General features: G+C 36.2%; 1 protein-coding gene and 1 pseudogene across 1 annotated transcript; both read left to right on the top strand.

Moving 5' to 3' along the window:
• Nucleotides 1-4,937: 4,937 nt before the first annotated feature.
• Nucleotides 4,938-232,663, top strand: WDR72 (WD repeat domain 72). The gene is made up of 20 exons (XM_025994816.2): nucleotides 4,938-5,176; nucleotides 31,135-31,299; nucleotides 38,490-38,596; nucleotides 44,487-44,565; nucleotides 45,879-46,053; nucleotides 46,704-46,780; nucleotides 48,026-48,145; nucleotides 48,832-48,977; nucleotides 49,360-49,456; nucleotides 53,950-54,091; nucleotides 56,133-56,366; nucleotides 58,880-59,100; nucleotides 61,996-62,191; nucleotides 86,083-86,285; nucleotides 135,530-136,347; nucleotides 139,100-139,191; nucleotides 143,384-143,463; nucleotides 149,253-149,454; nucleotides 225,766-225,870; nucleotides 231,349-232,663. Exons 2-20 carry the CDS (start codon nucleotides 31,147-31,149, stop codon nucleotides 231,402-231,404), a joined length of 3,303 nt encoding a protein of 1,100 aa, XP_025850601.1. The 5' UTR covers nucleotides 4,938-5,176; nucleotides 31,135-31,146; the 3' UTR covers nucleotides 231,405-232,663.
• Nucleotides 174,593-175,108, top strand: LOC112916875 (uracil phosphoribosyltransferase homolog pseudogene; annotated as a pseudogene).
• Nucleotides 232,664-243,793: the final 11,130 nt, after the last annotated feature.

The following is a 243,793-nucleotide window of genomic DNA, read 5'->3' as shown; positions in this document are numbered from 1 at the left end:
CTGAGAGAATATTAAAAATGGGTGAGAATAATTACCTCTTCCTAAGGGCTCAGATGAGGCTGCAAAGTGGAATCATCAGTAAATCTGGGTTTCAAAGTAAGAAGCAAATTGATTGAAATGTGTGGAAAGCAAAGATGGACAGAGAAAATCATTTGTAAGAAGTATCTGTACAGTATCAAGGAAGTTTGGAAGAGCATGGTCATTTTGTAGCAATTACAGGTTCAATGCTATAATGTTAGGTCAGGGTGGAAAGCCAGCTTTTCATCTGGTTTAAAGAAAATCATTTTTTTAAGTATCTAAGCTAAATGCTAAATTTAAATGTTTGCTTAACTCAATCTATACCAATAATTCTGTTTCATTGATTATTTATACAGCTTCTGTATAAACTATCTAGTGACATATCATTTAACAACTCTGGTCCTCAACATTCTCATCTATAAAATAGAGATAGTATCTGTCTGCATCAGTCCGGGTTTTTCATTGTGTGCAAGAAAAATAATAATCGGTAATCCAGGCAGAAAAGGATTTTGTAAAAGGATATTAGATCTCTCTCAGAAAATGAAAAACTAAGTTTAGATATTATGCAGTCATGACAAAATCCAAAATCATACTGCAGCACTTTCCCAGAGAGGCATCACTGCCACCAACAGCGGACACAGATCTTGATACCTCTACTGCTGGTCACTGAATGCTGCTTGGAGAAGCTGCGTTGCTGCCACCTCCTACATCTGGATACATTTTGTCTGGACCTCTGACTCTGACTGGCCCAGCCAACAGCATGTGCCCATGCCTATGTATAATGGAAAACCAAACAGTATGCAATGGCACTGTTTCATAGCTCTTTCAAAGAGACATAGGCTCTGCCTTATAAGAAGCGTGGGATTCTCTAAAACATAGGAAACAGGCAAGTACTGGATAGTTAAAAAGAAAGATAAATGTCCACATAGTTGAGGCTATCAAAAGGGTTTGGAAAGATGTATAAGACATTATAATGCAAAAACCAAAACAAAAACACAACTCTAAAAATGCCTGATCTAAAAATGCCAACTCTAGGGGTACCTGGGTGGCTCAGTGGTGTCTGCCTTTGGCTCAGGTCATGATCCCAGGGTCCTGGGATGGAGTCCTACAACAGGCTCCCTACAGGGAACCTGCTTCTCCCTCTAACTATGTCTCTGCCTCTCTCTGTGTGTCTCTCAGATTAAATAAAATCTTTTAAAAAATAAAAAATAAATAAAAATGCCAACTCTAAAAATGGCTTCAGCTCTTCAGGCTATTCACAGACTTCAGTCCTAATCACATAGACCTTCTACAGAGTTGCCTAACAACATGTCAGATGGCTTCTGTGATTCAAGGGACAGTGAGAATAAGGTGAAGATTATGTCATTTTATGATGTACATTTGATATTTACTCTCCACCGTTCTTATCACATTGTTTTTTGTTAGAAGCCAGTCACTAAATACAGCCAAAACTCAAGGGGAGAGTAATTAGGATTCATCAAAAGGAAGAAGTATCAGAAGTTTCAGACATGCATTAAAGCCATCACAAGATATTTTTTATTATTTCATGCAATTAGCCAAACCAATTTCTTTATATATTCTCTCTGTTCATATTCATATTACAATATGTCAGAGAATCTATTCTGATTTGAAGTCAAATTATCACACACCCACCAGGGAATTTATTTTATCTGGTAGAAACCTTTCAGTGCTTAAAAAAGGAGAGAGTGTTGCACTGGATAGCATCTTATCACCAAAGAAACACATTTCAACTGTAAATGGAATATTTGTCCTTTAATTCAAACACTTGAATTGTACAGTATAAAGATTAACAGACATTGGTGCCTGGCTATCCTTATTGATGTGGTAAGAGGAAAGGGAATTTTGTAATTCTCATTTTGTGAGGACACAGAAATATTCTAGGGACTCAAATTTAAATGTTTTTGGTGGCCAAACGGATAATAAAAATGTGAAGACTATAGGGAGTGGTGAGGATCAGACTTCAAATTCAATTAAAAACAAACAAGCAAACAGCAATAATACCAGGCTAGCCAAAGAAAATACTTGAAGCCTTCAGTTTGACTCCCAGCTCCCAGCTTACTCTTCCTGCTGATTCTATATGGTCTTACTTTTTTTTGGGGGGAGGGGGGGATTCTGCTTCTGAATTCATTAGTTTTGGAGCCCAAAAATGATCTTGGTCTATCTAATCCAACTTTTCCATTTCATAGACACCTGAGGAAGGGCACTTTTAACTTTCAGGACCCCCTTTTCCATAAACAATATTAAAATTATATTTTGCAAGATCAAATAAAAATTTGGAGACTATCCAAAACGATTTTACAAGGGACAAACTGCAATAGGGAGAATGCTTTATTTTTTATTTTAGAAACTTTTTAAGATTTTATTTATTTGAGATCTATCTCAAATAGAGCCGTAGGGGTAGGTACAGAGGGAGAAGCAGCCCACTGATCAGGGAACTGGATGCTGGGCTTAATCTCAGGACCCCAGGATCTTGACCTGAGCCAAAGGCAGATGCTGAACCAACTGAGCCACCAAGGCACCCCGGGAGAGTGATTTAATCCCTAAATTGGCAAGCCTTTCAAAAGTTAGGTGAAAAATGGGACGCCTGGGTGGCTCAGGGGTTTAGCACCTGCCTTCAGCCCAGGGTGTGATCCTGGAGTGCCGGGATTGAGTCCCACATCTGGCTCCCTGCATGGAGCCTGCTTCACTCTCTGCCTGCATCTCTGCCTCTCTGTCTCTTGGGAATAAACAAATAAAATCTTTAGAAAAAAAAGTTAGGTGAAAAAATGTCCTTTCTGTTCTAGGGAGGGATACATAATGCTTGAAAAAACAGAAAGTGAGGAAGTGGAAGTGGGACGAGCTGGAATGGCATGATCTTGCTGTGAAAATGAGAAAGTTTTATCCGAGGTCAGTTTATTTTCAGTTAAGCAGGGTTTTATGCTGGTTCAGGCTGCGAGTAGGTCAAAGTTTAGGGCCTGGGAGAAAAAGAGAAGCCTAACCAAAGCTTGATCAAGTCAAGATAGTAGATAGTTTGTCCAGATTGGTTAGTGAGCACAAACAGTTCAGCAAATCACTTAAACTGCAAAGAATGGGAATGTGGAGGATCTGTGTCCAGCTCTGTCACAGATAAATAAGGTAAGTCTTATCGGTAAGGTAAGTCTTACAAGTCATTCGGGAAAGAAGATTCTTTGCAGTAAACCATTTCCCATTTTCTGGAAAATGGTGCCGGATCCTGGAGACCCAGGATGGAGTCCCATGTCAGACTCCCTGCATGGAGCCTGCTTCTCTCTCTCTCTGCCTCTCATGAATAAATAAATAAAATCTTAAAAAAAAATACATTACAAAATGATCCCCGCCAGTCTGATCACCAACTATACCTAGCACCTGCCTTCGGCCCAGGGTGCTACCACAGTTATTACAATATCATTGACTATATTCTCTACGCTGCACGTGACTCACCCATGACTTATCTATTTCATAACTGGAAGTTTGTACCTCTAAATCTCCTTCATCTATTTCATTCAACACTTAATCCCTCCTTGCTCTGGTAACCAACAGTGTCCCATATCTATGAGTCTGTTTGTTTTGTTTGTTCGTTTGTTTTTTAGATTCCACATGTAAGTGAAAGCATCCAGTATTTGTCTTTGTCTGACTTATTATATACTTATATTTACTATACCACCTTTCCTGTTCCCACCTGTCCCCACCTTTATTGACTTTCAATGAAGCAGGAGAGGCCAATGCAACAAACAACTGCAGTTAGTTGTAACAAGCGTTAAGACAGAGGAATGAGGCGTCTTGGGAAGGCAGAGCAGGAACTCCTAACCAGCATGCAGGAAGTGACATTCTGGATGAACCATGAATGGGACCTAACCAGATGCAGAGGATGATGGAGGGGAGAGAACCATCTAGTCACAGGGGCTTCACACAGGAAGCTCCAGGATATCTGAAGCTTGCCCTCAAGGGAGACCTACAACTTGTGGTCTCAGGAGGCCTGACCCAACAGCCTTAGTTCTTGGGAAGCCAAGTATCAGTGAAAAGAAAGTGTGGTTAGAATCTTTCCCCGCCTGCTTCCTGGAGCCTTAGGATTCAGGACTTAGTTGCCCACAGGATTTTCATAAGTAAAATCAAATGACTGAGAATCCTCAGAAAACACAAATCGTCCCTTTCGTTTAAAACATCCAGTCAGTGGGCTCTGTTTGGCTTTGATTGAGAGTAACAAAGAAGAGAAAATCATGTTACTGGTGAACAGTATTTTGCAAAATTAATTAAAAGGAAAAGCCTGGGTAGCTCAGGGGTTGAACATCTGCCTTCAGCTCAGGTAGTGATCCCAGGGTCCTGGGATGGAATCTCACATCGAATTCCCTGCTTCTCTGTTCTCTTTCTGTGTCTTTCATGAATAAATAGATAAAATGTTATTTAAAAAAAAAAAAAAATCCAGTCAGTTGTGGTACTTGGTCCATTCACTGCAGGTTAGAACACTGGTTTCACGTGTGACTTCTGGTTTTCAATGAAACACTGAATTTTCCACACATTTTCTAGACTGTTCTACTCTCCCCTGCTGGGAGAATGTGGTCTTGAGGGGACTTCCTCTCACCCCTCCTCAAAGATCTCGCGGCTCCCGGCCCTGACGCCTCAGGGGCCCAGGGGCCATGCCCCGTGACCTACCTTGATTTATTTATTTTTTTTCCTCCTCACTTCAACCGAACTCCCTCCAGCCCTGTAAGTACAGGGCACGTCGGAGGCTGCGGGCGGGCCAGTTCCAGCCGCCGCCACCAGCGATGTGGGGAAGGGCGGCGGCACTAGCAGGCAGGAGGGAGCGCTGCGCCGGCGGGGCAGCTGCGGCCGGCGGGAGCCGGAGTGGCCGGGGGCGTGGCCGGGCCGGGGGCGTGGCCGGGCCGGGGGCGTGGCCGGGCCGGGGGCGTGGTCGGAAGCGGGGCTGTCCCTCTTGCGGCCGCAAGGTTACCCGGCGCAGGCTGCCCTGACACCTGTTGCTTCGCCACCCGGCGGCTCGGGGAGGTTGGGCGTCCCCTGGGCTCGGCTCAGGCTCCGCTGTCCTAGGCGGTGGGTCTCTGACTGGTTTGGGCTTGTGCTGCCGTAGGCTTCCCGCCCTGAGCCGCGCGGCCTGAGTCTGGATACCGAGGGGCTGGGAAGAAAGGTGAGCGCGCGTAGCAGTTAGTTAGTTGCTAAAACCTCTTCTTTTGCTCCCGAGTTCTTGCACGTGGAAAATTCTCTGTTCAGACTTTTATCCAGATGGCGCATAAGTAATGACTGAAGCCACGCATCGGTTCAATTGGTCCTTTCGGGTGTGTGTGTGTGTGTGTGTGTGTGTAAGCGTGGAGGGGAGGGGGGGAGGTTGGTGAAGGCTTCAGTATCCCTACAGGTGGTCCTGGGAGGAGGCTGCTCCCACAGACCTGTAGGAGCCCACAATTAACTACTGAGAGAGTTTCTTGGGACTCGGAAGCCGGACTCCTATGGTACAGGAGTTGGTTGGACCAAATTTTTTTTTTTTTTTTTTTTTTTTTTGGTACGTTAGTCCAGTATCTGGGAAAAAGAGCCGGTGGACGCGGGCCACAGCCGGAATGACCGCTTGGAGGCTGTGGGGAGTGGGGCATCTGGAAGAAACTTCCTTGCCAGGCACCTATGGCTGAGCCTATAATAAAAACGACGGGCACAAGTGGCAAAAACACTTGTAAAGTTAGACAAGGGGCAGGGGGAGATGTCTGCACAGACCAAACTCTGGAAAAGTCGAAGTAGTAGGCATGCTCCCTTTGGGGAGGAATGCTTCCTCGTTCCGCCCTCCTCATTCATTTATAGCATTTTTGTGTGCGTTTCTAAACAGTTAAGTAAATGCAAACAGAACGCTGTTGTACAGCAGGGTGGCTTTTTCTTCCTTCCCTTGGCAAGTTTTATTCTAAACGAGTTCAAGGTCATCTTTTGGAGATAAGGGCACCTGTTAGGAATATTTTTACCTGAAGAAGAGGTTAGAAACTTTTCCTCCTTTCATCCTTTCCCCCTCCCCATACCTACCTACAGTTCCCAGCTTCCCCACTGTGCCATCCTGTCTCCCCCAAAACACAATGTACTCACTAACTCTCTACTCTCCTTAATTCTTACCAGTTACAGACCAGGGAAGAAGAAAGCAACCACCTTTGCCATGCAAGTACTTGTGGTTAGTTTGGTCTTGTGACTTCATGTTCCTTTGCCCTCTAGATCCTTCAGTATTAAAATGCGCCAAGTGTTTTCTGTAAAGAATACAAAGGGCTGGAGGAAAAAAGGAACGGTCCCTGAAGTGATCTAGTAAAGTGATTATTATTATTTTTTCAAACCACAAAAAAATTGGGACTCTGTGTTGAGTTCTAGTAATTTTACCTCCTTTTGAGAAAGATATTGTTTAATTGTAATTATTTTATCAATAAAACTCAGCTGCTAAGCCTCTCCCTGTAATGTAGAATCTTAGGTTAAACAATCTCTACCCAATGGTGTGAATACTTTAGAAATCTCAAGTTCCAGTTTATAGAGGCTGACTGAAATAGAAGTGTATTTAGGTTATGAAATAATTTCGTGGAACCTTGAAAATAATACTAATTTACAAATATTTCAAGGTTTTGAGATTGCTGCATTCAGCTCTCTTCATGGCTTGACAGCTCACTTCTTTCGGTTATTTAACGTTACTCACAATATGTGGCATCTCTTATTAGTAATTCCATCAGTGCATTATAAAGGACATGTCTGGAACCCTGTTCTGAATGTATAGTTGTAATTTTCCAGTTGATAAGATTTTTAGATTCAGTTCTGTTCTAGAACTAAATTGGAGGCAGGAAAATGATGAGATGGGGATCAGGAATAAAAGAATCTGTTCCCTGAGTTCTAGTACCAGATCATCTCTGAAGTCCTGCCAGACCCCCCAAATTAACTCTGGGGTCGCAGCCACCTCTTAATTTAAATAAGATCATCTTTGGCCTTAAAGGACATTCAGGTCTCTGAACTCTTCTATAAAAGGCAAATCCTCTTTCCTAGAGCAAGATATCACAGTTCTAGAGGAGTATCTCCTCTGGAGTTTGCTCACATTGCCAGAAAATTTCCTAACATGCTGGGCATCGCCTTTGCCCCACTTAAGCAGTGTGGTGTAGTGGTTAAGGGCACAAGTTTTGGAGATTGAGGAATCTGTCTGTATTTCCTAGCCCTGATCTTGAGCAAGCTTCTTCTGTTCCCCAACCCTCATTTTCTTAATGTTTAGAATAAAAATAATGATAAGGCCTAGGGTCATTATGAAGAGCAAATGAAGTGATGCATATCAGAGAAGTAGCAAAGTATCTACAATTTAAAAGTCAATAAATGATGGGAACTTTTTTTCAACACTGACTTCCCCTCCTCTTTTTCTTTTAAGGAGATGAAATTTAACTTGGAAAAACATATAAAGTCCTACACATGAATTTTTAACAAGTAAGGAAGTATAGGGTGAGGGAGTTGTAATCAACTGAACCAGTCAACTTCATGGTTAATTGACTATATTTCCTGAGTCAGTGGTGAGTTGTGAGGGCCCAAAAAACTGATTTGATTTTAGGCTGCTCTAATAGAAATCAGAATGAACATCAATAGCCAAGAATATTTTGTATATCTGCCTTTTGCTCTTTGTCCAAACCACAGAGTTACTTACACTCAAGATGATCATTTACACACCGACTTGTCTGGGGGGAAAAAGGGGAAAAGAAGAACAACTCTTGAAGCCTTATCACAATCATTCATAACTGATACATTCATTCCTTGACTTCAACATTTTTTGACTTCTTGTTGTATGTAAAACTTCGTGTCAAGCAGAATGTGTAGGGAAAAAAAGAGGTTTCTGCCTTCCAAGGATTCATAATATAGTTTATGTAACAGACACAGCAATTAAGTAAAGCAGAGTAATAACTGGTCTGATAAAGGTAGAAAAGGGAATGTTGGAGGAAGAGGGGTGCTAAATATCAGCCAGAGGATGCTCAAAGGAGTTAAAATTTAGCTCCACTTTGGAAGATTCCAGATTTGTACAAGTTTGCTGGGTAGAAATGCTGAGAAAGAGCTTTCTGGGCCAAAGGTCAAATCTGTTTGAAAGTACAGCAGAGAAAGCATGACAAACACAAATCATGGCACACTGTTCCCATGTTGCCCGATCCTTTCCTGGCTAGAGAAAAATGGTTTATTTTGCCTCTCTGAGCATTAGTTTGCTCCAATGTAAAATGAAAATCATATATAATTTTACACTATTGGGCACTGATTCACTCTTCAAGTCTCTTCTACAGAGTGCCTACTTTACAACTTTGTTGGCCAAGACTTAGTTACATATAGTACACGAGGCTGTTGAGGTATGGGTGATGATCAATCAATCACTACGGTTTTGCCTACCATCTCCTTCTCATGAGTACAGAAGATGCAACACTACTCTAATCTAATAGTCTTGAGGGTAGATGGGATTTATGACTTTCACACATATTCTAAAATGCAGACCAAAAAATGTTGTAACTGCTCTTACTGTTCAGATTAATGATTAAAGTATGAAGTTCTATGTACTTCCCACTACCACTAACTACCCCAATTCCCCAACCACTGCAGGCTTTCCTTCATCACAAGCAAGGCTGTGTTGTTAGCCTAGTTTTAGGATCAGCCTCTGTAAAAGAAGTTCTGCCTTCATTGAGAATTCTTTGCTGGCAAAGGTTAGCAGTCCTACATTTACTGGATAGGATCTCAGACCACTATTAGGCCCTCCTTGAGTCTCATTGTTTCCACCTAAGTGATTGAAATGCATCTTAGCAAAAATTTATCTGGTGAGGGGATATTGAAAATTGGTTATTTATTTAAGAGTACCAAAATACAAACTGAACATTTTGAGAATAATTATAGGATTTTACCCTCTTGTGACTTTTCTTTAGTATTGTTAGCTTTAAAAATCCTTTCAAATTTGGTAGACTTTGCCTCAAAATCCAACTTGATCATGCATGAGTTATCCCTCTTGCAAACATTGTACAAATTTGCTGAACAACTGAATATCTAGAGTGAACCCATTTAGACCCTTTCCTCACATGGATTTCAAAGGAAAGACCTCAGGCTGTTTCATTGCAAAACCATGCAAAGCAGGGAAAATTTTCACAAGCCATTTAGACAACAAAAGACAACAAAAGAATTTAACTACTTTCAGTTTCAATCATTATAGGGAAAAATAGTTGCCAGGGACAGGCCAGGCCTGTTTGCTATAGAAGGCCTACATCAGGCTACATCAGTGAGAATTAGCATTCTCACTGGGCCACACAGATTAGACCCTGAGTAAGAACTTTTTGAGGGAATTATTTTTGGTCATTCATTTAGCAAAATTACTTTAATTTCAAAAATTAATTTCAATATTTCATTATCTGTGCTGTGCATGTGGAATGCTGTGTTTGAATCAATATCCTTAGCCTCAGGTATAAAAAGAACATGTTGGAAGGCTAGTTAAAATGTGAATTTCTGGACTCTATACCTTTGAGATCCTGATGTATTACATTCATTCCAAATGCCCAGGAATCTATATTTTAATAAATTCCATGGTGCCTCTGATGCCAATGGATGCTTTTTCTTTTTTTGACCAATGTTTTTCCAACATTGGTATATATACACATTTATGTACACTCTTTAGTGAACAGTGTAATCTATCTAGGCCTTATCATTATTGTTCAAATGTCTAAACAAATCCAAACTCTAGTCCACTCCCTGCTTTTAACCAAATCAGCTTATCTTTTTGTTGTTTTCTTTTTAATTCATTAAATAGGAACTTGGATTTCTGTAAGTTTCCACTCTGTTTCTTAATTTGCTGCTTTTCTCTCTTTGGTTATGACATCCAGATTAAGAGCATCACAGAAAAAAAAATCTTTCTTTGAAGAAATGGACTGTTAGGTAAGATCTACCCAAAGTCCTATGAAATCTGTAGATTCCTTGGGGTATCAATATACCTACTTTCTTTAGTACCACCGTCTTACATTAAGAAGTACAATGGATTGGTGATTTCAAGAGTATGAAGGTGAGAAGATTTGGTTTATAGACAGCTAATTAGATACTAAGCTACCTTTTAAAACATTTTTTAAACTATGGATGTAAATTACTAGCTGAATATTTCAGTAATTGAACTTCCTTTTGAGAAGCCTTCCTGGATTCCTTCCCCAGGCAGGATTAACTTTAGCCTCCTCCATGCACTCCATATACCCAGTAAACACCAGACCTCAGCCCGTCTCACTTTGTGGTGATGGAGGTTCCGTGGTCTGTCCACATGATAAGCCAGAAGTAAGGCCTTCCTCCTGGTCTCAAGTAGTGACTAGTAGGTGCTTCACAAATATTTGTTAACTGAATTAACTGCCACTTGCAAAACTACTGTCAAAACAATTCATTTATTTTTTATAACACATTTCATAATTTTGTCCTCTTTTTTTAAATGTGAAAATCTCAATGCTAAGTCTATATGTTTGTCTTTGAAAACTACAGTGTACTCAGTTGTGATCATTATTAGAAATTGAAAATAAAGTTAATAGAATTCTATTTATTTGTATTTTTATTTATGTATTTGTTTTTAGTTAGGAGAAATAGTGACTGTGATTCCTAATAACCCATCATGCCACATAGGCACACAGACACTCATTTCTCCACTTCTTGAGGTAATGAAAGGTGAGCATTTGAAGCAACATTTCATGTGCATTTTGATTTCCTTTTGAACAAAAAAATGTAAACAGGAAGAGCTTCAATGTTTTTTTTCAGTGAAATCACAGAGATAAACCAAGTCAGAGGAACTCTCTTGAATAGCTAATGTCTGTCGCCTGGAGAAAGAGAAAATTATTTTCTGCCCTCTATGTTGATGTATATAGAACATATGTTCTGAGTAGCTGCTATTTTCACTGCCTCTTTTTCCAGTTGAAGTGCAACATAAACTATTTTAATTAATATTGTGTCACCAAAAGGGATTGAAATAGCCAATTGAATTCTACCAAGATACAGTCTTTTGATGAAAACATATCTTTATTGATTGTGGATGAAAAAAAAATCATTCTTAAAATGAAATCCAGAGAAAAATCATATCCCTCAGAGAAAATTTCTGAGTGGCAGGCTGAGATTAACATCATAAAATTGAATTTGTGCTGCAAGCCTTTGATGTAATCAGCAGCTGGGAGATGGTGTTGCCCTTGCTGTGCTCCCTCTGATTGTGGTGAATTATTGTGTAGAATGAAATAAGTGTTTCTGGTGTCCCTCCTCCAAGAAATACAAACAAGGTATTACTAGGTAGTTTCTTGCTAGTTAAAATGGGTTGGATCGATTCCAGGCCTCTTGGGCTCTCATACACCCATGAACTATAGGAGTTGGGCATTTATTTATGGCCTAGGGACAGAATTTCTTGATGCCACTGGATAGTGACTTCTTTGGTCAGAAAAACCCCGCAGAGCAGAGACAACAAGAGGAATCCCCGAAGGCCAGGATATGTTGGAAAGTGCCATAGCTGCATGTAGGTCCAGTCTAGCCCTTGCTTGTCTTCCTCAGCTGCCTCTTGTGACATATTCTGCATTGAAATCATTGCAGTACAGAAATCTCATTGTGTACTAAGAGTTCTTTTCCAGGGCACTAGGGTTACAAGGGGCTTATATTTTGTTTGTTTTTGTATTTTTGTATCAGGTCTTCATGCTTAGAAAATATGCTTGCCCGTGCATGTACTCCCACACTTGTAATGAATAGGTTTTGCAGATTAAGCAGAGAAAATCTACTCACGTATTTACCTTCATATTAAAGAATGATTTGGCCCCATAACCACTCCTGTGGTTGAACCTAAGTTGTTTTTGTTTTGTTTTGTTTAAAAAAAAAATAGGACTGGTTTGTCTGTAAACAGAAGCCATAAACTGTAAACCATCAGTAGGTAGTGGTGCCTTTGTGTGTAAGCTCACTCTCACACCCTGTGAGAAATGAGATGGGCCTGTAGTCAGACAGATCCAGTGATGTAATCCTAGCCGAGGGATTTAGATTCACCAGGCCTCCTTTTCCTAATAATATAAATGGTGAGTGTGACAGAAAATCGACAAAAATGAGAAGACCTCCGCACTAGCTGGTGGTGATTTGCTGGCAATCTTTGCCATTCTTTAGCTTGTAGAAGTATCACCTCACTTCTGCACTCACCTTCACACCTCTCTCCCTGTGTGCATCTGTCACCAAAGGTCCTAGTGTTATGAGGATGCCAGTCTTATTGGGTCAGGGCCCTACCATATTCCATTATGACCTCATATCTTTACTTAATTATTTTCTATTTTGTTATTTTCAAAGATTTTATTTATTTATTCATGAGAAACAAGAGAGTGAGACAGAGACATAGGCAGAGGGAGAAGCAGGCTCCCTGCAAGGAGCCCGATGCAGGACTTGATCCTGGGCCCCAGATCACACCCTGAGCTGAAGGCCGATGCTCAACCGCTGAGCCACCCAGGCATCCCCACTTAATTAATTATATCTGCAATGACTCTGTTTCCAAATAAGGTCACATTCTGCAGTATTGGGAGTTAGGATTTAAACAAATAAATTTTGAGGTGGGCTCAATTCAACCCATAATAGATGGAAAGATGGGAGATTTTGTTCTACTTTGACAATTTAGTAGCTTTGGAGTTTTACCTTCATTTTTCCTGCTTAATTCACTTACTAGATAGAATTTGCTGTAAATTATGAATAATAAAATGAAGGATTATAAATGACAAAGATTTTGCTTTTCATTCTCCTGTTTACTTAGCACGATTTATGTGCAGATTTTGAGGTTGGAAAAAGCCTTTTAATAATAGCGGCTAACATCTATTGAATGCTTACAATGAAATGTAATGATTTCCATGGATTATCCTTATTAGATTGATATTATTACATATTTACATTTTACTGATTAGGAATCCAATACACAGTTGTAAAATAACCTACCTAAAGACATACAGTAGTAGGGTTGGCATTCCAATCCAGGCAAATTCCATGGCCTCAACACTGGGTACATGCTGTATCCTTAGTTTTATTACAACCAAATAAGGTAGATATTATGCCCATTTCATGGATGAAGAAAGTTTAAAGTAACTAAGAACTTACCCAGGTCACAAAAACAGCAAGTGTATAAGATTTAGGGCTTGAAGTCAGGTGTTATCTCCCTGGAGAAATGCTTCCCATGTTTCATTTCAAGTTCTACTTATATTTCCTCCACAAACACACTTACCATTTACCTTACATAACACTCATTATGCCATTGGTGTTACCAAGCATACCTGTGTTCTTAGACACCATTGAGCATCTTGAGGTATGTGACTTTTTCTTTCTTGTCTATATCCCTAGAATCTTACATAGGCTCTCACACATAGCAGACACTCAATAAATATCTGTTAAAAAAATGTATATTAAGTAAAGGCAAAGAGGCCAAGAAAAGAGGAAACCAGTTGAGAATATACAAAACAAGGGTTAATGAAAGGAGTAACTGCGGTGACAGAAGATAAAATTTGGCAAAGGGGGGGATCCCTGGGTGGCTCAGCGGTTTAGCACCTGCCTTTGGCCCAGGACGCGGTCCTGGGGTCCCAGGATCGAGTCCCACGTCGGGCTCCTGGCATGGAGCCTGCTTCTCCCTCCTCCTGTGTCTCTGCCTCTCTCTCTCTCTGCGTCTATCATAAATAAATAAATAAATCTTTAAAAAAAAATTTGGCAAAGGGATAAAAGTGTTATTATAGGAGATTAGTTTGAGTATCTTAGAAAAGTAAAGCTAAACTAAGGAAAAGATGCAAGATGTTAACATGATGAGAAGAAGCTCATGTTTAAGTGCCTTGATTTTCTTGGTTAATTGGAAGAAAAGATCAAGCCCAGAGTATTTGGGGTATAAACAGTTGCCTGGGTTGGGGTGAGGTTTTGAATGAGTAGAAGGAAAAAAAACTACAGGATGGTAATGGATAGGAGACATATTTTCCAATATGATTTTAGGTAGTACCATGGCAAACATTTATGTTCAGACAAGTATTTATTTTAATTTGCATTTGGGGAAAAAAATCTAACCAGCACATCAAGTTCCTTGATTTTATGGATATTAATGATAAAAAAATCATTTTAAAGGGGATTCTTAAATCACTTGATTTATTCTTAAATAAGTCAGTTTGATACTAAAAGTGAAGTGAATTAAAAGAAATATTAGCCAAGCAGCTTCACACAAAAAGAAGACAAACAAACAAACAGATTTAGGATTGGAAATAGGTTTTCAGAATTCATACACTTGCAAATTATTCTATCTAACAGCAGGAATATTTAGTTAAAATTAATCATAGGATGACTCAGTGGTAAATACTTTGAGGTCAGGACTATGTTTTCCTATTCTTTGTGTTCTCTGCAGCCCAAGCCATCACTTGAATCTATTTGGTTCTCAATAAATATTTGTTGAATTTATTTAAGAATAGGCTAGTACAGTGTTTTTTTGTTTGTTTATGTTAGATACTCAAAAGTTAAAAAAAAAAGTTTGACTATATATATTCAGAGAGTTAAATATAGAATAAACTAAAGGGGAAAAAATCTACTTCTTATAGCCTAAAACCTTGATTTTAGACAAGAGGATTGGAATTCCATGAAGTTGTTGCTGATTGACAGTAAATAAAAGTGAAGGAGCCACCAGGGAAGAAATGAGTTGTCCTTCTTATGTTTCTTTTACTAGCTTAATTGCTCATCTCTTTGGCAATGAGTGTAAATGAAACACTCTTGGCATTAAATTGGCTGTGTTAGCTCTGTTTCACTACGGTTTAATGAGCAAGGAGGTGAAGTTGGAAGGTAATATTTTGTGAAACCTTTGACCCACAAGGCTGGGAGAGCTGTAAGCTATGATGGAAACTCCGTCTGTATAGTGATAGGAATGTGAATCCTTGTCTGGTTTGTTTTACACATGTTCTAGCTCATGGGTGTTTGGAGTTCAGAGATTTTGCATTATCTGCTTAGTTTATTCCTTGGTTCCTGGGTAATTTTACTATTGACTTTACCTGCTAAGGCATTCCCTACCTAGGACACATAACTTTCTAGAGTTTCCTAAGTAGCAGTTAATCACTCAGTAATAACATTTTTTGGAGGAACTTGGCTTTGATGTTGGTTAGGGGTTAATTCTGAAATAGTCAAGCTCCACTGGGTAAACCAAGTAGAATTTTATGTGTTGTTTAAATATGCCTAGGGCAGTCTTTGACTTAGTAGAAACATTTTTTTTAACCTTTTCTAAGGAGTGATCTGATTACAATCTGTTGATAAAATAAGACCTTTTGCTTCGGGAGCATCTGCAAACAGACAGGTTTTGGCAGATAGGGCCTTTGCTGAGACTAGCCCCGTAGGTTCCTGTGGACTCTTGAGGCTGCTTGTTTCATATTCCTGGGGGTTAAAATTGCTCTCACTGTGACCTATCCTGACAGCCAGATATTTTCTCTCCAGTCTACTACTTCTTGCTCCTTCTTAAGATCAACCCTATTGACTCCCTCGTTTATTGTCACTTACTAGCTAACTGTATGATGTTGGCCAAACTACTTTACTCTGATCTCCAATCTATTTGGTTTTTTTTTTTCAATTTTATTCAGGTAAAAATTTGCATACAATAAACTGCATCCATTTCAAGTGTACAATTTGATGAATTTTAATATTCCAAGCATTTTAACCTAAACGCTAAAAACTCCCTCAAAATGAAGGAAAGAATCATGAAATAATTTATTTGGATCCCTCAGTACCCATGTACTGAGTTTTAAAGAAAGTAGTTGGGATTCCCCTCCACTTTGGAGATGGGATTCTGAGAGGTCATATAATTGTGTAAGTCACAGAACTGAGATTCAAACCCAGATCTTGTTTTATGCCAAAACTTATATTGTTAATTGCTATACCTTTTTCTATTTTCCTCACATGAATTTACTTTAGTTAGGAGGTTATTTTAAGAATTCATGCATGGCAACTGAGGACTTTACCATTTGTATTTTTTGGTTGGCTGTCCTCAGTCAAGAAATTTGTGTCTTTGAGGCTGGTGAGGCTGATTTAATGTATGGGCGTGTCCCTGAAGTTATTTATGACAAGGTAAACAATTCCAGTATCCAGTAGACACCAGCCACAAAACCACATTTGCATCATACTCATTATTTTGCTAGCCCCAGACAAGTCTGAGAAATAAAAACAAATTGTTATAGGGGAGAAGATGAAGGTGAGGAGGATGGGGGAATGTAATGGTGTGCTGTCTTTTCTTATACTTGCTAGGGATTGTGTTTATGGAGAAAGGATTGGGAGTGTGTTAGCCCAACTTTCAAAGGCAGAGGAGGCTGTGTTGGAGCTTAAATGCACAAGAGTTTTTATTGTTGTTTTGCTTGACTATTTATTTATTTAAAATTTTCAAACAACTACCAAAATAATAATGATTTTTGCTTAGCCGATTACAAAGACTTTTACTTAGCAGATTACTAATACTTTCTGGAAGGGAAGTCTGTGCTGTCTTTGTCATGGTGTGCAGGGGGAGAATTCTGGTTGGGTTTGTGGAAGACCTGGTTCTGATTTTCACTCAGATGCTCTCTTTGAAGTACGCTCAGTAAGGAGCTCCCCTGGGCCTTTATAGTTTCATCGGTGGAAGGGAGGAGAACAGCGACTGTGATCTTCGAGGCTCCCTTGTAAGCATAGCCTAGTATTGCTACTGGCCTAGGATGCCTACAGGATATCCAGTTAAATTTGAATTTCAGATAAACAATAAACCATTTTTATAAGCATGTTCCATGCAATGAAAGTATTTTTTATATAAACATGATCAAAATATTGCCTGAGACATTACTTATACTAAAAAAAATGTATTTGTTGTTTACCTAAAATTCAAATTTAATTAGACATCTTGTATTTTTATTTGCTGAATCCAGCAACTCTAATCTGACCTATAATCATTAATTTTAAGATAATCATAGAGTTTAGAATAATAACAATTATACATTTTCATGGCCAAATGTTCTAGTATATAACCACAGCATTGAGGGGGAAAAAAATTGTAGTGACAGTACTGTAAAAGTAGGGATGGAAATCTCACATTGAGAAAGCTATTGCTAGAAAGTAGCAGTCACATTCTCTGCCCATTATGTAAAATTATAGTGATTCATAGTCTCATTGATTCATTCAATAAACATTTGCTGAGTGCCAATTATGAGCAAGTAATTATGGTAGGTATTTTCTGTACAGAAATCACCTATTCTGCATAGAATCACTTATCTTCATACCAATTCCCCAAGGTAATTGTTTTTCCCATTTTGTAGATGAGAAAACTGAGACTCAAAGAATATTTGACAGCCATTAAGGGAAGAAAAAGACCAAGATTTATCTGACTGTATTCAATTTTCTTGCCTCTTTTCTTCACAATAACTATTTTAAACTGAATTAATGGAGATGGTGGTTGCTAAATATAACCTAATGATGAACCTATACTCAGAAACTTTATTATTTCCATCCATCTGGTAGCACACAAAGAGGGATGCCGGGATGATTAGTTCCCCCAGACTATAAATTCTACCAGAGAAAGAAGACTTTCTGAGTCTAGGAACATCACACCACCTTTCCTCTGCTTTCTCATTGGCAAAATAAGAGTCGAGCTCCACATTCTTAAAGTTTCTTCTAGTTTCCTTGAAATTTTGCTCCATTTTAATCTTGCTCCAATTTTGTAGTCACTTAAGGAATAGTTCTTAAATGTCACGTATGTGGCCAGCAGTGTGCTAGGGACTAAGGATCAAATAATGAAAAGACATACTTATCCTTTTCCAGCTGTAATTTACAGCCTTGCAGATATTTTACCCCCTGGTGATTTAAGAGCTTCTGTGGCTTTGGGAGGTGATCCCAAAGCTCACATTGTTGGAATAGGTCACCCTTTGCTATTTTTACCTAAAAATATATTACTTCTAAATATTTTCCCTTGAAAATGAAACAACTTGGGAATTCCCAAGTACTTATGTGAATTTGTACAACGGTGAGTGGCGCTCATCATGGCTGCATCACCAGGAGGCTTATTTCATAGTTGTCGAGTATGGCTTTCCAAACTCTGTAACGCCTTGGAGCTTCTACAGCTTTAAATTAGTTATGTTCTTTGAAAAATTTTACTTAACTCAGTGTTTCTCACCCTTTTTCATGTCAAAGCATAAACACAGAAAATTATTATTTTTGTACACATACTTGGTTCAGGGTTTCAATTTCTCTCACCCTTCCTATCAACTACTTATAACCCAGTATGTGTCATGGCATACAGCTGGGAAGCTCCAAGTTATTTAATTTCTGTCATGGTTACAGAAAAGAAGCACAGAGAACTCTACTGTTGAAATTCTGTGTCAATGAGAATGAAACCAGTAACAATTCTGCATGTTCACTACAAAGCATTCATTGAGTCTGTTGGGTGCATTCATCTGATAAAGATTCTTATGGGTTACATCTTATAAAGATTCTAACATCTGGGATCCCTGGGTGGCGCAGCGGTTTGGCGCCTGCCTTTGGCCCAGGGCGTTATCCTGGAGACGGGGGATCGAATCCCACATCGGGCTCCTGGTGCATGGAGCCTGCTTCTCCCTCTGCCTATGTCTCTGCCTCTCTCTCTCTCTCTCTGTGTGTGACTATCATAAATAAATAAAAATTTAAAAAAAGATTCTAACATCTATCTGTTACTTGTACTTTATAAATCACTATTATGTTAATATTAATTGATATTAAATATGAAAAATAACATAAAAGGAGAAAATTATAATGATATTACTGAGTATGGTTTTTTCTAGAAAGTAAATATACTCACAAACTGTGTTTTGAATGACTCAAAACCATTTGTAAGTAACAGTCTGAAATCTCTTTTATTTAGAAACAAAATGTTGAAATTATAAAAACAGTTTGACTTTATTAGCCACAAAAAGTTGGAAATCTAAATATGTCACAAAAGTGGTTTTGGTCTTGTTTGACATATACCTAAAGTTTATTAAATATTGTGTATTTAAATAACGCATTTTATTTTTATTTTTTTTTTATTTTTTTATTTTTAAATTTTTATTTATTTATGATAGTCACAGAGAGAGAGAGAGAGGCAGAGACATAGGCAGAGGGAGAAGCAGGCTCCATGCACCGGGAGCCTGATGTGGGATTCGATCCCGGGTCTCCAGGATCGTGCCCTGGGCCAAAGACAAGCGCCAAACCGCTGCGCCACCCAGGGATCCCTTAAATAACACATTTTAATTTAATATGCTCTTTTTTTCAGTTAGATATAAATTGAATTTGTCTTTGTATATATTTAAACTGTATCAAACCAGATTTATAATACACTCTTTGATAATTACTAGATCTAAAATAACCTTTTTCCTCAAAATTATGTTTTGTATTATACTCTTCAGAAATGACAAAGTAATAAATATAGATCTGACAGAGGATTTGAGAGACTATATGTTATTGAGGAAGGTGACAAAAATCAAAAGGAAAGGAAAGTTGAAACTACTCAACTACTTTCTATAAGGTCATAACACAGGCCGTGTGTTCTCATAGCATTTGGATGTGTCCAGGGTGCTTGTTACATAGTACTGAAGCTACTTTGGGACCGGTGGGGATATCTATCTATCTATCTATCTATCTATCTATCTATCTATCTATCTATCTACCTATCGAGAGAGAATATCATTTACATGTTTGTTTTTTTTTCCAAGGAATTTAAAACTGTGGGTTGTGAGCTTCTTAAAGGCCATTCATCTTCTCATCCTGAAAACCCATTGTGATAACTGGGTAGGCTACTGTTAAAAATTTTTGTAGAAATTATTCAGTCACTTAAGAGTAGAGGTTTTTTTTTTTTTTGTGTGTGTGTGTGTGTGATTATTTTAATACTATACTGATATGATGAAATATTGATCATATTGCTTATATAAGTTACAAAATACAATATCAAAATATAAAATGTTGTACTTGGTACTATAACTAGATCTAAATGAAGGGCATTTATTTACCCTTTTTAATAGAGTCTATGACTTTATTCCTGGCCATGTAAATGTTTCCTTTTTGAAGTCACTTTTTTTTTCTCCAATGGAAGTGTTTATTTTAAATTACCTTTAAATAGACCAGATTTAGAAGTCATTAAAGAGCCTGTAAACATCTATACATAGTGGTGATTTAGACATTCCAAACTATCATTCAGGCGCTCAAATTTGGAATACAATAGTTATAAATTGAGGGCTGTGATAGAGATTTGTAATCCCTTTCCAAAGCTTTTAAAACTTGTCTAGACACATAATTATTTGCAACAGGACAATATTCTCTATTTCACAGAGTTTCCCTTAGAGACTCTACAATAGACTTTTTTCTCTTTTTTTCTAAAGATTATATTTATTTATTTGACAGAGAGAATGAGAGAGACAGAGAACATAAGCAGAGGGAGCAGCAGGCCAAGGGAAAGGAAGAAGCAGGCTACCCGCTGAGCAGGGAGTCCGATGTGGGGCTCAGTCCCTGGACCCTGAGATCATGACCTTAGCAGGAGGCAGATGCTCAAGCAACAGAGCCACCCATGTGCCTCTAACTTTTTTTTCCCCTTTGAGGTTTATTTTTGATTACCAATTTCTAGAGAATCATACAGGATCTCAAGATGTGGATTTGCCCTCTCCTGTTGAAAATAAGGCACTAAGTTTCTAGAGTACTTTTTCAATTTTTTTCAAAAAAAAAAAAAAGAGAAAAAGAGAGTTTGGAAAAAAATGGCTTCTGAGATGTATAGCCTTTTAATCAGTTACTTACTCATGGTGTACAATTTGCATAGTTTCTCAGAATCTCAGAATTAGAAGTGATCCTGAGAGTTATCTAGACTACAATTCTCATTGCCAACTTTCTTATAAGTGAGAAAGGTTAGATTAACGATTCCTAAGACCATTTCTTGCCGTAAATTCTAGATTTAGGGGAGTTTATAAAATATGAGTAATATATGCAAAGTATAATGATAGCATAATTTGTATATTTATACTCAACCGCTTTTATTTATGTCATTGAATTTATTCCTAATAAGAATACTGAAATGTAGGCAATGCAGGTGATAGTGTCATTTTACTACACATTAACTTTATAATCTGGAAATAAAGATAATAAGTGGTTATGGCAGCCCTAGAGCTAGCCTTCTGAATTCCAGGTGTGTTTGCACTGTGTTGAACCATCTGGATTGTTCAGAATGAATTCTGGTTGAGCTCTGATTTCCTATGGCTTTGGCCTTTGTGCTTTTTGTTTTCTGATTTGGAGGTGTTAGGAATCCTATGACTTTTAAGGATTTTAATTTATGAAATTATTGACTTACTTGATTTTCTAAATTCCAAGTGTCTTGTATTTTGTTAGGTATGAAACGTTTGTAAACATTTGCATGGGTGGATGCTTTACTAGACCTGAGTTTTCAGACTATAGTGTACATTCTCATTCATTTATTTATTCATTCAGCAAGTAGTTACTGAGTTCTTGCCTGTCCTAAACCCTTTTCTGGGCCCTGAGAATACAGCAATGGAAAAAACAGGTTCCTGCCTTGGGAAGATTTAAAATCTAGAGAATTTGAAATGAATTTAATTTGAATAAGAATAAAGCAAAAATACAATAGTGGAAACGTTTGGTACATGAGTAACTGCTTCTGTGATCCAGATGTGTGGAGCTAAAATAACAATAATAGTAATTTGCTGAATGCCACTCTATCTTCCACATTATAAACATGATCTCATTTCACTCTGACAATAACTCTGATTTAGGCATCATTATCATTTCCAGGTTAGAGATGAGAAAACGGGAGCCAGAGTGATTAAGTGACTCACATTTAAGTCTAACCTGACTTTATGATCTTAACTCTCTTCTTTTGGAATATAGAGCAGAAAAATAATAGAGAAAATAATTTATTCAACCAAGATTTCTTGTTTCCTCATGTTCAAAACACTGTGCTTCAGGCACTGTAGGGAATATAATAATGATTGAGGAATGATTCCCATATTCACAAAGAATATAGGAGGAAGAAGTGTCAAAATCATATAATACAATGATATTATATAAATTTAAAATAACATTTGTCAAGTACCTACTATGGGCTAGGCACTATACCAACCAAGGCCTGCTCTCTGACCTTGCAGTAGTGTTTCATTTCATTAGGGAGACACCATTGCAGAACAGATAATTTTAGGAGAAATTAAGAAACCAGAATAGTACAAAGTGACTGGTTATTGGGTAGACAACATTGCAATGATTCAAGTAAGAGAAGCTAATTTTCCAGAGTAACAGGGCTATAACTATAAATAACTCACCTCAGGAATTATTTATCTGCAGCATAATGATAGTTAATCATTACAAATGTATTAATTCTCTGGCAAATGTTCCCCAAATTTGTTTCAGCTACAGTTCTACTTAGCATTTTAGACAAATTTCCTTGACTCTAGTTTCCCAAGTAAGATTGAAAAGGTGACAGGAGTGTCCTGTAGACAAGAGCCAAGTGCATATTGCCTACAGACAACAAAATGCCCAGTGTCCTTTGGAACAGTGTGACTGTGAGCACTCCCTTTTCTACCACTTCTCAGTTCTGAGAAGCACGTTAGTAAGCTAAGAGTGAGGCCAAAGTGCAAATAATTTTCAGATGGTGATTTTTGTTGTAATCCTAGAAGCTATGGTATAAAAACTAATACAAAGGCAGGAGTAGTGTTTCTTGGGAACAGAATGTTAAAACACACCCATGTGCTTCTTCTAACTACCAGTTTTGTGATCTTCACATGTATCACATTTTCCTCCTATTCCCTCCTATTCAAGGGAATAAGGGAAGGGGCAGAGGGAGAGAGAATCTCAAGCAGACTACACATTGAGAGCAGAGCTGACCCGGAGTTCCATCTCAGATCCCTGAGATCGTGACCTGGTGCTCAAAAGCAGGCACCTTGCTTTTCTGCTTCTTGAACAGAATGTATTGGCCATCTCATCATCTTTTATTCAGCCAGCTAATGCCATGATGCATAAAAATTGTCCTGGGTTGGAATACCATGGAGCCCTGAGGAGTGATGGATATTTGGGCCCATCGTTTTGCACTTCAAATGACAGGTTTTGTGGGGTTTTAGTCTTCTTTTTCTTTGCTATTATCCATCATTTTTTCTGCGCTTTCTTTAACTGGAAATCATTATGCTCCCACTTTCCTTGCTTCTTGCTCCCTCATTCTCTAATCTGTTGATGTGAACACAAGTGGGCTGTTATATGAGCTGTCATTTTACTTAGGAAAATTTAATTATGTCTACCCTGTGTTTTCATATGTATGACTGTACCTCCTAATTCCCCAAGGTTACACTTTAATATAAAGTTTTTGCTAAAATGGGTAAATGTGTGTGTGTGTGTGTGTGTGTGTAGTTTTGCCCTCCCCCTCATTTCTAAGATCACGAGTATATTTGTATTTTCTGTTTCATGTCCAATCAGTTTTAATGATCTCTATTTCTATAAAAATTATTTCACTTAATCCTTCCAAATTTTTGATATATAGTTATTTATAATACTTCCATTTAAAATATTAATTTTGGTTATAATCATTTTCTCTTTACCATATGTATATATATACATATATATTTGGTGTTTTTAATTTCTTCTTTATCAAACTAGCCATAGATGTGCCATATTTTTTCTCCTTTCATAGAACTGGGTTTTCTTTTGTAGATTATTTCCTTTAAAAAATATTACATTAATGTATGTGCTTGTCTGTCTTGTATTTTTGTATTTACCTTGACCTTTTATATAAAATTTTAATTTAGATGTTAGATTATTAATTTTCCATGTTAATATATGCATTTAAGGCTATATTTCACTTCTAAAACATACATCTGGAAAGATTTATTATATAAAGTTTTCACTGTCTTTGGGTCTTAATATTATTTAATTTGTATTATGCTTTCTTGGTAGCCCCAGGGACATTTAGAATATATATACATATATATATATTTGTAATATTCAGTTCCCAAATATATATGTGTTTATACATACACACACACACACACATATAAAATTTAGTTCCCAAATATTTTGAAAGGGAGCATTTCAAGTCTGTGTATGTATGTTATAGGAGGAGGTTCAGATTTGTATTCATTTTTGTCAGGTAATGTTGCCTATATAATATTAATCCTTTGGAATTCTTGACATGTTTCATAGTCTCACACGGGCAGTTTTGTAGTGCTCACTTCAGCAGCACATATACTAAAAAAAAAAAAGGGCAGTTTTGTAAATGTCATGTGCATGATTTAATAAAATATGTTTTTATTTAATATTTGGTGCAGGGATCTATATATGTCCATGATATTACAAATGCAAATTCAAGTATTTTATACCCTTACTTTTTTTTGTCTGCTTGATCTGCTTGAAATCTTCCTTCTTAATAACAAATCTATCTGACTTTTCTTTGTAGTTTGGCAAGGTTGTGTTTTGGCAAGATTTCAAGGCTCTGACATTGGGTGCCTAGAATAGAGACTATTATCCCATCCTAGGGAATAATTTGTTTACTCGTTATATAGTGACCCTTTCTCCTCCATTAATACTTTTACCTTAAAGCCTATTTGCCCAATACCAGTTTTCTTTTATTACTATTTGCCAGGTATAGCTTTGTTCATGCCTTTATTTTCAACCTTACTGTGTAAATGCCTTAGGAATTTTTTTTTTATAAATAGGATATACTAGGTTATATTAAAATTGAAAACCCTTGTCTTTTATGCAGTAAGTTTAACTCATCTACTTACCGTGAATTCTGGTATATTTAAATGTGAATTTGCCATTTATTTTTGCATTTTCTAGTTTCCATATTTTTTTGGTTTAATTTTTTTTCTTCTATTGGGTAAGTTTTCTTTGTTGCCTTTTACCACACTACTGGTTTGGAAGTTATATACTATCTTTTTAAAAAAATATATCTTGTCATGAAATCTTACCTTAAGAAAACTGAAAGTATTTCTGTTCACTCCCCATATGTACAAGAATATTAGATGAGACCCTTGGGTGGTTCAGTGGTTGAGAATCTGCCTTCATCTCAGGGAATAATTCCAGAGTCCTCGGATCAAGTCCCACATTAGGCTCCCCACAGGGAGTCTGCTTCTCCCTCTGCCTGTGTCTCTCTACCTCTCTCTCTGGCTCTCATGAATAAATAAATAAAATCTTTAAAAAAAAAAAAAGAATACTAGGATTATCCATTTCCTCTTCTTTAATATTCTTATCTGGAATTTTAGTTTAACTCCCCAATTAATCACCTTCATCATTACTGATATTATCATTTTATAGGTAGTGCTCATTTCGATTTACTTGTGTGCTTACCAGTGTCCTTGCTCACCAGTGCATCTGTATTCCACTTCATTCCTTTCTTTTTGATTTAATATATTTTTCCTAAAGTACATCCTTTTGTAATTCTTTCAACAATGTCTATGAATGCTGTATTCTCTCAGGCCTTATTGTTGGAAAATGTCTCTATATTGCCCTCACTTTGAGTGATAGCTAAGTATAAAATCTATGTTGACATTCACCTTCAGCATTTTATAAGTAATATTCTGGTAGCTTCTGGCCATAATTTTGTTGTGGAGAGATCTGCTTTGAACATACTTGCTGTTCCTTTTTCAGATTCTTTTGTTTTATTTCTTGCATGCTTTGGTTTTAGTGTACTACAATTTCTGTAGGATGTGTGTTGATGTTCATTTATTTCTACTTTAATCCTCCTTAACACATTGGATTCTTAAATCTAAGTTTTCATATCTTTGAAATATGCTGGAAAATGGTAGACCCATTAGCTTTTTAATAATAATTTAATAATTTACTTCTAAAATCATCTAAAATTTAGGGGTAAACAGTAAGTATAGTATACAGAACTATTTTCATGAAAACTTCTTAATGGTAAGTTGCCAATCTGTTACTTCATCTTTTAAGAATTTAGTTTTGTACTTCTTAGGAGATATTCTCCTATACAATCATGATGAACCTTCCAAAATTAGGAAATTAGCATTGATATATTATTACCACTATTCATTCCTACACCTCACTTAAGTATTGCCAGTTATCCCAGTATTGTCTATTGTAGTAAGAGAATCCAGGTGAGACCCATATCTTGCATTAGTTGTCATATGTTTTGAGTCTTTTAGTTGGAGCATTCCTTGGTTTTTTACTTTCTTGACCTTACTTGGCTTTTTAAAAATTACAGGTCAGTTATTTTGTAAGGTCCTTCAGTTTGTGTTTGTCTTGATTAGATTCAAGTCACACATCTTTGGCAGGAACACCACAGAAGTGCTGCCATGTTCTTCTCACAGCATCCTGTCAGGTGGTGCATGAATCTGATTTGCTCCATCACTGATTATTTTTACTTCTATTACTTGCCAGGCTCTTCCTGTATAAAGTTACTCTTTTATTTCCTTTGGAATTAGTAATTATCAGTATGAACATGTGGTTTCCCATTTTATTCAGTGAATTTCAATCTATTCCTAGCATGATTCACTTTGATGCTCTTGTAGTCCATAATTTGGCCAGTGGGCACCCATTCAAGCTGGTTTCTATGTCCTTTTGATAGGTCCCCTTACTCTGAGCAGTTCTTTGCTCTCAATAATAAAATGTGCCAGTATTATCTTGTATTTTCCCTGCTCCAGGGATGGAATCAACCAATTTCCCAAGAAACCCTGGTTCCTTTTAGTAAAGAATAGCATTTAGAAGATGCTAAGTGAGCTTGTTGCCATGGGAGTGTTGCTGCTCCAAGCCCTCAGGGAACAGAGATGGGAAATGTGTACATTGAGTGTATGTGTGTTCATACTAATACCTCTGATTCCACTGCAAATAACAGGAATTGTTCTAGTTTTCTTCCTTTCTATATTTCCAACTTTCCTTTCTGATAGTAGGAAACTTGGTTCCTGTTATTCTATTAATATGTTAATTATTTAATCATTACTCTGAATGTAACTAATTTTCTATAAATTCTGCTGCCCTGCCCTCTGGCCTCCTGATCATTATATGGCTTCATCAGCCCTCGTAGAGCTCTCTACTGACCCTGGATGTGAAGACTCTGCTCAGCCTCTGTATTCCCTATGTCTGGCTACACTTTCTGGTAGTACCACTCCTGCCACCAGGACATTATCCTTCCTGGGCTTCTGCACTCTATTCTGGGGCATCTCTGTAAATGGATGTTCACCTAACCTTGCCCATCCTCTGATTCCCCTTTGCCAGTACCACCTTACTCAATGTAAACTCCATCATCACCCTGCTTGGGTGCCCTCCACATTGGCTCTCCCTTCCATGCAAATACCCTTCTCACCTTGCACTGGTTTCTGAGCCCCACACCAGGGCCACTCCCTTTATCATCCTCATGGTGTGAACTTCTTCCTTTTTGTTCAGGCTCCAACACCCAGTATAAGACAGCTTGAACACATTGTCTCTTTTCACTCTGCTTGGGCTGTACATCTCACACAGGGCTACCCAAGTTTGGGCATCTTACTCATCCTCCCTGGGCTCCACCTCCACTTGTTCTCCTATACAGATGCCCTCCTCACAAGGTTGAGCTCTGACACTCCAATAATGCTTCTCTACCTAATGGTTTTAGGACTGAACTAGCCAGGAAGGGAAAGGGTTCTACCTTTTTTGGAGCTTATATTAGATAAATGTTGGGTGTTCTCATTTTATCATCCATCGTTCTTAATATCTCTGATTGATCTTAACTCTGATTTTTTTCACTCAACATTCTGTTTCTTAATCACTCTTTGCCCTTTTTTTTGTGCAATTTCTTGAGAATTGTCTAAGTGCATTGATTTTCTCTTCACTTGAGTCTATTTTGATTTATTTTCTTGACATTTGTTATATTCCAATGGTTACATTTTACTCTAGAAGTAGTATTTGTTTCTTTTAAAATTCTACCTGTTTATTTTTTTTATAGGCTATCTTTTTCCCTAAGGTTTTAGGTTTCTTCTTTTGTCTCTTTAATAGTTCATAACAATTTAATATATTTATTCTTTCACAATAAGTTTTATGTTGTTCTCTTATTATTAGTTTTGGAGGTACTGATCATTCTATTTACTAATGGTTTATTATTTTCTTGAATGGTTTGTAATTTCTTATTGCAAGCTTATTTGCCACTGGAGTTATTTGCTTCTATGAAAACCATATGCAATCTTGGTTGTTAAAGTATCTTCCAAATGCTTTATTTAAAAAAAATAGTTTCATTAAAATGTAATAGACATGCAGTATATTTATTTACATATATGTTTACATATATGTATTGAAAGTGTATAGTTGTATATGCTTTAACATATGTGTTCATTCCTGCAACAATCACCATAGTCAAAATAATGAACATGTCTGCCATTCTCAGAAGTTTCTTTATTCTCCTTTGCAATTTGTATAATCCCTGTCCCTTTCTCTTGTCCACAGACAACCACTGACCTTCTTTCTATTGTCATAGAGTAATCTGAATTTTCTAGAATTTTATATAAATGGAGTCAAACTGTATTTATTCTTTTTAGCCACCATTTTCACTTAGTATAATTATTTTTAGTTTAATCTGTGTTATGCAAATTAAGAGTTCATTCTTTTTTATTGATGAATAGTATCCCATTATGTGGTTATACCACCATTTATTTATCCATTCACTTCATATGATGGACATTTAGGTTGTTGCCAGTTTTTAGCTATTATAAATAAAATGCTACATGTACAAATCTTTTTGAAATATTTGTTCTCTTTTCTCTTGGGTGACACCTAGATGCATTGACTGAGTAATGTACTGACACATTTTTCACTTTGTAAAACAACTGCAAAACTATTTTCCAATGTGTATTTCCAACAGCAACATAGGAGTTCTAGTTGTTTTACATTCTTAGCACTTGGCATGATTTTGTTAAAAATTTGAGGTATCCTAATATGTGTATAGTGTTTTTGAGAGGCCTCTCACTAGTATCATTTACCTGAGAATAATTATTTATGTGGATTTCTGGGATGCCTGGGTGGCTCAGCGGTTGAGCATCTGCCTTCGGCTCAGGGTGCAATCCTGGGTTCCTGGGTCCTGCATCGGGCTCCTCGCAGGGGGCCTGCTTCTCCCTCTGCCTATGTCTCTCCCTCTCTCTCTATGTCTTTCATGAAGAAATAAATAAAATCTTTAAAAAATTATTTACATGCATCTCTGCATGTGGGAATTCTGGTATTATAAATATGTAATGATATAGTTTTTTTCCACACCTGTTTTGTGGTTCAGGTTTGACATATTTTCTTGGAAGATTTGGAAATAAGCTACCTTATCTTTCTGAATAATGTTGGAGTTTTTCTAGATTTCATTTCATTGAGTAAGGAAGGCTTCTTGTTCTTAAGTGGGGATTAACACTTAAACCTATTCAACTCCTCTTTCAAATTATTCTTAGATTTGTACTGCTTGGAATTCCTTAGACTTATTTACAATCATGGCCAAGAAGCAACATGCATGCACGCACACATGCATAGCATTGTTTCTCTGTATTTGAAGTAAAAGTCCAAGTTCAGATTATAGTGTTGTTGAAACCACAACACTTTGGTTAGCTTAGTAATGTGATGAATAAGTGCAGTCCTGATAGTCTGAATTGCAAAGCTCCAACTAGTTCCCATAGAAATTTTGGTTTTGTGGCACCTGGGGAATTGCAGTAAGAATAATATAGGCCGCTGTGTACTGATCTAAGAAGCGAACCATCAGGAACTAGGAACTGAATTCCAAATAAATGAACTACAAATAAAATTTTGAAAGCAACCAGTTTATGAGTTACTTACTCTCTACATCAAATTTATGTTCATGGTGTCAACGCATACTAAATGTTTATATGTGTGTATGAGTCTATGTGTACTTAAACATAATAAATAATAATATGTACCTTAAATTTTAATAACTTGTTTTGGTATTTATCCTTTTTATGCTTCAAAACCAGAAGTCCTTCAGGACAGAAAATTTTCATTTTGTTAACTTTCTCAAGCCAAATGTGGGAAGTAAGCTTGCTATCTTCCTCCCTCTCATCTTTGATGTTTTTAATGAGACTAAATATATACTACTTTACTACTAAGTTATAAGAGGAAACTTACTAATCTACTCTAAAGATTTAAAGCATTATTTAAAAAAAAATAAAGCATTATTAATCATCAAATTATTTGTATTTCAGAAAAGAATCCCTATTTGGGGGAAACATTTAACTCATTGTGTCACAAGCTGTAATGCACATATTGCTAGGTATACTTGAGATCATTTTGGGTAGTAAGTACACAGGCAAGCATTTTTAATAATTATATATTCATTTTAACCCTTGTAACCAACACATGAAGGTAGTAATTTCATGAAAATTCTTTTTTAAATTTTTTTAAATTAATTTTTTTCATGGAAATTCTTATTGAAGAAGATAGCAAATGCAAAAATGGGTGAAATAAAGATAATTATTAAAGTAGGATAGGTGGAACATGAATATAGCAGAAATCAGGAAAGTCACACATGAATTTTTGAAGACTGGGAAACACTGTTTTTATAGAAAATATTTACTTCTTTTATTTATTTATTTTTATTATTTTTTATTGGAGTTCAATTTGCCAACATATAGCATAACACCCAGTGCTCATCCCATCAAGTGCCCCCCTCAGTGCCCGTCACCCAGTCACCCCCACCCCCCCCCCACCTCCCTTTCCACTACACCTTGTTCATTTCCCAGAGTTACTTCTTATTTACTTCTTAACTGCAAAAATTCATGTATTTGTTACTTAGGTGAGGTGATAACATTTTTGGGGAGAGAGAATATTGCAAAGCTGTCTTCAAATTATAGTGTGTAGCCAGCTCTGTTCTTTGTGAGAGGCTTTGCTGGGCTTTGGAGCAAGTCAGGATCACCCATAGTCAAAGCCATGTGTGGAGTGGATAAACTATTCCTATCTTTGTCTTTGTCAGCCTCAATAATCACAAACTGGGAGAAAAGTCATTTTTGTTTGATTGATTAACACTGGACATGGTAATTTCAATGTGTAATGGCTGCCTTCTCCTCTAATGACAGGGAAGCACCCTTTTCCCCCAATTGTGGGAGAATACATCCCAGAGTTTAGATCATGGTAAATCCATTAGTGACATGATCAGTCCCCCAAAATGCATTAATGATGACTGTGTTTACTTTCTTTGTTCAGGATTCTCTCAGCATGAGGTCCTCCTTGCAGGCAGTAGCCCTTTGGGGAAAGAAGGCCCCTCCACACAGCATCACTGCCATCATGATCACTGATGACCAACAAACCATTGTGACTGGAAGTCAAGAAGGTCAACTCTGCCTCTGGAATCTCTCATCTGAACTAAAGGTGAGTGAAACTGAGTCATATTGAAACAGAAGGCACTCACAAAATAAGCACAATTTGTTTCTACCTACAATGACCATGGAAGTTTTGCATGATTGTTAAAAAGGTGCTTACTAAAGTAATAAATTGATTTTACTTCTGAGTTTGGAGAAAATGAAGTACTATATGATGGATCAAGATCATTTGAAAATTATATTATGAATATTGCTAATCGTAGCTGCCAACTAAGTGTTATCACCCTTTAAGCTGTGCTGAGTTTTACTGTTTTACATCCTGAATTATATGTTTAAGTAACTGAACTACAGACATGTAAGTATAACTCTAAAAATTATAGCTCATTAATCTAAACAAAGGGCACCCTCGAAAACCGCTATTAACTAAATGAGTAATATCTTAATTATCTGGGTGTTTCTGTCAGTTTGGCCTTCTTGCTATTCTTTAGGCCTCTGCTTGCCTGTGATTTTTAAAGATCACATCAAAAAGCTCTAAATCCAATTTACTATTGTCGTCTTCCTATCTCAGAACCTGACCTCACCTAGGATTTGGCCCATTGATTAGCAATTAATTGTCCCTGTCCCAAGTCATAAACATTTAACATATTGGAATAGATATTTGCTTAGTCCTAGCAGCCTCTGGACCCAATTTGAACATTTAAACTAATGATGTACTTAAAGTATACTGCCCTCATTAAGAAGCCTTTTAAAGATCAAAGACTATTTTTAGCCCTTAAAGTTTGTCACTTTAAAACCTAAATTAACAATTAATTGTAATTCTATTTTATAGTGTAATTAATTAACATCTCCCATCACAGAAGAGTTACACTACCGGACTGCCAAGAACTGCATAGCAGACCACCTCAGCTCAATGTTTATGAACATTCCTGAAAGAAGGAACTGGTATTGCAACCACTGAGCTTTGAAGAGTGGCCCTCACATTTATTATCTCATAATTTAAACTCACACTTCTAAATGGCTTAAATGGTCTTGCTACTCTTTTTAATGTTTCAGGTATAGTGTTTTCCAGTTGGAGTAGTTGTCTTGTAATATGTAGGTTGCAATAAGCTTAAGAAATTTGGAATCCTAGCATCTTCATCTTTTTACCTGTGTTCCTGGGATTTATTCAGTATTTATTCAACATGCATGTATTGACTACATGGTATAAGTTAGACAGTATACTAGGTACCTGGGTTCAAACACAAATGAGAAGACTTGGTGCTGACTGTCCAAGGGACTACAGTGTAGTAGAGAAAGGACATAGACTAATGTAGTGTACTTATGTGATAATAAAAGGTACTCTGAGTACTTTGAGTGCTGAGGAATTTATATTTAAAAAAATTAGCTAGCAAGAGCTAATTAGCATGGGCTAATTAAAAGCCGTGGCAATATTGAGGGATTTCTAGATGATTTATGCAAGGAGATGATATAATACTATATTATTATATTTGTGATTGAAACTGTCATTTGGTATTAATGTGAAGGGCATACTGAAGGGAGGGGGAGAAGAGGTAAGGAGCAGTGACTATGGTGGGAGATTCCACATTATTTTAGTCAAGAAAGTTTTTGAGTATGAACCAAATCAGTGATGGGATGAAAAGGAGATGAAAAATGGAAAGATATTAAGAAAAAAGAATGGTCAGAACTGAGCAACTGATTGGAGTGTGGGTAAAGGGGCAGGAACAGTCAAGGATACCTTACAGATTTGGGGTTTAAATAAATGGGTGGGACTGGTGGTGTGGTGGTATCATGTATTTGTATCAGGAATAGCAGTGAGTAGAAAACAGGAATAGGAAAGGAAAAGAGGTGATTAAGCTCTGAATATCTCGGAGTATACAAGCATTTATTAGGGGATTGGGAACACATCTCAGTTTTTCCCTGTCATGGGTAGTAGGCCTGCAGGTTACAGGGGAGTAGAGAATATGTGCCTCCCTGTTCTGGGCTTCTCATCACTGCCCAGATTGTGATGCTGCTTCCAGATTCAGAGTCCAACTCCCAGAGACCTCTTCATGCGGTTTACCAGTGAAGACCTTCTCCAATTTTCATGCTAGGAACTACTTCACCTGTGTTTCCTGGTATTTATTGCTGGTATTTATAATGCTTTTAAGCATAGAGAAAGCTGAGTTGAACACCCCCCCGCCCCCAGATATATCCCCTTAGTATTGCTATATTCTATTTTTCTTCCTATTTAATACTCAGAAGGCAGTGACAAAGTGAAGAATAACAAAAATAGCAATATTGTGCACAGAAAAAGAATGGAGAGCTTGGTCAAATTATAACTCAGATATTTACCAAATCTAGCAAATGGCATATTCTTGGAGCCTGATTTCTTCATCGGTGAAATGGGTATCAAACCCTGTTTATAGTTGCACCAGTGCCTGGATATGGTGGATGCACATCAAATTGTGTGTTCCCATTTGTGCTATTGGAAGCTCCTGGGGTGGAGGAAGGTGGAGATCAGTAATGTGTCAATAGAAGTAGAGCCAATGAATAGAAGTAAAGGTCTCTTGGATGTCATTGTGGATTTTTTTGTTGTTTATATTCCTTACAGCACTTCCAGAATATGATAAAATAAAGAGATTATGATGAATTGTCACAGTCTATTTAATTACATGTGGGGATTTAGTAGTAGAATGAGGACTCCATATGCAAAGCAATGGAGTTCCATTATGCTATTTTGTCTACAGTATATTTTCTCCAGGAGAAGAATCTTCATTTTCCCTAATTCCTTGCTTAATTTGGCTTGTAATATATGGTAAGGTGTTAATATTCGTAGGGGTATGTGTTCCAAAATGTAATGATGGGGAAAGATAATATGTTGTTTTCTGAGATGGAACTATCTGGATTTCCCAGGAAAAAGGTAGAATAAGAACTTGGGTTAAATGATTCTAACCAACCATGAAAATGCTTAGTAGCACTGGAAATTTAGTCTGACAACAGATCTTTAGAGAAGTATTTCTGTTTGTGATAGAAATAAAGTGAAGGCAGAGAATGCTTCTGTTTTGAAAGAACTTATCACTCGTTAATATGATTTGGTTACCATCTATGGATATATTTGCATAGTTCAGAAAAAGTGTAGGAATATTAATTCATTGCCAATTTGAATGCCTTTTATTTCTTTTTGTTATCTGATTGCTGAGCCTAGGACTTCTAGTACTGTGTTGAATAACAGTAGTGAGAGTAGACATCTCTGTCATATTCCTGATCTTAGGGGCAAGGCTCTCAGTTTTTCCCCATTGAGAATTATATTCACTGTGGGCTTTTCATAAATGGCTTTTAAGGTATTGAGGAATGTTCCCTCTATCCCTAGACTCTGAAGAGTTTTAGTCAGGAATGGATGCTGTATTTTATCAAATGCTTTCTCTGCATCTATTGAGAGGATCATATGGTTTTTGTTTTTTCTCTTATTGATGTGATCTATCACATTGATTGTTTTAGGAGGGTTGAACCAACCTTGCATCCCGGGGATAAATCCCACTTGCTTGTGGTGAATAATCCTCTTAATGTACTTCTGGATCCTATTGGCTAGTATCTTGGTGAAAATTTTTACATGTGTGTTCATCAGGGATATTGGTCTGTAATTTTCCTTTTCAGTGGGGTCTTTGTCTGGTTTGGAATCAAGGTAATGCTGGCCTCATAAAATGAGTTTGGAAGTATTCCATCCCTTTCTCTCCTTTGGAACAGCTTTAGTAGAATAGGCATTGTTTCTTTATTAAACGTTTGATAGAATTCCCCTGGGAAACCATCTGGCCCTGGACTTTTGTGTCTTGGGAGGTTTTTGATGACTGCTTCAATTTCCTTGCTGGTTATTGGCCTATTTGGGTTTTCTATTTCTTTGTGTTCCAGTTTTGGCAATTTGTTGGTTTCCAGAAATGCGTCCATTTCTTTTACATTGCCTAATTTGTTGGCATATAGCTGCTCATAATACGTTTTAAAAATCATTTTTATATTCTTGGTATTGGTTGTGATCTCTCCTCCTTCATTCATGATTTTATTACATTGAGTCTTTTCTCTTTTCTTTTTAATAAGGCTGGCTAAGTGTTTATCTATCTTAGTAATTCTTTCAAAGGATCAGCTCCTGGTTTTGTTGATCTGTTCTACAGTTCTTCTGGTCTCTATTTCATTGAGTTCTGCTCTAATTTTTATTATCTCTCTTCTTCAGCTTGGTGTAGGCTTTATTTGCTGTTTTTCTCCAGTTCCTTTATGTGTGAGGTGTTTTTGAGTTTTTTCTAATTTTTTGAGGAAGGCTTGTATTGTGATGTTTTTCCCTCTTATGACCACTTTTGGTGTATCCCAAAGGTTTTGAATGGTTGTATTTTCATTTTCATTAGTTTCCACGAATCTTTTTAATTCTTCTCTAATTTCCTGGTTGACCCATTCATCAAACTCTCCCTCTTCACAGATGACATGCTACTATACATAGAAAACCCAAAAGACTCCACCCCAAGATTGCTAGAACTCATACAGCAATTCAGCAATGTGACAGGATACAAAATCAATGCACAGAAATCAGTGGCATTTCTATACACTAACAATGAAACTGAAGAAAGAGAAATTAAGGAATCAATCCCATTTACAATTGCACCCAAAAGCATAAGATACCTAGGAATAAACCTAACCAAAGAGGTAAAGGATCTATACCCAAAAACTCCAGAACACTTCTGAAAAAAATTGAGTAACATACAAAAAGATGGAAAAACATTCCATGCTCATGGATTGGAAGAATAAATATTTGAAAATGCCTATGCTGCCCAGGGCAATTTACATGTTCATTGTAATCCCTATCAAAATACCATAGACTTTCTTCACAGAGTTGGTGCAAATAATCTTAAGATTTGTATGGAATAAGAAAAGACCCCAAATAGCCAGAGGAATATTGAAAAAGAAAACCAATGCTGGGGGCATCACAATGCCAGATTTCAAGCTGTATTACAAAGCTGTGATCATCAAGACAGTATGGTACGGGCACAAAAACAGACAGATCAATGGAACAGAATAGAGAACCCAGAAATGGGCACTCAAATCTATGGTCAACTAATACTCGACAACGCAGGAAAGAATATCCACTGGACAAAGGACAATCTCTTCAATAAATGGTGCTGGGAAAAATTGGACAGCCACGTGCAGAAGAATGAAACTAGACCATTCTCTTACACCATACAGAAAGATAAATTCAAAATAGTTGAAAGATCTAAATGTAAGACAAGAATCTATTAAAATCCTAGGGGAGAACACAGGCAACAACCTTTTCGAACTTGGCTACAGTAACTTCTTGCAAGATACATTTATGAAGTCAAGGGAAACAAGAGCAAAAATGAACTATTGGGACTTAATCAAGATAAAAACTTCTGCACAGCAAAAGAAACAGTCAACAAAACTAAAAGATCACCTACCAAATGGGAGAAGATATTTGCAAATGACATATCAGATAAAGGGCTAGTATCCAAGATCTATAAAGAACTTATCAAACTGAACACCCAAGAAACAAACAATCCAGTCATGAAATGGGCAGAAGACGTGAACAGAAATTTCTTGAAAGACCCGCACATGGCCAACAAGCACATGAGAAATGCTCCACATCACTTGTCATCAGGGAGATACAAATCAAAACTACAATAAATACCACCTCACACCAGTGAGAATGGTGAAAATTAACAAGACAGGAAACAACAAACGGTGGAGAGGATGTGGAGAAGGGGGAACCCTCTTGCACTATTGGTAGGAATGCAAACAGGTACACCCATTCTGGAAAACAGTGTGGAGGTTCCTCAAAGAGTTAAAAATAGAGCTACCCTACCACCCAGCAATTACACTACTGGATATTTACCCCAGAGATGCGCATGTAGTGAAACACCAGGACACCTGCACCCCAGTGTTCATAGCAGCAATGTCCACAATAGCCTAACTGGAAGGAGCTATGATGTCCTTTGACAGATGAATGGATAAAGATTATGTGGTACACACACACACACACACACACACACACACACACACACACACACTGGAATATTATTCAGCCATCAGAAGAGACGACTACCCATCATTTGCTTCAACATGGATGAACCTGGAGGGTATTATGCTGAGTGAAATAAATCAGTCACAGAAGGACAATCATCATATGATTTCAGTCATATGTGGAATATAAGAAATAGTGAAAGGGATCATAGGGGAAAGGAGGGGAACTGAGTGGGAAAAATTAGAAAGCGAGACAAACCATGAGACACTCCTAATTCTAGGAAACAAAGGATTGGGGAAGGGGAGGTGGGTAGGGGGATGGGGTAACTGAGTAACAGACACTGAGGAGGGCACTTGATGGGATGAGCACTGGGTGTTATACTATATGTTGGCAAATTGAATTTAAATTTTAAAAATGTTAAAAAAAGAGAAGAGAAAACATGAAAAAAAGAATATTAATTCATTTAGGAATAGATTTTTATTACCCTTAAGACAAATTTTATTACTTAAAATTTGTTTACTTATTCAAATTAAATTCTTAGTCTCTATCGACAACCTCTTCTCTATGTGAGAGGATTCTTATTGTCTTTTGTTTTGTAGTTTGATTTTCATAATCTTGTTTTATAAAATAAAGAGCAATAGACGTTTTTAACACATAGATAATGGAAGAATTAGCCCTCAGTGCTGTATTTTCAAATTCATGTATTTAGGAAGACATTGGCATTTTCAATAATAGCTTAGGTAAAATTTTATTTTTAATGTGGAAAATTAATTTTTGCTATTCTGAGGCAGGAAGCCAAGTAAGGTTATAATAAGGTTATAGTGGTTACAAAAGGGTAATCTTTTCTTTGTATTATTTTGTAAACTCATTTCTGAATTCTGAAATGTGCTCATTAATATGCTACTATCATTTGAGGCACATTTTGTGCATAATAAACATCAACACTGACTTATTTGTATTCGAAACCTAGATGTTGTAAAACAGGTCTGGTGATTATTTAGGTTTCATGATGGATACAGAAATAAAACAAAAAATTTTTTTAAAATGTGTACAACACAACTCCTGTATCTAGATGTTTATTGTTCTGTGAATTTTGATATGACATAGATTAGTTTTCCTGAAACCTAGGTAGAGCAAAAACATAGTAGGATTCTCTAATGAGAATAATGAATATTTATATAGTGTCATGTTTATATTCTTTAAAAGTTTATAGCTGTTTAAAAGCTTATCATCATCATTTTCAGATTTCAGCTAAAGAACTTCTATTTGGTCATTCGGCTTCAGTAACATGTTTGGCAAAAGCGAGGGATTTCTCAAAACAGCCCTATGTCGTTAGCGCTGCTGAAAACGGGTAGGTAAGATGTGTGCAACTTTGTGACCATCTCTGTTGCCTCTCCCTTTCTAAAACCAATGATGGGGTAAAGAATTCTGGGGCTGAAGGAAATCTTAGTGATTTTCATGTTCCTTTTACATACAGGAAAATTTAGATCTTAAATGGTAGATTAATTTGTATGATGATCCCAAAGAATGTGATCAATGTTGTGTCTTCCAGTTTAACTCTTTTCTTGCTGGATGAAGACCAAAATAAACACCCCAACTTTTGTATTGGGCCTTGTGGCAACCTCACTATGTAAAGGATACTGGCAAATGCCACCTGTTGTAGAGCTGAAAATGGAAAAGTCTGGATGCTTGTCTTTTTTCATGTAGTAACTCACTTTGAGCTCTTAAGCAAACCTATCCAAACCTTCATCATTTTGTAAAACTCAATAGTTACAATCTTCATGTTATATACTTGTCTGATATCATATATAGGAGAAACAGAGAAGGTTCAATGGTACATGAGATGGTGGGGGGAGAGAAGAGAAAGGAACATAGACAGTGATTTGGGTGCAGTTTCATGGAGGCAAGATTTATTCCAATGAAGTAAGACTAAGCTGTAAGAAAAGCCTTGCCAATGAAAGAACTACTATGAGCTGGACTCTGCTGATGAGTAATTTGCTAAGTAGAATCAGGAATGCGGAATCGATTCATTATACATCTATGAATCAGGGATTGGATTACTCGTTGAAACAAGAGAACCCCTTCCTTTTTTTGTTTTTTTGTTTTGTTTTGTTTTGTTTTTGTTTTTAATCTGTGGAGAAAGTACATGGCTCTGAATTCTGAGAACTAAAAGAATAATGAGTGTTCAACTTGGAAAAACTGAATAGTTTAACAAAATGCTAGTGAAACAGATATCAAAGATGTACTTATTCTCATAGCTTACAGCAAAGCCATCATTGTTAAGCTTAGAGAGATTGAACTTTGGATGAGGCTAGAGTGAAATGCCGTGATACATTCTTTTCTTAACAATTGCTAGTAGCTTTCATACGCTACAGCTATCACAAACGCTTGCTACACAAGCTGAGATATTTATTGCCAGTCTAGAGAATTTGAGAGATGGTACTTTTTTTTTTTTCTGAGGCTACTTGGAGAGTTGAGAAAAATTAATTGTTAAATGAGAAATAGCTCTGGAAAGTAATCGAGTTCCAGCTTGAGGTTTTTGCCCACAGTGGTCTAGCTCCTAAGAAGAAACTAAGGTTAATGGACATTTTCTTGGTGATAGATGAATTCAGCTGTATAACCCTGCAAATATGATTATTAAGGAGCCAAGGGTCTGTTTTGGTGTTCCTTATTCAAGATGATTTGAATTTTCTAGGTTTCTGTTCCTTCAAGATGCAAAACTTGGCCTGCATCTGTAAGATACTTTTTAGGAAGTATCTACATTTCAGCTACTGCATACTTAGCAAATCCTAGTTTAATCTACTGGAAGTTATTAAACTTACTAGGTTTGGTCCATTATGCCCCAAACAACAATAATTTTTAGCTTTGAGAAGACTCGGGAATTGACTATAGACTTAGCATTTCTGTTTCCAAAATGATCAGAGGGGACCCAAAGTTGCTTTGACTCAGTTTTTCATTTTTTTCCCAAAGTATTAGTTGCATAAGTCATAAGGTTTATGAATCCTAGTAAATTCTAGGATGAATGAAAGGGAATAAATACCTGGGGACCTGATATTGAAGCAATAGAATGCCACAGAAAAAGAAGATCCTGAAAGTGATTAGTGGGAAAAAGCAGGTTATTTATAACAGAATGTAATTAAGCTGACTTCTCACCAGTAATATGAAAACTAGACAGCAGTGAAATATCTTCAAAAAGTTGAGAGAAAATATCTGTCAACTTAGAACTGCATGTCTAACAAAAATATCTTCCTAAAAATGAGGTCAAAATAATAACATTTAATACAAATACTAAGAATGTTCACCACCAACAGATCCTCTATAAGCAAAAAAATTCTAAATGATAAAATACTAAGAATGTTCACTTCCAACAGATCCTCTATAAGCAAAAGAATTCTAAATTATATTCTTTAGTAAGAAGAGCAATGCTTTCAGAAGGAAGAACTGAGATAGAAGAGGGAATATTGAACAAAACCAGCAAGTTTTTTAAAAAATGTAAATAAATACAGACTATAAGACAACAATATTTATATATTTCCCAAGCCCCACCCCCATACATATACACACTGTCCTAGTCAACAATTGCATAGGATAGGGTAGTGACCAGAATCTACATGTTCTGGTGTTCTAGGGATGGGTAAAGCTATTGGTTAATTTTAGAATTTTAGACCATAAGCTACATGTACACGTTGATATTTCCAGGGTAGCTGCTAAAAGAACAGATAGAATAAATAAAAATTATAGAAATAGAATACGGAGCTTTCAACTTGGAAAAGAAAAATAATGTTATTTAATCCAAAGGAGACAAAAATAAACAAGGCAAATAGAAAGCATAAAGTAAGGTCTTTGAGATAAATCTAACTAAAACTATAATCTCAATTATGTAAAAGGACTGAGACATCTAGTTAAATCACAAAGATTGTTACACTATTTTTTTTGTTATACAATTTAAAAGACAAAAACAGCATAAGGATGTAGAAAGGTTAAAAGTAAATGGACAGAAAAAAATTTATCAGATGAATACTGACCAAAATAATGTTGATATTAACTGTATAATATTTTATATTAATAAATACACATAGTAATAAAACCATAAGGCAAAAAAAGCCTTGGCATTGATAAAGAGGGTTATTACTTATTTTTTTTTGAGGGTTATTACTTATTAATAAAACTTTCAATCACCAGCAAGAGATGAGACTAGAAAGTTAGGCAGACACCCAGATTTAGAGTTTTCTCTAACAGTGCTTCTCCAACCTGAGCTTATGTCAGGACCACCTACAGAGCTTGTTTAAATAAAGATTTCTGGGCTCTACCCCCAGAGGACCTACTCAGTAGGTCCAGGCTGAGGTTCAAGAACTTGCATTTTTAACACATTCCTGGACAATGCTGGAGCTGTTTGTTCAGAGAATATATCTGGCATAGCAAGTATCTTACACTGGGGGCAGTGAGAGAAAGTGTGATGTCAAGAATGACTTGGGAAATTCATTGGTGATGATATCAGTCACTTAAGATAGGAAACTAAGAAGGATGGATGTTGTGCTCCATTGTGAATATGAGGAGTGTGAAGTTTCACAAGTCATCCAGATAAAGAAATATCTAATAGCTAGTTGCACATGAAAGTCTAGAACTGAGTGAACAGGTCTCGGGTTCCAAGGTCATATAAATGGTACCTGAAGTGATGGGAATACATAATTCATGCAGAGAGAGTGAAATGTGAGAATGTAAGAAAGCCTAAGACAAAAGTCTAAGGAAAATCAGCATTTAAAGCAGAAGAATGGAGCCTGACAAGACCAATGAAATCCCAAAAGTATAATGGAAGAAAAGAGAAAAGAGAGTTTGAAAAATTGAAGGGACTTGGAATTCAAGATGGCAAACCATGCTTATCTCCTCTCCCTCTAGATGATGTGTTAAAATGGAAATCATAACAGTTTTATAAGCAAACAAATATAAGAGTAGGAATAGGGCCATGAGAAAATAATGTATTTCTGAAAGTAGAAAAGTGGACAGATGGTGACTGATATATTTATCCACTGGATGAATTTTTTTATTGAGGTGCTGGGGGGAGTTTAGGATTGAATAAGAAAAAAAGGCTTTTCTCAAGGAATTTAGTGGGAATGTAACAATTTAACAATTCTACATATTTTCTTCTACTATTCATTAAAATAAACAGAAATTTAAAATTCTTGGAAATTGTTAAACTTTTTTTAATAATTAATGGTCATTTAATGTCTGTAGAAATGTTGGGAACAGCATTTGAAAAGGAAAAGAAGAATATAAATTTTAATAGTATATTTTCCTATGTTCCCTTTAAGTAGGTAACTTTTACAGTTCCAGCTAAAATGTCAATGCCATTTTTGATACACAAAACATTTGCTTTCTTTTCTTAAAAAGAATTAATAGGCAAAGAGTCAATTTTTGCTTTGTGGTACTTTTGTATTTCTTTTTTTTTTTTAATTTTAAGATAGAAAATAAGATGATAAGAGAACAAATAGGGAAAGCATTAGAATCCACGAGAGTTTAGAAACAGTATCACCAAGAGAGCTTTAACTGATGCTCAGGCTGCAACCTTGGAAAATGTGATTTAATTAGTATGGCTTGATGTCTGGGTTGGGTCCCAGACATCAATATTTTAAAAAAGTTCCCTGATAACTCCCATGTATAGCCAGTTTAGAAACACTGGTTTAGCCATAGACTTATCCAGAAACAGACTAACTAGGAGCTTTGCAAAACCAGTATGCCGGGACCCCAACACAGAGCCACAGAATTAGAATCTCTATGGACAATTTTTGAAATATGCACAGGTGATGCACAGAGTTGAGAACCATGCTAATAAACTCCAATTCCTTTGAGGCTGAAATTTCATATTAATAGCAACTGAAGGTTCTATTTTTTTTAACCCTTGATACTTTTTTTACTTTGATATATATCATTTCAATTTTTACCTCTTTCCCAGTCTTATTTTTCATACACACACACACACACACACACATATACACATACACACACCACGCACCACACACCACTTTCACCTTGTTTTATTGAGTTGCATGAGTTTTCATATTTCCTCAGATACTTTTTGGAATAAGGTAGGATATAAACAGGGCAAAGATTCATGAATATTTTATTTCTATATCTAGAGCATGTTTTCTCAATCTCAGTACTAATGAGATTTTGGAACGCTGGAGAATTCTTTGTTGAGGGACCATCCTGTGCACTGTAGGATATTTAGCAGCATTCCTGGTGTTTCCCCACTAGATGCCAGTAGTGTGTTCCTAGTTGTGACAACCAAAAATACCTCTTACCATTGTCAAATGTCCTTTGCGGGGCAAAATCGCCCCAGGTTGAAAACTACTGACTTAAAGATTGATTTCCAGTGTTTGGTCAGAAAAACAAAAAACTCTGACAAACACAAATGCATCTAGCATTTACTATTATTAATTCATATCTTTTGCTTCTTAATATCAGTTTCTCCCTTAAAGCCAATAAAGCTTTCATTTATTCTTTCATGTAAAGTTTTGCTTATGTGTTAAAAGTGTCAAAACTGAAGGATATTACCAGACACTTCTGAATCAGCCATTCTGGTTTTTGTGAAGTGAAATCATATAGATTTAAGTTGCCACCTGCTGGATGATGCATTTTATGACCATATTTCATAATATTATGTACATCCTTGTGACATATAAGAAAGCAAGTCAGAGTTTCCTAAACAATGACAATTTTCTAAACCTAAACGTCTGATTTCAGTATTTCAAGATAAGTGAAGGAATAAACCTTATCAACGATAAACCAAATGTAGCCTCTTGGTGGCACTGTTTATTTTCATAAAGGGCTGCTCCAGAAGATGCAGCCCTTGATACATTATGCTTTTCAGAATATGTAGTTTAAGTTCAGTGAAATAAACCACTTTCAAGAGGATGCTGTTTCCATGGAAAGATTGTAGTACTGTCACTCTAACAGACTATGATAGCTGTATCCACACAATTTGTTTTAGGTCAGGTTGGCGATAACGTAAGTTTTGTAGGCTGGCGGCAGGGTGTAATTACCCAAACAAAAAGACACAGATACAGTATGTCATCGCTGCTAATGACCACAACATTTTCTTGCTCAGTAATCTGTAACAAAAAGCCACATAAACGATCAGGTTGCATTTAAGTGCAGTACTAAAGAAAAACTTGGTGACACAAAAATTATTTCAGCCAATTGAGTAGAAATGACAGAGAATAATCCAAAGTTATCTCTGCTAGGGAGATGTGTGTTTGGAATGTCACCAACGGACAGTGCGTGGAGAAGGCCACACTTGCTTACAGGCACACCGCAATCTGTGTAAGTACATTCACTTCCATTTAAACATTTCTGAATTCTGTAACTCCTTTAGAGTGTTTCCTAAGCACACATTTAAAGAAATGTCTTTGGAGGATATTCTTTTCTTTGGTTTTTATTTTGTCCCTGGAGCAGAAAGTGTTAGTTACTATCTGTTATTTTGGCATTTTTCTTTCCCAAAAGTTACTATTCAAGCTTTTTTTTTTTTTTTGATTCTTTATTTCTGCATCTTTTAAAACATAGATAAATATGAAAGACAATTTTTCATTTTTTCTTGGTTATGCTCACTGTACACACACAGACACATATGGAAAGATTGAGTTTTAATGACATACTATTTTATAAAGCAAAAAAGGGTTTTTTTTGTCTTCAATTTTAACCTTTTATGAGTGGAGAGATTCTTTTTTTTTAATTTTCTAATTTTTAAATTTTTTAAAAGATTTTATTTATTTATTTATGAGAGACACAAGCAGAGGAAGAAGCAGGCTCCATGCAGGGAGCCTGAAATGGGACTTGATCCTGGGACTCCAGGATCACGTCCTGGGCCAAAGGTAGGCCCTAAACCACTGAGCCTCCCAGGCATCTCCAGGTGAATAGATTCTTAATTTCTGAATTTCTTATTTATGAGAAGATAACCAAAGGTATAGCCATACCTTAATAAACATTTCCCAATATTTAAAACAGATTTTGACTTTTGGTACATGGACTCCAAGCATGCAGGCAAGGCAGTTGCATTATACCAATGATACAGTGTTTTTTATATTTTACTTTTTGTTTTCAGCATTGATGACTTGCACTGCAATATTCACAAACTCATTTCTGGGACCAAAACTTGCACAAGTGAGAGAATTTGTCAAGGATGCTATATATTACTCAATCTTTAATAAAGCTGTTCTCAAAACTTCTTTGGCACAAGTATTCCGCACACATTCTTCAAATTACTTTTATTTCTTCTCAATGTGCAGTAATGTTGCTAGGAAAAGGAACCTGATTTGTTATTGTTGTTTAATTCCACATAGCATTCTAGAAATAAAACAATTGTGAGCTTTCCATGATTTAGAATAAGATTCTTTCTAGCTAAAAAATCCCCCTTCCTCCAGAAATATGGGAACTACAAATGAGACTAAATTCCTAAATCAGTGCTTCGGAAGTATGGAATAATTGAACTAAAAGAAACTTTACTTGCTATTCAGTAGCAACTAAATACCTTAACTGAATAGATGCTAAAACTAAAATCCAGAGGAGTCTTCACCATAACCCAAATTATGTTATTGCTAGTGATAATTAACTTTTTGCTTTGAATTCCATGTTCATAGTATTACCACTGCTCATTCCGGATGACAGGGGAAGGCTGGCTTTTGTGTTGTGGAGAATATCAAGATGTTCTTATCATTGATGCCAAAAGTTTGGCTGTTATTCACACTTTTTTATCGTCTCAGTCCCCTGATTGGATCAACTGTATGTGCATTGTTCACTCCATGAGAATTCAAGGTAATAGTTGGGTATTATATAACACTAAGAGAGTGCATATAAATATAGTACTTTTGAACTATTTGTTAAACAGGCAAGAGTTCAGAATACATCTTTATGTTTACCTGTTGGTGGGGATGGTTCTCTAAGCCAGATCAAAAAACTGAGAACACCCATGCCAGTAGTGCAAGTCATTAGAAAGTCAGCAAGAGGTCAAGATGAAATGAAAAGAGGAGACTATTTCCACGACCCAGCTCATTGGTACATTTCAAGAGTGACAAGCAGGCATTTGTTGTGGATTGGCAAGACTTTTGGAACTTTTACTTTGCTGTATCTTCTGGATATAGTAGTGAAGAGAATTCAGATTCTGTAATAAGAGAAAGCTGGCTCCTTACTTGTTTCCGAATTGGGAGGTGAGGTAATATTGACAACATAATGATTTTCAATGTGGTTCTACTCTTAGTGGTGCCCTTCTATTAAATAGAGTTCACTTTGAAATTTTAAATTTAAAACATGATCTAAAATGTTTATGTTTTATGAGGAAAAAAAATTGAGGCTGAATATTTTCCACCTGTGTAACCCTGTATAATCCTTAAATGACTGTACTATGATCTTTACAGCAATAGTTATAACAGGGGTCAACTTATATGTGACTTTTATTGTTTTTACAGAAGATTCTCTCTTGGTGGTATCGGTAGCTGGCGAACTCAAAGTATGGGATCTCTCTTCATCTATCAACAGCATTCAGGTTGGCTTATGAAACTCTTTTATTCTCTAATGTCAAGCATTATTTATTGAATTTTTTAAATTATAAGGATGTTATCCACTCATTGTTAAGAGTTCAAATAATGTTGAGGCTCAGTTGGTTAAGCATCTGCCTTCAGCTCAGGTCATGATCTCAGGGTCCTTAGATTGAGCCCTCTGTAAGGGCTCTGCACTCAGCGGGGAGTCTGCTTCTCTCTCTCCCTCTCCCTTTGTGCCTCCCCCCCCCCCCCGCTTATGCTCTCACTCTCTCTCTCTCAAATAAATAAATAAAATCTGAAAAAAAAGAGTTCAAATAATGTAAAAGTGTATAAATCATACCTCCATGTACTTCCCCCATCATTCCACCAAGGGATGGGTTTGGGTAGATTACATCTTTCAACCTGTTCACAGGACATTTACAAATGTTTTTATCTATACACACATACACACACGCACACACATGCACATACATTACTTACATTTTAAAGAAAGAAATAAATCTGGCATAGAAGAATATCTTTCTGACCCTTACAGCAGGGAGAAAGACCTCTTTCTTCTGAGTGTGGCAGGGAATTGTGGCAGGGAGATAACAATTAACAGCTGGGGGTCACATGTGCTGGGAGTCCAATTTATTTACCTGCTCCCTGCGTCATGCCACAAGTTGAGGAAGTGGATGAGAGAACAGTCATAGTATGCTGATGATATAATTGTTTCAACTGCCCCATACTCTGAGCTCTCCTTTGGAATTTCTTAGTTGGGGAAGCCTAGGAATTGTGTTGACATGATGAGGCCAAGAAACAAACACCAGCATTATCAGAAACTTATTGCAAATATAGTATTCTAGGTGTACTATGTTGGCTACTTTTGTTTTTTTCAAAGCATTGTATTTATTTTTCTATTTTAGCAATTAAAGTACTGAAGGGTTTTCTTTTAAATACTTCAGTTTTTTATTTTATCTTTCTGCCATGTCTGAAAATTAGACACTTATTCATATCTTTACATTCTCAGCATCCAACACATCCAAACATTCCCATAGAATGTTTGTTGAATGATTATATGAGGAATCCTGTTCATGGTTTCCTTTACAAAGTAACTTCTTAGTTCAGTAAACTCCAAAGGAAATTGGGGTATTTTACGTGATCCACCAAGTGGTGTGATCTGCTTAAGTGTACAATGGACCAAGTCTTCTCATACAGTCATGCATAAATTACCTAGTACTAGTATTAAAATCTACTCATTCCTTTTGAAGGAAAAGCAAGATGTCTATGAAAAGGAATCCAAATTTCTCGACTCCGTGAACTGCCGGACAATACGGTTTTGCACATACACAGAGCGACTTTTATTGGTGGTATTTTCTAAATGTTGGAAGGTATTATAAAACAAAATAAATACTAGTGATATACAAATGTAATTTTTTCTTGCTCAATGCAATAATTATGGAATGTGATTTAAATATGATATAAATTCTGTAATATTATCAGAACATGGAATGATTTGTCTTTTATTACCCACTTTTATCAATTTTCCTCTCCGTGCACTCAGCTGTTTTGCTTCTCAGGAGATTATGTATCTAAAACATATCCTAATTTTATTAAACCAAACTATTATGGTAATGAGCATTTATCTTTAGATTATTTTTAAAATTTGATGCCTACTCTTTAGAATTGAAAACTAATACTTTTATCTACATACATTGATTTATTTTTAGACTTTTTCACTACTTTCATTTTTAAGGAAATTCCTTTCTTGTGAATATACTTACTGGTATCTCTAATAAGAAAGAAAAACTAAGTTATTATATCATTTGATGATACCATTCTTGAATGGTACAGAGCTTATTCACTGATACTTACCTTAATATAAATGTGAAAAAATAAGTACCAGTAAAATGTCATCTTGGTACCAAGTACAGTGGGTCTTGTTATTAATATTTAATATATTGTTGCATTAACACTGCCATCTAAATGGTCTTGATAAGCATAATTTATCCTTCATCTCATTGGCAGATTAGATTAGAAGCTTTTATTAATGTGTGGAATTAATTTTGTATTTTAGATTTATGATTATTGTGACTTTTCCCTTCTCCGGACTGAAGTTAGTAGAAGTGGGCAGTTTTTTGCTGGTGGAGAGGTGCTTGCTGCTCACAGAATCATCATCTGGACCGAAGATGGTCACAGTTACATCTATCAGCTGCTGAACAGGTGGGCTCAGATGAGAGCGGCATACAAAACATTCAGGTAGAAAATGAACTTTGGGAGGTTTATTATGGAAAAATCCCTGCATGCTGCCCATGATCAAAAACCAGAACAAAACAACTTTGGCACTAGAAGATTTACTCTGGGCTTGGTAGGCTTCAGCCTTTGTATAGAACAGCAGGGGATGAAGGAATGAGATTAACCATGTATAACTTGTACAGCTGGTGCTGGGTTTTCAAAAAGTCACTTGTAATTATTAACTCAACAATTTCTAACTAGAGTTTAGAAACTTGAATGGTACCATCCGGCTTTTGAAAATGGGAGGAGGAAAAAAAACGAATAAAGAACACCAAAGTTCTAACTCTGCTTTTTATTTTTCGCCATGCAGTGGGCTTTCAAAAAGCATATACCCTGCTGATGGAAGAGTGCTTAAAGAGACCATTTATCCTCATTTACTGTGCTCTACTTCTGTGCAGGAAAATAAGGTAATGCAAGGACAGAGTGACTGCCTCAAAACTGTTTCACTCCACGTCTTAGATAAGTGTTGCTTTGTCTGTAACAGAGTCAGACTTGAAAAGATTGAAGAATCACATCAAGTTATCAACAAGAAAATCAAATCTAATTGTTAATGGGTACTGAAGAGAAAACTTTGCCTTTGAAAAATATATTTTCTTAAAGTCTGATTAACAATATATATTGATTATAGAAAAATTATCAAAGTTAAAAAAGGAGGAACTTAAATTCTTAATTTTGCCACCATAAATATTCACAAGGGCTATTTTTATGTATCTACTTATTTAAATCAGGAAATTTTCAAATATTTAAAAAGTTTCAAGAATAGTACAATGATCACTCATCTACCCTCTACCTAAATTCACCAGTAGTCAATATTTGTTATGTTTATCCTCTCTCTCTCTTCACACACACACATTTTTTTCACTGACCCTTTGGATAAATAGTACAATAGAAAGTCATTATCATTTTGATGTGTCTACTCTGATTTTTAAACTTTATCAAATAGTTTATATCTGCTTTTTAAAACTCAGTATTATCATTTTTGCTTCTATTTAGCTATTCTAAAAAATTTCCTTGCTGAGGCAAATATAATTGTGATTCCTGGCAGAGTTGATATAATTCTTGACTGAATTATATCTTTGATATTCTATGAAGCCTGAACATGAAAAACTATTTTATTTTAGTAGTGCTAACCAAAGTGGGGTTTTTGTTGTTGTTGTTGTTGCTACCAACCTATGGACTTGGTTATCATTTTAATGGAGAAGCTTTGGAATACTGATGTGTCAACCAAGGTAGCATGCTATTTTTACAGAATGATGGTTTGCTTAATTAGGTAGCAGAGCTGTTGAAGATTCTATAGTTCTGTGATTGTCCCTTTCACCTATCTGCAAGGTTTTATTGCAAAAACTTGATTAAGAAGCTTCCAGCCAAAAATTAGAACTCTAAGTGCCACCAGGACCTATGTAAACTTTAAAATTATGGCATCAGACACTATTTCTAAAATAATTTGTGGGTGGCAATCAAGTCTTGTTTTGCTGTTGGTCATAAAAGCAGTGTTGAGGCTTACTCAGAAAATCATTTTTAGTTATTTTTTAAAGGACCTGCTTGCCCATTCTTTCTTTAAGCTCCAGAACACATTTCTTATAAAAGCAGTTTTCCCTAAAAGCTAAAATATAAGTAGTGTCCTTTAAGAGCTTCCAGTCGACCAAAAATATCAATGCTATATAAAACTATGTGGAAAAAGCACATCATTACAAATTAACTTAAAAAATACTAATCTTGGGACTCCTGGGTGGCTCAGTGGTTGAGCATCTGCTTTCAGCTCAGGGCATGATCCTGGGATTTCCAGATCGAGTTCTGCATTGGGCTCCTCGCAGTGAGTTCCTCTGCCTACGTCTCTGCATCTTTCTCTGTGTCTCTCCTGAATAAATAAATAAAATCTTTTAAAAAAATACTAATCTTAGGGAAAACCATCTTATTTTGATCCTCAAAATGTAAAGACATAGATTTATGCATAATCTATCCACAATTCTTGTTTAGACAACCACAGTTACTTCTTTATCTTAAAAGTGGGAAGTATTTGGAAGCCAGTGAAGTATGACTAGAATAATCAGAATCTTAAAGAAGCTGGTCTGCTCATCCTTATGCCCTTGCTTGTTCTTTGTCCAGCCACAAAATTTAAGTCTGACATGATTCTCCTTATTCAAAACATCACCAGTATTCACCAAAGACTCTAAGACTTCTTAGAGTCTCCTGCAGTTAGAAGGTAACGTTTTGGTGGGGTGGAGAGATGAGTTTCATAGGTACAATGAGTTTAAAAAAGGGGGGTTCTATAAATATGTAGTATTAACTAGACTCTTCTTTTGGAATGACACTATGGAATTAAATCTCAATTTTTGACAGTAACATATTCCCAGAGATACCATTTGTGATGCTAGGAACATATCTGCAGATGGAATTGTAGTAGCAAGATGAGCCTCCCCCTTCCTTTCAGGAGCTTATGAGTCTCCCTAGCTTCAAATCACAATTAGTGATCACTGAGGACTGGTCAAGAGTCCTGGTTGTTGAGATGAGGTACTAGGGTATCAGGGTCTTAACTATGGAGTAACCCTGCAGTGCTGAGGTGGGAGTAGCAGAGATAGAAATAACCTGAGGATTGTAGACAAGGAATTTGGGTGCAGGAACTAAGGGTAATAACAGTGATGATGATGGTATGTAACTTTTTTTCCGAGTCAAACATACACATCCCTTCATTTATATTGGCCTCACTTTGAATTGAAATTGATGTTCAGAGATTAATTCCTAGGATTTGAACCTAGGCATTTTGGCCAGCATCTGGCAATGGGACTTTGGAGCAAGTTTCCCAGTTGTCCTGAAAAGCGGATAATAAGAATGGTTAACATTCACAGAGTACATACTAAATGCAAGGCATCATTCTAAGCACTTCACCTTTATCAACTCATTAATCCTGACAGCAATCCCATATAGTAGGTGCTTTTATTGGCCTTCTTTCACAGTTAGGGAAAATGAGACACAGAGAGGTTAAGTAAATTGTCCAAATCAAGTAATTGGCTCTTTTAATAGAGTTACTATGTGCTAAACCAGGATTTGAATCCGGCAGTTAACCCAAGAGAATTCACTCTTAAAGACTATTTTATTACCTCTTGGAGATATTACTTCTTGGAGGATGGGTGCTCCTCATGATGCGTGTTGAGTACTGTGATGAAAAATCAGAATTCATATGGCAAGGAGCTCTGAGGAAGTTTTCAGGTGAAGAGCAGAACTGGAGAGGGAACCACTGGGAAGGATGAGGGTAGAGGTGACAAGGAGTGGGTGTGAGCAAGTGAGGAATGGTGGTGGGAAGTTGAGGGCAGGGGGATTGACAGCAGCACAGGGAGTGGGAGCTGCAGGGACAGTGTCCAAAGCTGGGAGGGCAGAGGCACGCTGTCTGCCACCAGCTTGAATAACTGCCCAGACTCTCTGGAGCTTTATTCCCATATCAAAATCAGGGGGATTGGACTAGTCCATGCTAAATTTCCTCAAGGTCAAGAGAGTTTGAGATGCCAATTTACCCAAATTTTATCAACGCCATTTGTAAAATCTACAAAAGTGAGGGCTTGAGAAGTGTAAGACTCCCAAGTCTCTTCTGAATCTTAAAAGCAAAAACAAACAAACAAAAAGATTTATTCAGAGAACTGACTTCATAGAAAGTTTTCTCTCCTGCAACACTCTCATTTTGGGAGCTGATAGAGGATTACACATCTTGCTTGCATAGTCTTGGATTCCTTTCTTTTTCTCTTCCTGTCTTAGTTTTCTTATCTCCACAATAAAAATAATAACAATGTTTGCTTACTTCGTAGTTTTGCTGTAAGGATTAAATATAGCAGTGTTTTGGCCTTTAATATTTCTACAGATATATTATAGAATTTTTCCAATAATACATTAAAGTCCTTCAAGCTTATATTCTGAGTAGGAACTATCACTTTCTTAGATTTCTTTAATTATGGCCCCAGCAGTTGGCTTTCTTTCCAGGGTGCCTTTTATTTGCACATCAAAAGAAGTGTCTGTTTTTGTTTTTATAATCACTTAATCATTTTGATCCCTGGTGCAGAATCTCAGTATGCAAGTCTGCCCAAAGAACATCTACACTGCAATGAGGTACTAGAGAGATTCTAGACTCATTCATTAGTAAAAGCATATCTTCCAGAACTCTGGTGCCCTATATTCATACTCTGCCTCAGCAAAATATATGATATATATTAATATAAACTATAACTATATATTTATCTATATTAATATAATATATATTTGTTTCTTTGTTTACTTATTTGTATGTTACGGACTCAGTTTTATTTGTGGCCCCTTGAAATAGTTAAAATCAAATACATTAAATCTGAAAAATAGTCAACGGAAAGTAGAAAGAATATTAATAACACAAAATTATCAAACAAATATTAGTTGTTGCTATTTTAATTGACAATTAGAACTCAAGGGGCCTCTTTAGTGGACAGTAGAGCATAGTCATGAAGACATGGACTCCTGAGTCAGAATTATTGGACTCCAAAGCACGTTGCTGTCTATATCACTTTGGTTAAATCATCCTCACTTTCAGTTTATTCATCTACAAACTGGAGACAATGAGAGTACCAACTTCACAGAATTATTGTGAGGATTATTTAGCTAAATGGATGGAAAGCCCCTAACAGTATGAGTTATACATACATGTTAAATATTCTTATTAACTCTCTGAAGTCTAGCTGATATCTTTGCTTCTATTTTATAAAACCTTTTGTCTTGAGTAAGAGATTATTTCACTTAAGTTACTTAGAATTTTTGAAAGAGCAGGAAACAAATGGAAATAGTTTCATCTATAAAGTCTTGTTCCTCTATTTTAAAGCAGTGGTTGTCATTTAATACTTAGATATTTTTCCTACATAAAAGCTAACTTTTTGTTTTGGACCAGAGCCTTTCCTTTGTTATGGGCTACATGAATGAACGGAAAGAGCCTTTTTATAAGGTACTTTTCTCTGGAGAAGTTTCAGGAAGAATTACTTTGTGGCATATCCCTGATGTTCCTGTATCCAAGTTTGATGGTTCTCCTAGAGGTAAGACAATTTCTAATCTGTTTTTAATCACATGTCTTCTGAAAACCGAGTTTATAATTAATCAGTGTTTTTCTCATTTGAGTCACATGAGGCTACAGATAAGACAAATTTTCTTGTTTACCACTATGCATTATATGCCAACATGCAGGCAGATACTAAACATGTTTTGTTTATGTTTTTATTTTTCTTTTGGGAGAGAGAGAATGGGAAGGAGCTGGGGGAGAAAGAGAGAGAGAATGCCAAACAGGTTCCACACCCAGTGCTGAGCCTGATGTAGCATTTGATCTTATGACTCTGAGACCATGACCTGAGCCGAAATCAAGAGTCGGACACTTAACTGACTAAGCAAATCAAGAGTTGGATGCCTAACCAACTGAGCCACCCACGCTCCCCAAACATGATGTTTATAGATCTTATACAATAATACAACCAATATAATTCAAATTAACATCAGTGTAACAGGAATGGTGTTTTATTGAAATGAAACAAATGCTTGCCATATAAATGTAGGATAGGCTGATACACCAGACTCAGGTTTTTTAATTTGTTGCACCTGTATCCTGTAACTTTTCAATAAATTTCTTTATTGATATTATTACAGCTGCTTGGAACTACAGGCGCAGATACAAACTTGGCCACTAAAACATTTAGCATTTGCTTATTTTAGTTTTTTTAGAATATAAAACTGAAATCATTAAAGTAAACATTATTGTGGAGAACCTTCAAACTTCTGAGATCATGTATTCCAAATTGAGGAAGACTGTCTTTCTCTTTTTTCTCCTTTTTCTCAACTCATTAAGTCATTTCTGTGAATCATTGACTGGGACATAGCAATACTTGAATTTCTAAGTGCAAGTTTCCACTATTTAATAAATTCACTTGTATAACTTTCAGTGTCTTTGTCCCAAATGTTTTCAAAATGGTTCATAACAGTCATATGTTAATAAGACATGGGTCAAAAAATAGATTTAGAACATGTTACAGTGTATGGGAAAGTTTCTTTCAAGTTCAATTTTAAGTTAAAATATTTACCGTGCCCCTGTTGGAGCCACATAATGGTGACCCTAGGATTTCTCAAGTATGTTCCACTGCCAGCAGAATTAAGTAAACATCTAACTAACCTTCATTATAATTAGAACCATAGATATCTACAGCTGTGCTTGATGCTTGTCTAAGGTTTGGGCTCTAGGTTTACATAGTCACTGTGGTATGTGTACTGCAAGAAGACCAGGGATCTCTTTCTGGGAGGGGTAGGTTGGCTTTGACTTGCCCTCTTTGCTCTTGATTCCAAGCTTCTCACCCTTTCCTGAGCCTACTTGAGGCCCAGTTCAATAAGTTGGGTGGCAAGCTATGTAAAATGATAACCAATGTTCTTGATATTCATAGATAATTGCCCCGGGGCCTAGTATGATTTTGAGATATTCATACCCTTGATATTTAAAGGATACATTTCTTCCATTTTTTTCACATAAATGAAAGACTTCCAATTTTCCTTCTTTGCTTTTCCTTCTTTGCTTTAACAAAAAAAAAATTAAATTTTATTTATTCATGAGAGACACAGAGAGAGAGGCAGAGACATAGGCAGAAGGAGAAATAGGTTTCTTGGGGGGAACCCAATGTGGGACTCAATCCCAGGAGCCCAGGATCATGCCCTGAGCCAAAGGCAGATGCTCAACCACTGAGCCACCCGGGCATCCCCCCATTTTCTTTCTTAACATTGCTGAGACAAATAGAGAACTCATGGGATTGGGCCACTACCTTACATCTCTAAAAGAGTTTCTCAGTTCTTTTCAGTTGGCCTAAGTCTAAAATGAATGCACTAGTATATGCTTATTCTTCTGAGGCTCCTTGAAGGCAATACCAATGAAATAGCATTTGGAATAAAGACAATAGATGCAGGAGAACTTTTCTGCTGATAGCTACTGTCAGGATGGCAAAAGAGCCTCTAGGTACCCCAATGGACTGTGCCTTGATAACGGTTTCCTTATCTATGATGAATTTATAAACCAAATTTTCTCTTTTGGGTGTGTTTTCCTTTTAGAAATACCAATAACTGCCACCTGGACCCTTCAAGATAATTTTGATAAACATCATACCATGTCACAAAGTATTATTGACCATGTCTCTGGAGCTGGAACAGTGGGAGTCACTTCATCAGAGTATGTTCCAAGTCTTGACAAACTAATATGTGGCTGTGAAGATGGGACAATTTTCATTACACAGGCTTTGAATGCTGCCAAAGCAGAACTTCTAGAAGGCGGTTCTTTATTAAAAGGTCATTGAATTTTATTTAACCCTATTTATTTAATTTACTTAAGCTTCAACTTTAATAAGCTGTACTAAGAAGATTTCCGAAGCTTAAAAAATTTGCTGACATTTGCTAATTAATGTGTACATATTTTAATATTAAAGTAAAACATGACATCTGTTTTTTTTTTAAGTCAAGTGGAAGGCTATACAATGAGAAAGATATTCCTCTTCTTCCTTGATCTTTCAGCTCCCTTCAACAAAGGCAACTGCTAATAAGCTTCTTTATACCTTTCTCAAAATTTCCTATGCATATGCAAGTACATACCAACATAACAATATGCATTCTTCTAATAATATACAAATAGAGGCATAGTCTATACACTTTTCTGAAATATCCTGAAGCATATATTAATAAAATACCTTGGAGCACATTCTTTATGAGTTTGATTCAAATGGCTAATGATAATCAAATTTTAATTTTTAAAAATCGCCTGTTAATGGGTGTTTCAGTTTTTCTAGACTTTGGCTAATAAGGGCAATGCTGAATTAGCTATCTTTGCACATATAGTATTGATTCTTAGGAGTAGTGGAATTACTGGATTGACACTTATGAGTATTTTTAATTTTGAAAATATGTCTAAAAATGTTCTCTAAAGAACATATATCTGTGTACATGCGTGTCCACTAACAGCCTATGAAAATGCCTTATTCCTGCATTTGAGCCAACTTTGTGTGCTATTAAACTTCCTAGTATTTGCCAATCAGGAGAAAATGGTATCTTTCTGTTTTAATTTTTTTGTTGTTGTTGTTAATGAAAGGTAAATATGTTCTTATACATTTTTGTGCATTGCAGTGGTGAATACCTATTAAATAAATTTGTTGGGCGATAAGTTGTCTTATGTAAATGAAGAAATATACAGGAAGCAATTGAGACTTGGGGATATGTAAATACATCTAATATTTTAGATGTATTTTAAATCCTACTAGACTACAAAGTCCTTAAGAGTAAAAGCCAAATCTCACTTTTCAAAAAAAAAATACTATATGCTTACTTGTTTGCTTGTTGTTTTGTTTTTTTTTTTTTTAGATTTTATTTATTTTATTTGAGAGAGAGAGAGCACAGAGGGAGAGGGAGAAGCACAATCCCTGCTGAGCAGGGAGCTGGACTCAGGGCTGGATCCCAGGACCATGAGATCACCACCTGAGCCAAAGGCAGATGCTAGCAACTAAGCCATCCAGATACCCCCAAATCTCACTTTTTAAGACACATCTTGTAACTAACTGTTCTTAGTTTACTTTGGCTACTTACTAAATGTTACTATCTTATGTCCAGTGATTACCTAAAATAAAAGAGTGAATAGCAATGAACAGAGGAAGTAATATACCGCTACACAGCTTAACGGCTACTCTTGAAAGTTCGTCAAAAAGCTTAAGAGCTTAGTGCTTTTTATATAGGCCAATTTTTTCTTATCCAGAAAACAAGCAGAAATCTATGTTTGACTTGAACATTTGAATTCATATTCTTCTTGGTTTGCTAAGGTATATAAAGTGAGGATGTGCCTCATGGAATAGAAATAACTAATGATTCTTTAATAGAAGTAATAATGATTCTTTGGCACCCTTTTTTAATTTGAGTAAAGAAGATTTGAGGTCTGTGGTCATTTCCATTTTTTTTTTTTAAGTTTTAGCTAATGATGAAGTAAGAAGCAGTGTGGAAACTGAGCAATCAGTAGCCCAGTGTTTTAGTACAGCTATGATATGAAATAGCCACATTTCTACCAAGAGCCAGTGCTAGGAAATGAAGGACATTATCAAATTTACCCCACACAACAGTCTTGTATGAAGTAGTGCTCTTATTATCCCAAGTTTTTCATATACGATACCTGTGACTTACAGGGGAAAAAATGTATTGTCATGTTGACCCATCTAGTAAGTGACATACCTAGAAACCAAAGCTGGATTCATGTAATAGCAAAGTTATGCTCAAAGCTATGCTTTTTTCACACTTGGATTCAAGTCACTTAACTTCTCTGAGCCTCAGGTACTTTATCTATAAAACAAACAAATCAAACTAAGTAATCTCTAATATTTTTTAAGGCAAAACTGTTCTGTGAGACTTTTCTTTTATAATAGAGTTGGTTATGCTTACTGAATGGACAGCAGTGAAGTTCTGAGATTAACTTTTGTAGAAGCAAAATGTATGAATTGTTTATTCTTTTAGAATAGCCTTTGCTGTTTGGCAACACTAGAATAGATGCCAGTTAACTTGCTAACTAAACTAAAATTGGTGCTAGCTAACTTGCTGATATCCTTAAAGAATTAGTAGACTTCAAACAACCAGCTGTAGTGCTTCATCAAAAATATGACCTAGCTTATAAGGAGGTACTTGCCTTTTGAGATGGTCCAAGGGTTGTTCATTTTTTTTTAACCAACAGTCTAGCTTTAATTATATGTATTTTCTTTTATAAAAGAAAATGTTACCATTATTTCTTGAGCAAAAATATTTTTTTTCATTATTTGGTGTTGATTGTTTTCCAGGTTCCCTTCCTCACAAAGTTCTCAAAGGCCATCACCATAGTGTTACTTCATTACTTTACCCACATGGTCTCTCTTCGAAATTAGACCAAAGTTGGCTTGTGTCTGGGGACCAGGACTCATGTGTCATCTTATGGAATATCTTTACTGAAGAAATTTTGCATAAATTCTTTTTGGAAGCTGGTCCAGTAACAAGTCTTTTGATGTCACCAGAGAACTTCAGAGTAAGTTAAGATAGAGTAAAACATAACATAAATTTAAAAGTTACATAACATTACAGAATGTTTAAAAAAACATAAGGAAAATTAACCTATATTCCCATAGAAATTATCCCACTGGATAATTTTCATGAGTTCCCTTAAAATTTTTATATGCTTTTTATTATTATTACAACTTATGCAAATAATTTGATTCTAAAACAAAGATTTTGTCAATTCTTGGCTTTCCAAAAACCAGTTAAATCTCTTAGTTTTTTTCTTTTGCTCCTTAATTCTGTGTCTTAATGGAGTTTTCTTTTTAATTTTTTGTTATTTTTTAATAAAAGTAATTGATCCTCAATGTGGTAGCAATTCAAATATATAGGAATCTATAAATTAGAAAATAACTTTTGCCTTGAATAATTTACTGTTGTAAAAATATTGATAATTATATTTTCTTTTTCTTTTTTTTTTAAAGATTTTATTTATTTATTCATGACAGAGAGAGAGGGGCAGAGACACAGGCAGAGGGAGAGGGAGAAGCAGGCTCCATGAAGGGAGCCTGACGTGGGACTCGATCCCCAGTCTCCAGGATCACACCCCAAGCTGAAGGTGGCCCCAAACCATGGGGCCATATTTTCTTTTTCTTAAAAAGATTTTTGTTTACTCTCTCTCATTTCTTTAACAAATAACCAACTTTAACAAATTCTGAGCATCTACCTTGTGCAGGACTAAAAGAAATACTTTCAGATATAATTTTCACATGTAATATAAACTTAAATTTGGCTTCTACAAAGTTGACATCTTTGTTAAAATATGAAAGATCACTTTTTGAGTTTTCTGAGTTTGTCAATCAGTTGATTGACTTGTCAAACTTATTTCTCTGTAATAATAACATAAAAAATCAGCTGCATAATAAATTCAGAGGAAACTTACACTATATTTTCATAGTAAGATATAATGAAAGAAATATTTCAGTAACGCAAATGATTAAACAAATCAGTGAAACAAAGTTAAGAGACTTAAAAAAAGACTTCCAAAGAGTGATTTGGGATACTTTGACATGTCTTTTATTCCTGAAGTTCCCTCCTTTAAAAAAAAAAAAAATTATTTTTTTCCTCAAAGCTCCAGGACAGTGGTCAAATCCTGACCCTTTTACTTCTGCCTCAGTCATAAATGATTTAACTCCAAACCAAGCCAAGGAATTTAATTAGGGCATAAGAGGCAATATTTTAGACATACAAAACTCTATAGCAAGGACCCAGTACCACATGAACTTAAATTCAGAAATCAAGGTTTTATACTCTTCAAATCCCCTACCCCAAAAGATTCTGTTTTCTGTGATTGCTCCTTTGTCTTGCTTCTTCTCATGATCTCTTTTAGCTTTCAGTTTCAAAAGGGTTTTTTTTTTTTTTTTTTTTTTTTAATTTATGATAGTCACAGAGAGAGAGAGAGAGAGAGGCAGAGACACAGGCGGAGGAAGAAGCAGGCTCCATGCACCGGGAGCCCGATGTGGGATTCGATCCAGGGTCTCCAGGATCGCGCCCTGGGCCAAAGGCAGGCGCCAAACCGCTGCGCCACCCAGGGATCCCTAGCTTTCAGTTTCAAATGCATAGAAAAGAGAACCTGATTGGCCTATTTTGGATCTCTAGTCTATGTCCACTTCTGAATCTAGGGTCTTTGTTTGCGTGTCACATGTCTGTTCACAGGTTGTATTTGTGTACAAGTTCCCTAAAGTACATTGAGCTCTCTATTCTACAGGCCGTGGGTTGTGCAGTTTCTAAGAGGTAGTGCTGAGGAGGCAATGCCATCTGCCCTGTTACACAGGTCCAGGCTCCCCATATAGCATATCTGCCATTTTGTGATTTTTCCCCTCTCAGGATTTCTATAGTTTCCTTAGAACAAATTAGGAAAAATAACTTACTCCCCAGCACCCCATAGAAAGAGGTCAGTAATGGGCACAGGGAGATTCTCAAGGCATCCCAACTGATGCTTTACACACAGCAGCTGGAACTCTGGCTAGGTGCCCTAGTGAAAGTAGGAGCATCCACATGGCAAAGTGGTTAGAAAAGAAACAAAGAAGTGGAAGAACCACTACCCGTTCCCCTTTCTCCCCTCAGCCATCCCACCTACCCCCGACCCTGGGCTGACTGACACAGGGCCCTCTTGGTGAAGCACAGACCTGCCCTGTAAACTCCTCCCAGATTAGCCTCACAGCACCCAGCATGGATAGTCTTTGTCCTAAACTGTGTTCAAGGTAACCACATGCTGACTTTTTAAAAAGTATCCCAAGAATCTTTGTCCTGTGAGCCTATTTTTGGTCCTTGTATCTTTGAAGCTGTGCATTCAGTTGGAACTATCTAATGCTTACCTCTTTTAGATTGTGTCTACACTGAGCTTCCTGTTTGGATTAGAATCTGAATAGTTCTGGGAACAGCACCAAATCACATTCTGAGGCTCTAAGTGGAAAATATCAGCTCATGATACCCTTGGGCCTAAGCTTGTGTCTACAAATAGCTTCTTTTTGTGGCAACAAATTAGTTCTGGGGTTTATTTTATTCTGCATTATTTCCGATGTCTGCCTCACTGCCTGAATTTGCTGAGTGATGGTCAAGTCCTTCATTTATCTTATAAGTAGATTTGGCTTGGAATTCTCATTTTTCACTTGTACCTCTTGACTTTCCTTATAAGTTGTTGAATTTAAAATCTACTTGGTGTTTAAAACTCCTCTTTACAGTATTATGTGAAGAAGTCCTGCAGAAAACAGAAATGTCATTTTGTAATGGTGTTTAAACAAAATATTTTTACGTTATTAGGAGAAAAAATCAGATTTAATTTTAAGGAAAGCATTTGATTATTTACTTACAAATGATGTTGGGTTTTTTTGTTTGTTTGCTTTGTCCCCATCCCCCGCCCCAACAGCTAAGAAGTGATCAGGTAATTTGCTGTGTGTGCAGTGACCATTCCGTGGCCCTCCTTCACCTTGAGGGGAAGAGGTGCCTCCTGCATGCCCGGAAGCACCTTTTCCCTGTGAGGATGATAAAATGGCACCCGGTTGAGAATTTTTTAATTGTTGGATGTGCAGATGACTCCGCTTACATCTGGGAAATTGAAACAGGTAAATTGGAATATTACCTCTTTCATTCTTTATAAGTTTATGCATGTGTTCCAGAGAATACATGGTGACCACTTCACCTGCTTTAATCTTTGGTTGGGCTGCACTTAATGGCTTTGGTTGAAGGTGAGTGTGGAAAATAAAACACAATGGCCCAAGTCAGATCTTGACCAACTGATGATTAGCTGACAGTGCAGTGCACAGGAATGAGCCGGATATTTCTGGAAGCTATAAATAAAAACATAAGTTATCTACTTTAATTATTAACAAGAGAGAAATTTAGTGTCCTACTACTCTCAAATTATCATTAAATTCTGCCTTCTTCAGCATACTCACCATCTCAGCAACATTTTGAGCTAATTGATGATCAGTAATAATGGAATATAATTAATTACAAAACTCTGAAAAGTTGAGTCAGGGAAACTGAAAACTGAGTGGCTCAATTGAACTTTTGATGTCGTAGTGTAGAGAATGTACAGTTTGAACTTTTCAAAGAAAGTTTTGCTATATAACTTAAGAATGAGAGTAACACATTTCAGGCAGATGCTGGGAACTTATCAAATACAGCAAGGTAATTAATGAACGTGAGTCAGGGGAGTGCGCCTGAGAGTACATTTTACTGAAACCAGTGCATGATTTTTATTGATTAATCAGTGGTGGTTTTATGTTGGGTGTTATTAACAGACTGGATAGTTTATAATATAGTTTAGAGTCATACTTCACCAAAATAATTGCTATTTTCTTTACATTTGACTTTCGTGTGGTAATGATGATGACTAATGTGCTGGTGTATGGATGGTGCGATATAATTCTGCTTTACATTTATACCTTGCTTTACAGCTTTGATGGCCTTCCACATTCATTTCCCATTAGATTATCACAACTTCAAGGGTAGCTAGAAGAGGTTTTATTCCCCATTTTATTGATGAGGAATTTGTAACTCTGATTTGTAGATGCACAAGATTACATTGCTAATAAGCGGTAAACCAGTATGAGGGCTCCATCTTTCTTTGCACAATATGCACAAAATCATGAGAGTTTTAGAATTCCTAGGTAATCTATCAACCTGAGTGACAATTTAGTGTAATGGATAAAATGAGCTCTAAAGCCTGGGCTTGCTTCCAGGACCTGCTAACAAAGATTGGCCTCATGCAAGCAACTTGGCTTGCATGTCAATATCTTCATCTATGAAATGGGAGTAATGATACCACCTTCTTGTCAGGATTAAATTAACTAATACTGACAATGCTTGTAAACAGTGCCTATAGGTGCTATGCCCTTAGTATTAATTAACTATTATTCATATGATCAAAGAATGCAGCAAAATCTTGACTTCTGCTTATGTAATCTAAATCTATAAAACACATAAATGTGTGCAGTTGCATCATTTTCAATTGTGAAATTGTGAAGACTTGCTCATCAAATGTATTTTTCCTAGAAAATAGAATCTAGCGAGGATAAAGAAATAGCTGGCACTGACAAATATTTATAGTTCCGTTGCCCCATCAGGATACCTCTTAGCCTATGCAACTTTTTATTTATGTATTTTTTGGCGGGGGTGGGCAGTAAAAGAGGAAAGCCAAACCACTAGTACTTCTTGAAACTGTATTTATTCCTACATTTTCTTTTAATTTTATTTATTTTTATACTCCCCAATCCATAACCAAATATTTTAGAACATTTGAAAAATACAGAGAAAAATAAAGAAAAATAATCTCGTCTCACTTCCTAAAGACAACTGCTATTAATATTTTGATCTACTTTCTGTCAGACATCTTTCTATGTCAATAAATAGATGCCAAAATTGTGTTTCAGTCATGGTTCTGGCAGAAAATTGAATTTAACCCAGGTGGGTCAAATAAAGAGACTTTAATGAAAGAGCTATTTATAAAGGTGTAGATAGGACTTAGGGAACTGAGAAAGAATGAATAGTGAGGTCCCTGTCACCCAGGCATTAGTAGTATCAGGAAGCTCTTACTGCTTACCTAGGGTTGAAGCAACCAGAGGAGAAAATAGTATTAGGGGCACCATGTGAGAGTGGAAGCCATGAGGGAGTGTTCACTCCCTGAAGTCATGAAGAGAAACAGCACCTCCCAGAGACACAGGACCGACAAAGGAAAAGTTGGAAGAAATTATTTTCTCTGTCCCTCTGCAATCACTTTCATTAGTTTGATCCAACTGGAAGTCAGGGAGGAAGGACATTCAGTTCTAGGCATTAGCTAGGGGAACAGAGTGGATGCAGAGGAACAGGGAAAGGGTGGAGAAGACTGTCAAATAGATAATAATTGGCATTGTGGCCATTACGGACACATGATACTTTAACTCAAGAATCTTCCTTTAGATGGTTATGTGTATTTTCCCTATAAAAAATTTGTTTAGAATTCCCGCATCAAATAATGTGTACACATTTAGTGGCAAATTAAAGTATAAGATATTTATTTTAAATGAGCCCGTGAGGGTGTTTATCTCATTGTTATGTATATTAATACTTTATAAATAACCTTAACTCAGCCTAAGATGAGACTTACAATGGTGAAAATATTACTAATAATTATGAAAATGCCTTCACATTTGTAATGTGCCTCTTTAGTTTTTCAAAACGTCATCCTATTAGCAGGTTTCATTTGAACCCCCAAAACTATGCATATGGCTGACACCCTGACTTTTTCCTCACCATTCACTATGCTCATCCTTTTTGGATAAATTTAAACTGTTTCTTTTAGTCTGTGTCTGATACTGGCTTTGTTTTGGGTTGCCTTTAACCTCTGCGAGTCCAATTGTGGTTAAAATTGAATGAACTTTTTCTTTCCCTAGCTGGATTACATCTGGCTAAGATACTTCCATCACATTTACTATGCTAGATTTCTGTTTCATCCTTTTCCTATAGAAGTGAGAAAATCCAGGATCAGGAAGCTTTTCCATTCATAATTTCATACAGTTAGAGGAAAAATACCAAACAAGACCAAAACAACTAAGCTAAAAAGAGACCGATGAGGCTATATAGAATGTGCTTGCTCACTGATGTGCCTGGCACATGGATAAATAAGTGAATGCATGAACTAACAGATTTTCTTGGACCTTAGAACATTGAGTACAAATGAGTTCACTTTAACATTATCCCATGTAGTTGCTCTTAGATCATGGCTGGCCAACTGCAGGCAGATCCTTAGCTTTCTCCTCCAAATCTCCCTTAGGGTTTCTGGAGTTCATGGGACCTATATTATCTCCTCAAGTATAAGTCTGTGTATTTTCTACTCCAGGCAATTTTTCCTAGGGTTTTTCCTTTTAGCTTTGCTAGAAGGTTCAAACTTAGTTTCATATGTGAACAGACCTACTCCCTGCTGCATTTCTCCAGTACTCTGCCTCTTCTAAATACATAAAGGAGGGATAAATTGACACTAAGCCATTTACAAGATCTTTCAGCACTAGAGCAACTCTAGAGCTCATAGAGAGAAAATAGGAGATGTCAGTGGGATACAGATTTGTGGGAAAAGGGCCGAGAAAGAAAAGGCACGGGAAGTGGAATGAAGCTAAAAAGTGATTAATTCTCAACTGTGCCAAAAGCCCACTTTGGTGGAACGTTGGGGTGTGGGGTATAAGTCAGTCTCTGTGACACCCTCCCTGGATGTGGAGGATAGAATATGAGATTTCATCAGTTTTTCACAACACTTTAAAATAGCCTATTCTCACTTTATTCATGAGATTTATTTATTCTTTAGGTAGAATACACAAGCATATTCTAGAGCCATGTACCCCCATGCCTATTTTATCTTGAAATCATTAAGAAGTGTTTCTTACTGTGATAGGTGACATGGTCAGATTCATGCCAGGGTAAAGTTTGGGATTACAGGTGGGCATGCTCATCTCATGGGAGAGGCAAACAACCAAAGTAGAGAAGTATTTATGTAACAGCAAAGGCCTTCATCTTCTGGCTAAAAATGCAGTGCTGCCAGGTTGGGAGTGATGAGGGCATCTAGTTTCTCTTATTGATTTGCCGGATGTCCCATGATGTTTAGGCCTGATTAGGAAGGGAAAAAATTGGAGATGTCATTTTGATTAATATTTGAGCTCCCACAATGTGTTTGGCACTGACAACTCTGGGCGGCTTTGTCACCCTCGTTGCTGTGAGACACAATAGGGATAATGTAATACTGATTTTTCCCCCTAAAATATACACCAGAAATAAATCTCAGCTCTGAGCTCATTATTCTTTTAAGAATTGAATTTAAAATAATTCTGAGGACTTTTCTGTTCACTATACCAGATTTACATAGAAGAAAACTCATGTAATGAATGTTTCATGTGTTACTAATATAACGGTGGTTATTACTGAAGGTCTTCTGTTAAGCTTATGGCCTGTATCATGAAATAAGCCATATTAAGCAATTTGTGTGTGTGTATATTTGCATGTGTACATGTGTGTGTATGTGAAAATGAAACCTCACTTGCTTGAAAATAAAACATTTCTCCATAAGATAGATCAGAAAAACTTCTGTAAAGAACTGGATAGTGAAGTTTTTAAGCTTTGTGGGCCACATGATCTTTTGCAACTACCAAGCTCTGCCCTTGTGGGCAGATAATACATAATACCATAGATAATACATAAAGAAGTTGGCAAAACTATATTCCAATAAAACTTTATTTACAAGAACAGGTAGCAGGCTGTACCTGTTACCTATACACGCAATGTGCTTTATAGACTTCTAAGAATGATGACAGTTATTTTTAAGATGATGATTTTTCTAATAATTCATGCTGATCCAGTTTACAAACTTTAATCCATTACACCATACTAACTCTGTATAGTTATACCCACTTTGTTAGTGAGGAGATGGAACACAGAGATATTTTGAGGCCGAAGGCCCCCAGGTTAGGTATAGGGCACCTGCACTAGGATACATGTCTCTCTTTGGTTTGTTCTCCACGATACTGTACACAGGAGCACTGCTTGCAGATGGAGGTCAGCTTTTTGAGACTGTCAAACAAGGAGTTAGATAAGGAAAGCTCTGAGAAGAAAAGAAATGGCTGCCAGGAAACCTGCTAACACTCTCCTGAAAGAGAGGGTCTCTGGCTATCTCTCAGAGCCTGGCTCTCAAATTACACACAGTTCTAACAGCTCTGGTCATCTGATTTCTCAGATGATGGATTAGAAACAGCAGATTGCAAGGAGGGAGACTGTCAGTGGCAGGTACCCTGACAGCAGTAGCGACAGCTGATGGGAAGCAAGGAGAGGCAAAGCTATGAGTCAGTGCTTAGGGCAGGGGCAGTGTTTCCTGCGCTCATGGGAAGGTAGTCACCCCCAAAACTCTGAGATCGTTTCCCCTGTTCAGGAAACTCTTAGATATGCCTACACAGGGTATGGGCAGCTGCCAGTCCATTCCCCATGCCTCCTGCTGGGGAGGTGGGCATTCCTTGCTTCCAGGAGAATAGTGAAAGGTATTACATCTTTGGTAGGATTACAGTCCTGAGGAAATCTCAGAAGCGGCCTACAGCCTGGAGTTTAAGGGTGCTGAAGTCTTTGGCCAGTAACTGAGTAGAATTCAGGGTCCGTGCGAGTCTATTTTTATTCATTTCTTCCTGTTTCTGCTCAGGTAATGTGAGCTGTATGACCTTGAGCAGGAAGCTTTATTCCAAGAGCCTGGCCTGAGGACCCAGTCTCTGGTCATGACATGGTTTCTGTGGGAAACACATTCTGAGTTTTAAAACAACTGTCTTATAAACAGACGATTGGAACAAAGCCTATGCATATGAAATTAAGGAAGTCAGGAAGAAGACAATACATTTCAGTTATTTTTACTGCAGGTGTTAAATTTTCTTTCTTAATTTCATTTTCTTAATGAAGTTAGTACCAGTTAGTTAGAAAATTATTTAGTCTATTATGATACCATATAAATGAAGCATTTATTCTTTTGTGGCTTCCAAATACCTAGTCTTCAAAAGAAAACTTTAAAAATAAAACTATTAAGGAAAATAAGGTTTGTCAAGTAACAGATAATAGGCCATATTTTTAGAAAAATATCTAGATTTAATCCTATACTATATATATGAATTTGCTTTGTTTAGAGTGAGAGATATAGAGATGTATGCAGGATGCAGGTTCCCAGAAATGTGCAGTCATATTTTTCCCAATAGAATAGAATCATGTGGTTAAATTCTTACTTTGCTACACCAAAATATCACACAAGGTCACTACATGGAGAAATCATTTTCCAGACCCAAAATATTACCTTGTTGCCTTTATTTATAGTATATGGTATATGAAATAAAAATTTTTTAATTCCACTAGTTGCCAAACATACCATTCTGAAGGACAGTTTTGTTTGATTTTCTCATCAAGGTCACGACTCTGTAGGTACAGGTGCCTTGTCAGCACAACTGGAGGATGACCTTCATTATGTTTGTGTTAAAGGTAGATTTTGGGTATGCAGCATCCGGCAGGTAATTGTCTTCCCTAGTATGTTATTTTCTCAAAGCCACGTTATTTTGTTGTGGTAGATTACAGATGGAACCCTCTTGGGATGATTGTTTTTAGAAAAGGAAAATAGGATACATTAAAGCGTGGGATGGGATTTTTCCTACATCACTTTTTCCAAGCCCTTTTCTTCTTTATTATAATAATTACTGATGTTATTACTCAACACGTATTTTTGGTTTGCTGCCTATTTTTTGAATCTTTATTTCTTCCTCTTTGGCCCCCGTTATCACAGCTACACTATAATTTGAGATTTTGACTCATGTAATTTTGTGTATGTGCGTGCATGCATGTGTATGCCCATGTGTATGTACCAGCCTGTGTATATGAACTTTATTTGCAGGTTAACTACTAAATATTTACCCAATTGTCAAAATTTAATGTCTCAAGTGGGAATTTGCATCAGGAGGGGTTATGATCATGAGCCTTGGGATTCAGACTGCTACGTTTGAATTCTTATTCTACTCTTTCCAATCTCTATTACCTCAATTCACTTTGAATTCCTCAAAGGCTTACCATCTCTTCACAGCACTTAGCACTAGATAAATATTAACTGTCCTTAGAACAAATCCTTCATATATTACCATAGCAGTTTGTATCTATGACTCATTTTTCACTCCTAATGTATCAAATGAATGTTATTGCCTAATATTTAGAGACGGTAGATTTTGCCTCTGTTAATTTGTTCACTCTTTGGCAAATCACTAAATAAAATTGACCAGAGTCTTAGTTTCTTCATGATGATGATGATGATGATGATGACACTTAACACAATGTTACAGAAAAGATGTAAAACATTACTATATGTGAGAATACTGGCACCATTTTTATTAATTTTATTTATTTATTTATTGTTTTATTAATTATATATGTGTTCATATATTATACATACACACATTTATACATGCATACATATGTATATATACACAAATATATATCTATATATAAACATGTGTATATACATTTACATATATATGCATACATATAAGCATATATGTGTATATGTATACACACCTACATATATACACATGTACATATATACACATATGTATGCATGCATAAGCCACATGGTTGCTCTAATAAAAAAGAAACTACAGCAACAAATGAAAAATAATAAATGGGACTTCATAAAAATTAAAACTTTTGTGCATCAAAGGACATTATCAAGAATGTGAAAAGACAGCCTGTGGAATGGGGAAAATTATTTGCAGATTATATATTTGATAAGGGTTTAATATCCAGCATATATAAAGAACTCTTACAACACAACCAAAAGACAAGCAACTCAATTTTAAAAAGGAAAAAGAGGGCAGCCCCAGTGGCACAGCAGTTAGGCACTGCCTGCAGCCCAGGGTGTAATCCTGGAGACCTGGGATCGAGTCCCACGTCAGGCTCCCTGCACGGTGCCTGCTTCTCCCTCTGCCTGTGTCTCTGTCTCTATGAATAAATAAATAAAATCAAAAAAAAAAAAAAAAGGAAAAAGAACTCAAATAAACGTTTCTTTAAAGAAACTATACAAATGACTGACAAGCACATGAAAAAGTTTCAACATCATTAACCATAAGGGAAATGGGGAAATGCAAATCAGAATCACAGTAAGATACTGCTTTACATTTACTAGGATGCTTATAATCAAAAAAAAAAAAAAAAGGAAAATAACAAGGTTTCCCAAGGATGCAGAGAAATAAGGACCCTAGTATATTGCCAATGGAAATATAAAATGGTACAGTCGCTGTAGAAAACAGTTGGGCAGTACTTCAAAAAGTTAAACATGGAATTACCATATGAACCAGAAATTCCACTCCTAGGTATGCCCCCAAAAGAAATAAAAATATATGTTCACCCAGGAACTTGAGCATAAATGTTCATAAGATCATTATTTATAATAGCCAAAAGGTGGAAATAACCCAAATTTCCATCAATGAATAAATGGATAAACAAATTATGGAATATACATGTAATGAAATATTTTTCCCCAAAAACATACTAAGTGAAATAAACCAGACACAAAAGATCACATATTATATGGTTCATTTTATATGAAATATCCTGAATAAGCAAATCCATAGAGATAGAAAGCAGATTAATGGTTGCCAGGAGATGAAAGGAGGGGAAGTTGGAGAGGAATGAATTACTTAATGGGTAGGGGATATTCCTCAGAAGTGATGAAAAGTCTTGAAACTAGAGGGAGTTGCTGTTTGCACAACATTGGAAATGCACTAACTGCCACCAACTTGTACACTTTGAAATCATTCATTGTATGTTATGTCAGTTTCAACTCAATCAAAAGAAAAAACGGAAATATAGAAAGTATAAAGAAGACATCTTGGGACGCCTGGGTGGCTCAGCGGTTGAGCATTTGCCTTTGGCTCAGGGCGTGATCTTAGGGTTCTGGGATTGAGTCCCGCATCGGGCTTCCTGGTGGATCCTGCTTCTCCCTCTGTCTGTGTCTCTGCCTCTCTCTCTGTGTGTCTCTCATGAATAAATAAATAAAATCTTTAAAAGAAAAAAAAAAGAAGACATCTTGAAGAAGCAATAGAATCCCAACACTTGGGAGATAATCATTATGAACGGAACAGTTAATATATTACACTTCCAGTGTTTTATTCCTTCGCATATTAATGTATACAGAGACATGCTTATATTTATATTTATATTTATATTTATATTTATATTTATATTTATATCATGTAAGTCTCTTGGAAACCATTATCCAGTTATTAGTTCATTATTTTCATTATTAATGTAACACTCTAGGAGGTATAGCAGGAAGCTTTAGAAAGTTGCTTCCCTTCACTGGCTCCGCAATCCACAAATCCCTTTTTAAAGGAAATGCTAAATGAAATGAAGCGTTTCTTTCCACTTTGAATATAGGGAACGGTTCACAGCAGTATTAGCAATACCTGTGACATTGTCAACAATAGATGTCCCACATATTTTCATATGGCATCACAATTGTGAAAGGTATCTCCAAGAACCATTTATGTTTACAACTGCCGTAAACTTTTAGGCACACCACTAGCTCTTGTCATTTCACGCAAGAGTAAAGAAGCATATAAGCTTGATTTTTAATATATTTTGATGATTGCATTTCAATATAATTGGTATCTTTTATAAACCTATGTATTTTATTTTTGACATTTTAAACCAATATTGTGAAAAAGGGCTGTCTCACTGGTTTTCCCCAGACTGCTTAAGGGGTTCATGGCATGAAAAAAAGTTAAGGCTTTCTGTTAGTCTGAAAGATTTTTAATGCAGGATGCATTGAAGTTATTCAATGCTGGTAATACAGTTGGGAAGTATAGGTCGATATCTTTTTTTAAAACATTTTATTTATTTATTCATAGAGACACAGAGAGAGACAGGCAGAGACACAGGCAGAGGGAGAAGCAGGCTCCATGCAGGGAGCCTGATGTGGGACTCGATCCCGGGTCTCCGGGATCACGCCCTGGTCTGGAGGCAGCGCTCAACCCGCTGAGCCACCAGGGCTGCCCTATAGGTTGATATCTGATACACATACACGCATACACACACACTACATACACCAGAGCAAAACTACAATAATAAATAATTTAACCTTATTAAATTAAATCCAACAATTAATCCTGTATCACTGAAGAGTGGCATATGAGTCTCATTATAATATAAAATATTTTTTACACTGATATAAAGCCTTGTTAGACACCTTTACATGCATGTGAGTACACACACAAACACACACACACACACACACACACACAGAGTAGTCTTCTTTAATTCTACCTATTGAACATAGACCTCTAGTTTGGTGAAATTATATAAATGTTCATTTGCTCTTGTAAGTTTACCATCTTTTCAAAGTTAGGAAATTCCACAGTTGTAGAAAAATTCAAGAGAAAGCTATCTACATGAGGTAGTTTCTACTGTGCCCTTTAAAATCCTGATATCACATTGAAAGGCTGCTAACAAAATAAACACAAGTATTTTTTCCCGAAATTTGAATTTGCTTCTTTCACAATCCTTATTAGCTAGAAATGTTTGAACAATTACCTAAATTTTATTACAGAATTATACTTCACATGAACATGGTTCTATATTATTTTGAGACATGCTGACTTATTTTTAAAATTCTACATTATATGATGAATTGTTACTTGGTAAAACATAATATACAGGTGTTTGTATGTATGTATGTATGTGCATTTTAATTAAGGTATTATTCAGCCCACTCTTTTAAATCTCTCATGTTAATATGTATTAGGCATATTGTGATATTTGCAGGATATTTTTGGAACATTTTGTATGCTCAGAAATAAATATGAAAATCAATACAATCTCATTCATATGGTAAACTAAATATTTTTTCTCTTAAAGCTACTTTCACCAATTAAGTCCTACCCTTTGCTGCCTTATTGTCTCCCTTGTCAATTGTTATCTTCCTGGGTTTTACTTAAGTAAAGGAAATACTTGCCATCATCACTTTTAACTGATTCCTGTAGGCTGATTACATTTTTGGATCATGTGCTGGTTGGATATGTTTGTTACATATCTGAATTTCACCCTCTCAGGAGCTTATTCAACAGCAGCAGAAAGAGGAACACGTTAGGATGGCTATTCTGTGGCTCCTCCTTAGCTTGGCCCTTCTGCAAGCATTTTATATAGACGCTTGGAACGTTAGTGGGTTGCACAGCTGCCATATTTGGTGAAATAAACCCAAAGGAGCCATCTGCCCCTCCTCATGCTGCCTCCTTTCAATTCCCTAGCAACTTCCCAGTAGCCAGCTGCCACAGAAATGATTGGAAAAGCAAGACTTAGTGGACTGTAATGATTGTTATTCTCTGGGAAAGTAGGTTCTCTGATTTGGCTGAAAGATAAAGGATATGGGATGTACTTTATTCATCTGAATGTATCAATAATATCCCAACTTCTACCACTAACTTACTTGTTAGGATTTGAAGGGAAGGATCTTTCATGTTTCTAGGGATCATTCAGGTGAAAACAAATCCAACAGTCAAGTCCTTGGCTGGGAGTGGCAAGCAGAGAATTTGATTTGGGAATATCAGATTTTATCTCCCGTGCTACAAAAAAGGTTGGTTGCTAATTTCAGCCTGTTGAAAAGGCCTGGGCATGGATTGGTCCACTATTTTTCCCAGTCCTATTCATATTCACGTGCCTGTGGATTCCATCCCCCCTCCCCCCAGGTCCTGTGCTGAAAAGACAAAGGGCATTTTGCAGCCCTAGGAAGCTCCACTGAGGGACACAGAATGAATGTCATCTTATAGTTAGTTCATCATTTAAGTAGATAGCAAATTGTTTTTGTAAATTTAGTTAACTGATTTGGATAGTCTTTTATTTATCCATTTGGATAATTTATTCAAATCATTTAACTAAATGATAGATCAGAACTGAGAACATTTATGAGTTGGGATCCAGTAAAATAATTGAAATAAGAAGATTTGACCAAGCAATTTACTTTTAATCCATGATTTGCACTGGAAGTTTAACTTTTTTAATCATCACATTTTTCTTACCTCTAGAAGCATCATTTGTAAGTCTAGTTTGAAAACCCCATTTTATATGTTTCTTATATTATGTCTCTAGTTTTTAAAAATTTTTTATTATCTTCATTTCTCACAACCATGATCATTTTCCCAAGACTGGACTATTAGGAAAGCTATCCATCATCAATGATTTTATAAAGGAAGTTGTGTTTTCTTTAAAGCACTGGATTTAAAGGAATTGTTAGCACATTACAATTTAATTGTAGATGGCATAGACAAAACAATCAGTAAAATTTGGGGTTTGGAGTCAGGTGACTTAGCTTACCTTTGTAGGTATAAGGAGAAGTCAAATGCATAATGTGATATCTTACCTTATAGTAAACTGCACCCCAGAAACTCATCTCAGAAATATCTCTTTTATTACTTCTGGCCTCCTAGCTGCTGATTAATTTGGATACAGCTCCATATACTTTTTGCCACAATTTTAAATCTAAAAACCTCTGAAAATAAAAGTTTTTTGTTGTCGTTGTTTTGTTTTTTTAGTTTGTGGTAAAGCAACAAAATCAAACCTTACCTCACATGAGGCTATTTATTCCATGAAGTGTAAATATTAGTTTTTAACCTTTTATTGTTTTTTACTGTCTGTTCTCCCAAATTCTCCCATAGCTGTTATACAATATACATGTGTGCATTATCTTATCTCTCCAAAATCTGAAAAATCCTGAATTCTAAAGCCTTAAGAGTCTAAATGTTTTGAATAAGGAATTGTGAGCTATTATCTTAGTCATTCTCCCCAAAATAGTGGATAGTTTTCTACAAAATGCCATCTGTACTCTTTTTCTCATCTCCCATTTATTGAACATATTTTCATCTGACTTTTCTCTACATTGTTCCAATGCAACTGTTCTTCTTTAGGTTCTCTTATTGACAAGATCAGTTGTCATCCTCTAAGTGGCAAGTACATGACTTGTCTGTAATCACTGTCACCAGTGTCCCCTTTTCTCTCCACCCTCAGCCTTACATGGCATACTCTTCCCTGGATGGCCAACAGCCCATCTTTCTCATTGTGCTGATTCTGCAAACCCTCTTTATATTATTCCCTGTGTCTCTTCTCAGTGTACTTCTCTCTCTCTCTCTCTCTCTCTCTCTCTCTTTGTATTTTCCTTGGGCTATCTTATCAACATAGATGCTTTTCTGTGTGTGGCAAAATACTTAAAACAAACTTTGCCATTTTAATAGTTTTTTGTAATGGTTTAGTGGGATTAAGTACATTCACATTATTGTGCAACCATCACCACCATCTATTTCCAGAACTTTTTCATCTTCCCCAAATGAAACTCTGTACCCACTAAAAAATATGTTCCCATTCCTTTCTCCCCTCAGCTCTTGTCAACCATCATTCTACTTTCTGTCTTTATATATCTGACTACTTGTATAAGTAGAATCATACAATATTTGTTTTGTTTTGTTTTGGGGTTTATTTCACTTAACATAGTGTCCTCAGGGTTCACCCATGTTATAGCACATGTCAGAAAACTCTTTTTAAAGCTGCATAATGTTCCATTGCTGTTTTCTAATTTAGAATCTAATTCTAATTCACTGAGTAAGGTAATGGCTGATGCCAGAAGACCTATCTATACACAGTACAAACTAATAGTTGCCATGGGAGAGGGAGGTAGGTAGATGAGCAAAATGGGTAAAGGGGAATAGGAGATACAGGCCTCCAGTTATGGAATAAGTAAGTCATGGGAATAAAAGGCACAACACTAAGAATATAATCAAGGATATTGTAATAGTGTTGTATGGTGTCAGAAGGTAGCTACACTTGTAGTAAGCTTAGCATAATATATAATCTTGTCCAATCACTATGTTGTATACCTTAAACTAATGTAACATTGCATGTAAACTCAAAATTTAAAAAAAAAAATACTCTGGCTAAAGAAGAAAAAGGGAATGGTTCTATAGAGCTAGGAATCCACCAAAGACCCCTGGCTATGTAAGAAACCTAAGCAGCCCATTTTATGAGAATCCTGATCAGTAATTCCAGAGGGTAGTACTGTTTCCTGGGCCCAACATTATTAAGAGTCTGGTAATGAACTTCCATCATTGAAAGGTAAACTATGTGCTACATTTATTTTTTTAAGCCTTCAGTAAAAACATGGAATTATATATTTCAGAGGTGCCAAAAACATTTAAAAATAAAATGGTTTAGAGATAGATTGGGATCTTTATTAATCTTTTACATAAACTGTTGAAAATGTCTCAACTGATAACTTTGCCAGTCAAACTCTTTCTGCAATTCTCTTCTCCAAATTGCCAGCCAAACATTATTTATTTTAAACTCCATGCTAAACAGGCCCAGTCCTCAAGGTCTATGGTGGAAATGTAACTTCACTACATGGCATTACTGTCCCTTTCTAAATTTTAGTCCAAAAACCTGTCCAAACCCATTGTCCCAACCACAATACACAGAAACACCCTGAGACACATAGGGTATTTGATACACACAAATATCCTTTCTGAGCCTCAGAGAGGCTTTCGTTTTGTTTTGTTTTGTTTTGTTTTTGATCTGTTTTACAATCTGCTGAATTGTTTTAAAAATTAAATAAGATGTATATTAAGTGCTAAACAAAGCATTTTAGCACTTAAACTCAATGGTAGCTGATGTCAATTTTGATGATGATGATGATGATGATGATAAAGAGGAGGAGAAATATGTGTATCTTACAATTTTTTTTTTCTAAAATAATTGAGTGCTGGGATGCCTGGATGGCTCCGCAGTTGAACTCCTGCCTTCTGCTCAGGGTGTGATCGCAGAGTTCCTGGGTTGAGTCCCCCAGTGAGCTCCCTGCAGGGAGCCTGCTACTCCCCTTGCCTATGTCTCTGTCTCTCTCTATATCTCATGAGTAAATAAATAAAAATCTTGAAAATAGTTGAGTACTTCAGAAGGCATTTTTTGATGTGGTAGGTGGTTGCTTAATCACCAGCTATTTAGCAAGTATCTTCATGGCTCCTAACAGAGCACAAGGACAGGAAAGGGTTGTGATAAAAGAATTAAATGTCTAACCAGTCCCTGAATTTATTTGTTTTTATGAATTTATGCATCTATGTATTTAGTTATTTATTTTATGAAGCAGGAATCTCATATATAAAATAATGAAAAATAATAAATTTGAGGTCTAAATCTGGTTCAAAGTAAACTTGCTTCTGCAAGTCCTAGTTGCATTAGTTTTCTGTTGCTGTATAACAAATTATCACAAATTTAGCCCCTTAAAGCAATGTCCATTTACTGTCCCAGTTCTATAAGAAGTCTAAGCAAGCTCAACAAGTTTCTCTGCTTATGCTCTCATGAGGCCGAATTCAAGATTCCGACAACTGGGCTCTCCATTGGAAGCTCCGAGGAACAATTCACTCCCAAGCTTATTCAGGTCCTTGGCAGAATTTAGTTCTTTATGGGTATATGTCTGAGGTCCTTGCTGGCTGTTCACTAGCTGTCACTCTCAGTTACCAGAGGCCACTCTTATCCTTGTATGTGACCTTCTCCATCCTAAAGCCAGTGATGACACTTTGGATTCTTCTTTATTTATTGGGGTTTTTTTTTTTTTTAAGATTTTGTTTATTTCTTGAGAGAGAAAGGGGCTTGATCCCTGGATCCTGGAATCATGACCTGAGCCAAAGGCAGACACTTAACTGACTGAGCACCCAGGCGCCTCCCTTCTTATGCTTTCAATCTATCTGACTTCCTCTTGTTCTGCCAGCTAGAGAAAAACTCTGCTTTTATATTTTCTTTATTTTCTTTTTTAAGATTTATTTATTTATTTGAGAGAGAGAGAGCACAATGAGGGGCAGAGGGAGAGGGAGAGAATCTCAAGAAGACTCCATGCTGAGTGCAGAGCCTGAAGTGGACCTTGAGATCATAATCTAAGTCAAAACTTAGAGTTGGGGGCTTAACTGACTGCACCACCCAGGCGCCCCAAAAACTCTCTGCTTTTAACAGGCTCTCCTAATTAGGTCTGACCTACTGAATAATCTTCCTATTTTGAGGTCAGCTAGGTAGAAACCTTAATTTTATCTGCCATGTCCCCTTTTTGCCACGTAGCAACATAATATTTGTAGCACTATTCCATCATATTCACAGGAGAATGCATGACTTAAAGATGATGGTCATTGGAGTTTGTAGAATTCTGCTTGTCATATTGGTAGGATCATTTCTGGAGGGTCCCATTTCTGAGTAAGTCCATGGGATAGAAGATTGAGGAGATGGGAAAACATTTTTGGGTCACTGGCTGCAGGAACATAGAATGGATTTTACAGATGGCCTAGGGAGCCAGGACTATAGTGAGGGTACACAGAGCACTGGTGCTTTCAAACTATACCCTGACATGTCTGCTGGAGCTTTGATCACTCATTATTTGCCTGAGGGAAAGACTGGCATGTCCCAAAGGGGAAACCGATTGCAATTAAAGAGCTTGTGCCCTCCTTGCCTCCTTGCCTGCTCCACTGTACCCACCTCCAAAAAGGAGACTTTCTGTACGCCTTCACCTATTACCCAGGACCTTATTCAGGAGACTTTACCCCATGTTTTTCTTTCGCAATACAATTCCTCTATCCAGGTAAAATTCCAGATCAATTCATCAAGATATTTACCTAAGTGAATAAATGATAGAGTCCAATCTCATCAAGGATATTGTAGCTGCCGACTAACTTAATCTTCAACCAAAACCATGAGGGGAAATAAAGAGCTATTCGAAATATTTTAAAATTAAAAAAAAATAAGCATACTTGCTGTAAAAAAATCAAACAACACAGAGTCAATGACATTTTGCAATACTCAGAAGCTGTACAATTTTAATGTTTTATATATAATAGGTAATAGTAAACTTAGATATATTCTTCACATCATAATACAGAAACACTTTTCTGTAAACATTCACCTCTTCAACTGATTGTAGATTGTATTAGGTTTTAGAGTGAGGTTAAAAATTAAATTAGTTGTCGTAGATTCTATAATGTTAGCACATGTTTAAGAAGAAGGAGTATTTAATAAGTAAATACCTTGGAAAAAGAAACTTAGTTTAAAATTTATTTAAAGTGAATGCACTATTTGTATTCCTTATACATCTCAGCAGCTATAAACCTTTATGTGTTTCGATTCTTTTTTTCTTTCACCCCACCCCCACCCCTTTATTCTGTTTTTCTGGAGGTCAGCAGTCAGAATTAGACATGAAGGTTGAACGTGGTCCAGCTGATAAGTCCCAGTGTTGCTCTGAATGTGCTGGAGGCAGTGGCAGTACTAGGGTTAAGGTCATGGTGGTCAGGGACTTTGTAAAAATGCATTCTTTATGCCCTAAAGGTATAGAAGGTTGAAGTGAAGCCAATCTTGAGTTTGTTATCATATCAGGACCTTTATATAGAACAAAATGAGCCACATCCTTGACAATCTATTTTACAACTAACCATATTATATTCAAATATATTAAGGAATGAAGGTATATGCCTTCATGTCTAATTTAATATTTTCAGATCCATTCCCTTTCCACATCCTTCCATTACTTTCTAGATAGCTAAGTTTGATACCTCTGGAGTTCCCTCCCTCTGGTCAGAATCCCCATCAGTTATATATTTTCTGGAGTAAGATGCAGTAACTGTGAAATGGTTTTGTTAGGCAGGGGCCACCAGGTCGATCTCCATACACTTCTATGAGCAAGGCAATGAACTTCATGTGTAACTGGAGATAAATGACACATCTTACAACAGACCCAGTGGTCAAATTCCTTGATACGTGGGGTTTAATGACAGCTGACAGTCGCTGTTTTGCTGAAACCCAATTTCATGAATTTGACTACTAAATTTGATTGTGAGGTCATTTTTTAAAAACTATTCTGTTTTAGATATAGTCATTCTGAAATATGGCTGTCCACTCTCTCGCAGCCCATTACCATGGTGGAATCAGTTAGAAAATGCCCGCCTCGAAAAAGAAAAAAAAAAAAAAACTTAATTCTCTAAGATATCCACTTACATGTTTTTTGTTATTGTTAAGCTTTGTTCAAATAAGTACAATTTATATTCATTACTAATTACATAATAGGAATTGCTTACCAAATTTTGATTTTTCACAATCCTGTAATGAGTGTCATATTTCATTGAAAATGTTTTTAGTTTTTGGTAAAACAAATTGTTTAAAATTTGTAGGCTTAGGGGGCACCTGGGTGGCTCAGGGGTTGAGTGTCTGTCTGCCTTTGGCGCAGGGCGTGATCCTGGAGTCCCGGGATCAAGTCCTGCATTGGGCTCCCCACCGGGAGCCTGCTTCTCCCTCTGCCCATGTCTCTGTCTCTCTCTCTGTGTCTCATGAATAAATAAACAAAATCTTTTAAAAAAAGTATTTATCTCCCTCCAAACTCTCTGGAGATGGCATTCTTTGGGATTTAGTCCCCGCCCATCTGCTGGTAATGCCTGAGCCTTTGTCTCCATGCTTCTCCCTCTACCTAGAACTCTACATTGTTAACTTTGCATATCTGTTTGGATGTTCTCAAAGTTGGCTTTTTCAACAATAGAAACAACTCTGTTCCTTCTTTCTTAGGTCCTTCAGGTAGCCAAGAAATGGTTAGAAGCCAGATTAAAGTGGTTTTGGTGCACCTGGGTGGCTCTGTTGGTTAAGAGTCTTGATTTCAGCTCAGGTCATGATCTCAGGATCGTGAGATCAAGCCCCACATCAGGCTCCGAGCTCAGTGCCGAGTCTGCTTGTCCCTCTCCCTCTGCTCCTCTCTCTCTCTCAGCTACATAAATAAATACATAAAATCTAAAAAAATTAAAATAAAAATGATACATTGGTTTATCAGAAAGAAGTATGTATTGTAAGGACTCAGGGGTGTATTGTAGAGACTTGAGGGGAGTAGTTCTTAGAAAGGAACTACAAGGTCTGTCTTTCCATCTCTCCCTTTCTCTGTCTCTCTTTTCTTCCTTCTCTGTTGATTTCCTGTGTCTCTCTGTGCATTTTCTTATTTTCTCTCTATAGGCTAGCATATTCTGCTCCTTGGTCCCTGTAGCAAGAAATGGCTACTCCAAAGTCAACAGGTTGTATTCAGAGACTCCCTGTTTCCAGTTCCAAAATCATGGGGCATCAGAACAACCCCACAACATGGTGGTGAGGGAGGACAGGCCCCTGACATATAAATGTACCATTCCCAGTCTTGGCAACCTGCTGGCTCTGGGGTTGAAGTTTATAATGAATATAGTCTGGTGATAACTCCTGTCACACTAAGACCCCGGTACGCTCTGATTCATAGCCTTCTCCTTCCACTGCTACAGGGAAAGGGTAACATTTAATTTATTATTTAATTTATTCATTCAGTATTTATTCATTCAGAACAAGTATTGAGTTCTGCTTTGTTCAAGTTCATAGAATACATATCTGGAAAAAAAAAAAGAAAGAAAAACATCTGGGAGGGAGGCAGCCCTGAATTTAAGCAAGCAAATCAAATATACCAATTACAAATGTGTTAATTTCTACAAAATAAAGGAAATAAGCTAAGATAGAAAACAAGAGAAGATAAGAATTTACTTTAGAAAGGACTCTCTGAGGAGGTGAGATATTAAGCTAATACCTGAAGAGTGAGATAGAGTTAGCAGGAAAGGATGTGTTTATTTCAAAGACATTTTTTTAAATATCTGATTTGTGAGCAAGGGGAAGATGACACATGAGTAAGCAGAGGCAAGAATATGACTTGTAGGTCAAGGAGTTTGGATTTAATCCCAAGTGTAGCCACAGTAAAAAATCATTAGCCAGGTTGTTGACGTCATATAATCCATTAAGAAGTATTTATCTAGCCTTTACTTTATGCCAGACTTCAGCCTGGTTTACTAAAGAGGATTAAAAAATAAGTCAAATATATAATCCTACTGATTCTGATTATTACCTAGCCTGAGAGGCAAGGCTGATTGAGAAGATTCGAGTCTCAGGTAGGAGGCAATGGGGGCCCACTCTGGTCATATGTACAGTGACCTCGGGCCCTCAGGCAGATCCCAGAACTAAAGACCCAAGAAGTTTTGTTAAACTGCTCACAAGTGCCAAGTGAGAACTTGTCATGTTTCAGAGAGAGGATGTCATGTAGCACAGCACACACTGTGTGCCAGAAACTTCTAGGTCTTTTAAAATATTTACTCAAAGTAATCCATATAGTAACCCTGTGAGATGAGAATTATTGTTAACCCCATTGCATGGGTGAAGAAACAGAGGCACAGGAATATGACTTGTCCAGAGCCGTACAACTAGACAGGGTAAAACCAGGATTAATGTGCAGGGCAGCCTGGTTGTCAGGTCTTCTCTTAGCCACCATCCAGAGATGTCTGCAGGCTGTCATCCCTGACAGGCAGAGAGGACGGTGGTTAGATAGGGCTACAAAGAGGGATCATAGGAAGTTTTGGTTAAAAAAAAAAAAAGATTAGATATGCAATGTTGAATTGGTGATGAAAGCAGGATATACAGTGGGAATATTGCCAATATGTGCCTGGGGCTCTGCACAGAGCATCTTGCTACTCCTCATATTTCTGTGCACTGGTTTATTGAGGAATAAGCAATTTGGGATCAGGGGAAAGTGCTTCTAATGCTTACTGGTGTCATCTTTCCTTCACTCTGTTAGGACACTAACTGTTCCACCTCTCTTTTCTCAGGATTGATTCCATTCTCAAAGGTACTATTATTAGTTTATGATTAGGACAAATTGTATTAAAACTCATATTAATGAAAAAGTAATAGAAAAAATGCAGGATATTTGCATAGAAAGCATTTTTATACAGTATGATTTTTACTTGGGATAGAGTTTATGGTATATTTCACATAACATCTACTTTGAGGGAGGAAATCATATTATCACATAAAATGATGTGTAATTCACATATCTTTCCTTATTGTGTTCAGATTGATTTAAATGAAGAGTTAAGTGTGAGTTAGCTTGTACTCTTGATGTAGCACAGAGCAAAAGAAAAAGAAAGATCTAGTTATCATTGAGTTGACTTTGGAAAGCAAAAATTCTCTTGAAATTGGATGTTGAATTAAGCAATTTTGTAAACCTTCAGTTTCTGATATTTCTTTAATATCAGGAAGCAGTGATTATTCTGTCTGCTGCCAAAGACAGCTTATTAGAGTTACAAAGGCACTCCTTGTTGACCTTCTCGGGGTCATGGCATCCCTCCTAGGTTACTGTTTTTGCTATAGACTTTTCTAACAATTTAAATATATCCCTGAAGTTATATGAATCCCATAATTTCAGGATATATTTAAAAAGAACATCTTGCATCAGAAGTGTTTTATCATGGTATAATAATCTGTCTAAACAGGAGAGAGAAATGACACAATAATTTGAGCAGAAAAATTTAATGTAAAGAATTGTGAACCATCACAAAGAATGTAATATGAGGAACTGGTTGATAAGAACTAAAGAAAACTCTAGAGAATTTAGGAATAGCAGATTTATGGAGCAGCCACTATACCTAGAGCTGAGATAGACTGCCCAAGGAAGATAGGCTGCCCAGGACAAAGATACTGACTTTATTGGAAAGGCCATGGCTGTGGTCACTGGATTTGTGGAGAAGTTGGTGTGGTGTGGTGTGGTGTGGTGTGGTGTGGTGTGGTGTGGTGTGGTGTGGTGTGGTGTGATGTGGTGGAACTTGCCAGAAATATGCTCCCTAGGGTGCTAGGGAAAGCCATTCACAGAGAGATGTCTCACTGGAAGTCCTCTGTCATACAACCACACAGAGTGTGCCCAAGGCAGCTGCTACCTGCAGGGTGCTGCTGACTGCCATGCACTGCAGGAGCCTACTGCTGGGGAAGCCACCCATGCTGCTGCAACAGAGCACACCAGAACCAAGAAGAAAAGAAACTTTTCTTCTACTAGGCTTTTCCATCACCTCTTATCCACAATGTTAAAGGTTAACATTTATGGATAAGGAAAAATATTTTAAAAGCACATATCCATTTTCACAGAGCAGGCAATAAAGGGTGAATTTGGAACTAAGTAACAATGAATTGATGACTAACATACCTGGGAATCGCTATCTCTCCACTCTCAGCGTTTGGGCTTTAAAAGCTGTTGCCCTAAACTTGTAATAAAATCACTTCTTTGTTTTGCAATTTACTTGTCTATGATAACTTTAAAAGAAATGGAGTCACTCTAATGATTCCTTATGTCACATTTGTGCTTCAACCAGTTCTTTGAAACAAAATAATTATTTTCACATATTTTACAGCTAATCATGATGGAAACTATTTTTTGCAAAACCAAATGTCCAACATTCTGTTAGTTAAAATGGGAAGTTTTTAGTCTGGAGTGAAAATAGCTTCATGTTACTTTAAATATTATAGCAGATTAGTTTTCAGATATTTCTTGCCTCCACACAACCATGAGATGTTACATAAGCTCAAGAGGGACAAAGACTGAGTCATTGTTGTTTAGCATAAATTGCCAGCATCTAGCACAGTGAATGAGTGACCCCATAGTAGATGCTAAGTTCCACCAAATATTTTAGCATAGTAGTTGTTACTGATTAAGAATCCAGAGTACCAACTAATGGTAGTTTAGTTGCTGTAAAGGAATAATACAGAAGAGAAGAGGAAAAATGGGAAAAGACTGGATAATCTTAATCTTCCACTTATCTAGACATAGTGGTATAGAATTCTTTTTATTTCCGTATTGTAATTCCTTTAAATTTATATTTTCTTAATACTATTAATAAGAGGGTCACTGGGAAGCTTAGTCAGTTAAGGATCCAGCTCTTGGTTTTGGCTCTGGTCATGATCTCAGGGTCTTGAGATTGGGTTTCACACTCAGCTCGGAGTCTGCTTGAGTTTCTCTCCCTCCCCTGCTGCTCCTCCCCCTCCCCCCACTCATGCTCTTTCTCTCTCTCAAATAAATAAAATGTTTTAAAAAATACTATTAATAAGAATTACCTTTCTCCTTCTTAACCATTAGTACAACTACTTTCTCATTGGGAAAATACAAGTACTTTCTCATTTCTCATAGGTAAGGGGTAATATGAAATGAAATCTATATTGTTTGTATGTCAAGTTAATTTTCCTTAGCATCTCTACTTAGTAGGATATAGGTTATATATTTAATATAGTATGAATAGTGTAAATGAACTCATAAGAGACAGTGATCAGCGGAATTCATATTTATTAAGATTTCAGTGAGAGTTTGGCATTGTATTTTAAAAAAGCACTAACTCCTTGTGAGTTGTTTTCTGATTTCTTTGCTCTATTTTGTACTTGTTCCTTTTAAATTTGAATGGAACTTACCACCATCTTGAAAGTCTGAAACTGAAGGAATGGCAGAGAAGAGGGCAAAGGATTGTTTGTGGGATTTTCTTTTCTAATCACATAAATAAAAGTCAAAGGATATAATAGCAATCATAACAAAATTCTAGAGTGCTGTGCATTCCCAAAGCAGTGAGGATTCTTGGGTAAAGGAGGTAGCAATACAGAACATCTGTGTTCTTACTTGTCCTATCCACTTAAATTATGTACATATTTTACCAAAAGAAACTTTTTTTTTTTTTTTTTAAAGCAAAAAGCACTGTGGTTCTCTGTTATTTGTGAGTTGAAACACTAGGGGACAGCACTAAAATATTCCATAGTTGGTTGTTATTGATCACTTGCATACTGTATAATAAGTAAGAGATTTTACTGTTAAAGACTATTGAATGCCCTGTTGATTTCAGTGGATAAAAAAGCACAAATAGGAAGATGGGGTTTTCAAGCCCATAATTTCAGCCTTTGTAAGATGATTTGAATAATATAGAGAAAGCTCTCAGGCTCCTTTTTCATCTATAAGAAGGCATGATCACTTAAAGAATTATAATTTTTCTGATAAAATTATTTTGTTCTTTTCATTCTTTTGGAGTAAATATTTTGCATAATTTTTAAAATTTTTAATCTTGTTTTCCAGGCACTTTGGAAAGACATGAAACAGGAGAAAGAGCAAGAATTATTCTCAATTGTTGTGATGATTCACAACTTCTAAAGCCTGAATCTATACTTCCAGCTGCCTCAGAGACACATAAGCACAAAAGTGTAGAACAGAGATCCTCCAGCTCCTATCAGCTTGGGCCAATACCTTGCCCTGGTTTGCAGGTGGAGTCTTCATGTAAGGTAAGTTCAAACCAAGTTGCTGCTCACAGAGAACATGCCTCCATGGATATGTGGCAATTAAATGTCAGCACAGAAGCAAGAACTCAGAGGTGACTGCATCTACCAGACATATCTACCAAGTGATCTTGGGTGAATCAGGATAACTTTTTAAGTGGTTATTAGGTTTGGTATAGCATTCTTTTTGACAAGCTCTGGGTATCATAATTGAGTCAATCTTATATTAACTCTTGAGTTCTAGATGGTTTTCATTTGGGGGAGGGGCTATATTCTGTGGTCTGGATCCATTTTTGTTTTTCAGTTGAGTGTATGTGACCTCTTCTTTAAAATGCTTATTACAGATAAACCAAAAAGGTATCACAAAAACTGGGTCATTGTATTGACGAATTTTTTTATATACTCAGCATCTGTAGGATCACCAGGCCTTTAGGGTTCCAAGCCTTAATTAATAAATAATGATAGAGTTTGCATTTAGTTTTGTAAGCCAAGTCAACCACCTTCACAGAGATTTGGATGAGCTTTCTTATTTTCAGTTTTAAAATGATATGGCAATTTAATCTGATTTCTTTAAGGGACTCTTCCATCGTTTTGTCATCTTTATTTCTAAGTTACCCCCTCATCATGTTGTTGTAACTATGCCATTTATATGTATATATATATCTAATGGAATATTTTCTATGTAAACCTATTTTCATAATATTATCTATGATATTTTAATGTCTGCATCATTCTCTATACTTTGCATATATTATTATTGATTAAATTATTTCCTATGGCTTGATGTAGAGATTGTTTTTTATGTTTCACTTTATGAATAACATATCTATGAACCTCAAAGCTTTTTTTCATATTCAGTATTATTTAACAGGATATATTTCCAAAAGTGGGATTTCTAAATCAAAATTTTGCTGATTTATTAACAGTTTCCATCATTTTAATAGTATTATGAAGACTAATACTAAGCCTTATTTAAAGTCCTTATTAAGGCTTTGTTTTTTATCTCATGTGCATGTAATGGTTCAAAGCAAAAGGATATGTCATCTTTTCTTTTAAAGATTTTATTTATTTATTTATTTATTTGAGAGAGAGGACAAATGAGGGCAAGAACAGAGGGGGAGGGAGAGGGATAAGCAGACTCTGCACTGAGCCCAGAGCCTGACGTGGGGCTTGATCCAAGGACCCTGAGATCATGACCTGAGCTGAAACCAAGAGCCTGATGCCCAACCAACTTAACCACACAGGTGCTCGATGTGTCATCCTTAAGAAAGCTTCATAAGCTGCTCAAGCTGTGCCTCAAAGCTGCAGGGTGAGGAAAAAGGGGGAGTTTGGCACCTGACTGGCTCAGTGGGTAGAGCATGTGACTCTTGACTCAGAGTCATGAGTTCAAGCCCCACATTGGGTATGGATTTTAAATAAGTTTAAAAAAAAAAGCTATAGTTTGGGGGGTGAGGGCACCAGTGTGTGATCTTCAGCTTTTTAGGTTTAAAGACTTGATTTAGATTTTATCAGTAAAGCCAAGCTTTATCAATTTTTTGAGAACTGAGTCACACTAACCAAATACCCAATAAATGCATGTATCATAGAATGACAAGGCTCAAGTTTTTGATGATAAATATAACTGAAACTTTGTTCATCTCTCAGCACGTTCTCACTATAGCCAAGCTACAGGTAGCAGGGGAGAAAAGGCAAGTGCCATTTTCACAGAGGACTCCTTGATGAGCGTTGAGTGGAGGGCAGAGGGTGCTCATTCGCTGAGCTCCAAGAGTCTGATGCAAGATACTGTTTCTTGGTCAAGGCTGACATACGTTGAAAAATTCCTAAGTATTGAATCTTTTTTTTTAATTGCATTTAGGCCACACACTTTTGTTCATACTCTCCTCCTTTAAAAGAGGAAAATATGGGCAGCCCAGGTGGCTCAGCGGTTTATCGCCAGGGCATGATCCCGGAGATCCGGGATCGAGTTCTGCGTTGGGCTCCCTGCATGGAGCCTGCTTCTTCCTCTGCCTGTGTCTCTGCTTCTCTCTCTGTGTGTGTCTCTCATGAATAAATAAATAAAAATCTTTTAAAAAGTCTTAAAAATAAAATAAAAAATAAAAGAGGAGAATATGAGAGAATAAAACCAGTCAGTAGGCTACAGCTTGTTGTTGTTTATTGTTTTTCTTTTCTCATCTAGTCAGATTGATTTTGGATTCCCAAAACTGCTTTTCATGTTTTTGATATAAGTCCTATCTTATAAGGAAAATTATGTCACTCTGATGAAACTTTAACATTCACAACCAAAGATGACAGTCATAAGATCTTGGTCTCCAAAGGTGGGGAATTGAGTTCCAAGATCGAGAGAAATAAAGCTTGGTGAGTGAGCCCTGATGACTGCCCAGCACTCCCACCTGATGTGGCTTTGTTGCTGTCTATGCATAATGGAGTGTGAGTTTTCTAGTGGGAATTATATGCTAGAATAGTAGACAAGATCTTGGAGATGTGTCTTGACTCGTGCATGTCAGATGCCTAAGGTCTACAGGAGCAAATCTCATTCATCAAGTGCCTATTTTACTAGCTTAATTCCCAGAAGGTAAACTGATTACTATTTCTTTCAGTTTCTTGGAGGACCTCAGAGCTACCCTTTAGGTAGTGGTAATAGTATATATAGATTTCATTTTCTTTATGTAATTTTGTTTCTTTCTTGACTCCAGAAAGCAATAAAATGCCAGGGTCTTGTTTTCCTACTCTTAGGCTTATTCCAGCTTTATTTCCTTGCTACTGCCCTTTGCCTCAGATGACTAACATTCACTCTCTTCAGAGTTGGCAAGTTTATTCAGATAGGACTATCACCTCCTTTGTTCTAGACACCATACTTCTATTATTATTGAGCTTACTGCTAATTAGAGGTATTTTTATTTGTGCTTCCCCTTTTATGGCTGCATATCTTCCTTTCATCTTCTTTGATCTAAGCTCTTGAGATTGTTTTATCTTAATCTTCATTTATTTACAAATTTAATATGCATGAAATTTCAAGAGAGCTTGAAATTCTCCATTGTCCTTATTGTTAATGTACTAAAATGCTTCATGAGTTTTCATAAGAAAAGAATAGTTTTAAAGAAGAAGATTTGAACCACACTCATTTTAGAGGTAGGAAAATGAGGGACAGTAACCCTGTGAAATGTAGAAATGTATAAAAAAGTTTCTTTGTGTTTCAGAACTTTTTTATGTGGATTTCAGTGGCATGCTGTGAAGTACTTTCAAATGGTAGAATGAATTGTTTAAAGGGAAGGAAAGCATGGTAGATCTGTGACATGGTGAGCTACTTGTGTTTCAAAATATTTGGAATTTATTTGAATGCAATATTCAAGTTTTCTTGCATTTGAAGAGTGAATATAGATTTGGGAAAAGATTTTACAGAGAACAACAAATGTAATACAACACTTTCAAAATGGGTCCAATTTGAAATGCTAGAGTTGTTGAATTTGTGCAGCTAGACAAAGAAAAATCTTTGGAGTACGAGAGGGCCAGAGTCTTAAAGGATTTAAAGGAATACAATATCATATTAGTGATGGGGAACTGCTTTTCTCAGATTCTGCTGAGGATAAAACAAGATAGAAACTGTTTAAATTGCAGTGGGAGGAATTTAGCTTCAAAGTAGGAAATAAACAACCTTACTAAAATCATCTCTACATAGCAGAAATCTTTGTAGCTTCATATTTTAAGAAGAAAAGGCCTGTTTTGTCTGTTGGTTGGTTGAGTTGGTTTTAAACTTTTTGTTTGTTTGTTTGCATTTCTTGTCTGTAAATAAGTAATAAACAGGGTTATTTTAACTATCACAATTTAGATCCATTACAGTGTGCTGGGGATGCCCTTTCTTTTAAAAAACTGATTTTCTATTAGATGCGGGGCTCCAACAGCTCCCCCTCGTTGATTGTTTAGTGCTGCACTGTTTAATATGGTAGCCACTGATCGAATATGGCTATTAAATGCTTGAAATTTTGCTAGCACCACATGTTAAAATGATCTTTTTTATAGAGAGAATTAAATAAAATGTTATTAAAATGAATTTTACCTGTTTCTTTTTATGTTTTTTTTTAAATATGGCTACTAGGCAGCTTATAAGTATTTATGTGGTTTACATTCTTTTTGTATTGGACAGTGTTGAACTCAACCAGAGATAAGCAAACTTTTTGGTAAAGAATCAAATGATGAACATTTAGGCTTTGAGGACCAGATTTTCGCTGTTGTAACTACTCATTTCTGCAATTTGAGCACAGTAGCTACCACAAACAATTCTTAAGCAAACAAGTGTTGTTGTGCTCCAATAAAACTTTATTTACAAACACAGGTAGTGGACCAGATTTGATGCTCCCTGGCTATAGTTGGCCAATTTCTGATCTAAACAGTCCTCTCTAGACTTAGAAATTATGAGGGTACTATAGGATGATTGGCAAAACAGCCAACACCTCTCCTCCTTAGATATCTGAATTTCTAATGAAACTACTCATTCCAACTTCTTTTGCGCTATGCGGAATACAATCCCAATGACCTCGTTGGGTCTGTTCCTTGATAGAAATCATGAAATGCATACATGTTTGCAAATCTGCCTTTTTAGAAAAACAAGTATGTACATGATAGCTCCCAATCCAAGCAAAAAAAAATTGTAATGGCATTTCCTTTAAATAATGTACCTGTACGTACATCTTTATCCAAACATATAAAATTGATTATAGATAAAGCATTCATTTACATTTATTTATACTCGAGTGAGCTTTATAGAAATATGTATTTTTTAACCTTTACTTGACCTTAAGTAATGTCTATTTGGTACCATTTGCTGAAAAATCTTATTAGAGCTTTATCCTGCTACCTCTCGTAAAACACAGATGGTGCACCAGTAGGCCACCAGTAAAAAATTGGATCCCACTACTAATTACTTTATCAAAATGAAATGTTAGTTCCTTGTATTTTATGACACTAAAAATAACCAGAATAAAATAAGAGTAGTTTCTAAATGATAATGCTTTAAAATGTCACCTGTAAATTTACATGTAGAAATATGAAATAATAATTCATGTGGCAACATTACATGTTGTACATTAACTTAGTTTTTTTACTGAATTATTTTTATTTTATTAACAAAATTTAATCACTATAGTAAACAAATAATATGTATTTTAAAACAATTAATTGCATTACAGAAGGATAAATCCTTAATAAAGAGTGATAATTTTCACTTTTTTTGATGAGTAGTTAATTTTTGGTATATTTTTTAAAATGTAATAAATAGCATATAGCTTTTTTCCTAAGGTACAAAATATTTTCCATCAACTTTGGGTAGTTTTACAAGAAAATAAATTTTTGTTATTAGACATCCATGTGTGTCACTAAAATATAGGAATTTCTCTCTTTACACATTGGTTTAAGATTTTTATTCTGAGTATTTTGATTTAGTGAATCTCAACTTAAAATTTGAGTTCCTAAATGACAACACTCATCCTAGTAAGATATAGAAATATACAGTAGCAGGGAAATATACAAGCCAATTTGCTTTGTGAAACATGTGAAGTGATGCAAATTTTTGACTATAGAGTATAACCACTTTTATAACATATAATAGTTAAATAAAAAATCTCTGTAATACTTAATAACTTTCTTATGGCTCCTTTATGAGAAATGTCCCTTTCTCACTTTGTGGCATAAATGTAAACTTTGTGGTACAGTCACCTCAATGTTGAGAAAAAGTATGAAAAGCCTATCTCAGCTTTCTTTCAAAACTAATGTAGGAGGTCTCAGAGTCACTGTGAAAAGTACAAAACACAGGGTTAAAAGACTCCAGCTGTCCATCTGCACACAGAAGCAACCATGAATTTCCTCACAGGACTTCAAAGCACTGCTTGCATCTAAACATTCGTTGGCCATGTAAATTAGAGGCACAAAAGGAGAATGCTCGTATTTCATGGTGCGTGGCTGGTTTAAGTCCTGCATTGTACTGCACGCGCCGGTGGGGAGTGCCAGGAACAGAAGGGCACTGTTCTGACTCGTGTGACAAATGTAGTTAACACCAGATCCATATTAATGTTGTCAAGTTCCCTTGATGTATTTAAACAGATTTTAATTATTTTCAGCGTCCCAAGGCCTGAAATATATAGCCTAATAGTTATTCAAAGAAAGCTTACTTAATGTGTGAATGTAAAGCCTCTCATAAAAATGAAACTTTTATATTGGCCTTAGTCATTGACATAGGTTATTCATCAAGTCAGCAATTTGTGTGGCAAAGTGCCATTTGAATAGTGTATTGTTAGGATACTTATGGTCCACTTGACAAGGGCTCTTGCTGTAAATAGTGCAATTTGACTCCAGCTGTTAAAGAGTGGCTTTGACAGCAGCCAAATAGAATGGAGATGCCTTACTGCACCGGCGAAAAATCAATATTGGGTTCTTGTTCATGGTAACCTGTTCTTTTCTCTTCTGTAGATTTATAAACGACTATCAAGGGTTTATAAGTGGAAGTTTAAATATTATTTTAAATGCAATTCACTTCGAGTTTTAAATTAAGACTTGCGATAAATGGTACAAGTGCAGAGTTTTAGGATATTATTTCCACCCCCTGGTTCATGTTTAGTCACAATTACAGTTCAGCTGAATTTGGATTCTCTAGCTTCAATGGGAGAGAAGTAGTGTAAAACATGGTCTCAAAATTGTGTGCCTATTGTATATTGCCAGCGCAATTATTTCTTCTTTTTGATTTTCTTATCAATGTATCTGTGTCCCTCCCACCCTCTCTGCATGTATACCTTTCTGTGGAGATGGCGGGGTTCTTTGTGACTGTGCCCATAGCAACACCCACAGATGTTGACAGCCAGTAATGTCCCCAGCATTGTCAAAGATTTCCCTAAAGCAGAGTCCGGCTGGGTTTGAAGAGTTTTCTAGCAGTTTTCAGCAATACAAGGTTGCTATGATACCTGGCTGATGGCAAAAGATGCCAAATCTGTTAATTTCAATAACTACATGCAGGGGCTCTTTTGCTTTGGGTTTCTGTACTGTTGCTAGCTGTTACATTTAAGATTACAGAAGAGGAGGTGAAATTATAAACTCAAGATGAGAAAAAAAATGTTTTAAGGGTTTACTTTGAATCCTAATATTGAATAAAAGAAAAATTTTCTAGGTATAAAAACCATTTAGCTGACGGTTGATTTCCTAGGATTGCAGGTATTATTTATCTAAATTATTTCTGGTTTTGTCTATGATCTTTTTTTTACTGTTGTTTACCTGAGATGTCATAAGTCTTCATTGAAGGTGTGTGCTGAGCAGGATTTGAAAGAGCTGTCATTTTTAACATGAAAAATGTTGGTATGACAATTATTTTCTCAAATGCCTTTTTCAGTGAAGCCTGTTAAAATAGCCATCTTCCTATTACTGACCAACTCTGCATTTATTGAATTTGTGGCTGAGATAGCAACTGAAAATTCATAAAGCTGATAATATAATTGTATACAAAGACCTTTAAAGCTGATTCAAGGTCAGCGTTATTGTTTTTATAATTGCTGATAGGCAGTTGTGATTTCTAGGAGAAAGGGTTTGTTCTGCACTGGTTTTAGCTGGTTCCAAAAAAGGCTATCTCTTTTGTTAATTCTAAAGTAAACCCTTTCAGTGAATAAATGTTTATACCATTTCTTTAGTGTTAGATTTCACATAGATTTAGCTCAGTTCTTCTCTGTCCCCTCCCTCAAGTCTTCATTGTAAGAAACACAGAAATCTAAAATCATAACCCTTTTTTAATTAAATAGTCTGATTATCATCATCCGTTCACTTGCAGGGTGGATATTCTAGCATAGAAAAATGAGTAAAAGTTAAACATATCAAGCATTTTAATTTCTTAGCTTAACCTAGGGACACTGTGACATAGTTTTTAAAGCATGGCTTTAAATTATGTACATTTACATTAATAATTTTATAGAGATATTGCAGAAACTATGAATTCTGTAATCTTATCCATATCATATATACCACTGCCCATGACTAGGGACTTTTCCTCCCTCATTTCTTCTTTCCTTTCTTACGTACTTCTCAGTTGTAAATTGCTTTTGCTTTTTAAAAACCTGTGATTTTACAACTTTGTTAAGATTCTGCTTCTTGTAGGACCCAAGTCTTTAACCTACTGAAAGAAGTCCATATCTGTGGGGATACAAATTCATGTCAGTGGATTTGGATGTTCTGTTTTTAAACAGTTTGCCAGTTCTGATGACAAAGCAATGGTAAATATTATCTTTTTGCAGAAACTAGGAGTTTCCTCAGTGACCAAGATATCATCTTGTATCAGGAGTATCTCGTGTTTATCTCCTATTGTTTATGACTACCACAGTGGATGATATTTTCTGGTGTAAAAATGGTATTTTTAGAAATTCAGATGATGAGTTAACTAAAAGGGTTAGTGGCTTGTAACAGGAAAGAAAAGAAGGAGAATAAAATCTTTCTTCTTGAAAGCTGGTAATATCACTTATTAACTAAGAGTACTATCTGGACCCATTTAAAGGAATCCCAACAGGAGCACTACTTCTGTACCAATGACTTATGTTGAAACTGGTCCTAAGAGAGCTGCAAATGCAAAAATGTAACAGGAAGCAATTCTCAAAAAAGAAAGCATTTATTCTCATGGAATGTTTCCCCTATGTTGGTAAAAACAAAATGTATTAAGACCTTAGCTTTATTCATTGGAACTAAAAGAGCATGAACTTATTGAAGTATATATCCAGCTAATATCCCCATCCATTTTTCTGAATTGCATTTTAACAGTGACATCCTGAAGGCACGACTGGTTCTCTGCATCCCCAAATGGCATTCATGACATTAGACACAAATAATGACATAAATGGCATTATTTGCAATTCTCTATATACAATGAACCCCATATAAGTCTGTTAACAGCTGTTTTGATCTTAAATTGAAATATCCTACATAGGCTTTGGATCCAAGTATGATCATTCTGCCAGATATATAAAAAACGGTCATAAGAAACTGCTGTGAGCAGCCGGGACTTCTTAGGCATATATTTAATTCCGGGCAAAGTCACATAGGAATGAAAATTTTTGATTTGGGGGATTTTTTTGGTCTTCATGTGTTGTACCAGACCTGATGGTTTTAGAGAGCCAATATGAAAGCTCACAAAATACAGAATCATGCTCACCTTTATCACTTTCTTCCTGCTTGTAGGAGAGGTCTCTGGTCACTACACAAAAGTTGGTACTCTCCATTTACTCTCTGGGAGCAAATGTTTTGCTTTCCCTTTTGCTCCTTGAAGTAGAATATTAATTTGGATGCTTAAAGAGGAGTGATGGAGGAGCAGAAGTTCACCAAAACCTCTGTTTCCACTCTCAGAACGGTGGTGTGTTAAAACTGGAAGTGATCAAGTTACCTGTTTCCCCTCTCCTTTCTCCACCAGGGGGATTTGAGAGGCTCATCTTGATTGAATCACACAGTAAATCAGGTTTAGGTACAGGACTGGGCTTGTTGGTTCCTGTCTCTGCTCTCTCAGTCCCCATGTAGCTGAATGTGCTGACCAACGGAGCCTGCAGCCAGGCTCTGACCTGCCCAATTCCGCTCATTCCTGGGCTCCTGGGTTGTCCTCTCTTCCCTCCTCCACCCCACTTCTTTCAATTAACATTCATTGCTAACTAAGTAGGGGATCTAGTGGACTAAAAATCAGTTTGGGATTGTTCCTGTAGTCCCAGAATTCCAGAATTCCCTTTGCTGTGATTAAGTTGATAGGATTTAACTTTTGCTTGGATCTCTGCTTTTTCTTTTCTGGTTACCCTGCTTGTATACCACTTCCTTCCAGGAACCTCAGTTTCAGCTCTCATGGATGACCACTCTGGCTTCTTCCACCCGAACCTTTCAAAAACTATGGCATTGTCATTTTTTTATTGTTATGTAATAAATTACTAGGATCGTAGAGGCTTAGAGCCATGCACATATATTATATCACAGCTTCTCATGTACCAAGAATCTGGCATGGCCTGGTTGGATTCTCTATGCAGAGTCTCCCATGGCTGGAATCTAGGTGTAGCCTGGGAGGCTGCTGTGTCATCTGAAGCTGGGGGACCTCCTCCAAGCTTATTCAGATTATTGGCAGAATTCATTTCCTTTTGGTTGTAGGACTGGGGTCTCTATTTTCTTGCTGGCTGTCAACCAGGACCACACGTACCTTGCCAGATAGCACCCTCAATCTTGAATCCAGCACAGAAAAATTGTTTTGTATCAAGTCCCCTTATATTTTGAATCTCTGACTTCTCCCTTTGCAAACAGCTATTAAAAACTCTCTGCTTTCAAAATATCTTTGAATAAGAATAAGTCAGAATGAGTCAGATAATCTCCCTATATTAAAGTCAACCGATCTGGGTTACCTTGGTGGCTCAGTCAAGTGTTTACCTTTGGCTCAGGTCATGATGCCAGGATACTGAGATCAAGCCCCACCCACATCAGGCTTCCTACTCAGTGGGGAGTCTGCTTCTCCCTCTCCCTCTGCCCCTCCTCCTGTTCAAGTGCTCTCTTTCTCAAATAGATAAGTAAAATCTTTAAAAATAATAAAATAAGGTCAACTGATTTGAAACCTTAATTATATCGGCACAATCCCTTCATGATAGTACCCAGATTTGTGTTTGGCTGAATAACTGAAAGAAGGTATATTTCACAAGGAACTGAGAATCTTGGGGTCATTCTTACAATTCTGCCTACAGATGGGAAGTTTTTCTGACTCAAGGTGACTACTGTTTTAGGACTATTACCTTCTTCTGGTTTGGGAACATTTAACTCTGCCCAAGTGCCCTGATTAACTGTCCTAGTACTAATAATCATTTCTGAAATTTGAATCAAGACTCTTGGGACCTCTTCATCCTGTCTATTCCTTTGGGGGATTGGTCTGTGCTATAAGAGATCTATCTCTTTTGTCTCTTAAACTGAACCCTGTTTTTCCAAAACCATAGCATGACATCAACTGTGATTATACAGCAGAGTGTAGAAAGTATAATGTGGGTACTGTCTCTTCCTACATGGTTATCATGAGGCACAACCACGAAAAGAAATTGACACTGGGTATGGCTCTCCAAATCTAAATCTAGAACTTTCAAAAAATTCTAGAACTTTATCATATGAATAGCAGTCTAAGATCTTTAATTACCAAGGACCTATCTTTTCTTCAACTTTGTCATTTATAATTAAAGTCAGGTTTATAGATAACAAATTGTTTGTCTTTAAGGTCTCTTGTGTATTTTTCCTGTTTACCTTTCTTGTTTAGCTATTTAATAATAGCTTAACCAATCTTTAGAACTTTTTTTTTTACCTTAGGTATTAAATTTCTGGTATGATTAAGGATGCATAAAATTAGTATGACAGTAGTAGAAAATTATCAGTTTTGAATATATTTCATTCAAAAAATTTATTTTCCTTTTTATGATAATTCTGTCAATCATAATAAATTCTGCCATGAAATATACATCTGACTTAATGGTCTACCCTCTGTGTTACTCAAGGGAACACCTGGGATCAGATATAGCAAATGTAATGAGTTGCACCAGAAATAAGTTTCTGGAACACAAACAGCACCCCAGATGGTGGTTTGCTCTACTGTTCTTCTGGGTCACTTATGGGACTACATCTTGGTGGTTTTTTGCTTTAACATAATACTCAGTGTCCATTGATTTTAGGACTAAGCTCTTGAATTTTAAAACATTATAATCTTATTTATCGGAATACAGTTTCATAACAGGAAATAATTATCAAAATCTGCTTATTTTTAAAATATTTATGTATTTATTCATGAGTGACATAGAGAGATAGGCAGAGGGAGAAGCAGGCTCCCCGTGGAAAGCCCGATGAGCTACTCCATCCCAGAACCCCGGTATCATGCCCTGAACCAAAGACAGGTGCTCAACCACTGAGCTACCCAGGCGTTACAAAATCTGTTTATTTTTTACAAATGGATTCAACCTGAGGATTTTTGGTCCTTATTTTATTTTTTTGTAAAGAAAGCATTATAAGTGGTGCTTAATTTGTAGGCAAATCATGAAATAGAACCAAACAATATAATCTACAAGATACTCAGTAGTTCATTATGTATAAATGAAGCATTATGTCTCTTAATATTTTTATAGTCCTCTTACAGTTCCTGATATCTTTTTGATGAATCATTTAATGTGGTTGCTTTTAATTCCCATTTTCAGGATATGATGAATTTCATTCAGAGTAAACATTTAACACCATACTGTAATGAAAGGTTTCCTCACTTGACAATTAAAGCAGGTGTAGTTGATGGTTAAGTGATACTTGAAAAAGAATTTAAATTGAGGTTTTCCTGTCCTCTGGTGACTTTCGCTTGTTTGTTTACAAGTTCTGGACACCTTGATACATGAGGGAAATCTATAAAGTATCTCCTTTAATATTTCAAAATGTCCATAAAATTCAAATTGCTAATCAGTTATTATTCTTATGTAATTTGTATTGTTTCTCTTAAGCTGGGATCTACATATTTTCTTTTCTTAGCAAAAATACCTTCTGAGTTTTAAATTTGATTTTGACACTTACCTTGGAGGTGATATAAATGTCCTATAATGATTATACATATTCTTCAGCTGTATGATGTTGCAATTTGTTGAATCCACATCATGATTTTTGAATTTGTCTTTTCAACTTCCACCAGCATAATCTGAATGGAAAGAAAAGAACCTTGGAAATGGACATTCAATTATTATTAATCTGAGTTGTATTCATCCCCAGAATAAAATCCAAAATTATGAGCATATGTGAAAAAGATACACAAAAATGTTACCTGTAGATTTCAGACCATAATGCAGATATTAATTCCCAACTACTTGGCCTTATCTAAAAAACTCGTATTTCCACAACTGCTAGTCTTCTGCCAGAATCTTTTCTCTCTGGTACTTCACCTGGAAGTCTAAGCTTCAGTGTCACTTCCCTTAAAGTAAGTAACATGCATGTTCCATTATTCTCTTTCTCAGCATCCTTTTTATTTCATTGTTTATCTTCTCCACCCTCCACAACAATATAAACACAAAGAGGGCAGTGACCTGCTCTGCTAGTTTATCACAGTATCCTCATCACCTAACACATGTCTGATACAAGGCAGGCATTCAGAGATATTTGTTGAATAAACACTTGGAGGACCAAGAGCTGATGAACATGAACATAGATGGTAAGATGGTAGAGTATACATCTTCAATTGTAGAGGAAAAAAAATTAAGTGACTTCTAAAAATAAAATACGTATTTATTTTGGTAGGCAGTTGCTTTAAGTCCAAATTGGGTTTACATGTGACTTGATCTGACAGAGGGATGACCTAGCAAAAAATAGTCAATAACAACAAAGAAAAGAGGTTGTTGAACATAACTGCTATCCCACCGATATTTAAACACCAGTCCCAATCAATTTAAAAGTTTATAAAAGATATTGATATTTAGACCAGTCCAAATCAATTCAAAAGTTTATAAGAAAAAATTTATTAAACACTGGTGATGAAATTTAGGATGTTTAGCACCCTGGGAGGAATGATTCACTGTGGGTAAGGTAGACACAACGGTGAGCTGATATAGATTCAGAAAGATGAAAGGCAGTGTGGTGAAATGGTTTCTTACACCAGCAAAGTTTATATTATTGCCCCGTTCACTTGCCCTTAAATCTCAGACTCTTTTTTCTAGTAACAAAGTTATCTAAAATAAGCACTCAAAAACAGCCTGAGGATTGTAGTGTATATCATAGGCCCTCTGCTTCCTTCAAATAATTACTTTACTTAGCCCTCCCCTCAATACAAAACCCCTGAAGCCAGCAACAATCTAATCAACAGGTTTGTAATAACTTTTAGAAATGTAAGTGTAATAAATATGAAGAGGCCTGATTTATGTTTCATTTCCCAATGCAGAGTCTCTGGCACAACGCTGCATCCCTCAAGTGGCACACAATGCTTCCTACTTCCGTAGATCATTTGCAAACTGCCGAACTCTCTCTGATGGGAGGTTGGTGAGGAGGGCTGATTCCACTCTGTGATATGTATCGCGGCCAATGCTTTTAGTTAACTCTTTCTTGTAGGAACATAGGGTAGTGTGCTGGATTAGCAATCCCAGAAATTACAAACCTCCTTAGGATTTGCTCTTCTTCCATCCCATTGCCTCTAGGGAGAAAGCATCCCAGTAATTGCAGACTAGCCAGTGCTCCTCTATGTGGCTGCTTTGCTGACTCTGCTCCCCATGTGTCTCTCCCTGCCTTATATCATATACAGATATTGTTTCTCTACCTAATGAAATCCTATCCACAGTATCTGCATGCACTATTTACCATGCACCTACTAATTAAACATTGTAAGTTAACTCTGGATTACCTAGTTATTTCACAAGAATTCTTTTTTCTTATATTCTCAATTAGGCCTTAAGTTTCTTTAAAACAAAGAACCGCTATATCTATATGTTATGTAAGTGTTGTAGCATGGAATAGAGATGAAAATATTTATTCAGTAAATATTCATTGACCACCTACCACGTGCCAGACACTTTTCTTGATACAAGGAATTTCAATAAAGTCCTGGTTGTCATGACACCTCTGATTTATGTTTTGAAAAGATTACTTTAGTTGCTGTGTGGAAAATTGGATTAGAGGAGAGAGGATGTAAAAAAAGGAAACTATTGTATAGATGCAGCAAGAGAAGGAAATTACTAATGAGTGTTGAATTTTTGAACTTCAAATTAGAAAAAGCCATGATACAATAGATGAATGTTGTAGACTTGCATCCGAAAGTGCTACTGGAGCCTCTGTAGAGGTCGAGACCAGTGTTTGTTGTTGTTGTTGTTGTTGTTGTTGTTGTTTATGATAGACATAGAGAGAAAGAGAGAGAGGCGAGACACAGGCAGAGGAGAGGGAGAAGCAGGCTCCATGCCGGGAGCCCGACACGGGACTCGATCCCCGGACTCCAGGATCGCGCCCTGGGCCAAAGGCAGGCACGAAACCACTGAGCAACCCAGGGATCCCCGAGACCAGTGTTATCTAGGGAATATGGAAGTGATGTTAGGTCTAAATCTTGATAGATCAATGAGATATTGCTGTGGAGAACAGCAGATCCAAACCCCAGAATATAAAGGTGGATGGTGAATAGGGAACTAATGAAGAATTGACAGGACCAGCGATAGAGTATATAGTGGAAATGGTGGAAGACATGACCATGTCTTATAGTCCTGCAGGAAAATAAAAAGAAGTCTGTGAACCTGGCCTTGGACTTCTGAGAATAACTTGTATTTGGAGTGGAAAATCACATAACCAATACAAGTTTTAGAATCCTCTGTTAAAATATAACTTACCTGAATCAAGGATATTCAACACCTTAAATTACATGCTTTATACTTATATTGTGATATTGCCTTGAAAAAAAAATCTCCGTATACATTTAAGATTCCTGTTAATTTAGAATAGGCCAGAGGTTGGCAAACTTTTTCTATAAAAGAACAGATAGTAAATATTTTTGGCTTTGTAAGCCATACAGGCTGTCATAACTACTCAGCAATACCAAAGAGCCATAGTCAATACATAAACGAATGAGTATTTCTGTGTTCCAAAAATATTTTATTTACCAATACAGGTGGTAGGCAATATTTAGCCTGTTGGCCATGATTTTCTAACCCTTGCAGCAGGATATATTGTGATTAGATTCCATTATAATTCAGTGTAATGGCTACGAGAGGAATGGAAGCTTTCCAATGGAAAAACTGTATTTGATATTGCCATTAACAGATATTCTATAATGCTCCCTCTTTGCTAAAAGTTATAACTGTTTTAAATCAATTTGAGGGCCCTGATTTGTGAAATCCACTTTGGCTTTTTAGACATTTTTGTCATCTTTCCCTCAGTGCTTACTTCTTTAAGGTAGTCTGCAAACTTGATCTTGTCAATTAATTACTAGATACATGGCTATTTATTGTCAAATGGTCATTTGAAAGAACTTTTTCCCATAAACTTTAATTTAAATTGTATAGTTTTAAGTGAATGCATTCTCTAGGTATTGATTTCAGTTTAGTATGTAGGTGTTAAATTGCATATGACTAAAATAGTGGCCACACAGAGATATATACCCAAAATAAGTGTTCAACTAGTTATTCTTTATGTAACTATGCATAAGAATGATTCCAAAAAGGAAGCATCTTTTTTTTCCCTTTGATCTACCTACTGGTAAACCAATTCCAAGTAAGTTATTTTTCCTCCAACTTACATCCTTTCGGAACTTTTGGCCAATTATAAGCTTATTAATATGATGTTTGGAAAGCATCAAGTTTCATCAGTGGTAGCACTGACTTACATGTCATAGTTGAGAAGCAAAGGTGTTTGGAGTAAAGTCAAGTCAGCATATCTACAGCACATCTCTTTTAATTAGTTTTCATCTCGAGGGGGTAAGTACAGAATAATTTAGCAATACATACTTGTCTTAATTGACAGTTATATACAGGGAGAAGTACAAAAATTGAAGGAAACAGTTCTATTTAAAGAGAGCATATAGGACATATAGGAGCATATCTTTCCTGTCTCATATAATTTAGCTTTTTAATGAAATTGCTTTTAAATTTGATACTACTTTTTTTTTCTATTAGTGTTACTGAATTTTCATAGAATGCAGATTAAACTGAAGTTGACTGATGAAGTATTTATTCAAACAGTTGTGACCACCTTTCAGAAATGGGAGGGGAGAAAATGGTTTTTGTGTCTTCTAGTAGTTTCTAAGAAAAACAAAGCACGTAACAAATGAGACCACATAGGAGAGCCATTAAGCTGTCTTTTGTTATTCATAACAAGCCTTTCAACTACATCAGAGTTTATGTTAATGAGGTCAGTTTTGGAAAGGCTCAGGATAGGGGCTGGTTGTCAAAAACCAGCTTGGACTTAAATGGTTGGAACTTTCAGCCGGATCCACTGACTGCAGGACACCGGAGAGACAGAGAGACGCTGGAGCTTGAATTAATCACCAATGGCCCCTGATTTAATCAACCATGCCTATCCAGTGAAGTCTCATAAAAACTCAAAGGACACATTTCAGAGAACTCCTGGGTTCTTTAACACAGATATGGGAGAGTAATGCTCTTAGAGCATGGGAGCACCCTGCTTCTTCTCACATACCTTGCCCTATGTAGCTCTTCAACTTGACAAAGAATCCTTCAATATCCTTCATCACAAACTGACAATCAAGTAAGCAAACTGTTTTCCTGAGTCCTGTGAGCCATATTAGCAGATGACCAAATCTGAGGACGTGGTCATGGGAACTCTCTATCTATAGCTGGTTGGTCAGAAATACAGGTGACAACCTGGATTCTAATTTACATCCAAAGTGGGGTAGTCTTATGAGACCAAGGACTTAACCTGTGGTGATGTTATCTGCAGATAAGTGGTGTCAGAATTGAGTTAAATAGTAGGACACATGTCCCACCTGGTGTCTGAGAATTGCTTGGTGTGGGGAAAACTTCCTGCACATCTGGTGTCAGAAGTATTTAGAGTACAGAAGTTTGAATATGATAGTAATAGAAGAGTAGAGAAGAAACACAGGAATGTTTTCCCTTTGTAGTTATTTTTCTATCTCGTCATTCATCTACTGATAAATCAAGTTGCCTGTGGTCTAGAGCAGGATAGGCTAGCAGCAAACAATGCCCCATTTAACTAAAAACAACCCAAGTTTATTTCCTGTTTACTCCATGCACCAATCTGAAGTCAGAAAGGGGCCTCTGCTCATCATGGTCACAAAAACCAAACTAATGAAACCAAAGCCATGTGCTGGGAAAGACTGGAAGCATTTAATAAGTATACTAATGACTACACAGATATTAATTTCTAAGACCCTTTTATCTATAAAATTATAAGAAATTTTGTGGAAATGTCTGGTTGCTTTTTTATTCCTTTAGGTTTTTATTTAAATTTAATTAGCATACAGCATAATATTAGTTTCAGGTGTAGAATTTAGTGATTCATCACTTACATACAACAGCCTGTGCTCATCACAATACATGATCTCCTAAATACCCATAACCTACTTTACTTATCCCCCTGTTCACTTCCCCTCCTGCAACCCTCAGTTTGTTCTCCATAGTTGTCTATTTTCTGTTCTTTTTTTACCCTCTCTGTTCATCTGTTTTGTTTCTTAAATTCCACATTTACATTCACATTGAGTGAAGTCATATGGTATTTGTTTTTCTCTGACTTATTTGCTTAGCATAATACTCTCTAACTCTATCCACATTGTTGCAAATGGCAAGGTTTCATTCGTTATATGGCTGAGTAATATTCTGTTTATATATATATATATATAATATTCCATTATAATATTCCATTACATATATATGTGTATATATGTGTGTGTGTATACATATGTGTATACAGGTATATATATGTATATACAAAATACACACACACAAACACATATATACATATCTCCAATCTGCTTTATCCATTCCTCAGTCAATGAACATTTAGGCTCTTTCCATAATTTGGCTATAATGTTGCTATAAACATTAGTGTGCATGTATCCCTTCAAATCAGTAGTTTAGCCATCCTAACAGGTGTGAGGTTATATCTCATTGTAGTTTTGATTTGTGTTTCCCTGATGATGAGAGATGTTGAGCACCTTTTCATTTGTCTATTAGCCATTTGTATTCCTTCTTCAGAAAAATGTCTATTCATGTCTCCTGCCCATTTTTTAACTGAATTATTTATTTTTTGGGTGTTGAGTTTAATAAGTTCTTTATGGATTTTGGATACTAACTCTTTATCAGATATGTCATTTGCAAATATCTTCTCCCATTCCACAGGTTGCCTTTTAGTTTTGTTGATTGTTTCCTTCACCGTTCAGAAGTCTTTTATCTTGAAAAAGTCCCAATACTTTATTTTTGCTTTTGTTTCCCTTGCCTCAGGAGACATGTCTAGCCTAAAGTTGCTGCATATTTTCTCCTCTAGGATTTTGGTTTCCTGTCTCATGTTTAGGTCTTTCATCCATTTTGAGTTTATTTTTGTTTATAAATAAGTGTAAGAAAGTGGTCCAGTTTGATTTTTCTGGGTGTTACTGTCCAGTTTTCCTAACACCATTTGTTGAAGAGACTACCTTTTTTCCATTGCATATTCTTTCCTGCTTTGCCAAAGATTAGTTGGCCACCTAGTTGTGGGTTCATTTCTAAGTTTCCTGTTCTGTTCCATTGATCTATGTGTCTGTTTTCCTGCCAGTACCATACCATCTTGATCACTACAGCTTTGTAATATAACTTGATATCTGGAATTGTGATGCCTCTAGCTTTGTTTTTCTTCTTCAAGATTGCTTTGTCTATTTGGGGCCTTTGTGGTTCCATACAAATTTTAGGTTTGTTTATTCTAGCTCTGTGAAAAATGCTGGTGGTATTTCAATAGGGATTGCATTAAATATATAGACTGCTTTGGGTATTACAGACATTTTAACAATATTTATTCTTCCTGTCTATGAGTATGAAATGGAAAAGCACGGTTTCTTTTCAGATTTCTACTTTCAAAAAGTTAAGAATCTCTTTGGAGCCATGCCTGGGTGGCTCAGTGGTTGAGTATCTGCCTTTGGCTCAGGGCATGATCCAGGATCCGGGATCCAGTTCCACATCAGGCTCTTGCGGGGAGCCTGTTTCCCCCTCTGCCTATGTCTCTGCCTCTCTCTCTATCTGTGTGTGTCTCTCATGAATAAATAAATAAATCTTTAAGAAAAAAAATCTCTTTGGATAGTGTGGTTAATGATTAGGTTGATTTTGTTTATCTATATTTTTAATACTATGTAAGTAGTAGTACTATTTTTCATTAAAGGCAGAAACAACATAGCAAAAGTTACTTTTCTAAAGTTAAGTTCTCATTCAAATGCCCCTTACTATTTTTCTTAAATCTATAATAATATATAAATATCTTTAGTCTCTTCAATAATTCAGAATTTGATGCATGAGTTAACATTTTGTATTCTATATTATTGTGATTTTATAATTAAATGTATCCTTTCAAGTTTCCAGACTGAGTCATATTATTTTTTAGTCTTTCTCTGTGCAGAAATAATTCCATTCCTTCACATTTTGCTCCTACAATCTGGTCAAATTTATCCAGCATTCTAGTGGAGTCCTCACTGTAGCTTTGCACCAATATAAGTAATTCTTTCTATTTTTGTCTCTAGTACTGTGATGCTCTATATTTTGGAGAAATTTTGGGCTTTGTTTTTGCATTTGATTAAGTATCGTTGCTTGAGCTGCTCTCACAAAATACCGTAGACTGGGTGACTTGTAAAAAACAGAAATTCATGTTTCACAGTTCTGGAAGCTGGGAAGTCCAAGATCAAGTTAATTAGCTGATACGGTGTTTGGTGAAGGCTATTGTCCTGGTTGTAGATGGCTGTTTTTTTTATTTTATTCTCACAAGGTGGAAAGAGAGCTAACTGGCTCTCTGACCTCTTCTTAAAAAGGCACTAATATCTCTCTACATCCCCACCTCCCAATAACCATGATATTGAAATTAGCATTTCAACATAGGAATTTTGGGATGACGCATTCAGACTAGAGTATTTGGTTATGTGTATTAGTCTCCACAATTCCTTTGTAGCCATACCTCAACCTGCCTTTTTTTTTTTCCCCGAGCTCTCTGAGAGCTTTTTCCTAAAGTTGATTTCTGTCACTAAAGTATTTTATTATCTAGAAAGGAGATTGTGTTGTGCATTTGCTTTTCAGAATTAGAAAACCCTGAAACTTCAAAGCTGGTGTTTGAGTTTTATCTCTTTGCAGAAAGTGGGGATATACCTGTGATTGTGGTTCCTTCTAGGGGAACCTAACTTTTGCCCTCTAGTCTGTTAGCCAGTTCCCAATCTTGGGTGCCCTGAAACATTTTTTCTGACACCAAGGGATTTTGGTTATCTTATTTTTCTTCCTTTATCCCTTTCTCACTCTGAACTTGTTAGCTCCTCAAACACAATGAGTGGTTTAACTCTAAAACTATTATACCTATTGTTTCTCACTTGCCTACAATCAAATCTTTTTGCCTTATAGAAATTTAGGTGACTGCTGAGAGGTTATTTTGGAAATATCGTAACAGAATACTAGCTTCATGGACTTCATAAGCACAAAATATAGAAATAAAAAGCTTTGAACAATTTGGTAATAGTCTTATTATTGGCGCTTTGATTATTATTATCTTGTTATTGTTTACTGCAACTAGAGGCTTTTAAGAATTGGAACTAATAAACTGAGCATGAAAACTAAAAAACAAAAACTTACTCCTTTTTTTAGTCATTTAAAATTAGACTTACAGAGTTATAATTGTGGCTTACAGAAAAATAGTCACATTGCAAGAGTGATACAGAAAAATAGAGCTAAAATGCTTATTTTTAAAAATAAGCATATTCATTGCTTTTTTCCTTTGAGATAGTATTACCATGCTTCCAATTTCACTATGACTTCCTAGTACATGCTTATTTTTCCAATGTAATTATTTAATAGTATACTATTTCACTCTCAAAAGTGGCTTGGTATGAACAATAAATTATACGGTCACTTTATTTAAAGGAGACCAGGCTGAGTTTAAGTGAAGAAATTTTTAAATATCTTCTACTTTAGGTTAAACTTAAAATTTCTAAATATTCCAATAACCATGATGATATACTAATCCAAAGGATTAATGAAATGTAAAGCTGTTGCTTAATCCTTTACCTTTCACATGCAGAAATGTAAAAATACTAGAATCTCCTTCCAGCAAGTGAATGATGTAGTTTAAGAGAAAAAAATTGTCTAAGGTAAGTTAAAATCCTCATTTTTATTTCATCCAACATTTATAGTCTTAGTTTTTTTTTCTGTGTACAGTATAACTTTTTTGATGCATCATTAATTTAAAAGAGAAAACATGCATAATACCATTGCACAGTAATGAAAAATAAACCCTGTACTTTTAAATGGGCTATTATTATAGTAATTAAAATGTAACCAAGTGACCCTAAGTCACGCCTTTATAAAATTCTGCTATTCCTCAGATGAAAAAAAATTAAATCTACAATTAAAAAAGAAGCAAGCAGTTCTAACCATTAGCCAGAATCAGAATGTGCACTTTACAACTGGACATCTTGTAGGAAACACTAACAATATTTTACACCCATACACCAGTTTGAAGCCTGAAACACAATTTCATTTATCTTTATATTCTAAGCTTTATAGTGTCACAGAAAGTGTCCATCTGTTCAGCTGAGATTGCTTCAAATAGTGAGTGGTCAGAAAGACTTAGATGATAAAGGTCAAAGGAGCCTCTTGACCCTGTGATACTTGCCAAAGCAATTGGAGCATCGGGACTGATATACCGTTAGATACAGTTGGCTAAAGCAGGCTCCACTTTAATTGGTAATGATAGCAAGAATACACAGTGAAGTCATTGCTGAAAGAAAACAAAAAGTATCCAATATAGTAATTTATTACCAGTCAGTGTGTTTCCCCCACCAGGTTGTTTTACCCCTGCAGTGGTGAGAGAAAGCAAAAAGGTACTCTAACACTTAGCTGAAAATGGATGCCCTGCTGATACCCGGGATGTGTGGTGGCCTCATGATTGCCCATGCCATTAGCTTGGTAATGTTGTCTCTATTGTAAACTCAGCTCCCCATGTTCTTCCTGTGCATCAGCTGCAGATTGAAGGCTTTCTCCTTTGTCTTCTATTTGTGCTGCCAATCACTCTGCTCTCCAACCGACCCTTTGGAGGGAGACAGTTTTTACTGCCAACAACCATCTCCAGCAACCAAGGGCTCAGCGGATCTAAAAATGAATGCCTGGCACTTTCATTTACACTTTGTTGTTTGATTTATGCATTGTTGGGATGCTTGTTCTTTCCCATCTTTCCACCAATGGTTTTTCATATCTTTGTAAGATACATGCTTTCTGTAACTGGTATATCCCTACCTGCTTATGGTTTTCTGTAAAATTAAGTCATTTGTTATAAATGTTGAAACGTATTTGGTGCAATATGAGCAAAGCCCTGTGTAGATCTTTTTCATTTAGTCAATCAATAAAAAAAAATCCTTTTAAAAATAGTTACTGGTTTCTGTCAATGAAGATAAAATTCCCATGGAGAAATATAAATGAGCTCTTTTGAACATCTAGATTTTTTCCATGAAAATATCTTAAGATAAACTATATATAGCACTGAGAAAAGATAGATCAAAGAAGAAAAAATTCTAATTGCTAGCACAAGCAGTAAATCTTTTTTTAAAGATTTATTTATTTATTTATTCATGAGAGACACAGAGAGAGGCAAAGACATAGGCAGAGGGAGAAGCAGGCTTCCTGCAAGGAGCCCGATGTGGGACTGGATCCCAGAATCTGGGATCACCCCTGAGTGGAAGGCAGACGCTCAACCACTGAGCTCCCAGGAGTCCCTTAGTAAAATAAATCTTATTGCACATTTCCAATTGTTTTTGAGGAGATGCAGTTTGTGTTTTAGTTTGTTTTTGTGTCTGCTTTAAAGTGTCTACTCCACCCTTATTGAAAGAATAAAGATCAGTAAGCATATGGATACTCTTACCTTCCTCAATTACTTGATTTTACTTCCAAGATCAGTTCATTTCATGCCTGAGAGATACCCCATTTTTCTCAAGTCATGATAGAAAATGTATTCCTGAAGTAATTATATATAAAGCAATATTAACTTTGCATTTAAAGTTAAACACACTTGAACCTCGTTATGTTTTTATAACTGAAGGTCCAAATAGTGTTTTAAATGTTTGTTACTGTATACATTTTTAATGGATAGTCTTTCATACATTTAGTTTCCATATATTAAAATTCAGTGGCATGTTATTACAATGTCCATGGAAATGTCTTTTCAAATAAAGTTTAGATATTTTAGGTTAGATCATGGAGATTTCTAAATTGCTGAAATGTTATGTTCCCTCTTTCCAAACGCACATGTTTCCAAACATACACATGTTTCAGCTTTTGATTTAAGCAAACATCATTTTAGGATTATTCTGGATTAAAACTAGACACATGAGGAGTCAGAAACCTCCAGACCAGATTCAGCCTCTCCTCTACTAGCTGCTTTCATTTTGACCAGGTTCTCAGCACTGCATTTGATTACCCCATAGGCAGTTTGGTGGGAAGCATGTCCTAAACCAGCTCCTATCTATTTTAGAAACCATAATGCTTTGTGCTTCAAAACAGCTAGGGACTTTAGCTTTGAAGGCTAGAATAGAGCTTTATCATCTTTTCAGTGGAGCTTTATCATCTTCCCCAGATGGGAAGGCATTTCAAGGAAAAAAAAAATTAATATCCTGTTTCTGCACTTCAAGAGGTTGTTTGTTTGACTTAGTGAATTAAAGTCTTTTACTCAATAAGCATTAAGTTATTATTACATTAATTAATTTGCTGCTGGCATGGAAACCAGGCACTCATTATGCCCCATGTTGTAAGTATTCATAAACCAAAGAATTCTTAAGTCAACATCTAGCTTAGCTCTGAATTGTTTTTTTAGACCAAATAATTCTAAAGTGAAAATTGTGTGAAAGCTTTTTAATATTGGATAAATGTTAATTTATCATTACATTTATTAACAATTCCTTTATTTTTTTCTTTCTAATTTGTATTTTCTACCTTTGAATCAGCCAAAGGACAAGACAGCAGGCAATAGGAGGAGTCCATTCATCAAGACTGTGTCTTGTTAGGAAAATAACTAGTGTGTTAGGAAAGAGGGTAAACCAATGTGGGACTCTCCATCAGCTAATGGAAATGTGTATTTTAAGGGAGGTAGCAGAGTTCCCAGAATAAGCTGAATCCCAATGGTAAACAGCCTTCAGAGACAAGAACATAGGTAAAATAGCATTTAAGTTGTACTTTCCATGAAATTTTTATGTGGTAATGTGTATTAAATCAGTTAAAGTAGATGGCATGTCTTGATATATTTGAGGGGGGAAAAATAAAAGCATTTTCTTTTCCTGGATATCATGTCAGTAATATATACAGCAATTTGACTTTTCAGGTACAGTTTATCATGTAATAACTTTCCAAAATACAATGTAGCAGTATTGGTTTTCATGTATCACTAATGGATCAAGGCTGAATTTTAGGAAATGAATGCTTGACAGTCCAGGGAGGACATTGACATTTATGGAGAGTAAAGAATTCTCTCTCACTTTTCAAGCCACAGTCCTTGTGTTATAGCCTCCATACTATGATGCTGCTGATGTGTTCCTGTCTACCATAAAAATGACAATGTGTATAGGTCTGTGTGCATGTGTATAAATTGTTCTTTCACATAGAAATGGGATTGATTATATTAGAGGCTATTCTACAAGTTGCTTTGTTATGTCAAAACTATTTGGCAGACATTCTTCTGTGTTAGTACCTACAGACCTGGTTAGATTTCTACTGAGCTCTCAAAAAATACTCTTTTAGTTTTTGCTTTCAGAAAATATTTGATGAGGAAAACTATTGGGGATTATAAATTAATATGCAGTCATTACTAGTTTATATTGTTAAAATGGACCTGGTATTCTTTCAATTACCTATTATTACTGCATAAATCAAATTTAATGACAGGGATTAAAGAGAGGTGTTTACTCACGTAAATGGACCTAAGGAAACCATCCCACCCTCACCAACATTAGGAAAAATAATTCATTTTTTTAAAAAAGCCATAATAAGGGTGCCTTGGTGGTTTAGTCCGTTAAAAGTCCAACACTTGGTTTCAGCTTGGGTCATAATTTCTGAGTTGTAAGATCAAGCCCCATGTCTGGTTCCATGCTCAGGGTGAAGTCTGCTTGAGATTCTCTCTCTCCCTCTGCCCTTCTCTGCTCATGCTCTCTCTAAAATAGTAAATGAATCTTTAAAAAGCAATATTAATACCAATTTGATTTATAGTAATATACAATCCTATCATTAGTTAACTTTTTTTTCTTTCCTGGCAGTAGTAGCAAATGCCAAAGGTTAAGAAAAAGAAATGAAATGAATAGGAATGGAAGAATGAAACAAGTTTCCTTTATTCAAACATAATAGTGGATAATCTATATTAAAAAATGAATAGAACAGAAGATCTAATAAAACAAAAAATGAACTTAAGCATGGTCATGCTGAAAACAAAATTTATGTGCTAATACAAAAAATACAAGTTAGAAAATAACAATGAGTACAAAAATTCCATTGATAATAACAATATAAAATATAAACTAATAAGGATAAATTTAATAAGAAATATTTAAGAGCCATATGAACACATGTTTTAAAAATGACTTAAAGCCATAAAAAATAACTTGATTCAAAAACATCATGGAATCCCACAGGGAAAGCTCAGTATTTTAAAGATTTTCATAGTTACAAATCTATACATTTAATAACAAGAACTATCAAAATCTCTTTGGTGAGTTTTTAGGACCTTTATGATTTGATTATAGAATTCTTCTGGAAAAATAAATGTATTAAATGAGGTAAGAAAAATGAGCAAAAGAGGAATGATGGGCATGGGTTTTCCTTCTCAGATGTTAAGTATATCTATCTATCTATCTATCTATCTATCTATCTATCTATCTATCTATCTATCATCATCTGCAGTAGAGTTCAGAAGTGACTCAAGAACAGGCAAAAAGATAAATGGAAAAGAAGAAAAGAGTCTAGGATTAAGCATGTATATAAATCACAGTTTGATCTTTGGGAAAAAATTGCACTTAAAACCATAGAGCAAAGTTAATAAGTGGCTTTTGTACAATTGAATGTATTTTTAGATAAAATAAGAAATGATATTCCTACTTTACCTTTTACAAAAATACATTTCAGATAAATAGAAGTTTTAATATAGGAAGATGGATTACCAGAGGAAAATAAGTAATAATAGTTTTAGTAATTACATTGTGAAAGTCCTAAGAGTGGCAAAATTCCCAAAAGATACAAGAAAAAAGTTAGTTTTTACTATTTACATTTTTAAAAAATACATATTGTAGAAATTCTCAAAATCTATAAATGTATTTATTTTTTAAAGATTTTATTCATTCATTCATGAGAGACATAGAGAGAGAGAAAGAGAGAGAGGCAGAGACACAGGCAGAGGGAGAAGGAGGCTCCACACAGAGGGAGCCCAATGTGGGAATTGATCCTGGGACTCCAGGATCACACCCTGGGCCGAAGGCAGGCGCTAAACCGCTGAGCCACCCAGGGATCCCAAACATCTATAAATTTAAAGCCTAATGAGACTTGAAAAATGTTTGCAATATATTTGAGGATTAATATCTTTACATCAAAAAGGCTCTTGTAAGTTGATAAGGAAAAGATAAATAGTAAATTAGGAAATAGGGCAAACATTAACACTTAAATTGCAGAAGTATACCAATAGTCATTAAGTTTTTCTCACTAAAAACACCAATGCAAATTTTCTATCAGATTTTCTATAAGATTAATAAACATTAAAAGAAGTGCTGAATTCTTTAATGGTTTGACAAAATAACTTATACACATTCACTTTTGGTTAAAGTGTGTTTTGAAAGAAACTTGCTGGAGCATAGTCTAACAATTTAAACATTTTAAAGGTATATATCTTTTCCACCTGAAATTTTACTTCAAAGAATTTTTTAAAAGACCTAGAATAGAGTTCTATGATCTCAAGCACAAACATGTTCACAGAAGTGATAGAAAACAGGGGTTTGTTTCCATTTGTAATCTATAGAGAAATGACTTACTTAAGGAACACATTTGTCCTTTTCCAAATTACCCCAAATTCTGCATCAGTGGAACTCTGAAGAGACACAGCCCAAAGTCAAGGCAATGACATCCAAGTATACCAGGAGTCAGGAGTGAAGATGCGCTAACCACGTAGACAGGAACCCACGGACGAAGGCAATCTGTTATGGGACACGTTGACTCTTGACTGACCCTGTAATTAGGTGCTTAAATGGGCTAGTGTGGGGAAGCACTTATTTTTCACTTAGACGACAGTTTCTTAAGTGAATTTTTCTGGTCACAGGAAGGTTAGAGATCGGTTTATGGAAATGTGCATCACTGACATCCAAGGGCTGAAGTCCAAGTTACCATAAGCAAAAGCATACTTAATGTATTTTTTTATGTGCTGGATTTTATTTCTTATTTTTCCAAAAGACCTGGAATAACATCTTCAACTATTATGTGTCAGTATTGAACAGCTACTAGAAAGGAGATGCCATGAAGTCAGTACATTTACCCTCCATGGTTATAGGATTCAGCTTGCCTGACTATTTAGGCTCAAAGAAGTCCTCTGTAAAAGACCTCATGTTTTATGAACTCTTAACAAATTCCTGCTGGTGGAATGCCTTGAGGCCAAGGCATGGTCAGCTTTTTAGAGATTGGTTGGATGAAAATAGTGATATGTGTGTCTGTGTGTGTGTGTGATGACAAAAGGTAAATGTTGGAAAAGAAATAACAATGTCATGAAATACCCAAGGAAAGCAAGATGACTACTAGGAGGGATTAAAGGAGAAGCCTCTTGGGGAAGTGAGTTTTTTTTGAGGGGTAGATTTTCTGTAGATGGATGTTGGGGCATTCTCAGCATAAGGACAAACACAGAGGCAGAGGAATCAGAAAAGGCTGGTAAGCCAAGACAATCAGGCAGCAGTGCCGAGCACTGATCGCAGTTAGGTGAGGAGGCTGGGAAGAAATTTAGTCAGGAGAATGAGACCGCAAGCTGAGTGCTTCAGGGACCATATGTCCTGCTCAACACTGAGTCGTCTTCACACTGCACCACGCCCAGCACATAGCAGATGCTTAGTGAAAAGTCAGTTGATTGGTAGCTGAATGAATGAATGAATGAATGATTAGATGTGAAGGAGGGGACATAGTATGAGAGGCATTAAAGAGAAGACTTAAGAGAAGAGAAGGAAATGATGATGTTCAGATGGAAGCCTAGCTCACCAGGGGAATATTGCAGTGAGGGATGTCAGGAGAGGATGTAAACTTTCTTAGTGAGGAGGCTGGTGTTGCTGTAACCATGGTTTAATACACATTTTAGAGCAGAGATAATACCTTCCTGATATTTGAAAGTAAGAACGAATTTCTGACTTTTCAGTGTGGATCCCTGAAATTTGGTGAGATGTGTGTGCCAAAAAATATGGTTAGGAGGATGTATACAATCCTGATTACAAATCTAGAAGGAGGGGCAGCCCTGGTGGCGCAGCGGTTTAGTGCCGCCTGCAGCCTCGGGTGTGATCCTGGAGACCCAGGATCGAGTCCCACATCGGGCTTCCTGCTTGGAGCCTGCTTCTCCCTGTGCCTGTGTCTCTGCCTCTCTCTTCGCTCTCTCTGAATGAATAAATAAATAAATCTTAAAAAAAAAAAAAAAAACAAATCTAGAAGGATATTTTCTTTGACAACATACCAGTGACTCAATGTCATTTTTTTTTCTTTTTTAACTTCTGGGACCATGTTCAAATGAACCTTTGCTGTGTTGCTGCGGAGTAGAAATCCATCATAGTGGATTTTGGTGTGATTTTTCTATTCCAGGATAGCCCTCTGTTATACTGCTAGAAGGAAATGAAAGGCCTGCTAGGTTGAAAGCAAACCTGAGCATCTCTGACTTTGCTAAGGCACCAAGAACATTTATTGGCAGTGATGGGCCTGTCTTTAGATAGCGCCCACCGAGGTGGCCCTGGACTTTTATTCTCACCCCTGAAAAAAGATTCTGTCTCATATTACAGTAAGAGATTGCACCACGCGTATCCTGGGACCTTTTCCTGGCTCTTTGTTGGTGACATACTGATAGTAAAGTTGAAGTTTACTCATGTTCACTTCTTGTCTTAGCGTGAAAGGGAAATGGAGCACTTTGGTCAGCCAGTGCCGTTTCATGCATTCATCCTTCTGATTGTGTAGGATATATGAACTTTTTTTGCAGTCCACAAATATTCTTGATTACTGCTATTTGCAAAATACTGATTTGGGAAGTAGAAAAAGAAGGAGGAGGAAGAGGAAAAGAGGAAGAAGAAAGAGAAGAAGAATCTGACATGAGTCCTGCTCTCAAATAGCTCACACCAGAAAATGTGGTTCCTGGGTTAAAGGAGCTTTACTTTGCAGGGAAAATTAAACTTCCATACATGAACGCTTTCTGTGACCACTACCTGAGGCTGAGAGTGTGGTACAGAGAGTGATAGTTCAAGACTGAAGGGAGGAGAGAGAGACAGGGGGCTGCAGTGAGCAAGGATACAAGAGTAAGGAGGTAGGATTTGGGCTTAGGGTAGAGCCAAGAAGAGTATAAGGATGGCTGTTGAGGAACAAGCAGAGGCAGACACACACAGTAGGAATAAGTTAAACATGTAGAAGGATCAGTCAGAGAAATGTGACCAATGAAAGAGAAGAGGTTAGGAAAAGTACACAAGAAAGGGAGAAAAGGACTTGACTGGAAGTCAAAGTGTACCAACCCAATGAACTTGGACTTAATTCTACAGGCATTTGGGAGCTTTTGAGAATCTGAAAGTAATATGCTCAAAGCACTTTTCTTTATTTTTAATATTTATTTATGTTTACCCTGAATTACTGTGGCAGTGCTGTGCAGGGGCTAAGGCAGGCTACAAGTAGAGGGTATTCTGGTAAAGGCCACCCAAAACAATGAAGGTCCCTAGACTCTTATGGTAAAGATGTGGAAGGAAAGAAATGTTCTGTGGAGAACACGTTTTCACTAGTATAAAGACCTCAGGTGGACACATTAAAACATGTTGATTTCTCCTCAATAATAAGGTCATTGGCCCAGTATAAAACTAATCAAGATGCAACAATAAAAAAGAACACAATGCTGATGCATACTACAACAGGAACGAATCTCACAACATTATACTGAAGCGAAAGGATCCAGATGCAAAAGTTCAGATATTGAATGATTCCCTTCATATAACATGTCCAAAATGGAAAAGCCATGGAGGCAGAAAGTGTATTAACGGCTGCCTGGAAGGAGGGATAGAAATGGGGAGTGGCAGCAAATAGTCGCAAGGGATCTTTTGAAGGTGATAGAAACATCGTAAAACCGGATTGTAGTAATGATTCTGCAAATGTAATGGTTCTCAGCAAATTTACTGAACATAAAATTGAACACTTACAACAGATGATTTCATGGTATGCATATAGCACTTCAATAAAGGTGTTAAGAAAGACAAAGGGGATTTTTAAAACATGAGTTTGAGGTTAAAATGACATGCTACTGCATTTGAGGTTGGAATTTTTATACAGAATAACTAACGATAAAGCACAACTTAAAGCCAGGCCACATCAGTGGATGCTTTGAAGGAATAAAAGAGAAGCAAGAAGCCTGAACATGAGGATGAATTATATTCCCAAAATTTTTGAATTGGTTTCTTGAAGCTTTGACTGCATTTTTTTCTACAAAGCAATGACAACAATGACACTAGGATGTTTAATTTATAGGCCAGCTACTCAACTCCCTTTAACCCACCATGTTGACATGTGTTAACAATAGCATTTTAAATTCAACCAATTGCTTCTTACAGTGACTTTGTAAGAAAACACACCCTAAGCTCCCACCCAAGGAGAACGGGGATTCCAATGCCATCCTGTCTGTGTGGATATAAGGCTATAAAGGGTTAGGTAAAACTTGCCCCAAGGTACCATTAATTTATCATTTTCAAAAGTGAAGGGAGCTGAATTCTGAGTCAAAAAAAAGTTTTATAGACATAGTTGTGTTTCATAAGCAGTTGGCATATAATTATTCAGTGTCTCCTGCTCTGCCTCTTCTGTGTTCTTAAATATAGTTCTTATATTTTCCTAATATTTCTAATAAATCCTTTTTAGTTTATTCTTTTTGCTGTTTTTTCTTTCATATTTCCTTGTTCATTTTTGCATGTGTAATTTCATTAATTTCTTTTTGATCCTTCTTTTCTTCTTCCACAGCATTGATTTCATCTAGAGTAGATACGTGTTTCAGCTCTTATTTTTTATCTAAGTATTAGATTTCCTACATTCTGATATTTGGATTTACAAGCTAACTTCTAGAGGAGATTTTTTGTCTTTTTTTTTTAATTTTGATGTATTTTATTTTTCTTTCTCTCCCTCTGTGCTCAGCTGATGTTCTGTGTTGGTTTTATTGTTGCTTCTGTTTACTTCCTCAAGGTCCTCAGTTCAGAATGAGGACTGGACTGGACTGACATTGGGTGCATGCTTGTCTGGTCAATGAACTAGCTTTTGAGTTGATTCAGTTAAGAGTTATATCACAATCTTTCTAGGTCATCCACTCCCCATAGACTTGACATTATCCTCAGAAATCAAATTCTAAAACCCAGCCACCTACTTGTAGACCTGATGCTAAGTGGACCTATGACTTCAGCTCCATTTAGCATTTTGTGTTTCTGTTCCATGTTTAGTCCTCAGAGATGTTTATTTTGAGCTTGGTTAAACCTTATTTTGTGTTTCTATTTTCTCTCTTTTTAAAAAAAATATTTTATTTATTTATTCATGAGAGATACAGAGAGAGAGGCAGAGACATGGGCAGAGAGGGAAGCAGGCTCCATGCAGGGAACCTGATGTGGAACTTGATCTCAGGACCCTGGGATTATGACCTGAGTCTGGTCTGAGCTAAAGGCAGCCACTCAACCACTGAGCCACCCAGGTGCCCCCTGTGTTTCTTTAAATATATATATATATATATATATTTTACATATATATATATTTCAATTATTATTGGTATGCATTTGGAAGAAATAGTTTGCTTCAAATTCTAAACTTTTCCATCTTCAAATCAAAGTTAATTTATATTTTTAAAACCTATACATTTTTTGTAAAACAAAACAACTATCTGAATTTTTTAGTAGCAAAGATGTAGGCAGCTACTGTAATTTCTTTTTGTATCTGGGTGCCACACCTTCTGTTCTTTGAAGATAGCTTCTTCTATAAGGATTATAAATTCATCTACATTGTAGATTTGTTTCTTAGAAAATTTTCTACTTCAAGAAAGTATATTACTTTTTCTTTAAAACTACTTGAAAAATTTTCATTGTCATAAATCTTTTGATATGGATACTTTCCCTTGAGGATCGATACATTTTGTAGAATTCCTAATATTTTTTCTTGCATAAATTACACTTGTAATACATCAACTGTGACTTCCAATATTTGTTTATTTGATGAATAGAAATCATTTAAATTTTTCAGAATAACCAGAGTGCAGATTCTTTGTATTTTCTTATGATTATTTTCTAATCTGTTACAGTGGCTTTATCCATATCTAAGTAGCCAATGGTTTTTAGAGTGATCTCTCACCATAGGGTCTTTCATATTACCACCCTTCATTTTCTCAGGGATTATATTTAACATGCAGAGTGCCTCAATGTTTACATAACTCATTAAAATATGCAATTTTGAAAGTTATAAGCACACCTGGGAAAAGAAAGTTGAGAACAAGAGGAGGTGAAATTACTGGAAAGTCAATATCTTAGTCCCTGTGATTAGCATGCAGACAGCAGAAAGTGATCTACCAGGAGTCAGAGGAATTGGAGAGCATAGCATGGCATAAGTTAATCTGACAAGTTAGATATCACAAATACTAATAATGCATTTTATTTTTAACTTAAAAATGAAATGATATTATAAAAATAATATAATTTATTTTATATTTAACTAAGTTTAGATTATGATTGCAATTGCACACTAATCTTTAAGTGACAATAGAACGAATTGTGTATTTTATCTTGTGTATTTTTTTCTGATTTAATTGTATGGTATATAATCTGTCACTTTTTACTTTATTTTTGGATTTCACAATACAGAGTTATTTTAGAGAAGTATTGAAAAGATAAGTTTTCTACAGCCCTCTCTTAATACTCTTTATATTAAAAGATTTGTCATTTGAAGCATCTGAATTAATTCTCTCTTCTTCAGTTGTTAACTTGTCTCCTCCACTGGATCCTTATTTGTCAGTGGCATTGGGTGTGAAGCAGTTCTGGCATCCCTGTCTGGCTTTAGTGTAATCCTTCATTTTCATTTTTAACAGCATTTGCTATCTACTCTGTGATTGGAATACACCATTTAATAATCAGTCAGCGCCTGACTAATGGGTGGGGTGGGACTTTATATTAGAAACTGAGGCATATTTAGGTACTAGTTTTTTAAGTGATCAGTTCATTAGTGAATGTTTTCTTATAATGATGGCTTTTTTGTTTTTATATATCTGTGAATATGGTGTTACATGCAATGTATGCTTAGCTAATGATGTTACTTTGTACATCTTAGAAATAATAAATGAGAAACATTATTCTATTCTTTGAGAAATTTAAGTCACATAACGTCGCCTGAAAAATAGTCAAAAAAAAAAAAAAACACACAATGGACTTGGGAACCCTGACTTGGCTATTTACCAAATGAGTAACCAGGTAATTCAGTTTACTTCTGTTCCTCATTTTCTGTAGGTTTAAGATCAGATAATTTCTAAATTCTTCTGGCTCTATTATAATCAAATACCTAGAATATTTCTGCAGCTAGTGTCTATATGACTTTTCACATAGTATTTAAATATTTGTATTAGGTATTATTGCACAAAGTCACAAAAGTGAGAAGATAAATGTAGTTTTAAGCATCAGTTTTACCAAACTTATTTTGTGGTTGTGGTAGGTTGGGCAGGTCAGATCCTTTCACAACAAACTCAGTGGGGGATCCAATATGTTTTCAGAAAGAAGTTTTATCAGAACATGTTGTCAGACAGTGCATTTCCACCTTCAAAGGCAGGGGGTAGAACCAGTCTTGTTTAACCATTTTGTCTCTCCGAATCAAATAGAAAAAGAAGAGGCACAAGCTGAACACAGCAGGATAAAGGAAAAATAAGTAAATGAATAGACTTTTTAAAATAAAGATGTTATACCTTCACATCCATCACATTTTTTTCTTCTAAACTTTTGGGTCTTTTTGGTTCTCCTTTTTATGTGTATATTGGGTTGTTGAAAAGTTTGAATTTTGTGTTGTTGACTTTAGTTTTCTTGTCATTTATTCTGGGTTCTTGCTGGTAGTGGAAGAATAATTTCTCTCTTCCGCTGGCCATCTGGGATTCACTTGCAGACTTTCTGACTCAGTAGCTTTTCCCAAAGTCCGTGTACTCAGACAAAGAGCTCTTTTCTGTGGGCCTCTTCCTAGTCCCCACCTGCTGTTTAGAGCATTCACATGTAGATATATCAGTACCATTTTACTCACCAGGCTCACAAGTTCAGAGGTTGGAATGGACCATTGTCCCCTAGTGCTACCCTCTTGCCCTCCTGATTGTAAACAACACCTTCTCTGTTGCTTCAACCTGGAACTTGAGAGAGTGGGAGTAAAGGTGTTGGGATAGTGGGAAAAATACCAGCATCTTCTCTATGTACGCAAAGCCTGGACAGCACATTTTAGAGAATTAATGTCAGGCAATCAGATAGTATTCTGTAAATAACATGTGAACTAATAACTTAAAATTTATATTTAGCCCTCACAATTTTGCAGTGATATAGATTCTATGAAATACTTTTTTGTATTTGATTACTTTTTCTAGACTTTTTTATTGTAATAAGATTGATGGAAGTTTCTAAATACTTCTGTTAAATGATAGTTTACATAAACTTGATCGTTCTAAAGGTAATATAATTGTATTTATATTTTTGCACAACATTATTCAGTCATGATTCAGCAGAATACTTTTTATTTATTTTTAGCAGGGATTTATTTATTTATTTATTTATTTATTTATTTATTTATTATTTATGAGAGACACAGAGAGAGAGGCAGAGACACAGGCAGAGGGAGAAGCAGGCTTCTTGGTGAGCAGAGCGCCTGATGTGGGACTCAGTCCCAGGACCCCAGGATCATGACCTAGCTAAAGGCAGACGCTCAACCATTGAGCCACCCAGGTGCCCCTTTAGCAGGGTATTTTTAATAGAATTCTTGTTTGCAGAATATATAGTGTACAGTGCCATATAAATATAAATAAGGTTAATATTTATTATAGCCTTTGCTAAACATTACTAAATATTGTGCATGTCCAATCTATAATGTGAAAGCTCAGTAATTAGTATTATTGGCATTTATTGTCTACATTTCTTATGTTCAAAATGATAGTAGTATTGTTTTTAAAGTCCTTTCGTAACATAACTTTAAAAATATACTATTTCTTAAAAGATTTAAAAAATTTTAAACAACAATAACAATCTAGTATTATAATATTCAATCATTTTAGCACATTTAAATATAACAATGGTGGGACACCTGGGTGGCTCAGAGGTTGAGCATCTGCCTTTGGCTCAGGGCGTGATCCCAGGGTCAGGATCCAGTCCTGCATCAGGCTCCCTGTAAGGAGCCTGCTTCTCTCTCTGTCTATGTCTCTGCCTCTCTCACTGTGTCTCTCATGAATAAATAAATAAAATCTTTTAAAAAAACATAACAATGGTTTATACCTATAATCTGACTTGTTTCCAAATGAAAACCAAATTTATTGTATGTTAAAGAAAACAGAGGGCACCTGGGTGGTGCAGTTGGTTAAGTATCTTGCTCTAGGTTTCAGCTCAGGTCATGATCTCAGGGTTTTGGAATCAAGCCCTGCATTGGGCTTCTTTCCCTCACCCTCTACTCCTCCCACCTTAGACACCCCCCCACACACACACACACTCATGGGCTCTCTCTCTCTCTCTCTTCCTCAAATAAATAAAGAAATCTTTAAAAAAAAACTTGGAATAATACTTTTGATTTGAAAATATTCTACAGTGTCCAGTTGCTCCTGAGGCTTAAGGTGATTATATTTAGGGAGCCATCCAGGCACCCCGAGAAAATAATGGTGAATATTTTTAAGACTCTTGATACATGTCATCGTAATGTTTTTGAAAAAAGGATAAGGCCGTCTAGATGTCATCAGAGTCCTGTTAAAATGTGCACTTGACAGCATGAGATCCTCTACTTTTCATTTGCTATAAGTTTGAGAAGATTTTAGCAAATATAGGGCTAAGAACCAGTGTTGTCTGTAAAATTTTATACTTGTTTCATTTTTATTGAGATAAATGGTTTAAAAACTATCCCCCTCTGTGATATTTTTGTCTCCTACTCATTTTATGTCTTGAGATATGAGTATTTTCCTAATTAATTTTTGCGAGTTGTGTATATATCTAAAATATTAGCCTTTGATTTTCTAGCAAGTATAATGTTTAAATTTAATCTGATTAATGTATTTTTGCAGAGGGAGGCACAATGTTAAAAACATCTAGATAGCCATATCCATTATTGACATTTTTCTTGGCCATTCTTATTACTTTTTAAAAAGAATTTTGTTTAGTATATTAAAAATGTAGGTTTTGTAGAAATTTTAAAAATAGGTATAATCAAAGGGTGCCTGGCTGGATCAGTTGATAGAACATGTGATTCTTAGTCTTGGAGTTGTGAATTTAAGACCCATGTTGGGTATAGAGATTACTTAAAAATAAAACCTTTAAAAATAGATATAATCAAAAGGAGATGTTAAAAAATCTCTGCAATTTTATAAAAGATGGGATTATGCTTTTTAAATCTAGGGATTTTTCTCATAGACAATATATGTGAACTTCTTGCCAGGGCATTAAATATTTTACAGAAAAAAACCTCTTTTTAATATGTCCTTGGTATTTTAATATATCCATATATCATAATCTATTTAGCTTAGTCTGTATTATGGGATATTTAAGTTATCTTCAGCTTATTGATGTAGAAAATTCTACAGTGAACATGCTTTTTCATGTAATTTTGTGTGCCCTTGTAATTTTATCTTTAGGATAAATCATTTTTAAAAGAATTTCCATATCCCAGGTTTTACAATTTAAGTTGTTGATACATTTTGCCAACTGTGTTTTATAAGAGAGATGCCAATTGAGAATGAGATTCACCCATTGTGAAATATAAGAGAGCCCATTCTTTCTCCCTCCATACCCACAATTGCAGTTACCCATGGTTCAGAAGTAGATGATCCTCCTCTTGAAATATTATGAGGTCAGTGGTAACCTAAAGCTATACCACAGTGCCTATGTCATTTACCTCACTTTATCTCATCTGTAGGCATTTTATCATCTCAAATTATCACAAGAAGGAGGGTGAATCTATTACAATAAGGTATTTTGAGAGAGAGTCCACATTCCCATTGCTTTTATTACAGTATATTTTTCTAAGTGTTCTCTTTTATTATTAGTTATTACTGTTAATCTTTTCCTGTGCCTAACTTATAAATTAAACTTTATCAAAGGGATGTATGCATAGGGAAAAACAGTAAATATAGGGTTCAGTGGTATCTGTGGTCTCAGGCATCTACTAGGAGGCTTTGGAACATGTACCCCATGGATTAGGGGGAGGTACTGAATTTTAATTTTTATTCCTATTTACAAACCTAATTTCTATCTATGAGTGGGCTAATAAAATAAACATCTCTACCCCTTGGGTACTTGGCAGTCACAAACACAAATTCTCTATTGAAGAATGCATTTTCAACCCATGGCTCAAAGGCTTTTCACTGATAATGTTTCACGCTTGCACACACCCAGTTATAAAACATAAGGAAACAGAAAAGCATCCGCAAAATCAAAAACCAATGTTGTACTCAGAAGGATTTTAAAAATTGGATTTATAGATACATCATACAAAAGAAGTACTTTTTTAAAAATAAAAGAATGGTTTAAAAATATAAGAAATAGGGACAAGGGGCAAGATGGCGGCAGAGTAGGGTCTCCAAGTCACCTGTCCTCAACAAATTACCTAGAAAACCATCCAATCATCCTGAAAATCTACGAATTCGGCCTGAGATTTAAAGAGAGACCAGCTGGAACGCTACAGTGAGAAGAGTTCGCGCTTCTATCAGGTAGGAAGACGGGGAAAAAGAAATAAAGGAACAAAAGGCCTCCAAGGGGGAGGGGCCCCGCGAGGAGCCGGGCTGAGGCCGGGGCGAGTGTCCCCAGGACAGGAGAGCCCCGTCCCGGAGGAGCAGGAGCTGCACCAACCTTCCCCGCGGAAAGGCCTCCCGGGGAATTGGAGCAGGATCCCCAGAAAGGCGGGGATGCCCTCGGGCTCCCGGGGACAGTAACAGAGGAACTGCGCCCCGGGAGAGTGCGCCGAGCTCCCTAAGGGCTGCAGCGCTCGGCGGGACCCGGAGCAGCTCGGAGGGGCTCGGGCGGCGGCTCCGCGGAGGGGGCTGCGGGGCTCTGGGAGCAGCTCGGCGGCGGCGGCTCGGGCGGAGGAAGAAGCTCCGCGCGGAGGGGGCGGCGCGGCTCCGGGAACAGCTCGGAGGGGCTCGGGCGGCGGCTCCGCGAAGGGGGCTGCGGGGCGGGAGCGCGAATCCAACAGCGCAGGCTCCGGAGCACAGGGCGCCAGGACACAGCCCAGGATCCGGCCTCCCCCAGGGACAGGCAGGGGCCGGGAGGGCCCAGGACAGCGAGGACGCTCCTGCCTGGAACTGAGCATATCAGCGGCCCCGCCCGGGAGCCCCCAGGCCCTGCAGACGGAGAGCCCCGGAGCTACTGCGGGAGCTGACTCTAGGGTCCCAGAGCTGCCGCCGCCACTGTGGCTTCCTCCCGGGGCCTCACGGGGTAAACACCCCCACTGAGCCCTGCACCAGGCAGGGGCAGAGCAGCTCCCCCAAGTGCTAACACCTGAGAATCAGCACAGCAGGCCCCTCCCCCAGAAGACCAGCGACACGGACCAGTTCCAAGGGAAGTCAAGGGACTTAAAGTATACAGAATCGGAAGATACTCCCCCGTGTTTTTTTTTTGTTTGTTTTTTTGTTTTTGTTTTTGTTTTTGTTTGTTTGTTTTTGTTTTTGTTTTGTTTTGTGCTTTTTTTTCTTGATTTCTGATTGCTTCCCCCACCCCACCCCCCTTTTTTTTTCTTTTTTCTCCTTTCTTTCTTTTTCTTTCTTTTTCTTCTTTTTCCCCTTTTTTTCTTCTTTCTCTTTTTTCTTTTTCTCTTTTCTTTCCTTCTCTCTCTTTTTCTCCTTTTCCCAATACAACTTGTTTTTGGCCACTCTGCACTGAGCAAAATGACTAGAAGGAAAACCTCACCTCAAAAAAAAGAATCAGAAACAGCCCTCTCTCCCACAGAGTTACAAAATATGGATTACAATTCAATGTCAGAAAGCCAATTCAGAAGCACTATTTTACAGCTACTGGTGGTCTAGAAAAAACCATAAAGGACTCAAGAGACTTCATGACTGCAGAATTTAGATGCAATCAGACAGAAATTAAAAATCAATTAAATGAGATGCAATCCAAGCTAGAAGTCCTAACGACGACGGTTAACGAGGTGGAAGAACGAGTGAGTGACATAGAAGACAAGTTGATGGCAAAGAGGGAAACTGAGGAAAAAAGAGACAAGCAATTAAAAGATCATGAAGATAGATTAAGGGAAATAAATGACAGCCTGAGGAAGAAAAACCTACGTTTAATTGGGGTTCCTGAGGGCGCCGAAAGGGACAGAGGGCCAGAATATGTATTTGAACAAATCCTAGCTGAAAACTTTCCTAATCTGGGAAGGGAAACAGGCATTCAGATCCAGGAAATAGAGAGATCCCCCCCTAAAATCAACAAAAACCGTTCGACACCTCGACATTTAATAGTGAAGCTTGCAAATTCCAAAGATAAGGAGAAGATCCTTAAAGCAGCAAGAGAAAAAAAGTCCCTGACTTTTATGGGGAGGAGTATTAGGGTAACAGCAGACCTCTCCACAGAGACCTGGCAGGACAGAAAGGGCTGGCAGGATATATTCAGGGTCCTAAATGAAAAGAACATGCAACCAAGAATACTTTATCCAGCAAGGCTTTCATTCAAAATGGAAGGAGAGATAAAGAGCTTCCAAGACAGGCAGGAACTGAAAGAATATGTAACCTCCAAACCAGCTCTGCAAGAAATTTTAAGGGGGACTCTTAAAATTCCCCTTTAAGAAGAAGTTCAGTGGAACAATCCACAAAAACAAGGACTGAATAGATATGATGACACTAAACTCATATCTATCAATAGTAACTCTGAACGTGAACGGGCTTAATGACCCCATCAAAAGGCGCAGGGTTTCAGACTGGATAAAAAAGCAGGACCCATCTATTTGCTGTCTACAAGAGACTCATTTTAGACAGAAGGACACCTACAACCTGAAAATAAAAGGTTGGAGAACCATTTACCATTCAAATGGTCCTCAAAAGAAAGCAGGGGTTGCCATCCTTATATCAGATAAATTAAAATTTACCCCAAAGACTATAGTGAGAGATGAAGAGGGACACTATCTCATACTCAAAGGATCTAACCAACAAGAGGACTTAACAATCCTCAATATATATGCCCCGAATGTGGGAGCTGCCAAATATTTAAACCAATTAATAACCAAACTCAAGAAATACCTTGATAATAATACACTTATACTTGGTGACTTCAATCTAGCTCTTTCTACCCTGGATAGGTCTTCTAAGCACAACATCTCCAAAGAAACGAGAGCTTTAAATGATACACTGGACCAGATGGATTTCACAGATATCTACAGAACTTTACATCCAAACTCAACTGAATACACATTCTTCTCAAGTGCACATGGAACTTTCTCCAGAATAGACCACATACTGGGTCACAAATCGGGTCTGAACCGATACCAAAAGATCGGGATAGTCCCCTGTATATTCTCAGACCATAATGCCTTGAAATTAGAACTTAATCACAACAAGAAGTATGGAAGGACCACAAACACGTGGAGGTTAAGGACCATCCTGCTAAAAGATGAAAAGGTCAACCAGGAAATTAAGGAAGAATTAAAAAGATTCATGGAAACTAATGAGAGTGAAGATACAACCGTTCCAAATCTTTGGGAGGCAGCAAAAGCAGTCCTGAGGGGGAAATACATCGCAATACAAGCATCCATTCAAAAACTGGAAAGATCTCAAATTCAAAAGCTCACCTTACACCCAAAGGAACTAGAGAAAAAGCAACAAATAGACCCCACCCCCAGCAGAAGAAGACAGTTAATTAAAATTCGAGCAGAACTCAATGATATCGAGACCAAAAGAACTGTGGAACAGATCAACAGAACCAGGAGTTGGTTCTTTGAAAGAATTAATAAGATAGATAAACCATTAGCCAACCTTATTAAAAAAAAGAGAGGGAAGACTCAAATTAATAAAATCATGAATGAGAAAGGAGAGATCACTACCAACACCAAGGAAATACAAACGATTTTAAAAACATATTATGAACAGCTGTACGCCAATAAATTAGGAAATCTAGAAGAAATGGATGCATTCCTGGAAAGCCACAAACTACCAAAACTGGAGCAGGAAGAAATAGAAAACCTGAACAGGCCAATAACCAGGGAGGAAATTGAAGCAGTCATCAAAAACCTCCCAAGACACAAGAGTCCAGGGCCAGATGGCTTCCCAGGGGAATTCTATCAAACGTTTAAAGAAGAAACCATACCTATTCTACTAAAGCTGTTTGGAAAGATAGAAAGAGATGGAGTACTTCCAAATTTGTTCTATGAGGCCAGCATCACCTTAATTCCGAAACCAGACAAAGACCCCACCAAAAAGGAGAATTACAGACCAATATCCCTGATGAACATGGATGCAAAAATTCTCAACAAGATACTAGCCAATAGGATCCAACAACACATTAAGAAAATTATTCACCATGACCAAGTAGGATTTATCCCTGGGACACAAGGCTGGTTCAACACTCGTAAAACCATCAATGTGATTCATCATATCAGCAAGAGAAAAACCAAGAACCATATGATCCTCTCATTAGATGCAGAGAAAGCATTTGACAAAATACAGCATCCATTCCTGATCAAAACCCTTCAGAGTGTTGGGATAGAGGGAACTTTCCTCGACATCTTAAAAGCCATTTACGAAAAGCCCACAGCAAATATCATTCTCAATGGGGAAGCACTGGGAGCCTTTCCCCTAAGATCAGGAACAAGACAGGGATGTCCACTCTCACCACTGCTGTTCAACATAGTTCTGGAAGTCCTCGCCTCAGCAGTCAGACAACAAAAAGACATTAAAGGCATTCAAATTGGCAAAGAAGAAGTCAAACTCTCCCTCTTCGCCGATGACATGATACTCTACATAGAAAACCCAAAAGCCTCCACCCCAAGATTGCTAGAACTCATACAGCAATTTGGTAGCGTGGCAGGATACAAAATCAATGCCCAGAAATCAATGGCATTTCTATACACTAACAATGAGACTGAAGAAAGAGAAATTAAGGAGTCAATCCCATTTACAATTGCACCCAAAAGCATAAGATACCTAGGAATAAACCTAACCAAAGAGGTAAAAGATCTATACCCTAGAAACTATAGAACACTTCTGAAAGAAATTGAGGAAGACACAAAGAGATGGAAAAATATTCCATGCTCATGGATTGGCAGAATTAATATTGTGAAAATGTCAATGTTACCCAGGGCGATTTACACGTTTAATGCAATCCCTATCAAAATACCATGGACTTTCTTCAGAGAGTTAGAACAAATTATTTTAAGATTTGTGTGGAATCAGAAAAGACCCCGAATAGCCAGGGGAATTTTAAAAAAGAAAACCATAGCTGGGGGCATCACAATGCCAGATTTCAGGTTGTACTACAAAGCTGTGGTCATCAAGACAGTGTGGTACTGGCACAAAAACAGACACATAGATCAATGGAACAGAATAGAGAACCCAGAAGTGGACCCTGAAATGTATGGTCATCTAATATTTGATAAAGGAGGAAAGACTATCCATTGGAAGAAAGACAGTCTCTTCAATAAATGGTGCTGGGAAAATTGGACATCCACATGCAGAAGAATGAAACTGGACCACTCTCTTTCACCATACACAAAGATAAACTCAAAATGGATGAGAGATCTAAATGTGAGACAAGAAAATAGAAATCATAGAAGAGAACACAGGCAACACCCTCTTTGAACTCAGCCACAGTAACTTCTTGCAAGATACATCCACAAAGGCAAAAGAAACAAAAGCAAAAATGAACTATTGGGACTTCATCAAGATAAGAAGCTTTTGCACAGCAAAGGATACAGTCAACAAAACTAAAAGGCAACCTACAGAATGGGAGAAGATATTTGCAAATGACCTATCAGATAAAGGGCTAGTTTCCAAGATCTATAAAGAACTTATTAAACTCAACACCAAAGAAACAAACAATCCAATCATGAAATGGGCAAAAGACATGAAGAGAAATCTCACAGAGGAAGACATGGACATGGCCAACAAGCACATGAGAAAATGCTCTGCATCACTTGCCATCAGGGAAATACAAATCAAAACCACAATGAGATACCACCTCACACCAGTGAGAATGGGGAAAATTAACAAGGCAGGAAACCACAAATGTTGGAGAGGATGTGGAGAAAAGGGAACCCTCTTACACTGTTGGTGGGAATGTGAACTGGTGCAGCCACTCTGGAAAACTGTGTGGAGGTTCCTCAAAGAGTTAAAAATAGACCTGCCCTACGACCCAGCAATTGCACTGTTGGGGATTTACCCCAAAGATTCAGATGCAATGAAACGTCGGGACACCTGCACCCCGATGTTTCTATCAGCAATGGCCACAATAGCCAAACTGTGGAAGGAGCCTCGGTGTCCATCGAAAGATGAATGGATAAAGAAGATGTGGTTTATGTATACAATGGAATATTACTCAGCAATTAGAAATGACAAATACCCACCATTTGCTTCAACGTGGATGGAACTGGAGGGTATTATGCTGAGTGAAATAAGTCAATCGGAGAAGGACAAACAGTGTATGTTCTCATTCATTTGGGGAATATGAATAATAGTGAAAGGGAATATAAAGGAAGGGAGAAGAAATGTTGGGAAATATCAGGAAGGGAGACAGAACATAAAGACTCCTAACTCGGGGAAACGAACTAGGGGTGGTGGAAGGGGAGGAGGGCGGGTGTTGGAGGGGAATGGGTGACGGGCACTGAGGTGGACACTTGACGGGATGAGCACTGGGTGTTTTTCTGTATGTTGGTAAATTGAACACCAATAAAAATTAATTTAAAAAATATAAGAAATAATTGACTGTAAAAGCAAACAATCTGTTTTTTAAGAGGCCAGATAGAATTTACAGAGATTGAAAATGTAAAAATTAAAATTAAAAATTCAATGGGTAAGTTAAATGTTATAGTAAAGACAAGTGAGAAGAAAATTGGCAAGCTAAAAGAGAATTCTGAAGTGATACCCAGCATGAGGCACAAAGAGAAAAAGAGATTTAAAAAAAAAAAAAAAACCATGAGAGGACAGAGTGTGACAAACAGCTCATCAGAGTTCTGCATGGGGCTAAAGGAATGGAGAGGGAAAATATTCAAACAGGTAAGTCAGAACTTAACAAAATTAAGAAAAGACAGGAATACTCAGATATAATGTAAGATTGGGGGAAAACATCCACACTTAAAAGAATTCTAGTGATTCTACGATTCTATGCTGAATAGTAAAGACAAAAAGATTTGAAAAGACAGAGTGACAGAGTACCAGCTGACATCTCAACTGAATCAAAGACTACAGGAGAATGCCTTCAAAAATGCTCTGAGAAAATAAGTGAAATTAAAATTGTACATTCAGTGAAACGATCTTCCAAGAAAAACATTACTCCATTAAGAGGATCTACAAAGTCAAAAGTTGATTCTTTGAAAAGAATATCAAAATCAATAAACTTCTGGCAAGAGAAAAAAAAAAGTAAAAGCAACAAAATTAATATCAGAAATGAAAAAGAACCCATAGCTACAGGAAGTTTAAAAAACTGATAAACAAATAATATAAGCCTCCCTCTGAACTATCATTAAACTATCAAAAGAAATTAAATCATTAAACTATCAAAAGAAATTAAGCATGGTCTAAGTAAGGGGGAGATACACCCTGGAACTTGACAAACATCCTCAAACCTGTATGAAAGAGTGAAAGACCATAGGAACAACTGGATAGGAGAACCTACCCACCAGATCTGAAGTCTTTGTAAAGCTCTTTAGACCATGGAATATTGTGGGTCCTAGATAAATTGATTAATATCCTAGGCAGCAATAAGAAAAGGATAACTAGAAAGTTTATAAAAGCCATGGGTAGGCACTTTATACAACAACATGAAAGGCCAATGAAATATTGCCTTGATAATTAATGGTAATAATTGAAGAAATGAAAATTAAAATTATAAGAGATACCAACTTATATCCCGTGTATTGACAAAAATAAGATCCTGTGTTAATGAGGATGTGGTTTATGGAAACTCTTCATACAACGCTTTGAGATTTATAGATTGGTGCAAATCACTTGGGAGAAGAATTTCAGATAACCTTACGGTTAAGGAAGTACATGTCTTATGAATTATTGTTACTCTAGAAACTTTTACAAATGTGAACCAGAAGTCTTTACCAGGAGAATATTCACTGTAGCTTTTTTCTTTCTTTTTGCAATAATGAGTCTTGGAAATAATGTAAATGGCCATTTAAAAACAGTAGATAAATAAACTATATTATCATAAAGCATAATACTTTTTACAACAGTGAAAATGAAAGAACTACAGGTATAATCATCAACAAATATGAATCCTACAAATAGAAATTTTCACATAGATAAAGCAAATTGGAACATTATAAACATTGTGTTAGTATTTATATGAAAATATAAAACAAGCAAATTAAATAGGTCAGTTGGAAATACATATTTAAGGTTAAGATGCTAAATGAAACCAAAGAAATAATAAACATGAAATTCAAAGTATTGGTCACCTCTGACAGTAGGCAGAAGTATACAATAGGGGTAAGTTCTATTTTTCTATCCAGAATGGAACACTTCGTTAATATTCATTTGGCATTTCATTAACATTATTTATTTACTAGGAAATTAAAATATAGAAAAAATAAGCACAGGACAAAAATGGATAGCACGATGAATTCCCTCCAAGTGCCTACTTGCATAATCACTACAAAAATGAAGTAAAAAAATACTCAGCACTGTAGAAACTATGTCCTCCTGTCCTCCAGAGGTAATCACTATCCTTATAGATTTGAATCTATGCATGCATCCTTGAACCCTATTGGGGTTTTTTGCCCGTTTTTTTTTTTTTTTTTTGACTTAACATGAATGAAATCATACAGTAATTATTTTGTGTCTGGCTTCTTTGGTCCACATTATGTGAGTAGATTCACACACTTTGTACCTGTTGTTGAATATCTATAGTTCTCTAATTTTCACTATTGTATCATTTTTTGTTGCATGGATACATCACAATGTCTATCCCTTCCACTGTCAGTGGACGTTTAAGTTCTAGTCTGGGGCAGCAATGAATAATGGTGCCATATAGTTATGTCCATGTTTCTTTATATACAACATTGATAATGCTAAAAAGACCAAATATATGGTTTGTCTATTATTTCATATGTATTAAATATTACATAATAATAAATATTGTAAGAAGTCTTCTTTGCCAAATTAATAGGTAATAAATGGTACTATTATCTCAGTTTTGCTTGGTTACTATGGGTGGTGAACATTTTCTTTCATATTTTAATTTGGATGTTATTCTTTGTGAATTGCTATTGATGCTGTTTGCTCATTTTTTTAGACTGTATAGTACTCTTTATTTTTGATTTGCAAAAATCATTTATGAATAATTACATTAATCTTATTAGTGGAAATATTGTTTTTAAGTTTGCCCCATTTTGTTTTTTTTACCTTTAAGTTTTTTAACAGTTGGTTTTTAAATTTTATTTTTTATAATCATAAATTAAATATGTCACTGCAACAAACTCCAAAAAACTAAAAAAAAAGAAACAAAAGAAACAAAATTAAAAAAAAAAACCCTAAGATATAAATAAAGATTATTTTAATCCTCTCTTCCCAATTAACTGTTGTTAGCATTTTGGTGCATGCCTTTTGTGACTATATATATGTGTGTGTGTGTGTGTGTGTGTGTGTATTTATGTTAACTATATATGTTAATTATATATAATGTATACATATATTTACATTATATATTAAATGCATATATGTATATATACTTACATATGTATATATATCAATATGTAAATATATATATTCACACGTAGTTTTGCAAAAGGGGGTTATTTTTTCTGCCTAATAGAGCAGTTTTCCCAATAGGCATAGTTTTACACCAGCATTTTTAAATATTTTAATGCTGTTTCATTGTATACATAAGCTAATCGTTCATTCAACAAATATTTATTGAAAAAAAACAAATATTTATTGAGTCCCTTAGTAATGCTGTATATATCAGCATCGTTTTATAGACATAAGGGGCAAAACATGCACAGAACTCCTGCAAAGGTGGAGTTTGAATGCTACAGAGGAAGATATACAGTAAACAAACAAGTATCTCATGTAATATAAGGTAACCATAAGTATGAGAAAGAAAAAAAGCAGTGGATAGAGAGTAATGAGGATGTTAGAGTAATGAGTATAGCAATGGGTTGAAATGAGGAGCGAAGGTACTCAAGGAAGGCCTCATAAATGAGCAAAAACATAACAAGTATGGGAGCCAAGCATGCCAATGTTTTGGGCAAAATCATTTTAGGCAGAGAAAGAATAAATGCAAGTTCATAGCACAAGGCTTACCAAGGGAAAAAAAAAAAAAAAGCTATTTGACACTGGTTAACATCTAGGTTATTTCCAAATATTTAAAATTTTAAACAAATTTGAAGACACCATTTTTGTCAAGACTTTCTAAATTCTTGCAGATGTTCTTTTCTTCCCCTTAATTTTCAAGCCCTTTTTCCCTATTGTATATCTTCATGGCTATGTTGATAGGAAGATATAAAATCATATATAAAAGGACATTATCTTACTCCCTCATCTTAATTCATATTTTTAGAGGAAAAATAAAAGTGTTATGGAGGAAAAAAGTTTTTAAGAAATATTAAGAATATAAATGTTTCGGGCACCTGGGTGGCTCAGTGGTTGAGTGTCTGCCTTCAGCTCAGGTCCTGATCGCCCAGCCCTGGGATCAAGTCCCACATCAGGCTCCCGGCAGAGAGCCTGCTTCTCCCTCTGCCTATGTCTCTGCCTCTCTCTGTGTCTTTCATGAAAAAATAAATGCAATCTTAATAAAAAGAATATAGAATATTTAAGAAATATTGGAATATTGGATGTTTAATTTAGAGGGGAATTTTTAGAACTAAGACAAAAAATTAAAATGACTTGCCTTTAATTGTACTGCTACTTAATACTTTCTTTTTATGCCATTTTAATATGGAACCTTTAATAAAACCACTTAAAAATAATAACCTTGACACATATATATATATTTTAAATCCCCTTAGGTTGCTGATGCCAGGTCTTTCTCAGGACCTTTTAATGTCTTGCCTGTGAAGATAAAATGGAGTAACATTGGCTTTCATATCCTTCTATTTGATCTGGAAAACCTGGTTGAACTTTTACTGCCAACTCCAATCTGTGACGTTGACCCTTCCAATTCCTTCTATGGTAGTGAGATCCTGAGAAGAGCCAAAAGCACAGTGGAGAAGAAAACATTGACGCTGAAAAGAAATAAAACTGCTTGTGGTTCTCTGTCAGCAGAAGCGCAAGCCAAGCCTGTTGTTGAAAACCCAGCCCAAGGAGATAATACTGTCAAGTTCTTAGAAGAAAGTGATGGCATTAAAAGGCAAAAGAAAATGAAGAACTCCAAGAAGATGCACCCTAAGCCATCAAGAAAAGTGGATGCCAACATCACAATAGATGCGGCTAAATTGTTTCTATCTTGCTTTTTGCCATGGGGAGTGGATAAAGAATTAGATAATCTCTGTATTAAGCATCTCAATATTTTAAAGCTTCAGGATTCTGTTTCTTTAGGACTTGCCTCAAATGAAGATTGCTTCTCATTGATGCTGCCAGGATGGGATATATGCAATGCTGAAATGAAAAAAGACGATTCAAAAGTAAATTTATTTTCCGAAAAAGTTTTGGACTTGTCAAATAAATACACGTCCACTCTTCCAAATCAGGTTGGGATGCCAAGAGGTCTGAAGAGTAATTGTGATTCTTTGCAAGAGCCAAACACTCTAGTTTATTTATTGGGCAGACTGTTTGTAGTTAGTAAGTTAGTTAACATGCCTTTAGAGTTCGCATGTGGAACTGCCAGGTAAGACATGCATAAAGATCTTGACTATTGTTATTTGGGACATTAAAAAAAATTATCATTATTTGCTACATTCAGCTCTCTAATCACCCTCCCTCCTTTCCTTCCTTCCTTTCTTCCTTTTTGGAGATGAAGAGCGAATGTGCAACAACTCCCTTAACTCAAAACACATTTAAGAAAATCTTCCTCTTTGGGACTGGAGGATAATTTGGGCAATAAATCTATATATTTGAAAATGTATTCATTCAACAAATATCCATTACTCTCATAATATGTGCCAGGAAAATCATAGTGCTGGGTGCTGAATGATTTAATAGATAGGTAGAGAGAGAGATAGATGATAGATAGATTGATTCATACACACACCTTAAAATCCATTTTACTTGCTGTGAATTAAATATGAACAAAGAACATTTAAGTAAATGTCAGTGATAATGTATTTCATATATCATCGGAAAAAGTTTTCAAATTTCATACCTCAAATCCTACCATTTAATTTATACTTTCACGTGTTAAACTGGAGGAGGCTATCAGTAATTCATTTATAAAAAGTGCAGATTAGTAAAAATAGCTATTGTTTTTTGAATGTTTAACATCTATTAGTCATCATGTAAGTACTTTACTTACATAATTTCATTTAATATGCAAACTGGCATATAGGTGCTATTATTTTGTTCTTTGTAGAGATGAGGATATTGAGTCTTATGGAGAGAAAATATCAACTCCAAGATTAATTCAGCTCCTAGAGGCTGATTCAAAGCTGACCACCAGTCTAATTCTGGAGCCTAATTCATTATTAATCTTAACTCTGTGGGTTTACCTTCTTCCACTGCTAGAATTCAGTATAGTTTTTCAGAGTCTGATGTTAGAGGATTGAACTCAAGCACTCACTGCATATGTCCTTAGCACTAGCCTACAGAGGAACTATAAAGAAATTTCTCATTTGGGTAGGAACTAATTCAAATGATAAAAATAATACACATAAAATAAATGGAAAACACTGAAGTAGGGTAAATGAATGAGGAAAAAAATCTTTGTCACATAAGTAAGTATTTTGGTGGTTGGAGTAAAGAGTAATTAGTGAGAGATGAAACCATCGGAATGCTTTTACAGAAGAGACATTGTTCTCACTATCCAATATATCATGGTAAATGGTCCTTGACATTTCCATTCTGTGATAGGAGCTCAGTTCCAGGCACTGTATGATCGGCACAGTTTCTGCCCTTAGTGGGCCTACAGTATGGTAACAAGTCTATGTAGATTATACAGGATTCAATGTTATGATTCCATCCATTAAAATGCTTCTATACTATAGGGTTTCCCATTTTCTGTTCTGTGCCTTAATAAGAAGGAAGTAGACTGATAAATTTCTGTGATTTGTATACTTACTCTTCCTCTATTTTCTTGTTTATTTACATATATCTATATATGTATACATGTATAAGATTTTCCTCTATTTCTTTTATTCTATTTATTTATATTTATATATATTATATATAATTTCTTCTATTTCTTTTCTTATGTTTATTTATATAAATATAAACAGAAGAAAAATATATATATACATTTATATGTGTGTATATGATATATGTACATATATGTATGTATAAATTTCATATAGGCTTTTAGTTTTCTCTTCTATTACTAAGAAAATTACAAAGCATTGAAAATATGGTAAGAAAAAAAAAGTGCAGTCAGCCTAGAGCCTGAAAACCTGGGAATAAATCCTGGTTTTGTTGTTTAACTAGCCAGGTAGCTTTAGACAAGTTACTTAGCCCCTCTGGGCCTTGCTTTCCTCATTTAGAAAATGAGGTGGGTGGGATAGATCACCACTAAGATTTCTTCAGATTCTTAAAAACCTGGGTGCTAACAAATTCTGTTTGCCTAATCAGAGCCAGTGAGGGACTTTGTTATTGTTTGATGGAGGTTTTCATTCTGAGTTTGCTCCTGATAACAGAGTACAAAATGTAGAGGGTGTTTCTGGGGCCCCGAGGGGAGATTATTGGCTTTCAGCCTGCCTTCCACTAAATAGCCTAAGTTGCTGCCATCCATTACTTAATTCTTTACAAAATTCATCATTAAAACAAACACATTATTGAAGGAGTTGTTGGGATTAGAGACTGCCTCCCAAAATCAGTGACTTCAACTTTGATCTGCTGTCAGACTGTGTGTCATTTTTTAGGAAGTCAAAATAATATGTAGGACTTGTCACACCAAATCTTTCCAACAGATTTGGCCATTTCACTAACATTTCACTGTGGTTTTGAAGGTTGAGAAATCCTTGTGTGCTTAACAACTGAGTGCATGACCTAACTGTATTTTAAGATAAGAGCCATGAGTATATCCCTAAAGAGTATCTGAAAGTTCCTATAATAGAATCCCTGGCTAGGGTAAAGCCTGCCTTCATCAGGTCCTTACACTACCTGGGAAGAACTCTGGCAGATGCCAACATATTAGAATTCAAAATATATTACATTAGTCACAAATTACATGACTTAACATAGTGGGGCTCCTCCTGGAAAAGTGAGTCATAAGGTAAATTCAGTAAACTAAGATTCAAAACTGGGATTAAGATTTTAGGTAGGAACAAAGTGGAGAATAAGATTTACCAAAGAGATTAAAGTGGACAACGTTGCTAAAAATAATTTGTGTTCAATTCCTGAATTTTTGGTCATGCACTCATTTTTAAAATTTATTTCTAAAAATACTTTCCATATATCATCTTTAATGATATCCTTTATTTTTCCCCCCACAGGTCTTTCAAAATGGAATCTGTGCACAACAAGGCAAAAAGTCCTGGGAATGAGATTTTGAATATTTCAAGCTTCTATGGTTACTTACGAAATGGTAAGGGACTCACAGATATAGTCTGATATTTTTCCTCTATAAAATAGAAAATAACTAGTCTATCTATAACTGGATCACATGCTACAATTTAGAATGAGCAGTGTTTGCATTTATTGTTTGATTTAGTTTGCATTTCACATGGCTATACTTTTGTATTCTGTATTTGAAATATATATGATGTTTTTATTAAAATAAATAACATTATAAGACAAATGATCTTTGAAATGCCTGTAGTCTAAAATTTTCCAGCAAAAGAAATATTTGGATATTAAATTAAGGTCACATGTGATTTATGGGGAAGGTTATTACATCAGTATCTTTATTACCAAATAAATGATTATTATATTAGAGAATTTTATAGCTTTTTCAGAAGGTTATATAATGGTCCTTGAATTCTTCTGAGTAATAGTCTTGGTGTTTAGGTTTTCTTTTGAAGCCAAATAGCTAATTTATCCTCAAAACCTCCTTCTCTAAATCTTTTTCATCTCAGTAAATGGCAAAACTGCCCTTCTAGTTGTTCAGGCCAAGAACTTTGGTGTAATTTTGACTTTCTCCTTTTTTCAAAACCCACATCCAATCTTTTAGTAAATATATTGATTCTACCTTCATGATATATCCCTGATTCTGACTGTTTCTCTCTACGTATGTGACCTCCCCACCCCACTCGGGAGCCTTCATCTCCCCCTTCCTGGACTACTCTGGAAACCTCCTAACCACTCCTCTGCTCCTATATCTTCTTCCCATACTCTATTCACAATCAAACAGCCAAAATGACCTATTGGAAACTAAGTCAGAACCTTATCTTCTGTTTAAAATGTTTCAGCAGCTTCTGTTCCACTCCAAATAAAAGCCTAAATAAATAAATAAATGCCACAGTCCTTAGGATAACATATAAGGCCCTTTATAACCTGGCTGTTCTGCTTCTGCTATTGCACACGATGCCAATCCCATCTGACCTCATCTCTTTGTACTTATCCCTTGTTTAGCATGTTCCAGCTACATTGGACCTTTTTCTCTTACCCAAACAGACAGGCAGGTCTTAGGGGCTTTGCACTACTCTTCTGCTGCCTGAAATGCTCTTTCCTCAGATCCCAGAGGCCAACCTGCTGCATCCTGCCTCCACCTTACATCTTTCATTGTTGCTCAAATGCCATTTTATCAATGAAGGTGCCCTTCTTTCTCCTCAGCACACTCTGTCCCATTCCCTGTTTTACTGTTTTCCATAATTCTTTTCACTCTCTGATGTAATATCTCTCTTTTCATTTGCTGTCTATGTCCTGCTACTAAAATGTAAGCTCCATGGGGATTATTATTTTTTTATGACAGCTTTATTTACTACTGTATCCCTAGTTCTCAGAACAAAGACTTAAAGGAATTAAGCAAATACCTTTGGATTAATGGGTGAATAGTAAATAGAACAATCATCTTGGAAATAGATGGCTGAGGTTTAAGATCTACTTTTGCCACTTACCACTTATGCAGCTTTGGGCATGTTTTTTACTCCTTTAAAAGCAGTATTTACTATATTTGTAAAATGTGAATAAGATTCTAGACTTGGTGTGCATGGTATGGTGTATCCAAAGTTGTGCAGTATATGATCGATACATTTAGATGCTCTGAACAATAGTACATAGGGGCCTGCCTTCTCAAAGTTATTGAAAAGAATATTTGGAATATTTTAAAGTGATAGTTCACTAATAGCTTCCAATTTTTGAGTGCCTAGTATATTCAAAGAATTATGCTCACGGCTTTACACATACTATCTCAGTATATAAACTTGAACGGTAGAAGGGACCGTCTCTGTGGTATCCTTAGGAAAACTGAACTCAGGGAAGTTAGATGACTCACTCAGAGGCAAAATGCTGTTGAGCAGAAGAGTCAGGCTTCCAGGTCAACCCTGTCTGGTCCCAAACCACTTGCTCTTTGCATTATGTCAGCATGCTTCTCAGTTATGATTACAACTATTGTCCCCTCTAAATGGTCCCAGCCTGGGTTGCCTGCCTTCTCCTTAAGTAGTAGCTCTCCTTAGGGCATTTATCCTTGTTTTCATTTTCTATAACATTAATAAAAGGATTAGAATTTAAGGCGTTATATAAGTGGTTTCTGCAAAGACCAAGAGAATTGCTAAGCAGAGCCAAGGGGGGCCCCAACCAGAGCAGTAGGAGCAACTAGTGTTATTATTGAATAGTGTCCCGCCTGTTGAGAGGTGGCATTTATAGCATTTCAGATTCACTCAGGTCCTAAGGAAACATGGTTTTGTGTTTTAATAATTGGAAGATGGGAGGTGAAGGGAAAGGAGGGGTTCACTTTATGCTATTAATTTGGTAGAGTCAAGCCTAAAGAATAAAATAATGCTCTGAGGTGCTCATTCTAAAGAGTTGACAGGAACCAAAACCCACTTCTGTCAGCAAAAATGGTGACTCAGTAATATTGGTAAGCCTGGGGTGTTTTCTTTTTATCTTTCCCCCTGATGTTGCAATTAATTCTTTAGCTCACTGACATTGCCAAGAGAAGTTGGCTCTCATTTCTACCTCATATTAAAATTTTAACATCACATTAAAGTGCACTGTGAAGTACCCCATGATGCCAGTAAGTAGTTACAGTTGAGACCAATACTTAGCTTTGATGGTAGAGTCACAAGGTCAACAGAATGAGAGAAGGGGGGGAAGGAGAGAGATCAAAAGAAAATTTTCTCTTACCTGCTGTGCTCATGAAGCAATAGAAAATATGACTTCAAAATCATAATGCTCCATCGTACTTACATGTTTTATGCACTGGTCTTGGTCATTTCAAATTCATATCATATGTTCCATCAGGGAAAAATAACGATATCAATAACAAGTCAGAAGTTTCTTATATATCTCTATAACATTCTCAGTTCACATTATGTTCAATACTTTCTATCACACTTCCCTTGACCACTAATGTGATATGTAAAAATACATGTATAAAATATAAAACATTTAGAAAATATATATTTGTACATATGTACACACATGTACATATCTATTAATGTATAAAATGGTGATTCAATGAAAAGCACACTGGACTAATACTAACTTAAAGAGTTGATGCCAGAATTTCAAACACATATTAATACATTAATTTAAATAGACAATTAGAGTAATTTTCCCTCCAATGCAAGCCATCATCATTTTTCCTTATCTCACTCCCAGGATCTGGCACCTAGATAATATACTTTAGCCATCAGAAAGCCTTAATTGATCAATTTTTCATTTGGATGATAATATGTACATTTTCAATTAATGAAAAGGCACTTATTAAGTGCTTTTTTGTGTAGGGGGCTGCTGGACACTCTCTGGATCAATTTAAAAAAACCAAGCCCTAGCTCACTCTTAAAACTTCACACTGAACATTAAGGCAAATAGATAGAAAGGACATTCAAAAGGGCAAACTTAAGAGAAACAATACATAACAAAATGAGTCAAATTAAAACATAAGTGCTATATCTATTGATCAAAGTAGTATAGCTGGGTAAGGACAAATCAAAGGAAATCTTTTATATGATTTCCGTGTGATAGGTGCTGATTCATGGGAAGGTAGTATTTCAGGATCTATTTGTATGAGGGAGGAATTGTAAAATTTGGCAATCTTCTTTGGGTGGGATCATTATTCATTGTACTCCATTGCCAAAAGTTACAAAGATGGGTTTAGGGCATAAGGATGAATTTGATTTGATGTAAATATGTATTAGCATAACTGTTAGAAATACATATAAATTAGTAAATGGTTCTTGACTCTGGTTACACATGAAAATCACCTGAGTTACTTTTACAAAGTACTTAATGCCTGCCTTCTCCTCTCCCCATGGCTGATTAAATCAGAATTTTTGAAAGATTGAACCTGGACATTGGTGTTTATGGAAAAAATGCTCCCCAGGTGATTCTAACAGGCAGCCAGGGTTAAGGATCATTGGGTTGTATCCATTTTTTAATACTCTTGAGATACAGGGATCCCTGGGTGGCGCAGCGGTTTGGCGCCTGCCTTTGGCCCAGGGCGCAATCCTGGAGACCCGGGATCGAATCCTACATCGGGCTCCCGGTGCATGGAGCCTGCTTCTCCCTCTGCCTGTGTCTCTGCCTCTATCTCTCTCTCTCTGTGACTATAATACATAAATAAAAATTAAAAAAAAAATACTCTTGAGATACAAATATGTTTTCTGTATTTCTAGGTAAGAATGAATCCCATACACCTGAAGCTGATATTTCACTTTTGAAGCTAATTTCCTGTTGGAGAGACCAGTCTGTGCAGGTATGATACAGTGCATGTTCTTGAAGTTATTAGAAGAGCTCCTTGCTTTCCTTTCCATTCTGTGAGAGGTTCATTCATACTCCCCGTAACCTGAGAGTACCTGTAAGTGGCTACTGTTGTCCTTACAGAATATTTCTTCCCAGGGCATTTCATGTAACAGGACTAATGCAGAGACTGATAATGAGGGAAAAAGTGAAAAAATGACATGTGCAAGGACACACCAGATGAGGTGGGATGAATAGAGGGCCTCAGGAGGGAAGGTTACTGTTGTTACAGGTAACTTATTGCCTATTGAAATTTCAGTTTGTTAGGGTACCTGGGTGGCTTAGGGTTGTGCCTTCAGTTCAGTCATGATCCCGGGGTCCTGGGATCAAGTCCCTCATCAAGCTCCCTGTGGGGAGCCTGATTCTCCCTCTGCCTATGTCTCTGTCTCTCTCTCTGTGTCTCTCAGGAATAAATAAATAAAATCTTAAAAAAAAAAAAAAAAGGAAAGAAATTTCAATTTGTGGCCAAATTGTCTGTTATTTGATTTCAACATGTGCTATGACATAAAATTTCCTAGGCTTGGGAATTTGGTATGGGTACTAGGAATCATTTTTCTACCTTGAGAGTTACCTCATCTGTAAGCTGCTTGAGAGAACGGGTTTCTTCAAGGCCCAGTTTAAGTCCTTTATCTCTTTGAAGGTTTTGTGGATCCTAAAAGCATACCAGGTAGCTTTGTACATTGTACAGTAAATATATGTGCATTGATTAAATGAATGATTATCAGAACTTTATTCTCCTTCATGAACTTAATAAATGTCAAATTTGCAAGACAGGCATAGCAATAATTCCAATTACAAATGTTTATTCTTAGTTATAGGAAAACAAAGAGTGTTAACTCAGGACACAGTGTGGGGTTGACACTACAAAACCAAATAAACACAGTTGGAATGGGAAACTTGTTACTATGGCCTACAAGTTTCTACATGATTTGCCACCAGCCTAACCTCTTCATTCATCATTCTCCCCTGAAGCTGTAGCCACACTGATGTTTTTATTTACAATACACAAAGCTCATTTCTACCTCAGGCCATTACGCTGCTCTTGGGCTGGAATTCTCATTTTTCCATTCATCATTTGGGTCTTTGCTCAAAAAAACAACTCTTCAAAGAAGTCTTCCCTGATTCTCTGACTCATGTTCTCACCACACCCTCCCCCACCCCATGCCTCTAGTTACCAGGGCAACACCCTGGTTTTATTTTCTTTGTTGCAATTGCTTTTCTTTTTTCTTTTTTTAGATTTTATTTATTTATTCATGAGAGACACAGAGAGACAGGCAGAGACATAGGTAGAAGTAAAAGCAGGCACCCTCTGGAGAGCCTGATGCAGCACTTGATCCCAGGACCCCAGGATCACAACCTGAGCCAAAGGCATACGTTCAACCACTGTAGCCACCCAGGCATCCCTGTTGCAATTGCTTTTAATGGAAGTCATGCCATTTGCTTTTTTGCTTGCTTATCTTCTGTCTTCTTGCTGTCCTAGAAGTTTGCTAAGAACAGGGAGTTGGTCCCTCTCATTCACCCTTCTATCACCACTGCCCAGAAAAGCAGTAGTCACAGCAGCCTGTCAATAAATATTTAATGAATGAATAAATAGCTATGCAAAAAGCCTCTGTGACAATCAAATAAACATTAGTACATGTTGACTTTATCAGCATGCTAGCGATCAGTTAAGAGTCTCTATTAAAGGTAAGATTTCTTTTCCCCCCAGTAGCCTAAGAATTCCTCAATGGGGGGGGGGGGGGGGGGGGGAAGAAATCATGAAGGAAAAGAATTCAACAGGAAATTTATCCTGAATTGCTCTAACTAAAGATCTTTTGTAATTGTTCATTTGACCTTCATATAAATTTTAATGTGGTTTGGACATGTTTGGACTAATGGACCTTTAAGGTTCTATGATTCTATGACCTTGTGTAAAAGTCTGGCAGTGTGACAAACATTACCAGAGCACTTATTACTCACTTTATAGGTAGTCTAAGCTTCAAAGTTCTTCTCTCATCTCTGCCACTAACCTGATGAATAATTCTGGAAGATAAATGTAACTTGTTGATTATTTTCCTCACGTGTAAAATGGGAATGATAATTCCTGGGTCCTTTGGGAACAACAGAGGCTCTTATAGCCTCATTTAAATGCTTCATTAACCAATCCTCCAATACCTTATAAAGCTGTTCATTTAAGCAGTTAGTCAAATCATGTTAAGCTGAATCTACTTTTTAACCTATTTTAGGTGGTAATGGAATGCTTCTGTAAAAGAGTAAAATCCTATCTCAGAAATTGAAGAGGTGGTACTTTATGGAAGGGGGAAGAATCTGTTAATTTTGCAGATGAATGAGTTTGTCTAGAGATTGTCTCTTTTGCTTCTAATGCATGAAATTTACCCATACCCAACAGAGAAATAAAAGCTGGAAAAGCAACAGTAAGGTTTTGGGATTGCTAATTTGTGTGTTTCTGAAGCTTCACTAAAGTTCTCTGGATTTTATAATCTAACACCAGTGGGTGAAATCATGATATCCATGTCTCTAGGAACAAATATTGCTTTTACAGGAGATGATGCAAAGACATGAAAAGTTGATGTGAAACTGAGTGTTGAGAAAATGCTTTTCTCCTAGAAAATCGGGACATTGGAACCACAAGCAGGCCACAGGAGATCTCATGAGTCTTCATAATGCTCTGTGCTATTTTACAGAACTTTGCTATGTCAAGGTTTTAGCAGAAAACCATTAAAATTTTTAGCTTTCCTATGGCATAGTAATACTCTAGTAATAAGTATATGACCCAGATTTGTGGCTGTCTCTTTCCAGCCAATGGATTTGTAAATCTTCACTTAAATCTGTACACATTCCCTCATAAGAGTGTAATGCTTTACACATCTGTCTTTTCAAAGAAAATTATTTCTATGCATTTGGAAGACAGCTTTATAGCCATAGTGCTTTCAGTTCTAGCTCACTATTAAATTCAAAAAATTATATAATATATTGTCTAAAAATTTTATATTTTGTTGGGGAAAATTCTATCCCTACTAACTATCTTCAAAATGTATCTACTATATTTATGTACTAGAGAGATTTAAGTATTGATAGTCAGAAATTATCAATAAATTCTACTTTCTACATTTTATATTTTGAGTACAGAATCTATTTCAATTGCATTAGCATCTATTTAGTACCCACTGTATACCAGATACTGTGATAACATTATTGCATGCTTATAAGATGTACCATCTGTCTGTGGATTGGAACCATGCTGAGTATTGATTTCACACTGAGTACAAAGTGTGGGTTTGAGTTTGTTGCTAATTGGTTGTATGCCATTCAATATTCGCTTTTAAGTTTTGTGACTAAGTAACCTATTCATTATGGTTAATATGTTTTATTCAACTATTTCAGCTTCCTCTTGCTTTCAGTTGTACTCATTGTTTATTTATTATTATTTATTCTTATAATATGCATTGATAATGGCAAATATGTCAACAAGCCCCAAAATACAAAGTTAAAAATGTGGTCATGATATATCAATTCAATAATTAGAAATATTCAATGAAATTGCATACATCCTTACATATTTTTAGGAAAGAATATTGACCCAAGCTGTTATCCAGTGGTATCAGAGATTCTAAATCGCATTGTAGTTGCTCCTCAGAGATGGTAATAATTCCAGTGTGAGAAGGCAGACATGATCCCATGGGAGCATATGGCCAATCTGCACATTCTGAAGGATAAGCCACAGTCTGGATGTTTTATAGGTCTGAAGATATCAATATCCTCCTGATTTATAGATAGGGACAAAGCAAGTTCCATACAGGTTTCTGTGATTGAAAGTTTTCATCCTAGCCTTACTCAGCATCATGGACTTTGTTTTATGAGGAAGGACATGAAGTCTCAGAGTAGTATATGACTTGGCAAAAGTTGCCTTTGTGATAACTGTAATAGTTGGATCAGAAACTCGGGCTTTCTCATTTTTTATTCAGAGTTCTTTCTACCATACCATCCTCATCTTGGAAGCAGTGTTATCAAATAAGATGTGTGACAAAATTAAAGCAAAATAAATTCAATGATGCAAAATTGTTCATGAATAATTAATATAGTTTGTCCCATTATATGATATACATAATAAGCACGGTTCATTTATTTTAATAGAGGAAAGTATATGTTTGTAAATATATCTAATACAAATATATATATATATATATATCATCACATGGTAGATATTAATAGGCATGATTCACCAGTATCATAATATGTAGAACTGTATGTTAGAACCATGGTTTGCAATAGTTATTACAATGTTCAGTATCTCATCATAGGATATGCATGATAAGGATCCTGTGCCTACCTGTATTGTGACAGGAAGTCCTGCAGTGTTGGTAGACTTGGTAGCAATATTAAAAACACATCCTCTATTAGCCTTTTTTCATGACCTACCTAAGTATTTGAGTATGAACATTGGAGTACACAAGAACAGGGGATGATCAGAGATCAGGAAGCTGCTCTGATACTTTTATGTAGCTTCCTATATTTAAAAGTCAAGCACCCTGCTCCTTCTGCCCTGGCAGGCAGTTCAAGAGAGCATTTGCCATCAACGTAAGCTAAGCTCTCTGAGTGTCCCTGGAACCTGAAGATTGCATGTGCTACCATGGCACATACAAGACTAAATTAATATTTAGCTGAATACCTTTTCTGCTTTTGATGTCAGCATCTCTAGATCAGCTGGTGTTGTTCCACTCAAAGCCCTACCTGAAGGTATCCTACGGGTAGACAGGGGATAATGCAGAGGGGATGGTGGCAATGGTGGAACATGAGTCATCTTGACACAGGGCAGTCTTCTGAGGGAAAAAAAGAGTAGGCATTGGGGTGTGGTCATAGGAAAGATTTAACTGTCACCCAAAGAAGGATAATAGAAAAGTGCCCCAAGTTCACTGAGATCAGTGGTGTCCTTCCTATTGTCTCACTGATTCGGCTCTTGGCTTTATTTGAATTCTCTATAACTGCTGGACCTTGCCTCATATTTTGACAGGAAGAGACTAAGTTGCATTGTCACTGATGTTTTACTAAGGAATGAAGGTAAAGAAACTTGGGAGGACATATAATACAAATAATGTAGAAATCAGGGGTCAGAAGGCCTGTCCGCCATATCTATGGGATATAATATCCCAGGTTCTTCATTTAAAAAAAAAAGAAGATATTGGATTAGATGCCTGTGACAAGCATTCCCCTTCCCCTCAACCCAATCACCGATCCTTGACTGGATATATACAATAATTGGAAGGGAGGCTTTGAACTCTGTAAAACCATGTACACCTACACACAATTTAGTGAGATTTATTATTAAAACCTTGTCTTTAGTTTTCTGTATTAAACCTAAGTTTAAATCAAGTGTTTTTAGCTAAATAGTGCTTTAGAGCCAGACATACTTCGAGGAGATAAATTTGTCTTTATGAGCAATATAATATCTTCAAATTAATTTTCTTTATCTTCTGGTGGGAAGAAAGAATCCTAAAGAAAACTGAGGACTCCTTTCAACTTTCCTTTTAGAATCTCTAGTGTTAATAGAACAGTGTGAAATGGTTTGGGTTCCAGTGCTCAGTATCTGCATTTCAATTGTTTCAGATGCTAATTCTAGTGGAAGGGAGTGGTCCACTTTCTATGAAAACTATTTAAGTGAAAATGCCAGGCTCTTACTTTGATGTAAGACTCCAAGCATTTGTAATAATACTAACAAAAAATTATTAAAAAAAAAAAACTTTATAGGTAACGGAAGTAATACAAGCTGTTCTCTTGGCGGAAGTTCAACAGCATATGAAGACCTTGAGTAAGACACCAGTCAGCAGTCAACCAGTGTCCATGACAGAGGACATTCACTGTGAGATGAGGCAGATCCTCCAGAAGACAGAATGGACCCAGGGGGAGGAGATAGAGTTACAGTGTGCTACAGACACCTGGCCTCTGCAAAGTAAGTGCAAAATTTATTGGCATGCACTTTCATCAGAACTTTTTCAACTACTTAGAGTGCGTTCAGAATATGAGTTCACAATATATCATTTCTGCAAAAACTGAGCCAAGTGTCCTGTTTCTGACCTATTCTCCTATCAGTTTCTTCTGATAATTTTAAGTTTCTAAAAAAATTTTCTAAATTCTATTATAATCAATAAATATTTTCTAGAACACAAATTGAATTTGTTTATAGAAATATTTTCAAATTAAATAATTAAAATGAAAACAGGATTAACACTAATAGCTTAATGACATATGTTAAGAATACCTTCATAATAATGGGTCCTAAATTTTTCCACTTGATTACCTTGAAAGTAGCCGTGTGCCAGCTTTTTTTTTTCTTTTCTAAAAATAAGAAATGTAGTAGAAACTAAAATTAAACTGATTTATAGGTGGACCACTTAATTTTGTAACAAATTTTGTCATTGTAACTTCATAATGATAATGTTTATGGTTCATGGCTAGCAAGTGAATCTCAATTTCTGCTGTAAAACATTAATTGGTTTTTGAGCCCATTAGCTGTGACTTAAAAAAAATAGTTAAAAAGAAATAAGACAAATTTTTCTTTTTTTTAAGATTTTATTTATTTATTCATGAGAGAGAGAGAGAGAGAGAGAGAGAGAGAGAGAGAGACAGGCAGAGGGAGAAGTAGGCTTCATGCAGGGAGCCCAATGTGGGACTCAATCCCACGTCTCCAAGATCACGCCCTGGACTGAAGGCTGCACTAAACCGGTGAACCACCCAGGCTGCCCCCAAATTTAGTTTTCAACTTCACCAGTAAGCTTTTGATGAACAAGTTAACTTATAATTAAATATATATTTTTTTCAGGGAAACATGTTACAAATTTACATGTTCCAGGTTGTTAAAAATTATTAAATATTTCTTTAGCCCTCAGAAAGGGATTTTCTTTTTATTTATTTGGGACTCAGAAAAATGTTGCTATATTTAAAATGTTGAGTCATAGAACAGGTGTCATTCTTAAAGATCTATTACAGCTTTTTCTTATTATTTTTATAAAATTACTGATTGGGACAGCATTAAATAGTGAAAAAGGATATTCTTAAAGATCTATTACATTAAATAGTGACAAAGGATATGTAACAGGGAAAGCCTTCTTCAGCGAAAGCCAAAGATCAAAATAGATAGAATATTTCCTAATGCTAAGAAAGTCACTGAAGATGGTAAATTCAATAAGCAATTTGATAAAGCTCAATGGCAATTTCAAGTCATTTGTTTGTCTCTTGTCCAGAAATTAGCTTTAATTATCTGGTAAATCCACCCACTTAAGGAGCTCATTTGATCATATCACATAATTGTAGTTGTATTACACCTTTCAAGCAAGAAGAGAAATGTCCTTTTTTAAATTAATTTTCAGTAAGTGCTTTGGGGTTCTTGATTCATTTGGTCAGGCATCTGTAGTATCATTATGTTTCTTCCAGCTCCCCAAAGACAGCTCATATCATTCATCATATGTAAACTGTCATTAGGTGGCATTTATATGCCTTATCCCTAAGCTTGAGTTTATACCTTATCCTTTGGCCCATAACCATCTTTTCTGGGTGAGAAATTCATGGTGGGTTATCAAGGTGAAGCTTTTGATAAGTTTCACTATCATGTGGCTTACCCACTATTTGAAGTTTCACCAGATTGGGCTGTCTTCTGTTCCCAACTAATTTTCAGGTATAAGAAATATACTATGGAATTTGGTGTTGTCATGACTAAAGACATCTGGATTTTAAGTTAGATATTAACTATCTTTGGATCATTACTGAATGAACCTTTGCCAATAATTAAAAGAAAATTAACGTTAATTGGTGATAACATTAGAATACAAAGATATTAAAGTTGCTTTATATATTGGTGGATGAAGTTTAGAATATTTTATTTGAAAGAAATGAAACATTCACAAATGCTGAGCACATATTTTTGTGGGAAATACTGCCTGTTGGAAAATACAAACTGCAATTGCAATTAAGTGGAAACACATAACATGCACTAAAAAGGAAAATTTCCAAGCACTATTATAATGGATATTAACATTGCCTTTCTTTCTCTTTATTTGGAAACAAACAAACAAACAAACAAACAAAAATTGTTTTTTAAACTAGCCAAAGAAATTTAGTAAAATTACAGGAAAGTTTTGTACCTTTATTAAGCTGTATGTACTGCATTACTGGTTAGATTTAAAATAAATAAATAAATAAGTAAAAAAGCGATTTTATTTATTTCAAATGTCCTGATTCAAAGGTTAAGGGGAGGGCAGCCCGGTGGCTCAGTGGTTGAGGGCCACCTTCAGCCCAGGGCATGATCCTGGAGACCCGGGATCAAGTCCCACATCGAGCTCCCTGCATGGAGCCTGCTTCTCCCTCTGCCTGTGTCTCTGCCTCTCTTTCTCTCTATATCTCCCATGAATAAATAAACAAAATCTTAAAAAATATATAAAAAAACCCACAAAGATTAAGGGGATGGTGTTGGTACTTTTCACCCAGGTGTGATTATTCCTCAAAGTTTATAGGCAAATTTACTTAGATCCAGTGTCACTACAACCTATTACCAAATATCCTTATGACAAATGGTTTATGTTGTTTTATTTTCAGATCCTTGCTCATTTGTCCTCTGTGAGCTCCTGCCCCCATCCTTCCCCAACATAATTTCTTTTATTCTTTCTTGATTTCTTAGCTTCTTTCCTCTCTCTCTCTCTCTCTCTCTCTCTGGAAGATTTTGTTTATTCATTTGAGAGAGATCGTATGCATGGATGCACACTGCAAGGGCTGAGAGGTGGAGGGGAGAGGCAGAGGGAGAGAGAGAATCTTAAGTAGACTCCCTGCTGAATGGGGAGCCCACTGCCGGGCTGGATCTCATGACCTGACCCTAAATCAAGAGTTGGAAGCTTAACCAACCCAAGCACCCCTTGGTTTCTTAGTTTCTTAATGCATCTTATTAGTAAATTGTTTGGAAAGTAATAGATGGCTTTATTATGTGTGGATACTCAGAAGCTTCTTTTATGCTAGAGTGGAGTACATTTGGTTGATTTGCATTATAGTAATATGGCAATAATAGATTATAAGGATTATAATAGATTATAAGGATTATAATAGATTATAATAAGGATGGCAATTACTGTGCTCTTAATATACTCCAAAAACTATGCTAAGTACTTTACGAATGTTATCTTACTTTTCCCTTTAATTCTCACATAATTCATATGAACCCTGACTTTCTGCCCAACATTTCAGTCATTTGTGTAAACAATTTTGCAGTTTTTTAAATGTCCATGTTCATGGAAATGAAGCTTCAGAGGAGCACTGAAAAGAACTACTCTCTGAAAAAGAGATTCCCATATGCTACCCAGGCTTATCCTGAGAAATTGCCTCTGTACATTTTTTAACATACTAATTATGTATCTTTCTCAGACACATTAAAATAAATAGTATTTTTAAAAAGTCTATCCCTATGTCTGCTATCTTCAATGCCACTAGTAGTGTATATCTTGTACTTTGAGACATTGTTTCTATTATTATCCCATTTTTCAAAAAAGGATAAAGTGGGGCTTAAAAGAGTTGATGTGCCTTGTCTAGAGTCACAAAATTAAAAAGAAAAAAAACAGGGATGCAAACCCATATATTCTCTTAAACTCTGTGTTCTAATCCAGTAAACTGCATTTTCCATACTGGCAGCATGAAGGAAATTTACTTTAAATCAGCATGATCTGAGAATTGAATAATTTATTGAGTGGTTTTTCTTAAATTCTTATTCTCCTCTCATAAATCATACTTTCTATTATCAAAGAAAATGCAGAGTGTTCAATCATTGCCGTCTCCACCCTTATAATAAAGAAAATCACCAGGTTTCTTGGACTATTTGAACATGAGATGCATCTAGAAAGCAATGCAAATCAAGTGAAGTAAGATTTGAAGTATAATTTGTATTTGAACTTTACAATTTTGTATCTTATTTATTTTTGGTGTTTTCACTTGTTACATTTCACAACGTGTATTTTATTTGAGGTCTTAATATTTGTGTATCAGTATTTCATGGAATTTATGTGTGCTGGAATTTATCTGAGTTTACATTTTTATAACAGTTACATTGCTCTCTTTCTTCATCTATTTAATAAGAAATTGTATAATTAACATTCACATTTGAAGCTCAGATTCATTGTTTTAAAAACAGCAGTGGTTTCTGTTATTAAAATGCATTTGAAAGTTATTTCCCTTTATTTCTTTTTGAGTGTGATTTGGATCAGTTTAAACAAGTGCTCTAAATTGTTCCATTAAATAAATTGGTTGAAATAGAAATGGAGGCTTTGTAGATAAAACTGTCACTTTGAAATTATTGGCTGAATTTAAATTCACGTTAAACTGTGTAGTCATGAAGATGATGCATCAAATATGGGTACTGCAAATAATCTTTATTACATGCATCGTCTTCAAAGACTTCTCTACAAAATTAAATAATGAAAATGTGCTCTTTGTTTAAATAAAACCATGCATTTGTGGTAAGTAAAGGAAATAAACATCTACTCAACAGAACAGTTTTCTGGTCCTGGTACCCATCAGCAGAAGGACTGGATCAGGACAGGCTTCCTCTGCCTGTTGAGTTTCTTAGAAGGATATCTGCCTAGTTGTGGAAAGGCTTTGAAACTATCTCACAGGGAAACTTTCTTGACTGTCTTTATAGTAAATGCATCTTCCATCCTCTGTGAGCTCTCCAGGCTAAACAAGAAGGCCAATGAATTCTTCTTTGTGGAAGCAGAAAAGTAATGGGGGACATATCATTGAAAGCCTTGAGTGTCATAGTAAGGTCTTAGGCTTTCTCTCTGAGCAAGATAGAAGACGATTTAAACAAACAAAGGGCACATATTTGAATGAGATCATGTTGCCTGCAGTTCAAGGGCCAAGGATAAAAGCAAGGAGACTACTGGGGAGGCCATTATGCTAACCCAGATGATGGCAGCTTATAAAAAATATGGTGGTTCTGAATGTGTTTTGAAGGTTCAACTTACAGTATTTGCTGATAGATTAGATATGGATGAATAAGATAATGAAAGTCTATACTTATATTTTTTCAAACAAAAAAAGATTTGATACATTGGTTGACTCTGGTACCCTGACTTGATGCCTACGTCAAGCAGTGCAGTATCACTCACATATGGTATTCTAGGTATATTGAAAGAAGAGTGGAAAACCCACTTAACAGAAGGCTGTCCCTGCTGTGTTCAACTGTCCCTGTCTAGATGACCTACAGATTTTATTTTCTAGTATTAACTAAACTAACCATCAGAAAATGGACAAAAATTTCTTGCCAAGAAATCATGGATTGAAGATAAGACTGGTAATGCAAGGTTAAGCAAAGAAGATGTAAATGGCATTGCCAAACTTACCTTAAGCTACATCAGGAGGTGTGTATGTGTGTATGTGTGTGTGTTTATATATGTTTATGCGTGTGTCATAAAGCCTTCTTAGAAAAAAAGATGCTTAATCCAAGACCTAAAAGATGAACATGATTTAGCCAAGGAAAAAGTTGGAGTGGGAGAAGATAACTGTTTGCTAAGAGTACGGAAGACACCTATGCCTTTTTCTTCTCCTAAGAATCATCTGATTAATACATGTAATGGATAAGGAACCTGGACATTACAGAGAAACCCATAGGCTTTTAATTTGTTCTCTGGAAAACACCTGTGTCCTCTTTGAATCCCATTGCTCCAATGCCTTCCTTTCCTAAGCCTCAGCCTTCCAGAATAAGGATAAAAATAATGACAAGAAAACAGCTAACAGGGTAGCCCGGGTGGGGGAGGGGTGGGGCGGGGGCGGGGGGTGGGTGCTCAGCGGTTTAGCGCCGCCTTTAGCCCAGGGCGTGATCCTGGAGACCTAGGATCCAGTCTCATGTCAGGCTCCCTGCGTGGATGGAGCCTGCTTCTCCCTCTGCCTGTGTCTCTGCCTCTCTCTCTCTCTCTGTGTCTCTCATGAATAAATAAATAAAACTTAAAAAAAAAAAAAAAAACAGTTAACACTAATGTGGCTTAGTATGGTTTTCTTTCCTTAAAGATTTTATTTATTTATTAGAGAGAATGCACGCACAAGCCTGGGGAGGGGCAGAGGGAGAAGCAGACTCCCACTAAGCACAGAGGCTCCATCTCAGAACCCTGAGATCATGACCTGAGCTGAAGTCAGACACTTAACCAACTGAGCCACCCAGATGCTCCAGGCTTAGTATGTTCTAAGTACTTCACATACCTCAAATTATTTGATCCTTTATTCCATGGGAATAGGTAGTATTGTATATGCATTTCCCGGATGAGAAAATAGATATAAAAAAGTTAAGTATCTTGCCTAAGGTCTTATTACCAACAAACAAAACCAGGAGTCAAAAATATTCAGTATGGCTTCAGAATTTGGGTTTGTTGTCCCTAGTGGGCATTGTCTCCCGCTTAACCACAATTCTCCTTCACTATCTCTAAATTTAACAAATATTTACCAATGTTTATGTGCTTCCTATATGACAGTTACAGAGATAGGCATTACCCAGGTTGGGGGTCACAAGGCAGCGGGAACCCAGATACTTGGCAAAACAACAGGGGAAGGATTCTCATGAAGAAATAAATCAAACAAATATCCAATAGCTAATTTCTACTAACCTTTGGGTGTGGCACTATAAGCTATTCCACTAAAGATGTACTTAATACTAAAGCCTTTTATTTAGAATTTAAATTTATATAAATATAAGTTCTAGTGGTTAAAAAACAGAAAGTTCCACACCTGGGAACTAGAAATGTTAGAAGTAAAAAAGATTCAGCATACCCAGGGGTGCCTGTCTGGCTAGTCAGTAGAACCTGCGAATCTTGATCTCAGGGTTGGGAGTTTTAACTCCATGTTGGGTGTAGATTTTACCTAAAAGTAAAGTTTTTTTTTTTTTTTTTTTTTAAAAAGGTTTACTATATACATATGTGTGTATATATATATATATATGTCAAAGGGGGTTTGGGTTGGGTTGGCAGGGGAAGAAAAGAGGAAATATAAAATTTTATTTTTACAGATAAATTTGAATTGCATAATCTTACAGAAAGATCAAGGTATTCATATGTTAGATGAAGATGAATTTATTTATGCTAAGCAAATCAGTTATTTAGACCTAGAATACATTACATACCTTTCAAAAAACACAGTTGTCATTTGGATTTGAATATATGTCCTGTATTATTTTTAGCTTCCTGTAAAACTGAGGAGAAATTTTATCATTCCCTTTTCCCCTATATAAATTCTTCTGAACTTCTCCACTGCTTCTGCCCTCTCTGTATCATCTACAAGATTGCATTGCCTTAGAAAGACTGATAGAGTTCACTGTTCTTTTTCCAAAAGTAGTTTCATCTTTCACAGAGATTGAGATTGATGATTTTCATCTTGGCATATGAACTAGAGTATTTCATCGTCTTTTTTCCTCATGAGCAATCAGAATGCCAACCTGGCCCGACTGCACACAGACGGTAGCATCAAGGAATTGAGTTAAATATTTCCTTGGTAACAGTTGTGCAGGCACCACTTTATTGATTATTGTCTGCATACCCATTTAAATTTATTGACAAAGAAAAAGTGATCTAGATTCTGTCGCTGAAATCGATGTGTTTTGTACTATTGTTCTTCTGAGCTCAGACTGGCCTCCCAACAGTGACCCCTCAAGGACAGGGGTCAGGTCTATTTATCTTTTTTCCTCCCATCCCTTAGGATGATGCTTTACCTAGTAGCTGGTAATAAGTGTTTATTGAGTGGATGGATGAATGGATGGACCATGGGATACCATATACTAAAGATTCAGCCAACTCCTAATTAGTAAGAGAAAAGGGACACAGGGAAAATCAGCTGATTGCGTTTCTTTAGCAGCTGGCCATACATAGGCTTGAATACCCACTGAAATTGTGTTTTCCAATCGTCACCATCCTTGGATCAAGTGGTATACACAGCAGGCTCACAAGAAATTAAAAATAGACACAGGAATGAATCTAGTTTGTAACCACCCAGAACACTTCTCTTTCCTCATGGTTAATTGTTTGGCTCTCCACTACTCATTTTGTCATGATCTGATTTCAGTCTGAGGTTTTTAGAGGGCCCCAAAACTCACTTGAAATGTGTCCACTTGTTCCTCATTCTGCTACAGTTCTCCATGGGAGTATTTAAGGAGCTGCCTCAAACACTCTTTCCTTGGTATTTAGATTCACACCCTGGGTTCTGGCTTGCCTGACTCCCTTGGGACTTCTGGCTCACTCTTGATCTCTTGTAGCCGGTAGTCCTTATGCTGCTAAGTGAGAGTCCTTTTGACAACCTGTTCAGCTGGGTCAGCTTCCTCCCTATTGATTCCATCCCTGAGCCTGGAACTTGGTGTGCTGTTAGTTCCTCCATCAAATCCAATCGCATTAGCCAATATGGATATGCATCCCTAGTTCTGGAAAAAAAAAATTGGTACAACTAAATTCCTTGAGATAAAAACAAAACAAGGATTTAGTCAGCTCTGTATTCTCAGCAGATAGCACAGTCCCTGGCACATGCCAAGGCAACCTTGCTAGAGAATGCTGGCTGAAGGAAAAATGATCCATTTCTCTCCTCATGCCATTGGAATATGCCATTCAATCAGAATGTCATTCACTTTGCTGGCAGGAGCCTTATTTTTCCATTTTAACTCGTCAATATATCTGCCCAATTTTCATTCTTGGAACAATCTGGATAATTTAAAAAATCTCTTGTTAAGCACTTATTATGTCTAAGGTTCAATGGAAGGTACTGGAATTTTCAGTTACATTACTTTTTACACTTCTTGTATATCCTTCTAAAATGGTGTATATCATCTGGCACTCTAATTGTTTGTTATTTGCCTTTCCTTCCCACCTCTCTGAACTCCTTGAGGGCAAAAGTTGGAACTTATTAATCTTGTGCTCCTAGCTGCTAATGCACCACGTGGGGCATGATGGGTGCTCATTAAATGTTTGTTGCCTGAGTGAGCAGATGAATGATGAATGACAGTGACAGACATATATTAAAGAACTAGTCTAGGCAGAATGGAAGAAATGCTAAATCATATGTTAATAGTCTGTAGGTAGGAAGAGAATGGAAAGGATCATTAAAGGGGTGACTTTTTTTTCTAAAGTGTTAATTCAGAGGTATTTCTTCAAATTTATCTATTTAGTTCAGGAGTAATTTATCTGTCTAAAAAGCCACCGGGAAAAAATTAATAGTCAGATGTTTGAAGGCAAAAACACCCCAAAACAAAACAAACAAACAAACAAACAAACAAAAATTCAAAAAGCAAAAAACAAACCAACAACAAGGCAGAGTACTTCATTTTCAAACTCTGAGAAAAAGCTACAAGAAATGAAAGCAGTTAGTTTAAAGAGTTGTTACCTTTCTTTTTTTCTCTTTTACCTAATACAAGTGGACATGGGCTTTTCATATGTACTGTCCTCCAGCCAGACAGCCCTGCAAATCTGGGGGCACTGTAAAAGTGCCCCTTAGCAGAATATATGTAAGAGCACAGTAATGGTGAATACCTTTCAGGCCTCCTAGGTTTATTTTCATCTGAGTGAGGTTGGTCTTGGAATTTTAATTTTAAATTTTAACCACAATTTTAGTATTGTGGTTTTCAACTCTCTCAATCCTAGCATGGAGTCCATAGCCAATAGTATGTGATTGCACCCCCCCCCCCCTTATAATCTTAAAATGAAGTTTGTAAGTAATATAACTTCTCCACATATATAATTTATATAAAATTTAAAGAAAAAAAGAGTAAGTAATTTATGATAAAATAATATATGTATCAATAGGTAAAAGATATAATGACCACACTAAAATTTATAATAAAAATGCTGACCAGCACACATCCGATCACTAGGACACCAGCTGTTAATGCAGACTCCACGTGGTGGTGGTGTCAGTGACATAGCTCTGCAGATGGATTTTCTTGGCAAAGATATGGACAACAACAACAACAACAAAAAAGATATGGACAAGAGTGGCCGCCAGATTTAGCCATTCTTGATATACAGGGTTAGGTGCCTTCCTGGAAAATTCAGGATATATTACAAACTTTGAAAGATTTCTATGTGTAAAATAAAGTTAAGAGTCTGAGCTCAGGAGATGATAAACAGGGCTTTCAGTTTCATGAACGTCCAATGTAATATGTGGAAACCATGTAAAATGTCAGGACAATTTTTCATTGTGAAGGACTGTCCTAAGCTCTGCATGACTTCTGGCATTTCTGGTCCCTGCCAGCATCTCCACAATCATCAGGGAAACCAGATGTTCCTTGGCTCAGCAGTTCCTAGAGCATTCCCCTAGGGGGCAGTACCAATCCTGCTGAGAACCACTGCCTTCTGGAAAGGGATTCTTAGGTATTCTGAGGCTCTCCTTGCTTCTGTCCCTCCCCTCTTGTAAAAGTGCATAGGGAGATAAAATCAAATAGGTAACCCCTAACTAATTAGAGAAGTTCCTTTCTTGGATCCCTCATGTTTGTTCCTTCCTTTGTGCTCCACCCATGTCGTTTATACTTCAGTCATAGCACTTCCCAGTCTGTGTCGTAAATCCTCTGATTACAGTTCTGACTCCTCCATTAGAAAACGGACTTCTTGTCCTATTATTTCACTCTCATCGGTGTGTCCTCCACGCTTGGCTCTGGGCCTGGCATAGAGTCAATTTGTTGTCTGATTAAATGAAGAATGTGTGTTACTGAGCTATTAAGCATTCTCCGAGGAAGTCATCAAAGAAACATCCAAAATTTTCAATTGAAATTATTATTTTACAATACAGAGTAAACATAGTTTATCTTAGGATTTAAAAATTAAATGAACTAGGGTCACCTAACTGGCTCAATTGATGGAGTGGGTGATTCTTGATCTTGAAGTTGTGAGCTTGAGCCTCATGTTGGATATAGAGATTAAAAATTAAATAAATATCATCAGCGAAGAGGGAGAGTTTGACTTCTTCTTTGCCAATTTGAATGCCTTTAATGTCTTTTTGTTGTCTGATTGCTGAGGCGAGGACTTCCAGAACTATGTTGAACATCAGTGGTGAGAGTGGACATCCCTGTCTTGTTCCTGATCTTAGGGGAAAGGCTCCCAGTGCTTCCCCATTGAGAATGATATTTGCTGTGGGCTTTTCGTAAATGGCTTTTAAGATGTCGAGGAAAGTTCCCTCTATCCCAACACTCTGAAGGGTTTTGATCAGGAATGGATGCTGTATTTTGTCAAATGCTTTCTCTGCATCTAATGAGAGGATCATATGGTTCTTGGTTTTTCTCTTGCTGATATGATGAATCACATTGATGGTTTTACGAGTGTTGAACCAGCCTTGTGTCCCAGGGATAAATCCTACTTGGTCATGGTGAATAATTTTCTTAATGTGTTGTTGGATCCTATTGGCTAGTATCTTGTTGAGAATTTTTGCATCCATGTTCATCAGGGATATTGGTCTGTAATTCTCCTTTTTGGTGGGGTCTTTGTCTGGTTTCGGAATTAAGGTGATGCTGGCCTCATAGAACAAATTTGGAAGTACTCCATCTCTTTCTATCTTTCCAAACAGCTTTAGTAGAATAGGTATGATTTCTTCTTTAAACGTTTGATAGAATTCCCCTGGGAAGCCATCTGGCCCTGGACTCTTGTGTCTTGGGAGGTTTTTGATGACTGCTTCAATTTCCTCCCTGGTTATTGGCCTGTTCAGGTTTTCTATTTCTTCCTGCTCCAGTTTTGGTAGCTTGTGGCTTTCCAGGAATGCATCCATTTCTTCTAGATTTCCTAATTTATTGGCGTACAGCTGTTCATAATATGTTTTTAAAATCGTTTGTATTTTCTTGGTGTTGGTAGTGATGTCCCCTTTCTCATTCATGATGTTAGATGATACTCTACATAGAAAACCCAAAAGCCTCCACCCCAAGATTGCTAGAACTCATACAGCAATTTGGTAGCGTGGCAGGATACAAAATCAATGCCCAGAAATCAATGGCATTTCTATACACTAACAATGAGACTGAAGAAAGAGAAATTAAGGAGTCAATCCCATTTACAATTGCACCCAAAAGCATAAGATACCTAGGAATAAACCTAACCAAAGAGGTAAAAGATCTATACCCTAGAAACTATAGAACACTTCTGAAAGAAATTGAGGAAGACACAAAGAGATGGAAAAATATTCCATGCTCATGGATTGGCAGAATTAATATTGTGAAAATGTCAATGTTACCCAGGGCAATTTACACGTTTAATGCAATCCCTATCAAAATACCATGGACTTTCTTCAGAGAGTTAGAACAAATTATTTTAAGATTTGTGTGGAATCAGAAAAGACCCCGAATAGCCAGGGGAATTTTAAAAAAGAAAACCATAGCTGGGGGCATCACAATGCCAGATTTCAGGTTGTACTACAAAGCTGTGGTCATCAAGACAGTGTGGTACTGGCACAAAAACAGACACAGAGATCAATGGAACAGAATAGAGAACCCAGAAGTGGACCCTGAAATGTACGGTCATCTAATATTCGATAAAGGAGGAAAGACTATCCATTGGAAGAAAGACAGTCTCTTCAATAAATGGTGCTGGGAAAATTGGACATCCACATGCAGAAGAATGAAACTGGACCACTCTCTTTCACCATACACAAAGATAAACTCAAAATGGATGAGAGATCTAAATGTGAGACAAGATTCCATCAAAATCCTAGAGGAGAACACAGGCAACACCCTTTTTGAACTTGGCCACAGTAACTTCTTGCAAGATACATCCACAAAGGCAAAAGAAACAAAAGCAAAAATGAACTATTGGGACTTTATCAAGATAAGAAGCTTTTGCACAGCAAAGGATACAGTCAATAAAACTAAAAGACAACCTACAGAATGGGAGGAGATATTTGCAAACGACATATCAGATAAAGGGCTAGTTTCCAAAATCTATAAAGAACTTATTAAACTCAACACCAAAGAAACAAACAATCCAATCATGAAATGGGCAAAAGACATGAAGAGAAATCTCACAGAGGAAGACATGGACATGGCCAACAAGCACATGAGAAAATGCTCTGCATCACTTGCCATCAGGGAAATACAAATCAAAACCACAATGAGATACCACCTCACACCAGTGAGAATGGGGAAAATTAACAAGGCAGGAGACAACAAATGTTGGAGAGGATGTGGAGAAAATGGAACCCTCTTACACTGTTGGTGGGAATGTGAACTGGTGCAGCCACTCTGGAAAACTGTGTGGAGGTTCCTCAAAGAGTAAAAAATAGACCTGCCCTACGACCCAGCAATTGCACTGTTGGGGATTTACCCCAAAGATTCAGATGCAATGAAACGTCGGGACACCTGCACCCCGATGTTTCTATCAGCAATGGCCACAATAGCCAAACTGTGGAAGGAGCCTCAGTGTCCATCGAAAGATGAATGGATAAAGAAGATGTGGTTTATGTACACAATGGAATATTACTCAGCAATTAGAAACGACAAATACCCACCATTTGCTTCAACGTGGATGGAACTGGAGGGTATTATGCTGAGTGAAATAAGTCAATCGGAGAAGGACAAACAGTGTATGTTCTCATTCATTTGGGGAATATGAATAATAGTGAAAGGGAATATAAAGGAAGGGAGAAGAAATGTTGGGAAATATCAGGAAGGGAGACAGAACATAAAGACTCCTAACTCGGGGAAATGAACTAGGGGTGGTGGAAGGGGAACAGGGCGGGTGTTGGAGGGGAATGGGTGACGGGCACTGAGGTGGACACTTGACGGGATGAGCACTGGATGTTTTTCTCTATGTTGGTAAATTGAACACCAATAAAAGTTAATAAAAAAAAATAAAAAATAAATAAATAAAAATAAAATAAAAAATAAAAATTAAATAAATAAATAAATGAACTATTTCCCCCATCTGTAAATTGAGAAAACTGGAAATGAGAATAATGGTTTAAAAGAGATACATACGTTCATTTAAATGATTAGGGACATAATTCCAAAACCTTAGCTTAGAACATGCTAATTTTTGATGTATTTTATCCATACAATTAGTATTCAAAGCATATTAAAATTATATTTTGAGATGTTCATAATATCTCTTGACCTATGCAAGATATTTCCCTTGGTGTCTCTGCATCAGAGTAGGAAATAACCAATTGTATTGATCAATCATCCAGCTGGTAGGTCCATCCTTCTATTCGTCAATTCATTCTGCCTCTTTTTTTTTTTTTCCTAAAGATTTTATTTATTTATTTGAGAGAGAGAGCACAAGCAGGGGGGAGGACCAGGCTCTCCACTTGTCAGGGTTCAATCCTAGGACTCTGGGATCATTAGCTGAGCCAAAGGCAAATGCTTAACCAGTTGAACCACTCAGGTGCCCCTTATTCTGCCTCTTTTGAATATTTCATTTGATAGGTGCTGTGCATTCTATTTTTCAAAAGGCAGAGCCCTGTGAACATAATGAGACCACATGCAGTATAAGATACTAAAGTTCCCATTGTTGTGCAAGCATGGAGAGCCACCTGAGGATGACTTTTTGTAGGTTTTGCATGGACTAGACATTCACATGTGCTTTGGAAAACAGTGGTGTGGCAGACATGGACTGGTGCACTGCTTAGATCACTCTATTAAAAAGGTCTACTTACCCAGCGGTGAGGAGTGTAGCTAGCTGACAACTTCCAGCTGTTGGCACCTCCAGGACCCCTCCTGAGGTCATACTCTTCTTGGAACAATGGCTGGGCAACATGGTGGTACAAGGGCCTAGCTACTTTTAGTCCATACAAGCCTCTTCTAACAGTCAGTCTTTGCTTTAGAGTTTCCGTTAGGTTGAGAGAGACTCTCTCAGATCTGCATACTGAGTAGGGAGGTACTTACCCAATTACGCTTTTGCTTTTTGTCTTTCACGAGTGTTAATTTCCAGTAAACCTTTTGCACTTCTAACTCCATCTTAACGTCTGTTTCTGGAAGGATCCAAATAACACCAATGAGAAGGAGCTTGGTGCAAAGAAGGATATTTCAGGCAAAAGGATTAATAAGAAGAGATAAGGAATGATCCTTATGACCTGGTCAGGAAATGGAGATGAATTTGGTATGGGCAAGATACAGGAAATGAAGATGCTCTAGTCTGGATCCAAAAGATGCAGCATCTAGAATGTAAAGGTTATGCTATGGTGATTTTTTCCTGTAAGATAAAGGTAACTATTAAAAATTAAGAGGAGAAATGAGACATCTCTAGTACAAAGTAGAGAATGGATAAAGCAGGAGATAGAAAGAAACCCTTGTGTCCAAGTCTTGACAGAGTACTTGTTTAGTATTTTATTGGTAAAGCAGAACTTACTTAGTTGGTTTTTTTATTGCCTGTTTATGAAGCTAGGTTATTTAGATGGAATATTAGTGCTTCATGTCTCACATGGGGAATACGTTCACATAGAGAGAGAAATTTTGCCTCCCTACTTTTAGACCAAACACCAATCAGGTCAACACCTGATTGACAGATCCTGTCAATCAGGATCTGTCAGTTCAGATCACGTAACACCTCCTCAGTTGCTATGGTTCTTGTTGCTAATTTGAATTTATTTATCTTCTTTTATATATGATCAGTATCTCAATCTCTACCCTCCTTGGATCACTTCTTAATTTTTTCCCAACTTGTATGTATTAATATTTGGTCTGATTTCTCATCTCCTTTGGATGCATTTGTATCATTACCATTTATTGACAAGTTTGGGTTTCACCATCCATTTTTTTTTTACCCTTTTTTGTGCGTGGATTTATGTAGACATTACTGACCTTTTCTTTTTTTTTTTTTTTTTTTTTAATTTTATTTATTTATGATAGTCATACAGAGAGAAAGAGAGAGGCAGAGACACAGGCAGAGGGAGAAGCAGGCTCCATGCGCCGGGAGCCCGACGTGGGATTCGATCCCGGGTCTCCAGGATCGCGCCCTGGGCCAAAGGCAGGCGCCAAACCGCTGCGCCACCCAGGGATCCCCTGACCTCCTTTTCTATAAACATCCTTAACTGAAACATTAAGACCAGGCTTATTAAGTGTTTGCTATTAGACAGTTTCCAGGAATAGGATATATTATTATTTCTCTTTACCATTTAAAAACTCTTGATTTAATGAATAGAATTTTGGCAAAACAAGGTAACTTTGAAATGTGCTTTTCCATGTGTTTATATTAATATCCAATGAATAATTTCAAAGGTTAAGCTTCATGATCCATCTCTTCAAGCCATCTACTTAAGTCTAGAGTCATTACATCACCTGCTTTCCTTACGCCATTGATTTATGTTTCTTTCAAACTGCTGAGATTGGGAACTATCATTTATTTTTTATATGACATCCCCTGCACTATGAAACAGTGTTTCAGAAGGTAATGGCAAAATTACCTGTAATGCAGTACAGCCTTGGTTGCTCACCTGTGTGAATCAGTAACATCCCCATTAATGTTTGTCTATTCTCATAATACTGGAAGGGAGTAAAAGGTTTTAATTGTTCTTTTTTTCTGTAGTAAAGATATTGGAGGGGGGATCCCCAGGTAATAGTAGTATTCAGATACCATAATGTGTCTAGGTTTAATGCTGAAAGCTAAAAAGGAGTTTTTAGAATTTTCTTAGGGATCACACATTTCAAGCTCTCCAAATTAGCTAAAGTCTCTTTACACTCTACTATGAATAAATGGCCATTTCAAGACCCCTAAATTATCTATTTAAACATTATTTTCAGAACCAACAAAAAAAGGTATATTACTTTCCAGATGATTAGCATGACTTTTCTAGTACTTAAATAACACTTTACTGTTTTCAAAAGGTTTTACTGTGTATTTTTATTTCTCCTTGCAGATATCTAATGAAGGGAGACTTTGCCCATTTCAATGAGAGAAAAACCAGGGCACGATAAACTTAAGTACCTATGCTATGTTATGACTCATTAGAAAATGGACTTACACCAGATCACACGCTCCTATGAGCAAATCTTAGATTCTTTCCTATAAGTCATACTATGTCTTGGGGCATCATGTAGAGGATGGAATTCACAAAAGAGTAAGCTCATTTATTTATGAAAATTGATATGGTTCCCTCTAGCTTAATTCAGGCCTTTCCCTAGGAGGATATTACCATTTTTATATTTCCAATGGCTCATTTTAAAGGAAAATATATTATACATTTTTAAAAATGAGTTAAATTATTTCTACTGTTAATGGTAATCTTCTGTTATGATATTCATATTATAAAAGCCAACTAGTAGTCAAAAATATAGGTTGATGAATGTATGTTTATAAATTGAAGACAGTCATTTCATTTCTTCCATAGTAAATTTGCTTTAAATACTGGTTTATTATATATGTTCACTTGTATTACAAATATTTCCAGTAAGCAAACACAAATCATTTTTATATTTAGCATTTAAGATGTATCTTAACTTGACCATTAAATCATCTATTAAATATTCAATTAAAATGGGTTTTGATCCATTTTTTTAAATTAGTGGTCAGGTATTCAGGGAAACAAGCTTGCAAGATATTTCTAAAACACAATTCACTTCATTTCTTGTTCTGTGTATTTTGTCAGAGAATGCCTTAATGTAACAGAAATCAGATTTGGTGTGTATTTTTACACCAAATCAAATTGTGCAGGCGCCACCCTCAGCTTTCTCCAAAACATTATAAAGGATAAGATTCCACCATGATATAGCTTAAGAAAGCAGCACCGCCCTGCAAGAAGTCCATAGGTGAAAAGTGAAGCTACAGGAGTATGTCTTACTGGAAAACCACGTGTCTTATAACACCATTACAGAATGGGATTTACAAGTTTACTTAGCTGAGTTCTGTCTTCTTCTGGAATCTGTATGTAAGGGATGTACGGTTTCTGTAGTTATTCTGTAGGCATAAATCATAAGTATAAAAGGTACTGAAAAAAATGTAAAAATGAAACTGCTAAGTAGTGACTAATGGTATAAAGCACTGAGAAGCTCCAGTTATAACTATATGAAGAGGGTGAAGGCATCATAAGTCATCTTATTTATTACAATTGGCAGGTTTCCCTTCCTAGTTGTATTGCATATGGTCTCATTTTTCCCCATCCTCTCCATGCTGTCTTCATTTCTCCAAATTTACAAGCTGTAATTATAAATTTTAATATTTTAAATATATTCTTCTAATGTGTAGCGGTAATCCAAAATTATTAATTCCTTTTATCAAACAGAAATGGAAAAAGTCAAGTAAGCCTTCATAGGCTATTCCTAGTGTGAAGTGCTTTTTTAAAACAGTGCAAAATTTTTCATTTTTGATTCTTAGAGAAAGAAATACATGTTCTTTCCATATACATAGTTTCTTAAATATCAGAAAGTTACTACAAAATAGTTTCTACACTATTAAGTAAATTGGGTTCTTTTCATCTTTATAATTGAAAATTTGTAAATTATTAGAAAAATAAAGTCAAGCTTCACCAATAATTTCTGTCTCATATGTAAGCATGAACATATGTAAAGATTTTTACCAATGACTAGTTTCTTTTTGTTATTAGATAAAAAATCTGAATTTGTGTTTTAAGACTTTTCTAAGCATCTAGAGCTTTTTTAAAAAATGAAGCAATCAATCAAATAGACAAACCATATGTTACTAGTTTAATTTATAATAATTTACGTATTACAAAGTTAAACACTTTGTTCAACGATATTTCAGTGAATTATGAGATTTGAAATTAAGACAGATGGATGACAGTCATATAAAATTTTGGTCTTGCCATCCAATTCATTTGGTATATTGCTTTGGATATACTACAGTGAAAAAACTGATGATTCACCCTGGTAAGCAGAATAGCACTTGTTACTGTATTTTTACATGAGTAAAACTGCCCGCTAACATTAAAACACATACACACAGCCTCTTTAATCAATGATACGTTTATATGTTTAAGTATAAGTACAAAGATTAACCTTGGATCTGCATACAACAGTTATTTGGCAGCATAAGTCAATGTGTTTATAGTTTCCAAGTTTATTAAAAATTAGTGTAAAAATTTGTCTTTTTAAATTCACAGTTCTTTAACAACATCTAGAGTATCTTTTTAAAAAGACAGTTTGAATCAGATGATTCTGTAATTCCCTCTGAGAAATGCTGAGATTCCATGCAATGTAGGTTGGAAACTGCTGGACAGCATCATGAGGAGAGGCTGTATCATTTCTTCACACCATACACCTGGTACATTGCATCGTGGCAACTACAACAAATACTTGCGCAGTTATCTCTGTTCTATTTTTTTTTAATGGCCACGTTTAACTGTATGTTTTGTTAAAACTAAAGAAGCTGATCCTGTGATTTGAATAGCCTGAACTGTTGTCTAGCTGCCTTGTTTCAAGACTCAAGCTATATAAATCACACACCATGTCCCCTCGGAGTGCACCCTTACACTTGCCCGTGCCTCAGTTTAGTGCCCAGCTGGTGCTAAGCTAGCTGCTGACTTGCACAGAGTGGAATTCCAGGAAGTCGTCAGTGCGGGCCATTTTCCAATAATGCTCCCTGGCATGGACTCAGTTCAGGGCTCTTTTACAAATGGCTATTACACTGAGATCATGATGAGATTTCCTAGAAGTACACGCAATGCTTTTCACTAAAATTCCTAATTTGAAACTTTTTGTAAAAACGAAGGTTTCTCTTGCATTTTTAATGTCACATAACTATATGTCAATACATTTAGTGTCCCCTTAAGATATGGGAGTGCTTAGATCTCTTGGAGATGTGCTTTTTAAAATTAATTATTTTCACTTTGTATCACTTTGTTTTAGATGTCAGGCTTAAATTTTACTGGGTTTTTATGTCTTTCTTCAGGATGGTTGAAGAGCACAGTCATGCTAAGTTATTAACTGTCCCTATTAGTTCTATCAGTTAGAGTTTCTGATGAACAAATGTTGCAATATGTACCCTGGACACAGGGCAGTGAGCTTGGGCTTATCTCAGCCTCGGTTGGTTTGTCAGAGCCTACCATAGCCCCCACAACCTAAGGAATCTAAAACACATAATAAAGTCTTTCAGTTCTAGATGTGATCATCATGCTATCCAGGGTGAAATAGAGGTGTAGAAAAATAAGTCTTCAGTTCCATCTTGAGAAGAGGACTGACTGCAGCTGTTGGCCCCTACTCTTTGATCTTTCTGTTATAAGCATTTGGTATTTACTTGATTTTCATTGTATTTATTGGGGGAAGATGGGAGGTTAGAGATTGTATAGTACTTGCCACATGGGTGGAGTTCAGACAGTAAGACTCCCAGGACCTTCAAGTCAAAAGCCTTTGTAAGTCACTGAATCTAATCCCTTGTTTTTCTGCCCAGAAACCTGAAGTCAAAGAGGCCCAGTGACTTAAGGTCATACAGCTAGTTATGGAGTGAGACAGTATTCTAACCTAACTCTGCAATATTTGCTGATTTTTTTTTTAAAAATGTGCCATTTAGTATTTTCCCTTTCCTTCTGGTTGTTCTTGTTTTCCCATCAGATTTAATGTTTCTCCAGTAAGTGGCAGAGGAGCCACATACAAAAAGATATGGAAACCAGTTTGCATTCCCATAAGTCTCAATTGATGGGCTTTAGAGCCTCAAAGTCTAGCTGAAACTTACAAGGAGGGTACCTTTCTCTTTTCCCCCTTCTTATAACAAGACTATTCCAGCAAGACTTACTGATTTTGGTCAAGGTATTCTTTTTTTTTTTTTTTTCTAAGATGTTATTTATTTCTTCATGAGAGACAGAGAGAGAGGCAGAGACCCAGGCAGAGGTAGAAGCAGGCTTCCTGCAGGGAGCCCAATGTAGGACTCGATCCCAGGACCCCAGGATCACAACCTGAGCCAGAGGCAGTTGCTTTCAACAGCTAAAGCAATCCTATGAAAACAAATTTGTTCATAATGACTCTTCTACAACCCTTCAGTGGTACAGTACCCTCTTTCTTCTTTAGGTTCAACAGAACATTCAGACTTAAAACAGGACCACACAGCACACCTCTCCCTGTCTACTGAGAGGGAGAGACAAAGACTGGGAGCCACAGGTGTCTATAGGGCAGCAGTGGGCCTTGCTCATCTGGGAGTCCCTATAGCTGTCTAGCAGCTTAGCTGTGGGAGTCACCTTGTAGAACAGCCTTATAACTCTGGCAACAATTCTGTAGGCATGGCTTGCTAGGTCCACTCACAGGGAAGCCTCAAGCTATGATAATTAACATTTTTATGGTTCATGTAGAGTTCCTTGTGGTCCAGATAGAATTTACCAATGAGAGGCCATTTTTACTATCAATAATGTCACCCTGAGATGTAGTTAACATTCTGCCTTTATTAAGTTCCCAAGGGAATCCAGCTAGAGTTAACCAAAGGTCAAGTTCTTATGAAGAAAATAAAGATTTATCTAATTATTTTTAAAATTTTATTGTAGTATTTTAAAAAATTCTTTAAGCTCACATGACTTCCCTTTTCTCTAGGTTAAAGTGCATGTTATTTAAATGACTCACAAGAATCATTTTTACCTGGCCACTGTACACCTCTCTAGTCCCATCTTGCGTACTCGCACTAGCCTTGAACTCTACAAATTAGCACACCAAATCCTTTCAGTTCCTCTAAAGGACCTGTCCCGACTTGGCTCTCATCCTTCACACATGCTATTCCACCACTCATTTATTTATTTAAAAATTTTTGAGTGCCTCTCATGAGTCAAGTGGTAAGCAAGGCTCTGAAGATACAATGAAAAAGACAGGCTCATGGAATCCACACCCCTTGCCTGAAAACCTTTCCCCCCTACTTTTGCCTGAGAACTTCATGTTTCAAATGGAATATTATCTTCTCTGTGATGCCCTTTCGCTTTCCCTAAAATAGGTTAGGTGGCCTGCCCTATATTTCAAATACCACCACACTGACTGCCCTGTAATTGTCATTGCCTGGCTTCTTGTCTACTGCTCATGATGGGAAAAGTATATGTGTATCTTACTCACCATTATATTTTCAATATTTAGGTCAGTGCAAGGCATCCAAGAGATTCTCAAAAATATTTGGTAAGCCAATGTGACAATTCTAGGAATTCTAGAATTATAATATGCATTTAAAACCACAAATACTATATTTCTAGAGCCAAAAATTCAGATATTTTGGACGCAGATGCCCACTAAAATTTATGGTAGAAGTGGACTATTTTTATTTTTTAAAAATATATTTATAAATTAAAAATAAAAGCAATAACATTGTGGAAAATTAAGTAGATAGTTTTTGTGTTTTTTTTAAAAATGTTGGCCACTCAGAATCAAATCACTCGAATAAAGCAGTCTCTAGAAATTACTACCACACATCTGAGTAGGAAATATCCCATTCTTTCCAAAATAACTGGGTTATTCTAAAACCTAAAGCCAATGTTAACATTAGTGGACAAATAGAGAGGTCAGTAGGGGCTTCAAAAATTCAGAAACAAACCTAGGATTCTCGTTTTCACTTAATGTAGTCTTTGAAGTTTGTCCTGACAACCAAAGAAAAGAAATTATTTCTCATTAAGAAATCATATACAAAAAAAAAAAAAAAAGAAATCTTATACAGATGGCAACTGTGAGGATAAACATCCTTTCCTGGAACTATTTTTCTTGGAATTTACCACATGAATTCCAATATAAAGCAATATTACATCACATGGCAGAGTATACCTCCTATCAGTTTTTCAAAAGTTATGAAAAAATGCTCTTAAATATGGTAATTTGTTATATCAGCCATCCATAAAATCAAAGAATATGATATTGAGTCATAGCTCAGAAGCCATATCGTTGATTGACTGAGATAATGTAGTCGAAGACATTATATTCTGATGGTCTGAGAGTGCAGGGATAGAATTTGGAATAGTATAGGTCAGTGGATAGTTAACATGCCCATTTAGGCTTTTTGTCTCAAATATCAAATATCTTAAATGAGTTTGGAGAGGTGCTGGACTACATTCAATTTGCAATCAAATTCCCTTAATAAGATTTTACAGTGAAGAAATTCTTCCTTGCTGATTAAAATAAGAGCCATAATTTTGTGAGTCAGGTACTGACCAAAGTCCTTACATAAGAAAAGACAACACATTGGAACCCAGCCACAAACAGCCCGGGAGCGTACAAGTAGCATCCTAGTCTTCTGGAAAGAAGAGTGGATATTTACTACTCAGATGTGTAGCAGTAATTTCTAGAGACTGCTAAGACTTAGAGATCTGGAGTGCAAGTTCAAACTACTCCCCTGTATGTGTATTCTGTTTGATTTACACAGTACTTCATGGAAGAAGAAGAAAAAGAACTCAATTGCCAACATTTAAAAACCAGATTTTGCAAAATAGTCTGGATTTCTGCCTCCTCATGAAAAATAGCAAGAAAGGCCACACCGAGTTGTCATTTTAGTGTGACGATGTGAGGCTGGAGAGCCAACCTTTTCCGAGTGAGTGTGTGCCCTTTATGTCCTCTCAGTACCCACTAAACCTGCTGTATTCAGTTTTCACCCTGTTCTTACGAGAACGGGGTTTTTGACTTGCTCAATACTATGAAGAGGTAGATTTAGCTTGAAAAATTCTGTGTGTGTGAATCTGTAGGGTTAGGGAGGAAGGAAAGAAAGGAATCATCATTTAATGGGCATCTAAATTTCACCCAGTGAGCCATGGGCACCACACAAGTTGTTATACATACAAAAAGGAATGAGACACAGAGTACATCAAGTGTGTCCTTTGCTGAGGGCAATGGTCACGGCTGCCCTGAAACCACCAGAGTTTCAGAGGATTTGGAGGCACTGTACCCTACTTCTGTTTTCTGAATATCCTTAAAATTTCATTGTAAAATGTTTGTCTTGCTGATATCTCAAGGAATCCGTGAAAGATGCTAACAATGGGGATTCCTTTCAAGTGTGTCTGTCTTGGGAGACATGGGGAGTCCTGCACTGATTGACTTGACCCCAGCCAAACTGCTGGACTTTGAGGTACAGCCCTTGGTGCAGGATCTGACAAAATAACAATTACACAAGATCACAAGAGCTGAGGGGTTTAATCAGAATGCAGTCTCATGGGGGAGCAGAGCAGGCTTCATGCCAGGGTGGGGCCAGTTCGTGAATGGTTTTGTATGACCCACTGTAGGAAACTGTCAGGTTTCTGATTTTAGTATTTCTCAGTATGGTCGATGGCTCAAAGATTGAAGGGGCTAAAGCAGGAAGGCTAGTTGTCTGTGTGGGCTCCAGAGACTTCTTCTTCCCACCCTGCTGAAGCTGTTGTCTGCCAGTTCCACTCTCTGGATAGTTAAATGGACTAAATGATTGCACAGGTTTACCATTAGCAATTAAATCTTTGTGTCTCATGGGTATTGACAGCACCCATTGAAATGCAAGGGGTTAAAACTAAACCAATTATGGGCATCAATATTCAAATGCAAATTTTTACCATTCCCCGATTTTAGTAGCAGCCCAAAATTCTTTGGTCTTTGCACACATCATCTAATTTAATTCTGATAACAACTGTGTGAACTAGAACCACCATCTCCGTTTTACAGATGAGGAAACTGCGTTCAGTCTCCCTTCTAAGGTAAATGACTTGTTTGCATAAACAAAGCAAGCATGCAGGCTCAGGCTATACCTTTCAAATGTCAACATTTAAGGCTTTTAAACTCTAAGTTGATTTTTTTTATGCCTTGTAATAAAGCTGTGTGAGGGGACATATAGGGTTACTATATTTCAAAACTAAGGTGTTTGTGTTAGTAATTAAAATTTTATTTGCAGAACAAGCCCAGTTTTATTTCAATGCAGAGCATGTAACAAATACTATTGATTATAGCCTAATACATAAAGTGTCAGTACCCAGATAATAAAGCATCTCCTTGGCATATTGTAGAAACTGGCCATGAATCACTTCCCGTGAACATCAAAGATTAAGTTTACATTTACCCTTAGAGGTTCATGTTCACTTGGCAGTTTTCAAATATAGTTAGTAGTGATTCTCCTGTTGACTTTGGAACATATAGGTTGCTACTCACATAAAAGAAAATCTGAGTGCGCCTAAGGGAACCTACGGAGGCCTAGGGGTGAGAGGGCCCACCTAGGTTAAGAGTTTGGAAACGTCCGGGGTGAATGGGAAGAACAGTCAGTAGGGGGGACTTCATGTTTTCTGTGGATCGTTTGATCAGACTTGTTGTGGAAGAGGGATTGAATCAGCTGCCATATAAAGAATGCATGGTGACCACCCCAACAGGATACAAGTATGAAGGAATGAAATTTGAGAAGGGAAATTGTTGTGTCAGCATAATGAGAAGCGGTGAGGCAATGGAACAAGTTTTACAAGACTGCCATCAATCCATATGCATTGGGAAGATCCTGATTCAGAGTGAAGAGACACAAAGAGCCAAAGTATATTAGGCTAAGTTCCCCCCAGACATTTACTGGAGAAAAGTCCTTCTGATGTATCCAATTCTCAGTACTGGAAATACTGTAATTGAAGCTGTAAAGGTTCTTATAGAACATGGAGTTCAACCCAGTGTTATTATCCTACTCAGTCTGTTCTCTACTCCTCATGGTGCCAAATCAATCATTCAGGAGTTTCCTGAGATCACAATTTAAACTACTGTTGCGCCTACACATTTTGGGCAGAAATACTCTGGGACAGACTGAGTTACCAAAGGAAAATTACTTATCTTGTGTAATATTACATTTAATGTTTGAGTTTCTACTTGTTTTATTAATTCACTTGAGGAATGGCAGAGAAAATTTTGCCTTGTAATTTTTGGGAGTGAGTATAATAAAAAGGAAATATTTGAGGTTTATTTAATTTATTTGGTTATTTCTTTACTGTTGGTACCAAATTCAATAGGGAAGTACACACAACTCTTAGAAAATATTTTAATAGCATTCTTATGCAAGTTGATGATCCCTCAGGGCATTGAAACTATTTCCTAATATTTTTTTTAAGTAGGCTCCACACCCAGCATGGAGCCCACTGCAGGGGCTTGAACCCACAACCCTAAGATCAAGACCTGTGCTGAGATCAAGAGTTAATTGCATTTAATTGACCGAACCATCCAGGTGCCCCAAAACTGTTTCATAATTTTTCAGTCTCTCAGTTTGGACATCGTTTGCCACCACAGTAAAAGCCCAAATCAAAGTCCATTCTTTGGTCCACTATAGTTTACATTTTGTTTAGTTTCCTTTTGGTTCTAGGGAAATTCCATGTTATGGCTGTTGTCACCTTCTTCTACTCTTTACTTCCCAGTACTATACATGCTGGTTACTTGGAGAGGATGAAAAGGGATGCTTCCTGGAATTTTACATTTCCATTAATATCCTCACTCTGTTAGCAGACCCAGGTTATATGGTTAGCTCTTTAGTCAAGCCATTATTTTTCATGGCTCAGTTCCCATCCTGTGCATTGTTGGTAGATGCTTTGCCAAGTACAATGCAGTGAAGAAGATGGTGAGCATTTTCAACAACTGAAACTGTAAAATTAATTTACATAGATAGATTGAACCAGAGATATCTGGATGCTGACAAAGGTGGGCTAAGTACTGTTAATGCCATCAGTGCCCTAGAAAGGAATTAGTGGGGTTTTTCTGAGGTATGGGGGAAAGAACAGTTTCTTGCTGAGTTTTATGACCAATAAAGTACATTAAACTGCTACATTTTTAATTTGGATATTTCATTAAATTTGGAAATGAGTTCTTTTGCATACTTGTCAACTGTAGCTGTAATAATGTTAAAAATACCATGATATTTTTTAAATCCTTAAGATTTATACATGTTTACATTTAGGCCTCTGAAAGGAAGACAAACTGTTTTAGAAATCAGCGTTTGTGTTCTGAAACTTGCTTCGGAAATCCTGATCTTATTTTACATTGATATTAAACATTTAACAGTGAAAAAAGAAAAGAAAAAGAAAATCTATGACTCATTTCCTTAGATTGCTTTTCAAAATACGCATGATCAAAGTATAACATATGTAAATTACATGCAAACATACGCACATATAAATTGATATATATGTATTATGTTTAATTTTCTGATGTTTAATTTTTAGCAGCCTGTTTAAATACATTCTAGGACAGTGTCCAATGGAAGTCTTCCTTGCACTGAAGTGAGGGCTTGATATGTGAATAGTTTTCATCCTACCTAATACTGCCATCATGAATACCTTATGTCCTCCTTCTCCCTCTCCATATACACTTTTCCATATCTAAGTACAGAAAAAAATAAACTGAATATATCCTATGGAAATTTTATGTTAATTTGTTTTATAGAAATTTTTTAAAAGATTAAATATTAGGAAATAGTTTCAATGCCCTGAGGGATCATCAACTTGCATAAGAATGCTATTAAAATATTTTCTAAGAGTTGTGTGTACTTCCCTATTGAATTTGGTACCAACAGTAAAGAAATAGCCAAATAAATAAACCTCAAATATTTCCTTTTTACTATACTCACTCCCAAAAATTACAAGGCAAAATTTTCTCTGCCATTCCTCAAGTGAATTAATAAAACAAGTAGAAACTCAAACATTAAATGTAATATTACACAAGATAAGTAATTTTCCTTTGGTAACTCAGTCTGTCCCAAGATTTAATCTGTGTCATTTGCCTTATTTCTCTAATATCTAGGTCAATGCTTGCCAACATTAGGCCATGAGTATTTGTTGAATGAATACATGAATTCAACTCAAAGACAGTCACCTACAGAATGATTATCATTGCCTCTGCATGAGCTTAGCCATGTGTAGAAGGCATCTCCTCATTTATTTTTCACTTTGGTTGAATGATTTGCATTAGCAGTTCCACTTGTAGCTAAATTTTGAATTAAGCTTGGATTTTTAATTGTCACTTAAAATATCTTCAGAAGGATTACACTTGGATGTAAAACTGAAACAATACGGCCTTGGATTCAGAAGACTGCCTTTCACACGAAGAGATATGATTGAAGACTGTAGAAATAGGTAAATCTTTTATAAGACATCACCAAATTTTTAATCTGGAACTATCCTTATAACTGACTCATGCATTTTAAAGGACTAAGAAGCTTCCAGATGGCTTTCAAGAGGATCTGCTTAACACCTGGGATATGTCACTTAATTAAAGATATTTTTAAAATATAAAACTATGACATCAACATTTAGAAAATACAAATGAAATTGATTATGTTAAAATTGATAAAGGAGTTAAAATTACAAGCAAGAATCACGAAAAGCAGTTCATCAAATGACACTGTACAGAAAAACAACAGCCAAGAGTAAATCTGAAAAATTCTAGCCTCTGAACTACATTATTAGGATATTGGAAAAGAAAGGAAATTGTATTATATGAATAGTATGCCATTGCGAGACACAAAGTTAAGGTAGTTAATGTTTGAATGTCACAGAAAGAAAAAATAAAGTTTTCTGACACATTTGCTCTCAGAGTTGATTGGCACTATTTGGAAGGCATGTCTTACTTTTGTTCTTCTCTTACTAAGTACCTCATTTTGTCCAAATGACACCCCTAAATGTGTATGTGAATATATGTGTATTTCCTTTATCCCAAGATACCATCAATTCCTAATGTAATATCAATTTTACAACCACTGTTAGGCTGAAGGGAATTCTACATTAACTGACTACATTTAATAATAAGAAGAAGAAACTTATTATTCACAAAATATGGAAATTTTGTATTTGTAGTGAAATGATAAAAGATGTGGTTCTCCAACAAGGAGAGCCCTACTTGCTACTGGAGATTGATGAGATTCAGGAACATTTCCAGAAGAGCAATACCTGGAGCACAGCATGGATAGTGATAAAAGACCCAGGCTTTTCTTTATCCCAGTATCAGTCACTGGCCTCAGGTCACGTGGGATATGCAACTTTCTGGGCATCTCTAGTCAAGTTGTTTTCTCTGCTTAGGGCAGTTTCCAGAGAAAAGTCAAGAGTTTCTGGCAGAAGTTCTCTCTCTCTCTTCCACAGATTTTTTTTTTATGAAGTCAAATTTATCATTTTATCTTTGATGAGTTGTGCTTTTAGAGTCAAGTCTAACAAAAACTACCTAGCCCTAGATCCTGAGAAGTGTCTCGTTTTTGTTTTTTTTTAAAATATCAATATAAGCTTTTAAAAATAGAATCCTTCAGTGTGAAAGAAAGATATACAAAGAAAGAGAAAAAGAGAGTATGTGTACCTACAAAAACATATCATCCTTGCTGGAAGACCAACTCACTTCTACTGTATTGTTGAGTGTGAATCACCTTTACACACTTTGAAGACCACAAAGTCTACCTACTTTAAATGTTCTTTTTTTGGTAATTTATCATTACTATAAAGATAAACAAGTAAACCAAAACAAAAAAAGTAAAGACATCTGAAACAACGCAAATTATAATCACTCACTCACATAGTGACATCCTGGGGCAGGGGGGCACATGATAAATGAGATCATTACTCTTGTGAGAGCAAACTTGAGTACTCTGTGAGGAGGGGCTTAATTAAAGCTACAGAAACCATATTTCCTTATAAATGTCTAGGTGGCTCATTCTCTGTGCTTACATTGTACATTTGGTCTTATGAATGCAAATAAATGCCTTATAAGCCAATGCACAGATGGAATTCCTGACATATGGAATTCTTGTGATTTGAATGGGTGATTCAGAATATGACTAGGATGGTATCTGTCTTGGCTCTATATTTAATATTGAGTTTTAGCCGATAGACACATGCTTTAATACTATTGTAGTAGACAACTCTCAGGATGCCTGTTGATGCTTCCTTTTCTTTATAGCCTGCCCATGACCTTTCAGAGAGCCTGTACCTACAGTGCAGATGCATGAGCTACTGGTCATGTAACCTTGTGACCCTGCTCATCTCTAATTGGAGCAGGAGTGAGTAGAGACCTAGGACAAAATGAGATTTTCTGTCCCCAAAATTGGAGGCTGGGAATGTAGAAGCCCAATACAGTTTCTATTTGATATAAATCAGAATGATCACATAAAGACAGGGATGGGATGGCTATAGTAATTCAAAGCATAGGAGGCTCATCTGTAGAGAGAAAGAAGAATGATCACGTGTGCAGAAAGGAACAGACCTTATGTCCTGTAAAGAGGAAAGCAAACCTTGTACTTGTGTGTGTTTCAGTGAATCCCCCACTGTGGTTAAACACTCATGAGTTCTTCCAATTCTTCTATTACCTAAGACAATTTGGTAATTAAATATTATTTTACACTTTAAATATATCATAATCAAAAAGTCCTCTACTCTTTGCACGAGATCCCAAAGACAATGGGGATTTGTTATGTGCCAATAGTATCTTTGAGTTATATATGCTTATAATATAGGTTGCCTTGACAGAAGCTAAATGACCAACTCCTGGGAAGTAGCTCTACATATGGAGTTGTGTGATATTTGAGTGAAATGGTCTATAATCTGACTACAAATGATTATTAATGTTCTTAGAACAGAAATTGACATAGAATTTCTAAGCTATGAAGTGAAACAGTGACTAGACAAAATAGGAATATTTTGCCTCAGAAGATTTTATCCTTTTAACATTTCATGTTAGCATGAGGGACATGATTAGTGAGCACCCTAGTGAAAAGGGGAAAAACTGTTGGGATTATTCCAGAAGCCAGAGCAAGGACCATTGCTAGACATATTAGGGAGGTTTGTGTACAGTACTTTAGGAAAAATATTCACACTTAGACCTGTTTGAATGATGAACCAGTCTGCCTCATTGTGTAATGAGCTCCCTGTTATTGCTGTTCAAATAGTGGCAATCAAGAAGTCTGAGTCACTGTTTTGAGTATGAAGTTGGTTAGAAAACCCCTATTTTCAAAAAAACAAAAAACAAAAAACCCTATTTTCTACTCTATAGAAATTGACTTCCTTTGGAACATCTTATGAATCTACAAAAACAAAAGTTCACCTGCTTAAGTTTTTTTAAGAGGTAACCTCCTTTAAAGCCACTGCTGTTGGTCTCAGGGTGTCAGCACCCCAAAAAAATAAGTAAATAAATAAAGTTGCAAAAAAATAATAAAGTTGCTGTTTCCAAATGCATATATATGTGTGATTCATATATATGTGATTCAAATGTTAAATGTTAAAAATGTCTTTTACATTTAATGTAAATAAGACCACTATTTTTAAAAATCAGGTATCTATTATTAAGTATTATATTTCTAACATTTAGAAATATAAGGAGAGTTTACTTAAACTAAACTTAGGAGAAAAAAGTGTCTAAAATCAAAGCTTGATTTGGAACATTCTAAATAATCGATAGTTTTTTGTTTTTTTTTTTCTGTTAAAGGCAACCAAGAAAAAAATAAATAAATAAAGGCAACTAAGTTTGTTATGTTCAGGATAATGAGCAATTGATATTGAAGGTAAAACTTGATAGAATGGAGGAGTATTGAAGTTAAAGAGATTCCTAATAAAGCTTAGACGTAGGGAAGCCCAAGTGGCTCAGTGGTTTGGCACCGCCTTCAGCCCAGGGTGTGATCCTGGAGACCCGGGATTGAGTCCCATGTGGGGCTCCCTGCATGGAGCCTGCTTCTCCCTCTGCCTGTGTCTCTGCCTCTCTCTCTGTGTGTGTCTCTCATGAATAAATAAATAAGATCTTTAAAAAAATAAAAAGCTTAGAAGTAATTATTTCAGTTTTTAAGATCTATTTATAAAATAGAAATCTGGCCCAATAATTTAAAATTATGTATTAAAATTTAGCTATTTTCACTTAAATATTAATAGTATATGTTAGATATTTAATTGGTTTTTTAAATGTTTTAATATTACAATTTTATTTATATAATTTTCAGGGTGTCTGTTCCCATAACAACCATTTAAATACATACAAATGTTTATATTCCATATTTGATTCTAATCATAAATTCTCAACTTTGGTATATTCAGAAGTGGAATGTGAAATATTATTTGTAATTTATAAGACAGATTGTATAAACTGCTAAACAAGAAAATCATTGTCATGTCTCCAGGCCATGCCACATACTAGGTATGCTACAGAGACTGTTTGACCACTTTAAGAGAATGTATTCCCTTTGAAAAGAGGTTTGTTTTTTGTTTTTTTCCTTAGGAGGGAATTGGGGAGAGTGGGCAGGTTGGAATTTTTCGAGACTGAATCCATCAGTTGACTGACAGCACCTACATATTCTTCCCCCCAAATATATTGTATGAACTGCATATTACACAATCCAGGCAGTCTCAGAAAATCTATACTCATTTCTCCATTCCAAATGTGAAGGTCCCCCTTAAACCTCGAAGACTCCTGGAAGGATTTACAGGGAAAATATAACGAGACTGATTTTCTAACACGTGTTGGACACACAGCTCACATAAACCTTCGGGTAGCCCTCCATAGATTTATATGAGGTGGTGCAGGAGAATTCTCCTAGCCATTCAGTGCAACTCTCCTGCTTCTGAGTTATGTCAGGTACATAGGAATCACTCCCAGACATTCTCCCGGGACTACAGCCTTGCCTTTAAATCCTCAATTTGACACTTTTCTGCATGGTTATTAGAGCTTTAAAGAAATGTATCAGGACTCTCAGCTAGCTTAGGGAAAGCGATTTTCCCCTAAACTATCACCTCCACAAGACAGTACTGGTGCAGATGTGTTAAGAACCTATTTTGTGTTGAGGGAAAATTTTATGAACATTTTATGAACATTACTTTCATAATACATGAGAATCTTAGAAGTGAAAAAAAAAGAGTGTTAATAATTTCTTTGTAAAGTAATTCAAAGTGTTTTTGTTTTAGTTTGTTTTCAAAAGTTTGGCTTGGGGATACATTTTCTTCTGGTTTGCCTTCCTTTCTTCTTTTCTCTTGGTTTATTCTTAGTTTCTTTCATGTTCTCCTCATCTTCAACCTGTTCCTTAAATATTGCTCCCTGGATGAGCTCATCCATGCTGGTGACTCCCTAGCACAGTGGCTGTATGTCCCCAACTACATCATCTCCAGACCAGACTGTTCTGCTTCTCAGACAGTAGGGTATTTTAGACTGCAGCTTCTACCAGCACTTCAAACTAAACATCAGTTTTGTGCCTTATATCCCTCCCTTGCTTCCCAGTTGTAAGTTTTGTTGGTTCCCAGTCTTGGCAGACAATGCTGATCTGTTCCTTTTCTTTATGTCCGGGATGCAGTCGGTTGCCCAAATCTGTCAATTCTGCCTCTTGGGTAAATTACAAATGAATCAACCTTTGTCCATCACAAACAGGATATTATAGTGGTTCAAAGCACTTGCTATGAACCAACAGTTCAGTGGATTTTAATCCCAGTTTTGCCATGTACTACTTGCATAAACAAACCACTAATTAATTTAAGAGCCTCAGCTTTATTTTGTTTGTTTGTTTTGCCCTCTGAAACCAGAAATAACAATAGCTATCCATCAGTGTTGTTGCAAGTAATAAATGTGATAATGCAGTTTGCATGCTCAGCACAGAGTCTGGCCTATAACATATACTCAATAAAGATCCTTATCTTTCCACATAATCCATAGCAGGTTATCTCTTCTTAGCTAACTGCTGAGCTTCTAATCGCCCTTCTTTCTTCCTATCTTACCTACTCCAATGCATCCATTCTCTGCATTGCAGTGAGGGTTATCTTTCTAAAATATAAGCCTAGGCAGGTCATTCCTTCTCTTAAGACCCTTGATTTACTCCCTGGGTTTCCCAAGATAAATGTCAAACTTCTTTATGGAGAGTAAGGAAACAATCCTTTCTTCATACAGTGCCAGGGATTGTAGATTAGTACAGCCTCACAGAGAACAGTTTGGCAAAATCTACCAACATGTTAAGGGATGATACCCTTGACTCCAAAATTCTATTTCTTGGAGTTTAGATAAGTGCACATGTTTGAAATTACTTAGGTACAAGTTTATTCTTTATGGAATTGCTTATAAGAGTCAACAATTGGATAAAAGCTAATTGTATACCAGTGGATTAATGGTAAAATAAATCATGGTATATGTATATACCATATGCTATATGCAGTGCTTACAGAGGGTAAGATGTGATGCAATCACTAAAATAATATCATGCCAAAAATGCAAGTTATAGAACTATGCATAATATAGCTTATTGTTAATATCTTGGGACAGGGCATTAGGAATATATGTTCAAATATTATCGTATAGGCATTTAATATTTTTGAAAGTGTTAATGGTGGGTTTTTTTTGCAGAAAGAGAAATGGGCAACTGGAGAAAGGATGGAAGGAGAGCTTTTAATTATATATCCTTTCTACACATCTCATTCAATGCACATGTGTTCAAAATATAAATTATAAGAAAGAGAAACAGATGTCCTTCGTGACAAGCTCCTTCCAACTTCTGCAAATGGATCTCTTGTCTTGGCCAAGTTTTTTAAATCAGCTATCTTGGGTCCCCGGAGCTCTCCTTCTCAGACAATTCCATTGCTGGGAACACTTTCCCCCATCCTCCCTCCATTGTGCCCAGATGAGGCCTGTGAAGCTTCTCTGCCACCTTTTCACAAAACCTTTTCTGGGCTTTTAAGATTGAATCAGTTACTTTTTTCCCTATACACTCCAAAGCACCCACACTTATTATTTGGACTTAGGAAATTATCTTGTAGACCACTGATTATCTGTTAGAATTATCTGGAGTACATGTTAAAAAGGTATATATCTGAGCCCAGCTAGATCTGTTAATTCAGAATCTGTGCTTGTGCACCTTCAGAATTTTCATTTTTCATAAGTTCCTGGCTGGTTTTTCTTTGCAGTAAGCTTTCCATTGTAGTTGCCTGTTTTCCAGTCTTGTCTCTTTCCACTAGGTTGTCAGCAGGACTTATCCTCATTTCATGCACTTAGCAATGTGACTAAAAAATAGGGGTGTTCAGTAAATGTTGAAGGAATGAATGCCAACCTCCTGAATAAGACTTTGGCTAGACTAGTAAAAATAATTCTTACAATACTGAATGTGGATGCTGATGGTGAGAGCAGCCAAGTGGCTTATCTAAGGCCATGTACACTGTGTGGTTGATCTGGAGATAATTTCTTTAATGTTCAATTTTAAATTCTACCTATTTGATCTTAGGAAAGGAAGCAAAGGAAATAATATATAGCATGCCTACCAAGTAATTTATATGGTATCTTTAGACATACTTTGAGGTATGAGAGCATAGCACACAACTAGAAATTTTAGATAAGCATTTGGACAGATTTAAACATTTTTAGGGGTGCCTCAGTGACTCAATTGGTTAAGTGTCTGTCTATAGCTCAGGTCATGGTCTCAGGATCCCAGGGTCCTGGGATCAAGCCCCACATAGGGCTCTCTGGTCAGTGGGGAGCCTACTTCTCCCTCTGCCACTCACACTGCTTATACTCTCTCCCTCAAATAAATAATATCTTCTTTAAAAAAATTAAAAATTTTTCACAGGGACAGACCACAGGCTCTCCCAAGGAGCTCCGCCCTGCTGGTCTCAAAAGGGCAGCAGAGGACTTTGAATAAATATGAAAACTTCCAAGAAATAAAAAATAAATAAAAGTAAAAATAAAAAATTAAAAAATTAAACATTTTTAAATGTGTAAATTTAAGTTATAAGCAAAACCTTATATCTTTAATAGTATGTACCCCTAATAATATTTATAGAATATATTTTTATAACCTTAATAGTATATAATTACTCCACGTGAATTTAACTTCAAAGAAATCAATTATCATATTGGGCAATTCTAGCCATAGTAAGGTGATAGCCATTAGACCCCTTGTTTATTAAATTCTGTTGCAGATAAAGGTGCCAGAAATAAATTAATGATGGCTGTAACAGCTGGGCTTTCTTGGTTATAAGAAAAATACCTTGACATATTTTTTGACTCTGTGATTGGTCTACATTTCAAGGGTATAAATTAATCTTCAGAAGATCCTAAAGAATATCTTCCCTGGACACTTCACTTATACATCAAGTTGGCCATGTTAGCAATCTAATCACAAACCTGTAATTCAGTGGACAACAATTTCTTATTGTGAACAGCATAGCAGCTCTTACTATCATTTAGGTCAGCCCAAGATTGCTGATGCACCGTATGTTTCAGGCCAGGGATGATGGATGGCGAGCTCTGATGCCCATCCCTAAGTGATTGGAAAGATGGAAGACACACAGTTCACTTAAGCTTGCTTACTATTACATCAAGTAATCAGTGTGATAGGCAAGCCTGTGCTCTTTATGTCATCCAACCAACTTTCTGCAGGAGCAGTATTTCACATTTAAAAAAAAAAAATCTTAAGAATTGTATTCCAGCTAACATTCTTATTACTAGATCAAACAGCTTCTCCTCAGATGTGGGTGTTAATGAATATTTTCAAAATGCCTTTGTTACAACACACATATATTGCTTTTCTTTATCTTACAGCTCAGAGTACATGTGCCACTGAAGTTATAAGTAAAAGATGCATATTTGTTTTTTTTTTTTTTTAATTTTTATTTATTTATGATAGTCACAGAGAGAGAGAGAGAGAGAGAGGCGCAGAGACACAGGCAGAGGGAGAAGCAGGCTCCATGCACCGGGAGCCTGATGTGGGATTCGATCCCGGGTCTCCAGGATCGCGCCCTGGGCCAAAGGCAGGCGCCAAACCGCTGCGCCACCCAGGGATCCCGCATATTTGTTTTTCTTAAGTTTTACTCAAGCCAGGAAAAGAAAGAGGCTGTTAAAATAGTTTCACATTTTCTATGCCAGCCTGATTTCCAATTTAATAAATTAGTCATGTTAGCTTTTAATCATAAAGTTGCAAAGATTTGTCTTTGCTGAGACTGATTGACAAAAATACTGTTTTCTGAATCTCATCTGACCAATATCCAACACAAATAATTAGGGGCATCTTCCTAGCTACTATTCTGTTTTGTGGGAAATTTCTTTTCAAAAGTGATACAGAAAAACCAAGTGAATATCTTAAATTGTCAGTTTTGCACTAAGGGCATAAATCACTGAGGTAAACTCAACAATATTCCTTTGCTTTTATTGTTTGAGACACTGTAATTTATAACTTCAAGCAAAACGTTTCATGAAATAATTAGTTGTATCTTGATACGATTTAAGTCACTTAGGAAGCACAAGGCATAGAAGACCTTAAAATTGTTCATAATTGCTCATTTATTTTCTAAACAATGTCATAATGTAAGTTTCTTTGACTTCTAGAGTACTAGTATTGCCTGCCATCCCACACCATGTCTAATTTTAGCTTTGAGGAGGAACGAATGCTGAAGTCCATTTATCTCTTGCAAAGGATTTGCAACAAGGGATAGGAAATCACTTCTTACTTGAAGCTTTAGTTTATTATCAATTCTAATTAGCATAGTTTCTGTATCATCATTTTTCTTTCCTATTTATGTTTATATGTACACTATTTACATAAATGACTTGAGGATGCTCATAATAAAGACAGGTAATATAATAACATCCATTACAATTAATCCAGCACTGTGATTCTTAAAGCATAGACCAGCAGCATCAGCATCACCTTGGATCTCCTTAGAAATAAAAATTCTTGGGGCCCTTCTAAGACCTACTGAATCAGTGACATACATTTTAACAAAGCCCCCAGTTGATTCTAATTCATGCTAAAATTTGAGGTCCACGTATTATTCTAGAGCCTAAACCAAAGCTAGGAACTAAAGAATGAGTAGAATGTGTGTATGTGTCTGTGTGTGTGTGTGTCTTGTTTGTGTCTGTGTCTCAGGAACAGAGCTGGCAATTAAGAGAAAACTATTGCACAGGTGAAAAGAAGCTATAAGGACCATATACACAAAGATTTAAGAGTGTAAGCTTGTAGTGAGACACAAGTGCTTTTGATTCCTGGATGTTTTGCTACTAAAGAGCTATCTGACCTTGATCAATCTATTCAATCCTTCTTTGTCTCAGTTTGCTTATACATAAAACGGGAAAAATAATATTCCTCTGACAGTTAAATAAAAAAATATATACAAGAAAAAGTTTAGTGCAGTGACTAGCATGAGATACATGTACATTACTTTTTAACTCAGTTTGTTGCTCTTAATAAAAAATTATAATTAATATTATAATTTACTCCACTTAGGAACAATGTAGGTGGAATCTGAGGACATTGTGCTAAATGAAATCAGCCAGAGAGAGAAAGACAAATACTGTATGATATCACATATATGTGAAGTCTTAAAAAAATTAAACTTGAAGTTTGCTAAGAGAGTAGAACTGAAATGTTCTCACAAAAAAGAAAAAAAGGAAAAATAACTATGTGAGGTCATGGATATATTAACCACTAGGTTGAGGGGTCCTTTCTCAATGCATACATATATCAAACCACCACAGCATACACTTTTAAATATCTTTCTTTTGTTCCTGACAGTTATACCTCAATAAAGCTGTAATTTAAAAAATACATATATATGTATTATAATTTACCTAAAAGATTCATATGACTATTTGAGCTTCCTAGCAGCTGCTATAAAAAGACAAACACAACAGGTTACATAGCTCTGATAGGAATGGTAGTGACTAGCTCCAGTTACGCATGTGAATTACCTGGGAGAGTAAAAAAAAACAAAACAAACAAACAAAAAAACAGTGGTTAGACCCAATGGTCAGAAATTCTGATGGCTGTACTATAGAGCACTTGCATGTCAATTTTTTAAAAAGATTTTATTTATTTATTTGAGAGAGAAAGAGCATGTGCAAGTGGCGGGGGGGGGGGGGGGGCGGGGGATGGGTGGCAGGGAAGCAGACGGAGAGAGAGAATCCCAAGCACATTCCACACTGAGCACAGAGCCAACAGGGAGCTCCATCTCATGACCCTGAGATCATGACCTGAGCTGAAACCAGGAGTCAGTTGCCTAATGGCCTGAGCCACCCAGGCACCCCTGGCATCTCAATTTTTGAAGAGGTCCTCAGATGAACCTAAAATATAGGCAAGAGTGTGCATTACTTACTGTCTTAAAGCAGGGCTTTTTTTTTTTTTTTTTAAGATTTTATTTATTTATTTATTCATGAGAGATACAGAGAGAGAGGCAGAGACACAGGCAGAGGGAGAAGCAGGCTCCATGCCAGGAGCCCGACGTGGGACTCGATCCTGGGACCCCAGGATCGCACCCTGGGCCAAAGGCAGGCACCAAACCGCTGAGCCACCCAGGGATCCCAAAGCAGGGCTTTTTAAACCTGATTAGTTCTATGAATCACCTAGGAAATTTGTTAAAATGCAGAGTTCTTACTTGCATGTGGTGAGGTCTTAGTCTAAGAATCCAGTAGGTACAGTTACTTTGATTAACAAGAAATTGAGGTATTGGGAAATATGTAAATTCCTAGAAAGAAGCAAACCATCTTCCCCCTTTCATCTATGAGAGGAAATAGAGCCAGAATGAAGCAAAACATGTGCTTGTTTTATGTAGAGGAATATTCTTATTGCCAAAGGCCTTAAAACAACACTGATATACTTTGACTATTTTTTAAGCCTTATTTATTTATTTTAGACAGAGGGTGTGTGCCCACAGGGGATAGAGCTGAGGGAGGGAGAGAGAGAGAGAGAGAGAGAGAGAGAGTCTTAAGCAGACTGCTGAGCAAGGATCCCAACTCAGGGTTCAGTCTCACAATCCTGAGATCACGACCCAAGCAGAAACCAAGAGTTGGATGCTTAACCAACTGTACCACCCAGATGCCCCTGACTTTATTTTTCATAACTACTTTGCTTTATATTTTTACATTTGGGATATGAGTTTGGGTTCTGAATAGATTAATAGCTTTTAATGTCTTTGTTTCCTTTCTCAGGAAATATAAAACTAGAATACCAATTCCTGATATTTTCGGGGGGAAGGAAGCAGAAGTCTAATATTAGGTTTGGGTTACACACTTAAATTTTAGAAATAAATATATCCTCATCAGAACTAATTTCAGATGAAGCCCTTTTTGTTTAATGTAGTATATCAATTTATTCATTTATGAAAGAAATCTAAGTGTTCTGAATGATGCAATATATGATACTCAAAAAGTCTAAATGTCAATAAAATGCTTGGCCTTAAAATGTCAATAAAAGAGTAGAATTTGAAGATTTCTTATCTACCAATCTCACACAAAGGGTTTGGTAAGATCATCTTAATGTGAGCTCTGTTTGGAAATAATGTATAAAAAGATAGTGTGGAAGACTAGAATCTTCAAAAATTATTCTAAAGCAAATCTTTCTCTTCTTTCTCCTTATTTATTCCCCCTCTCTCTTTGGAGGACAGGTACATAAGAATGAATTTAAGAGAATGGAAAGTGGTTATTTTGAGAGTAATACATTTGGTTAATAAGAATCAAGCTAACAGTGATCAATGCATTTTACTATTTCCTGTTAAACTTCGTAGCAAAACAAATTTCAGGTTTTGAAACTTACTAAAAGCAGCTGAAAAGTTGCTGGCCTTTTCTTAAACATCACTCAGAAAGGTGTCCTTGCAGTGTGTAAAACTCGTTCACTATTTTTAAAGCACAAAATTAAAATAAGAATAAATACAGCCTCCTGACATCCCCCTGATTCGGGACGGGGGGAGGGGCGGGGATACCACCTTGCATATTAAGGTCATGCTACTGAACATTCTTGCTTGGACTGATTGGAGTTACAATGTGAGCAGGAAGAAAGATGTAGATCAGCATGGGAAACCTGCCATCACACACTTCTCGGCGGTTAAAACAGTGGCAAGGACAAGTAAAGAGGCTGAGCTTTTAACTGGTGCAGTCTTCTGTCTTTTGTAGTAAACCTTTAAAAAAACAATGTGAAGATGGCAGGCCCTTATGTTAAACACAATGGCTGGTTGGTCAAGTCAACCGTGTGCATTAGAAAGTAGCAGAATATGGAGCAAGGCGCAACCTCAATCTGGGCCGTAATAAAGTAGCTGTTCATCTGTGGTCAGAGAGCGCCATGAAAGACCTTGAGTTCCTTCACTTTATTTTGCAGAAAGCCATCGGACAGCTTTGCATCATCTAGCTCTATCAATCAAGGACCTCAACCGCTGCTTGCTGCTGAAAGCTTTCCTGTTTGGCTCTGTTTTTTCACAGACAGCTCAATAACTTGTCTGTGGAGCTGTGATAAATGTGCCATGTGCTTCTAAACTGTCTCTTTAACACTGGACTGCATTTCAACCTGTAATGCTTGTGACTAATTGCTTGTATCAAAGGCTTTTTATTTATTTGTAATGATTATCCAATAGGCTTATCATTTATGTTTCTCACTCCTCTTCATGAAGTGATTTTATTTTAAAGTTGCATACAGCAGATTGTCAGCTAACTTCTAATGTAGCAGCTTTTGCTCAATGAATAAGCTGTCAAGTTAAGAGAACATAATTGGCAAACCCCAGTATATAACCAGAGCAAGTGCAAACTCCTAATGATTTTTCTTTCTCTTTTTGTGATCGCTGTACATCAGCCATAGTTTTAAACACCAACTTTATGGCCACCTACTGTGGCTGTCAGAACGGAAATTTCCTAGTGGTTTTGTCCTCTTGTGTAAGAACAGTAGTCAGGATCACAAAACCTTCTTATTTGGGCACAATTGCCAGTTTCTGCTAAGGAGGCCCAGAATAGAGCTATTATAGTAAATGAATAACTTCTCACTTTGAAAGAAGGTGGTTCTTTCAGATCAGGTTGGAGGTCAATGACAGGGCAAGGAAAGGAAGCTCATATTGCAGCTGTCTGCAAATGAGCTTTTCCTACAGATACTGTAAGGGAAAATAAGAGTCTATTGGGGAGGCTGATCTTCACTTAATCTTTAAAAATATATTTTAAGAAGAAAGGAAAATCTGCGTGCTTCTTCTTAAACTTTCATTGTATTTAAAAAAATCCATACATTTATCATCATTAAAGATCATTCATATTGAGAATGAAGAGTATTTCTTTCTAGCCCTGGCTAAGAGAAAATGGAAATACAATGGCTATAACCGAGTCCATGCCTTTCAATCCTAAGGGGAAAAAATGCTAATAATCAAGCAGAAAAATACCATAGCAAATTATTAGTAAATAACCCATTTAAGGTTGCTATTCCTTTTTGATTTTTTGTTGTTGTTGACTAAATGCTTGTGTTGCTTCATACATTGATTAACTGAGAGATAACTGCTTTTCTGCATGCCTGAGAGTCCATCTCTCCAAAAGAGGTGATTTAATTTGTAAAATACACATTTTAAGGATATAAGTAAGTTAAGAACTACAATGTCCTGTTGTTTGAAAAATCAAAAAGAAAAAATTTCATTAAGAGACTTTTATTCTGAAACCATTTTCTTGAATCACGATAAAATCTTCTATCAAACAAATGAAACCAAAAGGCAGGTGCCATTTACTGCTGTGAATTAGAATAAGCCAGCCTCATTCATTGGCTCATTGGGAAAGAAGTTGCACATAAAATCAAGAAATCATCTAAATAAAGTTTGGGAATACTTTATAGGGTCCTCTCTACACAGCAACCTAGTGGGTGGACTTTTAAGCTTTCTGAATTTATAAATTAGGAAATCAATTCAACATTGCATTAAATATACTTTAATGGAATGCTGAGTTGCTAAATCATCATTTTGAGAACTAATCAAATAATCCTTGTTCCTCCTTCACCCCACCCCTAAAGCCATTTCCCTAAAGAGCAAAGATAGAGGATGGTATCTACAGACTAATATTTAATGAAGTTTCAGTTGTCTAATAAGATTTGATACATGGAATTTATAGAGGTTTTTTTTCCTGATTTTTAACAAAAATATTGGATTACCTAATGCTGCACCTGTAATTTAGTTTATCTTGAACAGGTGATCTACTGGAGCAATCCCCCAAAAAAACTGTTGGATGATAGGAAGATGTATTCTGGAATCAAATATGCCATGGATAATGTTTAAAATGTGGCAGTTAAGGGTATACTATTACAAGATAATTGTTTGCTGTTAAGATTGAATAAGGCATTAAAATTAACAATGGACACTATAAATTCCTATTACAAAATGAGCAATGGATTCCAAAACACATTTACGGTAGAAATGGAGCTGTGTCAATCAGTGTCAGTGGAAAGACCTCAGATTGGGCTTTTGTCCTGAGCTCTACCCCACTTCTCCATGGTTATACCACTGCTACTATTTCAACATCAACAAGAAAAGCCATTTCTATTCACTTTTCAATATAATCCAGATATAGCAGTGAAGATACTAGAAGCATTTTTTTTTCTTCAGGTTTATATACCAGGGTTTTTTATTTTTCTCAAGTCCATTTCAACAAAGGTAATAATTGCTGTCTCTAATGCTTTTCATGGACAATATTATGGCCTATTTCATTTGTTTTCATGATTCACAAAGCAGACAGCAAGATCTGGAGGAAAGTATCTGTTGTTTTACTGTCTTCTGGGCCTCAAAGGTTGGCTCTGACTGGAAATGTTTTTCATTGTAGAAGAAGTACAGAAGGCTGGTTGCTCCTAAGTGGGAGATGCATCAACCGGTTGTGGCTCCAGCAGCGATGTGTTGAGGAGTCTCATACTATGTCAGGGCTCACTGAGAAAGGCTGCAGTGATGGGTTAGTAATCTCTACCAGGGGTAAGGGACGGGAACCCCAGGAGGGAGGAGACAGGGGATTGGCACTTGACAATTTAAAGTAGGAAATATAATTGGCATGTCTGTAGAAATATACACTTATATATGTGTGAGGCAGTGTGTTAGTTGGATGGAAATGAATGTTTGTATCCTAACATCACTATATGTATCACTTTGGTTGGCCTCCTTAGGCTTTAGTTTCTTATCTATAAATTAATAGTAATGATACAAGAAATTAATATATGTAAAGCATTTTTTGAATTGTAATTTCACTGTACAAATATTAGATGCTAGTAAATTATCTCAGGGCTAATAGGAACCTTGGAAATTATGTAGTAACAGCCCCTCATATTTAAAGGTAAAGAAATTGAGCCTCTGGATGGTTGACAGCCAGTTTCCCAAGTTCATTGGGCTGGGTATCTCTTGACCTCAGCCCAGATCTCATTACACAAGGTCACAAAGGTGCCATGAGAATTTCCTCTTCGTTCCTACCTGATGGCAGACATTGTGCATCGATCAAGGCACAATTTCTTGTTGGGTCCATATAGAGCATTAGAGATCTTCTGAACATATTCTTGCAAGCAGTTACTATAATTGCTTTGGATGTGGCATGTAAGAAGAAACTCTTAGCCAACTTAATGTCTAAGGGACCCTGAAGTTCACACAAAAGTTTTACATATAGTGCTCCTTACTTTAGGTATTCTTATTACTTTATTAAAGGCATTAGTCAACTTGTTTTTCCAAGATTATCTGACAGTTCAGGAAAATTGAATAAATGCTGAACACAAATGGTTCCCTCCACTTAGAAAACAGGAAAGGATGTCCTCAACTTAGAACACTAAGTGTAATGACAGTGTAACTGTTCACTTTGCTCTGTCTGCTATGGCACTGCCTCTTGGCATCTATGCTATCTGGATAGCCTGATATGCTAAAAGCTAATAAAGTAAATTACTTTTAAAGTGCAGTTTCTTATTCCAGCCAAAGCAACCTTGGCAGTATCCATTGTTTAATTGTTGAAGACAGATTCCTACTGTCAATAAATCTTTTATTCCTCTTTTCTTTTTTACTATTCAGGGTGAAACAGCTTTTCATTGGTGCTCTTCTGCATTCAGGTCATCGTATGTGTGTATGTAATGTATGTGTATGTGTTGCGTTGTTATGTGTAATGTGTACTGTATGACATTAGTGAGTGAGTCACTTCTACATGCACTAGGCATGCCTTATAATTAATATTTTTGTAATGACCAGATTTATGCTATGTTTTGAACTAGCTTATAAAGTACCTGTGATAGCAGTCTATATTTTTTGTCTTATTTTTGATGGCTTGGTTGGGCTGCTATTGTAAATTGCATCTAGTCAAGATATTGCATTTTGAATCATCAGAAAGGATTCTCCATCAGAAAGGATTCTTGATGATTTCCCAGTGCAATTATATTTATTCTTTGAACTTTTATCAGTCTAGGCAGTTCACAGGACTGGGTTCACCAGATAATTGCCAGCTCCATGCCAAGTCAGCCTTCTTCACATGGATGATTGGGTGATATAGGTGACAGTTGATAAGTCAGTTCCATCCATCCATGTACAGGAACACTGCTGGATGTCACCCTGCTGATTTCCAGACCCTACGAGAGGCAGAGCTTCTAGAAACACTTATGCGAATTCTGTGAGGTAACAGATTAGAAAAAAAAGTGACTTCTCTGCAACATAATGAAAACTAAAATGAAAGGAACATGAATCCTTAGTTTTAATACAATACCTTATAGTTTTTACTTATGCTGAAAATCTTAAATGGTTTTCATCATCATAACCCATATCTTCATACTAATGTTAATTTATTCAATCTCATTATTTACCTGCTGGTAACTTATTACCTCCACAGGATGGATATTGTTGTATGAGTTCCATTTATACACTTACCTTTTCATTATGCCCCCATTAAACATTTACAATGGCAAGTAAAGGAGACCATTATTATGTTTACTCCACAGGGAAATGTTGGAATATATTCTTACCCAAACATTTATCTTCAAAGAAAAAAATGTTTAAAAATTTAGTGTATATTTTGATTTTAGAACACTGTAGCATACTAGAAAATATTATAGAATAATAATGTAGAAAAAGATTCAAATCTGTTTATTTTTCTATTTGTTTAAAAAATTACCTCATTTCCTTTGTCTATCCTTATTTTGTAAAATGAGTATAATAGCCCCCCTTTCTGATGGAATACTATAAAACTTTTTAGGGAGTGGCTATAAGACCCACTGTCTTCTTAGCAAACTCATACTATTATGCAGGGCTGGGGAAATGTTTTTTTTTTCCATACCAAGCCATAGATCCAGCAAAATAATCCAGTAAGTGATCTGTATTTAAAACGAATAAACCAGGGGCACCTGGGTGGCTTATTCAGTTTAAGCGTCTGACACGTGGGCTCAGATCATGATCTCAGAGTCATGGGATTGAGTCCCATATGCTGGGTGTGTAGCTGTGCCTCAGATTCTCTCTTTCCCTGTTTCTCTGCTGCACATCCCACTCTCTCTATCCACTAAAATTTTTTTAATTAATTAATTTAATTTAATAAAAAATAATTAATTAAATTTAATAAACTTAATTTAAAAATTAGTTTAAAAACTCATTTTAATTTAGTTTGCATTTTTGGGTTATAGGGAAGGAACAGATGAGAGAAATATGACATAGTAGATGGTTTATTGTTATATTAATAGGGATTAGAAAACTGCTAAGAATACCACAAATAATTAAATATATTTTTACAGCATATGGAAAAGAAAGGATAAAAGTGAAAAAAAAAAGGATAAAAGTGGGAAAGAAGCAAATGAACCAAAAGGGAAAAACTAATATACACCCAAAAAAAGAGAAAATTAAAATGTTATAGAATGATAGTTCCAACTTGTGATGTTTTAATAGATTATAGCTGAAAAACCTCAACTATGTGTTACCTTTTACTATTTATAAGAAGAAAGAATCAAGGTCTTGCCTTTGATCTGCCTTATTGCCTAGATGAAATGAAGTCAAAATCCAGAGTTTCCTCACCACTGCTCTAGACATTAATATGGATTCTGTTTCACTGGTCTTCAAAATCTAAACAAAGCTGTTTAGCAGTTCAAAATCTACCAAACAAAGCCATTGGGACCAGATTTGTTCTTGCAGTTCTATCAGATGAAAACAAATTTAATTATTGTCTTGTTAAACCCATTTTATTTTGCTTTGTTTTTGAGTAAATGGACTGGACCATTTGCCCCCTCTGCTATACTCCACCCCCAAAATGGCACATTTGGTGTCTAACCTCAGATAAACATTAATTAGAAAGAATTCCAGAAAAGAACAGAGTTTGCTTAAGGATCCACCTATTACTGGCCATCATATGCCAATGGATGGCCAGGGATGTAAAAGTACCTAAATGCAGAAAGAGACCTGTGCATCCTCAGTATATACAATCTTATGAGCACCTAATTAGATAGGGGCAAAGCAATCTTTAGGGAAACAAAGCAAATCTAGTCAAAGGGGTTTGAAACAAATGGTGTCTCAGGCAGTAGGTTTTGTTCTTGTAAGACCTGCTTGTTCCTTCTCTGATGCTCTTTCTGACTTTATGGTATAGAAAAGAGAGAACTCAGAACCTGGTAGTATCTGTCTAGTATCAACCCTGCTATTCCTTACTTCTTTATCTCAAGTCAATTCCCTAATCTCTCCATATCAGTTTTCCCAACTCCAAAATGAAGATACTAATATCTGCCTTATGTCCAGGGATATGATGGGGCCAGCTCGTAGTAATTCATGAGAGCCAGTTGTTTACCTTTCCACTCAGCTCCATGTCCAGGTATTATCACTTGGTAGCTTGAAGTTGGTTATGATGGAAGCATTCACACCAAGAAATCAGCAAATGGTTCAAGTTAGGATTTTTGGTTTTGTTTTTAAAGAGCAGATTATTAAACATTCCCTAGCACACAAGTGAGATTGTAGTGAGGTTAAAATGAAAAAGGTGAAATGCTTAAAAGGGACTAAGAAATGCTCCACAATACCTACCGGGTATTATTTTATTCTCCTTAAGCCTGTAAACTCACTTCCTTTCTTCTCCTGCTTTCACAGTTTAGCTAGTGTATATCTATATAGCAGGAGAATTTCATATTATTAATTAGAATGTGACCTCAACATAAATCTAAGTCAAGTGCATTTATTTTGAAAATGTGTGTCTTTGTAGAGAAGTTCAATATGCGCATATAATACAATGATGCTTACCAAGACCCTGTACACCAAGATTTCTATATATATTTATTTAGTTGGATCAAGTTGAATAAGCTTGAAACCAGTGGAAAAATTAGCTTTGTCATTTTGCCTTTCTAATTTTGGCTGATTTGGGAAATTGTGATGAATGTGTGGTGAAGTTTTTCCAAATCCTCCACCATTAGTTGTTGTTGCTGTTGTTTTCCAATTTGTGGTAAACTACAAAAAGTTGGTCCAAAACATTCCCTACTCACCTGTATTATACTATTGCAAGGGGAGATAATGTTACTTTTCTAAGTGACCCTTCTGCAATTTGCAAATTGGCAAGCGTTTAAAATGAAGAGTGAAGCGGAATATCATTTTCAGTTGAAAGCTGAAAGGAGATCTAACAAGATAAATGTAATTAGCTAAACTGGAATTTAGCCAGACTCCTGCCATTTTTTTTACTTAAAAGAATACCAAGTAAACACAAATTAAATGTACTATTCTTAATCAAAGATGTCAAAATGAGACATATTAAAGGATATTTATTAAAATAATGTAAATATTTACCAAGCTGGCTTTATAACAGCTAATTTTCCCCAAAAGCAATAATGAAAATTTAAAGATTGAAATTAAAAGGACAGATAGTTGAGTTTCAAGCCATATTTCTGTATTTTTATTGAAAAATTTAAAAACTCTAGATTAGATCACTGTGTCACTCAAATAAGGTTAGACATTTTAACTAATTACTATATCAGAAATATCCGTACAGCTTAATACTATGTACATCTAAATCCCTTATCTAAATACTATAAAATGAAGAGCAGAAGTCACATCTTAGAGATAAGTAGGTTCATTTCCATATGTGGAAAATTCTTATAAACATCATAATATAAATGAAATAAATATAGCAAAGGGACTTTTTACTTTTTGCTAGAGCTAAAACAATAAAGGGAATCAGCATTAGAAGAGAGACCTTGGCCAACACTGAGGTTTCTACCAAATTCAACAACTAAATAGAAGCATTTAAGAAGCAAGGAATGGGGTCTTCATAAAAGAAAAGAAGTATTTGTATGAATACCTCTTTACTTAGGAAAACAGCTTTAAAAATCTTTTATCTCTTGTGCTGCATGACATGACGATACCACAGCACCTATAGCCTGAGTGAGTTGAGGCAGCTCATTAGCTGAGCTGTCTGTGTGTGTGTCTGCCATCAGCATCTGGTGAAGGGGGAAACACTGACCCTGCCAGATTTGGGTCATGAGGTCAACAGGTCTCATTTATTATTCAAAATTGCTTTCTGACCTTTTATCTACCAGGTCAAAGGACGTTGTATTCTAGTTGGGTGAATTTTTTTAATGATGAAGCCACTACCTTGCCAGATAATAAAATTACTTCTCTCTATGAGCTTTAGATTTTCTCCTCCCTATCTAAAAATGTAATATTCTGAAGCATTGGCTGTGGAAAGATCCTCAAAAGAAAGCCATTCGTTTTTATTTCTCTTTTTAATATTTTCCTAAGATTTCTAGAGATTTAAATGATACTGACTGTTGACAATGGTCGGAATCATTTTCTTGGCTGTAATTTAACACTTTCATCCTACATTTTGAATTCTCCCGCTTCCTGCATGGCTTCTGAACTTCACAGAAACTTACCACGCTGACTCTGAGTCTGGGTAGTCAGTCATAGGTTTCCACAGCAAGAGAGGATGGACTCAAATGGCATTAGATTTTTACTGATTAATACTTGCTTCAGGAAGAGAAATAAGTTACAAATATGTAAATGCCCTCCAACTCAGAGGATGTCTGGAAGCATTCTTGTGTATTAAACAGATTTTTTATCAGCCAAGAAAAAGCCTTTTCTAAACCACTTCATTATTTTCTATGTCTCCTATCATAAAACATAAGGAAAGAGAAGCAGTTAAAGACCCATTCCAGTAGAGAATAGGTTTGAAAATATTCAGACATCCAGCCTCATACTATAAAATTAGCTATAAACATTTAACAAGCAATATCGCAGAAGATTGGGACTCCTTCAATAGCAGATTTTGTAGCTGTGCAAATAGACAGTGTTCCTAAGGAATGATTTTATCTTTTGTAAAACAAAAAGTCAGAGGTCACATCGGTCCTGCCCTTGAAGCAGATATATGAGATGTGACCATGTGCTTTGTGACACTGCATATGATGAATAACTCTGACAAGCTATAGTAAACAAATAGTGGAGAATATGTGGCATCCACATGCCCAGTGAGACATTAATGAACCATATAGCAAACGTCACAACTCTAATCATGAATATACAATTTTATTCCCAATATGAAACTACCTGACACTGAATCTGTCTTTGTGTATTTATACATAGTAGTACACACACACACACACACACACACACATACATTCACACACAGAGATAGATGTAGAATAATCCATTTGGGGACAATCTAAAAATGTCAGGTGACACGGGGCATTCCAAACAACCACATTCTGTTTTTTATCTGAATAGGCTCAGCAGCAGATGGCCAAGTGGTCACTTCACTTCCTCCCTCACTGACCCTGATCTTACAGGACTATGATGCTAAATGGAGACCAACTGCCAGACAGGGTCAGAAGCTCTCTGCTCAGCAGATTGTGCATGCATGCCTGTATGTGTGTGCACATCTGTGTGTGTGTGTGTGTGTGTATTGAGTCTTCTATACCTGAGTCATCCCTCTACATCTGTTTTCACTATCTACTTTTCTGATGCCTTTGATTAGCAGAATCCTCTTTGAGAGAGTTTTCACCTCTGGTTCTCTGCTTTTTGTCTAGATCATAATGTTTGAATCCTAAAGTAATTGTTTTATATGGTGACTTTATGACTCATAAATGGGATTCTGATTTTCTTATTTGATTTGTATATAGCATTATAATTGTACGTTTACACAGGGAAGCAAATTTATGGTAATAAGTGTGTCCAGTTTATACCCTGGGGAAGGGAGAGATGACTTTCTCTCTTTACCCATCCCCTTACTCTGTACTTAAGATGCACAAAGGCACTTTCTCCGGAGAAGGTGCTGGAAGGAGGAAGGTGGAGAATGGGTTTGATCAAATTTCCCTTCCAAGCCATTTTTTTACACAGCAGTCAGAATGCTCTTTTAAAAATCGAAGTCTAATCATGCCACTCCCTGCGTAAGTTATTCTAGTGTCTTCTCATTGCATTTAGGATACAGTACAAAATTCTTAACGAGTTCTATTAGGTTTATGGTTTGATCTTCTGCATCTCCAGCTTTAGTACCTGCAGCTCTTCTGCATTTTCTGTGCTCCAGTGAGAGGACATTCAAATCCCCAGACTGGACCAACCTTCTTCCTGCCTTGGGACTTTCACAAACTTCTATAAGTTGCTCATTCAACCAGCAGTCGTTTCCATCACCTACTTTTCATGTAATTTCTACCCATCCTTCAAGTCTCACTGCATAGGTCACTGCCTTCCCTGACCACCAGGCCCTATTATTTTCACTTCATTATTCATTCTCACAGCACCCTGCGATTTCCTTTCAAATCACTTACTTTCGTGTGTAATTAGTGGCTATGTATATTGTTTTATGTTTACATATTTATTGTCTGTCTCCTAGCAAGATTCTAAGTGTCAAAAATGGTGGAGATCATGTGTGTTTCACATGCCACTCCATCCCCAACACCTTTATTCCAGGACCTGTCACATAGCAGGTACCCAGTAAATATTCCTTGAATTAATAGTGCTTTCTTTCTCTCTTCTTGATTTATAGCACATCTAAAACAGAGTCCTATTTATGTAAGAGACAATATATTTACAGGAAGTCTCTGACCATTTCCCTAACCATTTCCTATGGAAGAAGCCAAAGCACATCTTTTTCTCTGTTGGACCATGATTGGTGGTTGGATGGGGCTTTGAAGGGGTAGACAAGGGAAGTTTTATGTTGAATTTAATGCTTAATAAGTATAAGAATGAAGAGAACTTAATGTTATAGTCCTAGGCTTAGAGACTTTGATGAGCTCTCAATTAACATTAATGCCATCATTATGCTGTGGAAACTGAACTGGTGGCCTGATGAGCCAACCAGAAATGTACAAGACCAGGAGTCTGCAAACTACAGCCTCTGGACCAAGTCTAGCCTGCTGTCTGTTTTTGTAAGTAAAATTTTATTGGAGCACAACCACACCCATTAACCCCTGTATTTTCTGTGACTGCTTTTGTGCTAAAACTACAGAGTCAAACACTTAGCATAGGGACTGCACAGCCCACAAGTCTAAAACAGTTACTATCTGGCCCTTTTAGAAAAAGTTTGCTGATCCTTGGACAAGACCCATGAGTAGGGGAAGCAGCTATAGAACATAGATTGTCTCATGTCTGTTTCCTCAATGCTTATCACAGTACTTGCCATGAAAGACTAGTACATAAACAATGATTGCATTTAATTAAACTGAGATTTTTCTGGTTTAACTGAACTTCTGATTTGTGGGACTTATATTACAAGGAAGACATCAGCAGTTCACCCAGGAAGATAACTATGTATCCCCATGAATGAAAAGAATCTGCTTGAATGAAAAAGAAAGCAAATAAGGACAGCACAGATAACTGTGGGAAATCCTACAACCTAAATCTGGGGCCCAGTGTTTAAATACATGAATTTTGGAATGTATTACAGAGTTGGGCCCAAGAATAAGGCAAAAGTCTGGGCAACAGATCATGGTTCAAGACTAAAGCAGGCTCAGTAGAAACAGACTGGCTTCTGGATCAGCAGCTCTGTGGGGGCCTGCTGTAGATGTTGAGAAGTGGGGATAAAAAAAACAGAATGATCACAAACATTAGGTCCTGAATGGAAAGGGATTTTGAAACTTACAACAGGAGATTCCCTGCATTCAAGGAATTTACATCTGGGTTGAAAAAAATAAAAGACATACAAGGAGGGAATATTTAGACAATAAAATATGAAATATAATGAGTTTTAGAAACTCTTAGCAAGGGCAAAGTACCATGAAAAAGTCATGAAAAGAGAGGCAGATGGACTCTAACTGCTTGGAAAATGGTGTCAATTGGTATCTTTACTTCCCACAACTTTTTTGTAGAGTAAGGGAAAGAGATATAGGAGGGAATATTTATTAAATACCTGTGGCATATGCCTGGTACTGAGGTAGGTGCTCTAAATATTTTATCTACTTGAATCACCATGAAATTGCTGGCTGCTAATTGGAACCACTTGGACTTCGCTCCCCTTCCCCAGCTCAAGATTCTGATTTAATTGCTGTGAATTGGGCTAGATGTAGGTATGTTCATGAATTATTGTAGGTGATTCTAATGTACAACCAGGTTTGCTGTCTCTGGTGTACATGGTTCTTGCCACTGCTTCTCTGAAAACCCCAACATTTACTGTGGAGGAAAGAGAAAAACTAGGGAGATAAAGGGTATGTCTGGACCTCAGATCAGAATTCAAGTGGCCTTCTTAGAGTAATCAGAGCTCTGTCATTCAGTTATTACATTATAAAAGTAATCATCACAGAATCTCTCTTAACCTCTAATTTAATTCTCTTGGGTCCAAGTTGCTATTCTTCCTAACTCAGCATCCTTCATGGTGAGAGAGAAATGCAGGTAACCTGATCCTTCAAATGTTCTGTGTGGAAATAAAACATAAACCAGTCTTTATATGATCTCTACCTTCACATCTCTTTACACTTATAGGTACAAAGCTAGATGAGCACTTAACAGTGGTTCAAATAAAGAGTGCGGAGTGGCTCAGGGGTTCTCAGATTCAAGCTTGTGTCAAAATCACCCAAAAGGTGTGTTCAAGTATATTCCTGTGCTCATAGCCAGATTTTTTGAGTCAGTAGATGGGGGAATCAGGTTTGGGATTTGCATGTCTAACAAGTTCCCCCACTGATGATGATGCTGCTGGTCCAGAGATTACACTTTGAGGACCAAGGTGGAAGTCTGTGAAAGCAATGAAGGTTTGGATGAGCCTCCTCCCCATCTCTTCTTTTCCCACTAACCACCTGAAGTGCATACTTGTTCTGAGGTCTTCTGATTTCCATTTGGGCCATAGTTAGAGTAGGGGCATATGTTCACCACAGGTGGTGGGACCTACTTGTGGGACTCTCATCACTAGGAGCAATAGGCTGACATGAATACCAACGAGATAATTTCCTTTGGTAGGAAAGGCATCACATTTGAAGTGGACATTGCTAGATAATAAAACAAAAGTCTATGTGAATTTAGAAGTAACACTTCACCTTTATAAGGGACTAATTAACCATTAATGTGCTCTTGTCAAAAATGACCGTTCTCATATCTTTAACATCAACAACAAAAAGTTCTTCAAATAGGCTTATTTTTGAAGCCAAATGTATGTGAGCAGGACATGTTACTTTAACTACCTTGACTTTACATTACTTCATTGATATAATGGGGAAATATGAACCTACTTGGCCAGATTGCGTTAAGGATTAAAGGACAGAATGTTTGTAAATAAACACATATACACATATATGTATGGATGTGTTAACAATGAAACCCTCTGAAGATTGACTTGATTTTTAAAGAGTTTGCTACCTTCTAGTTCTCTCAAGAAACAAAATAGTCTAATGGCCCCTTGCTTCATGTTCCAACAACCCTCCGTTGTCACTTTGCATGAAATTCATCACATGTGATTGTAATTCCTTGTTCAATGTCTCTTCCCTGTTATTGTCTACGAGGTTATCAACTATGCCTCTTTTATTGTTGTTACTTCCCTGACACCTTGGATAGGATCTGATTTACTAGGGTTCCCACAATATGTCTGTTGTTGAATTAGTAAAATATTGAATAAAGAAAATGCTATTGAATGAAATATAAATCCGTAAGAATAGGGGATCCCTGGGTGGCTCAGCAGTTTAGCACCTGCCTTCAGCCCAGGGCATGATCCTGGAATCCCGGGATCGAGTCCTGCATTGGGCTCCCTGCATGGAGCCTGCTTCTCCCTCTGCCTGTGTCTCTGCCTCTCTCTGTCTCTCTGTGTCTCTCATGAATAAATAAATAAGATCTTTAAAAAAAATCTGTAAGAATAAACAGTGCTGTCCATACTTAACTGACACAAACTCTTCTTACTTAGATGTTTGTGTTCTTTATACTCAGAGGATAGACCTTAGATCTCTTTCTTCTTTCAGTTTCCCCAAGTTCCTTCTATAACTTCTTGCCTGTCATTCACAACCTGTTGTATATTGGCATTAAGATGACCACAAAAATGAGAGCACCGTTGCATCACTGTCTATACTAATCTGTCTCTGCTGCCTCTGTGTTCTAAAAATGTCTTAACTACTTATGACCTATAAGCTTCTGGCAAATGCCTCTTCCATTTTTGAATGGCCAGAGCTAGTTTTTAAAATCTCATGATTAATTTTTGAAATGCAAAGTTATATGTAATATGTGATCGAGCTATACATTTTCCCTCAAAAAAGCACAGGTCATGGCATGGTCAGAAAACCATTAGCATTCATTCCATCCTTACTTTTTCACCTCATCCCAATTCCCGTTGCCTCTATAAATTAGTAAATGGAGCTTATTAAAGATTAATGCCTACCTTTCCCTTTTTGGTGACTCTCTTCCCTCAAAATCACTTTCTTTGAAGTCAGCCGAAATTCTGCACATGGTGCAGAAACACAACAGGAATTTCGAGCCCAGTGTGTGACAGACTGACTAACCATGCAGCATCTTAGCATTCAAGCCCTCACATTAGGCATCAGGTCTGCTCTGCTTACCCTACAGGAGGAGAACAGTGCTGTCCATTCTCCAATTTGTGAAGTCTGGCTCTGAAAGACATGCACAATGGGTACATTTAGAAGAAGGAAAGTCAGGAATATGATCCAATGCGAACACAGACCACTTAAATAAAGGAAGATTTAACTAGGAGATGATTAGTAACTCTAAACTATTATCGGAAAAAAAAAAACTATTATCGGGAGTAAGCACAGTGGATAGATGCCCTATGATTAATTTTATACTTGTCATTTTTCATTGGGTAAGATCTCACATTCATCATAGACTTAATACAGCAGGCAAATCCAAGTGGTCAATTAGCTTATCATATCAACCTTTGGAAATCAGTCACATTTGTGTTTTTTGCTGCCCAACATTAATTACTGCATTAATTGCTGCCATGAGAGCACCCCCATTTTCTTTGTGTGTTGCTACAGAGACATAGTTATTTGTAACCCCTAATTCAGAAGGCATAAGCCTGCCTAAAGTACCTACTACCAGACTGATTCTTCTACCATTACCTCAGTGTGGGCAAGTAGTGTACAGGTGCCTATAGCTCAATCAACCATTTAATCTGAGACTCAGAACTTTAAGCCAGATGAGGCAAGGGCAAAGTGGATGAAACCCATTCATTCTATGCCTGGCATCCAGTAGAGACTAATATAGTTCTTGCCATGAAGAAATTTGGGGCATTCCCTGTTCCTGTCTACTCTGAGCCTGGTTTCTTGGCTGCCGTTTTACCCTATGTTGAATATAGTAAATGGTTGATGCTTAGTGCTTAGAAATCACTGAAAATTGAAATATAAGGATCACCACCTAAAAATAAAGATTGATCACCACTGGGTACTCCAACACCTTACACAGTTCCTGGCACCCAGTCAGCACTCATTGTTCATAGGATTAATGATGTGATAATAATAGTGCTTCAGTGATTCTGCAATATTAGAGCATGAAATACCCATGCTGTTCATTTCTAATAGAAACAATTTCTGGAAATCGCAATAAAAATACCCACTCTATTTGTTTAAATTTTGTTTAACAAACAACTTTATATTAAAATTGTTTTTCTGTATCTTCTCATATTTTAATTATAATTCGTAGGAGACTGAATGTAGTCTATTGAATATCAAATTATGAATTCAGATCTAACACCATGCTCTTCTTCTAAAACAGCATCTCTGTGACTTACTATGTCTGAACATTTTTTTTAATGATATTATGCCATAATACTAGATTCACATAATTAAATAATTCAATTACTGGCTCAAAGTTTTCTCTTACAAGAATAAGGCATATCAAATCTACTTTTGTGTCTTTTAAGAGTGCTTTAAAATTTTCCTCAAATAAATTTTAGATATATCTTATTATTTTTTAATCATTGTAAATAGAGGGGTGCCTGGATGGCTTAGTCAATTAAGCGTCTCTCTTCAGCTCAGGTCATGATCCAAGAGTCCTGGGTCCAAGCCCCACATTGGGCTCTCTATTCAGCAGGGAGCCAGCTTCTCCCTCTCCCTCTCAGCAGGGAGCCTGCCACTCCCTCTGCTTATGCTCACTCTCTCTGTCAAATAAATAAATAAATAAAATCTTTAAAAATATTATTTTATTTATTTATTTATTTATTTATTTATTTACTTTATTTCTTTTTCATTATGTTTTCTAACTGGTTTTGTTTGTATTTTTGAAAACTCTTAATTTATATACCATACTACTTTACTAAATTCTCTTTTTGCTTGAAAACAGTTTTTTCTATAATTCTTTGGGATTTCCAGATATGAAATTGTATCTTCCAATTAAAAAATGGCTTTACTTCTTCCTTTCTAATTACTGTGTCTCTAATTGTTATTGTTTAACTAATTGCATTGGAATACTTCCAACACAGTATTATATAGTAGTTGGAAATATTGAGCATTCTGTTGTTTTTCTTACTTTGGTGGGAAAGTCATTGGTGTTTCTATACTAAGTAGGATGATGATTTTGGGGTGGAGGCATATATATTTTATCATAGCAAAAAAATAGCCAAAAGCCCTATTTTATTAAGGTCTTTTCACATAGATGAATATTAAATTTTATCAAATGAGTTATCTTTATCCATTTCTGCTCTGGTAATTATTTCTTTGCCTTTTGATCACTAATAATTTTTCCATAAAATGACTTAATCTAGATTTTCAAATTAATTTATATAGAGTTGAGCACCATCTCATCTCTTAGGACTTTAAAAAATTCCCAGTCTATTGATAGCTATGTCCCCTTTTTCCTTATTTATGTTGTGTGATCATGACTTTTCCCTTTATTTCCTCACTAGATTTGCTAGTGGCATGTTTTATGATTTTTTTTTTTTAAACAACTCCGATTTATTTCTTGGTTTATCTGTTTTATTCTCTAACTCATTTTTACTAATCCTTTCCTCTTGGTTGTTTTGTTTGTTTGTTTGTTTTGTTTTGTTTTGTTTTGTTTTGTTTTGCTTACGTTATTTTTCTTTAACTTCTTGAGTTGGATATTTAATTCATTTTCACTTTTATTAATTGAGTTTTTTGAGACTAAGAAATGTCTTTTCATAATGGGATTAATTGTGCATTAATTTCATAGATTTTGTTAAGTTTTGTGTCATGCTTCATTACTGTAATTTTGAAAAAGTTCTTCAATTTTGTATTGAACTTCTATTTTGAGCCCCAAATTACTTAGTAATATATTTTTATTTTTAAATGTCCAGATGGAAATTTTTTTTCTTTTTTGATTTTTTGTTTGTTTTTTATTTATCTTGGAGAGAGAAAGAGAGAGAGTACACATGCAAGCACATGAGCAAGCAGGGGAGGGGCAGAAGGAGAGGGAGAGTGACTCTCAAAACAGGCTCCACACCCGGTGCAGAACACACTAGGGCTTGATCTCACAACAACAGATCAGGACCTGAGCTGAAATCAAGAGTTGGACACTTAACCTACTGAGCCACCCAGCCACCCAGGCACCCTGGTTTTTGGTTCTTTTTGATACTTATTAATTTCTAGTTTCAATATATCATGATCAGAGAATATTGTTTATACTAATTCTATTCCTTGGGATATCAGGAGGTTGGTTACTTTGGAGTTTAAGATGTGACTAATTTTCATGCATGTTTTATGTGCACTTAAAAACAGGTGGGCTGTCTATCATTAGCATTCAGAGTTTGATTATTAGAGCTACCTTATTGATTTTGTTGTGTAAGTTTTCTATATACTTGTCGATATTTTGTCTCCCATGTCTGTTTTAGACTGAAAGGGATGTGTTAAAGTTCTCTATCACTAGTTCCTATTTCATTTTTTACTTCCTGTAGTCTCTGTTTTATTAAAGTGGCTGGATTATTACATGCCCATATATTAGTAACTGAAACAACTTCACTGTGAATTGTAGCTTTTAGTACCATAAAATACCTTTCTTTGAGCCCTTAGTTAATGAGCTTACAGTCCACCGGGTTCAATAATATTGTGGCCACTGCTTTCTTTTCATTCATTTATATCCTGTCCATCCTTTATTTTTAATCTTTCCTACTGTCTGTTTTTAGTATGTCTCTCTTATACAACACAATCTTAGATTTTATTCTGCCAACGAGTCTGATCATCTTTTTTTCTGATAGGTTAATTAAGTCCAATAATATTTACTGATGATGCTGGTCAAGTTGTACATACCCACAAATATATGAAATTGTACATATTCTTTCTCTATGTGGTCTGTTTTATTTGATTTTCTTCAAAATTTCTCTCCTTTCTCTGTTTTTTGTTTTTTGTTTGTAGAGAGAAAGGGTGCAGATAGGAGGGAGTATTTAGGAAAGTTTGTTTTTTTGTTCTAATGCTTGTGTTTATGCTAATACCTTTATATAATCCTTTTTAAATTTTGTTATTGTCAGTTTGTTCTCAACTATGAGCAATATTGAAATAACTTTGCTAGTGACATTTCAGTTACCTCTTTCCCAGCATCTATTTTGAAATAATATTCTTTTAAGCTAAACAAACAAACAAAAAACAGAAACAGACTCATACATACAGAGAACAAACTAGTGGTTGCCAGAAATGGAGGCATGTGGAGGGATGGATGAAAGGTGAAGGTAAGAGGTACAGACTTCCAGTTATAAAATAAATAAGTCATGGGATGAAAAGTACAGCATAGGGAATATAGTCAATAATATTGTAATAACTTTGTATGGTGACAGATGGTAACCACACTTATTGTAGTGAGCATTTAGTAATGTATTTAATTGTCAAATCACTACATTGTACACTTGAAACTAATATGTCAAATATACTTTAATAAAAAAAGAAATGATATTCTTTTACTCTCAGATAATACCGATAATGTAATCAGTGAGCTTATCTCACTTTTTACACACTCTCCATATCCTTCTAATTCTTTCCATTTTCATAGTTGATCTGTGTCTGCATTGCCAGAACATATAGTCATATTTCTAAAACAATCACTTAGCCTTAGTTTTAAGACATATGTATATTTGGTGATTACTTCCCGCTCTTACCCTGTCTGCTCAATTATGCTGGTTGTCTAAAACTCATTCCCTAGTAGATTCCTTAGCAAAGGTTTATTTGAATAACATTCCTTAAACTATTGCATTCTTATATCAGCTTACAGCTTTTATAGTTATATATATATATATATATATATATAACTATAGTTATTTGCTGGAGAGCAAATCTTAGCTCAAATTTTTCCTTCCTTGAACTTTTAAAAAAATGTTACTTCATTTTCTGGGGCAAAGTATTATCATCACAATCTTATAATAATCTGATTTTCTTTCCCGTATGAGTAATTTGACCACCTCTTATTCTATTTCTATTTTGAACTTTGTTTAAATCTGTAATACTGCTATTGTTGATAAATTCATTTTGATAGGACTTCATGTGATATATCATAAAAAACCAAAAGCAATGCAATACTTAATATCTAAATGTATTTGCTAAAATCTTGCCGATTGCCAAGCCTCTCATCCAGTTATTTCGGCTGCTTTTACAAGCAAGAATCAATCCTGTAGTGATCTGACCAATTCTGTGACCAACCACAGGTATGGAGACAGGGGAACAGCACTAAAAATATCTGGATCAAAAAAGGATGTGTTTTTAGCCATGGCCAGAACTGGACCTAAATTAATCTTAACTTATCCTATCTTTACCTTTAAAAATAAAACTGTATGATTTATATTTATGAAACATAATAATGAAGTGAATTAAACATATCTGTTTTTCAAATTTGTGATTAAGACAGATAGATGTAAGCATGCTTTTTTCCCCCATGGTTTAACCTGATGTTCAAGGAGAAGAGTTGTTTTATCATCCTTACTTGATATGATGCTACCTACCCTAGAAATAAGTGAGAATGGGAATGTCAGTAACAAGGAAGCCACTATTTCTGTGTTTTGTGTTTTGTGCTCCATCCAATGACCACCCTCCAGTAATGCTTTTGTCGTTGATAGGGCTGAGCTGGAATAGACTTTCAATTTCAATCCTAGCACATTCTTAAAACATATGTGAATGGAAACTTAGTAAAAAGATGGGCAATCTGGGATCATACTTAAATGATGGTGGAAGACTGCTTAGAATGCTAGCATTATCAGAAACTGGTTTCTTCTTCCAGTTTTGCTTCTTTTCATAGTCATCACTCTTGATAGGATGAAGGAGAATCATAGATGACTTTGTTGCAAGATTTTATTCGGTTATACGTGTCATCAAATGGATACAAATCCGCATGCCCTTTAGACTGTTTTTTAAAAGTGGGCCACTAACATTATCTTCTTGATGTCTACAATGAAGTTCAAGATTATATATCTATCTAAAATATTTCTTTTACTATTAAATCAGAGAAATTTTAAATATTACTATTTTGGTAGGACAGTAAAGAGCCTTGATCTGAAGGCTGGACATCTTATACAGCATAATTTCTAGGCAACTACATATTTAGAAATAGTTTATTCAGGTTACCTCCTTTCTAGCCACTAGTCTAAGCATTTGCATGTTTTAACTCATTTAATTGTTACAACAATTTTACACATCTGATAAAATCGTATTACCTAATCATGCTGCTAATCATATTACCATTATTACTATTTTGTAGATGAGGAAACTGAGATGCAGAAAGATTAAGCAACCTGACTAGTTACCCAGTTTGGATGAGTCAGGATTGTATTTCAATTGGCTATCTTAGCATATGGATAAATTTCCATAACAATAAGCTACTTGTCTTTCGGTTGTGAAAGCGGTCTTTTTAAGTGGTCCTAAAACGGAAGGGTGATGTTAAACAGTGTCCCTTAAAGGAAACACTTATAAAAAGCCAGCCAATTACAAAAGAAAAGCAATATATGTAATTCTTTCAACATCTAATCATACTGTATCTTTCAATTAAATCATCACTCTTAGAAGTAGAATCCCTGTATTGCCAAGTACAATCCTTGCCAAATATCCAGACACAATCATGGGCTTTAAGGATTACAAGTCACATAATAAAGGATAATGACCTAAAATTAAGCACACCAATATAGAAAGCGGGGACTGCCATGCTCTGTGGAAATCAGCAATCTATTAGATTTAATGTGAGATTAAGGATCTGTGTAACCTACAATTATGCTGTTTTTCATTAAGAAAAAAAACGTGATGATGGTGCTCAGTTAAATTCTTTCTTCTATTTACCTCTGTTTAATTGGATTGGGGACTGCTTAAACATCTTTGGGTTGGAGCTTATAAGAAGATGATCCCAGCTGTTTTTCAAAGCTTAAGGCAGCAGGCAGACAACACGATCATGTCAAGGCTCATGCAAAAGCCTTAATCCTACTTTTTTTTTCCATCCACCAGCTACTGCAGCCCAGTGTTTAACCTTCTAAGTACTAAATGTGCTCTGTCACTGCTTCAGATTTGCCACTGAATTGTTATTGTTTAATGCTGTTAGCTTCACCGCCATTAAAAAGATCTCAATTCCCTCTGCCTTTGGATACTGACCATGTTTCCATTAGGATTCTCTGTATTGTATGCCTTAATTTAAAGATAGTCAGTGGCTCACTACACTTCTAAAATGTCAAATAGAGAATACTGACTTGTTTGTTCATACATTCATTCACCTACCCATTTATTCATTTGATAAATATCAAACCCTTTTGTGTCTTTTCCCCAAGCTCTACCAGAGACACACTAGAGCAAGCTTTAAGATGGTAACCAACTGGCTCCACAGTGTTGAAAGTAAATAAAATAATTTGGAGTTCTCTTTTCCTTTTTTTCTTCTAGCAACATTTTGCCTAGTCCAAATATCTAGCACCTTAGAACTATCACTGTAGTTTTACCTAGATCAGCATTATCATAGTATGTAAAGAGTAAAGGTTGAATGGTCAAATTAGCTTTCCCTACAGCTGCACATGCTACTTGCATGATCATGCACTTTCTTTTCTCTTTTCCTTTGGAGTGTGAGTAGTAAAGGAAAAAGGGAGTGGCTTTCTGATTTGTCCCAGTGGCAGTGAACAGCCAGCAGAAAAGCAGACACAGTTAATGCTCAGCTGCTCAGACCAGTCAAGCAAGCTACCAAGTCCCAGCTGTGCCTCTTAATGTTTTCTGATTGCACCTACTCCTCAATCTGTGAACTGTTTTCTGGACTCAGATTCATCAAGCGCTGCTGCTTTAAAAACGCATGTAGGCAGGCATCCTAGGATATGCCATTATAAGCTGCTGCCAGGGGATCTTCTAGGAGATAAATGGAATCTGTGTGAAGTAAATTAGTGTGAACCAGTCAATCTGAGTGTCAGCCTTGAGCCACTTCCATGGATAACTAGCTGGCTGACTGGAGGCCAGGGTCTTCTGCCATATGTGGGTTGGAATATCTGAGATTGTTTCTCAGGATGCGGGGGATGCGGGGCTGTTTTTTCTTGGAAGAAGGCCAATTTGATCTGTGTTTTAGATTTGTCAATGAAATGGACTTCTGAGGCATTTTTGTTTACCTCTCTGCTCTGACTATACTGAATGCCTCTAAGTTGAACTTCTTTATGAGAAAAATGAGAGAAATGCCCTGGAGAGAACTGCTTCTTTCTTGTTTGAGCTGCCATTTTGCAGACTCCAACTGTGCTGGGCTTGGTCAAACCTCCTATCTGAGATCTTTAGGTTTTAAAACAAAGTAATAACCATAATTTGGCAAAATGAGTTTAATCCAAATCTCCTCTCCCTATTTGCTCTTTGAGGAATAAATCTATGTGATCTTTAATTCATGAAGAAAGGGAGGTTCTATGCAAAGCCTGATGATCATGATTCCCTGTAGATAACCAGCATGGAAAATCAAATTTTGGCCATTAGAGGAGGGGGGAAAACCTCTTAATAGCAATAAAATGAGAAAACCTTTTTAAATAACTTAACTGTTCCATGGAAAGAATTTAGAGACAAAAAGCACGAACCCAATAGAGTCTAAGAATTATTATTTAATATGATCAAATGGTAAGTATAAATGGTTCTATTATGTAAAAATCATGTTTCCATAATTCAGTATTCCTTTAGAGATCATAGTTTGTTCTTACATTAAGATCACAAGAATTCATTTTATCTAGTTATATTATGACAAATCATCTTTATTTCTTTTTTCCTTTATTATATTAATAAAAAATTTTATCGCCTTTAGAATCAGTGAGATGGTTAATCATAGAATGTAAATGTATAAAATAGAATGAGAATACATTTAGGCTTCATATTTGGGGAATATTTTTTAAAGATTTCTCTCCTCCATCTCCAGGGAGGCATTTTGCCTTTCAGAGAGAGAGAGAGAGAGAGAGAGAGAGAGAGAGAGATTGAAAGGGAGAGAGAGAAATTATTTAGGAATAAGAACTTGGGCAAAACAATAAATGTTTAAATATTCAACAAGTAAGTGAATTTTATTTTTCTGGTCACCTTTCCTAGACTCATGTATCTATAAGGTAGCTTTTGAGTACTTTATGTGAAGGTACCACCATTATGGAGTCCATAGAGACACATTCCATATATAAGATACATTTCAGTATATAGTGTGTCTGTGGATGTTAGATAGCATGAATCATAGCAAAGATCAAACCAAATGCTTTAAAAATTGAGTGACCCTTTCCTTGAACTAATGAAACAAAAATGGGATGTCCTGTGAGAACAAAATTTGTTTTATGCCTGTACATTGAGTTCAGAGCAATGAAATCCCTAGTGTAAATTTAACTTTATGATTTATGAGAGTGAGGAAAAGAGAGTGGAAATCGGTGAATTTCCCTTCTGTTATAAGGACTAGATACAATATTTTGCAATGTATGACTTGCTTTCTAAAGCTCTCTGAAGGGAAAGGAAGTGAGCATTGTATAAATGATGCTTTTGCCTAGGCATCTCCCTCAACGTGGTCCACCCAATGTCCACATAACCTTATTCCTGTAGAGAAAGTCAACTTCCCCAGTCATTGCTGCCCATAGGTGCATTAGACTCATCACATTTATGGAACAAGAATACTATCCATGGATTTCCAATTATCTGACACAAGCTAAGGAAGATGGAAAAAGGCACACTGAGTCAGGCCTGTGATTCTTCTAGCCTGGTCTTTTGATTGCAGCACTAGAGCTCAATATAGAGAAGCAAAATTGTCCTCATGACATCAGCCTCAAAATTTTAAGATGTGTCTCAGTATCTTTCTTCCCTACTAACATAATCCAGCGAAGTAGTCATATATAAGATGCAGTGAATGGAGTAAGAATAACATCGGCCAAATTAAGGTAAATAAAGTGCTTGAGAAACACAGAAGGGAGAAAAATTAATGTTACCTAATGGGTTGATAAAGACTTCATGGAAAAGGTGGTATTTGAATTGAGTCTTAAATAAGGGAGAGAATTTTGACAACTAGAGTTTCACAGACGGGGAGAAAGAGGTTATCTCAAGCTGGGAATCTTTACATAGGCACTGATGTAGAAAATAAATGGCAAATCCAGGGGACAATGTGTACTCTCATCTAGCTATGTAGTATATATCAGAATCTAAGATAGGAAGGAGTGGAGAAGGCCAGCATCCAGTGAGAAACTTCTAAATGTGCACTGAGAGGGCAGCCCAGGTGGCTCAGCGGTTTAGTGCCACTTTCAGCCCAGGGCGTGATCCTAGAGACCCGAGATCGAGTCCCACGTCGGGCTCCCTGCATGAAGCCTGCTTCTCCCTCTGCCTGTGTCTCTGCCTCTCTCTCTCTCTCTCTCTGTCTCATGAATAAAAATAAAATCTTAAAAATAAATAAATAAATGTGCACTGAGACTACATTATAAAGGTATTCAAATCCATGACTCCCGAATTCCCCATTGCCAACTGAGCAGAGGCGCTTGCAGATTTTTCTATGCAGAAGCTACATGATCAGATCCTGGTTTTAGGGATATGAGTCACCTCAGTTTAAAGAGTTACTAGAGGGAGACACATGTCTTATCAGGCTATTAAAATAGAGGAGTGACTCTGGCACTGGAAAGTAGGGTAAGAGTAGAATTACCTTGAGGGGTTAGATGAACTAGAGGTGAAAAAATGGCAGTCATAGGTGTATATAACTTCTTGATGAGTTTACAAATATCAGTCACATTCCTCTTCAGATTGACTTCCATGCTGGAGTCTTGGTCTTCCTAATTTCTTCTTGAAATACTCTGATATGATGTAGATTGTCCTTCCTGCTAATTCCTCCCAGACCTTTGGTTGGCCTCTTAAATATCACTGTGTCCTGTATTGGCTACAATCTCTGGAGACACATACAGGGGCCCTGATCCAGAGGCCTGCTGGGCTCGTTTGTTGGTTTTCTTATGGTTGGTTTATTGTGTTGACTATCCCTTTCCTAAAGTGCCCGCCTTCTGTTAACCATTTGCCTACATTTTTACATTGGCCTAATGTCTTTGAGTCACAGTCAATGATAGCTCAGAGCCATGTTCTTGTTACATATACTTGTAAAACTTGGATCATGTTTCCTTTAAATGGTTCCCAGAATTTACTACACTGACATGTGTACACAGCATGTATTCCCAGTGATTCAGCCTTGCAATTGTTTTCTATAGTTAATCTAATCAGTCTCATATTTCACAACTCAGGAACTCTTAGTGTTGTCTGTAGTCCCGGATATTTTCCTGTGTATTTTTTCAAACAATTTGTAAAAATTTAGTAAGGAATATTTTACACTGATCTGTGACACTGTTTTACACTGTCTTATCTAGACATATCTGTCCCTTACCTTTTGTTACCTATTACTTAGCTCTGTAATTATGATAACACCTTTTTTGTATTGAACGTAGCTTTCTGAAAGTCTCATCATATCTGAGCAACTGGTTTCCTTTTATCTACATGCATGTTTGCTCTTTAAACATTGCTTTCTTTAGGTTTGTTTCTCTTTTCTTTTATTTATAGGTGCCACTGGCTTGCTTAGTATCAAAATGAGAGTCTCTTCTTATCAAGGGCATTTCTATATTTTGGGCAACCATCTCTTAAAGATATTAGTACAAATACTGAATGTTATGCAGTGACTCAGCTTGAGGATTTGAGAAGGCATCTTTTAATGATTTATCCCCCAGCAAAGTTAATATTTTTGAAATGAGTGGCTACATTTTACATGCATGACCATAAGAAGCAATCAATCCCAACAGACCACCTATGTTATCTCTGTCTTGTGTGAGTGCCTGTGTGAGAGAGTGATGCTTGCTACCGATTATATTATAATACAGTGGTTAAGCACATTATTAGCATCCAAGCATATCTTCCATTCAATTTCAGTAAGGTCTTGAGTACGCTAACATACCATTTGATGTGGTTCAAATAAAAATAAATCACTTTCAGAGTAACCAAGTCTAATGATACAAAATGTGGTAACTTAGACCTTTTGTTCCTTGCATCCTTCTTAATGTTGACAAAGAACTAGAAAACTAAGGCGTAGTCTAGATAATTTGATTTCCTTATTTTCCATTTCCTATCTAGGAGATGAAAGAGCTCTGACACTTGATTAACCATCTGAGACAAATGTTTTCCCCTGAGATAGAGACGACTATCAGCTGGGAATTTGAGACTGCCTGCCAACCATTCTCCCCAAGCTGATGGTGTCATCTTAGGTTCGGCCTATGGAAGGGTTGCTGCTCTTATGAATTCCAATGGTGGGGCCATTTGACAGTTCCTCCTCCTAGTGATTCAAGAGAAAAATGTTTTTGGTATTTTCCTTATGGAGAACTGTGGACTTTGCTGTGGTTTAAATTGCCCTCTGCTGGTAATCCTTATCTTAAGTTCATATATAAATCACGTTTATCTCTAGTCTCAAATGCTAGCTTGATGCTCTTTTGATTGAAGTGACTCTTTTGTTTTCCTGACCTTCTAAATTTTCAAATGCAGGCTTGGAAGTTTACTATAAATTTCCTCTTAGAATTCTCCCATAATTGACTATTCTTCAATTTACCAATATGTAGGGATATATTTGTTTTTGTCTTTGAAATCCATTCCTGCCTTCAACTTCTTGAACTTCTGAACAGTAAAATTAATGCATTTGTGTATTTACCATAGGATTTGGTCCTTATGAGAAAAGTCAAATGACTTTTGCAGAACCTGGATGCATGAAGAGTGTGAGAGTTAATTTCTATACATTCTTAGAACTCATCCATCACCTATACTTCCTTTTAGTGATGACAGAGTCCTTTCAGATAAGATGTCCCTGAATCTCTTTGTCTTGAATAATTATCTCTCTGGTTTAGCAAAGAAAGCTGGGATTGAGCTTGCTGATTTGACCAGCTCATTTCTTGCATCCAGAAATTATCTTCCTTACCAAATGATACATAACTATAAGAAATAATAATAAGTAATTTTTCCTGGAGTTATTTCCACTCTAAATTTATTAAATAATGTTCAAGGACCAAAGTTGAGGAAATTATTTTGATTTGATGTTTTAAAAAAAAGTTCCTGCTCACCTGCTTACCACCTCTCTTGGGAACACTGCTTGCCAACAAAATGGTTACTCTAAAGGAGTACGTAAAGAAATCCAGGCAAGACTCTCACTGATAACTCAAGATTTACCCTTATGGGGACTGAGGAAATGCAGCAGAAAGAGAAGAAAGAGTTGCATCATTGCCTGTTATTCTCCTTTCCTATTCCCAACTTACCTTACACATTTTCTCTGCCGGACCCTCTCCATGCTACCTGCAATCTGTCCTTATAGTCTGTTTCAGTCTGAGAGTTTAGATAAATTGATTAGAGTTGGTTTTCATGTCAGGCTTGACTAAGACAAATGACTTCATGGGCCCCATCCTTACATACAAAAGGAATAGAAAGAGTTGCCCTTTAAGAGATTTGACTTGAGGAAAATACAATTCCACAGGAACACCAGCCTCTACATTAATTTACTAAATAATAATTGAGAACCTCTTCATGTCTCTGGCCACAAAGCCAAGATGGAGCCCATCCTCAGAGGAGTCTAGTGCACCCGAAGCCTAACCTAATTCAGACCATGTAACGTCCACGCCAGGTCTCATCCACTGCATCGGTGCTTCTTGCAATTATTACATGGACCCACTTAATTTCATTTAGGATGATTTATCTTGTATTGAAGTTCATATTTTCCAAGCTGATTAATGAAGAGAAGGATTATTTAAAGAAATTAATTACATAAATATGATTCTAAAAAGGATAAGATATAATGTATTTTTAAAAAGATTTGGTTTTAACAATGTGTTTTGTACCATTGATAAACATATGACAGATATTTTTCTATCCCAACAAGTCAGTTTGTTTTCAGAAGTGGCCATACTGTAGCCTCGGTCCTTTCTTGGCCCTCTTTCTGTAGGGCTGCCTCACTAGCAGTGCAGCTACCCAAGTATCCCTCTGAAACTGCCTTGATGTCCTCTGTCCCTCAGTCAGACTGGACATTGCCACTTGTAGAAAAGTATCAATCTTACTTCATTCAGAAAGAGCTTCAGAAGTCCTTACTATCGCCAAGGCTAGTGTAGTAGCCACTTATCATCCTGGTATACTGTTCAATGATATACTGAGTGATAGGTTGGACTTGGATTTTTAACTAGAGGAATATTTGAGTCTCAGAGCCAGAAGATGTCAAGAAAATTGTCCAGTCCAACTCTCTCATTTTATTGATAAAAGGACCTGAGTACAAGAGAGTGAAATGACTTGCTCAAGGTCATGAGGTTACACTATTAGGACCAAAGGTGGAATTTAAAAAACAACAGATATTTTGGTCCTATTAACTGAACTTTTGTCCAGTACAACATATTTGTCCCCAGGAACTCAAAAGTTCATGTCTATACTGAAATTATTGATACTCATTTTTGCTCCAATGAATACATATATGTGGGTGCTAAACAGTGAAAAAATTTTATTTTTCATTCAGAAATAAGGCAGAGAGGGCCTCCTTCTTTAGGCAGACTGCCTGTGACATTAATAATAGATGATGGGGTTATTTGGTTTGTTTGAGCTGTAAACTCTAGGCCTAACCTTAAGATTTTCTTCTTAAACTACAAGTGAAATTAATCATTGGATTTTAATTTTTAGGAATGTTCCTTAGCAGTTTCAATCAGTCATTTCATAAGTACTCGGAGTACATGCCCTGTGCCTTGCAATTGGTCTAGAGATGTGCTCATGTGTTTATCAGCCTTACCAAAGCATCCCATTGCTCAAACACCCTGGATGATGGGGGAATTTATATATTTGGGAAGAGTAAAGCATTGTTTTAAAAGATTCATTATGTGGCACCTGAGTAGCTCAGTTGTTTAAATGCTCAACTCTTGGTTTTTGGCTCAGGTCATGATCTCAGAGTAATGGAATGGAGCCCTGAGTCAGGCTATGTATTGGGCATGGAGTCTGCTTAAGATTCTCTCTTTCTCTTTCCCTTGACCCCTCCCTTCTGCACACACTCTCTCTCTAGAATAAATAAATCTTTTAAAACAAATAAATAAATAAATCTTTATAAAAAATAAAGATTCGTTAATTAGGTATCTTTTTCATCATTTATATTTTCCTTCCTCCAAATAGTTGGCTGATCCAGCCATGCGTTTCACCTGTAGAAGTTAGCTATAGATAGATTTTTTTCCCCCTTAGACTAAATAGTCAATGATTTGATCCTGTGTGTGTGTCTCTGTGTGTGTGTATAATACACATATATCCCCAAACTATTTAAATAAAATAGCAACTTTAATTCTATACATCTGGTAAGGATAGCAAAATAATAGTTACTCTTCACAACATTTCGGAAAATTCATTTCTTTACCAGTTGAAAATGTCATCTTTAAAGCAATTCATACTAGAAAATGTCATCCAGAAAATAATATCCTATGTCTGATTACAATTGCAGAAAGATAGCAAAAACACATAAGTCTAATGTTAACTCATCTTGTTGAACTTGTCCATAAGACAGTAATTCCTTAGTTACAAAGAAGTATCAGATACTTTATTTAATTCTGGACATCTTTATATGATATTTTCCCCAGGTTCCAGTCCACACTGATACAAAATCAGCCTGAAACCTGATGCAGGATGCAGCTTTTGCTATTCAAATATAATCAAGAGGTCCTATCACTTGATTATCTCAGTAGATACTCTTAAAGTAAGGGTAATAAGTACATAGTTCTTTAGGTAGATATGTTTATCTTATAAGACATCTGTCCTGAGAGAACCACTTTGTGAAGTGAATTTGGGGTCTATTCAAACGACATCCTTTTTGTTTATAAATATGGTGTTACCACTTTGTCTTTTCATTGATTTTGTCTCCCTCTAATTTAAAATATATTGTAGTCTTTGGTGATCTGTGAGTATTGCATTAGTATTTACTTCTTGATTTTAATGTAGCTTTTCTTTCTTCTAAGCCTGTAGAAAGTTTTTGTTTTTTTGGTTTATTTGTTTGTTTGTTTGTTTTTCAGTTGATTCATTAATGATGCCTTAAGATTGAAAAGAGAGGGATGCCTGGGTGGCTCAGCAGTTGAGTGTCTGTCTTAGGCTCAGGGCGTGATCCTGGAGTCCCAGGATGGAGTCCTACATCGGCTCCCTGCATGGAGCCTGCTTCTCCCTCTGCCTGTGTCTCTGCTTCTCTCTCTCTCTCTCTCTCTCTCTCTCTCTCTGTGTGTGTGTGTGTGTGTGTGTGTCTCATGAATCAATAAATAAAATCTCTTTTAAAAAAAGGTTGAAAAGAGACCTAAATGATCAACCAAGAAAGTAATCAACTCTTGGCCATGATATTGAGCTTCTAGGTTTGAACTCAGGTGCTTGGCTTCTCAGCCGCTCATTCCACAGATCTGAGAGGTCTTTTAGTCTTTCCTGAGTACTGCAACTTGTACATTACTTTATACCCTTGAATAAGATGTGATTAAGATTTTTTTCTGAATTTTATCTGCGACTAAAGTGGTTTATTCTATTCAGACTAGCATTTCAAACTGTTATATCTTTTTATTAATGGGTTTCTATAAATATCCCCAATACTTCCAAAAAGTCCATACGTATGATGGATGGGATCTATTTTTAAATCATTCATAAGTATTGTATTGAAAACATTATTTGCAGTGCAGATTTTATTCACACTGTAAATGATATGGATTTTTAACAAGGGCTGTATTTAGTCTATAGTACTGGCCTTGGTTGGAAGAATCAGCTGCTGTATGTGGAGGTGAATGAACATTTTTTCAGTGATCATTCCCTTGTTGGGGTCGGAGGGAATAGTTCTTGGAATTGTTTGCAGTCTAGGCCTCGCCACTTTAAAGAACTAATATCATCTTTCTGCAAATGATGACAAAGGAAAGTGGGAATTTTTAGAGGTTAACTGAAACCAAATTAGAGAATAGAGGGGGGTGAAGAAGCATAAGCACTAATGACCCTGTCACTACATTGTCTTACAATAAATCTTTCTATAGTGTCTTTGTCATACAGTCCTCTGGCTTTCTTCTGCTGCTGAACCATTCATTTCTTTAGGCTGTTAGAATCATACTCATAGTTAAACACATGATAGTCAAATACATCCATACAAAGTACATGGACGTTTCTATTTAGCTATTAAAGATATTACAAAGATATTTAGCACACTGGCCTTTCAGTTGTCAATATTTTGAGGTATGTGATGAGTAAATGGAATAGCTTTACATCTCTCAGTGGTAGAACTGTCAAGAAGAGTTTGTCTTTTTTGCCCCTCATCTCCCAAATGTGGACTATTTCAGAATCCATTACAGAGGAAATAAACAGTTGATTTTAAGTTAAGAATGAACCTAACAATCATTTGCACTATATCGATGTCAAAAGTATCTCTCTGCCAAGCTTTAAAATGCATCTTCAAAAACTACTGAAAATATCCAAGAACTTTAGTGATGAGCTACAAATGGACTTTGGTATTGATAAATAAAAGTCAATATGTATAGTGAAAGGACAACTTACTGTGATAAATGGGCCCACCATCAGTAAAGATCAAATTATTGACTATTTAGGGCAAGGAAAAACCTGTCTATAGCTAACTTCTACAGGTGAGAAGAATTAGCCACAACAGCAATTTAGGAAAAGCTCAAAGAGACAACGTTAGGAGAATTCATTAAAAATGCATAAAGTAGGCAGCAACATTCTGTTAAATACATTTGTGGCACTGGGGCTAATGTACTTTTTTTTTTTTTTTTTTACCATGCCTGGGTTCATACCTTCTTTCTTTTGCCTTGAATAAGCTCCCTTTGGGCTACCCATATTCCTTTTCAAGGATATCTAATTCAAAATTCACTTCCCAATCCCCCCATTGCAGAATTACTTCTGCATTCCTAAAAACTATGTCACTCTTGGAATATTGTCTCCAACACTCCTATTGGTTACTTTTCAGTATACCTCAACTAGATCACAAGTTGTATGAGGGCACATTAAAAGTGCCTTTATTTTTTTTACCCTTCACATAGTCTAGCACAGAGCTCTACCCATAATAAGCACTAGATCAATATTTGTTGATTTCATTGTTTTTGAAATGATTCATTAAGGAAGCCTCAGTCACACATCATGTCAGAGTTTAATGATGAAACATCACAGAAAACACCCAAAAGAACAATTGCAAAGATTGGCTTATCAAAAGAAAAAAAGGAAAGAAAGAAAAAAAAAAGTGGAATGGCAATAATTAACCTCTCCAGTGTCCACTGCTCCCAATTGACAGAATGTAGGTATTTCTTCTATAGTAAATTGAACCAGATATTCTATACATTAGCCAGTAAAAATGACAAATCTTGTACCATCTCAAATTTGGAAGCCAAAATGTAATTAAGCAAAATACCTTAAGAATAATCCTTTCTATTCTCCTACCACCCCCACCCCCACAAATGACACCCTCCAAAATCAGAGACAAAAAGAATTACATGGTACCTACTAGTATGAGTATAATGAAGATCATGCAGCTACAACTACATCTAACTTTCTGACTTTCTTGAGAGGTTTGGGATTCAGTTCCTCCTGGGACCACTTTTTTGCCACTGGAAACTGTTACAAGCATTTACTTTGTTGTTCTAATACCATGTTCTCTTCCTTCTTGAGGGTCCTATGTCTAGAACAGAGTCTTGCTGGAAGAATAAGCAAATCAATGAGTGGATGAAAATTTTAAATTATGAAAGAACAATGTATGGGATGACGAGAGAAATGCATTTTCCCCAATAAACACAGATGCTAACTCACTGGTTGTTAATAACAGATTTAGCTGTAGGATTCATTCCCTATTATAAATATCAATGCAAATAGTTCAGGAAATTAACAAGATATATAGAAATAAAGATTATTAAAACAGTCCTGAGGCACCTGTGTGCTTCAGTGGTTGAGCATCTGCCTTTGGCTCAGGTCATGATCCAGGGGTCCTGGGATCAAGTCCCACCATTGGGCTCCCCACAGGGAGCCTGCTTCTCTCTCTGCCTATGTCTCTGCCTCTCTCTCTGTGTCTCTCATGAATAAATAAAATCTTTAAAAAAAAAAAACAGTCCAGTAAATCTTGCTCAGTGTAATATAGTTTTCCGTGACTTTGATGCATTTAATTATCCACTTCAACATGTTACAAAAATCGATGGATTCAAAAATAATTTGTATGATCTAAACTGAGAAAAATTAAAGGCAGCTACACCAATAACTACTTAGGCCATATGTGTCTCTCCTCCAAATTACAAACTAACCCGCACCATCATTTTACAAATATGCATCCTTTATCTCAAGTGGGCCTAAACTAAAACCTGAATGGATCTAATTGAAGATAATTCAAAGCACATATCCTCTTGGATCAGGAGGACATCTAGCGCGATACCTCTGCTTCATTCATTTGTTCACTCATTCATTCCACAAATCCTTTAAGAATACCTCCTATAGCCCAGGGCAGATAAAGGTGCATAAAACAGACATGGTACCTACTTAAATTTTTTTTTGGGGGGGGGGGATTTAAATGCCAGAATATCATACATTTTTCCCATGTTTTGTTTTCAAATAAAAGGCTTCAGAGAAGCAGTGATTTCAAACTCTATGCTCACACTTTCAGAGAACAGAGGAGAACTATCTGTGTTCTGAGAGGACTGGTGAAACTCAAGAGAATTATTTGGACCAGAATTATGTTACTAGTCTCCTTTAAAGTGTGTATGTTGGGCTTCAAGTTATGGTCACCAATGCTGTATACATTCCATGGAAATAAGATGAGGAATGTTAGAGGTGTGAGCTCTGCTAACACTGCTTTGGACCTTGGGTGTGCTCCTTTGTATCACTTATTGAGTATGGATGTGAAGTGACACAGCCTCCAGCCTTTGCTCTGTCATTTCCTAATGGAGGCTTAGGAACAGTGGCCAGACCTACTCCCCTGTGCCAACAAACATATCATTTCATGTAAGGCTTATATATTTCCTTTCTTGCATTTATGGCCTATAAATAATATGTGTGTGTGTTATCAAGACCTGAAAAGACAGTAGTAGTGTTTACTGCAGCAATTTGCAATAGATAAAATTAGCAGTAGTCAATAATATACATATTTATGTTGTTTGGCCTCAGACAAGTAAGTATGACATAATTTATATTATTGTTGGCTTGCTTTGTTTTGTTATTCACTGAGTTTTTTTCATGAAGACAATGTCCACTTTTCCTGACAAGTGACTCCTTGAACAAATAGAACATGGAAATATGTTACTTAGGGAGATAATTTAGACCAAGTATTATAACTTGTGCAAAAAAATGTGGAAACTTGAGTCTATTTCTCTAATGGAGCTGGTGGTGTAATGTGTTTATAGGAAATTTTAGATTTCTGTACTCGTTCCTGTTCCTATTCATATTTCTATTCAGAAGATAATGACAAGTTGTCTAAAGTCATCATTCAAAACATTGGCCCTCCTTATTAATCATTTGCCAAGTATTTATTCTGTATTTTTAATTTTATTTTCATAGGACTTTTATTTATTTGTTGTTTGTTCTGGTGTTTGGTTTCTCATTTGATGAAGAAGTAACAAAATGCATAGAAAGTGTTCATCAGCTGTGATTTATGTGACAAAATGAACCACTGCACCCATGCAGAGTGGCTCTTTCTAACTGACCAGCCTGATATTCTTCTGTCTGTGTCCTATGGCTGTTAATTGAGTATATTGTTTTAGATTTATGCATTAAAAATACGATTTCTACTTTGGAGGATCACTTTGTTACTTTGTAGCTTTTAAGCTGATGCCATGAACTTATTTTTCTTGTAAGATAAAGTCTCATCTATAGATTTTTCAACTAATTACATGTCTGCCAATACATACTTAGAGGATACATTTTATTTCAATTTATTATTTGTGTTTACATAGTGTGTCCCTGGAAATATCTGGGCAACTGAAAGGAAATGTTTTAATAGTGTTTATTACTATTTTTTCATCGCTCTCTTTCTTCTCTCTCTTTCTCTCTCTCTCTTTTTTTAATAGCTGCAGTCAGTCCGGTCAAGCATGACAGCAACTCAAACTCGGCAAACTTCCAAGACACTGAGGACATGCCTGACAGATGTGTCTTGGAAGAGTCTGAGAGTCCAGGTGAAAGCCATTTAAAAATAGTCAAGTATAAAATGATAAATTTGACACAGCTTTGGGGTCTTTGGAAGGGGGTGGCAGGGAGGACATTGTGATGCCGTTTGCTCTTAGCAGCTGCACTGTCAAATGAATGGTCACCTCCAGGGGTCACAGTGTGGGGCTGTTACCTTTTCCTCTCTCATCAAGAATTCAGTTGGAGGAAGTACAAAGGCTTTATGACCGAGAAGGGAAGCTGACACTATTAGTTCATTATCATCAATTTTTAGGCTAAACTGGTTAAGAGAGGCCAAGATTGAAAACTGGAGAAATGGTAGCATTTTAAATATTCACGTAATGGGACCAAGCGGAAGTGGAGAGTTAAAGAGACACAGATTACCATCATTGCAAGCTATTTGCCTTTCTAAACAGAGACAGCATTCTAACGGGGACGCAAGGATTTTAGCAGAACAGTCATGGACTCAGGGACACGTCAACTGTCGAGAACAAACAAAACAAAAGGAAGTAATAACCCTTCCTCGTGCCATAAAATTTACCCATGTCCCAAGTTACTTAGGTTTGTATTTTCTTTGTAGAAAGAATAGACAGAGATGTAGCAGAAGGATAGAGGCCAGAAACCCTTAAGCAGGGATTTTTCTTTCTGTTCTTGTCTTGTTTCGAAACATGTCTAGTCTTTAACAACTAATTAAGCAAAAGGGGAAGAAAAAAATCCTGTGAAAGTTGAATGACATTCCCGGATCACTACAAAGTCATAAGGTGCTAGAAGGGACCTTATTACCATGAGTGAAAGAGTTAACCATCTTCCCCCACCAAACGTTTTCCTTTCCTGTTTTCTCTGGCTGCCTGTGTACCCTCGACCCTCTTGCATCTTTGTGTGCTGATCCTTGTATCAGATTTTTGATTCATCCTCTCTGTGGCCTGTCAGCTTAGTTAAGAGATTTCCAAATCTTGTAGCCTTCGCTGACAGGGGGCAGCTGCAAACAGTCCCCTGATCCTTCCCCGAGGAGAGCTACTGAGATTTAATTTTCAGTGAAAGGTGCAGCCTGCAATCTATGTCAGGTCCCCTAAGTCATCTCAGAACCCCAATAGGCCCAGTGGCGATGGCATTGTATTTCAGTTCCCTCCACTACACCAAGATTCCTCAAAAGATGAACTGCTGCCGTGTGTCTGTTCTCAACCACACTTCTGCTTTAGCATCCCATGGAACTGAGAAATGGCATCTTTTTCACTGACAGAAATTTTTAATCAAAATATTAAGCCCACCTCCTGCCATAATATCTGAAAAACAAATGTAGGTTAGTCCCACTCTAAAAGGGAGATGGCGGTGATAGCATCACATTTCTATTAAATTATTTTAAAACTGCTTCTAGTTTTGACAAAAATGACCTAATTTTGACTAGATTTTTAAACTGTCTTAGTAAACAGTTTTCTATCCATCCTAGGCAGTTAAACCTGTGAGTTGAGCCTTTACCTAAATGTTCATTGTTTTCGGCAAGGACAGATTGGCTTTATGTTTTTTCAAAAGTAGAATAAATTTCAGTCATCCCTCAATATGAAGGGAATTGTAGTAAAATTCAAATATTACAGGGTTTACCTGATTGATAGAAACAAAAGGGTCTATCAAAACAAAGATTAATTAGAAAAGATAGGTACTGATAAAGAATCTTAACTTAAAAAGTGAGTACTGTTCTATACATCGGACATCATTAAACTGGTAATAAAGAATGAATTACTCTGGCTTTTTCCTCTGTCCATTCCTGCATTTTAAGACATCTTGCCTTATAGGCCTAGAAACCTCTGGAGAGTTCACTACTGGTCTCACTGCCTTCCACTGAGAATTTGTGGCTTGGTTGTCATGGAGACATCGTATTTCTCCAAGAATTGCTCATATTGATCCGTGGCCAGGCGTAAATGGCCAAGCGAGTGTGAGGAATAAAGGGGGCTGGGCAGTCCTATAAAATGACCAGGGCTTGTGAGTTGGAAATAAGCTCATAGCAAACACTTAGGTAAAAAGAAAGAAGCAGTTTTATTTTGTTTCAGGATTTCTTTCTGCACTTTGGGCCATTGTCTTCTTTCACTATGAACTGAAAGAAACTTGTTAGTCACTTGTCATGTCAGATCTTTGGTGCTTGTCCTGACACAGCTGTCAGCCTTCCAGCTCTGTGCAGTTCAGGGACACACAACAAAGAGGCAATGACATGAATTATTTATTGCTCCTCGTGTGGATAAAATTCTGTGATAAGAAATTAAGACACTTCTGACAGAGGTGCTTGTTTAGTAAGAAAGATTTTGATGAGAGAGTGCATTTCCTTGAAGTATGAGCATTTGAGAGGGAAAATTCTTAAAACTGAACACGAAGGAAGATATGTGAAATTGGTGGCATGCAGGGACTTTCTTGCACTGTGAAAATATGACTGTCCACTTCCCAGCATCCAAAAATTAATGAAAAAATACCAAGTCATTCAAATGGAGGGGCTCCAAAACTATAAACGTTACTTTAGTGGTTTAGTTACCTCTATTTACCATGTGTAAGTGGGATTCCTCCGGAAAGTACATTTAACCATGCTCTGTTAGAAGAGAGAGCAAAATTTGGGAGCTTTAAGGGATAAGCTTTGGGAAGGTGTCATCAAACCAACAGAGGGACTTCAGTAGCTACGTTTGTAATTACATTGGTATATCCGTTATTCCTTATATGGAGAGGAGTGCATTCAAATCTGAACGCATTGTTCTTACCATTTTCACCTGGCGTATGGTGGTTCACTCAAAAGTCCTTTTAATATTTTCATGTACATGCAAAATCCTCCCTGTTACAAAGTTGAATGTGGTCAGTCTTCTAGCTTTAATGGATATTGACCTTACATGGTTTTATCTATGCAACTCTAAATGACTAATATATTTATTACATCATTTTTAATGAACAAACCAGTTGCTCAAATAGCATATAGAAAATAAAAACAAAAAATTTTCCCATCCAAGCATAGTTCAAGAATATCGCTTCACATATTGTCCTTTCCAAATAAAATCTTTTCTTTGCAAATCCCCTGAACATCCTTTTCCTTTGCTCTTAGAACTTCGTATGGCAGATACCAATTCATTTACGTAGGCAGAGAGCAAAAGGATAGTGAAGCACAGAAAAACCATAATAGTTTTACTTTCTTTAAAGGTGAAGTTAAAGTTTTCTAAACATTGATACAACATTTTAAAATGTCATTAATGAAACCAAACTTTTTAAGTTTATGTAAAAAATAAGACTGACTTTATGCATTGATTATCTTTGAATGCAATGGGTCTTGAACTCAATCTGCAGACTGTGTATTTTTCCATTGATATCACTGCTTCTCCAGCACTGAGTTGACTAGGAAGACCCATTTGTAAATGGGCCAGAGTGTGCAACTAGGTCACAATTTAGAGGGCTGGTGGAGTGGTTGTTCACCTGATCTCTAGAGCACTCTACCTATTCATCATGCCATCATGATCTCTTTATTGGTTCAAGCTGTATACCCAGGTGAGTGCCTGCAGTCCATTAAGGTTGGCAAAGCAACTTTAGACTAGAGCATTCTTGTTACTCTGACCCTGCTAGTGAACCTGGAGGTCTTGTTTGATAGGTTAAGGTCTCCCTCAGCAGTGTCTTTTCTTTGGAATAATTCATTAGCAAAGAGTTTTGACTCACAGGTGAATCCCAGATTGAAGTTTCTGGCTTAGATTCTGTGAAGTCTACTTGCTTCTTCACTGGCATTTATACATTCCCAAAACCTGTGGGAATATCTTTGATGTCTAGTAATAGAAGCACTGAGGCAACATTGTGAACTTACAGCTCCCCTTTTTTCAGATTTTAGGGCCATTAGGCTTTCTTTCTTTGGCTCTTTAAAGCCTCATCACTTCTGAATCTGAAAGATGCTATCACAAAAATAGTGCAGTCTTTTGCTGGTTAACTTCTTGTTAACTGCTTCATGCACAGTGATGAAAGCTCAATTCCTATTCTCCAGAATATAATAAAAAGTGTTCCTTGTGCCTTATCTTTGCACTCATGATGATAAAAAATTTAGTGTGACATTCGTGATTTTTATCCAAGTGCTAATGAGAGACCTTGAGCTTTTATCACCTTATTGGCTTGGAAAATTAAGAATTTTACTTGCTAGTGCACTAGAGACAGTACATTCAAACAGCTTCAGCTGAAAATAGTGGCAAGAGAGAGCTTGAAAGTCCAAAAAAAAAAAAGGCATTCAGATCAGTGTTTTCACGTCATTCCGAAGTAGTTTATAATCAGTATGCATTCTGGCATTAAGAGAACATTTTAGTCGTTTTTATATAGCACGTTATGTGTATAGATCTATATACATCATTGTCAATCAATATTGCATTTGCATGAATCTGATGAACAAAACTAGATTTCTCACAGTTTCCAGGGGATGTACTACATTGTGAAAAGCCAAGGTGGAGGGCTTTTTTTTTTTTCTTTTACTATTCTAGCTCATGAATCAACAGCAAAAATCAGGTAACAGAAAGTAGGACAGATTCAGGACTGGAGTGCTGGAGATGGCTGATGATGATGCATGAAGCAGAAAAAATGTGTAATGTGTGAGCAGCCCATCAATCATAGCTATCAAGAACACACTTCTTAGGGTTAGTGCTAAAAAAATTGTTCTAGAAGGAGTAAGAACAATTTCAGTAGTAAAAACACATAAACCCTTTTCTTCAGTTGTGTTTAACAATATCGACATTTTTAAAAAGCTGCCCAAATGGAAAAATTTAAGCATCAACCTAATAATTTTTAAAAACATGTAAAGTTCTAGGCTTAAACACACACACACACACACACACACACATTTAACTAAACCAAATAACCAGCTTTTTGAGTCTTTGCCAGTAGGAGTGGGGGTTACTATGCCTGGTCATGTCATTAATATAAATGTATTTAAATGTATTTAGAAGTGCTTAACTAAGATACAGTGCTCCAATATGTTTGCTAGACAAAATAATTTAAATCAAGTGATATTTTTTTAGCCTACAATAATAATCATCCAAGTAGTCTGAAATTTAAATGCTTTTTTGATTCTATAATTCAAACCAGTTTTCAACTAACATTTATAACATTTGATCCTAAAATTGCAGTTGTGGGTTTCTCTGAGAGCAACTGAGATACTTTAAATTTATTAATTTTAAGCCCAAGTCATCTTTTTGAAAACTTTCATCTTTCTTGGCAATTAAAAGAAAAAACAACCTATATTAATAATGTATGCAATGAAAATATATTTACCTGAATCCTAGTTTATAAGAAAGAATATTTTTTATTATATTAACATTGAAATTTTAGGATAGAAAAAATATAGGAACTATAGGTAATTCTGTCCTTCATTTTTTTTCTCATCCCTTCCTTCCTTTCATCCTTCCCTTTTTTCATTCCTCTCTTGCTTTCTTCCTCCTTTCCTTTCTTTCTTCTTTCTTTACCTAATCATATAACCTGATCATCTGTTTCCTTTCTAGGTAAGCAAAGGCATCATTCATGGATAATGAAGGTGTGCTCCTGCAAGCTGTGCTAAATGGAATCTTATCTACAGGAATCAGATTTGGACAAACTATGACACCTAAACATGCTATTTGTTTACTGTTGTATAAAAACTATACTGTTATTGGTCAAGTTATTAGATTTTAAGTAGATTTGCTAATAGTTTGGAAAGAGTGTATAAAAATATAATTGCTGATTGAAACTATCTGAATTGATCTAATTTTAGAAAATCATTGTCAAAATCATTCTACATTCCTGCTTCTTACTTTCCTTTAGAATTTCCAACAAGGAATGCCAGTCTGCAGACACAAATTTAACACTGTTTTAGATTTTCTTCCATTTTTTCAGTTGCTGGATTATGTATACAATATTAAAACCACATTTCTTTTAAATATTGTAAAATACAATGCTTCTAAATTTAATTCTGCCTCAATGTATCTAATCTAAAACTTTACCAAATTTATTTGATTTGTTAGCTTAGAACATTTTGTTTTAGTATATGCTTTAATATGGATCAGTCATGCAGTAAATCTCGTCAAAGCATGAAATGTTGTCAACAAATAGCCAGTTCCATTTAGTCATCAATTAGCCCAAATAAGTGATAGTATAACAGGGACCAATCTTGTGTGATCAGGTTCATTTGGACTTCTAATGACATAGAAGCCAATGTCTTTAGCCAAACGTTGATCTTGTTGGCCTTATAGATGTGAACTATATATATCTACTTAGAGCACATTGCAATTGATCCTTTTTAAGTATAAACTCTGGTAATTCTTTTCCCAGAAAGAAGTTTGACTAGCAGGAATTCTTGAACTAAAATATGCAAAGCAATATAAACAGGAACAAAGTGCTCATCTATTAAAACCGTTAGTGATCTGATTTATTTGTTGTGACTTGTATAATTCCTGGATTTATAGAAAATCATAAAAAAAGATTATTAGTGTGCATATGAATACAAATATCACCTAATCCATAAAAAATGGAAATAAAATGTTAAATATATGATCTATATATCTATCTATCTAATCGGGAAATTCTATTCACTTCAATTTAACAAACATATTTGAGGGCAGCAGCATCAGGTCCTATGCTGGGACACAATGGGGTGATAAGAGAAGAGAACTGTACATTGGAATAGCATGGTCTCTACCTTTAAGGAACTTTTTATTAATAACTGACCTGGATGTAAAGCAGACATAAATCTGTGTTCTTTTTTCCCCCCTAAAATATGATGTCATTTCTTGAAATTACTTTTAAGTTGTACTTCAAAGAGTAAAATATTGTCAATATGAATAATCATGGAAAATTGTCATCTTTGAAAATCATTGTATATACTCTCCCCTTCTCCACCACACACATTGGAAATAGTCCAAAGCTACTTGGAACAAGTTTCAAAATGAAGGTAGAAACCAAAGCAATGAAAAACATTTTCTTACATGCTATGTGTAGGCTCTGAAGGCCATTACAAGAAGGAATACCAAAAACATTTTTGATGATGGCAATATCAAATATGTATATATTCTCTCAAGAGGACAATTTTAATAGTTAAAACTTACTTCAATGTTCAAGTTCTGGGATATTTATTAAAAATAATCTTTGTTTTTAGAGCTATGCTTTATTATTTCCTTTTCAATGAAGATTAAAAATAAGTTTAAACAGTTGCCATATTTAGTATTTTCCAGGTCTAAAGAAACCAATATTGAATCCTTGAAAAATATGTTATAATGTCACCAGATACAGGAAATTAGAACTGGCATAACCATAACATTACTAAATGAGATTTTTAAGAATTGTTTGGCATCACATTTTGCAATTGCTAAAATTTAATAATTAATATTAAATGACTAATTATAATATTTTATCAATATGAATTCTGGAGGCCAACACCATTAACTATTAAATTTTTAATTCCTGAAAATGAGAGTTTTAGAGAGAGAGACATTTAAATGTTCTCTAATATCCATGTGCAAATGTAGACAAATCCACTAGTCTGTTTAAAAATGATTCCTTGGGGCATCTGGGTGGATCAGTCAGTTGAGCATCTGCCTTTGGCACAGGTCATGATCCCAGAGTCCTGGGATCTAGCCCTGTGTTGGGCTCAGAGGGGAGTCTGCTTCTCCCTCTCTGCACTGCCCATGCTCTCTCTCCCTAGTTCTGTCTCTCCCAAATAAATAAATAAAATATCTTTAAAATGATTTCTTTATATTAACTAATGTTCAGCAAGTTTCAGCAATGTCTCTTGTAAGGAGAACTTAAAATAGAAAGTTGCCGCACAACTAACTGGATTGACCACATGGTGACCCTAACCTCTCGGTACCACGGCTAAAAACCCAAAACCAGCAGCTTCTTGAACAGGTGTTTATCCTTTCTTGACTTAGCCTTAGGTAACAAGCAGAGCAATTGTATTAGCAAGCAACGAATTTGTGTGTGTCCAGAATCTTCCTTGTCGTTGTAATAAATAATTCATTTAAAGAATCATCCTAAAAAAAAAAAAAAAAAAAAAGAATCATCCTGTGTTCCTCTTTTGGCATTAATCTTGGTGATATTTATGATTATCTATTTCCTCCCAAGGAATATCATATTTTCAAACTTGCAAGTGGGGATTCTGTTACTCTTCAGAGTTAGTTACTGGCTGTGTTGCTGAGGAAAGACTACAGGAAGAATGTAAGTTTAAGGGCCAAGACCTAGCCACCGTGTGTTCAGATACTGCGTCCAGAGCTCCCTCCCAGGGTTCAGGCAAAGATGCTCCACAAGATGGCTTATGGAAAGCAATCTGAACACAGCAAAGCACTTCAAATAGAAGGTAAAATTTATAATATTATAAACTTACAATTAGAGAGGCAGCCTCAGACCTGAAGCATTCTGTTGTTAGTTTAGAAACTAAGTGAAGGCTACTTTGAATATGCCACTATGAGAAAAATGATAGGAAAATATTTTGCTGAATATTAACATTCTACCTCAAGATGATAATAGTTGGGGTGATTTTTATTTTTCTCCTTTCACATTTTCCTCCAATGTTCTATATTTAAAATATATATATATATAATTATTCGAGTGAACATTTTAGAAAAGATAGTGTTTCTCTTCAATCTTCAGAGGGCACATTATAATAATTGAATTTTTAAGAATGAAGTTTAATGCCATGTGTTTAAAATAAAGGCTTGGAATACATTAATTCCAATTGATTTTGAAATTTTATTTTCACAGAATGGGCTTATTCGTGTAATTTTTAAAATTTTATATTGCACACATTTTGATTACACAGTTTTTTAAAAACGGTACTATATACCTTTTGATTCTCCACAAAATCTTGTTGTACATGTCAAGTACCCAAAGTTGTGTCAAATTAAATATGAAAGTCATTACTTTGTAAAAATGTACATAGTGAGCACTGTAAAATAATTTCAAAATAGCATGACCAAAAAATTTGCAAAGTTAAAGCTTTCTTGAGTGGATTTCTTTCTGATAAAGTTATGTGGCTTTGTGTACACGGGTCCCCAGGCCAATCTATGCTGTGATTTCATCAGCAAGGACCTACAGATGGCATGTATGAGAATATAAACAAGAAATGAACAAGTCTCCCAGTATGAGCGTGCCACTGAGGGTTTTCTATCCAACCTTCGACCCTGGAAGACATTGCATGTCACTTCATCTCATCTCATTGGCAGGACAGGGACTTCCCTGGCACGACTCCCTCACTCCTGTCACCCTCATCCCAACCTTCTCAGATCCCTTTTTTTTTTAAGATTTTATTTATTCATGAGACACACACACACACACACACAGAGAGAGAGAGAGAGAGAGAGAGAGAGAGGCAGAGACACAGGCAGAGGGAGAAGCAGGCTCCATGCAGGAAGCAGATGCGGGACTCGATCCCCGGTCTCCAGGATCACTCCCTGGGCTGAAGGCGGCGCTAAATCGCTGAGCCACCCATCCTGCCCTCAGATCCCATTTTGTTTTAAATTTTGATGATATGGATTTGGGGATATTAATCTTATTACAATATTGTGTTAAAATGCATTTATCCTGATTACTGAGGTTTTTGCCACCCCCTCGTCTTAGGCCCTGTTCATTAAATCTGGATAGATTCACCTTTATCCCAGAAAGTATACTGCAGGTAAATAGACTGTGACAATCGCATCATTATGAGCATGATTATAATGAAACAAATGGTAAGAAATAGTTATTTTAATATCCTGTGAAAACTAAAACCATAGACCATTGAGAATGTTTGAAATGGTTTACTTCTAGTGGTATACCAGAGGAAATATTGGGCACCTACGGTTCTTCCTTTTGACATTGTTTCTTCAAATGCCTTTTTTTTTTTTCACTGCACAAGCATGTTTTCCCATCATCAATTTTAGGGATCCTTTTTGTCTTCAACACACTACTAATTGGAAAGGTAGCAGTGATTTTTCATTCAAGGATCCAAGGTTTTAAACACCTAAGGTAATTTGTATATGTTTAGTTTAACACTGCCTAGATCTGCAAAGTGCCAAATGCCAGCAAAAGACCAGTATTCATAACATTACACAATAGCAGTAATTGGTTGGTACGTGCTTGCAAACCTATCATTTCTTCACTTAGCAATTATTTTAATTGCAATTATCTATAAAGTCATAATTGGCTTTTGAGCTTGCATGTGGATTTTCCAGGGAGAAGGTGTTTTCACACAGCCTAAGTAACTGAACATCATGTCCTCAGATGATGCCATCTAAGATAAAAGGACAGTCTATGATGTGTTCTTGACACATCACAAGTTCCCTTTAGACTTTTAAAGAGATTTTCTCTTAATTGTGCAGTGGGAACTACATTTCTTATCAGAAATAATCTCTTATCTATATCAAAAGAATTCTCCCATTTATGTTACCTCCATTTGTATCAATTTATAATCATAATCAACAGAGAAACAGTATTAAATTTTTCCCTTTTGTGTTTTAAAGAGTGCTAGAAAAAAAAGAGAAAGAAAGAAAGAAAGAAAGAAAGAAAGAAAGAAAGAAAGAAAGAAAGAAAGAAAAAGAAAAAAAGAAAAAGAAAGAACCCTCTAACAGTGAGATTAAGAGCCTTCATCCCATCCCTAAAACAGTCACAGCCAGCCACAGGAATCAGGTAGAACTTAGAACTGTTTTTATGATAAGGAAAATTTCCTTGGATGAGTCTCTATTTCAAATAATCAGTGTATTTCACCAATCTAAGCAAAATCATTTGGTCAATTTCTGTAAGAATTAGAGATAGGGAATGAGGCAAAAATATAAAATACTATCATTTCAACGGTCTTTGGGATAGTCAAGTAAAAGAAACAAATCTGGGGATTTCTAAAGTATGTTTCCATAGAAAGTATACTGTAGTTGATTCCTGTCTGGAAAAGCATTGGGTTTTGTTTGTAGTCTTCCTGCCATGTAGGTGGCAGCAACACTCAAGGCTAGAAATTTTCTTTCACATTCTCTTAGCTCAAGTCCAAAGCATATTCTTACTAAAAATCCTTGTGGAAGAGAAAAGGTTTAAAGTATAGAGACAAATTTCTCTATGTCCTCACATATCTCGAAAGCACTATTTTAAGGTTGTGCTAAAGTGGTTCCCATAATGTGAAAACATTCATCATTTTCCTTAATACAGAAGTCACATTCTGCTCTCATACATGTTGGTAGTATTAGGCTTTTGTTTCTTTATTTACTAGGATCTTAATTCTTTACCTTCTCTCAAGCTAAACCTTTTCTTTGAGGAAAAAGGAATAAAAAAAACTTCTTTGTTCCACTACCACCTAAGCATTTCTGGGAAATAGCACAAGTCTGTCCTTTCATTCTTTGTGAACTTCTAAGAAGCCAGGGTATTTAGTAAATGAAGAGAGATTGTCCTTTCGTCTTCCAAATGAAGCCATTTCCTCTGATTGTTCTAAAGAGAGGAGGATGCATTCAAGTTAGTTCTGTGTGCAAATCAAATGAAGGCTACATTCCAGCAGAGAGAGGTCCAGAGCAGCTGATTTGTGAGGCCAGAGGACATACAGAGGATGTATGGGCTAATGCACAGAGTGTGGAGTCATTGCATAGGTGTGGATCACTGCCTTGAGAAAGGTAGTGTGGCTCCTGGATCTAGGCAGAAATGAAACCAGGATGTTTACCTTCATGTTAGTGTGTCCTCCTTATTGGAAACTGATTAGCAGTGAGAATTTCTTCTATTTCTGGCATTTTGCTAAAATTAGTACATGTTATAGCAGATATAGGTACCTTTTGTGAAAGAACCTTTAGAGTATTCTTTTGACAGTGTCAGTTAACATATCCAAAATATCAGTCACATATATATAATTCCAGGCACAGATAAAGCACATAAACAATTAAATTGCTAGGCTATGAGGAAGTTATTGAATGGTTTGGGAAGGTAAAGAGAGGATTCTGTATCTAATACCCTTCAATCTCACTTATACCACTTCTTTTGTCCATGATCACTTTCTCCAAATATCTATGTAATTCATTGCAAGTATTTTTCACTGTAGCAGGCATTGAACATAAAGTCTGAAGTATTAACATTATGTCACAGCTCTTTCACTTTCTCACCAGCTGTAGGACATTAGAAAAGTAATTTATGCAATACTCCAAAGCTCAATTTTCTCATCTCTATATTGGGATTAATAATTTCAATTTCTCAAGCACCATATGCCTTATACGGTGCCTTGTTATTTTTGAATATAATATTACAAATAATTGAAAGCACTACCCATGCCCCAAAAATGCCTATTTTTATAATAATCTTAATTATAGTCGATCATAATGGCACTCCAACCTCGACCAAGCTTTTTACTCAGATTGGGAGAGCAGTCTGGCCTACACAAGCTAAATAGATTGTTTTATAGAAGTTTCTTCTTTTAAAATGTTTCATGTTAACTGAATACTCCCAGGATCAAGGGCTAGTTTCAGTTTTCAACAATTTATTTAAAGGTCAAAGCTTTCCCCAGCCCAGTGGGTAATAATAAATAGTAAATAGCACACAGTTTTTCTTCAGGGTCCTGAAAGATAATCCTCTGAGAATGTTTTATGTCAGAGAAGGACAGGCCATGGTCCATCTAAGGTTGTATAAAATGACAGGTAGCTTTTCTCTTTACTTCTATCAGTCTTCATATTATCAGATGACACTAGCAAGCATGTTTCTATAGCTTTACATGAGTGTGATGAATAGACCAAACCAAAACATATAAGTACTTATAAAGAAGTATACGACAACTTAGAAAGTCAATGAACTCCTGAAAGATGAGGTATAAGATGAAACACTGTATATCAAATTCTACCTTCCCACTAAGGTTGGTATATATTAGAAATGTTTGCTATTGGGTAAAAACCTGAAAATTAATAAATTAATTTAAAAATTAAAATAAATAAATAAATAAATAAATAAATAAATAATCAGAAAACCATCAGGAGCACCAAATGCCAACAGAATGGACCTGGAGAAGAATATTCATCCTTATTTTTACTTTATTAAAGTTTGGTGAAATGTCTTATTACATTTTGTTACTTTTGTTCCTTTCTTTCCTCCTCTCTAAGTGGGGAAAAAAGAGTATTGGTTAGGAATAAAAATAAAATGACTATTTCAACTAAAATGGCAAATTACAGACACATTTATCTCCACCCTCTCCTAAATCTCCATTGGAGATAATGGGATAAAAGACAAAAACCAAAAAGAAAAATAGAGAATGGGGAAAGGAATAACAACAGCAAAATTTTAAAAATCAGAGAGTAAATAAATGCTATAGAGGATGATGCCAAGAAGTGAGATGCTTGGTATTATTGCAAGGCTCTTTAAAGCCTCAGAAATTGGAATCAGCTGTGACTTTTGAAAGTGGGGGTACAGAAAAACCGAAACAGGAAAACTATTTGAAAAAAAACTAATCTTGATTGCTGCCCCCATTCTCACCCCAGCTGACACCTGGAGGTTCTCTTCCTGGACAGGTTAAATAGAAAGGATTCTGGATTCAGGACGCTAGGCCCAGCTGAGAGCAGGGATATCATCCTGAAACAAGGAATGGGTAAAAATCTGTACACTGATGGCCACACCCCCAGCCCAGCTCCCTTCTGTTTTGCTCTAAAGATGCTGAACTATTCTTAACACTGGACAGGAGACTGATGAGTCTTTTATGATAAAATAACAAGCCTGAGGCCAACAAGCACATGAAAAGATGCTCAACATCACTAATCATTAGGGAAATGTAAATCAAACCCACAATGATTTACCACCTCACACCCATTAGAATGGCTACTATCAAAAAACAAAACAGAACAAAAACAGAAAATGACAAGTACTGATGAGGAGGTTGAGAAATTAGAAATCTTGTGCTATGTTTATGAGACTGTAAAATGATGCAGCTGCTATGGAAAACACTAAAAATAGAATTACCATATGATGCAGCAATTCTTCTAGAGGATATATATCCAAAAGACTATCTAAAAGTAGGATCTCAAAATTATATTTGCACACCCATATTCATAGAAGCATTATTCACACAGCCAAGAGATTGAAGCAACCCAAGTGTTCATCAACCAATGATTGATAAAAAAAATGTATATTCTGTATACAATGGAATATTATTCAACTTCAAAAAGGAAGGAAATTCTAGACACATGCTACAACATGGATTAACCTTGAAGACACTATGCTAAGTGAAAGAAGCCAGTCACAAAATGATAAATATTGTATAATTCCACATATTGAGGAACCTAGAGTAATTAAAGTCATAAAGACAGAAAGTAAAATGGTGGTTACTAGGAGAGGGAGAGGAAGAGGGAAGGAAGGGCTGAGGAATTGTTGTTTAATGGATAGAGTTTTAGTTTTATAAGATGAAAGAGTTCTGGAGATTGGTTGCACAACAATGTGAATATACTTAACACTACTTAAGTATACACTTAAAAATAGTTAAAATGGCAAATTTTATGTTATATGTATTTTACCACAATTTTTAAAATAAAAAAAAAAAAACATGTGAAAAGAAGATCTTTAGAGTCTGACTTCTCAAACTCTTCCAATGACACATCATAGCCAGAAAACCTCATAGTGAAACCCCAACACTCTAACCTATATCCAAACACAAAATATTTTTGTGCTTCACTAGTTGGAAAGCCAAAGATCCCCAGATATCTGAAGAAAGCTTTTAATACAAAAGAGAGACACCAAAACAAACATGTAGAAAGAGACAGCAAAAACAAGAAATAAAGAACATTATAAGAAAATCCCAAAACATCTATAATTAATGTGATCAGAGGGATAAGAGAGGAAATTACCTTCAAGAAATAAAGATAGTAGGCTATCAAAAAAAAAAAAAAAGAGCATTCAGGAATTTACAAATATGTAGTAGCATTCACTTATTCAATTCAATACACCTTTTTTTTTTTCGATTTCTACTCTGTGCCAGGCACTGTTCTAGGCATTGTGAATACAACACTTAAATAAAACATATATATATATATATATATATATATATATATATATATGCATTCAAAAGCTAGCAATTTTAAAAAAAAAAAATGTATGGTAGATATAATTGGGGAGATCTCCCATAAGGAAAATAAGAGAGACAGTAAGAAAATTTAAAGGTCAATTCAATTAGAGGTCCAATATAAAAAATATTCATGAGAGATCCAGAAAGAGTAAACAGAGAAATCAGAAGAAAATTATGGAAAATAAAGTCAAGCTAACTTTCCAGAAATGATGAAACACATTCCAGATTGAAAGAACCCATAGTGGGTTCAGCAAAATTGATGAAAACGACTTACATGAATATTCTAGTGAATGTTCAGAACACTGGAGACAAAGCAATGATCTCAAAAACTTTAGAAAAAGGAAAAGAGCTTTTGCTCAATGTAAGAATGATAGGAAATCAGAAGGGCATTAGATCTATCCATTGCAATTCCAGATGCTAGAAGAAAATGGGGCAGTTACTTAGTATCCTGATGAAAATCATTTCCATCATGGAATTTGTTATTTAGGCACTCTATCTATATACCCTTTCTCATAAAAATACTGGAGGATATAACCCACCTACAAAAATGGCGTAAACCAAGAAAGAGCAGCATATGGAACTTAAGAAAGAAGGAAATTCCCCAGGGGACACTGAAGATGGATAGCATGTCTACTGCTGCACACAGACCTACAAAGTAACCTGGCCAGTTGCAGCAGAAAGTGAGGATTTCAGTAAGGAGAGCTCCAGAACAGCTGGGGTAAGCCTGACTATACTGAGAGTTCTATCGATTTTAGGGTTCTATCGATGGGCTCGGTAATGAATTAGTGACAGGGATTGTGTATGACAGAAAACTAAGCAAATGTAGAGAAAGAGAGAAGAAATGCAGTCATAGTGTATTGCATTGTCCAACTGTGAATAATACCAATAATGATTATTACAAAGTAATTACTACTCTAATGAGAAAGAGAGGATAAGTAGCTAATGAATCACTAAAATTGAAAACTTTAATCTGAAATAGCAGGTAAATTCCCACTTTACAAATTCAAAATGTTGGTATAATGAATTAACAAGAAGAGTTATCTGGAATTTTATCAGTGTCTTACTTCTGCTTGCCGTATATGTGGTCCTATCTTTGCATCTCTCTGGTTGTTTAGGATCATAGCTCAAGAAATTACCTGAGTCATATAGTTCTTCTGAACCTCAGTAATGTCACCCATTCCATGCATTTCTGAAGACATTTGGCTGTGACTTAGCCTGCAGAATGATCCAGCAGCCATGGCTTCCAGGCAGGGGATTTTCCTGCACATCTGGCCATAGCTGTTAATGATCCTCCTTTGTAATGTGATTAATGAGCATAATGTGTGATTAATGAGTGTAAGATAGCAAAACTTTAAACAGGTGAAAATAATATTGAGTATGTAGCTATTCATAAGGAGGTGTTTTTTGGATAGCACGTATGAATATTGTTCAAAATGTTCTATGCTGCATAGTCATCCAGTGGTCTAGGTCACCGACATCTGTGCTTCGCAGAAATTTACCACAGGGTTCTCAGAAGAAAAGCAAAATAAACAAAGTAACCTCAAAATACCTCACTGCAAATGTGAAATTTCTCTGCATCTTAAAGTTTACGCTTAAAGAGTCATTTAAATTTTGCACACATATACATCTGTGTTTGCCAAATTCATAAAATTTTAATAGCTAACATTAACTGAACATTTTCTATGTATGCTATACCTAATAGTTTATATATAGTTTCTCACTTAATTTGTATAGCTACTTCATGAGATAGTTTCAATGCTCATTGTATAAAGTGGGAAACAGAAACACAGAAAGTAATTTCCCAAAGACCACACAGCTAGTAAGCAGTGACAAAAGAATTTAAATACTACAGAGTAGTTTGTATGCATGCAGTTGCTGCATTCAGACTCTGGAATCATCTAGAGTCTTTTTTTTAAATGCCTGTCTTATCTGTGGTTCCCAGTTTTTCATTAAGGCTTATGGGAACTACAATTTGAAAAGCATGAATCTATTTTATCTATACTCATTCATTATCATAGAAACTAGCAGAGGCAAGAGCAAGGATGTCACCACTTAAAAATATTGAGCAGCAAGTTATTAATTTTATTAAAATAAATAAGAAATACTGTCATAATCCCAGTATTAATATTACAAATATCTTGGTGTCAGTTACCTGGAAGCCCTTAGAGAAGGATCACTTTTGAAGTAGTGGGATGGGTCTAGGTCTTGTTTTGCTCCATTGATAACACTTTCTACCAGCTAGTCTCCCAAAGCCATGTAGAGAGAGTCCATCACTCCACTAAGCTCTGAGAGTGATACTTGATTTAACTCTCAAACACAACTCTTTGAGGCAGGTATTAATCTAATCCCCATTTTACAGATGAAAAAGAGTACAATACATGAGAGGATAAGTAATTTGCTTAGGATCACACAACCCGTGAATCATAGGACCAAGAAACAGTCTTAAAAGCTCAGAGAGTTGGATTCATCAACCCATGCCTTAACCACTATCTTATGTTGCTGACCACCTTTACCACCTTTGGTCCTCATATGTGAGGACCATAGCCAAATTTAATGGTCATTTTCAACCTTCCATTTTTTTTAGATGTCTTTGGTGGTATGTGCTTTACTATCCATTCCCATGTAGAAACTCAACTTTGCATCAGCTGCTAATCTGTGTTGTAGGGTTTAGTGAGTGAAAGAGCTGTACTTTCTTTCTTGGAGCCCTCAATATGATATGCATCCAGAGTGCTCCTGTGCACAGAAGAGCTTTTGACCAGATAAGTGGCCTTTTGAGTAAGAAAAGCTAACTAGAATGGACTTTGCAGCCAAGATATCAAGGTACTTTCATGCATTACATCAAAGTCTTTCTGTGGTGTTCCTTGATCAGAAAAACAATTTAAGGATGATTTTAGCTCTTTCAACAAAATTCATAGCTCAATTGTCTAAGACAGCTTTCT

The sequence above is a fragment of the Vulpes vulpes genome, chromosome 15 (genome assembly GCF_048418805.1).
Source record: "Vulpes vulpes isolate BD-2025 chromosome 15, VulVul3, whole genome shotgun sequence".
In the NCBI taxonomy this organism is placed as follows: Eukaryota; Metazoa; Chordata; class Mammalia; order Carnivora; family Canidae; genus Vulpes; species Vulpes vulpes.
This window is presented reverse-complemented; position numbering and strand designations above follow the sequence as displayed.

Coding starts and splice junctions, on each gene's coding strand:
- WDR72 (XM_025994816.2), top strand. CDS start 31,147: ATGAGGTCCTCCTTGCAGGCAGTAGCCCTTTGGGGAAAGAAGGCCCCT. Junction 46,054..46,703: donor TCACTCCATGAGAATTCAAG/GTAATAGTTGGG, acceptor TTGTTTTTACAG/AAGATTCTCTCTTGGTGGTA. Junction 46,781..48,025: donor CATCTATCAACAGCATTCAG/GTTGGCTTATGA, acceptor TTCCTTTTGAAG/GAAAAGCAAGATGTCTATGA.